The sequence below is a fragment of the Podarcis muralis genome, chromosome 7 (assembly GCF_964188315.1).
Source record: "Podarcis muralis chromosome 7, rPodMur119.hap1.1, whole genome shotgun sequence".
NCBI lineage: Eukaryota > Metazoa > Chordata > Lepidosauria > Squamata > Lacertidae > Podarcis > Podarcis muralis.
The window spans coordinates 64,531,518-64,758,422 of NC_135661.1; the positions used below are offsets into that span (position 1 = coordinate 64,531,518).

The following is a 226,905-nucleotide window of genomic DNA, read 5'->3' on the forward strand; positions in this document are numbered from 1 at the left end:
TTCAGCCCTCACCCTTGCCCACAGTTTTAATGTCAGAGAGCATGCAAATTTGTGGCTTCTCCCTCTGTTCACTTGTCATCATCCTACCACCAATCTCCTGGCTGCTTTCCCTCTTAAGCAACTTTAGGTACCCCTGCCCGTACGGGCCAGTCTTGACAGACTCTAGGATTGTGCGCCCATCTCATTCAAGAGGCCGGGGGCCAGCGCTGTCCGGAGACACTTCCGGGTCACAGGGCCAGAGTGACATCGCTGCTCTGGCGAGCGAGAGCCGCACACGGAAACGCCGTTTACCTTCCCGCTAGTAAGCGGTCCCTATTTATCTACTTGCACCCGGGAGTGCTTTTCAAACTGCTAGGTTGGCAGGCGCTGGGACCGAACAATGGGAGCGCACCCCGCCGCGGGGATTCGAACCGCTGACCTTTCGATCGGCAAGCCCTAGACGCTGAGGCTTTTACCCACAGCGCCACCCGCGTCTAAGCAACCTTATGGGGGCCCCAAATCTGTGGTGGGCTAAGCCAGAGACAAAGTTGGTGACAAGGGGCCAACATGGACAGAACAGCAGATAGATATGACTCATACTTTTGTATGGCATGCTGAATACCTGTCACACAAAATCCAGAAGTTTCTATACCCACCCAGCACACATTGATCCATCTGCCACATAGGCAAGGAAGAGGCGTTATTACGTTTCAGCCAGGTAAAGCCACATGAGGAGGATGTGGAGCACGGCTGAAGAAGGCCATGGCCAGTGAAGGGGGCAAGGCCCAGGGAGAGCCCCGAGGACCAGATGTAGAGGCGTGGAAGGGCATATTTGTCTCCAGAGCCTCAGGTTTCACCACGCTTAATTGAAGACCCCCTCATAACCAGGAAAGCTCTACAAGCCCCCAAATTCTCCTCCAGCTCAGATTTTGAGCTGAGCTGGAGAAGAAGTTCCAGCTTCCCCACTCTCCATCAGATTTCCCCACATACATGACCACCAACCAGAAACACTCCCACTTCCCATTCCTTAACTTGTTCATTAGAGCAGTAATGAAGGCACAGGGGGAGCAGAGTGGAAAGATTCCCCCCTCCCTCTCTCCATCAGGATGCACCACTTGCTAAGGGAACAATGAGAGATGTAGTTCTGCTGTCACATTATTAGAAAGCATGTGGGGGGCGGGCGAGAAAAACCACCACCCCCTGTCCTGAATCCCTGGCCTACCTGGCAGCAAGTCAGTATGTCAAGCCTAAAGTTCAAAGACCATGGATCAGTCCATGCAAGTAAAGTCCACGGAACAGGAAACACAGTCCATGGTCAATCCAAGTAGCCAAGTCTGAAGTCCAGAGTCAAACCCAAAGCACAGTCCTATGGAAGTCTAGGAGCATCTTAGTCAAGATCCATCATTGTGGGCAGCTGAGCAGACAAAACACCTCAGCTCTGCTTCCCTTTTGTACTTTGCCTGCTGATTGCAGCACCTGGGCTTAATGAGGCAGGCAACCCACACCTGTTCCAAGCCTACACCAGCTGAGGAATCACACTAGAGGAATCCTAGAACTAGGGAACTAGGGAGCCCCACCTCACCAGCTAGGGAGCTGGGCTGTGGGCCTTTGCCTGCCTCAGCCTCCTAGAGTGCCACTCCCCACTGCTCCCTACACCTCAGAGCCTGCTGTGATCATGGAGACAAGGGCCACTCTGGCTCTGGTGATGGGTCCTGCTGCTCTGGTTCCTTTCCCCATGCCATTCTCCATCACCCTGTGAGTACTTTCTTCCTCATCCCCTGCTTGCCGCCCGGTGTGTCCCAGTCCCAGCTACACCCCCCACTGGGATCCTCTTCCTCCTCCCCATTGCCCTGCTAGTTCATGACATCCACTTTCCTTCCAGCATGCTTTAGCCACTGCTCCCATTGCTTTAGCCTATTTTTTTTATTATAGTCTTGTAACTGTGAGTGAATTCTGTGGGTTTTTTTGATGTTGCGAGCAGCCTTGAGTATGGTTCACAATGGAAAAGCAGTGTATAGAAAAATGATTTTGATGGTTAGGGGAATTTACCGTATTTTTCGCACCATAGGGCGCACCGGACCATAGGGCGCACCCAGTTTTTAGGGGGGGGGGATCAAGAAAAAAATCTTTCCCCCCCCCCAGCCCCAAAGAGCAGCATACAGGGTGCGCACAACCTCTCCCTGCCGGAGGGGTTGCCCGCGGCTATGGAGCAAGCCAAGTTTTGGCTTCCCTTTTAGCCCCATGCAGCCTCTCCTTGCCGGGAGACGCTGCGCAGGGCTAAAGAAGCCATAGCCCCGTGCAGCCTCTCCTTGCGGAGGGGTTGCGCGCAGCTATGGAAGAAGGCAAGTCAGCGAGCGGGATGGATCCCGCTCGCTGTTTTGCCTTTGGCTTTAGCCCCGCGCAGCCTCTCCTTGCCGGGAGATGCTGCCCGGGGCTTTCCTGGCTTTTCTGGGAGGTGCGGGAATTCCCCCACCTCCCGCAAAACCGGCAGAAGCCGTGCGCACTTTAAAAGGGCTGGACGGCTTCTCCTGGCTTTCCTGGGAGGTGGGAGAAGGGACTGAGGTGGAAAAGCCCGCAAGAGCGCACGGAGCTTGTGTGCAGCTCTTGGGGGCTTTTCCTGCCTGCCTCCCCCCTGCATTCACTCCATAGGACACACACACATTTTCCCTTGCTTTTTAGGAGGGAAAAAGTGCATCCTATGGTGCGAAAAATACGGTAAATGGAGGCTCAGAGCAAGGCAGTGCTGCTTCTGAGTGCTGCCACACACCACTGTCACCTTACTTGGAGGTGGTCCTGAGGAGCTGTGAACAGGACCTTATCTGGTGCTTGGAGTGAATCATTTCTATTGAATGTAGTTGACTGAACCAGTTCAGAAATCTCTGAACCTGAAAGCAGTTTCCATAATTGCCAAGTGAACTGAAGGTGAAAAAAGTTCATTTGGGGGTAGAAAGCTGACTGATTTCTAGTTCATGTTCATGCTGGATGTAAGGTGTGGTGCCACAAGCAGAATGTCCCCCAGTGGTCTAAGTGATCTTATAGGGCAGTCAGTCTTCCAGGTATATCAGGGGAAGCTTTACCTGTTGCCATTTTGTCCATCAGACATCCTATTCCTTGTGTGTGGCCCCTGGTTTACTTACGGATCCTACAGCTCAGCACAGCAGCTTGTAGCATTCTGAATGCTGATTATTGTTTTTTTGAGGTGCAGGTGGGAGGGCAAAGATGAACTTCTTATGGACTAAAAAGTTCATTTGGATGGACTTGAAACAGTTTGCCAAACAAACTAACCGAAACGAATTCATTTTTGGACAGGAAGAACTAGAACCAGAACTGTTTTCTTTTTTAAATGTGCTTTGCCAGCACTGGCCTTTATACCTCCCAGAGCTGAGCAGTCATCACTTGTCACCATGTGCTTGCATGCTCTTTGCATCAATCTTTGTTCATCTCAGGAAACACACACCGCAGGCCCAGCCCCACTCCACGCTCCCCTACCCACAGTGCTTTTTCCCAAGTGCACCAACTGGTTGCATTGGTGTTATGCACCAGTCACCCCAACCAGCAACACGCAGGCTTCAAAGAGTCTGGTTCCATCCATGCTCTCTCAGTTGAGGCTTTGGGTTCTGAAGACTTCACCTCAAGACCACAGGTTCAGGGGTTACAAGGCAAGTGACCTAGATTTGCAAGAGGAGAAGAAAAAACAGATCCAAATCAGTGCGAATTTCAGAAGGGTAGCCACAGAGCTCTGCAGCAGCAAAAAGAACAAAGAGGCTTGTGGCACCTGAAAGCCGAAACAGATTTACCTGTGGTAGAACCTTTTGTGGGATATCATTCATATACTACTTTTCATCAACCAAACCTAGAGCAACTGACAACATTTTAAGACAAAATCCAACGTGATAAAACAATATTAAAACAGTGGAAATTAGTACATTCCTTCCTTCCTTTTAAAGAATTTATATTCTGCCTTTCAATAAACTTTTCAGGGCACCTTACAAACAGATAAACAATAATACAGCAACTATATCAAAATATAATATATAAAAGCAGCATATGAAAATATCCACGATGGCTATGCCTTTCTCTACTGCTCGACGCAGCATGTCTCTGAATTCCAGTTGCTGAGATTCACAAGTGGGGAGAGTGCTGCTGCACTCAGGTTCTTCTTATGGGCTTCCCAAAGGTTGCCTCCCTTTCAGACTTTCCTTATTGGGGCAGAGGGGTGACTATGGAGGCTAACATGATGTGCTCCTGCACTTCAGAATCTACCACTACACTATTTGATTTACTGTACTACCTAAGTATCAATGAACTAATCAGTTGACTAAAGGTAAAGGTAAAGGTACCCCTGCCCGTACGGGCCAGTCTTGCCAGACTCTAGGGTTGTGCGCTCAACTCACTCTAGAGGCCGGGAGCCAGCGCTGTCCGCAGACACTTCCGGGTCACATGGCCAGCGTGACGAAGCTACTCTGGCGAGCCAGAGCTGCACACGGAAACGCCGTTTACCTTCCCGCTAGTAAGCGGTCCCTATTTATCTACTTGCACCCGGGGGTGCTTTCGAACTGCTAGGTTGGCAGGCGCTGGGACCGAGGAGCGGGAGCGCACCCTGCCGCAGGGATTCGAACCGCCGACCATGCGATCGGCAAGCCCTAGGCGCTGAGGTTTTACCCACAACGCCACCCACGTCAGTTGATAATCAGGTGACCATGAATTTGTGCCATTGTACAGTTGCAATACACAGTTGCAATAAAAAATTATTCAACCCTCATTGCATATCAGGTTTATGGCGTGGCCAGGCGGAGAAGGCAAGCCCTAGGCGCTGAGGTTTTACCCACAACGCCACCCACGTCAGTTGATAATCAGGTGACCATGAATTTGTGCCATTGTACAGTTGCAATACACAGTTGCAATAAAAAATTATTCAACCCTCATTGCATATCAGGTTTATGGCGTGGCCAGGCGGAGAAGGAGCCACCCAGGTGAAATGAATGGTGCATGACAACGTGTTATGGGGTTAAAATGAGCTACAACTTTATTTAAACTTTCAGATGTAGGAAGACCTTGGCTTAGGCATTGGGCGTTTATCCCTCCCAGTCCCCAGCCGGGGATCTGAGGCACATCAGGGTTAACAGATCTGTCTGGGAAGCGGGCTGGCTCTGGAAGACGTATGTTTAAGAAGAGAGCCTGCCCCCATTTTGCCGCAAACACAAGGGAGTGCACTGACAACCTTTCAGCATATGGCCTGTGACTCCCTTCAACACAGCCCCTTTAACGGGGAACCATGGGATCGCCGGGGGGGGGGGGCGTGTGTCACCGCTTCAAAATGCCCCCCCCCCCCCCATTTAGGGAAGATAGACTAAAGGATTCTGCCCAAGGCCTAAAACCACCAAAGTTGTGACATTTTGCTATGGAGAAGGCGAAACCTGCCAATGCAGGGGAAATTCCTTCCTGGTCCTTTAACAGCAACCACTGAAAGACCGTAGCAACGCCCACATACCTGTAAAGAGGTTAACCTGCAATAAAGAGCATAAACAAAGGGAGGGTGAAGCTCTGGAACCGACTGTGGGCTCCCAAGTAGGCTCCGCTCCCTTACATACACAAAGCGCAGACCAGAGTGAAGACTACCCCTTCTTGGTCCGCTCTCTGGCTCCTCCGCCTGGTTCATTGGTTCATTCTGAACTGAGGTTTGGCGGGAACCTCAAGGGCTGTGATGTGGGGAGGTGGACCAGGAGCGTTCTTCCGGGAGTCTTGGAGGATCGAGGGTGCTGTGTGCGGCCACGCAAAGGGCGCCCTCTGGTTGATGGGGAGAGCGGTCATTATCAAAATTTGCAGACTTTCAGCTGTTTGCAATGAACAAATCAAAGTTGCATTTTCAGCTGAATTTGGGGAAACCACTTGATGCATCCGTTTTGTTGAGCTATTTCAAAGGCCTTTTTCTTTTACTTGCTCTGTGCAAACAGCTGAAAATCTGCAAATTTTGATAATAAACCTGATTTGCAGGTGGTGGGGGGGTTGAATAATTTCAATTGCAGCTGTATGTGTGAATAACTTTATTTTCTCCCTGCCCAGAGTTTACTTTTCTCATAATACGTAGCAAAGATGACCTTATAGCATCCACGATTATCAGCAAGCAGCAACTACTAATGTGCAGGAAAGAGTGTGTTGGGGTTTTTGGGGGGAGGGGTTGTATCACAAGGAGCAAAGCAAGCCTCTCCCATCTGATGTCTATTTCGATACCATGCTGGCTAAGGCCTGTAAGCAAAGGAACATGCCCGAGCGCTGGCTTGTGGTCGGAGCAAATAGATTTTACAGGAAATAATAATCTGCTCTCTGTAGACTAATGCACAGCGCAGTTACTGGAAAGCCCAAAGTGAGGCAGGGTGGCTACTACATTTCGGGCGGAAGCTTGGCCTGAAGAGTGATGGTGCTCAGATGAAAGGAAGTGTTAGGGTGTAGTGCATTCAAAGTAAGTGTGTGTGTGTGTGTGTGTGTGTGTGTGTCACAAAATCAGGCCGATAACGTTCTGAGACTGAGACCAAAGACACTACAGACTTCAAGGAGTTTTGCAGTCGTTCCCTCTCGTCACAGAAGAGTGGTCTCATCAGGGCAGGTGTCCAGGGCCCCGCACAACAAAACGAGCAGGAAGACCTCTAGACACAGTAGGGCTGACCTACTTACCACACTTTTTTGAAGTCAAGTAATTCAATTTACCATCTAAACAGAAGATGAGGGGGCAGGGAGAGAACCATTCAGTCCCGGAGTGTAAAATTACGTAACTGCACCACTGCTTTGGAAGAATAGTTCTGGAGAGGGTTTCTAACAGAGAATTTTTCAGGGTCTTCATCAAACTACCATTCCCAGGATTCTTTGGGTGAAGCCATGACAGTTTAATTCAGGGGACAGCAAACATTTTCAGCAGGGAGCCGGGGGAGGGCCGGACTATATTTTGAAAAAATAATAATAATAATGAACGAATTCCTATGCCCCACAAATAACCCAGAGATGCATTTTTAATAAAAGCACACATTCTACTCATGTAAAAACAGCAGGCAGGCCCCACAAATAACCCAGAGATGCATTTTAAATAAAAGGACGCATTCTACTCATGTAAAACCACGCTGATTCCTGGACCATCCGCAGGCTGGATTTAGAAGGCGATTGGGCCGGATCCGGCCCCTGGGCCTTAGTTTGCCTACCCATGGTTTAATTGGTATACGCCAAGATATGTTTTAAACATATATTAGCCCATTATTGCATTCCACTTGTCCCTTGCTATCTGGGTACTAACCTGCATGGATTTCCTATAAATACGTGCTTCTGCGTGCTGAAAACATCAGGATCAGAGTTCATTCCATTTTTTTCTCGATACATGCCACATTTGCACAGTTCCACTTATACCCCAATGAATACACTTTGCTACAAACAAAAGGGCCATCACAACCTAAGATATGAAAAATACATCAGGAATGGCTGCTGGGTACCAGGTCCAGGGCTGAGGAACTGCTTCACCCAGTGCAGCCATAGCAGGACCCTCCAAGGCAGCAACACAAATATCATTTCTTTAAAAATCTGTGTATTTAAATAAGATTTCTAGGGCTGCAATCCTATATTCATTTATAGGTCACATCTACATCTTACATCTAAAGCACATTCAATGCATATTTAAAGCACACACTCCCCCTAAAGAATCCTAGGGAGGGTACTGGGAATTGTAGCTCTGTAAGAGGTAAATTATAATACCCAGGATTTGGGGGAGATGTGCTTTAAATGTATTGTGTGTATGCAAATTTTGTGCCCCCCCCCCCCACTTTCTGTGTTATGTATGTATTAAAGTTTACCTATCAGAGATAAACTATAGTTCCCAGGATTCTTTGGGGGAAGTCATGTGCTTTAAATGTAAGGTGTGGTTGTGTTCTTACCTGGGAATATCAGTGAAATTTCAGTTATCCAAATGCATCAAGTATGGGGTTGCATTGTGCATGTATTCAGTGTTAAAATGTGTGTTTATAAACTTATTTTATCTAAAAATGCACATTTTAAAATGTGTTTTGATACATTTTCTGAGCAGTGAAGGGTGCTGGAACTTTCAGGAAGTGGGAGACCTGTAGGATAACTCTGAATCCACACATTAGCCAGAAATCTGAGGTTCAGTTCAGATCGGATCAGAATTCACAAAGACAGGATTCCTCAAGCATCTTAGCTCTTCTAAACACCCAGGAGGTGACCACAATTCAGCTGGAGGGAGTCAAGCAGTAACCAATCCACAAGGAGTGATCCTTGGAAAACTCTGTGTTGAAAACTGCCCCCTTGTGGTCCAAACATGCAGGCTTTCCTCAGCTTCTCCTACAAAGAAATAGCTGGTTTATTATAATTAAGAGGCTAGCTAGAGGGGAGTGGTGGGGGAGGGATGTCCAATTGCAATAATTTAACCATGACAAGCAAGGGCAGGCTGGGTGGGACAGAAACCACATTCCCATTATTTCAGACATACTAAGTTTGGTCAGTTTTTCCCCCACTCTTCTTCTTCCCCCTGTTTCATTAGCCCACTCTCCCACAATAAGTAATTTTCCCCTCAATGCCTCAAATCACTCTCGATACCGCTGTGGTGCGCGTGTGGCCTGCGTGAAGTATGAGGAGGTCACAGCCAATGTGTCTTCCTTTTGTGTGGGGTTTTCATTAGATGGGAATGACCACAGAATTAAACAGCCCGTAGGCCAGCAGAACTGCCCACTAATTGCTTTAGTGTGTGTTTTATGGTATCACCACAATTTCCCCTCGTCGATACCAGGATTTCTCCACTTAATCCAACGGCCTTCATCAGGATTAAATGAAGACGCAAGGCTCCCTTGTTAGATAAAAACACTGGGGTTGATGCTGCTGCCGTGTTGTTTTTTAATTTATTGAGTCTTTGTGGCCTCTTCAGCCATTTAACCTCAAAGGCTTGTAAAGTTCACAGAGTGATCTCTCAGCCTATTGGTGGGCCAGACCAAAATCTCTAATTACAGAAGAAACGCTGACAAAATGGTGACTTCAAGGGCTAGAGCATTAGCCACTGGCTAACCACGGGAGCTACATTGGTGTCAGGGGATGTGGGTTTCTCTGCAAGGGCCTTGTGGCAGCCATCTTGACCCAACAGCTTGTTGCAACTTGAGGAGGGCCCTGATCCTGGGCCCCATCAGACAGGGATACAGCCTGTGCAGCAGCAGCACTACACATAGGGTCTTCAAGAGAAATACAGAATGGCTGAACAGAGCTATGAGACACCTGTCAAATATCAGTAGACCAGTTGACTGGTCATGTGACAAGGCCTGGCCCTCCGACTAAATGATTCACAAGTCATGGCCTGAGCCAAAAGGAGGCACTGTTTGCTGGTGTCTGCTGCCACAGCCTCTCATCTTTACCTCTGCCCTCCTGTCTGGCCACACCTAGACCCACCCACTAGAGTTTTCTTTCTTTTCCAGTAAAGAAGTATAGGAGTATAAGGTAAAGGTAAAGGGACCCCTGGCCATTAGGTCCAGTCATGGCCGACTCTGGGGTTGCGGCACTCATCTCGCTTTATTGGCCGAGGGAGCTGGTGTACAGCTTCCGGGTTATGTGGCCAGCATGACTAAGCCGCTTCTGGCGAACCAGAGCAGCACACGGAAACACTGTTTACCTTCCCGCCGGAGCAGTACCTATTTATCTACTTGCACTTTGACGTGCTTTCGAACTGCTAGGTTGGCAGGAGCTGGGACCGAGCAACAGGAGCTCACCCTGTCACAGGGATTCGAACCGCCGACCTTCTGATCGGCAAGTCCTAAGCTCTGTGGTTTAACCCACAGTGTCGGGCTCAAATGTACCAGAGTGGGCAAGTTTTGCAGCCCAGGGGCCACATAAGCAACCATTCGGGGGCTGTGTGCCATTGTTGGGTGGGGCCAGAGGCAAAACTGGTCAGACCAATGGCTGCAACAGCAAACTGTGACAATAACTATAGTATCTATCATCATGAAAATCTCATGAACATTACAAAAAAAGAAAATAATACATTCACCTCGAACATACAATACACATTTGCACTCACAAAATGAATCTAAACCACCCACACATAACATAATCACTCAACAATCACACCACTCCTTGCACCTACCACATCAGTTCGTTCACCCAGTTCTCACTGGAATAAAACATTCAGCTGTTCTGCTGGCTTTTTTATAATGAACTTAAAATGTCACACTGTTAGCAGTGCCCCAAGTGTACTGATTTGGATTTTTGCTGTTATCTTGTTGTGCTGTGAGCTGCTTTGGGCACATATATGTGGAAAAGTGGCATATAAATATAAATGTTGGCATCCATCTGTCTTGAGAGACAGTGAAGTGTGCCTCTGGGGGTGAAGTCAAACTGCTGTGTTAGCAGTAATAACCACCAATAACCATGTACAGAAAAACAAGTCGCTTGGATGAAAGCAATCCAATGGGGCCAAAGAAAAAAGCCCCATCAATTTCCACTCGTGTAGCACAGGCAACGTGAACCGACATTACTGTTTGAGATGAGCATCACTAAAATGTACCCCACCATCAAGAGTTATTAATCCATTAAATCCATGAATCCATGGACACCTTTGTGGTATCAATGATACCTTCCTGAAGCAATGAATGGTCTTGATATAAGGCCCCATCTACACAAGACACTTAACACACTTTAAACAGCCATGGCTCCCCCCCCCCCAAGAATCATGGGACTTGTAGCTTGCTAAGGGTGCTGAGACCTGTTAGGAGACCCCTGTTCCTTTCACAGAGCTACCATTTCCAGAGTTCCCTGTGAAGAAAGAATGGTTGCTAAACCACTCTGGAAACATTGCTTTAAATACTGTTTAAAGTGTATAAAACAAGATGTAGTGGGCTTCTGAACTCCCTCACATGTTTAAAGGAGGTAAAATAAATATGCCATAGGGGCTGTAAAGCAATGGGAGCTAACTATGCCTCCCGCCAGCCACACAGTCAGTGAGCTCAAGACCACCACCACGCTTGTGTGGAGGAACTCTGTGTGTATAAGCTGATATGTACACACGGCCCCTTCTCACCCTCTCCAAACACACAGCCAAAACACGCAAGGGGTGTCTGCAAGACAGACAGATCTGACCCACAATCCATCACGAAGCTCCTTTGAATGAACAGGAACTGTGCAAAAGTGCTCTTTTACAGCCCCAGTTCACTTCAACAGGCCTTGTGCAAGAGAACTTCCCAGTGGGTTGTCCTTAGGGGTGGAGGAATTTGTTAGTTTTGGCTTTGCTCTGATTCTTAGTTTTCCAATCTTAAATCCAGTTCCTCCCGTTTCTGAATCAGTTTGAAACTTCATATGCGTTTTCTTTCATATTTCGCCTAAGATACGTATTTTAGCAATCTTCCCCAGTATAATACATTTTTGTAAAAATTCTGAGACTTGCAAATTTCAAAGGAGCAGTCTGGCATTTCAATTCATGTATTGGTTTGGGAAGGGCCAATTAGGTATGTTTGCATTAAAATCCCATCTGAACAAATTTCACCCCCATCCCTGATTATGTCCCAATAAATATATGGGCGTGTGCCACTGAAATGCTATGTCTCAGGCACCAACGTGTCTGAGGCTGGGCCTGGCAGACATCGAAAAACAAATGGTCACTGAAAACCTACATTTTCTAAGCCCAGAGGTCAGTGTCTTCTTCATAAGATGTTCCCAGCAGCTTCTGGAACACCTGGATAGATACTAAGAGATATTCAGAGCATATGCATCTTTGCTTGTTGATTTTAATTTAACCAAGTAAGACGCCTCCATCATTGTAATGTCCTGCTCTGTTGCAGAGCCTTGCATTAGCTTTAGAGTCTTTTTTAAGTGGCTTGAGCAAAATGGGGCTCCGTGCGGTTTGCAGGGCACTTTCTGTTTAACTTGCCTCAAAGTGCTCCAAAGAGTTTGCAAGTGCATTAGTGGTCTGGCTTGCGCATTGCTGCTCTAACCCTTAGACCTCTGCCAATCAATCTTGCTGACACCCATTAAAATGAGCTCATGGTGCCGATTTTATGGCCGGATTAAGTGGCATATCTGTCGATCAGACAGTCCAGAAAGAGCGTCACACTGCTAATGATTTTGTTATTGATCTTTAATGATTTCCTACATTAGTACAAGCTGAATTAGCTTCATCAACAAGCTCTAGGAGTGAGGGAGGGGCACCAGCAGAATAGCTGCCTCAGTCTAGCAGTGATCACACAGCTGGCTTCTGCATTGCCCCCCCCCCCCATTTATTTGGATTAACAAGAACATAATTTGGTATATTTGATTGGTTGATCAAAATATCTTAGAACCTTTTACCACCTGCTCCTTCCTTTCTCTGTAGTTAATGTACTACTCACAACTGTAGTTATTTACCCTAACTACTCTCTTGCATTTATAGGGTTGCCATATCTTGAAGATCAAAAAAGAGGACAGCCTGAGCTGCTGCCAGCCTGAGCTGGGAAAAGAGATGCATGGGCGCGCAAGGCCGCTGCACCCTTCTTTCCCTAGCTTGGGCTGGCAGCGGCCATGGCGTGCAGAGCGCCAGCACCAGTACGACTCTTTCCCTGGCTCGGGCTGGCAGTGGCCCATGCCCAAGACTGAGCCCAAGCTGCCCAAGCCCAAGCCCAGGTGCACCGGAAACAATAGCGGAAGCCGCATCGGACATTCAGCTTCCAAAAAAAGTTAGAAAACCCGAACACTCACATCCGGATTTCGATCTTTCGGGAGCCAAAACGTACGAGTACCAAGGCTTTGACAACCAAGATACGACTACTAGATAGAAACTACAAGCTCTGATCTGAAATGACCCAAATTCCTTCTGCCATATCAAAAAAACACCTGCCTTTTCCTGAAAATTTTCATCACTGTTTGCTCGCTCTTCCTTGCTCCCTTCTCTGAACTGATTTCATCTGATTGTCATGGTGCCATTGTGTAGTTTAATCCGATGGGGTATGTAGTACAGCAGTGATGCTATCCTGTTTATGATGTGCTTCCTGGTGGCATAGGATCACCATGTGGCTCATCTAGGAAGGAGAAAGAATGGAACAGTAACCAAGATAAATAAACACACACACACACACACACACACACACACACACACACACACTATATGGCTGAACCAGCAGCTAGAGGAAATGCCACTCAAGAGAATCAGTGAGCAGTCTCACAAAACATTTTGCGGGGGGGAGGGTGTCAATCTCCATTATCAGCCCCAAAATTGAAAACAATCAAAATTTTTGAGCAGCTTTGAAAATTGCTCTTACACTGGAAAGTTAAGCCAAAGAGGCTGCCTCAAAGGCAGATTTCTGAATAGACAGTCAAAAGAGAAGGCACAGACAGGAAGGCTAATGTGAAAATTATGCTGCCTGCCTACAGCCACAGGCAAGGGCATATTATACTTTTACTGTATTTACTTACTACATTGTTATCCCATTATCCTCACACAGCAGCAATGCCTATTGGGTGCACACCTCCTTGATCTCAACTTTGTACCTATTGACTGTCACTGCTGTCAGACAAGTCGACCCAGGTCACAGCATTATGACAATCTAGTGGAAATATAGTATAATGAAAAATCTCTAAACAGTTTACAACAGTTTATTACATGCATTATTATAGGCATAATACTACACACATAGTATACAGATATACATTAAAGCAATTGGCCCATAAACATGTGCATACATCAGCACACAGAACTGTATAAAAATAGTGTGCAATGAATATACTTTATAAAATTATGCTGAAAAAATAATGCAAGAGGTTTGATTCCTTTATATGTATTATACATACTTTTCCATCTAATTTTGCATATAATTAACTGGGGTTATAAAAAAACACACATGATGATGCATGAGTGGCTCAGACGTGAGAGAGAGCTTGATGCAAGAAGCGGTTCAGTGCAAGCAAAGCTCAATCAGATCAGAGCCTTAAAAAGCCATGCACAAATCCATTTGTCCTCCATCCTTCATCCAAACCTGCTTAGCTAACTTTCATGTTCCTTCAGATACTGATAGCATGATAACCTCTATAGGTCTCATCGGAACTGGAAGCCCTTCTCAAAATGCATCAGCAAATGAACCACTTTGCTACTTTTCTAGCCAAACACGTGGCAAGCATTGTTTCAAAAATTGTCTCTTCAGGCCAAATCTGCAGCTGGTTGGAGTCAGCCTCGCTCTGCTGCTGTCCATGGCGCTAAGCCGAATTCTCTCGGCTGACGCTTTGGGCACATGCGCATGTTTAAGACATTTTAAGCTGCGGAGATCTGTGGCCATTCTTAGAAATGTTTTAATGCACAACAGATGGAGCTCAAACACATCCCTGTTGGAAGACGCTATTTCTGCCATGCATTTCCAAGCCTCTTAAGCTCTGTGCTTCTGAGAGGCATGAAGCAGTAGCACCTAGTGTTTCCTGACTATGCAGAACGGCATCTGCCACCTGCCCTGTTGATGGCAAACCTACATGGCAAGCGGGGACGAATTACAAAAGAAGAAGAAGAAAAGGTGCTGGTGTGAGAATATTCTGACAGGCATGTGACACGTGAGGCTGCCTTATACACAAAGTTACAACACTGCTCCATCTCGTTCAGTTCTATCTATACCAACTGGCAGTTTTGGACAAAGGTCTCTCCCACCTCTACCTGGAGTTAAGATGCAAAGCAGAAGCTCTACCCCTAAGCTAAATGTTGAGATTGCCCTTCAATGTTTATCACCTAGATTGGAGACCAAGCAGGCGTACAAGCCACCTGGCCTGCTTGCAAAGCAGACGATCTACCCTGGATCATATAGATCTTAATGAGTAAAGTTGCTTAACAGACACTGGTAACCACTTGGTGTTCCAAGAGATAATTATGATGGTAATAGGTAAAAGAAGGATCTTGACAAGCTGGAATGTGTGTCGAGGACGATCAGAATTATAAAGGGTCTGGAAACTAAGCTTTATGAGGACCAGTTGAGGGAGTTGGGTATGTTGAGCCTGGATGAGAGGAGACTTGAGAGGAGATATGATAGCCATCTTCAAATACTCAAGGGCTGTCACATGGAAAATGGAACAAGCTTGCTTTCTCTTGCTCGGGAGGGTAGGACCCATACCAATGGATTCAAGTTGCAAGAAAGTAGATTCCAAATCAACATCAGGAATATTTTTCTGATGCTAAGAGTCATTCAGAGGTGTCTGGTTGTGCTGCAGCAGATGCACCATGGTGTTTTCTCTTCTCTTCGCTCCTCCCAGCAGTCATTCCTCCTCTCGTCACTGCGATGGGTACATGACCTGACTGTCTGTCTCCAGGTACTGTGGTCATCCGCAAGGGATTCCCACATGGTGGGGTTGATGTTGCCAGCCTTCATGTCACACTTGCAGACATCTTTGTAGCGCAGAGTTGGTCTGCCAACAGGTTCGGTGCCTGAAGCTAGCTCTCCATAGAGAGAGAGCTCTCCTTGGGGATCCTGGCACCTTCCATTCTGTGGACATGACAAGGCCATGTAATATACATTTAAGAAATATGCAAAACTGTGTATTCCTTAAAACTTTATACAAAAATGTGTATATCCGGAGAACTTAATACACAAATGCTGATGGATTTTCTTGAGGATAGGGGGGGGGGAGTTTGCAGATTGCCGCAAAAATGTGAAGAGCTGAAATTAAGAATGGAAAGAAACACCTAAACCTGAAAGAAGGAATATTCGTCTATCCCAAATTGCATCCTAGCCGCAATCTCTGTTCTGCCCAGCCAAAGGACACAACATTGAGAAGCCTCCATGACCACACTTCCCACGATGGGCTCAGTGGTCTGGATGCACCAATCCCTCCCTGGCTAGTGTGGTTCAGACAGGGAAGCCACTAATGCCTCTTCGCTCCTGGACCCAGGAGTCTTAATGCCTATTGATCCACCAAGTGGCAGGGTGTCGGGTGTCTGCCCCCTGGTACCCATGGTGGTTCACCTCATTGGTTGCAATTGCAGCAGGTCTGCCTGTCAGGGGCCCCAGATAGAGAACAATTGCCCACTTGTGGCCAACACCACAGGGAAGCAAAGGAGGACAATGATCTATGCATGCAAAGTCTAGGGTGGCCATGTACCCCACTTTACAGAGGACTGAAATAGAGTTAGATGGATCAGCCTTTTTCAGGTCTGTATTTGGTGCATGTTCAGACAGAAGTCTGTTCTGTCTATGCATTGATCTATTATATTTTGGGGAGGGGGGAAATCAGCACAAAAATTCATGTTTAAATATTCTTTAAAATACTTATTTAAATATGGATTTTATCACAAAATATATATTTGACCTCAATGTATTTGTAAAGATAATTTCCCCTAAAACATGCATTTAATGCATTTTAAATGCATGTTTGCACAATTTTTTGAGCCAAGAAAAATATTGCAAATGAGCAGCGTGAAATCTGAAGGATAACTTCATTCCAATTTGCACATCGGTCCAGGTGGTGCAGATCAGATCAGTCCTCATCAAAATTCACTGAAATGTAGTTCCTCAAGCATCCCTAAGGTTATCAGAACACAATCCTTTATCTGTTTGAAGAGTTCTCAGTCAGCTCATTCATGCTACTTCAGTTCTCATTCCAATAAAAACAAGAGCAAAACAAAACACAAACCAATAAACCCCACTCAAAACACGTACTCCATAAAACCCATAAAATTTATAAATAAAAGTTTTGGGGGTTTTTTAAGGGAGAGGGAAGAAACTACCTGATTCTGGCAGCTGAATTAATTGCTTTACTGGGTGCTTTTTCTGATTCATGTTTTAAAAGCTGCTGCTATTCATTTTAAAAGTTTTTAATACTTGTTTTTCTCATTTTATTGGTTGAATTGATTGTTGTGAACTGCCTTGGAGGAATGATAGAATTAAAAAAAATCATATAAATAAGGAATAAATAAACAATGACACTCCCCCTCCGACTGCAGACCTTTCCATCTCCTAAACAGCTGCTGCTGAGGTTCAAGGGGATCTGCAGAACAGCATGCAATATAACTCACAGGTGATTGGTGAACTGGGGTCCATCACCCTGCCACCATTGGCTACAACCCAATATTTTAAATTTTTCAGATCACATCATCTTTTTTATAGTTACGATTACATTGTTCTGTGTGTGTGTTTGTTTTAAATTTCTGGCCTACAACAGCCTTTACCAACCTGGTGCCCTCCTCCAGATGTTTTGGACTACAACTCCCATCAGCCCCAGCAGATTGGAATTAGGTGGAAACTCTCAGAGAGGTTGCACTCCCCCTGAAGGAACAAGAAGTCACTGGTATCCTGGTGGCCCTTGTGGCTAAGAGGGCTTTTAAGTGGAGGCGGAGATGACTGGCAGAATCCGTGACCAAGGGAAAGAGACGGTGGAAGAAGACTGGAAGAAATTTAAATTATATCTTAAGAATTGTTGTAAAATTAATGAGTGTTAAAATGTCAAGGGAATGGGAAATATAGAATTACAGCTGTAACTGAATAAGTAAGAGAAGAACGTTAAAAAACGAATTGAATAATTAGCTAATTGGGGGGTTGCTGAAGAAATATTAAAACAGGGATGCAGAAAAGGGGAGGCATGGGGAAGTCCGGGAAGTAAGGTTTATGAAAAAAAGGTTACGAAATTATACATGTTTATATGTTTGTTTGTTTAGGTATTGTGTATTGTGTTTATTTTGTGTTGGAAAACTAATAAAAATTTATAAAAAAAATAAAATAAAAAATAAGAGGGCTTTTAAGTGGGTTTGCCAGCTTTGACCATTACTAGGCTAGGATAGCCTGGTCCCAGTAGTTCATGCTGTAATGACCTCCCATCTGGATTACTGTAATGTGCTTTACATGGGGCTACCCTTGAAGACAATGGTGTGCCCTATTGAGTTCTACCTCCTGCAAGCCCTCTGGAATGAAGTAATAACCAGGTATCTGTTTTAAATAACGTCTTCATCAATAGACGGCTTTCCTCCCACTTTTCTAAAGGACTTTTTATTATCAGCATCCCCTTTAAACTTCCTCTATTGAGTTTTCCAATTGGCTCCGTTAACCAAGCATTCTGGCTCCTGCAGAGGGTGGCCTGTTAGCATTGCATTATAAGGCCCAATATCTATTATTCATTGGGAATTTAAAAGCAATCAAAAGGCACTCTGGGTCACTTTGCTATTAAAGCAATCTTCTGCTGCCAATGCCAAGTTTTCTCTCTCACTTAAAATACATTAATGACCCATTACAGGGACGGGATCCGAAGCAGGACTTATATATAGGAATGTCTTTGGAGATTTTGAAAAAGATATAAACAAACAGTCTCATTTTAATGTGTTCATTAAGGAGGATTTGAGAGGGACGAGGGACAAGGTATTTTCTGCCCCTGAGTTCCCAGGGGGGACAGGGATATAGGGGGAATGTCTGACTAGGGGTGACATTTCCTTATAGCCATGAATAATTTGAAGTTTTATTGGAGGGATAATGAGTCCCATGGACTGCAAGAAGATCAAACCTCTCCATTCTTAAGGAAATCAGCCCTGAGTGCTCACTGGAAAGACAGATTGTGAAGCTGAGGCTCCAATACTTTGGCCACCTCATGAGAAGAGAAGACTCCCTGGAAAAGACCCTGATGCTGGGAAAGATGGAGGGCACAAGGAGAAGGGGACGACAGAGGATGAGATGGCTAGACAGTGCTCTCGAAGCTACCAGCATGAGTTTGACCAAAGTGCGGGAGGCAGTGGAAGACAGAAGTGCCTGCCGTGCTCTGGTCCATGGGGTCACGAAGAGTCAGACACGACTAAATGACTAAATAACAACAACAGTGAGGGAGAGTCACCAAGTCCCAGAAAAACAGAGCCAGGGTTTTAAATAAATAAATAAATAAATGTCGCCATTTGTCCTCAGAAAATGTTTTGATTTAAAAGAATTTGAGCAAAGATGCTGTCTCCAACACACACACACACACACACACACACATATATATTCCAAATTTTTCAGTAAACATGGAAGATCACATTCATATAGGGTTGCCATATTTTGAAAACGGCCTTCCCAGTCAGAACTACCTTTTATGTGGAGGCTGCAGCCAAGCAGAGGTTTCTTCTCCCACTGTTGCCCTGCTCTGGCTGCGCAGTTTGCTGTGACCAGCAAGGTCGGGCCTGGGATTGGGCCCAGCCAGGGAGGCTCATCACTCTCCAGCCTCTCTGCTCCTGCCTGGCCCTTCCCCAGCAACATCAGCGGCCCCCAACGGCTGCACCAGAGGGGACGCAGGTGGCAGCCGCTGCAGCTGCCTCAGTGGCGACTCCACAGCCTCTCCAGTCCTGCCTGGGCCTTGCCCTCCATTGCAGCTTGAGCAGCCGTTGGGGGCCACTTCTTTGGGGGAAGACATGGTTGTTAAATTATAGAGCTTTGAACGTAAGGTGCAAGGTGCAGATGTGGCCTTTTACTTGGAGGCTTATGACTTTTGAAGAAGAAGAAGCCTTGTTAAATTTCCGAAGCCATCATCATATGGATTTTTTATTAGGATCAAGATAGATAGGTAAGTAAGTAAGTAAGTAAGTAAGTACATAGCTATTTGCATTACCCAACATAAGTTAAGACAGTGTGAGAGCTTTTACATGACACAGAAATTTTCCTCAGGCTGGTTGAAGGGGAAGGCAGGGAAGAGAGATTATTTCTGAGGAAAGGTATGATTTGTCTGCTTGACTGATTTGAGTCTTAAAACAAAATTCTGTGGTGTGTCTAAATTAAGGTGATTGGCACAAAGCTCATCATTTGGGCATCCAGACATGTAAATCATTTCTGCAAAACTTAGAAGCCAGCAAATGGGTCCTGCCCAGCAGCTGTGGAGACATGGCTTGGATTTTGTCTGCTGTTTTTGCTTGGGCAGGTGTGAGGAACCTCTGTCCCTCCAGATGTTGCTATTGGCCATGCTTGCTGAGGCTGATGGGAATCAGTGTACAACAATATCTGAAGGACCAAAGGTTCCCCAAAAGCAAGGGGAGGCAAGGAGCCTGTTCAAATAGTTCAAGATGCAAGTTAAAAGGGATCAGTGCCAGTGCGGTGCAGTGGTTAAGAGTGGTAGTCACGTAATCTGGGGAACCGGGTTCGCGTCCCCGCTCCTCCACATGCAGCTGCTGGGTGACCTTGGGCCAGTCACACTTCTTTGAAGTCTCTCAGCCCCACTCACCTCGCAGAGTGTTTGTTGTGGGGGAGGAAGGGAAAGGAGATTGTTAGCCGCTTTGAGACTCCTGAAGGGGAGTGAAAGGTGGGATATCAAATCCAAACTCTTCTTCTTCTTCTTCTTCTTCATCATCAATGGAAATATGGGGAACAGCATTTACTGATGCGAAGACCACTTCCAGGCCTGCTCTAGTGGAACTTCACACACACACACACACACACACACACACACACTCTCTCTCTCTCTCTCTCTCTCAAGTGCCCTCTGAAAAGGATCCTGATGGGTTTTTAAAATAAAATAATAATAATAATAATAATAATAATAATAATAGTGTGTGTTTTCACTAGCACAAGGGCTTGTGCACTAGCAGATGGATGAGTTTTAAATGTTGCACAACACACGAATGAATCCAAGGTAAAGGCTAGCTGGAAACTCGTGCAAAAGATTGTGCAATCTGTCATGCAACCAAGTTACCAGCAACCTGCTTATGCATTCACTTGTACAACAATGTTCCACTGATGCAAAACACTGGAATAAGTATACTGCTAAGTGGCTTTAACTTAGCACTACACTGGATGCCACCCAAATATCTGAACCTTACATGTAAGCCACCTTGACAGGATTTCTATCTGAAAGGCAAGGTATAAATCAGGGGTCAGCAACCTAAGGCCCATGGGCCACAAGCGGCCCATGGGGGTCGTTTAACTGGCCCATGGACCCCTGCCGCCCGCTCGGTCAGCTCCCGTGCACCACATTAAGCTGGTGCGGAGAAGAGCAGGGACTGCCTTCCACGACACTGGCCGGCTTCCCATTGGCTGCAGGAAGCTCCTGCAGCCAATGGGAAGCTGCGCACGCCTCCTCCACACCAGAAGGAGCACTGGAAATAGTGTTTGTGCATGCGTCTGCGGGACCGTTAACCGGCCCAAGCCACAAAAACTTTGCCAACCCCTGGTATAAATAAGTGGAACAAATTATACAAATTATACGGCCTACGACCCTCGTACCTACGGGACCGCCTCTCCTGGTATGCCCCACAGAGGAACCTACGGTCTGCAAATAAAAACATCCTGAAGGTCCCAGGCCTCAGAGAGGTTAGGCTGCCCTCAACTAGAGCCAGGACCTTCTCGGCTGCGGCTCCAATCTGGTGGAACGCTCTGTCACAAGAGACTAGGGCCCTGCGGGATTTGACATCTTTCCGCAGGGCCTGCAAGACAGAGTTGTTCCACCAGGCCTTTGGTCAGGGCACAGCCTGACTCCCTCCTCTGGCAACCTGCACAGAATTTTGCTTAATGGTTGTCATCAACTTGATTTTAATTAATTTTTATAATGAAATGTTTTTAGAATGTGTGATTATTTGACTGTTTGATTATTTGATTGTTGTTAGCCGCCCTGAGCCCGGCTTCGGCTGGGGAGGGTGGGATATAAATAAAATTTACTATTATTATTATTAACATTTTTCTAAGAAACAAATTTAAAGTATTAAAAGTAGCACAATTTTATTGCTTTAACTGTTTTGTTATGGGATTTTTAATTGGTTTTTAATTTGACATTTGATATCAATTATGTATTGATTTTTTAGAGTTTTAAATTGATTAGAAGCCATTTGGGCATTAAATAAGCCATTACTCTTTTTTACCTGAAAATAGAAAGGGAACTTGTGGGGAGGAGGGAACCTCACTTAGCAGAAGCAGTGGACAGGATCATTGTCAGGCGTGGATCCCACTGATCCCAGGAGCTAACAGGGAAGTTGAGACAATGTGAGCTTGCACAAGCAAGATGCTGGTGGCCAACCACAGGTGGGGAAAAAACCCCCAACATCGTCAAAGGGAAGGAAAACCAAAGTGCACAGCCACAGGACCTGAGGCAGACGTTGCAAACTGTTTCCGAAATCCTGTCTCACCGCATGGTTGGTAAACGAGAACAAAGACAGTGCTGTTGTTTGGAGTTCCTCTATGCAGAGTTAAAGGCAGGTAGCAAGGGCAGCGGTCTCCTTTGGTCCCAGCCAGGATGGGGAGGGAAATACCAGAGAAAGGGCATTTCACCATTTTGTAGCAAGAAATCCAGGTTTGCTAGGAAGTGCATCAACTCCAAGCTTTGGGCTCTGACTGAGGGTTGCATCTAACTAAGACTACAATCCTAACCACACTTACGTCTCATGGAATTCAGCAAGGACTTCTGAGCAGACGTAGGTCATGCCTACACTTTCTATTAAAAGCAGTATTATACCACTTTAACAGCCATGTTCACCCAAAAATATCAAGGTCCTATTTTTCAGTGGCATCGAGGGCAGAAGCTGTCACCATGGTTTGTGAGCTGGGGAAGTATACAGAGTTTGACGGAAAGAACAGGAAAACAACAGCGCCACCTAGACGCAATTGGCAGTATTGCGGCTGAATGCATCAGGTAAGACGATAAAAGAGATTTCAAACATATGAAGATGACTTCTACTGAGACTGGCTCTTCGTCCACATTTTCACATTTTCTTGTGGCTTTTAAAAAGCTTTTTGTGAAAAATTCATCACCATTTTAGTGTGAATTTCTCCTAATATACACATTTTTGTATGCAATCTTGCCTAACACACATATTTTTCGAAAGTGGCTTCCCCTAGTACCTATTACAATGCATTCTTGCATGTTATTTTCACCAGTACATGGATATATTTGGCTGTAGAACCATACTGCAAGATTCAGAGAACCGTGAACTGCTTTTCCTTTCGTGTGTGTTATTTTGGACAGTGCAAATTATGTAAAGTGCCATTAAATGAGAATCAAATGTCTTCCCCAAATGGACCCCACAAATTGACCTACTGTTTTCCCAAGCAGTAGATTGAGCAACTCTCATCCCCCCTTGAAAGAAAAGAATGCTACTGAAACTTCCCCCAGAAGCTCCTTTGTTCAGGACAAGGCATGTTGGCTGCCTACAGCCAGACAAACATTGTTAATTATTACAGTAGTTAAGGAGAATTTAAAAAACAAAACAAAAAATGAAGAGACGGGGGAAACCCACATCCAGATGGCACCAGCATTACGGGGCAAAGTTATTGCTCTCCTTGTATGCTCCAGTTCCTGAGTAAGCCACCATTGGCAATTTCTGTTATAATTAACGTCTTTAGGGCTAATGGGATTTCGGTCCCTTGGATAAAAGGTGCATTGTTTGCAACAGTAACTCCTGGGGTTTCTGCCATCCAGGCTGAGGTTAGAATGACCAGGAAATCTTAACTTTCATCTACCATTAGAGTCAAAGTGGCAGTTATATCCCCGGAAATTAAACCACTCGCTGCAGTGAAGTTTTAATGTCTGTGGCTGCATTTGACATCTCATGACTTATGGGACAGGGCAGTTCTTTTTCTCCTGGACTTTAAGCGTCTTCTTGGTCTTAAGAGCTCCATCTGCACCAAGATGACTCTCAGATGGGCATTTTAGGGGCTGCCCTCTGCTAAAAGTCGCTGTATCTATAGACAAGTTGACAGGCCAATAGACAGTGCAGCTCCAGGTCTGGGGAGCAGGGGGGAAAGGGACTCTGTGATGCTGCAAGCCGACATACACTTGATAGAGCAATCCTGACTTCTCCCAGAGCCCAGCATCCACAGCCCTCCCAGTAGCTGGGATGGAAGATGAGGGGCAGGCAGATCATTAGGCCAGCCTAGACCTAATTCAGGCCCAATGCCATTATGTTGTGGCCATGGGGTTGGCTGGGGATCCAGTGGATCCCAGGCTGGCTCAGCCCCCCACCCCACCCCGGAAGCTCTGTTTCAGGGCTTTGTCTCAGTATAAGGATCCCAAAGTGATACCTCGAGTGAGGGCTGGCAGAGATACTTCTGCCCAATCCAATCTTCAGCCTCCCCTGCCCAGTCCAGCGGCATAGGAGTCAACTCCTAGGGGCTAAGGTCCCTTCATCCCCACCAATAACATATTTCAGGGGGCCAGCCCCCTCCCCAGGTTGAAGGGCACTGCCATTCAAATCATATGTGTGTGTGCCATATCATGTGATTAATTACGTGGGGCAGGGCTTACCTAGCCCCCCATATTTTATTCAAGTTAGCACCCCTGCCCAGCGCTAAGGAGGTTTGGAAGTGAGCAAGCATGCATGGGATCATAAAATTGTAGAGTTGGATGGGACCCTGAGGATCATCAAGTCCAACCCACTGCAATGTAGGAATATACAGCTGCCCTATATGGGGATCGAACCTGCAACCTCGGTGTTGTCAGCAGGGTTCCTTTCTCCCTGACAAGGGAGTTTGCCAAGAGGCAAGAGAGGGCAGCCTATCTCTGGTTGCTCTGGCAAAGAAGGAACCCTCTCATGGCTGGTCTGCTTCCAGCAGTAATTTGCATTCCAACAGTCTTTTCATTTATATAGCAAAGGGATGCACAGCTCAGCAAACAGGGGCATTCTGTTTTGTGTTCTGCAATTTTAAAAGTAGTCTATGCATTTGTGAAGCAGGGTGGCCACTTTCATGTCACCAGAAAAGAAGGATTGAAGAGGACACCAATTTGCATACAATTGACACGCACCCATTTACATGCATTGGCAAATATGTAGAAATAACGACTCTGATTTAAACAGAAATACAGAAGATTTCACCATAGTGACCAGATGACCTCTGTGCCTTCTCAGCCTGCTGTCCAGGTGCTCAGAGTTGATGGGACATTTTATGGCCCTCCTGCTCTCCCTTCCAAGGGCACTTTACTTTTAAACCAGACTTGGACAAGACAGCTCTTCAAATGGAAAATGCCCTCTGTAAAATAGGACACATGCACAACCTAGCCCAAAGGCAAGCCAGTGTGGTGTAGTGGCTAGAGTGTTGGACTAGGACCTGGGAGCCCAGGGTTCAAATCCCCTCTCTGCCACAAAGCTCACCTTGGGCCTTAAACTCAACCCAACCTACCTCACAGGGTGGTTGTGAGAATAAAATGTGGAGGAGGAGGAGGAGGAGGAAGAGAACTGTATGGGCCATGCTGGGTTCCTTGAGGGAAAGGTAGGACAGAAATATCTAACGGGAGAAGTGCCCTTCCCACCAATGATGCAGTTCACTGTCCCCCTGCCCTCCACCATGCAACCATATGCTTTTAAATGCTTTTCCATAAGCCCCAACTCCTTTCTTCTACCCAGATAAAAATACTGGAAAAGACTGGATTGAAGACGAGAATGAAGGATGTTGATTGTTCCTGGAGAAGCAACATCGTAGATTCCATGAGGCGACAAGAAGCTGTGCTGTGGAGGGATTTTGCTTCCATCCTTACAGCATCTGAGATACCTACAGAAGCCACAATGTGCCCTTAATCCCACAACAAAATCAAATCAAAGAGCAATTAATATCCTGATACCTGTGGCCAGCCAGCCAAAGTGGTATAGAGCTGATGATTTCTTTTTCCATTTTACTTCAACTGTGGTTACTTACTTCTCTGTTTTTCCCCCCAGCCCTTCTCTGGGCAAGTGGTTTTAGGGGCACCAAAGTTCACTTTTGTGGGTAACCTGCACTCTTAGCTGTTGATTTAATTAACTCAGGCTTCTGAGCTGCTTGACCATATCAGCTCCAGCGGGGCGAAATGATTCCAGGCATAAAATGGATTTATCACTTACAGAATATTCCAGAAGGACACTAGAGGGTGGGGACATATGTGTTTGCATATTTTGATGTGGACAAAGCTATAAAATATAATATCTACAATCCTCAATATTATATATGCACAGAGAGAAATTATTTGGGCTGCAAGTGCAGAGATGTAACATTTCAAGAACTGACTTTCTGGTCATATCCATGCACCATACATTTAAAGCACAGTTCCCAGGATTCTTTGGGCATAGCCATGGGTCTTTTAAGCCCATGACGTCTCCTAAAGATCCTGAGAACTGTAGTTTGATAAGGGCGCTGGGAACTGCGACTCTGTGAGGGATAAACATCAGTTCCCCCAAGATTATTTAAGGGAAGCCAGATACGAGCACAGTTATTGTGCTTTAAATGTGCTATAAATGTATAGCAATCTCAGCATGTATCTTTGTCAGTTCCAGGGCAAGCTTGGGTTCTGCACATGTTCAGCATGGTTCAGTTGGAATCGGAGGAAAGCAACAGTGAAGAGTGCCTATTGGCTAGCACCCATGATGTTCATGCTATTTAAGGCTTCTTGTTCTGAAAACAGGGGTGGGGGGCAGCACTTAACGTGGGTCCTGGCCTGCAGCGCCCGTGAGCCATGCATCTCTCCTGGGAGTGACGCGGTGGTTCGGGGCCCTGCGCTGCCCAAAATGGCAGCATGGGGCTTGCATTCGCCAGGTGGACTCCATGGCAGCTCGCCGCACCACTCCCCTGGGTGGATTGCCGTGCCACCCCCATGTGCGGATCGCCGCACCATCCCTGTGCACGGATCGCCAGGGCATCCCCGTGAGCGGCTTGCCCCCACCCCCACTGCTCTGGGTGCCAGAGCAGCTAGCTACACCCCTGCAAGGCTCTTCTCATTTTAACAGAACACCATGTCTTATTTGTGTCATGCCCTAAAACATTCTACTTATTAAAATATGCTTGTAATCCATCTACAGTCGTACCTTGGAAGTCAAATGGAATCCATTCCGAAGTCCGTTTGACTTCCAAAACATTTGGAAACCAAAGCGTGGCTTCTGATTGGCTGCAGGAAATCGCAGAATCCCTGTCAGACGTTCAGGTTCCAAAGAATGTTTGCAAACTGGAACACTCACTTCTGGGTTTGCAGCATTCAGGAGCCAAAACGTCTGAATACCAAGGTGTTTGGGATCCAAGGTACGACTGTATACTCTTACTGATGGTGGCTGTCCCCAAAACTGTTGCTCTAAGTTCTACTCAGAGTATACGCATTGAAATTAATAGATCTAAGTTAGTCTTTTCCATTAATTCCAATAGGTCTAGGAGTAAAATTTACATTTGATAAAACCCTTTATTTCATTTGTTGTTTCATGTTGTCATTTCCTCTAAAAAATTCATCCTACTGTTTTAAAAGCCAAGTGGTTTTTTTTTCTTTAGATGAAAGATTTGCTGGAGAAACATATCTGTCCTAAAATCTATTATGAAATGGTTCACAATGAGCAAATAAAATGGCAGGCTATGCATTCTGTGGTATCCTAGTGTTCACATGCATGCTTTTTACATGGATGTGTGCTAGAGACAAGAATGCATCCACTCTCCATTCATAGGCCCATTTGCACATAATGCTAAATTATAGCCTCCACCAAAGAATTATGGTCTCCACCTAGGAGCCGCTGTTTGGTGATGATACTGAGCATTCTGTTAAAGATCCTGCTCTCTCTCAACATCTCAGTAATATTTGGCCATTATAAACACTTTGGAGTTTTCAAAGGGTTTCATTATCTCACTAATGCTCATAACAGCCCTCCAGGGCAGGCCAGTGTCATTACCTCCCTATTACAGGTGGAAGGATGGGACTGATTGCTTAAGATCAACTAGTGAGTTCACAGGGGCGAGATTCAGACTTAGGCTTTCCTGCTTTATAGTTCAGCCTCTTAATCATTACATTTCACTAGCTCTCCCAGTTCTCAATCAGCTATCTGGCATAGTTATAAGGCAGCCATATATATTTACAGACTGGCTGTGGGTGAGAGTGCCTCTGAGCATATGCAAAACCCTCTCCTCCTCCTCAAACTAGGCCCTGTGGGCTTCAGGCTGCCTGAACCTTCACCACCCTTCTGTTAGCAAGTGCCAGACCCAGTGAACACAGCCCCTTTCTTTCGAAGATACCAGACATCAACCCCCTTCCGAAAACTCCCCAGCGATTTCCTTTATTCCCTTTAGAAAACTCTTTAAACTTTTCCTCGGTTGCTAAATGCCAGGCTTGTTTGTTCAGCTCCGTCTCTGCCTTTTAAGAAAGCTCATTGAAATCTACATCGATTTGTTATTTATCTAACTGCCAACAAAGACGGCCAAAAAAAAAGTCATAATTCTAGGCACTGGGGAGATTGAATTCCTGTATCACTGTTAGCTACATTAACTTGCTTCCTGGATCTCAATTCAATTAGGACAGCATTCCCTAGCATTAATAAATCAATACGGATGCCATTTTGATACATATATTTGAATGTCTTTCATTATATACTACAGGGGCAAGGATTAGAGTTGAAGGCGAAGTTAATGGGACATGACAAGGCAGATCAGGTTCGGTAGGTAGAGCTTTGGAGCCGTTAGCTGTAATTGCTTTCTGTTGCAAAAGATTGTGCCAACGATACACTGGAGCTGTTTAACAGGAATGGCACAAGCCAGGATCCCCAACAGGACAGGAGAGAAACCAGCAGGTGAAGCTTCTTTCGCCAGACCCTCCAATTGTCCCTATTTTCCAGGGACAATCCCAGATTTACAGAAGCTGTCCTGGTTTCCGATTTGACCCTAGAATGTCCCTTTTCCTTAGGACGTCCCTATTTTTATCAGAGAAATGCAGCCCTCCAAGCTTGTCTATCTGGCCCTCAGAACAGGCCACACCCTTCACTGACCCTGCTTCATTGAATGCTTATGCCTGGCAGAATGTGTCCTTGACCTCCAGTAATGTTTTTTGCTTGCCTTCATAGAGGATAGAGAGGAATGGTTGAGTATGTATGTGTAGAAGCTAGACCACTCTACAACAGTGATATTTATATTTGCTGCCCTGCCTACGTTTGCCTCTGGCTCTGCCAACCAATGGCATGCGGCCCTCAGAAGATTGCCCTGAACAGAATGTGGTGCTCTGGCTGAAAAGGGTCCTCCAGCCCTTCCATAGGTCAAAGGGGTAGCGGTCTTCCAGCACCAGGGCTGGCACCACGAGCTGGCACTGATGGGCACTAGCTGACTGTATACATTGAGCAGAGTCCCCCGGGACCTGCTCTACCTCTTCACGCTTCCAACCTGCTTGCTTGTCTGCTCACCTCTCACTCTGGCCCAGACAGCAGTGGTGGTGAGAAGGAAGAGCAGGAGGCAATACCACCTGCTCGATGTTGGGAGATTCCATTCCACCTTTTGTTGCTGACATGGGATTGTTGCGTGTCACATGTCTGTTTACTTTCCAGCACAGATTGCTGGGTCCTGTGAGCGGAACTTCTGCTCTGTGTATTGCTTTTTTTAGTCTCTCCGAGAAGACAGCAAGGAGAGACGACATGTTTCTTTGTTCTGATTTATATAAAATAAATCCGTAGTTTTAGTATGTATCCACGGCCTCAGCCTTTCTGTTGTGCAGTTTATGCTGCTACATATAGTGTGCTCAAGGCAGCAAGCTTGAGTCGCTGATTTGCGTCAGAGCCAGAGGTTGATGAATCTCTGCAGCGTGGTGGCCGAGAGGGAGACGTTCCAGCTGGGGGCTAGCCAGCTGGCCTTTTGACCCCCGGATGCCGACACTCACTTCTTGGGTCTCTCCCTGGCAGGCAGGCAAGTGAAGGTGGCAGAGGAGCAGCAGCAGCAGCTGGTGATAATGGCAGTGGGGTAGTAGATTCATTGAGAAAGGGGGGGCATGGGAAGTGTCTTGCTGGAAGGACCCTCTAAAATCTGGAGTCAGCACTGCATAAGAACTTATGAAAAACCCTGCTGGATCAGGCCAAAGACCCCTCTAGGCCTACATTTTGTTCTCACAGTGGCCAACCACATGCCTCTTGGAAGCCTGCATAGGAGGATGTAATAGCACTCTGCCCAGCAATTGACATTCAGAGGCATACTGAGAGAAGGACGGATAAATATTATCATTATTATTGCTGCTGCAGACAACTCCCAGTTATGTTCCAAGGCACTGCGTGTTTATGTATATTTGAAACACCATCAAAAAAAGCCTGGAAACACTCTCTAAACCGCTTGAAACCTCTGCAAAACCCTTAAAAAAACCAGCAGCATTTTACCAAACACCAAACTCCACTACAATCATTCCCTCCAAACTTCCATGCTCAAACCTGTACTCTCTACAGGCCTCAACCGTTGGTGCAAGGGCTCCTGGGATTGCACTTGCAAAGGCTTGTAGGATTGCTAGGCACTGTTTTCACACCTTTTTGCCCTTTCTGGGCTCTTTTAGGGCCGTTTTTGCCATTTGGAAGGTCACCTCTGGGTTCAGTGTGATGCGCATGTGCACAATCGTGTGTCAGTGGGAAGCATGTAAATTGGTTGTTGCGTGCAGGGCTTTCCCCCCCAGCGCAACTCTCCAGAACAGCATTCCAGCACCTCTCAGCTGAGCCCTGGTAGTGTGGGAAGAGACCTGACCAGCCAGTAAACTTCCTCTATGTGGTCCAGAGAGGGTCTTCTCATGAGCCTGAGGCACAACAGGGCTTTGCTGAGGCTCTTCAGTTTCCCAGCTAACAGCTGATGTGCAGGAAAGCTGCACCTCAGCTGAGCAAGCCCCCAGCTGTTCTGGCTCACAGGAGCCAGAGAGGTATTGGGTGAGGCCTCATTCAGCTGCTCTGAGGCACAGGAACCTCAGCGGAGCAGCCTCAACAAGCTTCTGGCTGGTGAGGAGACACACAAACCCTGACCCCAGAGAGATCCCCTTTGGGCTCCAGGATGGGTCTTCTGAGAGAGGTGCATTCTGGCACCCTTTTCTCTAGAAAAAAACACACTGGTTGCATGTATTACTATTTGGCTCTCCTCCTATTGAATTTGTCTTCACAACAACCCTGTGAGGTAGGTTAGGCTGAGAGTCACAAGTGAGATTCATGGCCGAGTAGAGATTCAAACCTACGTCTTCTAAGTCCTAATTTAACACTTTTATGCATAGAATCAGATTGGTCAGTAGGGGAACTCACTGTAAGTACCCAACACAGAACCTAATTGCTCTAAAGCAGCTTTCCTCAACTTTGTGCCCTCCAAATGTTTTGCAAGACTACAACTCCCATCAAGCATCCAACATGGCTGATGGGAACTGTAAAAAGGTAAAGGGACCCCTGACCATTAGGTCCAGCCGTGACCGACTCTGGGGTTGCGGTGCTCATCTCGCTTTATTGGCCGAGGGAGCCGGTGTGCAGCTTCCGGGTCATGTGGCCAGCATGACCAAGCCGTTTCTGGCGAACCAGAGCAGCGCACAGAAATGCCGTTTACCTTCCCGCCGGAGCGGTACCTATTTACCTACTTGCACTTTGACGTGCTTTCAAACTGCTAGGTGGGCAGGAGATGGGAGCTGTAGTAAAAAATAAAAACAAAAACGTATTGAGAACATCATGCTGGCAAAGACTGCTGTAAAAATTATCAGACACTTCACACTGGCCCTTTGAATTCTCCTATTATAATAGAGAGCCTTGTAATGCCTCTGTGTCTCTACAGTTCTTAAGATCTCCCCATTTCAAATTGATTGGGACAGTCATGATTGCCAAGTGAGAAGCTCAAATCCTTGTTCCTTATCCATTCACTTTGCTGCTAGGTTCCTTAAGAAGATACGAACTGAGTCGTCCATCAACATGACTCCTGGAGACAATCAAATAGGCACCTTGCAAAATGCAGTATTCATCTCTTAAAGGTCTTAAAAGCATTTCTCAATTATGAATGGTCTGGAGGGAGTGATTCCTAGTGCATCTAGGGATAAATAAAGATGGAAAATAATAGCATATCAATAGTATTGCAACTTACCTTCTCTCTCGGCACATAGGGACATGCCTCATCCCACTTGTTCTCCAAGATTAGATAGACAAAAGATTACATTTAGGAGCTTGAAAATGCAATTATTGTCCATCTTCTTTGGGTAAAAAGTATTACAATTCAATCATACTCCTTTTCTCTTGGAATCTGCCAGAGACAAAAAACACCCCACAAATTTGTATCAGCAAGATCAAATCAAATCAAAAACAGCAAAAACATAAATAACGTTTTTGACCAAAAGAGAAAATTGAAGCAGAAGGCATGCATTACATTGCTAAGTTTTAGGTCCTGCAAGGAACAATATGCAAGGCATCCCTTACTTTTGAAAACATTATTCTTGTACAAATAAACTGGTGACCATAGGAGGCTGCCTTACACTTTTATTTTAGATCTTGTTGTGATTTATGTGAAAGTTTGGTTGTGCATTTGTTAATGTTTTTATTGTTCACGACTACTTCTGTTATTCGAAGAGTCGGACACGACTAAACGACTAAACAACAACACTTCTGTTATGTTGCATTTATGTATTTTTTCATGTTGCAAACCGCCTTGAGCATGGTTTGCACTGTGGAAAGGCGGCATACAAATAAAATTATGTATGTACAACTTTTGGACATTAACTCAGTATTGTCTACATTGACTGGCTGTGGCTCTCCAGGGTTTCAGGCAGGAAACTATTTCCAAGGCCTACCTGGATATTCAAGAATTGAACCTGGGACCTTCTGCATGCAAAGCAAATGTAGGGAATGCCGTCTCTTAGATATTCGGGGTCTGGATCATTTACGGCTTTAACACTAACATGGGCCTCTTGAATTGGACCGGGAATGAACTGGCAGCCAACGCAGCTGTTTTAAAACATGAGTGATATGAGTTCTAAATGGAACCCCAGACAGTAATCTGGATACTGCATTTTAGACCAGTTGAAGTTTCCGAGTTGTCTTCAAGAGCAGCCCCAGGTATAGCACATAGCAAAATGCATATATATTAGCATATAGAGATCTTCTGCAAATTTGTATCCTCGCTTGTTCTCCTTTCTGGTGATGCATAAGTGGCCACCTTGAAAGCATCTGCTATAGTCCTGGCTTACAGCTTGTCCCCATAAAATGTGTGCAAAGCCTCTCCACTGGAAGCTACTAGAAGTGGCTTGCTGGGTGCACTGGAGCCGCTGTGCCATCTTTCTGGCAGGTGGGTCACCGTCACTTACTGGGAGGGAGAAAGGTGAGGTGGCAGGGAGGTGGGTGTGGTGCAAATGCCCAGTGGAGCCAACACACCGACAGAACCAATCCAGCGCTCCTGCTGGTGTTTTTCCACTGCAATAATATTTTTGATGACTTAGATGCTTTGGCTGAGAATCCTGCATTACAAGGGGTTAGGCGTGATGAGCCTTGGAGTCCCTTCCAACTCTGCAATTCTAAGATTCTATGCCAGGGTTTGAACCAGTAGTCTTCTGCATGTGAGCAGATGATACACCACTGAGCTCCAAGCCCTTTCCTGCCTTGCTGCTGCTGTTTTTTTAAAATTGTGTGTGTGTGTACCTGAGTGAATACTGGATTGTAAGTAGTTATGCTCTCTAAACAAGGGACCCTCTAGAGTGGTTGGTTCCACTGGGGGGCGGGGCGGGGGGAACTAAGCTATTAAGAGCAATTAGGACTTGGAATGCTCTTTGAAACCAGGTGGCTTTGCTTTAAAATGCACCTTCATCTGTAGCAATAAGGCATTTATGTACTTTTTCCATACTTTGAAAAATACAAAGAGGTGGGAGATCTTTTTCATTACCTATTTTATCACACACTCTCCTACAATGCAAGTAGGGAGAGGGAGCTAATATCCCAATCCAAACCAAAGATTTACTCAAATGTTGGAATAGAGGGAATTGTCCATTTTGCTTCTCTCTGCTTCTCAGTTTTCAAATCTTAAATTCAGTTCCCCACATTTCTGCAACAACTTGCAGGGACGGGGAGGGAGAGTTTAAAAATCCTCCTGAAAATTCATCAGCATTTTAAAGTGACTGTCTCCTAATAAACAGAGGAAGCTGGCATTGGGGCTGCCACTGACACTCAGCATTTGCCACCTGAAGCGACTGACTCACTCTGCCAAATGGCTGGACTGGCCTTGCATATCACATTTTCTTCCACCCAAATGTCAACTTACATTGGTGTAAGCGTCATCAAGCTCAGCTGGACGAATCTGTCAGTTTTGGTTCCTCTCGGGTTTCTCGTTTTCCCAGTCTGAAATCCTGTCCCTGACATTTCTGCAGCAGTTTGTACTTTCTTAAAGCCCTCATTCATTAAGTGCTCATGTCTCCCAACAAACACAGTCTTACTGCAGTTTTGGCAAAGGTTCAAGGTCCTTGTATTAATTTACAAAGCCCTGAACAACTTAGGTCCAGGGTACCGCAGCGACCACCTGAACCCTTATATTCCAGCTTGATCCCTGTGATCATGTGTAGGAGAACATTGCCAGGCTGGCTGGGGCTGATGGGAGTTGTAGTCCAAATCATCTGGAGAGCGCCAGGTTGGCCAAGTCTGCCATAGACCATATGACAGGGAAAGAGTTTGTGTCACTTTAATGGAACAGCGGCAGGATTTCATTTTAATGTTCATTTCCATTCTCCAAGATTTTCCCCTCTATGTTCTGCCAGAACTCCAGGAACCTCAGCTCACTTGCACTTCTGTCTCTCCCTCCCTCGCTTCAAGCTTCAGACCATTCAAAGCCAGACTTGTAAGAGCTTTGCACTTTCCACCGCTTGCCAGGCTAAACAAGGTGACGGCTGCCCTTTCTGAGCTACCACATGCGGGTTCATGACCTCTGGGGGTACACAGGACGTTAACCTCCTCTGGGGTCCTATTTAGCTTGGCCATATTGGACTAAAAGAAATGAAACGTCTATTCAATTAACGAACTGCGAATGAGAAGTTTTCCACCTCCTAGTTGTACATTTCCCCATAAACAATAAGTTCACATGCATGTGATTTTCTTTTTAAAAAAGAAAAAAGAAAAACCTGTTGCCATGAGAGGGATTATTCTTTCTCCCTGTCAGGTTCCTGTCGAAAAACATGACAGTGGCTCTTACTCGAAAGTAAGGAAGAGCTCTTTATTCAAGCTAAAAGTGGAGCAGGCTCAGCAGGAAGAACAAGGCCCAGAAGTCGGGATTCCAAAGTACATGGGCAAGGCAAGACGTTCATAATAAAGAGAAGCCAGGAAGATGACACACAGCTGACACATCTCTCCAACCAAGTTTGTAAAGAAGGCAGAGGGCTTGCTCATGGGACTCTCCCTTTGGTTCAGCCCTCCATGCAGGTGCATCTGATCGTACCTACAGAAGTGGCACCTTGTTCTTGGTGGCAGGGCTATGTGCTACCCCTCTGCCTCCATCTCCTCCTGTTCAGCCCTGGCTGACTGAAGTCCTCCCCCCACCCTGATGTGGCTCTGCATTCCTCAGGAGGAGTGGGGAACAGATGTGTCAAGCCTCTCTCTTCCATCCCTGCATGCCTACCTTCCAACCCCCACCCCCCCGTATCTGCTTCTAACTTCCGTCCCCCTCCTCTTGTGTCTGTGGACGCCAGATCATGCCAGAGCTGAAGGGCCTATGACACCCACGTACACCTACTGTTAGGGTGGCAAGAAGAAGAGGGGGAGGAGGAGGAGGAGGAGACAATGTTCCTGCACCTTTAATAGTTGCATGACAAGCTGCACCTACTGAAAATCCTTTTTTTTTTTAAAACACAATTACAGAAGCCCTGCCCTCTTTTGAATCTGGCCACCCTGCCTACTGTGCCCAGACTCTTCACACCTGAGAAGGAAGAGAAATACGTGACAGTATTTGGGAGGGGGAGACACATTAATTGACAGATACAAGCTTGGATATTGTACAACATGGATCTATTCTAAAGCGGCATCCTTGAAATGTTAGCTATGCCACTAAAGAAGAGAGACAAAACATGTCTAGCCAGCAATAATATTCACCTGTATCAGATTGTTCATGGAAACTGATTGCAGTGGTTATTGGATGCCAAATAATTTAATCTGTACGCTATCATGTTATTTATAGCATTGCAGGGAGTTAGACTAGACCCTGGCGGTCCCTTCCAACTCTACATTCTATGATTCTATATATTTCAGTTTGAGAAGTAAAAGTGCCTTTCTGTGGGTGTATTCAGACTTGGAGATGGTTGTGTTCATTTTCTTGGTTATACATTGTAATCCTAGCACTTTTGCTCCAGCTTCTAACATTCCCTTGGAACTGTGCCCTTTTGATCAATACACCGCCATGTTGCATTAAACTCCATTCACACCAGAGTACATGGTGTGACATTACAGAGGAAGTCATTGAGTGTCACCACCACTATATATGCACATACAGTGGTGCCTCGCAAGACGAAATTAATTCGTTCCGCAAGTTTTTTCTTCTTGCGAGTTTTTCGTCTTGCGAAGCACGGTTTCCCATAGGAATGCATTGAAAATCAATTAATGCGTTCCTAGGGAAACCGCTTGCCAGGCTGGCGGTGCGGAGAAGGGCTTTTCTCCCCACCGCAAGCCTTCAGGACAGGTACGGGAACAGAGGGGAAGGCGCGCAGCCCCGGGGCTTGCGGTGGGAGGAGGGTTTTTCCTCCCCACCGCCAACATTCAGAACAGCATTCTGAATGTTGGCGGTGGGAAGGCAAACCCTCCTCCCATCGCAAGTCTTCAGAAAAGCCATCCGAAGCCGGGCGGCGGGAGAAGGTGTCCCCGCCCCCCCCCCGCCCGGCATCGGAGCTTCGTTCCGATGGCGGGCGGCGGGAGAAGGTGTCCCTGCCCCCCCGCCCGGCATCGGAGCTTCGTTCCGATGGCGGGCGGCGGGAGAAGGCGTCCCCGCCCCCCCGCCCGGCATCGGAGCTTCGTTCCGATGCCGGGCGGCGGGAGGAGGTCCGAGGACAGTGGGGAAGACACGCTGCGCTTCCCCGCTGTCCCGGAGATTTCCCTCTGGGCTTTCGTCTTGCGAAGCAAGCCCATAGGGAAATTCATTTTGCGAAGCGCCTCCAAAACGGAAAACCCTTTCGTCTAGCGGGTTTTCCGTCTTGCGAGGCGTTCGTCTTGCGGAGTACCACTGTATATGCTTCTGCTCACCCATGATAAATCCATGAAAATGGTGGGAAACTGTATGCTGCAATACCACCTCAAAATTCATCATGTGGGTGGCTGTGGCCATGAAAACAGCAGGCAAATTATAGCACAAAACTTCCACAATTTTCCAGGCTAAAAGGGCTGCCAACATTTTGGGGGGGGGGGGGGACAGCACACAAATGAATGATAAATTTCCATTAGATTTCCAGAAACAGCTTTTCCTTTGTGTGAAAAATACGAAAATTATCAGGTAAGGAAATGTCAGGAATGGAATAAAGGGCTGTCTGAATGCCATCTAAATTTGGATGTGAGGCTTCTTTCAGTCCCTTTTATTGTTGATACAAATCTGGAAGGGAAACATCAGAAAAAGGAACTGAGTTGGGGCCCAGCTGGTTGCAGGTGTTTTGATGATTGGGCGGGGGGCTTTTTGGTTACATGCTTTTAAAGGCAACACAAGCAGGAAGTTGATTTTTACATGCTAGTCTCCTTGCTGTATGCTTCTAAACTCTCTTAAATCCAGGACTAAAACTAGAAGTAGGAAATGGTTTTCAGCCTGAGGGCCACATTACTTTCTGGGTAAAACTCCAAGGGCCACAGGTCAGTGGTGGACAGGGTCAGAGGCAAAAGTGGCTAGGCCAGTAAATACTAATTTTGCCTTTGTGCAGTAGGCTAGTTTCTATACAACACTCTCTATCCACTACCCAGGTGAACAAGAGTCATTACCAGAATTCAAGGACACATTCCATACCCCTCGACCATACCCCTCCTGATTTGAGCAGGACATCTGGAATAGCAGAAGCCATCCCAGCTTCTGACTGGATCCTGGAATGTCCCATTTATCGGTCTCACACTCTCACATGAATCAAGTGGCTCGCACCAGAGCACCAAACCAAAAAACACTCTGTGCAGAGCCTAGAAAATTTTATTTTTCACTTCATAATTTATTTATTAAAGCTTTTTTATGATACGAGGTAAAAACTAATCGACATAAAAGCAAAAGCAGAAAAAGAAAAGAGAGAGAGAGTTGAGCATGGAAAAAAGGGGAAAGAAAGAAAGAAGAAAGAAAGAAAAGAAAAAAGAAAAGGAGAAAAAGGAGAAAAAGAAAAGAAAAGGGCTTTAATAAAAATAATTATTCAAACCATTCACTCATTTTTTTTTGGCAACGAACTGCATTGCAAAATTTGGAGAAGTATGAAATCCAAAGGATAATTATGACCTGCACATTAGTCTGGGAGATGCAGTTCAGGTCAGTTTGATTCAGGAATTCACAGAAACCAATTTCCTCAAGCACCCATAACCCAGGGTACACTTGCTGAGACTCAGTCAACAGATGTCAAGTGTTGGTGGTGTTCTGTTGAACAGCAATAAAGTGGCATAGTCTTAGCCTTATGGCTAGTGTGGATATTCAGGTTTCTGGTGCCCAGTGATGGCTCAGACATCGTGCCACTAGACCAAATTACATGCTATGGTGGCTACATAACTATGCCTTTACTTACAGGGTGGTTGTTTTGCAAATTGGCAGCAGAGGGGTTCAGTCTGGATCAGGACTTTAACACAGGGGTGGGGTGGCTCTAACTCTTTACCCTTTAGTGGTCCCTGGGGTGCCTGGTCATGCAATTTAAATTGGGGGGTGGAGAACCTCCCAAGTTGTAGACATGGGTGAGGCCTGTCCTTGATCAGGACTCTAGTGGGGCAAAAGAGTTAAAAACAGCCATTTTTAACTAGTATTTGCATTGTTTACGTTGCAATTTCTTGTATTTATTATATACCAGTTTGATATTTCACAATATATATTTCACAGTATATAAATACTTTAAATAACGTCCCACTCCATGCTATTGTCATAAGAAGAAGAAGAAGAGTTTGGATTTGATATCCCGCTTTATCACTACCCGAAGGGGTCTCAAAGCGGCTAACATTCTCCTTTCCCTTCCTCCCCCACAACAAACACTCTGTGAGGTGAGTGGGGCTGAGAGACTTCAAAGAAGTGTGACTAGCCCAAGGTCACCCAGAAGCTGCATGTGGAGGAGCGGAGACGCGAACCCGATTCACCAGATTACGAGTCCACCGCTCTTAACCACTACACCACACTGGCTCTCCATAATCTCCCCCCGATCACTAGCACTTGTGTTTGGGGCTGTTTTAACAACACACTTAAAGGAACACAAAATTTGGAACCTGCATTAGTTTGGCCCTGAGCCTCCAAGCAGCTTTGAACCACTCTTGCATATGGCATTTTCTTCTTCTAAATAAATGCTTCACCTCCTTTCTCTTTCATGTGCTCCCCTGAACCCGACACACATACTCACAAACAAACGCACTTTCTATTTTAAGCCTGGGAAGGAGAGAAACCTTTCAATCCCAAACCCAATTTCCTGCAGCTGCAAAGCAAGGGACAGAAATCGCATAGCCAGCCAAATCGAAATGAAAATGGTCTTCTCTCCCACCCCCGCCATCCCACACATGCCTCTTGTCCTGACACACTCCATCCAGCCACCTGGCAGAGTGCGTGCCAAGAGATAAGTCTCTGGGAAAAAGTGGCCACAATCTTTTGACCCACTTCCTCATCTGAGTTTTGTGCAGAAAAAAAGAATAATGTCCTGGGAGCAGCAAGACAAAAAAATATTTTTTAAAAAAATGGAAGTGCACCACGGGGGGAAGAGGGAGTGAGAAAAAAGAGAAATGCATGACTCAGTTCCACAAGCTATTAAGAATAAGCAGAAGTGCACAGCTTCACAGATAAAAGTGAATATGTGCTTATGTACTAAAAACACCCCTATTTTCCATGTGACAGGAGCCTCGGGGTTCCTCCAGACAGTTAAATAAATTGGAGTTCTTGTTATTAAATATACCAAGAAAAAAAGCACACCAAGAACTCAGGCCAATGTAAGTTTCAATAGTGGGAGTGGTCCCTACTCGCAAATTAATAGTCAATTGTAACAAAAATTAATCCATTCAAAAGTATATATTCTGACAAGGATTACAAACTCAAATAGAGATTACAAACTCAAACTCATAAAGATATGTATAACACAATAATTTGTTACAGAATTAGAGATAAGAGTTTATGAGTAGAGATAAGTTCATGTCAGTTCATAGTCAGATTCAGCTTGAAGGTCTTTGTTTCAATCATTGAGCAAGTCAGACGTCAATTATGGATCAAAAACCAGTAAGTTCATATTAGTGCATAGTCAACTATTGGCCTGAGTTCTTGGTGTGCTTTTTTCCTCCAGACAGTGGCAGAGCTTCATGCTCTGGCTCCGGGGGTGGGCAGAGAGCTAGTGGAGACGTGGCTGACGCACCGCCCGTGGGCATGGCGCATGTCCTGGGGGGGTGGCGCTGCCGGGGGCGGTGCCCCCCCGCCCCGATCTTCCTCCGCCAGTGCCTCCACAGGACCTGTTTACTGAGCATTCATCATGCTTTGCTTGCACAAAACTTTTGCAGAGGTTAGACAATATCCAGGCTTTCCTGCCTGAGGCAATAGTGCACTTCCCATTTCACCTCAAGCAGCAAAATGGGACACAACACCCCTGCACGCATACACACACACAACAGCATGCACTCATCCATGCTGTGTTGAATCTGAAATAATTGTTTGTGCACTGCAGCAGAAATTGAAGGGCAAGGTTATGTATCCTAATTGAATAATAGAATCATCATAATAGAATCGTAGAACTGTAGAGTTGTAAGGTACCCCCAAGGGCTGTCTGGTCCAACCCCCTCCAATATAGGAATTACAGCTAAAAAATCCCTGGCGGGTGGCCACATAACCTCTGCTTAAAAACATCCAATGAAGAGGAGTCCACCACCTGCTGAGGGAGTCTGTTCCACTGTTAAACTGCTCTGGCCACCAGAAAGTTCTTCCTAATGTTTAGTTGGAATCTCCATCCTTGTAATTTAAAGCATGGAGCACTAATACTAATAATATTTGAGATGGGGCTACTTAGCATCTAGGAGCTAATAACACCCAGAACAGGACTATGGAAGAGCTGTGACTGGATTTCCAATGTCTACTTTCTTAGCAAGTCTGTCTCATTCCTCTCTCTCTCTCTCTCTCTCTCTCTCTCTCTCTCACACACACACACACACACACACACACACAGCGCACTCATTTACATCAGATATGACCTTTTGATTTCTCGGGTAGAGTGTAAATTGCATGTCGCCAGCATAAAATATTAAATCCAATTTATATTTAATTATTGATGTTATTATGAATTCCATAGTAATGGAAGTGGGGGGAGAGTGAAAGAAACAAGCCCTTCTTTCCCCTCCCCCTCCGCACAATGCCACCATTAAATAGCTTTGTTGCATTAGCAGTTTCTTGAGGTTAGATAACTTCTGAAAGGGCATGATTGATGGTTATGGGGAAGTTTGTAAATAGTCTTCCAGATATATTTTATATAATGATTGTGCCAATAAAAGAGATCAGGAGGCTTCTTACGGGACTGCTAATTATTTTGCGCAAGAGAAAGGGTAGAGATGGGTGGAAGAGAGCCCCCTCCCCCACGCAAATAATACGTGTTAACTCTTTTGACCCTCTACTTTGGCGGCTTTTGGCTTTGATGTCCTGATAGTCAAAGATGCGCTTTATGGAAACCATTGTGGGTTTTATTAAATGAAGTGTGTTGGGAAAGGGGGCGGGGAAGAGTGGGGAACCACACTAGTTGAGGGTTTTAACCAAACACTCAGCATTGCTCTGACAATGCTTTGACCAAAGGATTAATTGATCGATCCTGTCGCTACTTGATTAGACATCAATTTGCTCGCCCCAGTTAATTAATTAATTCATTTCCTATTGTGCTCTTCCACCCAGTTGGGAGTCCAGGACAGTGCGCAACATAAATTGAACGATCATCACAGGGTAAATTATCAAATTAAACCCATAACACCATTCAAATTCAAGAAATATCCTCATGACACTCCAGTCCCACCCATATAACTACAGTGGTACCTCTGGATGTGAACGGGATCCGTTCCGGAGCCCTGTTCGCAGCCCGAAGCGAACGCAACCCGCGTCCGCACATGCACGTGATGCCATTTTGAGCGTCTGCGCATGCACGAGCGGCGAAGCCTGGAAGTAACGCCCTCCATTACTTCCAGGTCACCGTCGAGCGCAACCCGAAAATGCTTAACCTGAAGCTACTTCAACCCGAGGTATGACTGTATTGCGTCTCTGGACAATTAAATTTCCCAAAGCCTGGTTGAGAAAATAAGGATTTAGCTGGTGTCTGAAGGGCAGCAATAAGAGCAGCAATTTGATGTCCTCAAGAAGGGAGTTCCAAAGTCTGGGGGCCACCACTGTGAAGGTCCTGTCTTGTGTAACTACTCCCAGTGGTGGTTGGTGACCATGGGGACTGATAGGGCAAAAGACTGGAAGACCAATAGCAGATGGAGCCAGAGCCAAAGAGAGGCAGAGCCAACTAATTCTAGTATTGCCACTATCCACCTCGCCACTGAGTTTTACAAGGGGCAACATTGAGACCAAGAAAGAGGAAACTGAGGTTACATAATTGATTATTTCCACCCACTCCTGTTTGCATTGTATTTCATTTGTGTTGAAATTAATGTATCAGAATAACGTAACAACCACGTAACTTACATAACTGCAGTGGAATGGAAACAGAGCTGCAGGCCATCGAATGGAGAAATGATGCCTTCGTGCATCCCTAATAGGAAGGAATTCATAACTGAAATAAATAAATAACTTTACTTGTACCCTCAAACAAAGTGTGTGCATATGTGTGCACAAGCACCCAATCCTGGCATTTAAGGCCTTACTCTTCTCTTATTGCCCTGTTCCAATGGGGGCACAAGAGGTGAAGGGAAAAGGAGACTTTAATGTGCAGCCTGTGTGCTCTGGCTGCAGACCAAACCTATGCTTTCTGGCTCCTGGAGGTGGTGAATGTGCAGGAAAGGACAGCGCTGGCTTATTTCACGGGAAGCCATGATTATAAGAAGCCCTTGCTTGGGATCTATTGCACCAGCTGCAACTCATTAAACCTTGATTTCTTCCAATCCCGTCATTGCCGGACGCCAAAGCATGCGGGGCGGCAGGATAAAATCAACAACCAAGCTAGGCTCAGGTGCCAAGCGGAAAGGGATTAGAGCCTGTTTGGGGTTTTTTAAGAAATGTTTCTTGTTTTGTTTTTTTGATGAGGGGTTTCTGAAATGTACGTTTCAGCCAGCCAAATGTTGAGGGCTGGCGTTTCAACTTGGAGATGGGCAACAGTTTTGCAAGGGAGCTGAAAATGATATATGAGAGAGAGAAGATCGTGTACCCTCAAACCGAGTGTGTGCATATGTGCGCACAAGCACCCAAGCCAGGCATTTAAGGGCTTACTCTTCTCTTATTGCCCTGTTCCAATGGGGGCACATGCATGGTCCCCCAAAAGAAGAGGGCATAGGTTGGCATGAAAAATGTAGAGATGCCATTTTAGAGCTGCTACTCTAATTTAAATAGAAATACAAAAGATTTCACCATAGAAGGGAGAACATTCTGCGTCCAAGTGATGCAAATGTTTGATGGGCAGCTTCTGTCTTTTCATTCTAAGGGTTCTTTAATGTTAAGCCCATTGTGGACTGGACAGACCTTTATCACCTTTCAGAAAGGTGACTAGCAGTGGCTGTCCAGGGTTTCAGATAGATGTCTTTCTCAGCCCTGCCTGCAGATGTCCGGGATTCAATATGGGACTTCCTGCACAAAAAGCAGATGTTCCACCACTGAGCTCTAGTCCTGCCCAATCTCCATTACCAGATAAGATGCTATTTTTTACAGGACAGGAAGCTGCCTTATGCAATGTCAGACTAACAGGCCATCAGTAGTGTAGACACTGACTGGCAGCAGCTCTCCAGGGACTCAGAGTGTCTCTCCAAACCCGACCTGGAGATGCTGAGATGACCTTCTGCATGCAAAGCTTCTCATCTTCCAGTAAACCTTCCCAGTTTGCAGAACACATGCAACCATTTATCCATCCAGCACTTCATGCCTGCAGTCCAGTGAACGCCGTGTTAGAGCCGGACCGGTTTTTCCCTGCTACAAGTCTGTCACTTTTCAGAAGCAAATTACCGAGAGCTAGTCACGCATGCCCCAGCCCCTGCACTGCCCCTCTTGAGGATTTTGTTAAAAGGCTATTCTATCCCAAGAGCCCAGCTCAATTGGCCTTTATGAATGAACTGCTGGAAAAAATGATCAATAAATGTGTCAGTCAGGTCGGGGAAACAACGGTAGTTTATTCTCCAGCCTTTGCTTACACAAAGCACAGCGTTAACCCTATTAGGGTTAGAGATTTCTTCAGGCCAAACAGCGCATTGTTGTCTAAAAGTTTTCCTTATTTGTTTTTAAAAACAAAAAACAGAAAAGCCACAGAGGGATGTAATCAAGAGGCTTTGCAGGGGGGCATGACAGGGTGTGTTCCTAGATTCCCTACCATCTCAATATCTGAGCGGGTGTTTGGGCCCTCAGTTGCTGTGGTTACAGCCACCATCTTTATTTCCCTGAAATGCCAGAAGTTCTGGTTCCAGTGCATTGTGGGTAAAAACAAAACATGGCAGCTACCATTTATTTTCTGGCAATTCCCCTCGGGCTGGTTGGTTGGGTTTTCGCCCACAATGCAAAAAATTCCAGTTTGGGCACATTGCTATGCTTTTGTGGTAGCGGTCACTTCCCACACATGTGTATATGATGATGATGATGATGATGATGATATTTATTATTTATACCCCGCCCATCTGGCCGGGTTTCCCCAGCCACTCTGGGTGGCCTCCAACAAAACATGATGCCCCAGAATGCTTGACTTCTAGGGTCTTGTTGGTGACCATGAGCTGCTCATAACCCAACTAGGCGAATTGGAGGTGGGGGTTCAAATGCCCAGTACATACATCAGCAGAGGGCACAGCCAGCTACCCATGGATGCCACCGCTTACTAGGGCGGACATGTGTCCTAGAGGGCATTTCTCTATTTAAAGGAATCCTCTACTTGAACAGCTGTCCCATCCAAGTACCATTTAAAGATAAAGAACCCTAAAAAGGGAGAGCAGGAGGGGGCTTGAAGTAGCTGCCCAATTACAGCAGCATATGAACAACAGTCTGTGCAGGCACACAGTCTTCCCCACTATGGTCAGATGGATTGTATTTTGAGTTGGAATATAGCCTTTATATTAACATATTGCATCAAGGGAAGCCATAGTACCACTCTATTCTGCTCTATTCTAGAACACACCTGTAATACAGCATCCAGTTCTGGGCGCCACAGTTTAAGAAGGCTACTGACAAGCTGCAACATGTGCAGAGGAGGGCGATGAAGATGATCTTATAAGGAACAGTTGGAAGAACTGGGTATGTGTAACTTGGAAAAGAGGAGACTGAGAGGAGATATGATAGCCTTCTTCGTATATCTAAATGGGAGTCACATGGAAGATGGAGCAAGCTGCTCTGGAAGCTAGGACCGAAACCAATGGCTTACAAGTTACAAGAAAGAAGATTTCGACTAAACACCAGGAGAAATTTTGTGACAATAACAGCCTTTTGACAGTGGAACAGACTCTCACATGAGGGGGTATTCTCTCTTTCCTTGGAGGTTTTTAAGCAGAGGTCGGATGGATGCTTTACTTGAGATTCCTGCATTGCAGAGAGTTGAACTAGATGATCCTTGGGATCCCTCCCTACTCTGCAATTCTATGATTCTATATAAATTAGCATCAGCAAATGTTATGCAGAATGTCCTCCCTCTCTCTTGGGACTTCATAAGCAGCCACTCTGCAGCTGTCGCCAGGCCTGTCTGCCTTACAGGGTTGTTGTAAGGCCTATTGAGATAATGCAGATGGCGCGCTCAGGAAAACACTTATACACACTGCATGTGCTATTTAATATATCCAGAGAACTGTGTCATTTACAAGACATAAAGGAAAACTGTAAATTTAAAAGTGCTGCCGTAAGCCAAACCACGACTTTCTCTCTCCCCTTCAGCAATTAGACCTTTCTCCAGCTTTCCAGATGGCCCCGCTCTGCTCCGACGAAGGAATTCGGTTGCGATTCTCACAGGGGAGAGGAGGCATGAAACAATCCCAGCTCAGATTTACTCTGGCATCCGCACAGAAGCCGCTCCAGTGTCATTGCGCCACTTCTCGCCTTACTCTATCCAGTGCAGGGCCGGCCGACCCTCGCTTGGCTCACAAGGCCTACGTCAAGTGGCGAAACACAGTTCCATTCCACTTGGCCAAGAGCTTGATTATGTTATTAATTAAAGCAAGATGCCAGGCCTGGAAGATTTATTTTCTTTTCCAGATCTTTAGCCATAAACGCCACTTGGGGAGCTCAAAAGCTCATGTCAGATTCCATCAGACTCTGAAGGGGCTTTTTGTTCCTGGCTGAGTGCTCCCCACCCCCCAATTTCGGACGGCCCCTCCTTACCCTTGCCCAGGAAGGAAGCGAGTGTTGTGAGACGCCTGCTCAACTTCCTCCTATTTCTGCGAACGGCACCAAACATTTCTAAGAAATATGCATCAACATTTCTGCCTCTGAAGCACAGGGGTGAAGGTGGGGATGGGTTGGCTTCTATTTCTCTCTCTCTCTTACAAACTCTCTCTCTCTCTCTCTCTCAACCACTCAGATTTCGGCCAAACTTTTGTTTCTCCTGTTTGCAGACCCAATGAGTTAAAGAGATGGGGATTTAGAAAGCAGCACTGTTCACAGTGGGTAGAGTTACCAGCAAACCCTCTATTAATACTCTTCTGCTATGTTCAAGCAGGGGTGGGCAACCAATGGCCGGGAGACTGAATATGGCCCTCCAGGCATGTCTGTCTGGCCCTTGGAACTCCCCTCAGGCTACCTTCCCCCTCACTGGCTCTGCCGATCGCTGACACAGGCCCTTGCAAGGTTCCTAGGAGGACACGTGGCTGTAAGGCTGAAAAAGGTTCTCAACTTCTGTTTTAAAAATTTCTGTCTTCTTGGAAGACAGGGAAATGATTTGCCCAGATTGCAATCAGCTACAATGGGGGCTGGGAAGTCAATGCACTATCACTGGGAACTTGCCTAGCAAGATGATGAGAAGTGGTTGAAATTATCAAAATAATTAAGCAATATAGTCAGGGTAAGGGAAGGAAGGCAACTTAATAATAGTTTCACTGAAAAACTGAGAGTCATTATGTACTGATGCTACAAGATGGAAGTCAATATTACTGAACCATCCACACTGTTGGGAGCATTGTTATTATAACTCTGTATGCTATATTTGCACTAGATTGTCATCACACCATTTAGACACAAGTGTGGTTTTGACCTGGACACTATACTTCTGTTGATGTAGCCTAGAATAGCATTGACTTTTTTGCTGCTGCACCACACTGTTGACTCATTTGTGTTCTACTAAGATCCCCAGATCATTTTCACATGTACTGCTAGTAAGCCAGGCATCCCCCACTGACAGAGCCTGCCTCATACACATTCTGGCACCAGATCACCTCTCACCAGGGACCTGCTCCCCCTCCATTAAAAGTGTGCATAATGTCCCAATAGACAATAGAAGTAGTGATCATTGTTAACTTTATGCCTAATCCTGTGATCTGCTGATTGATTTAAGATCAGTGCTGGTTGGTTATTCATCATTTTATGTGCTTTATTTCATATAATGAATTGACATTTTAAAATGAATTATGGACTCTGCTTTGAGACCAAGTGCTATAGGGGCAGGTTATAAATATTTTAATACATGAAATAAATAAGTGATCAACTCATAGCTTTGGTGTGCATTTGATTTATTGGTGGACTGTAGTGCTGGATTTGTTTGGTTATCTCTGATATACCCCAAAAGTAATCTTATTGACTGTTACTTTTCAAAGGCTGTCTCCTCCCATTAGGGCCTCCCCTATACATCTAGAGGCCCAGTATGAAGCAAGAAACAATTCATACCCCTCTCAAGTCCACGTGCGTTGCATGCAAGGCCAGCTGTCATGCTGAGGCTAGAACCCAAAGAGAAGGCTGGAGGAAAGCTGCTGGACCACAGGCAGCTCCAAATGAGCAACTTGCTCCAACAAATGTTGTCTCCAAGCTCCCTCATCCAGGTCCACTCTCTTGAGAGAACTTCAAAGCCTTCCATGGCCAAGCCTTTGGCCTGAAGATGGAAGCCAGTGTGGTGTAGTGGTTAAGAGTGGTAGATTTGTAATCTGGTGAACCAGGTTCGCGTCCCCGCTCCTCCACATGCAGCTGCTGGGTGACCTTGGGCCAGTCACGCTTCTCTGAAGTCTCTCAGCCCCACTCACCTCACAGAGTGTTTGTTGTGGGGGAGGAAGGGAAAGGAGATTGTTAGCCGCTTTGAGACTCCTTCAGTTAGTGATAAAGCGGGATATCAAATCCAAATCCAAATCCAAACTCTTCTTCTCCATTCCATAGCCCCCATCCTGGTATGCCCCTAGCACTACTGGACAGGTGCAGGAAGCATCTGGTTCTTCAGGCTCAGGCAAAGGTATCTGTGAGGGTCCAGGGGGAAGCCGTATCTGTTATAGTGATGCAAATATGCTTTGAATGTACGGTGTGGATCTGAAGTTCCTGGTAGGGGGTCTCTCCTAGCCATAGCTGGAGATGCCAGGATTTGCACCCAAGACCTTCAGCATGCAAAGCAGATGCTCTGCCACTGAGCTTCCTTGAAATGTGTATTATGCTCACATGTCCTTGTTCCTCAGACATTCTAGCACTGAGCTACACCCCTTCCATAATATGTATTTAAATATGTTTTTATGTATGTACCTAATATGTATTTAAATATTATTTAGATGTGTGTTTTCTCTCAAGATAACAATCTAAATCTGTATTTTCGTATGCTTAAGCTGCTGAGGATGATGACACAACATTCCAAGAAGTGCATTCCTGGTAAGCAGCTAAAATGGGAAGCACGCATTAGTCCAAGAGCTGCAGATCAGGTCATTTCATGCAGAAACTCACAAAGATCCAACCCTTCAAAGACCCCTAACCTTCTGAAGTCACAGGATTGCCATTTCTTTTTCTTTTCAGAGATATAATCCAGGGGTTGGCAAAGTGGTGAAGTAGAATGGGGGCTGGAAAGTTCAGGAGAAAGGCAGGGTTGGGTTTTTTCATTGCAAAATTCCCCTCCAGCCACATGCGATTTCCCATTTAACGACTGTGAAACACTGTCGGGGGTTGGGGGGCACTTGTGCAATAGTGGCTCGTTCAGAATGGTGAGTGGATGGAGATAGAGAGTGGCAGTTACCTGTACTCTCTTTCTCCCTCTCTTGCAAAACATCTAGATCAAACAAAACCATAAGGCCCTGCTAATGGACTCCAAAACCTGTGTTTTGGTGCCAAAGCCTGAGATTTAGAAATCCTGCATTTATATTTAGGAAAGCAGCAATACAAGAGAGGTCCAGGGCTGTGCCACTGCACCAACCACTACTGGGAATAGCCTACTGGGAATAACAGCAGAGTGCAGGAGATGCTAGAGCTACAAACAGGCATTAGCGTAGGATTGGCCTTCCAGAATCACATGATTTCAGCCAGGTTCAAGAGGATGCTGGTCTACGCAGAAGCGGAGCTAGCTGCTCCGGCACCTGGAGCGGTGCACATGCTGTGCACCTGGGGGCAGGGCCATGGGGGCGGGGCAAGCATCCCAGGGGGGCACCACCCACAGCGAGCGCCCCAGGGGGCAAGATGCCCATGGGGGTGGAGGAAACCGACCATGGTGGGCTGCTTCCTGGGTGGGGGGAAGAGGGAGCCATGCCACTTTGCCAGCAGCCTTTCTCCCTTCCCTCTTCCTTTTGACAGCTTGGGGGAGGCTTCCCACCCCCCAGGAAGCAGCCCGGGAGCGGGGGGCAACAATGTGCTTCCCACCCGCGACTCCCAAGCCTCCCCTGAGCTGTCAAAACAAAGGGGGAAAGGGGGAAGGCTGCCGGCAAGGCAGCACAGCTCCGCCCCTTTCCCCGACGGCTCGGGGTAGGCTTGGGAGTCACGGGCAGGCAGCACACCTAATGTTACCCCCCTCAGTGATGACACACAGGGCGGACCACCCCACTTCCTCCGCCCCTGGGTCTACGGTGTTCAAGTCTCATCTCGAACTGCCTGCAGTCCCCCTCCTCCAAACAACGGCTCAGGAAACAGTGACTCAGCCTTCCTGGGAGGCAAATACAGTGGTACCTCAGGTTAAGAACTTAATTCATCCTGGAGGTCCATTCTTAACCTGAAACTGTTCTTAACCTGAGGTACCACTTTAGCTAATGGGGCCTCCCACTGCCGCTGGGCAATTTCTGTTCTCATTCTGAAGCAAAATTCTTAACCCAAGGTACTATTTCTGGGTTAGCAGAGTCTGTAACCTGAATCGTCTGTAACCCAAGATACCACTGTATTATTTACACACTACCCCAATCTCCAAGCAGTAAGATATTCTAGGGATTCCAGCATTTGTCCAGAGTTCAGTTTCCTGGGAACAAAGGTCAGCAGAGGCTGTGGTTTCTTTAAGATATATGGCTTTGTTTACACATATATGCAACCTGAGCATAGGCTGGAGGGGCTCACAGCATGAACACCCCAAAAGATATTGCCTCTCTGTTAGTCACAGCTTTGGATCCAGCACAAAGCAAGCATGTATCTGTGTATCCAGCTTCCAGCCTGCTTCCCGCTCACCTCACATACCAGTCTCTAGGGCTTTTGTTCTCCTGTCTAGCAGATATGTGAGGGGTGGGAATGCCCGCCCATTTGTTGTATGGCAGAGTATATTATTTGCCGATCGTGGCACTTAACCCGGCAACCAAAGTTGTTACCTAGACAAAGGAACTGGTTTGGCAAGCTGGGTCGGATACAGTCTACCCCCAAAGATATAGAATCTCAAGAACCGGAAGGAACTTGAGGCATCATCCAGACTGAGCCCACCAAACTCATAACAATATGTATATCAGCTGTCACCAACCAGATGTTTTGGACTGCAACTCCAGTTTGGACCACATGCTAGCTAGATACATTGGGACTAGGAAATGTAGTCTGAAACATCTGGAGGGCACCAGGTATCAGAAGTGACTGGTGCCCATTGGGCCTGGTGAGGCAGAAGGCAGGGAGCCCAAGAGTAGGTGCAGCTGGACATAATGAGACATTCTAGTTTTTGTCTGTTAATTCTAGTTTTATCCCCATCCTTCTTCTGAGAGTTCTACAAAGCCAACGCTGAGGCTAAGGAGAAGGAGGCAAGCACATAGGTCCAGTCACCGGATTACTTATGAGTAAGAAGACAGGCAGGTAGGCTTAGAGAAATTAATAATGAGGTTGGTGAAGCAGTGCCCCATTTTCCCTGATGGAACACCTCCCACTGCTAGGCCGGTGAAGGCTGATGCAGAAGGATCTCTGCATGCAAGGATCTCCACATGCAGAGTCAGTTTCTCTGCCAAACAAACACTTGGTATCGCCAACAGATGCCAATAAATTTGCATGGATGTTTGTATCATTTGGGAAAGGCTATTTTCCCTTTCAGCCGCTTCCCTGCTCTGCCTATCAGGTGATCTATCAGAGTATTACTTCACCAGAGCAAGAATCATAACCATGTATGTCTGTTAAAGGAAATGGAGAGTCTAGAGTAGAGGGTCAAATGCGATTAAGGAATCAATGTTAGCAAATGAGCAGCACATCCAGCAAGAGTCGTTTTATTTTAATGAACTCAGTCAAAAGCATCCAGGGCAGGGGGCTTCATTTAATTGAATGAAAGACTGTTGCTTGAATGGGACAGACTTCCCCATCTTCTTCCCACTGTAGCACCGGCACATGTCATCACTTGCAAAGAGGCATACAAGAACTGAAATCTGGAGGCTCTGTGTTGCATAAGGGATGGCATTTAAAAACAGCCACTCCAAATTGCAGCTTCCAAAGACATGCAGTTGTACCAACTCACACCACTGCAGGCACGCTTATTTTCATCTCACCAAAGGAACTTAAGTGCCATGCACTCATTGGTTTCAGTGAGTAGACTTGAAGGCCATCTGAGTGCAGCAGAGGGTCCCTATCTACCGCAGATTGGCTACATTGAGGAAACCTGGTGTCCAGCTCTCAAAGTCCCATTCAAAGTCCTCGGTCTACCACCTGTGACAGATCTGCCAGTCCCTAAACAAGATGCAAAAGCAGAGGTACCCAACACCTCTCCTAAAAGCAAAAAAGGAACAGTGTTTTACCAGGGACAAGTGCAAGGAAATAGGAGATTGTTGCTATGAAACAGGGGGAACTGGAATGTATTTACAGAGGTCCATTTGCTCTTCACCTGTGACCTGTAGCACACTGACCCCCAGACGTTCAAGAAATTCAAAAGCTGCTTCGTGGAAGTGAAATTTTACTTTCAGTCATCATGAGTTTCAGGTACCCAGACTGGGCCACAAGAAGGGGCCCCTCCTCTCTCAGCAAAAATGATCAATCATAGTCAATTCCCATTTTTAAAGAAGCTGCATGGAAGCTAGTGGCTGGCCCCCAGCTGTCTTTTTAATATTTATTGACAACTAGAGTGTGTTTTTGACATAGATATTGGTAGAAAACACAAATGCAAAGAGAGCAATCGTTAGGTGCTGTTTTGTCTTTGTTTTTTTCAGTTCAGTTTTGTGGCAACTAAAATGCATGTTGTTGTTGTTTTAATGCTGCATTCCGCTCGCTCTCAATCGTTTTTGTCAAAGCTGCCTTGTGCCCAAGCAGGAAAGTAAATGATGTGGTCATATTTTCAAGAAAAGGGGCAGGGCCAGGTAGGGGGCAGGAGGGAGAAGTTCACAAACTAGCTCTTATATGCCATTAGAACAGGCCAGGGGGAGGTGGCCCTTTGGACAGCGTGTGGGTTCCCATCTCTAGTGATCCATTAGAGTAAGTTTTCGTTTGGCACAAACAAATGATTGCTGTCAGTTTATGGAATGTGCTGCACCAAAAGTAGTAGCTACACATTAACAGGTGGCACAGAAAGGCTGAGTTCACAAAACAGTATGTCTCATGTTGCTGTTGGCATCCGTCTGTCTTTAGCGACAATGGAGTGCGCCTCTTGGGGCAGGGGGAGTCAAAGCGCTGCGATAGCAGCACTGAAGTGACCTCCCCAGGTCGCAAGCCTGGGCAGTGAGTATGGAGGTCCTGGGATGCCCAGATGACAAGACCTGGCCTTCCTGATGTGGGCCAAAGGAAAGCAGAGCAATACGTTTGGCACCAGCTTGGCTGCAGGAGTTGACAGAAGAAGGCGTACAAGGCTCCATCTTAGGGACTCCACACCAGATTTGTGTAGGGTTTACTCCTTAGCCTTTTCTTCTCCCAAAGATATCCCACAAGGCTGCAGAGGTTTAGGATCAGTCTTTCTTTTCCTAGATGGACTACCTTCTCATGCTGACGAACCCCAACTGCCCGTCACTTCCCTCTACAGCATGTGCATAAACCACCTTCTTGAACACTGGACCCAGTATTGGTCTCATCTGCTCAATCTGCCAGAGCCTGTCTTCACATGCAGGGGAACTTCCTAATTCACCAAGGGTTTCAGACCCATCGGCTACCCTCACCTGGTTTGGCCAGTCAGATAGCCATTTCCCAGGTGTGGCCACTGTTGCATGCTGACAACTTCTAGGAGCCTCAAGTGAGAGCTGAGTGCAGGGTGGGCACCAAAATTGGCCAAACTACCCCAGAAGAAATGTAACATGTCCCCCACCAGTGGTACTATCTCTCCCCTAACACTCCATACAACCCGTGTGTATAAACACAACATTCAAAGGTTTTTCTCTCCCACTCTCGCCTCCTTTATTCAGACACTTAAAATGCAATCCCATGCATGTCTACTCAGAATTAAGATCTTTTTCAGCCTAGGGGCCATATCCTCATAGTGGGTGGGGCCAAATGCAAAAGAGGTGAGATAAACAAATGTGAATTTTATCCTTAGGACTGTAAGCTAGTTTCTAACACACACAACTTAGTATCCTCCATTCAGTCAAGCAAGAAGCATTCTCAGAGTTTAAGGGCAGCTTCCAGCCAGGCAAAAACACTCAGGAAAAGTGTGGCTTGAGGGGGTGGCCTGGGTCCTTGCCCTAAATGAAGAGGAATCAGGGTGATGACCCTGACCTCAGAGCTCGGTAAATGATCCAGTGTAAAGAGCAAGCCTCCTTTGAATGGAGCCTTTGGTCCATTTACTCTGAAACAACTTTCTATATTTGAAGGAGATGCTGGAAATCAAAGGCTCAAAGCTCCTTAGTGTGGCCACTTAGACTGCCAAGAGAGTGGACCACGGAGGGCATCTGTTTGCATAAAATTGGTGACTTCCTTATATACATACAAATGTAAGGCTGTTGTCACGTTGCAGTTGGCCAGGTGTGGAGAAAGGGGGTTGGCAAAGGGGCAAGTAGGGTTGGCGAATGGAACGAGCAGGGGTGGCAGACCCATGTGCTTGTGTGTGTCTCTGTATGTAGCGTAAGTGCAATTTTATAAATAATTACAATTATTTAAATAGAAGGACAATACATCACACCATAGTGAAGATGACTGACCTGGTGGCCTGGGTGTGACTGCTCAATCTGCTGTCCAGGTGCTGCAACCTGTCGATGGGCAACTACTTCAAGCTCTTTGTCCCACTCCACACTCCCTTCTTATGGTTCTTTATAAATAGGACTTGGACCATGCAGCCCTTCAAGTAGAAGACTACTTCAAAGAGAGGACTGTCCTCTGTAAAGGAGGGCACATGGTCACCCTAATCCTCATTCATAGTCCAAATCCTCCAGACTCTATCTTCGCACATACAAGTGTGGCCTCTGCAATATTTAATAGATGCTTAAGGGTGTTTTTTGGTTCAAAGGGTGTGTAAAAAATAAGAAGTAGTAGTGAAAAGGCAGCAGAGGAGATAAACCCGAGATTTATTGTTTTATTTTACTTTTGTGGTCACAGGGGTTGTTTATGACCTTGGCCTAATAACTCGCAAACCAAAATCCACATTGATCTGAGGGAAGCATTACATTATCCTCCCCTTGGTGCCTGGAGAGTTTACTCTCCTTTCGCTCATTTCCTGTGACACAATGCCCCCCAACATGAGGGTGGGGAGGGCCCAATCTGTGTTACTGTTCTGCAGGCACACAGCAGGCGCGCGAAAAATATTTGTGCCTGGAATTCTGAGTGCCAAAGAAACAGTTTCGTGCAACCAAGTGCTATGTTGTTGTTGTTATCCCACCCCAGGCACTGTGGACATGAAGAGCAAGAGGGTCTTCTGAATGAACAGCCATGTTGGATCATGCCAAAGGTCCACCCTCTCCCGCACTCCATTTCCATCAGCTGTCACTCATCTCCTCCATGAATGAAAACAGGAATACAATCTTTACACCATTATTATGGTGCCAAGAGTTACTACCCAAGTCATAATACCAGGGGTGGGAGACCATATTTAGCCCAAGAGCCACATTCCTTCATGGAAATCCTTCCAAGGGTCACATGCCAGTGATGGGTGGAGCCAAAGGCAAAAGTAGGTGGAGCTAAAGGCAGGGGGGCAGAACAGCCAATGTATTTATTTATTTGTTTGTTTGTTTGTTTATTTGGAAATATGTGTGCTGCTTAACATTTTAGGACTTGTTGCTCTTATTGTAAAGTTCAATAAGCATTTGAGGAATTTTGTACTGGACATTGTTTTCACAATTTTTTTAAAAAATGACTTTTAACTGATTTTACCTCTTCGTATTTTATCGTGATAAGTCTAGAGATGGGAAGGCCTAGGAAAAAAAACCAAAAAAATTGGGCGGGGCGGGAGAACCAGGGTTTCTTCCAAAGCATTTTTTCCAGAAAAAAATGGGGGGGGAACAACAGTTTGATATAGTTTGAATATTCCATATACTTTTTTTTCAATTTTTCCAGAAAAAAACCTAGGTTTTTCCCCTATTTTTCTGGGTTTCCCCCAGGCCTTCCCAACTCTAGCTAAGTCTCTTTGGGACTTTTCTTTTTGTATAATACTATTGAGAATAATATTTTTTTGAAAATCTCTAAGCAGTTTACATTTTTTTAAAAAGAATACAATGGCAATCAATAAAACTTTCTTTAAAAACTAGCTGAAAACAGCTGAAAACTATGTCGTCCATAAAGCCGAGACGTTTACGAAATGGAGACTTAGGTGTCAGGGTGCAAGAACAGGCTTCTTGGGTAAACACACGTTTTTAAGAGGTTCTTAAAGGCCACTACTGTCTCCACCTCACAAATTACCTGAGGGAAGGCATTCCAGATTTGACTCTTACTTTTGTGCAGAAGGCCACACTCCATCCACACACACCCCACACATCACAGCATCCAGGCAAACAAGAGGCATTGTCACAGTTCAAGGACACATTTCAATCAGGCAAAAGAGCTAGAGGAAGGACTGAAGGGTCCCAAGGGCCAGACAGAGGAGTCCAGTGGCCACATTACCTTCATCATGTCCAGTCTGGTCTGTGTTTCTTCCTCTCTATTATTAAATGCAGTAGCTCAAGTTAAATATTTAGGGTGGAATCCAATGTAGTGCTAACTCCCCTCTTCCATCAACACAAGGATTCCTGCTTGCACAGCAGAACACCCGCATTGCACCCCCTAAATCTGTTCTGGATTTTCTCTCCAGCCTGCAGCTTTTTCCTCTAGGCCACATCCCAGCAAACTCTGCCCTCAAACTTAGGTTTTGTCCATTTAACCATCTAAGAGCTGGAGGGGCTCCATCCATTTGTCATCTGGCATAGAGCCCCCTTTCCATCAGTCTCTTAGCGATCCATCTCCCAGGCTGGCCTGGCTATTCCTTGACTCAATGTTGGATCTAGGAATTAGAAGGGGGCCCAGGCATTCAGCCTAGCCCTTCCCCCCTGCCAAAACTCATAACAATATACTGGAATTGAACCATTTTTGACATAATGATGAACCCAAATTAGAGCAGCACCAAAATGTTTCAGGATTTAACTCTCTGCTTGGATTGCATCATAGAGTCCTAAACTCCGGAAAGAAGAGAGAGAGAAAGATTATGGGCATTTGAGTCCTTGCTGACTGCTACTGACATTCTATATTTCTGTGATATATACTGTAAATCTGCTTCATTTTAAATGCAGAGCTAATGCCTTTCGCCCCTCTTCTGCAGGAAACTCTGCAAGGTTCCGGCTTTTAAAAAGGAAAAGAGTTTTACCCACCAGAAGATGACGAGTGGTACTGCAAAGCAAAATCTCCACTCTCAAGCCACTTAGAGGCATCGCTCAGCAAAGCTCAAGAAGATCTTTAAATATCATAGTAATTTATCAGCAGCGATGGGGAGATGATCAAATATTGGCTAAGAAGGAAGAAAGGGCGGGTTGCAAGAAGCAGATTTGCTAACAATGCAAATAATTGCTCCTGGGAATTCACGCAGGAATCTGTGTCGTTTCTGTGCAGAGGTTCTCGATGCACATGTGTGAAATGCAGGCAAACATGCAGGCAAAAATGCAGGCAAACATGGAATGAAAATGCATTGGTGGCTCACATTCGGGAAAGGGAACTAGTTCAGTGGGGGAGAATCTCTTTTGCATGCAAAAGGTCCTAGGTTAAATCCTCGGCATCTCCAGGTAAGGCTGGGAGGGAACTCAAATCTGAAATCCTACAGAGCCACTGCCAGTCAGTGTAGGCAACACTGAGCCAGATGGGCCTGCCCCTCCTCTTCCTGTGCCTTGTCTTGTGCAAGCCATTCTGCTAGTGCAACTGGTACACAACTGAGATCCTTTAAGTTAGAGCTACAATGAATTCCTCCCAGGGTGCTGGATGAGATGGGCTTTTGGCCTGATCAACCCAGGACTCCTCTTAGTTTATACAGATAGGTTCAAACTTGGAAATTATGTTTGGGAATTAAATTATAATGCTGGCTGTAATTTAAGAAGAAATACATTTCCCCATAGCATGCGGGAGATGTGGCTCTAGAGATTAACTCTGTGGCTGCTCAGTCTGCTGCCCAGCTACAGCGGTACCTCTGGTTACAAACTTAATTTGTTCTGGAGGTCCGTTTGTAACCCGAAACCGTTCTTAACCTGAGGCACACTTTCGCTAATGGCACCTCCTGCTGCTACGCCGCCGGCACGCAACTTCCGCTCGCATCCTGGGGCAAAGTTCGCAACCAGGAGCATCTACTTCCAGGTTAGCGGAGCTCGTAACCCGAAGCATTCATAAGGAGGACGGTACGTAACATGAGGTTCCTCTGTACTGCTAAGAAAAACCCACTGTATTTCAATCAAAGCTGCATAATAAGCTATCTATAGATGGTCAATTCACACGTGCAAATAATCACACAGTGCTACAAGTTAATAAACGGGGCCAAAGCTGTTCTAGCCACAATGTGTTCTCTAAGTTTCTTGTGTGGGGGATGCCTGCAAGTTCTGTGTGAGGCCATGCAGGGATGGAGAACTTGGGGCCCTCCTGATGTTGTTGGACCCCAGCTACCAACAGCCCCAACACCCAAGACTACCAATGATCAGGGATGATGAAAGCTGTTGCCAAACAAGATGGACATGGGTAACCTAGGCTTGGGAAGCTCTGGGCAGCACGTGGAGGTCCTGAGCCAACCTCTGCATAAGAGATATCATCTCCCCTTTTCCCCTTGCCATCCACATCCAATATGATAGATTATCATCATCTGAACTATCTGATCAGGGGCTTTAATATAATGCAATTAAGATCATCATTTTAAGGGCATTTAGCTGAAATTCAAAGCCAGTCCTGCAGTCATTTGGCTGTGAAGGCATTGATTTTGATCCCCTGCACTTTCTCATTTTCAACAGAGTACCACTGTAACCAGGTTAATTTTTGTTAAGCGCATCAGTCAGGGTCTTTTTGCTCCCCGGCCAAACGATTATGTGTCTGTGGGCTTTGAATGATTATAATTGCAGTCCAACCGGGGGGTGGGGATGGAGTCAGGATGTAATTTAAAGAGGTATTGACACCCCTCCCCCCAAAAAATAGGTAGATATTTATTTCTACTCACAATTTTCACTTGCTCTCTTCTCAAAGTTCTTTAGGATTAAGAAAGCCAGTGAAAGCAATCCAATGCCCCTTTTATCTTGTTGAACCTAAATGAAAGAGTAAAACAATGAGGAAAGGCTTATGGACATGCAAATCTGCCAATTTCCATTTCTTGCTCTCATTTTTTTGAAATTTAAGTTCAGTTCTCCACATTTCCACATTGGTTTGCAATTTTTCTTAAGTCCTCATAAAAATTCACCAGCACCAAAACCATTTTAGACACACTTTAAAACCACTTCTACTCAACATAACATTTATTAAAACTTTGATTTAAGGAGGCTGTGTGGTGCATTAGGCACAGGGATATTTACTTCACCTTTGCTCAGTCATGGAGCTCAAGGCTACTTTCGAGATTAGCTGCATTTGGACGTTATGACAAACTGTGGTTTATTGTGACAATACCCTTAGGCTCAGTGGGAGTGGGGGCTGTTATACCTAAATCTATATCTATGGTTTGCTTAAATCAAACCACTTTCAAAGCATGGCTTATAAGGCTTACAAAGCTGAATTGGTTCAAAGAACCATAGTTATAATTAACCACACTTTGTCAGCTTTGAACAACATGACAAGCCTCAGTGAAACAAAGATGGAGGTGAAAGATTCCAAGCTCCACCTCACAGCCATGCTGGAGGAGGCTCACACAGATTCAGTCCTGTCATATTAAACTTGTTGGAGTCCTCCAGATCTTGTTGAACTCCGACCCCAATCGGTCACAGTCAACATAGCCAATGGTCAAGGATGATAAGAGTTTTGATCCAGCAATATCTGGATGGCCACAGCTTCCCCATCCCTACCATAGTTTATCATGACATCAAAATGCAGTCACTGTGTGCAAATGAACCATTTCCCAAGCAATTTCTTTCAAAGTTCCCCAGTTCACTCTGATTCTTTTATTACCCTGCTGAACCAAGCTCACAGCTAGGAAGCTTTTGTTGTAATATACAGTTACTACAGTTCATACAAGGGTGGCGCTGTGGTCTAAACCACAGAGTCTAGGGCTTGCCGATCAGAAGGTCGGCGGTTCGAATCCCCTTGACGGGGTGAGCTCCCGTTGTTCAGTCCCAGCTCCTGCCCACCTAGCAGTTCAAAAGCACGTCAAAGTGCAAGTAGATAGTTACTGCTCCGGCGGGAAGGTAAACAGCGTTTCTGTGCGCTGCTCTGGTTTGCCAGAAGCGGCTTAGTCATGCTGGCCACATGACCTGGAAGCTGTCTGCGGACAAACGCCGGCTCCCTCGGCCTATAGAGCGAGATGAGCGTGCAACCCCCGAGTTGTCTGCAACTGAACCTAACGGTCAGGGGTACCTTTACCTTTACAGTTCATACATGCCTGCATGAAAGGGTTAACCCGAGACCTGAACTCAAGTGAGTGGGTATGCAAGCTATCAGCTGCCTTTGCTCCCCCATTTCTCATTCTTTTTTCCTCTTTGTGCTTCTTGGAACAAGCAAAGAAGGAGCCATGCGGCTATGGCTCCCTGCAAGTGAACTGAATCTCTCCAAAAGGGAAATTTTATAGACTGCATTTTTGCTAACCAAAATATTGCATAATGCTTTTTGTAAGGAAGCCAAGTACCTTTCATTGGGAGTTGTTTGGAAACTTCTTCACCTTTCTTTCACTGCCAGCAGATGAAGACTTGTTTGATTTACCTTAGGGAATCTCTGTGAGTAAAGAATTCACTTATTTGGAAAGTTAAGTGTCTGTGATTTATTCTAGTCTAAGTATTTTGATGGGGAACATTTGTTTAAAGGTAGATGAGGGCAGATATAAATCTACCCAAGTTTTAATGTGCTTGGAGCAATCCCCATTGTGTAAAATTGTGTAACACTACTAGAAAAGAGTAAGGAATGTCTCTTCCAAACTTCTTTCTCCAACAGTCCCGCCCCCCCCCCCCCGCCTTCGTTTCTTCTCATCTTATTTTAATTGTAGAGCAGGAGTGGGGAACCTATGGCCCTCCAGACATTTGCTGAACTACAACGCCCATCATCCTTGACCATTGGCTGTGCTGCTTGGGGCTTATGGGAGCTGGAGTCCAATGACATCTGGAGGGCCACAGAGGTTCTTCATCCCAGTTGTTGTTGTTTAGTTGTTTAGTCATGTCCGACTCTTCGTGACCCCATGGACCAGAGCATTGCAGGCACTCCTGTCTTCCACTGCTCCCGCAGTTTGGTCAGACTCATGTTTGTAGCTTCGAGAACACTGTCCAACCATCTCGTCCTCTGTCGTCCCCTTCTCCTTGTGCCCTCCATCTTTCCCAACATCAGGTTCTTTTCCAGGGAGTCTTCTCTTCTCATGAGGTGGCCAAAGTATTGGAGCCTCAGCTTCAGGATCTGTCATTCCAGTGAGCGCTCAGGGCTGATTTCCTTAAGAATGGATAGGTTTGATCTTCTTGCAGTCAAGAGTCTCCTCTAGCACCATAATTCAAAAGCATCAATTCTTCGACGATCAGCCTTCTTTAAGGTCCAGCTCTCACTTCCAAAGAATCATTCTATATTCCCATCTTACTACAGCTATGATTGAGCTGGGTCTCTCACATCTTGTCAAAATGTTTCCCACTTCACCTTGTACAACCTTGTCAAGTCATGGTTTTCCATGGATGCTGATGTGGGTCAGCAATTAGAGGTCCTAAGGCCAAATCTGACTCATCAGCTTCAAAGCCAGAGACAAAAAAAAGTCTGTATAAGGATGCAATTACAGATATAGCAAGACTAGCAAGCAGCTCTCTTTGAGCTGCTTCCATGAAATTAGCTGCTGACCAGGAAGAGTATATTGTTGACAGGTGTCTATAAAATTACTTAATAATGGAATATATCTCATATTACCTAGTAGACAGCAGCAGTAAAACATCAACTGCAGCATCTCATACAGGAGTGATGTGGCTCTCCAGATGTTTTTGAACTACAATTACCATCACCCCTATTGGCCATGTTGATTGGGACTGATGGAACCTGGAGTTCAACAATATCTGGAGGGCCACAGATTCTCCCTCCCTGTCACTCAGGTACTGGTTTCACCTTGTTGATAAGATTGCCATGTAGACATAAATCTACCTGCCTGGTCAGAATGCCAGGCTGATGCCTATCCTCAAGAACAACAGGTTAGTAAAGTGTGAGACTGATTTCAATGAGGCTTACATTGGATACCAACCCCAAGTCTTTAAACATTTCTCCTTGGTTGACTTGTATTCATTTTCTATCTCTAGGCTGATTGATCAATAAATTAATAGGTCACTTGCTAAACAATTGATTACTAAGAGTGCTGAAGTGTGGTAGGCATACAGCATCATGTTGTCAAGTGTTATCGTGTGGATTATCTATCTCTTTTCTTGCTGTTCTTATGGGGCAACACGAATAAGGAGGCCGTTGTGGATAGGCCATAATAGTATTCCTCCAGGGTTGTTCTCCCCCTACTGTTTATTCTAATATATATTACTTGTGGCGCAATTTCCTTTACACAGAAGAGGCATTTCTCTGGTGGAAACTAAATGTTTAGAACAACATATAGATACGGAAAAGTAGTCTACTGGTTAAGTAAATATTTAGAATGACTTGTATCCAGCATACTCAGAGTAGACTCCCTGAAAAGAATGGACTTGGCTAACTTAGGTCCATTAATTTCAATAGGTCTACTCTGAGCAGAACTTAGTTGCGTATGATCTTAAATGTTCCGGTGTGTATTCTCAGAGCGACAAACCACTTTACATTTGCTCAAAATCAGAGCCGGTTTCTGGGGGAAGCACTGCACATGACCAAAGGCCAGTGTCCATTAAAAATATATATATTTTCATGAGAAAGGCAGTCTGCATCTCCTCTGAGGCACTGTGCCCTTGCTCACAGAAGAGCTTAAAAGAAAAGGTGGCCGGTCTACTTAATGATCAAATTCTATTCCATTAACTTCTGAGGATGAATATTTAGAACTATACTGCCATCCCATGTTCATTTGTAAGCATAGCTTGGCGGGGGTGGGAGGAGAATGGATTTTTATGGGTACTGGCTTTTGAGTGGGATTTAAAAAGCGAATTTAAAATTAATTCATTAAATAGGTGCTCTTGATTTGAATTACAGGAAGTGGGACTGCTGTGCCTATATGGTAACCCTGGCTTTATACATACCTTTCCTGATACAGTCCATACTCTTACGCCTTTTTTTCCTTTTTTGCTATGCTATGCAGTTCCTTCCTCAGTCTTGTGGCGGCGCTGCAGCGCAACTGCGACGAGCGGCGGCCGCTCACGAGGCCGACAGAGACTGCGCATGCGTTTCCCTAATACGTGCGCTGCCGTACCCCTCCCCTTTACTGTTTGTTCCTTTTACAGTCTAGACGTCATTAGGAGGCGTCTACGTCATTAGGAGGCGTCTACGTCATTAGGAGAGGCGGAACAGGGAGAGGGAAAAGCCAGGAAGTAGCTTCAGTGTTTACGAACACGGCAAGAGGAAGATGGCGGCGGTAGAGGATCTTGGTGTTTCTTCGCCTGGGATGGTGAGAGATGAGGCGAGGAGAGTGTTGGGGAGGAAATGGCCGACCAAGAAAGGAGAAGGATGAGGAAGCTTCATGGCTGAGGGCGCCTCTGAACCGGGGAAGGGAGAGGTTTGAGAGGAGGGGATGGTAGATAAAGGGGTCGACCTGGAGGTGAAGAAGTGCTGAGGAACCCCGAGGCAGGAGGGATGGGGAAAGCCGGATCTTTTAATCTCTCTTTTATCTCTCTTGTCACTGCTGCAGGAGGTACAGCATGGACGGGAAATGGCTCTGGCATTGTCAGGGAGGGGACATTTATTGATTTCCTTTTATAAGAGCTTATAGTCTGCGCTTCTGATTCATACAAATTACTCGGAGTAACTTAAAAATTAAAAATTACAGTGTCACCCTAAATAGAGCTGTGTGAAATAATGTTGTAGAGAATTCCAGTTTGATCTTTTCCGCAGCTTCTCTAAAAGCTTTTCCATAGCTGCCTTAATGTGGACAGCAGGAGTAGGTCTGTGTTGGGAACACTGTAATGTATGTGGCATCATGACCATTCCAAGATGCCTTGTTGCAACTGAATATGCATTGCCAGCACTGGGGGCTATTTTCATGGATTTTGCTTTTTCTTGTGCTCTTGTGTTTGGGGGGGGTCTTGATCACTTTCTCTATTTTTCAGTCTGCCTAACATGATAGGTGAGGTGTGTTATAAATATCATCATTGAGCTTTCTCTTTTGTTGTTGTTACTGCTAAGGAAGGCTTTCTAAGGACATAGCTTGAAAGCTTCTGTGGTCTTACATTGTTCTTGTGGAAATGGGCATGCTTAATGCTTTTTATATGTCTTAATATATCTTTTCCATGGTGCTGAGAGTATAACCGTTCCTTATATTCATATACTAAACACTTAATCTCAAAAGCAGATCTTTCTTTTCTAACATGTGGGTGACTTTTCAGGCTACTTCTGACACATCAGAAGAACCTGCTTCCATAACAACAGAAGAGATGGCTGCACAGAAGAGAGAGGAGCGACTTAGGAAATTCAGAGAGCTTCATTTGAAAAGGGTGAGATCTCCCATTATGGTGTTGGTGCTAACAGTTCTGGTCCCTGCTTGTTAGCTTGGAGGGAGTGCATATGTAGCAGTAAGCCAGCATGAGAATTTACAACCTAACAATTGCTTAGGGGCTCCACTAAAATGGGTTTTTAAAATGCAGGTTTGAGTCAGAAAAAAATCAGTTTGCTTTGGGAAAATTTCTGCTGCCTTAAATCAGGTGTGGGGAACCTTTAGCCCTCCAGATGTTGGTAAACTATAATTTCCAGCATCCCTGGTCATTGACCATGCTGGCTGCAGCCGATGGGAGTTTTAGATCAGCAACATATGGTGGATCAAAGATTTCTGACTTAGGGACAGCTGTCCTAGAGGGTGATCTTCTTTAGCATGTTTGTTTTACTTGTAGTAAATTAAACTCTGTTTTCTAAACATCTTTCTGGTTTCTTCTCCTTTTTAAAAGAATGAAGCCCGCAAGTTAAATCACCAGGAGGTTGTGGAGGAAGATAAAAGGCTGAAATTGCCAACAAACTGGGAAGCAAAAAAGGCACGTTTAGAATGGGAACTAAAAGTGGAGGAAAAGAAAAAGGTAAGCAGTTGTCCCTTCCCTGGCCAATGGATGTGGCCAGGTTGGTCTCCCCCTTGATGATATTCTTGCGAGGCAGGGGGCAGTCTTCTAGTGGTCCCAGGTCCTCTTACCAATGGCAGGAGCCAAAGTGCACCCCCCCTAGTAACTGTCCATGGGAGTACAGTCTTGGTTATATTTTGACATGCAGAACGCATTTAGCCTTGGGAAAGTTCACTGTGCTGAAAGAGAACCCGTTTCAAAATATCAATATGTTCTTGCTGTGTGCTAGGAGTGTGTGGCAAAAGGAGAAGATTATGAGAGAGTGAAACTGTTGGAAATCAGTGCAGAGGATGCCGAACGATTTGAGAGGAAGAGGAAGAAGAAAAATCCTGATCTTGGATTTTCTGGTAAGAAGGTGTTTGGCCCCATCTGTTCCAACCATTGAGTGTGAATAAAATCAAGAGCTTTTATTAACAAGTGACTATGTTTAGTAGTACAATAGACTTCTTCTTTTTTTACTTCATAGATTATGCAGCAGCCCAGTTACGCCAGTACCAGAGGTTGACCAGGCAGATCAGACCTGACCTGGAGAAATATGAAAAACTCAGAGAAGAAAGGTAAGTCTTATTTTGTCTGCCCCATATTATTAGTATTAGCATTATTAACACTTATTTGTTACTTACATCAAGTGTGTCAGAGTGACTTACAATTCTAAAAAGCATACAAATGCAAAAATTAATACAGCATCTTAAGAAAAGACGTAAGTGTTCTGGTACCTTGGAGAATAACTTGAAGGAGCTGGGTTCCTCCTTGTACTTCACAGAGGCCATCGGTTCCTAATGCCTTGTGAGGTAGAGGTGCAGCAGCAGACAGCAAAGAATTGCCATTTCCACTCAGTGCTGCTGCTGCTGCCGCCAGGCATGCTGTGCACCTCCACTTCTCGCAAAAGGGTAATTGGTTGCAACTGCTCTGTGAGAAAGAGCAGCAGGATCATCTGGACTTGGGTGATTGTATCAACTGGACCCTTGTGAGAAAACCTGCTGTGGCTAAATGGATAGATCCCAGCTAAGCCCCAAAAGGTCAAGGCAACTGTTTATTCTTCTTTGGCGATCACTCGTAGCCGAGTAAGATTGTCTTCCATAAACACGGTTTTAACGATGAGTCCGTAAGTGACTGTGGAGGCCAATTCTGGATCCACACGCCCTTCCACAGTGGGGACATTTGTTTCTGGGCGGCAGTTGATCATGGTGTGGATTTGCCAAGCGTGCCTTCCTCTTAGCACGTTTCTCCCTTGCGCCCTGAGTTTGAGTGTCTTCAAAGCCCATCTATACACAATGTCTGGCTACAGTTGTACCTCGTTTTGCAGCCCGGATCCATTCCGTAGCCCTAGCTGCTAGCTGAAAAGGATGCAGGGCGAAGTGCTGTGTTTGCGCGCACGCGCAGAGCAGTTTGCGCTTCTGCGCATGCGCGGAGTGCAATTTAGCACTTCTGCACAAGCAGCAAACCCGGAAGTAACCTGTTCCAGTACTTCTGGGTTTGCCGCGGACGTTCGCCTGAATGGACGCTAGACAAGGCAGACGTTCAGGGAGGTATTACTGTACTTGTTTCAGTAGGAAAATCTCTCGTCCCCATTAACTGATTAGAGATTTGCTGGGCATGAAATCTAGAAGACATGTATATTAATACTGTCAGTAATGGACTGCTTAAACTGTCTGGGTTTGTTTTTCCCCCTCATTCAGTGGTGAAGATTTATTTCCAACTTCAAATAGCCTTCTCCACGGAACTCATGTGCCATGTAAAGAAGGCGTTGATAGAATGGTTTCGGATCTTGAAAAACAGTAAGTACAAAAGCAAATGAAACATTGACTAATTACAATGTCGGAGCTTCTTAGAAGAACTTTGTGAGCATCTTGTCCTGTATGACACCCGCACCCACCCACCACACACAAACAAATGGTGAGATCTGTTTATGAAGTCCAGCTCCAGCTTCCACCCTTTTTAGCCATTCGGTTCATCCTTATGAGCAGCAAAGCTTTTTCAGTCATAGCCTCAAAACCTAGGAGGCCGTTCCATTGAAACTCCATCTGTCTCTCTGTTCTGCTTTTTTTTTTTTAAAAGACAAGTAAAAACATTTTTAAATAGTCTTTTAAAGTAGTCAGGTCTTTTAAATAGTCAGGTCTTTTAAATAGTCTCCTGCTATTTGGTTTTTTTGACAATTTGACTCTTAATTGGCTTTAATTCTGTTATTTAATTCTGTTGACTTTAATTCTTATTTAAATTTCTTTGAGCATTTGGAGCTGAAATAGTGGCGCAAAAAAAGAAAAATCGTCCTTGAACAGATGTTTGCATTAGGCACAGTCTCACTGCATTAATTTTCCTTCCAGAATCCAAAAACGTGAAAAATACAGCCGGAGACGATCATACAACGATGATGCAGATATTGACTACATTAATGAGAGAAATGCCAAGTTCAACAAGAAGGCTGAGAGGTTCTATGGGAAATATACTGCAGAGATTAAACAGAACTTGGAAAGAGGAACAGCTGTCTAAGCTAGAAAGTTCCAGAGGCAGGTTCAGCACTGTAGCCGGCCTGGTTTTTCAAAAATTCCCTAAGTGTAAAACCTGGTTTGCAAAAGCACCTTGAACTGTAAACCAAGGTAGTACGAACATTAAGCTTGTCCAAGAAGTATTGCTCAAGAACAAATCTGTCTTGAACATAAATAGGTATGTAACCATCGAAAAACCATCATTTGAATTTTGGCAGAGGACCCCTTTTCTGTTCCTTTTCATATCTTAAGTCTAGGTTCCAGCTAAAGCAAATTTGTTTCAGGGGTTGTTTTCTTAGGTATCTGAGGTTTCTGTGAAAACCACTGCCTTTGTATATGGTAAAAGGCTGCATTTTTACTCAAGCTCAAATGTAAACCTGTAAGTCGTATGTTGGTTTGATTAAATTAGTTATCCAACTATGTAAAACTTTAAAAAGATGGATTAATTTTGACTCACCAGAGCTTTCTGTTTGGCATGCGAAGCCATTTTCCAAGCCATATCCACCTGCCTGTCAACAGTTACGATTTTAGTTGATGGGCAAGAGGGCTGAATTAAATCCTCCCTTGGTTATGCACACATACAGGCGTGCAGGGAACAGGTGTCTGCAGCCAAGACAGAAAGCTGATGAGCGGGGGTCAAATCCTGCTCAGCTTGGCAGGATTCCATGCCAACACCTTCCTGATTCAGAATGCAGTTTGCAGAGAAACCCAGCTAAAAGGTTTTCCCTTTTAAGAGTATTCCAGTACAAACTTCTTCCTGCGCTTTGAAGTTCCACCTGTCAAATTTGGCCCACCAGGGGTGGGGAGATGAAAACTTTGGCCACTGGCCGAAAAGGATCCTCACCCTGTTCTTGTGGTAAATCGGGTAGTGCAGAACTTTGCCTGGTTTGCTGACTAATTGAAATGTGTGGTGGTGGTAAAGGAGCCAAGTGGTGGTACAAAGAAAAATATGAAGAGTTATGGCTGTTCTTTCCAAAGTAGGCAAATCATTTCCATAGCCCTGGCTTTGAAGCAAGTGGCAATAACTTATTCTTGAATAGCCAGACGTGGTTAGCAGGCACCAAAGCGTGATTTAACAATATGGGGTTTGTGCTTTTAGAAATGCAAAATTATGTACTGTGTATGTACCCAGTTCTCCAATATTGCTTTTGTTGAAGAACATTGGTTATTTGCCAGGATGTTCTTTCAAGTGGACAAGCAGGAGGCCCTTAGAAGACAAATGGCTTAACACCTCCCAATGCCTAGGAGCGGCAGGGACACGTGATTAAACCTTCAGTAACTGGCAACTCCCTCCAGTTTCCATGTTAACGAAAGAGCAGTTTAGAAGGATCAGAAAAAGGGAAGCCTAAGCAATGAATGAACCCCCCTAACTTGGGGGTGGGCTGCTATCCTGTGCCTCAGAAGGGAATAATGACATCATTGAAGAGGATCATGTGATACAAGTCATAAGGGGAAAATGGCACCTGGAAAAAAATGGACTGGAGGACCTCCTGCACGCCCACCAATACATAACCTGTGTTTTATTCCCTGGTATGAATGTAGGACGACTCCAGAATATAACAAGAATTGCCCAATCTCACAACAATGCCCAATAGGGCTCTTGGAGGTGGCCATGCACTCACGAAGGTTGCAGCATGTATTTGTCACACATGAATTGCCAGAAGATACCTTCCTTATAGGTGACTTGGAGAAACGGACTCACTGCTTTGTTCAGTTTTAGAACCCTGCCCAAAATCACCCTCTATGGTAGTGTACCTAAGAAAATGAATTGCCACAAAGGATGCAGAACCCTCAAACATCCCATAGCACCTTCCCAAATGTATTTCAACCCTGTTCCCATGTGTTGTCTTCCAACATGAAGTTCCAGATTCAATGTAGATAATAAAATGAGGTATTTTATTAACAAGCAAAAACCCATATATGTACAGCTGCCATCAGCTGAACTTAATCTTCCCTAACAGAACAAGATGTATCAGCAATGTATCAGCTGGGGTGCATGCAGGAGTTAAAAAAATGGAAAGGGGGTAAATGTAATAATTGGGTGTGGACAAAGGGATTTGAGAGGGAATAAGACATGAAAATGGCGTGCAAGGGTTGAAAAAATGGCAGAGGGAAAAGGGAGGTAAAGTGGTTTAACATGAAAGCAGGTGCATGAAAGGGACTGAAGAATGGGGGGGTGACTTTGTAACTGGGCAGAAGATTAAAAGGTTGTTTAGTAGTTGCAATGTGTGGACGGCAGAAGATGCAGGTTACTGTACCATGGGGATGTGTTGTGTGCAAGGAAGGGGTTACACAAAAAAGGCATGGATGTGGGTGAAAGCAGGTGTAAGGCAGGATTGTACAAGTGACTTCAATCATGGGGCTGGGAAGGGGGAAAGCAAGCTTAGCAGTTGCTTGGTGTGGGAGGGGGAAGCTCATGGGGCTTTAATGGAGGGAATGTCAGAAGGGTTGTAGAGCAGTGAACAGGGGCACAGTTCCTAGTTAATTTAATTTTGTAATAGTTGCCAGAGATGTCCGGTGCAGGCCATGTCACTAACAAGGAAGCATGAGCTCTGAAACTGAATTGGCTTTAGGAAGAAACTAAATATCTGGCCTCACTACCCATGTCATTGTGAAGACACAAGTGATCCTCAACAGATCAGTCAACTCAGACCCCATCTTTGCAAAAACTACCCAAAAGGATTACTTCAAGATGGACAGTCATACTTCAAATGGGACTGTGTTCCAGGTGACAAATTAGGTGCCTTAATGGAGAGGATGGGTTGCCAACAACTTGGGTTCCTTTATCTTCAACAGTGTGAACTAAAAACTCTAGATCAGTGTGGTCCAACACGTGGGCTGCAGGCTGCCAGGGCTCTGGAGTAGTGGTGTGAGCATGGGTGGTCCTAAGACAGCAAGCAGCTACTGCAGCAGGAGCCACCTGGCACCAAGAGGATGGGCGTCAGCTGGGCTTGGGGCAGCAAATAGTGAACAGACACAGAAGCACTGTTGGCCACTGCCCAAAGCGCCCTCACAAGAGGGCTTATTGAGCTGGGTGCTTTGGGTGGCCCCTTTGGCTGCACTGCTTATCTCCAAGGTAAATAATGGGGAGCCGTGGGAGGTGAGAGGTCACACTGGGCAAGGTGCTGGTGGAGCAGGCAGAAAAAACCATGGGGTGCTAGGTACTGTGGGGGGGAAAACCCCATTTCATTTTCTTCAGATGTGCTTTTACAAGACAGAATATAGACGAAAAGATTGTTTTTAGGAGCCAACCATAAGAAATTCCTCTTTTCCAAGTTGGTTTTGATGAAGTAATGAGACATCTCCACAATATTTAAAGATTCAGCTTCATAGCAGAATTTTGAATAAATGTTAACATTCAAAATGCTTCAGGCACAACTCAGTTAAGAGGGCATAGTTCTCCACCTTGCAAATACCAATAATTTTGCTTTGCAGTTCCAAAGCAATTTTGATTTGAAGTGGTAGTACAAAGGTTCGCCTGCTCTGTTATGCCTTTGCTTTTACTGAAGGGCCTTACTTTCCAAGGCAGCAGGCGACTCAGCCTGGATGTCGTCCAATTAAGGCAATGCTGGCTACAGTAGAGGCCTGGAAATAAACACGGCAACTCACAGCTTCCAGTAGATGGTGCTAGCATTACACAATCTCAGCCCTTGAACATTACCTTCGCTGCAGTGGATGTTCTATTTTGTATTTTGTTGACAAAGTTTACAGAAGAATCTGCCTCATTTTTAGGTACCAAAGTTACGAGGAAAAGTGCAACTTGCTCATGCCTCTTTGGCCTTGAACATCCCATTCACTTCTGTTAAGTATAATGCTCAGAAATGTCACACAATATTCAGGATAGGTTTATTTAAAAGTTTTTATTTTATACACGTAGTCCAGTTTTATGCATATTAAAAGAAAGGTGCTGCTTGTGCAAGTGATCTTATCTCTAGCTTTTAAGTCAAGTCACAAAATCTAGCTTTCTCCTTAAATGTCATACAAACTAATCACATTTAGCAATAGCAACACATCCATACAATATAGGGATTACCTAATACCTACTTTCATCTGACATAAACTTTGCCCCAACCAAACCCTTCTGCTTGAAAGGCAGTCTACTTAGATTCTACCTTAAGTTTGCATTACAACATTATAAGCCTTTGGGGCAAACTACAAAAAAACCTGAATTTATATATCTAGCACTAGGCTCTTAGCAGTTGTACTTGGAACATGCACAAGCTTAGAAGGTCATAGCTGATATTGCAAATGTTTTACTTCTAACTAAAAGTGCAACATGAGAGCAATTATGCTGGTTCCATAACAAGACAGCAGACAAAAAATATTTTAACCTTGTGCAACTGAAAATTCAAAGTTTTGCCACTTCAAGAGCACAAGTAGAATTTTCTTTGCTTATCCTTCTGCCACTTGCAAAATAAGGTGGTGTTAAGGTTAAACAGGAATGTGGGAAGCTACACAAGCCAACTGAATTACCACCAGGAGCCATAAATCACACTTTTTAAAGTGTTGACTTGAAAAGTATTAAAAGTGTAGAAAAAATAATTTTATATGTAGTACAGTAATTAAGCTACACTCACATTAAACACTAGAAGTTGCTACATGACTCACAAGGAGAAAAGTTACCCACCTGTAATTTAGTCTATTACAGCCACATGAAAAGTTATTTACAGAAATGTAAGATTCCAACCTGTAATTTCTGGACCTCTATATAACTCCCATAGTATATCTGGAAAATAAACCAAATCTCAAATTAATACAGTTTTAAGCATTCTCTATTTAAACCCTGAATTTTGAGAGGATTTCAAACCCCATAATGCCTCAACAGCTCAAACAGATCATGGGTACTGGCATGCTCTAGAGCAGTGTTTCCCAACCTTGTGCCTCCAGATGTTTTTGGCCTACAACTCCCATCATCCCTGACTAGCAAGACCAGTGGCAAGGGATGATGGGAATTGTAGGCCAAAAACAGCTGGAGGCACAAGGTTGGGAAACACTGCTCTAGAGGATGTACTTTTAGGTGAAATGTTATGGAACATAACATTTTCCTCATTCCCAACAGGAATCCATTGACCAGATGGGGTCTCTTTTTTCTTGTCTTTTCCTGAGGACAGTGTGGCTTCTTTAAAAGGAACAGTTGCTGGTTTTAGGGCCAGTGACCCTGCCACAATGCATTCTGAAAAATAAAATTAACATAAATTGTAAGATATAATCTAATTAGAACAATGTATGAAGACATATAGAGCTGCTTAAAGATCAATTTCTGTGCATACTTGATTTTTTAAAGCTCATAGGTAAGGACTAAAAAGTTCAATTCCTATTAGAGCACTCTCCACATTGCTACCTGTCCTATGCTTCTAAGCCAGGCATAGGCAAACTCTGGCCCTCCAGATGTTTGGAACTACAATTCCCGTCACCCCTAGCTAACAAGACCAGTGGTCAGGGATGATGGGAATTGTAGTTCCAAACATTTGGAGGGTCTGAGTTTGCCTATGCCTGTTCTAAGCAGATTTAAAGCTGATTTATCTGTAACTGGGATAGGGAACCAGTGGCCCTCCAGATGTGAAGATTATAACCCACATAATCCCTGTTCACTGGCTGAAACAGAATTGGGAATTAAACAGTATCTGGAGGGTCACAGTTTCTTTATCCGCACTCTTAATGTTTGTGATGTTTTACACAATCCAATTAAAATATCTAAAAATAGATCACATATCATAAATTAAATCTCCACAAAAATCCATTATCGCAATGTGCACCATATTAGTAGAGATGTAGGATTTGTTTTTCCAGACCCCTAAACCAATTCTGTCTTATTTTTATATATTTAAGTTTTCACATGCAAGGTTGGAAGCATGTTTTTATTTTGAAGGAAGTGCCACTGAACTCAGTGTACCTGCTTCTGAATAGAACTATAAACGACTCTCTTTCTCTCTATATATATACACATTCACTTTATTGATCTCAGAGGTACAAGAAAGGCAATGTCCCGCACTGTAGTACTAGTCTCAGATCCCTTTTTTAGCATTTACTGTTATTTTTTCTGGATTGTTCAAAGGGAAGGTCTATTTTAAACCCATGGCTGATTACATAGCTCATAGGAAATAACAAAATCTGTTCTAACACACTACAGCTGTAATCCTAAACTTGCACATCTGAAAATAACCTACAATAAAGCTATCAGGCTTTAAAATAAACATGGTTAGGATCAGACTCAAAGTATGCACCTTTGGTTGACACTTATCTAGACACCCCCCATTACAATTTTCCAGGGCATGTGGGGAGCCAACACATGTTGAGAAGGCTCACCACTACAACTTCCCTTTGTACTACTTGATGAAACAGAGAGTGCAACAAAAAGTGTGGGACTAACAGACTTTTCCCTGCTCTTTCCTTCATTGTGAAAACCTTTGCTGTTTTCAGAAAATATTGTGTATAACCTCATTCATTCCTTAATGCTGTGTTCACTAGATAATTTGGAAGATGAATTGATGAAGTGTAATATTATTTTATCAAAATAATTGTTACATCATTAACTCCTACATATCAGCTTCATAAAGATTAGAATATCTTGTTTGCAAGTGAAGACCGATTCGTCTGATCTTCCCCTTCACATCTGGGAGAGCTGCCAATACCATTTTATAGTTGTCTAAATTCCTGCTTAACTTAGAAATGGAACAAGCCCCTGATATTTCACAGTGAGTACCATAGGATTTCATTTGTGTAAAAGCTTTCTAATCTTCTGGAAAATGCGTAATATAATACAGCTTTTGCTAACTTGGCTTTTTATTTCCCTCCCCTAAGTTAGCTCAGCTATAGCCCACAATCACTTAGTTACCACCAGATTTTCTTCATCAGTGCTGGAGACCATATTCATGATTTCTATAAGACAGAAATAAAGCATGTAAAATGCGCTGTGTGTCCAGATAAAGAATTTCTGGGAACTTTTTGTTGCATCACAATTTGACAGGTATTAGAACACCATTTGAAATTTAACATCCTTATAAATTAGCCTTATCTGGGTCAGCAAAACGAAAGAAAAAGGACTCCAACTAGTAAATTGAAGAGCTAGTAAAATACGTAATTCATTTTATTTTTTAATTATTAGGAAATCTCAGAACATTTTCGAGGAACCCAGATGCTTAGGATTACTTGGTAACTTTACCTCAACAGGCTAAGATTTGACATCTGCCATGTGGTTTCCAAACTTGAAAAATATTAACTACATTTTGAAAATATTTTCAAATAATTATTTTCAAATGATGAAACAAGGCTAGCTCTATTTTTTCATGTAGTTTTTCAAAGCATTTAGTTTTAGCATCTGAATAACCATTTCACTTACCATAGTCTTTACACTCTCCTCATTTGGCTTTCTGCTTTCACTTTCTTTTGATATTGTACCAATTTTCAAGCTGGCTGGCAGGACCACATTGTCTGTACCCAAAGTTTTTGCTGCATTGGCCTTTGCGATTTCCAGTAGCTCTCTTTTTTCTAAAACAAATAAACAACAGCAGGTACTCAGCCCTCTAGGTGACATGGGTTTAAAATGCAATAGAAAACTAACTGAAACCACCAAAAAAGGAATTCACAATGCAAGATAAAGGGAAGTTAGTGATGACTGAGCAGAAAAGCTGAATTTATACTTGGGGGTAGGGATTATTTTCAAAGACGGTACACTAAAGAATTGAGACAGTGACTTCCCAAACACATCAAGTGATTCTACAACCAACTAAGGATTTGAACACAGGAACTGAACTGAACTGAACTGAACCAAACCACAGTAACTTCAATGTACAGCTATTCTTGGAGAAGAAATCTCTACTTCTATCAGTTAATGAAAGTACAGCAAAAGTCTCTAGACAGGACTTTTTAAACTAAGATGGGATATATTTTTTCTATAGCAAAGTTTGAAAATATCCTATAGATTGATGATCTGCCAATACCTTTTTCAGTCAAGCGAAGAGGGGTTCTACTGCGAGATCTTGATCGAGAACGGCTTCTCCAGCTTCTATAAGCCTCAGGATATATGGTTCTTCCAAATCCATAGTATCTTCGGCTTCTTGACCTGCTTCTAGAGTAAGATCTTCTATAGCATGGTCTTCCAGGAGACCTACTACGTGATCTGTATCTTGGAGGAGAGCGGCGGTATCGCCTATGGTATCTAGGATGGTATCTTTCTCGGTATTTGTAGCTACGTGATCTTGACCGGCTTCTGGAATAAGATCTTGAATACCTTCTGCACCTCCAAGAACAATTCCTTTTAGCACGTAATCTTGATCTGCTTCTTGACCTACTCCAGCTTCTGGAGGAAGAGGAAGTGCTTGAACTTGATCTTGTGGAGTAAGATGACCTACTAGATGATCTTGAAGATGATCTTCTGCTACAGCTGCTCCTTGACCTTGAACGAGACCTTTCTTTTGGTGAACTCAAAGTCAAGTCATCCATAAAGACTGTCATCTCATCTGTCTTCTTGCTAGATTTTTGCTTTTCGGTATTTTTCAAACTTGTGCCTTCTGCTTTCTGTTGCCCAGTTCCCGTTGCTTTTGGAGGGAGGAATAGATGGAAGTTTTGATTTAAAACTTCTGCTATTGTGAACTATGACAATGTCATAACTGCATAATGTTTCTTCCAAGTCAACTCGGAAGCATTATTAAAAACCTTATGTCTCAAAGATTTTAAGTGGCATGGTTCAGATCTTTCCTTTGGCAGCCATAGAACCTCCTTTCAAACAAAAATGCTTGAATTCTAGAAGGTAATGCTCCACTCACATCACAAAATGGTCAAATTAGTATTTTGAGCCACTATGGAGCTGGAGGCATTCAACTCTATACAATATGAAGCATTTAACAATCAAGATGGCTGCTGTTATATAACAGCAGCCATTTTAGTTACAACACACTGGATCTATCATACTAGGGTATAATCACTCCTGTTTCCTTATTTCTTCAAATCACTTTTGTTCTATGATCCTGCTCTCTTCATTTAATTTTATTTATTAATTTGTGTTTATTAATAATCAAAGCAAAAATATTGACTGTACTATATTACTACCACAAAGTATGAAAATTATTCCAATGCTTTAAATAAAGGAATATTTATCACTAGCAAACCATAGAGGAAAAAGGTTCTGTCTGGAGCCTTGAATCACCTAATTCAGCAAGCACCTTTGAATTGCAGACAACTAATTAAATGGGGTGGAAACATTTTAGATATAAAACATAATCAGACAAACACTAAACATACATTCCCATAAGCAACATACCAATAGGTGCTGAAAAACTCTCATTCTGCTCAGGACTTCCATGGTTCTGCTGTGGATTCCTATGAACAAGAGTTGCAACCATTCAGTCAGTTCTTTTTAAAATAAATTTTATTAGAATTTAAGAAGAGCTACAATATTATCTTTCAGTCTGTTCTACAGAAAAAATAATACTTTCTCAGGTCCTTTCCCCTGCAATATGGGCATAATACTGAGGGACGTTGTACTATGAATTTGATGCACTTTCATCATACTCAAAGTGTTAGGATTCAGTTACTAGTCTTTTTCTAAGCATTTTTACTCTCATCTTCAACAGTGCTTACTCCGAGATAAAACGTCATCTCTACTGTTCATCACACACACTGTATAATTTTACTTTCTCCAAAAGCCTCCTTAACAGAAAGCAGATTTTACTGGGCTTTTCAAAAAAGGACTCATGGTGCACAGTATGCAAGTGCCTAAAAAATAGCACAATCCTCCCAATGCCAACCACCACTAAACCCTGCTGATTTCCAAGGAAGCATTCTCAAGACTGCTTTGGACATTTATTTTTGGGAAACATACATGGGATTTGGCTGTTTCTGACAGCTTATTGTTCTAATTTAGGGGGATATGGAAAAGCTAGACTGCCCTTGTGACCTCTCATGGTAGTTTACACAAAAGACACCTTTGTTCAAAAACATGCTTGACAGCATAAATTACTACTTTACTTCAAGCAGTAGGGGATAGTGTACAAATTAGTTATTAGGTGTAATCCAACGCGTGCACTCCCCCCCCCCCCATCTCACTTAAAGCTGGCAGCCTTTTCCCAAGCCCTTTATTACCTTCTGCGAAGTGCCACACCCGTGAACAATACATAGTAGGAAGTGAGCCCCACCAAAGGAAACAGGGCTTTGCTTACTTCTGAAATAATCATGGGCACGACTGCATTGCTTGCATACAAAGAGACGAGAGTTTCCTGCCTGCCTCCAAAGATCTTACAATCTCAAAACGGATTATGGGAAAGGGAAGCAACAGACGGGGGGGGGGGGGCGCCAAGGACAGGAAGGAATAACCCTGAACAACTACAATTACTTTATTGGTTTTGTTTGGCTACAATTCCGAACAAGTTAAAGAAATGCCACACCACAAAAGCGAGTTTGGAAGCACCACAATCCGACGAGGATACTCTTCGTACACCTACAGAAGCTTCACTTTAAAAAAAATAAATTACCTAACAGGGCTGTCATGAGCATATCAGCCTTACCCTTCCTCCCACCAATAATAGGTTTATTTGTTACGGGTTTTTCCTCTCCCCCCCCCCACCTCCTGCCCTTCAAGTAGCTCTGGATGGCAAACTCGAGTCTCCTCCGTTCTGTCCTCGCAGCTGCCCAGTGAGATGGGTCAATCCGATGCCAACCCGTGTCAGCCTGTACCTCCCCCCTCGGGAAGAGGCCAATATTGACCTGCTTCTCTCTCTCGCAGGAGCAAGGAAGCCTTAAGAAAGCTCGTGTTAGCAGCCGCACTGCCTCCAGAGTCTCCTTCAATTACCCCCGCTTCGCCTCACAGCCTTTAGTTCTCCCCTCCCCGCGCGAAAATAGAGGGGAAAAACGCTTCAGACTCACTGGTACCAGGCGGATGGGCCCTGGCTTTGTGGTGGTGCCTGAGGGGAGAGCCCACCTTCGTTGGTAATCGCCATGACCGGAAGAAGGAAACGAAGGGAAGGTGCCGAAAGAACAAAAATACGCTCGGAAATCTCCACAAAAAGCCGGGGCTGGTAATAAAGCTCGCTCGGTTTTCTCTCAAATATGTCGTCAGACACCTTTTAATTTTTTTTAAAAAAAATCACAGAGACGTCCCCCGAACAACAAACCGCGTTAAAATCGCACCACAGTCAACAGCCGCCGCCAGGTCGACCGGCTTGTTATGGCGCCCGAGACCAACTGAAATGGCGCAGAAGCTTCCAGATCCTCAACCGACGATGGGAGGGGGCAGGAGGAGGAGGGATTACAGTATGTGTTTGTAACGTAACATTGGCGCTAGTGCGCAAGCGCAGTTCGGAATTGAGGGTAGGGCATAGAACACTGGGCGGTAGCCCTAGAGACCAGGAGGCGCCTCCTCCGCCCGAAGCATCCATGGGACAGTTAACTGGGCTATATTACAGGGTTGTCGTAAGGCGCCTTCAGCCTCATCTCGGATCTGCGCGCTTTACTTTGGTTGCACATTATCCTGGTCAGAAGCCATATCGAACATGGGCCTTACTTCCGAGTGAGCATGTATGCGCTTGTGCTGCACACTTCAGTTTCCGGCCTCTATATTATACAATACATATCGAAATTGTGTTTTTTAGGTTATAAATCTCCCAGCTCGGATGGCTCGCCTTCATACGAGAATTAGACTCCTGGATTAGCCGGGATGCCTATATTCTTGTCTCCACGATCGGGGGAAGTAATGCTTCGGAATACCAGTTGCTGAAATAACAGGATGTTGGACTAGATGGGCCGTTGGCCTGATCCAACAGGCTCTTCTGATGTTAGCTTAATGATGGTAGACAAGAGAAAAGCTACGTTCTGTTTTGCGATGTTAATGTAATAAATACATTTAGTGGTTAACTGCATCCTTCCGCGACCCTGAGCAAACTTGTCCGGAGTGCTATTTTCACACTTTAAAATTCAGCTTTTTCCCCAAACACACACCTAGGCATGAATGTATACCCGCTCCTCCTGTGCATCTGCATGATTACTGTTCTGGCTCGATTCAGATATTATTTATTTTCATATTTTACTGGCAGAACGCTGGTTTTTTAGTTGGAAGACCTGAGTTTGAAAGATCGTGAACTTTTAATTATACCCCTTTGGGGCGGGGGAAAAGATGCTGGTATCAGATCGTGCACGATTAAGCCCTGGCTTTACCCCCCGAATGAACAATGCTCGCGTGCGCGCGCGCACAGACACCATTCTTGTCCCCGGTTTATATAAGTGCACGAGCGAGCCTTCGCTGCGCGGTCAACGTTTCAAAACGTTAAAACCCCAATAAAGCAAGTTTGCTCATTTATTATTCTGCATGATTGCGAGTTTTGAAAAGTAAAACGTTAATAAATATACACTTCTGTTTTTTAAAGCAATGCCGCCTTCCCATTTGGAATCAAGCGCAACCAGCTCCAAGACGCTAACATTTTCTACCATGAAGGGCATCAGTGCGCATGAGCGGACTTAGCTGCTCCATTTTTTTGTACGAGCCCAGCCATTCGCTTCGCAGCGCCTGCGCAGTATAGGCGCCTTCTCCGTAGCTTCGGCCTTTTCAGCATCCGGGTCCTAAGCCCGTGTCTTTGTTTACTTGGTACGGAAAGGGGCGGTTCGGCTTTCTTTCCGCTGGAAGCGAGTCGGTCAGCTGAGCCAGGGCGGCGGCAGCGGCTTTTCCCTTGGAGCCGGTTGTCTCAAGAGCGCTTCTGAGGCGAAGTAAGTGCGGACAGGGCGTCGCTGGGGCGGGTGGGGCGGCCAGGAGTGAGACGGGAGCTGCGTCTCTCGCGGGCAGCCGCTGGGCCCACAGGGGTGTGTCGGGCTGGAGATGGGGCGGGGAGCGCCGCCGTGCAGCGCCGAGGCTCAGCTCCTTTATTCCAAGCCCCAATAAATTCCATGGGGCTTCATCCTCGGAAGTGTGTTTCGGCCTTCCATCAGTTCCCCCCTCGCCGTCCGTTTCACTCGGAAGTCCCCGTGGATTCCGTGGGATTTGCTCCCGAGGAAGCGCATTTTAGATTGCATCCTTCCCAGAACTGGGCCACCCAGTCTCCAAACTGGCCGTTGCCATCCACTTTACTTGGAGGGAAGCCTCACTGAATCCAGTGGGGTTTACTCGTGAGGAAATGCGTTTTCCATAGCAGCCTTCCTGGAGCTGGCCTGTCCAGCCTTCCAAATTAGCCCTCCCCATCTCTTTTGCACTGAATTCAATGGGGTCTGTTCCTCAAAAAGTACATTTATGGTAGTTGCCTTTCGTCAGTTTTACTCACAAGCCCCATTGAAATCAGTGGGATGTGCTCCTCAGGGAGTGGATTTAGAGCAGCAGCCTTAGCTGAGAAACTTGGATTGGGTATCCAGCCATCATTTGGCCAGTACCATCCTCTTTACTCTGAGAAATAGATCCCTTTCACTTGAATGGGATTTGTTTCCCAGCCTTAATAGAGCTTTTGTTTGGATTGATCTGTCATCCATCAATTAGCCAGTTTCATCTATTTTGAATGACTTTCTGTTCGCCGCCTCTGACCCATAATATGATCTCTGGGATTTGGATGGCACAGGGACCACTAGGATGAAAGCACTTCACCTATAAGTGGGTGGGTGGCAGGAGATATCCAGCTCCATCTAATTCTTGAGATTTGTATACACCTACTAGTAGGTTCTTTGGCTGACCTGCAGGTTAAATCATGGTAAATTTACTCAGGAGTAGCTCCAGTATGTTCAAGGTTACTGAATTTTAAGAAGGTATGCACAGAACTGCCCTGCACACACTTTCTTGGAAGGAAGCTTCATTCAACACAGGGGTGGTGGCATGGCTATAGCCAGAATTTTTGTTGGGGACGGACGGACGCAGAACTGAAATGATGGGTCAGCTAAGTATTTCCATAGTTTTACTTGTCCGGGGCGGGGGAGCTGCCCCTCCTTGGCTACGCCCATGGATGGTGGGAATTGGAATCTCAGCACTATCTGGAGACCATCCAATTAGGGAAGGCTGAACTTATTACAAACTATTGCTTTGTTCCATGGGGTCACGAAGAGTCGGACACAACTAAACAACTAAACAACAACAACAATTGCTTTGATGAGGTTAATTCTCAGTTATGGTGTCTGGGTAGTAGTCTGATTAATGTAATATAACTAAGAATCGCCAGAAAAGCACAGGGCAAGGTAGCTGGGCTTGCCTGTACAGTTTCAGGCCTTTTCATCCATCCCCTGCTCCTGTGTGCAGTGCAGTACAATAGAATCCTTTTCATTTCTTCTCCTTTAAACAAGTAAGGTATATTCCCCAACCCCTTGTTGAAAGGATACATCTTTGGAAATCAACTTTCCAGATGTGAGGCTGTCTTGCTTTGTTTTCTGGCTATCCTTGATTGCAAGTAAAGTATTAACTTCCTTTGGAACATTTGAACGTTGCATTTCTCACACCCCTAGCAGTATTTCAACTACATTTTTGTGCTGCTTTTGTGTTTATTATGTGTCTGATTTTATCTTTTATTCTCTTACCAATATTTGTAACATTGTGTTGTTTTTAAAAATGGTTTTAATGTATTTTTAGAAATGTCTTTGAGATTTATTTGTAAATGGTAAGTGATATAAGAATAGGTTTAAATAAATTCTTCTCACTTCAAATGCAATTAATAAAGCCACACACCTAAACAGAAGTTGAGAAACAAATTTCATTTTCTCTCCTAGGTTTTCCAAAACTCAAATATGTCTGGGTTCCTTGAAAACATGAGATGCTCTGAGTGTGTTGACTGGGGAGAAAAACGAAATACAATAGCTTCTATTGCTGCAGGAGTGCTGGTATGTATACTTAAATCTCTTGTTTATATTTCTGTTTTTCTTAAGTCTTGCAGTGTTGGATCCTCCTCATTTGTAAATTTGTGCATGTTAAAAGCCCACTTTAGTTTAATGGAATAAAACTGTGCATATAGAGTGATACATTACAAATGGGTAGCTCTGTTAACATATTAAAAACAAGAAATCATATTGTACTTTAAAGTGTACCACTTCTATGGTGACTAGAACCTGCTTTGTAACATGCAGTAAGTGGTGTTTGTTGGCAGATATAATGATACATCCATGCGTACAAAACAGACAGAAAGGGCACAGTATACAGGAGATACTGTATGTGACAACATTATAAGAAGCCCAAACGTGTGCAGGGTAAGAGTAGCAACCCACACAATAGTAATTGGTGATGGCTGTGTCTTCCTAGTTTCTCTGTGGAAATTTAACACCTGTAGCAAAAAAGAAACCCACAGTTTCAGTTAAACTGAAACTAAATAGAATCAAATCTGATATTTCTAGTTCACCAGTTCCATACTGGAGCTTCTATGATCTTTTTATTGAATTTTACTTTGTGGTTGACTGAGCACCAGACCGTCCTGGGCAACTGAAATGTTTTGCCACCGACTTCTGATTGTTGCCATTATTGATGTCTGATAGAGTGGTCATAGTAGCTTTACAGCAACATTGTATTGAAGATCATGTTGGAAACTTTTGTGTTCAAATAGTTCTTTACAGGTTGGTGGATTATCATAGATGCAGCTGTTAAATATCCACATTCAGATGACTTCAACCATTCATACCATGCTTGTGGAGTGATAGCTACAGTTGCATTCCTAATGTAGGTACTACTAATATTCTTACAGGATTTGAATAAGACTGCATATTGTAAAAATGCTAGTTGGATTTCTTATATTCAATTAATTATTAAAAACTTGCATTGACTTATAAAATGAACCCATTACTTGTTGATATGGATTATGGGATATAGGTTCCAAGATGCAGGATAATGAACTAAAAGTACTTGCACTGTGTTAGCATAGGATGACTGTTTTGAAGCCTATTCCTAGGTATACTAACATAGAAGCAGTGTTGTGGGTTTTTCAGATTTGAACTGGCAAAATTTCCTATCCATATTAGGGTAATTTGTGTGGGAGGGCCCTATGGGCTGATCAAATTTAGCATATTTATTTTACTTGTACTTAGTAAACAAAACTTTAAAAAATGAAACTGCCTAGCTTGTCTTATATTGTATTTGCAGTTGGAATCCATTCATTGTTACTAAGTAACTTATGGAATGGAAATATTTTCCACAGGAAAAATAGAAACTTGCCCAGAATTTTTTTTGCTCCTACATCAGAGTTCAGAAGTCCACCCCACTGAGCTTAGTGGGGCTTACTCTCAAATAAGTGGCCATGGCATTGAAGCCCTTGTACTGTTTTGGGGTCAGGAGAAATTTATACTAGTCTTTTATTTAATCATAATGATTTAAAATTATTATGCTGATTCTGGCATGGAACCTGACAGTACTGAGGCTCTGAGGCTATATAATGAAAAGGCACAAACATGAAAAAGCAGTATTCAGAATTTGAGAACATATCTGGACTTACAAGCATGCAACAGGGGTGGTTTATGTTTTGTTTTATCCTAGAATAGCACAGCTTTACCTTCCACTTTATAGCTTAATGAGTTTCCCCGGTGATCCATAGTGTCTGTCTCGATTATATCAGAATGTAGTATGGTCTGGGTTGTCTCTATACTATAAACTCTATAAAGTTTTGTTTACTGGCATGATGCAATCTTGAGTAAGAAACTCCCAGACTGCTTCCTTGACTATGGAGGGGGCGAGTGAATTATGGCTGTCAGCCTCCTCTGGAGGAGGGATGGGAGAGTCAGCTGTATGCCATCTACCCTCCTCCCACCCTCTAAACTGTATTTAAGCCAGGCTCCTTTGAGTGCAGCAAGACCAGTACCAGAAATTTCATTGTCGGTTAACTCTGGTTTTGCTTATTATTTATGTATTTAAGCTAGATTGTGTGTTTTTTTAAGTCTGTACTTCAAGGTTTTGAATCTCGTGAACTGCTTTGGGCACAGCATATTGTGCAAAAGCAGCATATAAGTAAACTCAATCAATCACTTCAGGGAGGGGGTGGTCAGTGGTGTTAAGATTCCTGAGCTGTGAAGCTTTAGTCTTCTGTGTTTGATTGTACACATTGAAATTTGAGAATAACTGCAGGCTTGTAGGCAATTGATGTTTTGCAGTTGTGATTCCTACTTCAGTGATAAGATTCCCACTTAGTACTTGACTAATCTGTTTTGAGCTGCTTGAATTGTTCTTCAGAACAACTGATTCCCAAATGCAAGGTAGTATTGAGGTATATGGAGAATTATTGTCATTGCTTCATAGAAAGCTGGTATAGCATAGCAGCTACGAGTCTGAGCTATGGAGCAGGAAGACTCTACCTTGAGTATGTCATGAATTCACCAGGTCACATTAGACAAGACCCACACTGCAGTATGGATATAATACTGACACCCTTGCTGTGTTGCTATAAGTATGCTAAAGGATAATGCACGTGAAGCAGATTGTAACGCTAAACAGTTCTATACAAATGCCAAGTACCTGAATGTGATATGTTATGTTCTTTTTAATGAAGGATCAATGCAGTATCCAATGGACAAGTCCGTGGGGACAGTTACAGTGAAGGTTGCCTTGGGCAAACAGGTAATCTTAAATAAAAATTATAGCAAGTGTGTGGGTGTATGAGAGAGAGATAGCGCTGCTAGGGGTGGGCCATATCAGGTTTTCAACATCACAATATATCACCAGCTAAATATCACAATATCTCGATATATCAAGCTATATATCTGCAGCAGTGGAGGGCCTTGACGAGGCTCCCTGTGGCGGGCCTTAAAATGTAAGGAAGTAGTAGATTTAATAAAAATATTAAATAAGTATATATTTAAGATATTTACAACTAACTTCAACTAAGTGATCTGTTTTGCTGTAAAGCACATCCCAAAATAGATGTGCATTGCAATTGCCATGAGTGCAATTTCCCAACAAATGCATGGCTGTGATTATGTATATCTTAATGCAGCCTTTCCGGTTAAGCAGGGGTTTGATCCCAGATCTCCCTTGCCCCCACTCCACTGCACCAGGCTCTCAGAAGGGCTACTTTAGGGGACAGCAATGAAAAATGGTGTTCCAAGTTTGTACATTTTGAAATGTTGCACTTACTCAGCCATGACACATGGAGAGCATGCAGATGTTTCCTAATGCACACAGGCTTTAGGTAGTTCTGAAGGGACTGTTAATTTGTCCTCTTCAGGTCACATATTGCCCATTATTTAAATATTATGTTATGAACAATGGAGCAGCTTGTTTTTAAAACAATTGGTGTGGGTTTGTTTTTTCTTTTGCAGGTGCTCGCATCTGGCTGTTCATTGGATTTATGTTGGCATTTGGATCTCTGATTGCATCTATGTGGGTCCTCTTTGGAGGCTATGTTATTCAAGGTAGAGTATCTGTTAAAGGCAACCTTTAAAATTAGCACTTTAGCTTGTGCGTATGTATACATTTTAAATTGCAATCAGGTTAAGTGCAGAGACCTTGTCTCTTGCATTATGAACACTACCTATACCCTATAACAGGCTTCCTCAAACTCAGCCCTCGAGTTGTTTGTGGCCTACAACTCCCATGATCCCTAGCAAGCAGGACCAGTGGTCAGGGATGGTGGGAATTGTCATCATAAAACGTCTGGAGGGCCGAGTTTGAGGAAGCCTGCCCTATAATAATGAAAGTGTCTCTTATGTCACTATCCTACCTAAAAAAAGGGGGGGGGGGAGGCGGCTTCTGTGTCATTTCTTTTGGAGGCTGAACTGTTGCTGCCTGTGGCACTGTCTTCCTTTTTCTGAAAGGATTTGTTAATTGTGGGCTACACTTGGAAGGCCTGTGAGTTGCAACCTGGCATAATGATTGATGCATGATTCAGTCTGATTAGGTTGGGAGATTGCTGAGAATCCTGTGTATGGCACCTTCTTCTCTATTGGAGAAAGGCTGGTATAAATGCAGGAGGTCCTTCCAGATGTTGTTTGACTACAACTTCCATCAACTTCAATTAGCGTAGCCAGCAGTCAAGAAATTAAGCAAGTGGCAGTCCCAACAACATCTGGAGGTTTGTGGGTTTCCCCCCTTGTAAATATAACCTAATGAGGCTGCAATCCTGAACACACTTACCAGAGTACACATATTTGGATCTCAAGATCATCATCTGAGGCCCTTCCTCCAGGTGCCTACCCAAAACAAGGTGCACCAGTTGGCTCCCAGGGAGAGGACCTTTTCAGTGGTGGCACCCCAGCTATAAAATGCCCTTCACCTCGTGCCTAAACTAGTATTCTCGGTGCCTGGTGAACACCTTTATTTTCTCAGCCTTCTAAATTATTAAAATATTTTTTGTGATTATAGACACTTTGGGAGTGTTAAGATCTGTGAAAATTTCCTGTGCTGTGAGTTTACTACTATATTGAGTTGCATCCTGTAGCTGGTTTGATGCTGTATTGTAGACTTTATGGTTTAGGACATGGGGACATAGGAAGCTGCCTTATACTGAGACAAACCCATGGATCCAACTAGCTCAATAATATCTACACTGACTAGTAGTGACTCTCCAGGGTTTCGGAGTCTCTCCCAGCCCTTCCTGGAGATGTTGAACCTAGGACCTTCTACATGCAGAGGCTCTACTACTGAGCTATGACTCTTGATGATCTTATTTGTGTATTTAGTTCTTTTAAGTAAGAGAATTTTGAGAACCATTGTGACAGAAAAGCTGTATAAAAGTGTCGTAAGTAAGCAAGTATATTCATTTTCCAGATTCTGGTAGCATAAGAAGGCATTAGGCAAGCCCTGCAAAACTTAACAAATCAATGAGCTGGTCATTGTGCTTTTTTGAGTGGTTGGGGGAGGCTACAAATAAGCTCATGGACTTCAGATAAAGGACATTCTTTTTTTCCCCTTCCCAGACAAAGAAAAGATCTCTGTATACCCTGGGATAGCAGTCTTCTTCCAAAATGCTTTTATATTCTTCGGGTAAGCATTTCTTCAATGTTATTCTATGTTTAAATGTCACATGCATGGAAGTTTAGTAGCTTGGAGCACTGTCATTCATACCAAAACTACATGTTCAGGTAACGGAATAATAAGTAAATTTCAAATGGGTGAGCAGGACTGGCACAAGCACTGTTGCACCAAAACATCACAGAGCTAGCACAGAGACACATGGAAGTATCTCTCCCCCCCCCCCCCCAAAGCAGCCTTACGACTTGAATCCTAGTCACACTTCCCTGAGAGTAAGTCTGGTTGATCTTTGTGGGGCTTTGTTGTGTGAAAAATACTTAGGGCTGTGCTGTAGAAGACTATTTAAAATACTTTTATCTTGGCTTTCCATAAAATATTTTCAAGATACTGCTTTGCCCTGTTTGATGTGACAATTCCAACATTCTATGCAGTTAATCCTGTCTCTTTTGTTAACAGAGGCCTGGTCTTTAAGTTTGGTCGCACTGAAGATTTGTGGCAATAAGCAACAGAATATGTCCTTCTATTTTTAATTACCCACTCCCTTTTGTAAGCATTTGTGCTCTGGTATCAGTGGGGATGAAAACTGACAGCGCTCGCAAAATCATGAAATTCATTTGTTTTTCCATTCTCTTTGAGACTGTTTTCTACTCTTTGCTTATGACATTAAATATGTAGCATGTGAACTAAAATGTAAAACTGAGAAAGAGATAACACTTATGAAGTCCTCTTCCTGACTGTTTTTATAAATGAATATTAAACAATGTAAATGTTTCTTTTACAGATCATTTATATGTGTGTGTGTGTGTGTGTGTGTGTGTGTGTGTGTGTCTTCACAGTATAACTTATTTTTGAAAATGGGATTATGACTGGCTTTGGAAGGTTTTCAAATGAAATGTTAATTCGGTGCATTAAAATGTAATACAAATGTACTAACATCATATTTGTTCTCTAGATTCATTAAGGGTGGCTTTCCAGCTGTGTTTGGGGTTCCTTTGTTGTGCATACAGTTGATCTGTACTGAAGCTGAAGTAATTTAGTGAGTCTTGGGTGGGGGAAGGCAAAACAACACATTTATTGAATGCAATTCAGAAATCAAAGTTAGAGAGGTCACACTCATTCACACAAGTGCCACTGGGATATTTATCGGGAATGGGTGCTCTCTCTGATGGTCAGCCTAGAAAGCAGAATGATGGGCAGGTGGAGCTAAGCAAGATGGAAGCTTCCACTGATCCTAGGGGTGCAGAGGTCTTGCCCACAAATGGGTCCCTCTAGCTGGAGTTCTTACACATTTTCTGCCTGGATCTGAGCTGCTTCTTTTGTACCTTGCAAGGTTATCCAGTGCATGACAGGCTGATTTGCATCATAGCAACCAATTATTAGGCTGCTTTTTTCTGGGGGAGACTTAAGTACCAGGTGTGGGGAACTTTGGGCCTTCCAGATGTTGCTGAACTACAGCTCCCACCATTCCTAGCCCTTGGCCATGCTTGCTAAGACTGATGGGAGCTGTAGTTTATTAACATCTGGCAGGCCAAAGGTTTCCCACACCTGAACTATTAACTGAAATGTTACCATGCTTCTGAAGCTTCTGCTGGGCCTGTGACTTCCAAGTATGATGGCTCTTGTCTTGTTACTGGTGGCTTTATGGTGGTGCTGTAGAGGCAGTGTTCTAACATTCAGTTTGTGATAGTAAGCAGCAGTTCATTTCCCATGCTGACTTCATTGCTTTAGTATTTTTCAGCTGGAGTCACAATCCACTTAGGCCATTTATGCACAGGGTTAATTGGGACATTAAAGGCAGTGGTAGCAGTAAGAAAGATTGTAGGCATACGGGGATATAAAATTACACAACTGTGGAGGCATAGCATATTATAAAAATACTTAGCTCCATATATCACACTGTACACTTGGACAACTTTTCCACATTACCAATCACTCCCTTGCAAGGTGCTACAGCTGAAAGTGCAACACCTAGAAAATGCCCCCAGAATCCTCTGCAAGGTGGCAAGAATTTTACAACAGACAACTCAGTGTGGAAAGTTGTTAAAACCACTGCATTTAAGGTGCTGGCAGGGGGAGGTCAAGTGAGGTAAAATCCACATTTCCACGCCCCCCTGCCAAAGCAAAATCCTCAGCATTTTGCAGGTTCAGCTGTCAATAGTATGCCTTAGAGAAAAGAAGGCGGTTGGCAGCCTCCTTAATGAAGCAGTAATGTAGTTCATTCAGTCTTGCAAACAAATGGTTCCACAAAAGGTTATACAACTTCTGGTGGCTTTAATGGCAGATCGACAAAATCTTCCACAACTAGTTTACTGCAGTCTTGATGCCTGTATTCAATATCCAGCAGCTAAATGTGGAAACTAAAAACAAAGAAACGTTATTGATTTTTTTTCTATGAGGAAAGCTTATAACATCTAAGGCTTTTTAGTTTAGAGGAAAGGTGGGTAAGAGGGGGCATGGTAAAGAACAGCATGGAAAGTGGATAAAGAACAGTTAGCACAGTGACTAATAGCTAGTGTGAAATTTAAAAACTTACCTCCCAAAAAGCTTGATCATCAAAATACTTTGTTATAGGAGGTGATTTCCAGAATTCAAAAGTTAGTAAGAAACCTAAGACATTGGGAGAAGAATGCAAAACATGTACTGAAAAGCGACAAACTTTTCCCAAAATACCTTTCACTGTACCCTCTAAGGCCCCATATGCACTATACACTGAAAGCAGTATCATACAACTTTAAATAGTAATGGCTTCCCCCAAAGAATCCTGGGAACTGTAGTTTGCTAAGGGTGTTGAGAGTTGCTAGGAGACGCCTGTTCACCTCAGAGTTGCAACTCTCAGAGCAGTTTAACAGTCAATCCCTCCTTTCATGGAACTCTTGGAATTGTAGCTCTGTGAAGGGAATAAGGGTCTCCTAATTGTACTCAGCATCCTTAAGAACCTAGAGTTATGAGGATTATTTGGAGAAAGGCATTCTTGTTTAAAGTGGTATATCACTAAACACACAGCTCGGGCCTAAGTTCACTGTTGAAGCACATCCTCCAACGGTAGCTATTTGACAGTTGGAACACTAGTTTTTCGCTTGATAGACCTGTATGAACATATATGGAGGAATTACAACTTTAAAATTATAGGCTTGCATCTCCTAGACCCATTAAATAAACGAGGCAGGTAAGTGATGTCTCTCTTAAGCCTAAAGTGTGGCATAGGCTGTGTACACACCAGAGCATTAACATGCACATCGGTCACACAGATCCAAGTTTACCATGTGGCACTTTAGCGCATATTCATCCACACATGAGTGCTTTCAGTTAAATTCTTTTCCCATCTACACTAGTGGGTGGTGCTCGATGGGGTATATTATCACTCAGATCCAGGGCAAATTCTCCTGCTTCTTTGTTAGTTTCTACATCTACTGACATTATCAAGCATTCTTGAAGTTTTCTTTGCTTCCTTCCTCCTCTGCTACTCCACATATCCAGTGGATCATCCAGGCTAGCCCCTTGCTTGGTGCAGCATTGAAAAGGTACAATGCGTATCCATTGAGCAATCAGACACCAGTAGCATTCAAGGAAGGGAGAGGCTTTAGATCCATAGAAAATCACAAAGAGTGTTTGCGTTAACAGACCTGTAATGAGTCCAGCCATCAGACCCAGGGAAATGATCGCGCAGGATGCACCAAGTTCAGTCAAAGCCAAATAACCCATTCTGAAAATCACGACAACAAAAACCATTCACAAACCAGTAAATGCTTTACCACTTATTCAGTGCTACAGTCTTGGTGTTTTTCCATAGGCCTTACACTCTGTTATTGATGGGGGAGAATTCCGTGTGATCCACAATTCATATAATATGAAGTGATTTAATTTGCATTTCCCAAAACATTTGCATGAATCAAAACATAACCATTCTTTGACATTTGCACGTCTCTGAATTTTGCTATGCTGCTATCCCAGCAAGCATGTGCTAAAAAAACTATATAAGGAGTGAGTGTGCCTAAAAACGTATATACAAAAATGCAACACATTAGAGAAAATGGTTTGCAAACATGTTACGTTAGGCAAAATTGCATACAAAAATATGTAAGGGGCAATGTGCAATATGATGCTGGCAGTTTTTTGTGAAGTCTATCACAAACTGCAGCAGAAATGCAGCCACCTGGACCAAAGAGAAAATTAAAGGAACAAAATTGAGAAGATCAATCCTTCCTTACTATCTCTGCTGTTTTTAAACTTTCTCTATTTAGAGAGCCCTTTTCACACCAGCTGATCTACAAAGACCTCCTTCACAATTGCCATTGAACCACAGGACACTGCAGAGAAACTGGAGGGCACACACTTCAAGTGTGTTGCTACTGACCAAGAGCTTTCCACTGACTTGTTTGAATTGAATTTTTGCTAGATAATGTCCAGTACTACAGTGGATAGTATTTCCTCCCCCCCCCCCCTTGCCTTTAAAACTTTTTAAAATAAAACCCTCAAGGTGGTGCAAGCTTTCTGTCTACACACTTCCTGGTGGGGCCCAATAACTATCTCTTGAAAAGTTCAGAGGAGATAACATTTGAGAGAGAGGTTCCACCTACCCTTCTAAGTCTTCCTGGCTGTCTATTAGGATAAGAATAATGCGAGTGATCCCTCCAATCAAACTGGGCAGGCCAAACGTGTAAAGAACTCCACAGGTATCATGAATCCTGAGCGCTGGTTCCAGGCGCTTCTGAGTTTGATGGGAAGGGTACATGTGAAAAACACAAATGCTGTGTAAACACCATAAATTCAAAGCACATTTCAATCATGCAACTCCCCCAAAGGGAACTGTAATTTAATTTCATGCAGCTGCAATTCCCAGCACCTTCAATAAACTTCAGTTCCCAAGAATCTTGGGCAGGGAGTAGTTTAAATGTATGGGATGTGTGCAGCCAAAGGGTCATGTGAATAACCTTTAACGCTGCAAATCATAAGGTAGCTGTTGAAGGGCTTGTGGGCTGGCTATAAGCAGGACTGTCTTGTCCATGGAGGCACAGGTTAATTCTGTGTCCAGGGCAGCTGTCTACCAGCTCCACCTGGTACGCAGGCTAAGACCCTACCTGCCCGCGGACTGTCTTGCCAGAGTGGTGCATGCTCTAGTTATCTCCCGCTTGGACTACTGCAACGTGCTCTACGTGGGGCTACCTTTGAAGGTGACCCGGAAACTGCAATTAATCCAGAATGCGGCAGCTAGACTGGTGACTGGGAGTGGCCGCCGGGACCACATAACACCGGTTCTGAGAGATCTCCATTGGCTCCCAGTACGTTTCCGAGCACAATTCCAAGTGTTGGTGCTGACCTTGAAAGCCCTAAACGGCCTCGGTCCAGTATACCTGAAGGAGTGTCTCCACCCCCATCGTTCAGCCCGGACACTGAGATCCAGCGCCGAGGGCCTTCTGGCGGTTCCCTCATTGCGAGAAGTAAGGTTACAGGGAACCAGGCAGAGGGCCTTCTCGGTAGTGGCGCCTGCCCTGTGGAACGCCCTCCCAGCAGATGTCAAAGTAATAAACAACTATCTTACTTTTAAAAGTCATCTGAAGGCAGCCCTCTTTAGGGAAGTTTTTAATGTTTGATGCTGTACTGTTTTTAATATTCAGTTGGAAGCCGCCCAGAGTGGCTGGGGAAACCCAGCCAGATGGGCGGGGTATAAATAATAAATTATTATTATTACTATTATTATTGTCTGCCACAATGTCATGGAAGCACAGAGAGGGGGACACTGCTTAGCAGTAGATCAGGAAGGTTCAGTTACTGGCATTAAGAAGTTTAGAGCAACAAGACTGGAAAAGACTAGCATATGTTGAAAAAGACCCGAGAGAGCCTGTGTGGCATAGTGGTTTGCAGCCAGATCAGGACCAAGAAGTAAGGTAAAGGTAAAGGTACCCCTGCCCGTACGGGCCAGTCGTGTCCGACTCTAGGGTTGTGCGCTCATCTCACTTAAGAGGCCGGGAGCCAGCGCTGTCTGCAGACACTTCCGGGTCACGTGGCCAGCACCAGCGCAGCACACGGAAACACTGTTTACCTTCCTGCTATAAAGCGGTACCTATTTATCTACTTGCACTTAGGGGTGCTTTCGAACTGCTAGGTGGGCAGGAGCTGGGACCGAAAGACGGGAGCTCACCCTGCCGCGGGGATTCAAACCACCGACCATACAATCGGCAAGTCCTAGGCACTGAGGTTTTACCCACAGCGCCACCCGCGTCCAAGGAAGACCAAGGTTCAAATCCTCAGTCAGCTATGAAGCTCACTGGGCCAGCCACAGTATCTCAGCCTATCCTACCTCACAGCATTGATGTGAGTATAAAATGGAGAGGGAGGAATACCATTTATGCCACTTCGACCTCCTCAGAGAAAAGGTGGGGTATAAATGTAATAATAAATAAATGGATAGGGTTTCATTAACCAAAAGAGTCAAGGATTCCCCAGCTGCTCTGTAAGATGACATGTGCAGGTCTCCTTCTTGGGGCTGGCCCTACCATTAGGCAATGTGAGGAAGCTGCCTCCAACAGATGCTTCAGAGACAAGAACTTTAAGCACCATCCCACTAAACCTGCCTGCTGCTCTCAGATGAAGATGAGACTCGGTCTTATCACCACTGTTGAAATTAGAGTCAACTGCCAACCTGACTGGCTTTTGCACAAGGAATGGGGGAGGCGCCATTTTGCCCTTTGCCCCAGGCAGCAAAATGCCCGCTCCTCCTTGCCCACAATCCAAAATGGGATGGTTCAAAATGGGAACTGTTACCTGTAAAAAGGCAAAGCCAAGCACAGAGCCTGCCCCGGCCACCAGACCTAAAGTCATCGCAATCCAAGGGTATCGGATGATGGAAACTGAGGAGCCAACAGCAACCCCACCGGCCAGAGTGGCATTCTGGATGTGGGCCTGTAGAACAAGCAAAAGAAGAAAGTGAGGAATGAAAAAAGCCGGCTGGAAACGTTTTACTAGTGAAAGACGCTGGTGTGGGTGGGTGGGTAGATGTTTGTGTGGGTGCGCGTGTGCATGTCTTAAACCAGGATTTCCAGCAGCCAGGCACCAGTTAGGCCGCAGAACCAGCCTGTCCACCACATACCAGCAAATTCAAGCCGCACACTTCTAGCTGACCATTAGGTCTTGTGCAACAAGCCAGTTTCCCCAGAAGATCAGACTTTCTGCGATAAGGAAATTGATGGGGACCTGCACTGGAAGTGTGAGACGGGCACTTGCTTTGATGCATGCATTCTCCAGTCTCCATGCAAACAAATGAGAGGGAATGCTCATTAAATAACCAATGCAAGCAAATATGCAAGCAAATTAGGATGATTTCTCAATAAATAGGTTGCTTGGAAGTGTGAGCATCTCTCTTCCGGCTGTCTCTCTAGTTAGGAGAAAGTAAGTCCCTCTAGATTGAAAGTTAGAGAATAGGAACTTCTGACTTACCATGTGGAACGTCCCATCACTACTGGTAGCCTTTGAGAACGCAAATGCGGCCACAGCACTTGTAGCCATTGCAAAATAGGTGTTGTAAATGGCAGCCTGTTTTTCCTCTTCTTTCTGTACCAACACAGAATTGAAGCTGGGCCAGAATGTCCAAAGGAAGAGAGTACCTAGTGAACACCCACACACAAAAAGAACAATTAGTGCCCTCTTGAACCCATTAGATAATTGCTTTTGTTGGAGGTGACAGGGTGCAACTCAGCTTGCACTGTATCTCCCTGCTCTCCCCTCCCCGGACTCTCTGCCTGGCACCCCCCACTGCTTGGTGCCCTGGCACGCTGCGCCACTACACCCAATGGTAAAGATGTCCCTGCTGCCCAATTCCTTCACTCCTGAATCATTGCTCTTGAACTCTGGGCCTGCTGTTGAGCCTGTACCATTATGTGCCTGACTAAAGATCTCTTCCATACCTACACATTAGTGCATCTGTTTGCATGTATTGGCTGCGAGCCAGGACAGCTTCAACCAGATTAACCTGTGCTGCCAATGTCCCCCCAGCCTCAGGATATAGCATTGCCATCCTCGGACTCAGAGACCAGAGTCTTCCCTGCTCTGCTGGAGCAAAAGACTGATTGAGCTGCCTAGGGCCCTTTAACTGGTAAGTCGCTTTACAGCGAGGGCAGGGCTGCAATATAGATGCACCTGCTGTGGTTATTTTGAGCTCAGTCTTCATTTGATGGCTGCTGAAGCAACATCAGAGTGCTGCTCTCCTACAGAGCAGCTTGAGCTTTACATCCAGCCATAGCCCTGTCTTGCACCAATGGATGGGTGAATCTGTCCACCGCAGTTTCTCTCGGTTTCTTGTTTTTCTGAACTTAAATTCAGTTCTCCACATGTATGCGGAAATTTGAATGTAAAAAAGAGCAGCAGCAGAATTCCTGCAGGCTCTTTCTCAGAAACAATGCACAATCTGAAGAAAGACTTCCTGCATTTATTATGTTTTACATTTATATTCCACGTTGTTTTCCTTCATGAAGCCCAACGCAGTGTAAACAAAGTTCCCAGGAAGTCACCCATCCAAGCACAGACCATGCCTAGACCAACTTAGCTTCAACAAGGTAGTGGTCTCATGTGACCATCCCCAGAGACACTACATTGCCTTTGGTCCAGCAGTCCTTCCCAACACCCCAGGAGTGGAGCAAGCAATTTGTAACAATTTGTTTACCACTACTGCTTTGGGCACTACCTATACTTAAACAAACAACAGAAAAACCTAAACAGCATTCAAGATTCAGCCTATCAATCATCCTGCACATGGCAAAACAAACACTGAGCCAAGAAGATATGTAACTGGATCTCCCACTGAGGTATTATGTTTGCAAGGAAACAACAGGTGTGTGTTGCTTGTAATTTATTGCAGCCACGGGAGGCAGGCGGGGATCTGTCTGCAATAACCGCAGTGAAGAGTTGACCACCGTGGAAATTCCATGCCTATCAGCAAGTTCAAGACAAGTGTCAGGCTCAGAAGCTGCAGCTTAAAGTACTAGCAACAGAATCTCCCGTGTTCTTCCTCTGTCAAGCTGCTCCTCTAACCCAGGGATGCAGAACCTTTTCCAAACTCATGGCAGCATTCCCACCTGGGCAGAAGTGGGTGGAGTTGCCACAATAGCTTTCCAGCAGTAGTGTCACTGCTGTTTACCAGGAGAGGGACAGGAGAGATAGAGATGTTTAAAAAATGAAACAGGAGTGGAAATGTTCGCCTATTCATCCCATGTCTGGAACGGAAATCAATCAAGTAAACACGATTGATATCTACTGTTTTTGCTCTCAGCCCATCAACAATATGTGACTAATTAATTTACATGGTGCTTCCCTTGCGTTGAAATGAATAGGGTGGAATAACATAACCTACGTAATTAATTACATAAGTTTTGCGATTTCGCCACAGCAGAGCATGACACAAACCACGTAATTTTGGGCAGAAGGTAAACTGCAGCAGAACAGAAACAGAGCTGCTGTGTTAGAAACAGAGATATGAAAGCTAGGAGCTAAATGACACCTTAATCCTAGGTTATGGGTGCAACAATGGAATGTCTAGGTGCACTTTTTTTATAACAAGAATACAAAGCTGAAAATGAATGAACTGCAGCTAAAAATATTATGTTCTTTTTCACATGGTCTAGTCCTTCCTCTTCCCACCTCCCTAATATTTTTAAGAGGGTCTCTTCTCCAGTCTTCAGAGAGTAGTTGGAAGTGGGGAGGCAGAAAAAGGAGTACATTCTTTCACCTTTGGTGGACATGCCCAAGGATTAAGAATTTCTGGGAGATGATTTACAATGAAATGAAAAAGGTATTTAAATATATCTTCCTGAAGAAACCAGAGGCCTTTCTCCTGGGCATGGTCGGCCAATTGGTGCCAAAGAAGGATAGAACTTTCTTTATGTATGCTACAACAGCAGCAAGAATACTCATTGCAAAGTACTGGAAGACACAAGATTTACCCACCCGAGAAGAATGGCAGATGAAGCTGATGGACTACATGGAATTGGCGGAAATGACTGGCAGAATCCGAGACCAGGGAGAAGAGTCGGTGGAAGAAGAGTGGAAAAAATTCAAAGTATATTTACAGAAATATTGTAAAAGTAATGAATGTTAGAAGGATGCTGGAATGAAGTTATATGGTTTTAGCAGAAATGCTATAAAGAATTAAGTAAAAATAGATTGTTATTGGGCCAAAGTGTAAAATTTAAGGTCAGATTGTGTCAAGATAAATTATAGAACAAAAATTGAGAAAGATGGAAAGGATTTGCTGAAATAAATAATTGAACTAGAATACAAAAAGGGGAGGTGCGAGGAGGTCGATGAAACAAGTAAATGAAAGATAAAGATACGGAAATATTGGATGTGTTTTTAAATGTTTTTGTTTTTCTTGTAGTTTTGCTGTATTGTTTTTTTGTTTTTGTTTTTTTCATTTTTGATGTATTGTAAAGTATTGTTTTGTTTTGTTTAATTTTTTTATTGTTTCTTTTTTTTCTTCTTTTCTGTAACTATTAAATCTTTAATAAATATCATTTAAAAAAAAAAAGGAAGTGGGGAGGCAGAAAAAGGTCCTCCTTTCCTTCTACTCTGCAGTTTTAATCTGAAATCTTAGGCGCAGTACAGTACTGTGCCCTGAGCTCAGAAACTGCTCATGCTAATGAAATTCCCTGTCGCAAAATGTGCCTAGAACAATGAGAGTTTTTAACACTACAAAGCTGCGTGTGATGGATACAGGGTGTAATGGGAGACGATGCCTTCTTGCATCCCCATGGAGGGGTTAAGGCTGTGCCACACAGTGGCGGAAGCACCAAGATTGCCTCCACTGGTGGGCCATGCAGCCCTGACTTTAACCCTCTCAGCTTGAGGCTGCAATGCTGTTGCTGGGAGGCTATTGCTGCAGCTCCACCCCTCTGAGCAAGCACAAAATAACTGCCATGGGTAGCAAAAGAAGAGATGCTGGTCCTTTGCACAAGCGAGTACTGTGCTCGTGGCACTTTTGTCAATATGCAAATACTGACACCTCATTCTTACAAAAAAAAAAAGCCATCATCATCATCATTCTTGCCATATGCATTAATTTTCCAGGATAGCGTAAAACAGCCTAACACAAGTGATGACTGCATATTTCAGCAACATGGCCCTCAATGATTCTGCTCCAATTGTTTTTTGGAGAGGGAAATTTTCACCTAATCACAAGTTACACACACGACTTTGGGCAACCTGGGCCTGTGGGATGGGCGGATCCCTACACCAAACACTGTTCTGCTATGAAAAAGGCATGCTTATCTGTATAAGCAGAAGGAAATGTCTCTGAGGCCCAACCTCTAACACACGCGCCACCCATTAACGTTGTAGCACCAATCAAACTATGACTCTCTGGCCAGCAGAGAAATATGGAGAGACTGGAACTGCACTTTACAGCTCAATTAGTGGAGCATGTCACTTCTGCCAATTTAAAAAATCCTCTGGTCTTTCTGGGCTGGGCACTTTTCCTTGCAGGCTTTTTGTCTCTCTGTATCATTCTATAAGACTGTTTCCATGAAGGTTCAGCCTGAAGAGCACATACAAATGTGTTTGTAATTATTACACTGAATCTGGCACTTCAAGTTGAAGGCAACATCAGATCACTTTAAACAGCCATGGATTCCCCCAAAGAATCCTGGGAAGTGTACTTTGTTAAGGGTGCAAGGAGTTAAGTGACCCCCACTGTCCTCACAGAGCTACAACCTCCAGAGTGGTTTAACCCCTCTTCCCAGGAAACTCTAGGGACTGCAGTTCTATGAGGGGAATAGGGGTCTCCTAACAATTCTTGACATTCTTAATGGTGAAGAAGACTGTGGCCAGGTGGCAAGCTTTCCTGCTCAGTTCGCTGCCCAGGTGCTGCCGATGGGCAACTTCAAGGCCCCTCCGTAGGTTTCTTTCTCTTTAAACTAGGCAGCCCTTCAAACAAAGGACTCCTTCAAACAGATGGCTGTAAAAGCAGGACACATGGTCACTTTACCCCCAGGCAGATGCCCCAGAAAGATATCCATGATATCAAAAGCTGTTGAGAGATCCAGCAGAACCAAGAGATGGGCTTAGTGCATGGCAAAAGTCATCCGCCAAGACAATCACGGTTCCAGAACTGGGCCTGAACCCAGATTCCAAATAGTCACAGCTATGCACATGCCATACATTTAATGCACCGCCCCCCAAATCCTGAGAACTGCAGCACCCTTAAACTACAGTTCTCAGGATTTTGGGGGGAGTTGGGATGTGCTTTGAATGCACTATAGGTGTGTATGCAGCCCGAGTTTCATTTAAGAACACTTGAAGTTGAGTCACCAGAACTATACACACACCAAATATTGTCAGATCTTTGTTGAAATCAAACTCAGAAGTCAAACGTCAGCTGCTGAATAATGTATCCTACTATGTCAAATGCCACATTTCAACATCAACATCCACTGGGGGAAATTTCTCAAAACGTATTTGTTTCAAGCTCCAGTAAAGAGATTTGTTTGACCTCCCACCCTGCCTTAGGACACTGATGAAAACAGCTTACCCAGCATTGCAAACACATCAGAGGCAGGCTTTGATCTTTCTTTCTCAACTTTTGGGTGCAGTGAGGAATTGTAGAGGAACCAGGAGACAGTGGAGCCAAAAAATGCCCCAAACAAATGAACATGCATCAAGCTGATGTGGCTCTTAATCTGTAGACCACAAAAAAAACAAAAAAACCAGTCACCATTTCATAGAGAGCCAGGGTGGAATGTATTCTGTGGGGAACTGGATGCTGGAATGGACAGGACTTTAATCTGATTCAGCACAGCTCTTCGGTTAATATATATTATGTGGGAACTGCAATAAAAATGTTGCAGCGTGCTCCTGCTCCATGTGCCTGCCAGCCAGCCATCTTTGCCCTCTCCCATATCCTATTCCTCTCTCTGGTTTTCTGTTTTCCACAAGAAAAAGACCCACTGAGGCTGCTCCACCCTCACTTTGCAGGGTATTCCCCCTCTAAAATTATTTTGACTTCTGCAAACTCTGGGTCCCCCCACCCCGGCAAATCTGCCTGGGCTGTGCTATTTTGCCTACCCACTCAGGGAACTGAGCTTAAAATTAATATACAAGATTAGACAATGGTGTGGAAGAGGGTTATCTTATCAGTGGCACAATAGCTAAACAGAATCTCCATAGTTCAGAGCAGGGGTCAGGAACCTCTGGCTCATGGGCCAATCTTGGCCCACCAGGGGAACCAATTTGGCCCATGAGGCCATTTCCCCAAAGCCACACCCCTGTCAATCAGCTAACATCACTCATAACTTCAGGTGATGGGTGAAAATGCAGGGTTCAATTCTGCTGGGAACTGGCACACACATCCAAGGCAAGCAACCCTGGATTGTTGGTTTTTTGGCAGGCTTCAGCTGTGAGAGGGCCTGCTCATGATGGGGAGAGGAGAAAGAAGCCCTTGCCAACCCCATACTTGGTGCTTGGGGAACGCTGCGCAAGGGATTTCGACAGGTGAGCAGGACGACCCACCTATCAATCATGTGGTGCCATAATGACATCATGTGATTGACAGGTGGGTTCCCCCTCCCCACTTGTCAAAGTTAGTCTATGGGGCGGAGCCAGATAAAGTTCCAGGGAAACAAGCCACTTGTTGCTGAGGGCTTCCCATTGGAGCTCCTTGCTGGCTGCTGGTGGGGTACAGGATGCTGGACTAGTTGGGCCTCTGGTCTGATCTAGCACCAAAGGTTGGTAATCAAAGCTACTAGAGGCCAGCAACCTTAAGTCTTATGACACAGAGAGCCACTCTTGAGAAAGGCTGCCTTGGCAACTAATGCCAATTAGGGAAGATGGCAAAACAAGGCAGCTGTGCTTGACCTTCAGATACCACAAAGGGACAGTTCCTGAGGAGGAAAGGCCGCTGGAAATGGGAAGCTGCCACAGAATCACCCACCCACCCACCCCACGCCTTGTCTCAGTAGCAAAGAGGTTTCTATACATACCCCCAGAACATCCACAATGATCCATCTGTTCCCAGCGAAAACAGCCACCTCCACCATAGCCATGCAGATTAACTGCATCAGGTTGGCTTTGCCGAGGATCGCGCCAGCTGAAATCAGCACTGCTGTAATACTCATAATGGCTGCCAAGATGCTTTGGGGAAAGAAAAAGGAGAAAGCAGTATTGTTTGTAGCATCGTTTTAGAGTGCTGAAGAAGCCCCCTCCTCCAGATTGGGAGACTGGGTGGTATCCACATACAGGATGTGCAGACAGTGTGGATATAGCCAACTAACTTGTTCCATCAGCGCAAGCATTTCCGATTGTGCATCAAAATTTCCCCCTCTCCCCTCCCCACGCTCCCCGAACCTCCACAAATCTCTAGAGGATTTCATGAACTCCCATAACAGATTTAGGGGGCATGTAGGGGGAGGAAGGGGGACGGGGTTCTCCTGCATGGAAGTTGTCATTGTTCTCTCTTCAAGCCCCTCCTGCTTCTAGGAAACAGTGGGGCAGGGGAAAGCAGGGATTTGACTGGCACACCCCACATCTGAGCAGCCTCTTCCTCCACTTCTGACAGCTCCTGTGCCCCCGTCTCTGCCTACTCCGACCCTTCCTCTTCCCCACTGCCCTGGTTCCTGCCTCACAGGTGGCACCAAACCCCTTAAATCTCTGTCCCTATCTCCTGGGTCAGTCTCCAGTCCCCTTGCCTCTGCCACACACTTGTCAGAGCCCTGACATGGCGTCTGGGATGACACACAAGAACGTCATCTAAAAGCAAAGCCAAGACTGCATTTTCTCCATAAGTAGGGCTTTAATTATATGGACATTTATGGCAACTTAATAAATTACCGTAGTTGATTAATCCACCAAATTTCATACGATTAATCAATATTTTTTATTATTCAGGTGACACCTGGTCAGGCAATCTAATTGTTTAACCCATCTGCAATAAAATAAAACAAAACTTACATAAAACTCTCTCTCTCTCTCTCTCTCTCTCTGTGTGTGTGTGTGTGTGTGTGTGTGTGTGTGTAGTATCCATAGCTGGGGAAATCTTTTACAAGTGATAGTTTGCTCCTCCTGTTTCCTAATTAGCTAGAAACCTCTGGATTCTGCCTCCCAGGCCAGGCCCTCTACTGTCTATTATTGCAAGGGTGAGGAAACTTTGGCCCTTCAGATGTTGGTGAACTACAATTCCCATCAGACCCGGCAAGCATGGTGAGGGATGAGGGGAGCTGTACTTGAGCAACATTTGGAGGGCCAAAGATTCCCCACCCCATAGCTATTGGGTTTAGCTAGCCCTCCACTGGGCCTGTGTATTGACTTAGGCTGCAGATGGTCCACAGTAAATTCTGAGGCGTTTCACAAGCCTGAAAAAATTCTGAGTATCCAGAAACTGCCAAGGGTGTAACTAGGGGTGGCGCCAAATCTTTTCCTAAATGCCTAAATTTCCTAAATCAGTGTCAGCAATGGATTCAGGGGAAATTGAATTGAAGGATGATCTGCATTACTGGCTGGATATTAATTTGATGGAATAAATTAATTTTAGATGACTTTATCTGGATATGATTTGGGGATAAAGAATCGGGTACTCGAAGGAAAATTTAATTGATTTGGAGCAAGCTCTGTTGGGTAATGAACTGAAGAGGAAATCATTCGGGTTGATCTGCTGGGTTGACTAACTGACAAATGTATCTGAGGTGATTTGGATGGAAAACTCATTATCTCGCCTTCTGCGACTTTTAAATTTTAAATTTTGCGTCTTTACATGTAAATTGGCATGTGCAAATCTTTCACAAATGTGTATCTATGAGACTATACTGCAAATCTTGCAAATACCAAACAATGCCCCTGAATAACTGGTTTTTATGCGTTGCTTGCGTTGGCCTGAATGTTGAAGAATCATTTCATTTAAAGAAAAAAACATACTGTCAGGGGCTGAGGCAGCTCTGACACACACCAATAGATTTATGCTACAGGTGCGATGAAAAGAGCTGCAGATGCCCTGACAATAAGGTATAATACGTTCACTAATCCACTCATCCACTCACTCAAACACTTATTTTCTAGCTTAGACTTTGCCAAACTGGCACCTTCCAGATGTTTTGGGATTCAAGTCGCATCAACCCCAGTCCCAAACATCTGGAGGGTACCAGGCTCATAAAGGCTGCTCTAGCTAATAAATGCAGATGTGTGTGGGTCAGTGTTTGGAGCACACCAGGAATGAAGACAAAGCACATTATTAAGAAAGGGAACAGGCTCATTCATTTTGAGTTCAGCCCCTTGATCGTTTTGGTTGCCCTCATAATAAACAGCTATGAGGATGGGAAGCCTAGTATTATTGGGCTAAAAGTGGGCACAGTTTGTTTGCTCTGTGAATGAGAGCGGGGAGGGAGGGAGGAGCAAGAAAGGGAATGAGAGAGAAGAGCAATATTTCTTGGTCTCCAGCTGCCCATGTTTCAAAGAAACCTGCTAAACTAAATCCATAAAGCCTCAGACATAGCAACCACTGGTCAAGGCAGGGCCCTGTAAAGCGCGTTATCTACCTTTGCAGATTTATCTTCACTTGCCCATCTGAGAAATGGAAAATGAAGCCGTTCACGATCAAAGCCCACTGCACTCCAAGGGCTGCAAGAAAAAGGCTGAATCCAGCGCTGCTGAAGCCGTATCTTCTCAGGAAGGCCAGGAGGAAGGCGAAGCCCAAGACCACTATGACGTTGACATCTTGAAATGCTGCGTGCAAGAGAGGCCATTATTCATTTGTTATTTACATTTGTTACTTTTTACATGCGAACATAAACACACTCCAGATGTAACTCATCAAATACTAACACTACTTAAAATAATGCAATCAACTTACTCTCATTTGGGGGAAATTGAGCCTCACCCTTGGAGACTCTCCCCAGCCACTTAAGTATTTGCTCAATTAACCTACTAATTAAACAGAATAACACCTGCAACCCTAATTTCAATTAAGAAGCAGGCTTACCTGGGTAGAGCGCAAGGTCTTCTTGAACACTTTGATGGTCATATGAAAAGAAAAAGAAAAATATAAGGATGAAAGCAGCTTCCAAAAAGAAAATGAGCCCAGGCAGGCGAATCCGGAGACTTGGAGGATACTGAGAACGCATCGTGTGTCCATGAACTACAGCATTTCAAAAGGGAAGCGGGTGTTAATTCCTTGAGTTAAAAGAGAGAAAGTAGCTGAGAAAGTCTGAATGTGATAGCCAGAAGGCATTAAGTCCTTATCTAATGCCGCCCAGGAGAGCAGGCCAGTCTTCTGTTGCTGGGTATTTTGACTCCTGTGGAGTTGCCTTGTGATCTGAGGTTGTGGGATAAGGCTGTGCTAGAATGAGGGCTCTTTTGAGTGGTCAGAATTATTCCAGAGGAGTTAACGACTAACTTAGGTTCATTAATTTCAGTGAGTCTGAGCAGGGCTAGCACTGAATACATCCTGAATAACTATTTGATATGGGAAAAACTTTCATGGCCCAGATGCATAGAGTGTGATGTTCAGTTTTCCAGTACAGTGGTACCTTGGTTTATGAACTTAATCCATTCTGGAAGTCCGTTTTTAAACCAAAGCAGTCTTAAACCAAGGCATGCTTTCCCATAGCAGCGGGGGGACTCGGTTTACAAATGGAACACACTCAACAGGAAGTGGAACATGTTGTGTTTCCAAGGCAAAGTTCACAAACCAAAACACCTACTTCTCGGTTTGCAGCGTTCTTAATCCAAGTTGTTCATAAACTAAGCTGTTCTTAAACCAAGGTACCACTGTAAAGAGAAAAGGTGTGTGTGTGTAAAGCTGGTGTTAAATTATAATGGAATAATAATACTGTAATAATAATAACAACAACAATAATTTATTACTCTGCCCATCTGACTGGGTTGCCTTTTGGTCAGCTTCCAACAGAATATAAAAAACATAACAAAACATCAGACATTAAAAACTTCCCAACGCAGGGCTGCCTTCAGAAAGTCGTATCATTGTTTATGTCTTTGACATCTGATGGGAGTCCAAAAGCACAAGCTTGCATCAAAATTGCATTGTCAGTCATTTGTGAATCGCTCTGAGATCTTTTGATGAAGGGCAATATATAAATATATTTTTTTTAAAAAAGGTTAGTGCAAGGATTTCTGCTTGTGTAGCAGAACTCCCCCCCCCCCCCATGAGCCCCTAAAACCTGCTCTGGGTGTTTCCCCAACCCTTTGAAGCAGATTTGGGGAAGCTGCTGAGCACATGCAGGCAGAAAAGAATTCCATTGCACAAATACTTGTGCTAATGGAATGGGGGCGTTAGATACTACCCACAATATGTGGTAATTGAACTGGACCTTTCATGTGCACAAAATGAGCTTTCATAGCAGCTGCAACTGTTGACAGCACAATCATCTTAGCATTGCTGAGTGAAGTGACAATTCAATTAAGATTGTAGGCACATGCAAGATGAGCACCCTGACCATTGATAACAGCAGTGATTTATGTCAGTAGAATCATCTTAGCATTCCTAAACAAATTAATACCTGTAGTGAGACTAGAAACCATTGTCTCTATTGAGAACGGAGTGAATATAATAGAAAGGTGAAGTAACAGGGGCACAATCCAGTGAGATGTTCTCTGGAGCAATCATGGGAAAATTGAAATGGGCAGCTTCCCATCTGCTACTGCCATAAGCCTGGGCCAAGAAACCAGCTGGATGGGTGGGGACTGGCACTATCAGTGGGCTCTGCTTTCTGAGGATTCTGTGTGCTGCCACAGGCCTTGGTATGGACCACTTTCATTCACTAATTTATTTATTTCAATTAGGGATCGGGGGAGAAATTTTGATTCAGTTCACAGTCACCCTTCGAAATTTGCACTTCTCATAATTTTGCAATGCTGCTATCCAGACAAGTAAAGTGCACCAAAAAGGTACTAGGGTAAAATGTGTATTAAAATGCATGTTAGTGAAAATAACATACACAATTGCAGCATATGATGGAGAATTGCTTTCAAAAATGTGTACATAAGGCAAAATTAGGGACGCGGGTGGCACTGTAGGTAAAACCTCAGTGCCTAGGACTTGCCGATTGTATGGTCGGCGGTTCAAATCCCTGTGGCGGGGTGAGCTCCCGTCGTTCAGTCCCAGCTCCTGTCCACCTAGCAGTTCAAAAGCACTCTTAAGTGCAAGTAGATAAATAGGTACCGCTTTATAGCGGGAAGGTAAACGGCGTTTCCGTGTGCTGCGCTGGTGCTGGCTCGCCAGCTGCAGCTTCATCACACTGGCCACGTGACCCGGAAGTGTCTTCGGACGGCGCCGGCTCACGGCCTCTAGAGCGAGATGAGCACGCAACCCTAGAGTCGGACACGACTGGCCCGTACGGGCAGGGGTACCTTTACCTTTAAGGCAAAATTGCGTACAAAAATATGCATATTAGAAATTCCCGCTAAGATGCTGAGTTTTCACAAGGATTTTACAAAAAATTGCAAATTGATGTGGAAATAATAATAATAATAATTTATTTATACCCCGTCCACCTGGCTGGGTTTCCCCAGCCACTCTGGGCGGCTTCCAACAGAATATTAAAAACACAATAAAACATCTAACATTAAAAGCTTCCCTAAACAGGGCTGCCTTCAGATGTCTTCTAAAAGTCAGATTTCCTTGACATCTGATGGGAGGGCATTCCACAAGGCGAGCGACACTACCAAGAAGGCCCTCTGCCCGGGTTCCCTGTAACCTCACTTTCACAGTGAGGAAACTGCCAGAAGGACCTCAGTGTCTGGGCTGAACGATGGGGATGGAGACGCTCCTTCAGGTATACCGGGCAGAGGCCGTGGAGAACTGAACTTGAGTTTGGAAAAATGAGAAACAGAAAAACCAAAATTCTCCCATCCCCAATGGAGGAAAAGTATTGTTGCACACCATCCCAATCTCCCGAGTGGTGCAAGATTCCAGGGGTTCCAGGCGCCTGTCCGGGGTTCGTGCTCTCTTTTGAATGAGGGACAGCAGAGACTGTGGTGTCTTTGTGATGTGTTGTTTATCTACACATATATACCACCTGAGCCTACAATGGAGGGGTTCACAGCTGATCTTGCTTCTCCTATAGCCACGGCCTTGGATTCCAGCAGAAATCTGGCATAGCCCTGTCTCCTAGCTGCACAGCCTGCTGGCTTCTACATTACCTACCACAACTCTGCCGTTGCATTTCTAACAACCAGAGTTTTGAGGTACATTCGTTATCTGACACAGAGCCACTTCCTTTGTTACCTTAATGGCTCATACTTAAGATGGTCATTACCTCACCAGGGAGCTAGCCTGGCTATTCCAGGAATTGCATTCACGCTGGATCTAAGACTTGGAAGGGGGCTCAAGCATACAGCCTACCCTCTGCAAACTCATAACAGTACAGTGGTGCCCCGCAAGACGAAATTAATTCGTTCCGCAATTTTTGTCGTCTAGCGAATTTTTCGTCTTGCGAAGCACGAAATCCCATAGGAATGCATTGAAAATCAATTAATGCGTTCCTATGGTCAAAAAAAGTCCAAACAAAGCCAAATTTGGTACAACAACAGTTTATTAACTGCTCTTTAAAGTCACACATACTGTAAAGAGCAGTTCAAAAATTGAAGGGAAAATAAATTAACTTTATAAACAAAACATGTCTTTGTTTTTAGACAAAGAAAACAAAGTCGCGAGACGTTTTCGTCTTGCGAAGCAAGCCCATAGGGGAAATTCGTCTTGCGAGGCAAATCGAAAACGGAAAAACCTTTCGTCTAGCGAGTTTTTTGTCTTGCGAGGCATTCGTCTTGCGAGGTACCACTGTATCCTTGTTTGAAGCAGAAACATTTCCATTTGTGTTATTGACTGTAAGCCACCTACAGACGCTGCGAGAAAAGCCTCCCGGCCACTAAATAAATATTTTCATGATAATTAGCTTGTTTCTATTTTGTCCATACACGGGTTACTTATTGATTACTTTTCTGTATCTCACTCTTCTTCAGTCATGGAACCCAAGGAAGCCTCTTATCTAGGCCTGGCTAGATTCAGACCTGAATTCCCTTAAAGCTGTTGTATCATTGGAAGGCCTTTTCTGTACTGACGCTGCCATAATCAGCAAGTGGCAGCCCCTTCCACAAGGAAATCAAACTGTATTGTTCTCCCCAAGTGCTTATAACATTCTTACAGGATGCAATCCTAGCACCATTCACCTGGGAATAAGCCCCATTGAATTCAATGGGACTTACTTTTTTTGTAAATGTGTTCAGGGTTGCAGTCTTAGTCTGGAGCTCCGTGGGCTATGAACTTCTTGGTTTTACTGTTGACTTATTACTGCTCTAACGATTGTTGTTGGCCACTTGGGGCAGCTCCATTTGCAGGAGGAAAGAGGAACATAAAAACTCATTAAAAAGATTAAACAAGGTGCCTTCCCATGATGCAGTTCTTCTCTTCTTTCGAAGACGCTGCCACGTCCTAGGCATGTCTACTCAGAGGCGAGCACTGCTGTATTTAATGGGACTGAAAAGCATGAATAGGCATGCAGCCTTGCCCCTGAGTAGACATGCACAGGATAGGATCGGGCTGTCAAGCTGCGATGCTTTATAATCGCTTTCACACGCAAGGCAAACTGCATGGGACTTACTTCAAAGCAAAAAAAACGCTCAGGGCCTGGGGCATAACAGCATTTTCTCAACTGGCAAAATATTTACCCACATAACAAAACCTGGCTGGTAACTAGGAATACACCCAGCTCCTCCCTTGGCAGAGAGCAGCAGCTACTGCTGCTACCTTAACAAATGCCTGTCAGGGAAGAAAGGTCTTCTTTGATTGGCCAAGACTCAGTTTCCCGTGTCACTTTACTTAGCCGTTACACCCAGTCTCACCTCTCGCATTCTCTATTGGTCCTCCTTAACACCATTTATTCAAGTCATAAATTTATTGGATACATAGCCTGTCAGTCAAGCTGGAGGGCGGGACTGTGAGCGAGCTGTGTTAGAATGCAGCGGGATCACCATTCTTTGCCTCTTTTTACCTTTGGTCCTTGGATTACGCGAGCCTTTTAGTCGGGGTTTTATTGGCCAATAGCCCCGCCAATCAAACCATAGGGGCCCGTACCTAAATGTCAAAGCTAAAGGCGGGATACAAAAAAGTTCCTTTCTTTCATTGGGGGATAGCTAGGCTGCTCCTCCTACTTTGGTACCAACTATTCAACGATTGGGTAGCCTCGCCATCAATTTAACAAATCCTTACTTTCACGGGCTGCTCTGGACGCCGTTCTCCCTGCTGGGCGGGACTCGTCATTCTAGAAAAGGGCGGGACCAGAAGCGTCGATCTCCTCATTGGTTCTGCCGCCCGCCTCTCTACCCTCTAGCCCCATGTTGATTGATTCGCTCGTCCGTCGACCTCATGTTATGCCTCCCGCCGATTGGCTTGTGCCTGAAAGGAGGCGGGGCAGGGCGCGGAGGCTGCGCGCGGGGACGCGGCGGCGGGGAGGGACAGATCTGAAATTATTTTTTATTTCTTTGTTTCCTAGTCGGGCGGGGGGAGAAAAAAAAAAGGAGAGAGAAAGAAAACGGGGACGGGGGGGAAAGGCGAGCCAAAAAAACACAAAAAAAACGCCAGACCCGGAGACCCGCTGAGACTCCCTCCGGCGGGTCCCTCGGACAGGCTTGGATGTTGTCGCTGTGACCCGGGCGGGGCAGGAGCGGAGAAGGCGGCGGCGGCGGCGACGGGGGGCAGCAGCAGCAGCAGCAGGCGCCACCACCACCGCCGGGCCAGGCCGGGTTGGGTCTCGCCGGGCCGGACGGGAGGATGAAGCGCCGGAGCGCCGACTGCAGCAAACTCCGGCGGCCGCTGAAGCGGAACCGCATCACTGAGGGCATCTACGGCAGGTATGGCCCGCACCTGCCTCGCCCCGCCCCGGCCTGTCAGTGGCATCGAGGGAGCCTCGCCGGTCCCTCCTTCCCTCCTTTTGGCTTTGAGGTGAAGCAGGGGAGGGGGCTCCTTCGCCGCCTCAGCCCCCGACGGGGCTTCCTCCTCCTCCTCTTCCTCCTCACACGGAGGGGGACAGGCGAGCTTGGCGGGACTCCCCTCATCCCCACAGAAACGCACACGCGCACCACTTTCACACGCCCCCCCTTCATTATCTCCTCCACACACCCCAATTGCTTCTCCCCTCATGCAGCCACTTCCCGCCCTTTGTCCGCCCTCAGGGCCCCGCTTCTTTGGCGCTCTGGGCCATTGTCTTCAGAAGAAGCAAAAGTAGCCCCCTCCCACGACGCCCGACACTTCTCTCTCCTCCCAACACCTCCCTTCAAAACGCTTTGGGGTAGCCCTGAGTGGGCCTTGTCTTCTCTCTCTCTCGCTTAATAGTTACCTCGGATCCCTCCTCAGCCTTGCTCTGAAGCAACGTCTCTCTCCCACGTTTCTGCCCCCCCCCCCACAGAGTCCGCTCAGACTTGGGGTTGGCACCGATCCTGCAGACATGCATTGGGGGCGCCTTCTTTCATTTTACTGCCTCTGTATGATGGCCCTTACTGCTCTTAAGTCAGGCTGCAGCACAATAGTGGGATGTGACCCATAAGTAGAAGACTGATGCTTAGGAGCCTTCTCTCCCCGCCCCCCCCCATGCCTCACATTAGGAACCCTTCCTCTAGAAACCTCCCTTTCCCTCTATACCAGATGTGGTGAGCCCTACAACTTGCATCATCCCTGACCATTGGCCAAGCTTGCTGGGCCAAAAGTTCCCCACACTTTGTCTATACTCACATCTACACTGACAACTCTTGCTTTGAGGCTTTCACTGGGGCAATCTCTGTTGACAGATTTCCCATCCCATTACTCTCTTGTGAAGCCACAACCTAGCCCCCACCCCAGTGTGCAAACACACACACAGGCTACTTGTTCTTACACTTTATCTTCCCATGTATCCGTTGGAACGTCTCCAAATCATTGCTGATAATTATTGTATTTTTAATGCTGCAACAAAGACGGGACAAACTATTTAGTAACACACACACAAATGCTTTGTGGCCTCAGAAGCTTCACTTCTGGCTCAATTTCCACCTCCCCCAAGATAGTTGTCTTTAGAACTTGGTTCCCCTTCTCCCAATTGTGGGAAGCTTTCTTCTGTGATCTCTCTAACAACACACATACCCTTTCTCTTTTTAAGAGGCTTAAGTGAATGATGCTCTGCATTCTATTGAAATATCCCCCCCCCTTCCCTGAAACCACCCCTCCTCTTTAGTTGCCATTTCTTCCGCGCCCCACAACTCTTGCAATTTAAGTGTTTCTAGATACAGTACCAGACAGATCGCCCCCCTCTAATCCCTTTCTCTTAACCCGTTCCATACAACCTTCCCTACAATGCTAGTGCTCTTCCAGTCATTTTGCTCCCACACCTTCATTTGATGTTCTCACCCCAGTTGTGGTTTCAGTTACATTGACTACCCTACACTTAGTGGCCTCCATTCACTGTTTTTCTCCACATACCTTTCCCTAGAATTCAATCACACCCATCAGTTGGGCACCCACAACCCTGACTATTCTTGCCCTTAAGAGTTTCCTCATTTATATTTTACTTTGAAGTCACACTTTCCATAGAGTGGTAGTCCTGTTTGCTCTCAGTTTTGTCACTCATGCTACTCTAGATTGGTGCTGTATTCTGAAGCCCCACCCCACTTCAGTTGTGTGGCCTTCCACCTACCCTTCAACTACCACTGCCCTTAACTCAAAGGTCCTTTAGGCTTCCACTATTATTTTCCCTCCTTTGTATTTCTATTGATATATTTGTCAGACTGCAGTTCATTTGCCATCCTCTTCAGTGATTGTCATACTTCTATTCCTGCTTGTCCCATCCAATCAAACTTCCTACCACAGTGCTCAACCCTGCCCTGCATTGACAGCCCTCCTCTTAAGAGTCTACCCCACACAGATTGATATACCTTTCCCTAGGATCCCCTCACACAATGCACTGTATCCTAGACACATACTGACAATTCTTGCTGTTAAGAGTCATCCACCCACTGTGTCCTTGTCCTCACTGACAGAGATCCCACTTACCCCATACTCATTTGAGCCACTTTTACAGTGACAGGCCTGACTCTCAAACCCTGCCCTCGCAAATTCTGCTGAAGACCCCCATTCCACTGGCTATGCACTTGCACATTGATAGTCCTACCCTTAAGTGTTCTCCACCTTCTGTGCCATGACAGACCCACAACTTCCCCATTCATTATGCTTCCCCTACCCAGACCAAGCCAGTGTGTCCAGCGGTCAGGGATGACATGAGTTGTAGTCCAACAATATCTGGAGGGCCACAGATTCCCCATGTGCTCCAAAGGACACCCCCCCCCCCACGCACATATCTTCCTCTAACACACCTTTCACAGCAATGAGGAAGGCCCTCCAGAAACTGGCAGTCCTCTTTTACCCCACACCAGATAGGCTCTCAGATTCTCCCTTGCATTTGTTTTTATTGCCACAATTTCTTCCCATGTCCCTAACTACCTTCCCACTGTGCCCTCTTATTGAATATATGCTGAATACTCCCACAAGTATGTGATCAAAACATGTTTTTTAACACTGAAGCCCCTTCCTGCCCCTTAGGACTTCCAAACAGTCTTTCAAATGACTGACTTCTTCTCCTTGTGATGTCTCTTCTTAGGCCACTATCCCTTTTTCATTTAAACTTTTCTGTGCTCATCTTAATGTTTCTCTCAGTCCCGTCACGCTATGCTATATTATATCGCTTCATGAATGAAAAGTTTGCCTGATATGTTCTTGCCTGCTTTACGAATACTCATATCTATTCAGGAGATGCTCTGATTCACACCTCCTTCCCAAGTTGTGTTATTTCACTTTCTTTTTGTGTCGTCTTCCGTTTTTGTATGGTGACTTATTTTTAAAGCTGTGTCAGAGTGAAAGGCAATGATGAAGATATTGTTCATATTCTCTGGTGAGTGGGTCTCAGGATTTTCCATGGCTATTTCCCATCTGCTATTAAATAGGTCTTGGGGAGCTTCTTTTTTAAGTTAGAGAAATGACTGTTGGCTAGAGCCATCTCTATTTACCTTGCTCTATTTACTTCTTACAGCCAGGACTCACAGTTTCTGGTTCATCAGGTGTTAAAATTATGCACAACTTGCAGAAGTGCTGTTATGCTGTCAGTTTGTACAATTACAAGGGGCCTAATAGATGTGAGATTTTGGCAGACAAAATTGCAGTTGTCATTGACAAAGCCTAAGAAACTATGTTTTTATTGAGACTTGGAAAAGAGACCAAGCAAAACTTCAGCTTAATACCCAATGTTATGCAGTGTATGACTTCTGCCTTCACAGTAGCCACTGACTTAACCACATGGGCATAGCTGTTCCCCCAAATCAATAAAAATAAGTTAAAATACATAACAAACTAAGGTTCTGCCCCCCTAACAAAAGGCCTACCCCCCCATACAAAAATCCTGGATACGTCCATAAATGGCCATCTTAAAGAATACCGTAAATTGGGACAAGACTAAACCATGAGAAATTGGTTTTCCTCAAAGACTTTGCCCAATTGAAGTCACAATTTTGTTATAAAAAGATAGCATAAGTGATTGCTTAAGAACATTAATTACTTTAATACATGTGTATACAGCTTTACACACAAACATCAGAACAGTGCTTCTCTGTTACTTTGCTTACTGTACAGCAAGCAGCAGGATTTTATCAGAGGTGGGGTTTGGGCCTCCCGACAATTTAATGTTAATTTACCTGTGTGTAGAAATAGCCACTGAAGTGTAAATTCTCTTTGTTAGCTATGAGTATTACAAGCTGTCCCATTTGAGCTCAAGCTTATGTAGATCAGCTTTCCTCAACTTTATGCCCTCCAGAAGTCTTGGGCTACAAAACATTGTTTTGCTATCTTCAACTGATGGAAGTTGGAGTCTCAGAACATCTGGAGGGGATGGCAGTGGAAGATGGTTACATGTTTTAAAAATAATGGAAGGAAAAGACCAAGGAGACTTTGTCCTTTGCACACGCTAGGGAATAACACAGCAAAAGCCAGTGCTGATCACATATGTACTACAGAGGGTTGTGTAAGCCATAGGAGCATGGCCCCTGCTCTCCGTGTGTGGTGGTGTGGCTTCAGCTTTGTGGATCCTGCTTTGCAAGGTCACAGCAGTTTATTTTAATTTAGCAGTTATGCCCTTTCTGCAAATATGAGGCTAATACAGTCAACTTGCCTGTTGAACATGTGTAAGCTGGTCAGCATGTGCTACAGACATTTGGTTAATTTATTAAGCAGATTAATTTGTGACTTTAGCCTTTTTCCTGCATTTCTTAAATCCTAATGCATCAGAATATATTCCTTGTGTTTTATTTTCCCCTGCCAATAGCAAAATAGGTTTGTTGGCTTTATTTTGAATATTCCTGCAGAGATGTTGGGGGTGGATGAACACAGCACAGTTGCCTGAGGGTGAAAGGAAAAGACTCCCAGGCCCAAAGAGGATCTGATAAAGTGTGTCAGAAAGACAAAATGCTGTTGATTAGTAGGTCACTTGAGGAAAGTGTTGCAGGTCTGTATTACATTGTCAGACTTGCCTGTTCACATTGATGTTTGTGATAAACAGTAGCATGTTGAATAAGCTATCAGCTTTCTCTGTCGTCATATTTCTAGAGTAGATTGCACTGGCTTCCAGCTGAGGTGGATGCATAATATCTCTGCCTGTGTGAGGTTTGGTATAAAGCAGCTAATGCTAAAGGATTGTGAGAAGTGGTTGCTTATTAGTAACTACCAATTAGGAGATATATTCACTTACAGTATTTCAGGTTGTGAAAGAGAAACATAAGATTCTGTAAGGATTTCCAAAAATAATTACCCTTTTCCAATTATTAGAATTATTAATGTCCACACCCCTGTAAATTTGAATGCTTGTTGCTAGTTGACTTTTTCATTTCTAGGAATGGTGGTTTTTTGTTTTTGTGTTTTACTTTTAACAAAAGCTCTTGCTTGATTTTTTGGGGGGGTGTGTGAAAGATTGGTGGTGTTTCTAGAACACTCAAAATCTAAAATTTAGCAGGATTGAGCTTTCTATCCAGAGGATGCTTCTGTTGTGCTCCTGATGCTGGACCTTGGGGTCCCTTCCAACTCTACAATTCTATGATTCTGTGATTCATTGAACTCAAGGGGATGTACAGAGACTGTGGGTAATTCATCTTATCCTCAAAGCAGTGCTGTGAAGTAGATTAGGCTGGGCGAGAGTGACTGCTCCAAGGTTACACAGTGAGCTTTATGGTAAAGTTGAGTTTTGAACTTTGATCTTGCTGGCCATAACCAATTCTCTAACCACTTGTATATCTTACCAAAGTTCCCAGTTCAAATGTTACTTCAGATATAAACTGAAAGGGTGGCTGTAGGCAAGCTGCTCTTCTCAGCTGCAGTAGGGGATATACTGACATGCTTTAAAGAGCTGTTGTAAAGCTTCATGTGTAAATGTATGTGGAGGACTTTGAATGCTTTTAAAACATTACATAAATGCTAAGTATCATTACTAAAAATATTATTTCTACAACAGCCAGTTCTAGAGCTGGATTTATTATTATTTAGTATTATTATTATTTAGTATTGTGCTGGTATCCATTAATTTGAAAAGTTTAGACATCTATGCTGAGCTGGTGAATATTCATTTAAAGTCTGGGATTCAAGGAACTATTTAAGTTCATCAGAGGACATTTTCTAGGTGTTGTTTACACACACACACACACACACACACACACACACACACAAAGTCCCTGCCCACATGTTTGCAACCTAATAGACACAATGCGGAAGGGAAAATGATAGGGTGGGATAACAAAAATAAGGAAAGTAGGCACCTGTTCTTACATAATTGATAAAATGACCGGATGGGATGGTCATTGTTTGGGGAGGGGAAGAGTCAAGTGGTAATTGCTCCAAGCCAAGCTGATGAAGTACCCTGTGTCTTCTCACCTGGCCTTCTACTGCAGCTATGTAAATGCGCCCAGTATAATTTTCGAGTTAAATAGCTGATATCTTCCCTCTCTTAAGAGTTTCACCAACTTCTCTCAACTTCCAAAATATTCTGCTATGTGGTCCACCCAGTAGGGTGGGGGTGGGTCTGCTGCTCAAGAAAAACAAGTCTAAACAAATCCCATGGTCTCATGGGACTAGTTGTGCAGGTTTACATCTGAAATATTTTTCTGCAATATTGCTCCTTTTGGGAAAGCAAAGCAACAAAAATGCAGGAGGTTGCAAAAGAAACGAGGGGGGGGGGAATCCTGTGCAGGTGATATTTAAAGAAAGAAATTGTACTGTCTTTCAAGTGTTCTTTACTTTGAATACACTGTACATTCATTTGATCGCTTTTTGCGTCAAGAAGCATGTGTGGGTGAGACTTGCAGTATCAAAGTGGGAAGGTAGTACACTATTCTTTTTTTGAGGTGTGGGATATCCTTTCAGCAAGCAATCCCTAGCATATTGTAAGGCTTGCTCCAAACTTGGTCTAAAATGATTATGTAGTTATTTATAAGTTGACCCTGTGCTCCAAGGCAATGTACAATGTTTAGAAATTGAAAACAATAATCCAGATTTATTGGCAAGTTTTATTACATTTTTTTTTAAAAAAAATCAGTGTTTCAAAATTGCATTCTAGATGTCAGAGACACATTGTTTGTGTTCTGAAATAGCAAAATAACATGACATTGATCATGCTGTATCAAGAGTATTTAAATCCAAGTTTTTTTATTTTAAGAATTGAATTTTCAATGCTTCCTTAAGTGGTGGATCATTAAGTGATTTCTTAGGCATTCTTGAGCCTGCTGGTCAAAATGGAGTTCTGCTGGTGGTGATGGTGGACTCGGAATTCCTTAGCAAAAGCAAAGTAAAGGAATATTGAATTCAGTTGTATGACTAAAACATTCTTGAAGGAGAATTTTAGATGTTCAGAAAGAGCTGAAAAGCAGATTGTTGAAAATCACGGGCCGTGATAATCTGTTGGTTCTATTTATAGTACACTTGGGATCTGTAGATGCAGTAGGTAGGAGCAAATACATATAAAACAGATATTTCTTTTTATGGTGAACACTAATGTACTGAAATTCCTGCATGGGTTTCTTCAGTGCAGTGTGTAGATTACAGTTCATTAATGGGCATTTTGTGCTTAGGAATCTTTTTTCTGTACTGTAGCCTGAATATCTTTGTCTAAATCAGGGCAGCCTGGATCCATTTTCAGGCCCCAGCACTGTCTAAGCTCAGTGCAGCACACATTAGAGTATAGTGTCATTTCGGAGCCACCCCACCCCTCAGTCTTCTGAGTTCTAAGGGAGGGATGCCCCAGTGACTTCTGTGACACAAGATGGAGACCTCCATTCAGTGTTTGGGAGACTAATGTATGCCTGACCAGCTTAGACGCAGAGCCTTGTGCGCAGCTATTGGCACTTCACATATTGCTGCTGGCCTGGGCAGTACCACATTGCCCATCTGTGACTTGGCATATGCTGGATGGCTGGATGCAGTACTGTTGGCCATCTCTTATCTAAATCCTGTTTAGAAACTCACATTTGTCTGTAGATTTGTTGTTGGAGCCATTGTGCATTGGGCTCCTGTTCTTGACGTGTTTTACCTTTAGCATTTAAAAATTCATTTTCCTACTCTTTCTAAAATATTCAGTTTCTTTTCCTTTTTCGATAGCAAAAACATTTTGAGAGTATTTTAGTTGAGAAGTGAAATGCTTCAGAAATTGCAAAATACTCTGTTTGCATAGCCACTAAAATTTCTGATCAGTTTTTAGAAGACCCTTATAAATCATGAATTTCATCTTAAGTTTTCTGTTTCAGGAAGGGATTGTAATGGAATGCCAGAATTCTTCTTGTCATTTCCCAATGTGCCAGCTCTATGTATGTCCCCAGTACTGATGAATCATGCTGATTTTAGGGCTTGTTTTACCTGGACTGTAACTTTTATTTCCTATTTGTCATTTCATTTCTTACTGACAGTTTCTACAAGCATGCCTCTTTGGCAGACTGTAAATGCCGTTTGAGAAAGAAGAAGCGTGTGCTAATGAGGATTAGCCTCTTTGATGCATATCAAAGATGCTTTTTCTTATTTTTTTTAAAAATGCTCTTCCTCTTCTGTCCTTTCTTATATCACCTATCCTGACTCTATAATCAGTAGGTCATGACATGAGAGGGATGCTGCATGTAATCACATTAGTCATGGTCTGCACACTTTCAAGTTAGGGTATTTTCTTGATCTGCCTTAAAGTAGCAGCAATCTTTATATAGTAGTATCACAGTTGTACATGAAATGCGGACTGCACAGTAGGGGAGCTACTTTGCTGAACTGTGTGGTAAAAGAGAGAAGGGGATGTTTTTCTTCCTCGTCACATCTGGACTCATGCCTATAAGAGTCTTTATCTAATTCTTTGGACAGCTCAGTCCTAAGGGACCACTTCAGTCATAGCACAGTGAACAAGGGGTATTAGTACAGTGGATCATAGGACTGGCTGGGAGAGAGCTGACCAAGATTCACAACAATTTCCCAACAGAATTTAGAAAAACAACAACATGTTCCTATACTGTATTTTTCTTCAACTTGTATGCAGACATAATGATAATAGAAAGGCAAGTAAAAACTCTGGGTTGTAGCCAACTAAGCTTTATTCAGAGTAGAGTAAACCCATTGAAATTAATGGACCTAATGGTGTTTCTGGCTTCAGTGGCAAGGCACTTAAAACATCAGTGCTCAGCAGGGGCGTAGGAAGGGGGGCAGTGGGGGCAGACAGTCCTGGGTGCAGTCACTGAGGGGGGTGACATTCAGCACACCCATGTCTCCCAAGCCTACCCCAAACCGAATGTCCGCCATGGGTGGCACGATCCGCCCCCGTGGGTGGCTCGCTCCGGCCCTGGCTGCAGGGCGCACGCACTGTTCTGGGCACCCGAGTGGCTATCCCGTGCCTGGGAGGGCACTCTCCACGCCACGCCTCCCTCGGGAGCATGCCCACCCTGGGCAGCGCAGGCATATGCTCCGCCTCTGATGCTCAGGACTTCAGTAAAGAACCATTTTTGCAGTGATATTTACAGTTAGTTCAATTTAGTTGTATTAAAGTCATATACTTAATTCCCTTTTCCTTGTCCACTAAGTGACTGCTCCCAGGGCTGAACTCCCTTCGATGGAGGCATTCTTTTCTTGAAAACATCCGAAGTGTCAAGACACACTGTGGTGGTGCTGTTGCTGCCACCATAAATAACAGCAGCCCCCCTCCCTTCTAAAGGCTCTGCTGGTTTATGGTATGTAATATTCAAATTTTGGAATAGAATTGAACCTAAATTCAAAACAAAACAAAACAAAAAGCCAATAGACAAAGCTTATATTATGGAGTCTTTCAAAGGGATAGCCTGGAATGGTTATGAAGTTAGTTCTTATAATTCTCTTTTCTCTTTTTTTTTTTAAGAGGAAGAAGATGGATGGTGTGTATATTTTCAGTGGGTGCTCTAAAACAGGTATCTTCAACTTTTTGAGATGAGCACTCAAACATGCATTTGGGGTTCTATTTATTACCATATATTTGCATGGTAGTGGTCTTGTTGCGACCCACCTTGGTACAGCTGCTAGTGGGTCCTACTAGTGGGTCGTGAACCACCAGTTGAATACCAGTAGTCTAAAGCAACTATAAATGAGCTGATTTCTTACAGAGTTGAAGTTTACAAGGCCTTGTCCTAGAAGCCTGCATTATATTCCATCTTACTGTGTCAGTCCTGCTGTAGTGTGGAAGGCTGGGAGTCCATCTTCTTGTGTAACCTGCCCATGATTGCTTAAAGCACACTTGTGTGGTCCTCTGTGGTGTCTCCTTGTCTAAAGAGTTATCTTCCAGCAACATTGCTAAAAGCACCATTCAGCCCCAATTAGGAGGGGTTCACATTCAGAAAAATATATACCATATTGGCCCAAATATAAGCTGCACCCGAATATAAGCCACATGTTTAAAATTCATGGGGGGGGGGGAGAGAATACCCGGATATAAGCCACTCCCTTAAAATTACATAGGCACTCAAACCTGTTTCGTTTTACCATATGTCTGTTTCAGCAGCGATATCATAAAAGCCCATTTTTGTAAGGTGGTGAATTTAAGCCACACTCTAACTTTTTACGGTTGGAATTTGGGGGGAAAAGTGAGGCTTATATTCAGGCCAATACGGTAATATAATTCTCTGCACTGTTTCAGAATGCAAACATTAGAAATGCATGGATGAATAACCCAGCAAGAAGAGTTTGAACCTAGCTGCCTCTCTCTGAAGCTAGTCTTCTCTGTATTTGAGTTTTCAAAACTTGCAGTTCTTTAGCTATATGAGCTCTAAAATGTACAAATGCCAGCATTACTGCACTAAATATCCTTTCTGAACAGACGATAGATAATTTTGGAATGGTTGCCTGAAAACAGACTAGTATTATTGATCCTGCTTTCCCAGTATTATGTACAGTTGTGTTACCGTGTAGGCTTACATTGAATTTAGGATGATAAAGAATTGCCCCTCAGTAAGGTCGGGCAGAGAACATTTACAAAAACTTACTTACCTCCTCTTTTCTTAGGCACAGACTAGCAAATATAAGGAGGAGTTTTAACTAAATGCTCATAGACCGTGACATCATATTGCTCTGATATGAGGCAACTGCCTGTTTTTTTTAAAACATCAGTCTTTCTCTAGAATATTTGGGGTTGCCAAATATTAATTATTTCCCTTTGGCATTTTTGCTGGAACTTCCCTACCCCCATTTCCCCATCTAGTTAGTTAAGAAATTGGCACGTGCTACTTTCTAATTGCTTGTTGTCATATCTCTCATATGTAAAGAGTGGTGCTTGCTGCCAAAGCTGTGTGTTTACAATCTTTCAGTCATCTTGAGTTGATTGGGCTTTTCTGTTTTTTCTCCTTCTCGTTTGCCTGTATTAAAAGTCTTTATCTCAAAGTGACATTCTTCAATTTGATATGTTCTCTCCTTTTATTCTTTGCACTCTTAATTTGTAGCTGATTATTTTTTGTTAAAAATAGCCTTTGACGTCTCTATTCCTTGACACCACCTGTAATAAAGCCTTCATTTCATTGTTGATGCAGCTCTTTGTAACATTGCATAGCTTTGATAGCACTTAATGCCAATCTTCTTGAGGTTTAGTTTTGAGAGGAGTTTGAAATTAAACTGGTAGATTTTTATTTCCATTTTTATGTATTCTTCCTCTGTTAAAAACATCAAGAGAGTTTTGTGGAAATTTAAAGACTAGCAAATTTATTATGGCATAAGCTTTTGTGGACTACAGTCCACTTCATCAGTTGCATGTGTATATCTATCTATCTATCTATCTATCTATCTATCTATCTATCTACACATTTGTTTGGAGGGTGGGGATTATAAACAGTGAATGAATACGGGAAAGAATGAGTTCAGAGGGAAATGAAATGGAGAAAAGTACAGTGACAAGTTGCTAATTAAAGATGGTAGTTAACAAAATGGTTCTTGATAACAAAGACATTCTGGCATTGGAATATCAATTAACACATATAATGTGCTAAACATTATTTGTCTCTGTTCAGTCCACAAGTGAATCTGTTGAATTATAGTAATTTAGCATTTTTTAATATTGCTTTGTTCCAGAATGGCCACTAAGGTCACATATACAGAGTCACTTTCATCATAGTGTACCCTGACACTCCATGCTTGCTTTTTAACACACCATGGATTCCATGCTGTTGTCATATCCATCTGCAATGATTTCTTTATACTGGGCTTGCCAACATGGTGCCCTCCAGATTTTTGGACTATTGCTCCTGCAATCCCTAGCTGTCGACCATGCTAGTTTAGGATGCTGAGCATTGTAATCCACATCATCTGGTGGGTACCACATTGACAACCCTTGCTTTATACAAACCATGCTCTCAGATGCTTGAGTTTATCCTATTCCATATGGAGGAATAGCATAGATATTTAATGAACTCCCACAGATAGTGAAAGCAATATGATAATCAAAGTCTTATGCTTTCTTCCTGTTTTACTTCTTTTGATTAAATGATCTTGCTTCTCTTACCCAAGGTGCTCTTTAAAAAAAGGGGGGGAGCAGAACTTGATTCTTCCCCTCTTCTCCCTTTTCACATGTGGCATAGGAATTCATTTCTATTACAATGTTTTATAGTTGACTTATTTCAAATAAATGTGGGAGGCGCATAGTCCAATCAAGTTGAGTGTTCTCACCAATTCCTATGGGATTATTAAGCAGATGCTTACCACTTTCTGATGTACTGAATGGTGCTCATGTCCTGCTTGTTGTTTCAAACAGGCAACTGGTTGTTGTTGCTTATTACAACTTTATCCCACCTATCCTTCAAAAGGAGCCCAGTGCAGAAAATGAAAAAGCAGCACAGCAAAACAATTTTTAAAATAAAATAAGAGCATTTAAAAACTTTAAGAACAACTATGTTTATTACTTTTTGAGGATGGGGGCTTGCAGAGGAGGCTCACTCTGTCTTGAAGAAGCTGGGTGTGGAGGAGGGGGCTTCTCTCCTGTAGCCACCAGCTTGATTTCTATATTGGGTGTGGAGGAAGAACAGAATACTTGTTCCCTCCTGCACCAACCCTTTCAATTGCATGTACGTATGTAGCTCTTTTTTCCTTTTTTTTCTTCTTTGGCCACCAAGTTAGCTAAATGCAGGACAACTTAATATTATCTGAACCTCATCTGCAGTATGGAGGAGTCTGATCTACCTTGGTTTTCCTACCAGCAAGTATGTATATGAAGTACTTTGAACAATTAGCATGCTGTGTGTGTGTGTGTGTGTGTGTGTGTGTGTGTGTGTGCAATTGAAGGCGCTGAAACTTAAATTCTTGCTTGTTTGACTGCTGCTCAGTTTTCATAGTGGGCTAGAGATCAGCTTCTCAATAATGACGTGTTAATTTAGTATCTTTTAAAACTAAGCAAAGACAAATACACCTTATTTTAAAGGGGTACACCACTGCATTGTGGTGCATTGATGAATTAATAAAATATTAAAATAGACACAACTAAAGAACTATAGTGTCAGAGGGCCACTTCACACAATACAGCAGGAGCAGGTACCCATCTAAAAGGTAGAATGTCTCTAGCAGCTAGTGTAGGTGTATATATTCCATTTATTTATAGAAACATGATGCACAAGTAGTGCAGTGTTAACACCCAGTGTTTACACCCCTGAGAGTTCCTGTCAGTAATACGGCAGTGCACATACAGAGGAAATTATGATCCATAGTCACCTTTCTCTGGTAACAAAGTGGAAGTGGGGTGTATGTTGCATTTTTGAAACGATCTTACTTTTTTCTGAACAGGGAACAATAACTCATTGATAGAACACATACTTTATATTCAATAGGTTCTGGGTTACCCTCAGGAACCCCTGCCAGTTAGATTGGGCAATACTTAGCTAGATGAATGTGCTGTAATGCAGCTTCTGTGTAGCATAACCCTTTTACAAAGCAGCCAGATGTCCTCCCCACTTTTTTTGCAAGCTACCTTTTTAACCTCCTTCAACATTTCTGAATCACCTGGCCTTAGTTTAACCAGAAATGAAATTCACTACAATGTGAAAACCGTGTTAACCCTGGCATCGTGAGTAATATTCCTTATATTCTGCTTTACTGCTTCCTGAGTCTTTTTTATCTTCTCTGACCTCTTGTGTTTTTCAGCTGAGTTGCAGTTTTTATCTCATCAGACCTGCTGTTCAGGAACATTTGCTTGTTGTGAATAAATTGCTTCTATACTAACACAGCATTACAGAGCTGGAAAAATATTTCTAAGTGACATTCCCACAATTGTGGAACTTTTTGCCCTCTCCTGAGCATCTTTTGGAACTGTTGCAGTAATTTTCTGCATGTTCTTAGTTGTGAGTGGCAGGGCTAAACTGGAATGGGATGGGCTCTGTAACATATATTTTTTAAAGACTGCTTCATGTGTGTCTACTATATATATACATATGTGCACGCATGCGTGCGCGCGCGCGCACACACACACACACACACACACACACAATGCATATGTATATGCATTTGCCATCAGGTGTTAGTACAGTAAAATAATGTGTTGCATCTCTGTCTGTCTGCTAGATGTTTATCCTATTCAACTGCCCAATAAGATAAAATGCAATGTGTAAAATACAAAATCACAGCCTAAATAAAACCAATTATAAAAGACAAACTAAGAACCAATAGATTATAGCAGGTTCAATACATTCCTACAGAAAGATACCGTAACTTAAAAAACAACAACCTGAATAGGCCTTTAGAGGAGAAAAGTTTGATATAAAATCCACTTGGTTGAATCCCATTACTCTGAAAGAGTATCTTACATACTGCTGTTTCTAGCAAATTGGCTTGTATAATTGGTTACATACAACCTACAACATCCAGCTCTATAACAGCGATAAATCAGAGTGTAGGAGGAATGCTACACCTTGCCAAAGGAGCCTCAAGATAAGGAATATAGTTGTTTATTTAAACTTATACTTTCCTGTAATTCCAGGGTAGCTTTTACCTTGTTATGCCTCATTTTGCCTATTCTTATACAGTGGTACCTTGGTTCTCAAACTTAATCTGTTACGGAAGTCTGTTCCAAAACCAAAGCGTTCCAAAACCAATGCACAATTTCCCATGGAAAGTAATGCAAAACAGATTAATCTGTCCCAGACTTATAAAAAAAAAACCCCTAAACCAGCAATTTAACATGAATTTTACTATCTTATGAGACCATTAAAAAAAAAAAAATTCTTACCTGCACTCATGATAGTCATTGTTTGGATGGGGGGCTTTTATCCATTTCTGTAGTCACACAATCAATCAATCAGTAGCTGAACTGGGATCCACACAGTCACAAAAACAAATTAACTGAAAAAGCCTCAAAACAAAAAAACGCAAAATAAATAGCAAAAACAAAAGCACCAAATATAAGCTCCAAATATCACCTCAGAACACTACAATCAGAAACAGAAGGCTTGAATTACTATTGGGGGGGGGGGATTTCCTGTAGCAGCGCAACAGGAAACACAGGGGGACTCAAAACAGAGCATGTTCAGCTTCCGAAAAAAGTTTGAAAAACTGGAACACCTGCTTCCAGTTTGCAACATTTGGGTTCCAAGTTGTTCGTGAGTTGTTTGAAAACTGAGGTACCACTGTATAAAATAGGTACTGCCTTTGTGGCAATTAACCAACTTGCTTTATAACTACAAGTATTCTGACCAGGAATGAAAGAAACTATGGGGGTATAAGGTAGAAGTTGAGTGTGGAAGGAGAATGGGAGAAGAAATTACAGGAGAATTGATAAAAAATGCTTTGAGGAGCATGCTGGGAATGAGAAAGGGAAAATATAAAAAATGAAGCCTCCTCTGCTTAAAGCAAATTATACCTTAAATGTGGAGGTTGAGTTGCAATACATCAACAGCAGATGCCTGTACTTGGCTTGAGGAAGGCTGAGCAATGCAACTCTTTACCACAAGGAAAACACTGTAACAAATAGTTTAGCTATTTCCAAAGATGAATAAGATATTTATAGAAAATTATGTTGGTAATGTTAAGATGTTTAGGACAAAGTATGACTCGTACCTGCCACCATTTTCTGACTAGTGAGCCTCTGTAATTTTCAGCTGTATCAAGTGGGCCCTGGAGGTATAAAGTTTGAGAACTCCCTGTGTAGCGAGAGTAGACACAGACACCATTTTTTCTTCCTCTCTAATTATAGAACTCTGTGTGCATAATAGAACTTGGAACCAATGGAATTGATTTGGCCGTAGGTTGAGGACAGGCTAAACAGAAGTACTTCATCATGCAGCACATAATTAACTTAGGAAATTAACTACTACAAGATGGAGCACAGACTACTGACTTAGGCCATTCCTCTAAGAATATATCCAACCCTTTTAAAAATTCACCTATCAGTGGTCATTAGCCATGAAAGCTGATAATGGTACCTTCCTATATAGTATATCTGTGAACTCCAGTTATTAGGGGAAAAAAGTGGGGGTGGGTATAACACCTATGCTGTGCTTATAAGCAGGGAGCAACAAACTTATTCAGGAGGTGGCCGGTCCACTGTCCCTCAGACCTTGTGGAGGGCCAGACCCACCCTCTCCTAAAAGCACCCCTCTCCTGAAAGCACACCCCCTCCTAAAAGGACCGCCGCCGCCACACTCGCCGCTGCTGCCACCTTGTCTTCAGCAGCGTCATCATCGTCCTCTGCCTCGGCCAGGGGTTCGCTGGGCGACAAGCCCATGCTGCTGGCCTGGGCGACGGAGGCAGCCTCCCTGCCGCTGCCACTTCCTCCCACTCGGCTCTTGGCCATACGCAGCTGCCTCAGCAGGAAGGAAGGGGCATCGCCCAGGGGCATCCGCGACTTTGGATTGGCCTCAGGAGCTTCCTGCAGCCAATCCGAAGCCGCATCAGTGTCGCAGAAGTCAGTCCCCATGTGGTGAGGCCTCCGCGCCACGCCAGTTTAGTGGGGGGACTGACCGAGCAGGCGTCAGGGTCCGCAAAGTTTGCAGGCCGGATTAATGAGCCTGGTGGGCCGCATCCGGCCCCGGGCCTTAGTTTGCTGACCCCTGTTCTAGAGGGACTGAATACTCAGGTGTAGCATGTGGGGGCTGTGGCCCCAGGTGCAGTTTTGAGAGGGGGCACAGAAACAGGCACCTCCACAGCAGGTTCCTTTATCGGAGCCTGGCTCAGTGCCAGAAGGAGCTGCGCCTTGGCTGCGGCACTTGTGCCTATTGTAGCTCTACCCTCTGGGTCAAGCCTGACCCGGGAGATGATAGCAGGCAAGTGGGCGACAACAGTGCTGCCCACCCTCCTTGGCTGTGGCACACCTCGCGCCCGGCGGCAGCAGCTCTGCCATAGGGTCACTTCTGACCCAGCGGCAGAAAGCAGAGCTCCTCGGCTGCAGTGGCTCCAGGTCACATCTGGTCCGGCTGGCGGAGAGCATCCCACCTTGGCTGCGGTGAGGCCTGACCCGTGGTGGAGAGCAGGGGGAGAATGGACAGCAACTTCCCCGCCCCTCTCCTTCCCTGAACTGTGGGCATGAGAGGGCGCCCTCCCTTGGGGGCGCACCCCTCATGCCCGCCCCAGGCAGTGCATGCATCTGCTCCATGGCTGTGAATACTGACTGCTTTGAAGTGGATGGACCTTTTCTTTAATTCCTCAAGGGTAGTTCATATGTATTGGAAACTTCCCAAACAGAATAGTAAGGGAGCTTTCAAAGTCCTTCTGTGTAGTGAATATCCTCTGTTAATAAGGCTGTTGTCACAAGCATCACATCACAATGCCTAGATAGATCGATGACATGTTAGGTCTGAGAATAACAACTCTGTGCTGCTAAAAGCTGAAAGAACCCCACTGTGTGAATTGTAGTATCATAGAATTATAGACTTGGAAGGGACCCCGAGGGCCATATAGTCTAATCCCCTGAAATGCAGGGATCTCAATTAGATCATATAAGACAGAGTAAGGTGCAGTAGAAGAATGTACCGGATAACAAGGTCTAAGTGCACCAGGAATAGATAACCTGTGTCCTTCCAGTTGCTTCTGGACTCCTGCTGTCATCAGCCCCAGCCAGCTTAGGCAATAGTTGGGTCAGGGGTAATAGGAATTGCAGTCCACCAGTGTCTGGAGGGTCACCGTTTGCTGATCCAGGCTGTAGCTGTCATAGCCTGCCTATGCATTAAGATCAATGTCTAAGGCCCTGTTTTCTGACCCATCATCATGAACTATTAGATTGGTGGGTCATAATCTCAGCATCTACGAGTGCCACAGGTTAGCTAGCCCCGTGTTCATGATAATGCATTGAGAGTAACAACAAAAACTTGAGAGCATGCTGGGTGGAAGGGTGAGAATGCAAACAACTTACAGATGACTTGATTAATGAACATTCAGCCTGATTTGTTTGTGGGGAGATTAGATAACATTGCATCAGGCAAGTGTTAATCCCACACTTTCCTGTGCATTTCCCTGTTACTTTCCTTATGCAGTCTGATATTCTAGGGAAGCGGGTTTGTTTCCCAAGAGCTGTGAATCAGCTTGAATTTGCTGCGATGTGACTGAATCCCCCAGAAAATAGTGACAGTCTGCAAGCACCCTGCATGCTGTGATTCTTTGCTATAAGTCCTAACAGAATGATTATTACATTGCCAAGCAAGATGTTTTGCTGTGGGCTTAAAGCAGGCATATCCACAGATGTCAGTGTGAAATTATCCTGCCTTTACTGGGCAGCAGTGAATGAACATATACGAATAGTTATGCCTGTGGAGTGACGAATGCCCTTCTTCTGGCACTGTTTGCCTATCAAGTGGGCCATGGAGAACTACAGGCTACTCTCTGTTGTGAACAGTGGGCCCTTGGTTAGGGCAATGGTTGATGTGGGCAAACAGTGCCAGAATTGAAGACATTGCCCTTCTACCTACTCATTCTTTCACTCTTGGCATATGACAGAAGGTTACAAAGCATTAAGGAATTAGAAGTAACTGCATGAACATTGCCCCTTCCTATTACATGTTTGTGACTTCTGTGATGTAGGCAACAGGTTCCTAGCACACTGACTTCATGGGAATAGCTCTGTGGTACACAACAGGACTGGGGAAAATCACTTTCTGATTTTTGATGCTTGTATTAAGGATATACTTCATTCAGCTCTTGCACACAGCAGCATCTTACATAGATGGCCTCGGTCCAGTATACCTGAAGGAGCGTCTCCACCTCCATCGTTCTGCCTGGACACTGAGGTCCAGCGCCGAGGGCCTTCTGGCAGTTCCCTCGCTGCGAGAAGCCAAGTTACAGGGAACCAGGCAGAGGGCCTTCTCGGTAGTGGCACCTGCCCTGTGGAACGCCCTCCTACCAGATGTCAAAGAGAAAAATAACTACCAAACTTTTAGAAGACATCTGAAGGCAGCCCTGTTTAGGGAAGCTTTTAATGTTTAATAGGTTATTTTATTTTAGTGTTTCGTTGGAAGCCGCCCAGAGTGGCTGGGGAAACCCAGCCAGATGGGCGGGGTATAAAAAATTATTATTATTATTATTATTGCAATGGAATAAAATGGCACATAAAGGCAGAGGAGGTGGGGAGTGCAACAAAAGAAGGTAGAAATGAGATGAGCGTAGAAAAGAGAATGGAGGAGGAATCTGAGCTCCAGAGAATCGCTGTAAGTGCTGCTGTTCAGGGTGCCTGCACAGAGCCTACAGGGATGGTTTTCAGAGGCGTGTGGATGATTTAGGTGAGAGAAAATGCTACCTGCTCAAAAGGGGAAGATTCTGCTCATTTATTCAGCAAAGTTTGTGATCAAAATGTGTAATAACATTGTGCAGAATCTGCAAATTAAGCAAATCTAGAAACCAAGCAATTCAGTCTTCTTTTCTCAGGCCTCTATTTGTGCCCAGAGGAGGTAGTTCCTAATTTAGTGGCTTTTTCTTCTAACTTGAGGGAATAGGATAAGTTTATCCTGGTAAAGAGGAGACTATGAGGAGATATGATAGTCATCTTCAGATATCTAAAGGGCTGTCGCATGGAGGGTGGAGCAAGCTTATTGTTTTTTCCCCCTGGAGGGTAGGACCTGAACCAACGGATACAAGTGACAAGAAAGGAGATTCTGACTAAACATCAGGAAGAACTTTCTGGCAGAAAGAGTTGTTTGACAGTGGAACAGTCTCCCTCAGGAGGTGGTGGACTCCCCTTCCTTGGAGGTTTTTAAGCAGAGGGTGGATGACCACCTGCCATGGATGCTTTAGTTGAGATTCCTGCATTGCAGGGACTTGGACTTGATGACCTTCAGGGTCTCTTCCAACTCTATGATTCTATAATTGCTTGTTTGCTTGAAGTAATATTCAGAAAACATTGTTCTGCGTTGCTGTTCAGGTTTACTTGCAGGGCTTCCTTTTTTTACTTCCTCTGGCAAGCTTGCTCATACTATATAAAATTTCTTCTTCTTCTTCTTCTTCTTCTTCTTCTTCTTCTTCTTCTTCTTCATTGACTTTGTTAGTCATGCCCAGGGAACACAAAGCTACTAAAGACCAAACCAACAGGCAAACTTCCACCCAACATAGATACATTAAGACCAAGAGGAAAAATAAATACATTAGAAACATCCTGCCCACTTCAAAAAGGTCATAGGTAGTTAAAGGCCCAAGGTCTGGTTATAGAAAGTTTTTGCCTGGCACCTAAAGATATATAAGGATGTCGCCAGGCGAGTCTTCCTAGAAAGAGTATTCCACAAGGGAAGTCACTGCAGAAAAGGCCCATTCTCTTGTTGCCACCCTCTGGACCTTTTGTGAAGGGGGCACATGATGAAGGTCCTCAGATGTGACTGCAGGTTCTGGTCTGTTTCATATATGGAGGTACTTTGAGGGACCTCCATATATTTTGAGGTCTTTGAGGTACTACAGTTTCTTTATACTGCTAGACATGTTGTTGCTGCTGTTGACTCGAGATTATGCCTAGAGCCCATAGGCAAATATAATATTCCTGATCTACTGACCTAAGAACATCAGGGAGCATGTTGCAGCATATTGGTCCTTCCTCCCCCTGTCTCTTGTGCAAATGCCCTCTCTTTTTGCATTAATTAGCGCTTGTATAGTGTTGTGTTTGTGTCAGCGCAGAGTTATAAACTGCTTAGCATTACCAATACTGTATTAAAAACAATGGGCCAGATGACCTAGAGCCATTGGAAAGCTGCTTCTCCCTTCTCCAAGGAAGAACATCATGGAAAGAGGGAGATTAGTCTGGCCCCATCCTTCAGCCAGAGAAAGGACAGCTCACCTTGCCCCAAAGAGCACTTTGTAACAAGAACTAGTGTCCGCTCGCTTATCCACACTTCGTCTTGTCCTGCTGAACAGCAATGCAGGTACTTTAAATAAATGCCATAGCCATTATTAAAGATGTAGCACTATGCCATATATAAAACCTACCATGGAAGGAGAGGGCAAGGGAGTTCATGAGTCCTATGACACATTCCCAATCTCTTTATAGCATTTAAGAGATTGGGAATGCCAGGTCTGCACTAGACTTCATATAAGCAGCTAAGAACTCTTATTATGGCTACAGTTATTTTGGTGGAGCAGGGCAAATCATTGAAGTATGCACATGAAACCGGAGCCCAGGAGGTGGGTTACATTTGTCCAACAATATCTTATTACAAGATCATTCTCCGGCAATTGTATAAGGTGTTATAAACTATGCAGATAAAGTTGTTTCCATTCTGTTGTACAGGCTTCCAGCACGTATGGTGGCTTTTAGACATTATCTTGGAAATAAGAGAGCAAACTCTTGAAAAGCAAAATAGCATTGTGCATATTGTTCAGGGATTGCCAGTGCTTGAAAGATAGGGAAGGCTCTCAGTAATAGGTGGATGTTTGCTAACTGCTTGAAAATATCTCAGTTTTAATTGCTGTTGTAATGACCAAACTGGCTCTTCCTTTATTGTGTAATGTGTATTTCATTCCCTCGAAATAATTTCTTCAAACTATTCGCAGGAACTGGATGGAGTAATTATTCTGGTGAAAGAATGTGAGATGTCATCAGATGGGAAGGGTACTTTCTGTTGTGCTCAGGCAGTAAAACGATCCTAAAGGGTTGTTCAAGTTTATGAATTAACTTTCTGTATCCCATGCAGCCTGACCTGATTACTTGGAGTGGGCAGGGGTTATACAAATAAATTAAGTTAATATGAGTTTTTATTTGTTTTTAGTTGACTGTTAAGTTTGTTATGCAGAGTTCTTCCTGAGATCCATGCACTGAAGGTCTCTCTGTTTACTTCTAGTAGGCCCACTGGAAAAGCATAGAAGAGTAATACTTGGCTTACTTGCCAAAGTCAGACATAATGCCAAACAATTATTTCACACTGCCTGAGTGAGCCTTAGGCTTGTGTCCTCTCTCCTTCCCTCTCATTGCCCCATGTTTTATTTTTGTGGCAAACTGCAGCTTGCCATTGCATCCAGACTAGTAAACAATAATTTGTGCTTGCCCTCCAAACCAGAATTGGAAACTACAATATGATTGTGGGGGAAGAGGCAGAGAAGGAAGCAAGTGAGCCTGAAGTTCACTCATGTAATGCCAAGCCATAGTGGCCCAGTCCTCATGTAAATCCATCTGTTATTCTCAGTTTGGATAGAGTGCCTGTTGTCAGCAAGCCTTTCACAGGCAACATTGTAGTACTTATTTCTGTACAGAAATAAACCTGTTGTTCACCAAGGGTAAATCATGACTGCTATTGATGCTGTGATTAGCTGCTGTAAGTTTTTATTGGATTTTTAAAAATTGTTCCTATTTTGCACTTTCTCATATGACAATAACAGTTTAATTGTTCCTATGGATCCATGTCCTTTAAAGGACTTGCAATAAAAACAGACCTCCCTCATCCTGGATGCAGAAGGAGAGATAAGGGGCATGGGAGCAGCCACAAAGTTTAGTTTCAACTATTGCTAGCCTGTTTTAGGCCATTTATTTTGGAATATCAAAATATTAACTAAAAAGCAGAGCCCTACCTTTTAAAATCTGTGAAATGCAGGTAATTGCAGTGTAAATGAATCTAGAAGGCTGAGGTGAGCCTTTATCAGTGATGTGGTTTGCACATAACACCAAGTTACAGTTTAGCCAAAGTGTGGTTTGTTTGAACATTGAAGCCCAGGGGAGTAACCATAGTTTGTTTTCTGGCAACAGCCCGCAATGTGAAACCACATTTTTTGGTTTATTAACCATGGCCTGTTTTAACTATGGCTTGGCATCATGCCTGAACCTAACAGCCTTACTTAACTATCATTTGTTTGACCCCCACCATCCCTGATGCTTGCCAAGCTACAGAGGCATGAGGCAACAGCATCTGGAAAACAAACCAAGCTTTGGATAAATAACCCATGCCTGCTTGCTTTGTATGTGGGACAACTTGTGGTTCTCTGAACAATTGCAATCTTATGCTGTTTGAAAGTTAATCCAGCAAAGATACTACATGGCACCTTGCATTAGGAAATAATCATTGTCATTAATTGGTAAACAGTGACTGTTTTCTGAGGTACTTTCCTTTACTCTGAGGTGGGGCATCTTGCTGTGTTTTAATGAAATAAGGCTATTGTTAGTACTTCGCTTCATCATTTTTCACACTTTCTGTAGTGCTGGTATGCAGTGTAGCTGCAAACAGTTTTATCCTTCACACCAACTTAATTCTCTGAACTTTTATGAGAACTGAAGTTTTTGTACTACTCTTATAAGCATGTAACAGTTATGGACTCCAAATTGCTGCAAAGTGACTTTGACATTGTCATCCTCTGATTTTTATGTGGAATTCAATTTGGGGCAAAAATACAAGACTTCTGCATCCTTTACTTGTGCAAAATACAAATTATGTGAGCACTGCAAACTTACATCCCCAAACTGTAAACCAAAATGAACAACAGTGACAAATATATTTTCTTTCTAATTATGAAAAGAGCTGCTAGCTGAAGCTGTTCTCAAGAGCAGTGCAATATGCCTCTTTAAAAAGGAGTAGAAATTTTGTTTTGGCCGCAGCATAAATATACATCTATACCTAGGGGCACACCGTCTGGACCCCAACTTGCGGTCCCCATTGAAGCCTCGCTTACCAGGGGTTTTGCATCTTCCATTGAGATCTGCCTTACTTAACAGGGTCTCAGGAAGGTTGCATGAAGCCTCTGGAGGCCTCCATGTGATTTCATGGGGCTCTCATGAGAATCTGAAAGCTGCCACAGCTGCTTCTCTTTGCTCCTCCAGTGGTGGCGGCATGCCTGCAGAGGCACCCCTTGAATTCCACCTCAGGGGGAGGGAGGAAGCGAGCGAGCGAGAAGGCGGGAGAGGGGAGTGGCCCTTTTCACATGTCACAGTAAGCCATAGTTACATACACTGACTGCTTTCATATGGCATAGTTAATGGTTTACAGTACTTTAATTGTGAAGATAGGTCCTGCTTCACTTCCCTCTGAGTGAAAGCAATGAAATATATTCCTGGTGTAGCATCCAAACTAGCAATTGTAGTTTGTTTTGCTCCAAACAAGCCATGGCTTACCAGTATCATGTTGTGTGAAAGCAATCAACATGTTTGTAACTTTTATTTATTTACAACATTTTTGTCTGTCCATTAACAAAAAAAATCTAGGTGGTGTACAGTTGTGTTTTAAAAAACAAAACAAAACAAAACAACAACCTTAAAACATAAAATGCAGCATGGACATATCACTACCAAATTTAAACCAGCATCAGCATGAAACTGGCAACAGAAAACAATAGTGCCAAAGATCTATAAAGCTCTAAAACTTAAGTAAACAAGTTTTTAAAAATGTTTTCAATTAAGTAATGCCATTTTCAACACACTGCCTCTTTCCCTGAGCATTACATCTTCATGTAATAATAGTGCTACCTCAAATGTATTTATTTTCAACAAGAAAAACATGTTCCTTTGACTGCTTTGGTACTGCTTATGTATGCTAAATTAATGCTTTGCTTTCTTTTTTCTCTTTCTCAGTACGTTTCTGTACCTGAAATTCCTGGTAGTTTGGGCCCTTGTGCTGCTGGCTGATTTTGTTTTGGAATTCAGATTTGAATATCTGTGGCCATTCTGGCTTTTCATCAGGAGTGTTTATGATTCCTTCAGATACCAGGGATTGGTATGTATAACATAAAAGTGCTGGTGTGTGTGTGTGTACCAGTTTTGGTCACTTTCACATTAAACCCTAGCTTAGTGAGATGTGAATGAGCTTCAGTAAACCTCAGGATTGCGTAGTTTACTTTTCTTCCTCCTGAACTGCTAATATGAGTAGTTCAGAAGCTTTTCCTTAAGTATGGTTGGTTTGTGTCATCAGGGTCAAACAATAGTTATTAACTATGAAGCCAGTCATTTTAATTATTGTACTGTACTCCTTTTAAAGGTTTTTTAACACTGCTGTCCATTGCCCTGATGTTTTGCGAGAGAGTGGTATATAAATACTTTTATAAATAAATAAAAATAATAAATAAAGCTGGCTTTTAAAAACTAACTGTAGTTATTAACCACAGTTCCGAATCTGGATGACATGGCAAGCTGTGGTTAAGCAAAAGCATAAACGAAAGCTTCTTAACATTCCCTCCCAGCTGGTCTGAGACCAAGTCTTGCTGCAGCTCGTTCCTAAAAAACTGTAGTTTGTCATAATATGTGAATGTGGTCGTTCTCTCTAAGCCTAACCACAGGGTTGGCTGAGAGGCTAAAATGGAGCAGGGGACCATGAGCTCCTGGGACAAAAGTGCAATCCATCAGTCAATCAATTTCACAATGGTTGGCATGATTTTTCTTCACTAATGCTGTTGATGGAGCAGCAGGCTTGCACACTGCAAGGAGACAACGACTTCTGATAAGTATGTTTTTGCTCAAACTGCAATAGCTTAGTCTTCAGACACACTTTTGCCATCTTTGGTGTTACAGTTAGTCCTCTGGATATGGTGTCAGAAAGACCACTGTGGTGACATAGGGCCAAACAACACATGACAAAAAGCATGTTTTTTTAAAAAATTGTGTGTATCTGGTTTGTGTGATAAATTGAGGAGTGACTGATATGAATCTATGGTAAAAGAAATGCCCATTTACAATGCAGTTGTAATCAGAAACAATGGTAACAGGAAAATATTGATAATAAAAGACTTGCCATTCATATAAAAGATTCATAAAAAATTAAAAGCTTAAACAAGAAACCATTGTAATGCATTGTTTGAAGACTGTTCAGTGCAATTATTTTTAAATTTTAACATACTAATTCTTCTGCCCTTCTCCCTTTTCTGTAGGCCTTTTCAGTATTTTTCGTCTGTGTAGCATTTACATCAAATATCATATGTCTGCTCTTCATACCAATACAGTGGTTGTTTTTTGCTGCCAGCACGTATGTTTGGGTACAGTATGTCTGGCACACAGGTAGGTCACATTCATTACACTTAACGGTAAATGTAAATCTTAGAGCATGATGCAAAATAATGGTTACTGGTTATTTTTTCAAAAGCCACATGTAGTCACAGTTAGATCAGCCTTTGCTTAATTTGGTAGTACCGAAGGTAGCCTTCAGGTTTAACATTTCCCAGTCCTCATCAATATTGGATATGTTTTATGTGTTTGCTGCCATGGGCTCTTTTGAGAGGTAGGATGGGATATAGATATAATAATATAGTAAAATAAACAAGCTTGCTTATATGAGAATGAACTCAGGAGTATGTGACCTGGCACTCAGTGTATTGTGAACTGCACTAGAGCATTTTTAGCATTAGGGATCTTGGTCTTTCAGGGTGTGCATTTTCTTCTTTCTTTCAGGGCATACTTTCCACATTTACTTGCATGCTGTAGAACTTACGCATTGCATAGGATTCTAGTGCATATTCTAAGTTACATGCTCAGATCATGCAGGACACTGCTCTGCCTGTTGAATCTCCTGGCAATCTGCAAAAAAACTGAACTGTGTCTTAGAACACATTCCAGGGGAAACCTCTACTAATTGGCAAGTTGTCTTTCAGGGACGTTTGCCTACTATGACTGCTTTTTTTCTTACTTAAGAATCTTAGATTTCTGATAGATAGTTTGCAAACATAAAGAGATCTCCTGAAGGAAGATACAAAATTGTTTCATACACATATTTATGGTGATGATTCATATGCTACTAGCAGCACAGGTACCCTTTCCCCATAACTTCTTCCAGCACCGTGTTGATAACAATTGGGTGCAGAAACCATGTAGGTGGCTTTTTAAATAGCCACTTGTTTGGCTGCCTGTGGTCAGTGAGAATTGTCTCCAGGCAACCATAGTGAGCAGCTTTGGACAACTGGAAGTGTGTTGGTTCTTTAAAGCTGTTGATGTGCCACAAATAACTACACATATTTTTATTTAATATGGTCTGGAAAAGACTTTCAGGCTTGTCTTATATGCTGTGAGAAACCATTGTTTCCCACTACAAGAATGAATAGTGATGCTGTCTCTTCTTTCATATCTGCAAGGAGGAGACACTTTCAATTTTAAATGAACCATCATTCCCTGTCACATTTGTTATGGAACTCTCATTTCTTTAAACCATGGTGTGCCAGAACAGAACCATGGTTTGGTTTGTTCTCACCAGCCCTAGTTTCAGCAAACCACAGTTCCCTGATGTCACAGGAGCAACAGCTTTCAGTCTCCTTCTTGCGGGTGTGAAAGATGGAGAGAGAGAGAATGTCCTTTCTCTTAAACATACTATTTGTATCAGACAGAACCTTCAGTGAACTCTCTTCAGTGACTGCTGAAAACATTTTTGCTTAGACAAGGCTACCCAGATGTCCAGAATGCTGATGTGTTTTTAGTTGATTGATGGTTTATAATTTTTGAATGTTTTAAGTAGTTGTTTTAATTTTTTTTACTAATAATATTATTGCTTTTTTCTTTATATAAACTACTTCGAATATTTTTACAATTAAGCAAAGTATAGATTTAAATAAATAAATACATACATACATACATACTATGACACCTCAACCTGTGAGAGGTCTACTGCAGGTATTACCAGTCTGCAACCATCACCTGAGGAATTTCATTCTGCTACTCTGTATTCTCACATTCACAAATGTAATCTAGTTCTTGCTATGAAAAACTTGAGATAAACAAGGTGGGAATTGACTTTGTCCAACTACAATGGACTCAGTCTATTAGATAATCAGAATAAAATAGACAAAGTGCTGTTCTCTAATTTATGGAAGCTAACTTCCCCCAACCACTAAATGAAAGATTCAGACCCTAAAGTCATATATATATATTTGTTAAGGGAGTACTAATTTCCTTATTTTCCTAGGACTTCACCTTTTCTTCCAATCTATTTATGTTGTTTAGTCGTTTAGTCGTGTCCGACTCCTAGTGACCCCATGGACCAGAGCACGCCAGGCACTCCTGTCTTCCACTGCCTCCCGCAGTTTGGTCAGGCTCCAATCAGGCTCCAGTCTATTGTCTTCATTTACCATCTCCATAGCCAGCTGGTTTCAAAAGGGAAATGCATTTTAGTTCTAGCTCTATCATAACAAACCTTTTTATTTTATTTTTCTTAGTTTATAAAAACCATGTCTTAAGACTTCTGACTTCCTTTTGGATGTTTATGATGCTTGATTTCTGCCTGTCTGTCTCCAACAGAGAGGGGCGTGTGCTTACCAACAGTATCGCTGTGGATACTATTTGTTTATATTGAAGCAGCAATTAGATTTAAGGATCTCAAAAACTTTCATGTAGACCTTTGTCGACCTTTCGCTGCACACTGGTAAGTGTTCCTTCGCTGTCACAGTTTTTCTTTTTCTTTGTAGTATTCTCTCAGATTTATGATCTCATCTGTTATTCCTAAGCAGACTGTACTTTAACCATCAAAGGTGTCAAGCATGTTACAGCTGCATTTGTGAAAACTTAATTCTTCAGAGTTCTTTGAACTGAATGGTATGTCATAACAGAGGTAGATTTCTCTGTCAGCGTGGCCAGGTGGGGGAGCTTCCCAGACATTCACGCTGAACCCTCATAAGCACTTTCTATAGATATAGCAATGTGCTGCTTTTTAAACTTGTGGTTTATTCATGGGCTATTTGCAAAAGGACTTTTAAACAGCAATGCCTGTTCCCAATAACAGAGCAGACACACAGAGTAAAACTTACCAGTTGATGATCAGGGGTAAAATCCTGCTAAGTGGAGGTTAAATCCTGCTGCTTTGGTTGCCTGCACCAGCAGGGCAGCTTGGGGCACACAGCCAATGTAGAATCAAGCCCTATGCAACAGCTGGTACAATCTTCTCATCAGAATGACATTAGCTGATTAGTGAGTAGGCCTCATGAGCCAAATTTGTCCCCTTGCAGGCCAAGATTGACACATAGGCTGGAGGTTCCCTACCCTTGGTTTAAGCCCTAACCCTATCCCCTGGATAGCTCAGTTGGTTAGAGTGTGGTAATGGCAAGGTTGCAGGTTTGATCCCCCTGCATTGCAGGAGGTTAGACTAGATGATCCTCGGGATCCCTTCTATGAAGTGATCCATCCTCTAGACACCTATTAATTATGGTTAACTTTAACCCTGACTTAGTGTGGAAGGATAAATAATCACCATCTATTATATAATGGTCTGAAGACCTTAATGCCTTTACTACAGTTGAATGTACTTTCTATAATTATGCTATCAACTTTGTTTGGATACCTGTTCAGATATTTGGATGACATATATTGATCTCTGTGTGCAAATTAAGTTTGATGTTTTTGTTGTGTTTCTTTGTTTTTTCTCCCCCTTTTTTGTTTGTTCTTTCTTTAATAAATTGGGAATAAGATAATTAGTTTAAAAAACACCAATTCTTAGCATGATAACCAGGCCACTGTACTAGATCTGCTTGTGATTTCTCCTTGCAATTTTACATGGCCAGTGTGTGCTGTGTATTGGGGGACTTTTACATATTTAATTTGGCTTTTTTACCCAATATATAATTTCCTTTTAAAATTGCTGCCCATTACCCAACAGCTTACCTTCTTTACATTTACAATTTTAAAAACTTGGTTACTGAATTTATTTGTCACTTTCATAGAGGTTAAAAAGGTAAAGGGACCCCTGACCATTAGGTCCAGTCGTGACCAACTCTGGGGTTGCAGCGCTCATCTCGCTTTATTGGCCGAGGGAGCCGACGTACAGCTTCTGGGTCATGTGGCTTTCGAACAGCCAGGTTGGCAGGAGCAGGGACCGAGCAACGGGAGCTCACCCCGTCGTGGGGATTCAAACCGCCGACCTTCTGATCGGCAAGTCCTAGGGTCTGTGGTTTAACCCACAGTGCCACCCACGTCCCTAGAATCTGCCATAGAGGTTACAATTGCATTAATTGTTAGTGAAGTTCTTCTGAAGTCAACATGGTTCAGTTGGTGGAATGAAGCCATGGACCACACCTTTTATTTAAATTAGTGGGTTGTAAAACTATAATTAATTTGGGTAATTAATGTAATTAAATGTAGAGAGTTAATGTACAGTGGTACCTCGGGTTACATACACTTCAGGTTACAGACGCTTCAGGTTACAGACTTCGCTAACCCAGAAATAGTACCTCGGGTTATAAATGATACATGTAAGATTTTGCTCTGTCATTTCTCTTGATAGCCTGCAGTGGAGTTATTCATGGTCCTAATCCAGAAGTACATTTCTCTTCATACAATTTGAAGTGTGATTATTTATAAGTGAATAGCAGGGCCATGCTGTTATCTGTAGACAACTGTTTCTGATAAAGAATGTAATCCTGATTATACTATGTTTTGTGGCATGCTGGGCATTTTATTAGTTTGCTTATATTGTCTATGTTAACAAAGTGCCCTCTTCTCTTTCTCTCTCTAGTATTGGCTATCCTGTTGTGACTTTGGGCTTCGGCTTCAAAAGTTATGTCAGCTATAAAATGCGATTAAGAAAACAAAAGGAAGTGCAGAAAGAGAACGAATTTTACATGCAGCTTCTTCAGCAAGCTTTGCCCCCGGAACAACAGATGCTACAAAGGCAAGAGAGAGAAGCAGAGGAAGGTAAGTTTTTGCTTAGCACAGGCCTGGGGCAGGCATAATGGTTTGCAAATTTAGAACCAGCCTTGTTACTCTGCCTTTTTCCCACTCTTCCTGCTCTTAACCACGGGTTCTCAATCCAGAAGCACCAACACAATCCACTCTTAACATAAGCAATTGGTCTTGTCTCTGTGCAATCATGTTATTGGGTTCTGCACCTATGCAGGATGTCTTTGGAAACCTCCCTGCTCGTCTCCTCTCCTTTGGAGGCAACCATTGGCCACTTTAAGCATCCCCAAGAGAGATGAGGGCTTTCCCATTCAGTTCTCATCTGAACACCACAATAGCAGCATTGCTGGAGACTTTCCTTGGAACTCTTTTCTTACTTATTCATTTGGCTTATTAATACTCCACCTTCTGTATGTTAAGAAGAGCTTCTGAAGCTGTTAGCTGTTTTATATTCTTGATTTCAATAAGATCAGTGAATTACTTTTCCTGGGGCAGGGTGAATATTTGTGTGTGTGTGTGTTTAGGACTCTAGAATTTTCTCAGTCAATTTAATTAAGCAACTTAAAAAACTTTTTTGATTTTTTAAAAGGATTACCTAATTAATCAGGCAGTGGAATTTATAAAGTATTTAAAAAATACAAGTATTTATAAAAACTGCATGTGAAAAGCACGATCTTAACCTCCTTAACTCTCCTCCATCGGGCAGGAGGGACTCCTCTGCTATGACACACAGATTGGACATTAAATAATGGAAAAGTGCCTTTTGATTCCAAACAATCATTTTTAACATATGAAAAATTAATTAACCATAAAACATGCAATGAATAAGATTTATTTAGCTAGGCACCCTACTTTTTCCCTTTGGGGAAGCAGGTTAAATGAGCTTTCCTTAGTATTTTAAATCTTGCTGAATATTTAAAGTTTATGAAAGTAGTTGCTGTATTGATTCCTGGGTTTATGCATCATGAGAACAGTCATATTGCAGACAACTCTTCAGGGTGCTTTAATGGAGAAATGTACTAGACTAAGGATATGCAACAAAATGTTGTAGTTTGGAGTGCTGTTGTTTAGGATTACAGCCAATCCATTTCATTCCCTCCCCCAACTCAGTTTTCTGTGTTTCCTCTTAATAGTTGTTAGCATTCTACACACTCAGACTTCACTGGGCTGTGTCTAGGTTCTCTCAACCACACCACACCCCAAAAAAACAATTATATGTTTTCCCCAAATAATTTTGTACTTCTGCAAGCTTGGCAGAACCCCACCACCCTTGTGTGAAGAAAGTGTTGTTTTTACTAGATAAGCAGCACTCACAGTCTAAACATAGGAAATAGTGAGACTGGTGATACAATATTTCCTATATGTCCTGTATGAGTTTTCTCTGTGTTGAAAGAAACTGCTTGTTTATTTGTTTTCATATCCTTAAAATAAATGGTGAGGAGGACATGAGGTTGAGAATATGTGATACTTCTTATTTAAGTTTTAAATATTGCCTCTTTTCTTTCTTCTTTTTTGGCACTGCAGCAGCCAAAGGATTGTCTGATATGGATTCCTCTATACTTTTGCAACACAATGGAGGCATTCCAGCCAATAAAAAGTTATCTTCAACATTACCGGAACTTGAATATAGAGAAAAAGGAAAAGAAAAAGATAAGGATGCCAAAAAACATAACCTTGGAATAAATAACAATATTTTGCAACCTGTAGACTCTAAAATACAAGAAATTGAATACATGGAGAACCATATCAACAGTAAAAGATTGAATAATGATCTTGTGGGAAGTACAGAAAACCTCTTAAAAGAGGACTCATGCACTGCATCATCCAAAAATTACAAAAATGCTAGTGGAGTTGTGAACTCCTCACCTCGCAGCCACAGTGCAACTAACGGGAGCATCCCTTCTGCATCAGCTAAGAATGATAAAAAACAGAAATGCACTAGCAAAAGCCCCAGTGCGCATAAAGACTTAATGGAAAATTGTATTCCCAATAACCAGCTAAGCAAACCAGATGCACTGGTAAGGTAAGGTTGATATGTTAGTGACCTAGTTTCCTCTCGACTCTTACTTTCTCGCTGTTTCTTTTCCCAGTAAGTTAAAATGTCTTTAAAGGATTTGGGCTTGTGCATGGTTCGGATTGGGTTCAATCTATTCCTGCAGTATTGTTGTGCGATCAACATCTAAAGAAATGAACTAGGAATCTCTGAGTTCTGTTCCTAGTTATGGCGTTAACTACAGTAAGCTTACTTGGTGCAGAATTACACAACTATTTTTTTCCTGTGGTCTGCATAGGAAGGAATAATTAATTTTGGGGATCGGGCTAATGAGCACAGTTTCTTATATTTGCCTGTGCTTTGCATCTGGAAATACTTCTTACTTTTTCTAGTAGTGTCTTTCTTGAGGTATACAAAAATTAATGTTATTTCTTGAATATTCCTCACATGCGAGAACTGAATAATTCTGGATTAAATGATACCATCACATTTTCAAAACCGGATTAAAGACCCTGCTTCCTAATACAACAGGATTTTGACATGCTATAGTCTTCAAGATGAAAGAATTTATTGGTTTTGTGTGTGTAAATGTTTCTTCCTGGAGTAGAATTGCAAGTCATGCATATACAGTGCACTTCATAGAAATGCTTGGTAGTAAATTCATCCCGTGGGTAGGAAGAGTGATGGAGAGTAAACTTTATTAGCCATAAAATATGTACTGGAATTTATATAGTATATTTAAACCAGAAGTTACGTCTTGGTTTCCTAAGATTAATTTGAGATTAAAGGCTTGGTCTGGGGGCAGTTGTGACTGTTGCTAAAACAACATTCATGCAAAACCTAAAATAAAAACGCTAGAACCCCAAAACCATAGTTGACTATACCACTCACCATGTTGACAGTTCTGTCACTTTCTGGTGAGTATGGCAAGCAGAGTCTAAGCCTTTCTCCAGCTTTGAGCTGGGATTGTTCCAGTAACTGCATTGCTCTGCTCTCAGAAGCACCATGCAACTACATAGATTCTCACACTCTCCAGATTCAAACTGGAATAAAAGGCTGAGGCTTGTTGTTTTGGGTGCTGGGCTGCGTAGGAGCTTGGAGTGCCTTGGCAGCCCAGCACAAAAACAATCCCCTGCCTGAGTCCAAGTTTAGAACTGAAGAGGCGGACAAAGATCATCCCCGTGGTTGCAGGAGTAGACTGACACAACTGTGAGGGCAATACTCTTCTATCTTTAGCTCCTAACTCAGAGCTGGGGATGGTGGTAGGGGCTTTCCCCTCACCTTGTACATACATATTTGGTAGTGGGACTTGAGCAGTGGGACTTGCTTCTAAGGATATAGAATAATAGCGTCGAAGAGCATACTGTTATGGGTTTGCAGGGAGCCAGGCTTAAAGTGGGCTTAAAGTGGTGCCATGCAAGAACAAAGACAAGTGAATTGAAAAGTAGAACAAAGGTTCACAACATATTTTCAGAGACACCAGTCCCCAACTCTGCTTTATTATTAAAGCAGAAGTATAGGCATTTCCAGATTATTTTACCTGTGGTATATATGATAAACGACTCCATGCTGAACTTAAGCAGGTTTGGGTCTGTTCAGTGACTGGGTGGGAGGCCGCTTGGACCTCAGGGCAGCAAGCGTGGGGTTTCTATGATAGAAGAAAAGTGGGATAGAAATGTACTTAAGTAAATAACATTAAAAAATAAAATTCAAAACAGCTTCCAAAAAACAAAAACATAATTTAAAATACCATAAAATTACTAAAGACAAACTCAATAAAACCAGTAGAAAAGAGCAAAGCATTAAATGATAAGTAGCATAACAAAATCTGAAAAGCAGTACTGACATCACACTTTGTGGTTTGTTAAAAGTGCATGCAATTATTATTATTATTATTATTATTATTATTATTATTATTCAAAACAGTTTTAACCTGTGGCCTAAAACTACAGAGCCAGCACAAGGTGAACATTTCAGGTGAGGGTGCTGCACCATTGGGATGCTGCCTCAGAAATGCCCCTCCTTCCAGTCACCCTATACTAACTTTTAAAACTGGGGCACCAAGAGGAAGGCTTTGAGGATCTTAAATGACCTAGCATCCTTTGGCAATTAACATGGAAGAAAAGCACTGAAATGTGAAACACTGTACAGTATTAGTTTGCCTCTGTAACTGAGATTTAGCAGCTAAAAGCAAAACATTTGCAGAACAATTATCAGCCAGTCTTCAGTGTACCTTCATTGTTCTGATTATTACTGCTGTTTGTGTTGCTTTGGTGCAGAGAGCATGTATCGCAGCATCCTCCTTTTTCTGCATTTGTAGTTGTTTTCATTCACCTGTGGCACCGTAAAAACAATGTTTCTGAATATGGGAAGCAGTGAAAAGAGTCTATTATTTGTCAGTTTGCAGTAACTTATTGAAAAAGAAATTATTATTTTTTGTCATTTGTGATACAGTGTGTGTTGTAAAGCACCAGGACGCAACTGGGCCTTGTAGAACTGTTATTAAAAAAGAACAGTTGTACAAGGCCCAGTTGCATATATATATATATATATATATATATATATATATATATGCTTTCGTAGATTTCGTAGGGGTCTATGAAATACCCTGCAAAGTCTGCCCAGCCACGTACATTGGACAAACAAACAGACGAATAAATGCACGTATCGCAGAACACAAGAATGCCGTCAAAAAAGAAGAAAAAAACTTCCTCTCTCTTCCAACACATGAAAGAAACAGGACACGAAATTAATTTTGCAGATTCCAAATTGCTCTCTAACATGGAACATCACCACAAGAGAATAATCATGGAAGCCATCGAGATAGAGAAACACCCTCACAACATGAACAAGCGTGACGACACATCCCGCTTGCCAGACATCTGGAAATTAGCCCTCCCCACAAAAACTGACACCAGATCCAGAGGCACACAGAACGCCATCACCAATCAACCACACCAGACCCAAACCCAGACCCTCTCCACAGATAAATTACAGACACCATCCAGTAGCCAAACCATGGTGGCACCTCCGGATGCTGCACCCCCCTGCAATCCCTACACAGATCTGGCTGGCACAGGCCACAAAACCACAGCTCGCCCCTATACACGAAGCCAAGCCAGAGCACAACTAAATGTAGTACACCCATCTTCTCAGAAAAACTCTTCACAAAGTTCAAGAGTTCAAGACACAAAGGCTTTAGCAACTAATCCACACCTAATGACCCACCTAAGTGGTACTCAGGATATCACTCAAGAAATCACTCAAGATATCCCTCAAGCAATTAAGGAACAAAAGAAGAAAAGGCACACTAGCCTGGGAACTTCCTCTCTGCCCAGAACATAGGAGGCCACACCTCCTCAACAGTATTTATAGGAACTCAAACACTGAGATCCTGCTCTGTTCCAGTAACAAGAAGCCGAAAGCACCAGCCTGAAGATGACGAGTGAGACCTCGTCGAAACGTCGCCTAGACACCCCAACTTTTACACGGGAAGATACCCGAGGACACCAAAACCTGCATATATATATATATATATATATAATATTTCAATAAGTTATATTTTTATTGTATTTTATTTGTAATTCACCAGGAACAATGTGGCTATGAGCAGAAATTAGCTGCTTACCTGTTTCAGTGGGGCTTTAAAAAATATTTATTTTGGCTGGCTCATGCTTTAGATTAGAATGATGATGTAGCATTCATTAAGCATACTTTAACTCTTAATTTTACATCGGGAAAGGTGTGCCTTTGGAGGCATTCAGTATATAGCCAGAAGCTTTCAGCAGAGTTTGGTCCAAGTGTGTGTGATTTTGTGAGATTAGGTAGGTAGGTAGAGTGAGTGTATTTTGACTTGCTTTGGGCCTAAAAGGGTGACTTTTAAATTCAGTGCTGACTGAAAGTCCCTCTAGGATCATGCCCACCGAGGAGTTCCCAAACAGAGATCATCCCTGAGCCCCCTTTTGGCATGGGTCTTTCCAGCCCCCTCTTGAATTCAAAACACTTCCAATTCTTCCTTTGAAGTTGAATTACCTAATTTCATTTTTAAGTTCAGGTGATTGACAGTTAGGCAGTTCTGCCCACCTGTCAAAAGCTGCCCTCGAAAGTCCGGCAGGTTCTGGATTCAGTTCTGTAATCATTACAGCATCACAATCACTTTAATAGAAGTAGAAGCAATACATTCCAATATGCCTTGTGTGTAGAATCTTTGCTGGGAGTTTAGGACAGCTGGCCTCCTCCAGCTGCCTGTGACACTTTAAGACCAACTATTAACACATTTCATAAAAGAGCTGATTTCCTAGGGCATTGCAAGCTCAACATGTGGATAATGTAAGTTGCTGGCAATGTGTATTTACTAACTTGGAAATTATCTATACCAGGCATAGGCAAACTCAGCCCTCCAGATGTTTTTTGAGACTACAACTCCCATCATCCCTGACCTCTGGTCTTGTTAGCTAGGGATGATGGGAGTTGTAGTCCCAAAACATCCGGAGGGCTGAGTTTGCCTATGCCTGATCTATACCAATTAATGTACTCAAAAAGGCTACTTTAAATTATATGTCGTACTATAAACCATTTCTGGCAAACAAAGCGTTTAAGGATGTAGCAAAACTTTAATCTAGAGAGTCTTTGTAAGATTGGAATGAAAGCGAAAGCCTTGTAATACAGATAAAGAAAGGGCTTCTACAGAGAAGGGTAATAGAACTTATATTCTGGCTGGTGTGTGATACCCTGCTAGATGTAAGAACAATAGGAAAATTTGAGCCTCCAGCTGGGATGAAATGCTGATCGGATAACTTGATTACTGAGGGCTGGTGTACAGGTGTAATATTAGCTAACCATTAACCAGGGTTAGGAGGCTAGGGTCCAGGAAATAGAAAGACACGCCCTCCCCTCACTTGCACCCACCCCCAATTTCTTTTACCTTAGTTCAACCCTGTCTTCTAAACACTAATTTTGGAGAGCCCCAAATTTCTAGAAATAATATTGCTCAATGGCAATGACAAGCCTAGGTATGCATGTGATACAGAGGACACTGCCGGAGGGGATGTAATGGGCAATCCTGAAGATCCTCAAAAAAAAGTTCAACCAGCCCTGAAAATCTCAAGTTTTAGGTTTATGTACTGTGTCCACACTTGCCAGCTATATGGGATAGAATTAGGGAGCTACCTTCCAGAAAACTGTGGGTGAGTGAAACATTTATCCATCTGAAATCTATATAAAGTCAGAGCTTTGGACCTTTCCTGGGAATGGATTCAGTAATTTGAGTTCTACCACTGAGCATCTGCAGAATTGAACTCATGAAGGTGTGGAATGTTAAACTGGGACTCTGCAAAGGGTCTAGGTGAAGCAGATGGACACTTGCCAACAAAACAAGCAACCCAATCCCTGTTGGAGTGTTTAAGCAACACACTGAGGGGGTGTTTAAGGGCAGCCCATGTCCCAGTCCTGCCCCAGCACCCCCATCCCATGTGCCCTGCCCCATCCCTGCACAGAATTTCCTGTATTGAGTGGGAAACGGGGCTTCAAAGTGTGTTAGTGCAGTGGTACCTCGGGTTAAGTACTTAATTCGTTCCGGAGGTCCGTTCTTAACCTGAAACTGTTCTTAACCTGAAGCACCACTTTAGCTAATGGGGCCTCCTGCTGCCGCCGCGCTGCCGGAGCCCAATTTCTGAAGCAAAGTTCTTAACCTGAAGCACTATTTCTCGGTTAGTGGAGTGTGTAACCTGAAGCGTATGTAACCTGAAGTGTATGTAACCTGAGGTACCACTGTAGCTTCTGCATGATCATTCAGCTGAATGGAGTTAGAACCCTCCTTCAGATGCATAGCTCTCTCACAGGGACTGAAATGTTGTGGAAAAAACTTGCATACATGGCCACTGCTCTCATCACATTTTCAGTTTTGAATGCCTGAAAAGGAATTGAGGGTGTAGCAATTAGGGACGGACAGATATGTCAATATGTGTGCCATGCCACCCCTTCTTTACTTCTGCGGTAATCTGCACTTTTTAAAAAAAAATTGTCTCAAAATACATGTTTGTTTAAATGCATATTTTCCTGGTTATCGCTGCTGCTGAGGACCACATTGTGACTTTCAAAGAAGTGTGACATCTGTTGAGTAGCTAAGTTCCAGTGTGCACACCAGTCCAAGGGCATTCATGAAGACTGAATTCCTCAAGCATTCCCTGATAGCAGTGTGTGAATGAAAGGCGTAATGATATGGGGGCTGGGCCTGGCTTGATTCCTCACTTTCCCTTTCATAAACTTTTGAGTAGCTTGTGATAACACAATACGACAGACTTGCATGGTCTCCTGTTTTGTTGGGAATCATGCCAAAAAAACCCACCACTAACTGATTTTCCAGTTTACAGCAATATTGCAGTTTGAGACTAGTCACTTTAGAAAAATAAATAAATCTGGACCTACCTGATAACCACAGCCAGAATTTTAGGCCTAGGATTTTTTTTCTCCTGTTTTGCATTTGTTTTAAACACAAAAAACAAATCATGCTTGCTCAGTATAGGCTCGTATTCTCTTTTTTCACACCTAAACATGACTGTTGTGTTGCCAGAGTCAGGCTGCAACTGTGTTTCACCCTTTCCCCTTCAACTTGAGTTGCACCATTGGGTGTGAATTGAACTCTGAAGGAAACTGGAGCCATTTGTGCTTTGAAGCGGGGAGGAGGGGCAGGCAGCCAGGACTGAAAACCATTTTCATGTGCAATTCACTTGGAAGTTTTTTGTTCCTTCCAGTGCTTGACTTCTAAAAGGAAAGGTGCCAAAGTTTAATTGCTTAGAAATCTAATTCTCTGGCTGTGAAGTTTTGGCCCTGAATAATGGCTCTGTGTGTGTGTTTGCACGCACCAAACTAGATCTAATGGTGGCAGCTGCACTTGTTTATATGTCTGCCCCTTTCATAGGAGCCAACTCCTAGAGGCCAAGGTCCCTTTGGCCTCCCCAATAAAATAGTTGAGGGGGCCAGCCCCCCCCCCCCGGTTGATAGGCACTGCCATTCAAATGGTGTGTGCACACCATGCCTTGTGAACGATTATGCAGGGTGGGGCTTACCTGCCCCCCTTTATGTATAAAGCAAAGAGGAGCATGTAATTTTTATACCAAAGGGAGCATGACAAGTGAAGGGTGCTGAATCCTGCCCCTCATCTTTACATTTGGGGCCAGCTCCAGGACTGAGGGGGCTGTCACCAAAGTATCCTTTGGTGCACCCCCTCCTATGTTGATGAGCCCTGGCAGGTTTACCTGGTAGGGGAGGTTGGCAGCATTCTGATAGGCAGCTGGTTATGAACGCTGCCACTTTAATTTTCTGCAATGCTCCAGAGTGATGGTACATCAGGAACATTGTAGAAAATTAAAACAGTGGCTCCTAGGCATCATTTGAGAGACCTACCTGGGCTCTTAGTGCAGTGTAATGACGGTACTTTGCTTTCCTGCCTGCCTGCTTTTGATCACACCAGTCACTCCTCTTGCAGTCTGATTCCAGTGCCAGATAAGCCACAAGGCTGGGAGGAAAGTGCCTGCAACGACTGCCCATGTTGAGGTTAGATTCATGATGGGGCAACATCCAGCTATGTTCTCTTGCTTGTCCTTTTTGGTGTAATACTTCGGTTCTCCTCCTACTATACATGAGCAGAAACAACACATGAATAAACAGACAGGACTGCTCCCATCATGTCTAATTTGGCCTTGAAAATATAGAGCAAGTGGTTTATTTCTCTTTGATGAGAGACAGGCATTCTTCTATCTGCTCAAAGTCACCCTCTTGTCTCAGGGAATTTCACCTTTGTAACTGTATCTGAGAAAAAGATACAAAATGCTGACCTTTCATTCATACATATATTTGTAAGAATCTTGCATATGTGTAAAGGGCTACATGGAAACCTGCCCTTTAATAAAATGGGGTAATTCCAAACCACCAATTTTCCACCTCTACATGTTTTTTAGAAAAGACTTGAATAACATTTGGACTTAAACTGCTGCAGGCTACCTGTGTGCCACAAATTACTAACGTAAGCATGTGTGGGCAGGCAACTAGTAGCTTTTATGGACTTACTTGCAAGGCTAGAATCCAGTTCTATATACAAGCAGTTCTGACAGCCAATTTATAGAGTTTTCAGTAAATTAATAAAGAGCTATTGAAGATGAACTGTGTTCCAAAAAATATATTAAATCAAGCACCCTTGGCAAGCAACATACATTTTGATGGGTTTAAGTAGCTTTTTATCTCAAAATGGCAAGAAAACATTTTTTATAAGTGCTGCATTTTATTTTAATGATTGATAGTGCCTTGATGAATAAAGTCAATTGCCTATGCTGGTAATTGGTTGTGCATATGTTACTGTTTTTCTTTATTTGTATCTCCCTTAATAGCACATACCGGGCTCTCAAACCAGTTCACACATCTATAAAGTCACCAGTAAAACCCTGATTAATTAGCTTAGGCGCTGTGGGTTAAACCACAGAACCTAGGGCTTGCCGATCAGAAGGTTGGCGATTCAAATCCCCGCGACGGGGTGAGCTCCCGTTGCTCGGTCCCTGCTCCTGCCAACCTAGCCGTTCGAAAGCACGTCAAAGTGCAAGTATATAAATAGGTACCGCTCCAGCGGGAAGGTAAATGGCATTTCTGTGCACTGCTCTGGTTTGCCAGAAGCGACTTAGTCATGCTGGCCACATGACCCGGAAGCTGCACGCCGGCTCCCTCGGCCAATAAAGCGAGATGAGCGGCGCAACCCCAGAGTCCGCGACTGGACCTAATGGTCAGGGGTCCCTTTACCTTTTTTTACAGTCAATTACCAGCAGAATATCTTTTGAGAATGTCCTTTGAGGTCCTGTTCTCTGTCCCATCCCTCTCTTTCCGTCTTTCGGCTATAGGTAAAGGTAGTTTCAAGGATATATTATCCCCTTCAATCATAAGCACAATTTTTTGCTTACAGTATAACCTTGTACTTCAGGTACAAAATACCAGACACATTCACATTCCCAAATCCACATTCATGGAGTCCATGTGATTGGGGAGGTCGTGGTGGGGAATTTTAGGGGAGAATTGACAGAAGGGTAGTGCTAAATTCCCTTCAACACCCATCAGTTCTTCCTGGCAGATACCCTTCTCTGGCAATCTTTCCCTCAGTCAGGCTTGATTCTGGTTTCAAGGACTAAGGGAGGGGAAATTATTACCCATTTGCAATAAGAATTAGCAGACAGGGAAAAGAGTTACGGTAATATACAACCATTTATTTCAGTGGCATTAATCACAACCATGCAATCCTAAAATCCCCCTCAATTTGATGAGACACTCAAATGTAGATTAGGAAAGCAGAAAGAGGAAAGTTGCTGTTGGTTGGTTAGTTGGTTAGTTGGTTGCTTGCTTAATGCACTGTTACTCAGAATTGGCTTTGGACATGGAAAATGAAAGTTCAAATTCCCACTGTAATACTTGATGAATGGCTGTGCACAATTTGCTCCCTTTTGGCCTAACTCATTTAAAAGTATTGTTAGACTAAGACCTGACTTGTATCTGACAGGGGTACCATCTGTTTGGTGGCCAGTGGGTAGAGTCACACACCCCAGACACATTTAATTGTACTTGCCGCAGGCATTGGCCCATGTGCTTGTAGCGTGCGTGTGTAATACTTATAGGAAAAATGGCTTTATTCATGGGCCGTGTCCTGTATAAATTGACCCCAAGATGCCTTTCTGAGGTCCTTGGTTGCAGAGTAGGAAACAGATGTAGCTACCTCCAGCAATTTCCCCTAAATTAGTTACTATTTCAGCAATAAATATCTCTCTCTTTAAAGAAAGTCGCAGATCACACTATGGTAATGTTTGTCATTCGAAATTTCAGTTATCTGAAAGTAAAATAATTATACCCAAACCTCACTGCATAAATGCTGATTCAGATATCTGAACAGCCAGAGTTTGCCCACTTCCTTACTTGTTTGTCTTTTGCTGGCTGGCTGCAGCAGTTTAGGGCAGAAACCAGGGAGGGAGGGAGTTTGGACAAGTCATGGGTTAGAAATGTCCCCATAGGAAATAATGGAAATCATCAGCTCGTTATACAAATGCTCAGCTAACGAATGATTTCTTAGGAACTCACTGTGTTCAGATAGTGGTACGTATGTGTATAAGCCAACATATTCTTGCCCTTTACCCTCTTTTGTTGAATATTCCACCCACAACCACCTAAGGGTCTCTAGATCTCTTAAATCAGGAGTAAGGAAGTTTTTTCATCCAAAGGCCGCATGCCCTTCTGTGCAGCTTTCTTTGTACTACATGCTCCTTGTGGGAGGACCAGAGGCAAAAGTGGCTGGAGCAACAAATTACCTTTCTATAGTAGGCTAGTTTCTGTACTGAGACTCACACACTCCTCTCTGTTCCAAGGAGGAGAAAGGCATTATCAAAGCTGAATGACACATTCCAGCCAGGCAAAAACAGTCGTGGGTCAAAGCAGGGCCTGGGGAGAGTCCAGAGGGCCTCATTTGGCCTTTGGGCCTGAAGTTCCCCATCCATGTCTTAAATAATTCTGTCCATTCTCCTCTTCTTGGAACACCATTCCATAACACTTTCATCTCTCCCACTTTTGAGCTGCAAGCTTTTTGGGTCAAAGAACTATCACCTTTTCATTTATTTTTTTTAAAGGCCAGAATGCACTAGTGGTGCTGTACACATCATATACCTCTTCATAAGGTATCTTTAGAATAGAGAATGATAGCAATATCCATACTTTAAAATTACATTGAAAATGGATTTGTTCTTCCTATTTTCTTCAATATCCGTATTATGAAATAAAGTTCATTTACAAGCATTTTGTGCCCTATAGACTAATATTGGTTTCAAAGGAAGAAATGTTCTTTTTCTGGTATATAATTCTTATACTGCTGGTTGTTTTCAAGCCAAACTTTGCTGGATGTTTTCATGTTATATTTATAAGAGATGCACATCTCAGGAACTGTGCAACCCAGGTTACTTATCTCTTGAGTAATCAGCTAAAACGTTGAAATTGGTTGTGTTTTGTAATGGCTCCCACAGTGGACTTTTATTGTTACAACTAATGAAGCAAGTAATATCTGCTATTAGCTTAAAATATAGGGTATTTGAGTTATGCGATAATGTACAATTGAAGGTAAGATTTACAATATCCTTTTATCAAAATAATTTAATAAGGAAGTTGTTCCTTAGAGTTGTATTGTAGTTTATTGGCTTACGAGTTTACTTCTCTAGTTGATTGTTTTTATGTCAGATTTCTCTGTTAATCTGATTTGTCATGTTTCTTATATGCAGTTGTATCCTTTTAATACCCAGGTTCTTGTGTCTACAATAAAATTTGTGGCTCCATAGGAACTTGAAAGGCTCTGAAAAACACTTAATGTTCTCTTTTGCAGTTTCCTATTTTCATTACAATCTGCAATATTGTAATTCTGCAAAAGGAAAAATTACATTTTGCATGTGATTTGAGCCCAGAGTTCAATCCTGTCGTCACGCATATAAATGTGGTTTATATATGCAGTGCTCCTTCCACCTGAATTGATATACAGTGGTACCTCGGGTTAAGTACTTAATTCGTTCTGGAGGTCCATTCTTAACCTGAAACTGTTCTTAACCTGAAGCACCACTTTAGCTAATGGGGCCTCCTGCTGCTGCTGCGCCACCAGAGCACGATTTCTGTTCTCATCCTGAAGCAAAGTTCTTGACCCGAGGAGTCTGTAACCTGAAGCGTATGTAACCTGAAGCGTATGTAACCCGAGGTACCACTGTATGGTCTCATACTGTAACTACACGTTACATTCTCTTGTGTGTTCCAGTACCCTAATACCTACTGCTTCTATAGAAAAGCTTCAGAAGTGGGCATTTTGGAGTAAATGGCTGTGGAGACTGGTGTTCAGCTGTTCTTCCACTGCAGTTCCCTCAGCTGTTTTCTCCCATCAGCTGCATATTTGCAAAGATATAGTGCAAACATTATATGGAGGGCCCACAGAGGATAAAGCTGTTAGGGAACAGGATAAGCACCTCTTTTCTTCTTCCAGTTGCTTCTCCACAACCAGTACCTCTTCCCAAAGCTGCTTTGGCATAATAGAAACAGCCAGAGGGGTTTCTGTTCTCATTTGCATGTGTAGCTCTGCTCTCGTGTTTGACAGGATAATAAATGTGCTTGTTTTATGGTGGGTGAATGAGAGGATCATAATACCACTGTGAACAAACCAAATGTGTGAGCTGTACTATCAATTATTTTGGCCTACCTAGCCAAATAATGTTGGCAAAAGAATGGACATTTGTAAGCTTTTGTTGTCACATAATAGTTCTTTCTCCCCCAAATATTTTATAAAAGCAAACCTAGGGCTTTATAATTGGGTGCATTTTGCTAAGGCCAGATAAATATTTTTTGCAAGGTAGCTCCAATATTAAGCGCAGGGTCATTATACACTTTTTTGTAGCTACGGCCATACCTTCCCCACACCTTATGTTGCATATTATGTCAGATGAGGGTCAGGTCGGCATGGTTTGAGAGAAATGGCCTTACAGGCAAAATTGGGACCTGTGTTTTCTCCAATTAAGCCCAGGGTAGAGAGTGCTGGGCTAGGTGGACTAAAGGTCTTCTGTATTGTACAGTAGCATCAGATGTTCATACACTAATAGGCCTGTGCATATGAGTGTTCTTAATCATTCTGCTCCCTCTTAGCCTCTGCTGTGCCCTCTGTACTAACCATTGGGCTGTTAGAACTGGCCAATGTGATTTGGATCTAGGGGTCTTAATAGACCACAAGCTTCACACGAGTCAACAGTGTGATGCAGTAGCAGCAAAAACAAAAACAAAACAAAAAAACTAATTATATTCTAGTCTGCATCAACGGAAGTATGTTGTCCTGTTCAAGGGAAGTAGTAGTAGTGCGCTATTCTACCTTGGTAAATGTCTGTGAAGTGTTTTTGCTGACAATTAAAAACAGTGCTGTTCACCCAAGCATTTACTGGACATTAATTCTTGGCTAAGTGGATCTTACTGTGATTCCTAAATGGAAGAGTTAGACCAGCCTTTCTGTGATAGTGTTCCATAAACAGGGCTCTGCCACCAAAGAAGCCAGTCTCTGGTTGGTGTACATTTTATCTCCGATATCTGCAAAAGGTTTTCTGATTAAGAATTTGGTGACTAGGCAAGTTCATATTGTGTAATTCTCTGCCCTGGTGTGGATCAGGGAAATGTATGACAGAATGATGTCAGGATATGGATTACGTGTTGCATGAAGCTGCCGTCTAACTGTCTTAAGGCTTAAATCTGTTACAATAGCCAGTGAGTGGTATGTTAACATCTCCACAAGCAGGCACTGAACGTCCTTTGGAAAAAATGCTGGCTACCAACTGACAACAATGCATATCTAGATGCTCTGGGACTCTTGATCCTTCATGGCATTCATTTCACCAGGGGGTCTCCAAATGCAGTGGCCTCGCCTCCCCTAACTTATCAAGCATTCTGAAAATGTAGATATGGGAGAGGGTCTCTCAGTCCTTGCTGGTTGGAAAAGATAAGGCTCAGTTCTGGAGAAGTGTGAGGGAAGTCTCTCACTTCACCCAAGACTTTGGAGATACTTGGGAGCAGGAGAGCATCTTACTCCTGGCTGTATCCAGTCATGGTGTGAAGTGAGAAATCAGTCATCCCGCTCTCTCAAATCATCTGTGCTTGTCACAGCCTTCGAAGGAGTGAAGTCAGCCACAGCTGCAAAAAAAGGGAGGCTACCAAGCCCAACAAAAATGTTTGAATTATGCATTTTAAAAGTTTCAGTTCAGAATTCCTGTTCAAATGATGTGGGCACTCACTCACACGGTGGAAATGTGCACCCTGACCCATGTACATTCAGATGTAAGCCCAGGTAAGTTCAGCAAGGCTTACTTCCAAGTGCATAGTAACACAGCTTTCGTTTTCTAGATTAATTCAGGCAGTGTAAGAAGATCCATCATCACAAAACTATAGTCTTGAGGATTTACAGTATCTTTCACATTTATTTGTTCTCCATTCATTGACCAAAACTTTTCCCTTTATGTACTTACTAGCAGATAATGGACCAGGGGCAGAAGGGCCCACGTAATGTACCTTTATCTAGTAATGTGTTGTGTGTTTATTTTTATACACTTGTGCCTGTTAAGCAGAAGTGAATACAGCAAGATCAGGAAACTTCTCAACTGACTACTGTATAGTCTTAGGAAGCAATTATAAGCTGATTGTTGTTCCCTTAACCATGCGTAAAATGGTTTTTAAAAACAGTTTTTTCCTTTGAACAATTTTTACTATTTGTATTTTCAGGAGGAGGAGGAAATCAAATGGGGACAAACCTATGCATGAATTATACACAAACATTTAAACTCTCTTCCAGCCCAAACTAGCTTTTCTCCTGCAAGGTTCCAGATAGCCATTTAAAAAGGGTGGAAACCTAGTGAGGAAGGATGTCTGTATGTAAACTATGAAACTTCATAGCTGCTTGTCTTGTAGATCATTAGTGGGCCTTCAAGTCAAGTTGAGCTCAGGTTATTGAGAGCTGGACTAGCAAATGAACTGGCAAGTCCTGGTTCAAGGACCCTGAAGGCATACTCTTCCATTGTTTCCCAAGACAGAGGGATGCCAAAATCTATAAATATATGAGTAGTTATGCCTAGAAACTTGAAATATTATTTATAACTCTAAGGCATGATTTCCAGATTAGGAGTCAGGATTTATCACAAGCAGATTAACAGATCACAGGCATTTTGTGGGCGTGGGTTGTTGAGTTGCTGGTAGTCTCATTACCTTGGCACAATGAGCAGGTAGAATCTGCTGTCATTTGAATTAATGCTGTTTTAACAATGTAATCTAATTTGTTTTGGGGTTTTCCCCATAATGAGATTGAAGTATTAGGAAAGTAAGCAAACTGTTTAAGAATCAGTTCTAGCTTTTGTGTTCTCGCATAACAAAGGGATATTAGCATGTGTTAGTTTTACTTTAATCCTTCTGATGCTTTCCAAAGTGGGTATAAGGAATAAAGCATATTGGAGAAACAGTTTTTCTTTCTTATATATCCTTACGTTTCATCTCTGAGGACATACAGAGGTGAAAGAGAACTTTTTAAACTGCCCAAAATAGGTAGGGGGTGTGGAAGAGAGAGATTGGGTCCAAGGAGGGAATTTTTCACAACGGGGACAAGAAAATGAATATGTGAAAAAGAATTGAGGTTATTTTCCATTGGTTCAGGCTAGGAAGCTTTGAAAACAAAGGCTTGTCATTAAGAAAAATTTGCTGTTCCCTCCCTAAACCCCTGGGATAAACAGTTGTAAATCTATAGAAATTAGGAACTTGAAGAGTGATGAAGTAACTTCATGTGGTAGGTCCCAGAGACAGACTTTTGGGGCTAGTTCCCCTTTCGAATCTGGTTTGAGACTTTCTCCAGTAGATCCCAATACACTCTTTCCTAGGCTGCTTTAGTTAAGAGCCAGTGAGAGTCAGTGCTATCATGTAGAGATTAGATTGTGGGACTGTAGCTGAATTTGAATTGCCACCCAGCCACAGGCTTGTTGTAAAAATAAAATGGTGGAGGAAGGGAGAACCACATGCCCCATCCTAAACTCCATGCAGAGTGAGATAAAAATAAACTACCCATATGCAAACCATGTCAAGCTGATAATATTGTCACATTTGAACTGGGGAAGAGCATCTTTATTTTTTCTGCTGTATTTATAGACCACTTTTCAGCCATACAATAACAGATCAAAGCAATTCACAGTTAAAACTATTCAGGTCTATTCAAAATCTAAAAATAAATCCAGAGACCAACAGGCAAAAAGCCAGTCAAATCATAGCAGCAGGAGGACAATTAAAATACAACACCAGAATAAACAAAACAGAAGCAAAAATAGCTTGCTTAATCTAATTGCTGGAGCCATGGTGAGAAAGATAAGTTTTCCCTCTCTTCCAAAAAGTGAAGAGAGACTCCTGTCAGTTGGTTAGAGTGTGGTGCTGATAGCTCTACCTGTTGAACCTTCAAGGCAAGAACCTGCCAAAGCATGGTCAGGTACTAAAACAGGCATAGGCAAACTTGGCCCTCCAGATGTTTTGGGATTACAACAGCCATCATCCCTGACCACTGCTGTTAGCTAGGGATGATGGGAGTTGTAGTCCCAAAACATCTGGAGGGCCGAGTTTGCCTATGCCTGTACTAAAACCTAGAAGCCACACACATTCTTGATTCCCTGTCCCTTTTTGCCCATTGTTTCCCACTCCTCCTCCACAGTGTTAAGTTTAAAAGAGGTATATCCCTTCTTCAAAGGTATCACCATTTCATCCCTGAAATATGTAGCCTAAAAGTCTACCCCTTTCTTACCCTAAATGCACTTTATTATAATTGGTCACTAACTAAACATTTGACCTGAAAGACAGGTTGTGAGGCTTTGTACAACAGGAATAGACAAGGTCCATGATTCAAATACGTACATTTGCATTATATCCAGATCATGAACACTGTCCTGAATAATCCACATCCTGATACCTGGGGTGTCAATGTGAATATAGCATTCGGCAAGGCTGCCATATTTGCATTATGTAAACATGTTCATTTTCTGGAATGTACATCTTTATGTGACTGCTGCCTGACTTTCTAGGATGTGTGGACAGAAAAAATGAGTCACACTGTTGTCCGTATAGTAGTGGGGCACAATAGTTCAGTATTTGATTAAAACACTGTTAGACTCTTGTTAACTAAGACAACTAATTGGCTTTAAATGCCTATCCTCATTCATATTTAGATACTATACATTGTGTTAAAATGTTTTAGCGCCAGGCTAAAAGATTCTATGCAAACTGACATTTTATTTCTAAATAAGATATACGGCAGATGGTCTCTGGTCAGGAACGATTAAAACTAAACCTTCTAAACGGCTGTGCATTTTCTCTCCTGCAGTGCAGCTCTCTGAGCCTGTCTGAAAAAGAGAGAGAAATATAAACAATGGTGTATCTTGGATCTAAAATACACTTCTCGATTTACCATGTAAAACAGTTTGATCACGATGTGTGTGTGGTGGTAACAATACGGTTCTGCTTGCATTCTTCTAGCCACAGACAAAGTGACTGACAGCATTGAACTGCCCCATTAGAGCAAGGGTGGTATGCAGTGAAGGCAAGGTTTCTATGGATCCTATGGATCACTCAGCGGAATGCATGTGCCAACCGAGCAGATGGTTGGCACTGGCAATACTCATTTAGTGGGAGAACTGATCTCCCTTCATTTTCAGTTATTGTGTGTGTTTTGTCACACAAGGTTCTGTGTACAGTCGTATTTGGGAGTAGTATAAATGAATGTGACTTGGTGTTTAGGACCCTCCAAATGTTGCTAGACTACATCTCCCATCCTCTCTGACAATTGGCCATGGTGGTCATTGCAGTCCAACAGCATCTGGAAGGCCACAGGTTCTCTCACCCATGTCCTAGATTGTTCACTGAGCTACTTTGCATATACTTTGATTTCCTGATTCAGAATAGAAGACAGCTCCCCTTTTCCAGGGGACTGCATTGCGGGAGGGGTTCCGGGGTAACCTCCCAGTTACCCAGCAGTGGGTGGAGGGATGCTGCCCATGTCAGTAGGACGCCCAGCCGCATCACACCTCCTGGCTGACCAACCGGGTTAGCTGGGGGCGTGGCCACCTGCCGTTTAAACAGCGGTGCGACTTTGGGGCACCCTCCATTTGTCTCCTTTCATCGGATCTCCCAGCCCACCCACTATCTTTGCTTGTGTTGCTTGACTATGGCCTTGCTGTGACTAATGCCGGTCACCTGGTTGTTGGGGCCAGGTAGGAATTTTTCCGCTTGGCAAATTGGCACCAGCCATTTGGTTTTCGCCTGCCTAGTAGCTATCGTCCCAACTTTGCAAGGTTAGGCAAGGTAAGCCTTGTCATGGGAGGGGCGGTTGTTGCTTCCGGCCTGCCCCTCCACGCTAAGGGTATCCCCTTAAAGGGATCCGGGAGTGTGGTTTCTGTCCGAAGCCTGGGTGTAGGCTAGGGCCATGCCACGACCCCATCAGTGACCCTAGGGGTGCTCTTAATTGATGTATATCATAGGGCTCCCCCTATCGGTGGTTGACCCTTTGAGACTTCCTGCAGACGGGCAGGAGTCAGGATATAGTCTTGCTTCACCCAATTGCCTAAGCCAAACCACTCACATCTGTAACCAATAAAGTTGTGGTCTTATTTATCCCATTATCCCAACATATGTGTGTCTTATTTCTGGGGGAACTGCGGGGCCCGGGGCCTTGCCACGCATGAGGGTTATGGATTAAAAATAAATAAATGCTCTTATATTCAGACTCTATGTCAGAGTGAGAAGAAACTGTCATTTAAATCAAGACTTTTAGTGGTGTAGTATTAGCTAAATGAGCCACCTTGGCAGGAAAGGTAAAATATCAATTTACTTGAATGGCTGACATGGTTGTTAACTTTCAGTTGCTTTTATTTTTAGTTTCTATGTTGAGGCAAGATGGGGTGGGTGTGGGGCGATAGGAGCTTGCCAAAATCCTCTATCACTTATATATATTTGCTAGGTAAACCATGAAATTGTACTATTAAGATTTGAGTACACAGAATTGAAGTTAAAGCTTTCTAATGCTAAATTTTGCTGTGTTGTGTTCTCTTTATCACAGTTAATGTCAATAAAAGAAAGGGTTACCTTCTAGCCTGGGAAACGTACTTGCACGTACAACTGACAGATCCCTATTTATATCCCAAGTAAAGGCCAAACTACATATGACTGTGGCAGATCTGTGTTTTCAAATGTGGTTCGAGGAAACGGGTGCATGTGTGAATTTGGAACATAAAATGGTCATACGAGCTTCTGATTTTGAATTGTACTGTCCTTCTCAACCGGTTGCTTCTACCCTTTCCATTTCATGAATAACTTTCCCCCAGCCAAGCTTCAATACCAGAAGTGAGCCTGGCTGGCATAAAAGTAACTGGAGAAGAGATTTAAAGGGTCTGTGGGTGGTGGGAGGGGGGTCAGTGCAGAAATGTCAGGTGTGCGAGGAAGGAGGCTCTTCATCCTACCTACACATCACTTTTGCAATGCAAATTGCCTCCCTTATCTCACCAGCTTGCAACTTAGTTCTGCCAGTCATGTATCGCTTGACTCAAAAGATTGCACATTAATGGGTGCAATGAGATAAGAGGTTGGGTGGAGAAAGTGGAAACACGCTTAAAGGTCCTTGATGGCCTTTTCTTAAAGGAGAAGCCCAGGGCCAAACTTTGAGCATTCAATAGATCAGGCATGTCCAAGTCCCAAAAGACTGCAATCTACTCCCACTATAAAAAAACTGGAAGTGATCTACCCATTGGATTGACCAAAGGCTTTTTTGGGGGGGAGGGATCACTCAGGATCACGCAATTGACCAGGGGCGACCCGCAATCAACTGGTAGATCGCAATTGACCTGTTGGACAGCCGTGCAATAGATAAATGAAGCTATCTCTGTTCTCTTTAAAAATACATAAATTAAAAAGGAACTACTGCTCTTTATCCTAGGCTGGAACAAGATATTAAGAAGTTAAAGGCCGACCTGCAGGCAAGCAGGCAGATTGAACAAGAGCTGCGCAGTCAGATTGGTTCTCTGACCAGCACAGAGCGGGGGATTCGGTCTGAAATTGGACAGCTCCGACAAGAAAATGAGCTGCTTCAGAATAAGTAAGTTTGGTTCTCACTTCGCAATATAGTGGGCCTTTTCCTCCCAGCTGATTTTTGTACTTGTAATCTGAATTTTTTTAAATCAAATGCAGATTTTTGAAATCTCAAAGCCCAAGCCAGACAAAGTTTATCTCTCTTGAGCTCCATTCATCATTTCAGTGGAAAGAGATTTAAGATTTAAAAGTTCTCGACTATGCCCAGATAAAGGCCTAAATTTTGCACTCTGAACTGTTTGCTATAGTACCACACTCTTTTAGTACTGACAGTACTGTAGAAATTAATAACTCTTTCCTATTGGTCTGTAAAAATGCTATATGAGCATATGGAGAATGACATTTATCTCTTGTTCAAAGAGGCACATGATTTAAACAGCTAAAGGTCAGGCTTAACAGAAAAGTTATTCACACCTTAGCTCTGCCCAGTGCTGATTTCCTTCCACTCTAATCTAATAACAAGTGATGCACATAGTGTCCCCCTACCCAAATCCTTCCTATTATCCACTGAACTCTTACCCAAACTGGTAATTCATTGGAATTTAGGCATCTATATACAAATTCCTCTTAAGACAAGAGGTTCTGCTTTGACTTGTAGTGATTGGAGGTTGTATCCAGTGCTAGTCCTACTCAAAGCAAACCCATTGGCCATGACTTAATTTCACGAATTTTAATGAGTAGGACTAGCATTGAATGCCACTCATGTGTTACCCTCTTCTGCTGAAATTTAGAGAGCAGTCTCCATTTTCTCAGAAGGGAAAGCTGAGCACTTAAAAGAAGTTACACTTCTGGAATAGTACTTTATTTTCTTCTCAGGCTAAAGAAAGTAGCAGGGATCATGTTCCTTTTCTTCCCTCTTTCAGACTACATAATGCTGTGCAAATGAAACAAAAAGATAAGCAGACCATTGGCCAATTGGAGAAAAAACTCAAAGCAGAGCAAGAGGCACGAACCTTTGTAGAAAAGCAGTTGATGGAAGAAAAGAAAAGGAAGAAGTTGGAAGAAGCAACTGCTGCGCGGGCTGTTGCGTTTGCTGCTGCTACCAGGTACTAGGCTCCCTCCCTCATAACACTAGAATTTGGTGACATAGAATCATAGAGTTGGAATAGACCACAAGGGCCATCGAGTCCAACCCCCTGCCAAGCAGGAACATCCAGTGAAGCTGAACATTGGAAGATTCAGGACCAACAAAAGAAAGTACAGTTTGTTATATGCATGTGATTTTTTTTAAGGGTGTATAATATGAAAAAACAGATTCAGATAATAAAAATAAAAGTACTTTGCACAGTGCATATTTAAACAGTGATGGCCACCAACTTGGATGGCTTTGAAAGAGGATTTGACAAATTCATGGAGGAGAGGGCCATTGATGGCTAATAGCCATGATGGTTATTCTCTGTCACCACAGTTGGAGGCAGCAGTGCTTCTGAATACAGTCAAACCTTGGTTGTCGAACATAATCCGTTCCGGAAGACCAATCATAATAGTAATATTAATTTATTATTCAACTTCCGAAAAGTTCAACAACCGAGGTGCGGCTTCCATTCGGTTGCAAGAGCTTCCTGTATTCAAGCGGAAGTCGCTTTGGACGTTCAGGTTCCAAAAAATGTTCAAAAACTGGAGCATTTACTTCTGGGTTTTCGGTGTTCGGGAGCCAAAACGTTCGAAAACGGAGCCGTTTGAGAACTGAGGTTTGACTGTACCAGTTGTTGGAAACCAGAGGAGGGCAGAGTGCTTGGATCCTGCGTGCTGGTTTCTCACAGGCATCTGATTGGACACTGAGAACAAGATGCCACTGGCCTGATCCAGCAGGCTTTTCTTACGGTCTTACAGTGTTTCAGGTTGCAGGGAGGGATCACATTTTTGTATTCTCTTTTGCTTGATGATCACCAAGCTGTTTTATAGAAACAGCAAAAGGTATGAAGGCACGTGACACCACCACTTGGCCAGAGATAAGCAGACCTGGAAATGTGACTGTCTGATTGTAACAACACTTTTTTAAAAAAAGTGGCACACATTGAAAGTCTCTCTTTCCCCACTCCCTTGGTTCCTTTTTTTGTTTGGCAGAGGGGAATGCACTGAAACTTTACGAAATCGCATCAGAGACCTGGAGACAGAGTGCAAGAAGTTAACGATTGACATAAAGCTGAAAGAAGATCAGATACGAGATCTAGAAATGAAAGTGCAGGTAATGAGAGTGCACCTCGACATTGCATGCCTCCTTCACAGCCTGAACCTGACCCTTCAGAATGCCTGCCACGTTTTCTGTGAGAGAAGAGTGCATAGGGTTGTGTTTCTTTCTGTTATCCTAAATAGGCCGGACTTAGTCTAAAAGCTAATTTTTCTTTGTCATGCCTCCCTCTTTCCTTGAAGGAAACCTGCCTACTTGAGCTTTGCCAAACACCACTTTAATTCCCCCCCAAATTTTTTTTATTAATTTTCACAAAATTATAAACAAATAAAGCAAACAAACAAACATAAATCATTGCCAAACACCACTTTAAGGTGTGTGTTTTTTTACACATTACATTTGAAGGTGGGCCATGGATGGCCAGCCCCATGGGATATACAAGCCTAGAGCTGAGAAAACACAAATAGTCAAGGAAGCTCCTGACATGCACACACAGTTATCAGCATCTAGTGTTTTATGACTTGTCTCACTTCTGGAGGCCAAGTTTCATCTGTAATATACTTCTGCATACCTTGAAGTTCCTACAGGTATGCTGAAAACTTTGATCTATTTGCAGATTGCCCTGTTTTTTTCCTTCCCGAAGTGATTGGCACAGGACCACCCCTGTTCAGTATTAAGTGGGAATTGATAGATTTTTCTATTCTGCCTTAGTAGGATTATCATCCTGTTTATCCTCATAATACATTTATAATGTTAGGTGCCTTGCGGTTAAAATATAATACTCTAAATAAACTAATTGCAGTTTTTGAGCCCTCTTGGAGGAGAGGAGAAATTAAAATAGTGAGGGAATGGTATTTGCTGGGGATAATCAGTGGACAGAGAAAGGGTTAATCACTTGCCCTCCAAAAAGGGTAGTCCCAACCTGAAACAAACTATGATGTTCATTTGTATAACACTCTTACTCCATTGTTAGAAAAGCAAGCTTTGATTAAAGTTTTTAGGAACAGTGTCAGTTTTAAATAGAAATGTGCATTTTAAAATAACTCTGTAAAACATAGTTTCAAGTTTTACACTTGTTTCTGAACCTGTTCGTGGTTTCCCCCATAAATTTGCAGAGAAATGTTTCTGCATTTTCCTCTTCCTCTTCCGCAGGCCCACATAATCAAAGTGGCTAGGGAAAAGTAGTGTAGCCCTTGCTTTGCTACACAGGGAGCTGTGAAATGTACAAGGAATATTTTCGTAATAATCAAAAGCTTCTCACTTGTGTTTTAAAGTGAAAAACAGTTTGACTTTGTTGTATTGACAGGTATATTAAGTAAAACCTATTTTTTTATTGGCGTTCTCAAGTACATGTAACTCTGGAGGCTAAAATAGTTCGAGTACCCCACCCTTAAAATAAAGCCTGGACAGGTTGAGTAACTTGTCAAAACCCCTTAAGCAAACATTTTAATTTACAGAGAGGGAATTTTATATAACATTCTCCCCCATTTATCAGGAAGTTGGAATTTATTGAGCTTTTCTCTAGCGCTTCATTCTTGTACTCACTTTGCCTGTGGGGCCCCACCTGATTTCCAGTCCTGATTTGCCTTCTCCCTATTGTGGGGAGAGTCCGCAGTGCAGCGGAAAAGGATATATTTTTCATTGAGGAGGTGCCAGGTTCAAGCTGTGGTATCCCAATTGAGCAAAGTGTGTGCATTCAGATGGCAGGGCTAAGAAAGATTCTCTGCCTGAGACTTTTCAGAGCAACTGCCATTCATCCTGGGCTAGATGAAGTATAAGGCAGTATCATGTGTTGATATTTCTCTGAATGAGGTCCAAGTGGACCTAATAGGTTTAGGCCAGCAGTGGAACATGTTTTTTTTTCAGTCTGAGGGCCGTATTCCCTTCTGGGCAACCTTTCAGGGGCCACATACCAATGCTGTGGAAGACCAGAGGGAGAATTGGGAGGAATGAAATGTTACCTTTGTGCTGTATGCTAGTTTCTACCCACACCTCTATCCAGCATCAAGGGAAGCAAGAGACATTATCAGAGCTATAGAATGCAACCAGGCAGGCAACGATGCTCCAGGAGGGTGCAGGGCAAGACCAGATGGGATTTGTGGCCTTCGGAGAGTCCTGAGGCCAGATAGAGAAGCCTGGAATGTCACATTTGGCCCCCACGCCTAAGGTTTCCCACCTGTGTCTTACACCATGGCTGGCCAACTTCTGATGGTGGAAACTTGTGCCATTCCTTGGTAAGAACAGGAAGGCCCATGGGCGTAGCTATGTGTGGAGTGCTGCTTATGGTGCTCTCCAGCTGTCAATTACTCTGCTGCTACTGCATGCTTCCCAGCTCAGAAAACTAGAAGTGACCACCACCACCATTAGAATCTCACTGTTTCAACTGGGACAGTCTCTTTCCCAGCCTGGCATATAGTCCGCCTACATTTAGTGCAGGACGTGCAGGTTGACTTGAAGGTTGGCCGCCACTAGCTTAGATCAGATTCTGCCATAGCTCAACCTGCTTTGCATTAGAGGCTGTGGGTAAAGTCTATCATCACCACTCTCATTCCACCCCAGGAAAACTGGTTGTGGGGTCAGGAAGAGACTGTACTGCCATGAACATAGAGGGTCCATATCTCGGAGTGACTTCCTGGGGGTGGGACATCCATACAGCTTGCTCTGACATAATCTCACAAATTTACATTGACTTCCTAGTTAAATGTGGTTTTCAAGACTAGAAATTTGTGCGTTTTAATCAACAGCAGATTGGAAGAGCCCCCACATCAAGCCGGCTTTGTGTTCTGCAATTGGTACATTGTTCATGTTGAATGAGCCATAAGAATACACTGTAATCTATTCTGAGCCCTTGGGGAGGCTGGGTGAAGAAAACTGTATTACTACAGCTGAGCATGTCGATTTCCAAGCTGCAGCTTCTGCAGAGCTAAATTGCCTTAATGGTGTATGAACACGTATATTTTACATACTGCACTTGAGGTCAAAGGATATAACCAAGTTGCTCTAAACGCAGCATACTGCAGATTTGACCCCAATTTTTCCCCTTCCCCAGCCACAACCCTCAGTCTTGTTCTTTCCCCCTTTATCTCGGTATAAAGTTGCTGTTTGTAACAGTCCTGCTTTAATTACTCTCAAGGAACTGCGGAAGTACAAAGAGAACGAAAAGGACACAGAGGTGTTAATGTCAGCACTTTCAGCCATGCAGGATAAGACACAGCACTTAGAGAACAGCTTGAGTGCGGAGACCAGGATCAAGTTGGACCTGTTCTCTGCATTAGGAGATGCAAAAAGACAGCTTGAGATAGCTCAAGGTAAGTGGGATTCTCCGTGCTGCTGGGCAAAGTGATAGAAAATGAGGTAGTGCCCTCTACTGTCCAGTGAGATACCATGGGATACCAAAGAATCCAGTGTTCCTGTGAAAAGCACTTCTGTGCAAACACGGGGGACTGTGTGGCTGCTTGCTGGTTTTTATAGCCTTGCTGCATTTTCTTCAACTACTTCAAAGCCTGCTCCACAGCCCCAGTCTGCCACAGGACTATGAAGGACTCCATTGGGAAGGATGAGTCAGAAAAGCCCCAATACACACTTCCTGTTCTGCTCGTAGCCCTTTGGATTTTGGCCGCTGGCAGCTGGAACTACCTTTTGGAAATTGTTCCTGCTTGGAATACATGGGAAATCCCCCTCCCCCAATAAATTTGTCCTGTCTTAGTAACCACCACCACCCGACAAATTTCTAAGCCTTGTTGGCATTATTTTGGCTTTCCTTGAGATTCCTCAGATTTTTTTTGCCTGAGGAAGACCCCAGCGCCACACTGAATTTTGCTTTAGGCAACATTTCAGTAGCTCCGCCATGCTGCTGTAGGGCTCAAACCTTAACCAGCATTTGTTCGGTCAGGTTAACTGCTGCTTGGACGTCCAACAGTAATTCTGAAAGTCTCCGTGGAAACAGGTTAAACAAGAGAGTGCAGAGGACTGGTTTGGAGACGTGAGAGTAATTGCTTTGGTCTACCTGAACAGCAGTGACTTGGTCAGACAATCCTAATCAAATGCAGCAAACTCCACACCAAAGAAATCAACAGTGTTTTGTTTCTCTTTAGAGTGGAAGCAAACTGCTAGAAAACAGATGGTTAAATTTTTATTGGATCTCTGAGTGCAACTCCAAGTGCGGATGCTGCAGAAACGTAATGTGGTAGGAAATTAATAGCCCAGGCACAGCTGGAATTCTTCATTTTGTATACTCTGTCCAGGAAAACAAAATGCTGAGGGAAGTGGGAAGAGCAAATAATAAATGGCAATTTGCTTAAATAGTTTAATTTGTACTTCTCCTTCCTTAGCTGTTACTTTATTTTCTAACCTTGGGGAAATAACCTTCTTGCATAGGCCTCTATAAAAATGCCATTAGAGTTCTCTTCCAGGAAGTTTTAAGGAAATATCGTTTTTTCACCTCCAAGTTTTTACGAAATCCAGCAGGTGTATGTGCACCCCAGACAACCTTCATACAGTACCTTCCTATACTGTTTGCAGTGATCCAATTCACAGCTTCTCATTCCTCCCTGCGCTCCTGCTTTGGAGCTGCTTTTTATTTGTCCAGGCTTTTTTGTTCATTGAGTGGCCCATCCTTTGCCCTCATTTTAAAGTGGGGGTGGTAGGAGAACTCCCAGCTGTCCCGTTCCTGCCTCACTGTGCTGTGATGGTTTCATCACAGCAGGGCAACATGAAGGGCATTGACCTTGGCAGCAGGGATACAACAAAGGCAAATATTTTGTCTCTCCGGAAAATATTGCTGGAAAGGGCAAGCTCTTTGCTGTGAAAATGCGTGCCAAACTCTGCCACTTCCTGCTCCTTCCCAGCTCTTCTTGTGATTTGCTTTGGGCTGTAAACTTCCACTTTAGCCAGCAGAGGGCGCACAAAGTTAACAAAAGAACAGAGTCTCCCTCTATTTTTGGATGGAAAATCCTATTCAAGATAAAGTCCCATCAGGTCAACTTTGTCTAAATCATGCTCATCACCAGTACAAACCTATTCCACCCACCCCACTCCATCACCAAATAAAGAAGATAAGTACTGAAGGAAAGAAAGTAGATGTATGATTTCTACCCAAAACTTGGAAATAGGTAAAGCAAGAGTTTCCAGCATTAAGGAAATCTGAATGAACGGGTTAAAATAAAATGTGTCAAGAACACTGTCTTAGTAAAGGCATGCTTGTAAAGATCTTCCTTCCGTTTCACATGGCCGTAGAGGGAATGTGGAAATTATCTGCCAGAGCTAAATCTATTGATTACTGTGGAACACTCAGGTTTTAATTTAGCTGTACAGTTCTTTTTTTAAAAAGCTGTGCATGTTGTTTTAAAAAGTAAAGGTATCCCTGACCATTAGGTCCAGTCACGGACGACTCTGAGGTTGCAGCTCTCATCTCTCTTTACTGGCCGAGGGAGCCGGCGTTTGTCTGCAGACAGCTTCTGGGTCATGTGGCCAGCATGACTAAGCTGCTTCTGGCGAACCAGAGCAGTGCACGGAAACGCTGTTTACCTTCCCGCCGGAGCGGTACCTATTTATCTACTTGCACTTTTACTTGCTTTTGAACTGCTAGGTTGGCAGGAGCAGGGACTGAGCAACGGGCGCTGACCCCGTCGTGGGGATTCGAACCGCCAACCTTCTGATCATGCCACTTCTGATCCCCTCAGACTCCACCCCATAACATGTTTGTCCACAGTTTTTATCTGGTATAAAAACCTGGCATTTGGTGACAGTTCTTTTCCTTCCTCTTTAATATTGCAGGGCAAATAATTCAAAAGGATCAGGAGATCAAGGACCTAAAACAGAAGATAGCAGAAGTCATGGCAGTCATGCCCAGCATAACATACACTGCGGCCACCAGCACACTGAGTCCTGTTTCCCCACATTACTCTTCCAAATTTGTGGAGACCAGCCCTTCTGGACTTGATCCCAATGCCTCAGTTTATCAACCCCTGAAGAAGTAAAGACCAGCTTCCAGTTTGTCCCACGGAAGGCATCACACAGAAAAATATCTTGCAGTCAAGATGAAATTTGTATTGTGTGAGACTGTATTGATTTATTGTTTAAAATAAAAAAATAAAAAAGAGGGAAGTGGGGGGAAAGAACCTGAACATCAAGGTTTGGCTAGAACTGCCCATCAGTTTTTTCTTGTAAATTTTTAGAAAACCTCACAGAACTTTATACGGTTTCTTTCTTGGCCAACGCATTAAGGGAAAAAGAACCCACGACTCTTGGTTTTCACATAGCAAATTCTGCCTCTCTTTTTTTCCCCAAAAAGAACACCTCTTGTAAGGTTTCCTCTTGAAAGGATAAATTAACACAGAGCTCCGCTTGATACAAAACCCTTTCTTCCCATTTTAAAAAAAACAACATAATGAAGCCAAAATTACAAATTAAGAGTTCAAAGGAATAATGATGGAAATTCCTTAGGGTTTTTTTTTTTTAAGGGCAAGAGGGTTTAAGTGCTCAAGCAAAGCTTTTGATGATGTTAGTGGATTGTGAGGCAGAGGGATGGGGAAGCGCATGTGCAAGAAATCTATTAGCTTACCCCTCTAAGGACCAAACCATATTTAAGGGGGCATCAGTTTTAAGGGAGGGCATAGGGATTGCAGAAAGGGTGTAGACAATAATGTAACATTGGTGGTTGTGTAAAGTGTTTAGTTTCCCATCGGTGTATTTAGTCACTTGAGAACTGCTAACAGTCTTGTTCAACAGTGCCTTGGGGAAAAAAAGATATTTCAAGAGGAAACTCGTTCATTTAAACAATTTTCTCCCGCTTTCACTATCATCTAGCTTGTAATGCCGAGCTCGTTTTACAGAGTCTACTGCAGATCGTACATGGTAATTTAGGTGCCCGTTGCAATCCTAGTTTACATCTCTTTTTTGTTTGTTTGTTTTGGGTACAAAATCCAACAGTGTTCACATGGTTAGGATATGCTGTAGAGGGCTCAGACAGCAGAGGGAGTGTTTTGGTGAAGGCGGAACTGTGCAATGTACTATATACAAGAGACTGTCAGGTTGGCTCAAGAACACGGCAGTTTGCGGGTTTTCTTTTTTAAAAAGTCAACTGCGATTATGCTTTATATCATCTTGTGTTTGACAATTTAATTTCAATGGGGCTGACAAAATCTCAGCAGTTGTGCCAAGGAGCTTTTTTTAAAAAATAGTAATTTTTTAAAAAAGAAACTCATAAAATTGCACAAAGATTTAAGTTTAAATGTATATTGTGCATTGGTAGGAAAGTGTGTTGCACTGGCGACTTTCAAAGTGTTTAAGGTTTGGGTGTGGGTGGGAGGGGACTTGGTGGGAGGGGTACAAAATCGTATTAGTAACTAGCAAAATTATAAAATCAAACCATTATGATTTTGCCAACATGCAGTGGACTCTGGAAGGACAAAGTTCTTCTTTAAAAACAACAGCAATTTTTAAAGTTTCATATGAATTGGCAAGTATGCCTTGTTTTAAAAAAAATTAAGTAGGACAAGCAAGTCAATAAAAATAGTATTAAAATCCATCATTTTAAATCAGATTCTTTTGAGATAAAAAAAAACTTCTAGCTTTAGCCAGGTGTGCATGTTGCTGTCATTTTGCATTTTTGAATCATCTTGTGTAATTGTCACCATGAAAGTGTTACTCAGAAATGTCATAGGTTTTCATCTTTGTGCAAAACATGGACTATTGTCACTGACTTTTTTGTGTTGAGGTTCCCCCATTTTTTATTTTTTTATTTTTATTTTTTTGCTGCCCTTTGGGCACAACTTTTGTTGAAATACTCGGTCTTGGCTGCATTCTTTTTTTTTTCTGTGGGGTTTACAAAAAATAAACATTTTCTTGCAGATAAAGTAGTTTTCTACTTTTTTAAAAGAAGAAATGCTATTATTATTATTATTATTTATTAGAGTTGTTAGTTGCTTGTAACCTGAAGATCAGTTGATTTGGTGCTCTAGTGCTACAAGCCTTCTCTCACCACAAACTGAAACTTGATGGGAAAATACACTGGAAAGTGTGTGCTAACACGTGCTTGACACAACTTCATATATCCACCCTAGCATGCCAATTAGAATGAATGCCCATTAAATAGCTGACTGTCTTACCTTCCTGAAAATGTTGTGCAAACGAATCTGGATGGATTCTCTATTAATGGGTCATATGGAAGTGACCTGGGTCTATCAGCTGGTTAATCTTACAATTTTTGGTTGATCAGTAGAATCTGCATATATTTGCTTATGAGGCAAAGCAATTTTCAAGAAAAGTGCACACTGGTGGTTTTTATAATTGGGGGGGGGGGCAGGGCAGGGATTATTTAAGAATAGGTTGATTCACACATTACATGGTGACTAAGTGACCACCCACAACATGCTCCTTCCCACCAGCTGAAACGCTCATTTTTTTTCTTGTCATCTTTATGAGGTTGGAGCCAATGTTACAGATTGACCTTAGCAAGAGCTGCCTGCCAAAGGGAATAGTTGCCTGGCTTGTAAAATCTGATGTGTCTGATCTTACCTAGAAATTTGGCACCAGTTGATCAGGTAGGTTCTGCTCTATGCAAGCTCTTAACCATGATTTACACTAACCATAGGTTGGTGCTTTAACCTCATTAAGATCCCGAATGTATTAGGTTGCCAAGCTAAGCCCTTTTCCTTGAGAATGTTTGCATGAAGACAACTGGTGTGCCCTGACTGTGCCTAATCCTTAACAATAGTCTTAGAAATAACAAGAATCTCTGGTTAAGGAAAACAAACCATAGTTAAGCAATACATTTTCTCCATGTGCCTGGAGAGTGCTTCAAATACAAACCAAATTTAGCCAGACTCTATAGGGCGACCTGATGGACATTGAACCCTACCTTTTTCCTTCTACACATGACAAAATTAGCTCTGGGTATCTGTTTACTCAAACCAAATCTGCGAGGGGTAAAAAAAAATGGACCGAAGGTCTGAAAAATGACAGTTTTATTTATTTCCTACAAAGATCTTTACTTTCCTCCTAAAGCATGCCAAATGCTCAAAGCCTTCTTAAATCGAAGTGCAATGCAGTTTGTGAACTCTGCTATCCTTCCTGGATGATTAGGACAGACATTACATTACATTGTCCCAATTAAAATTATGAGTTAGGAGAGGTGAAAACTGTGTGTGAAGCATGTCGCGTGTATCTTTTATATGCAATGAGAAATGAATGGAAGGCAATCATTCCGGACAAAGGGAACTGCACTTGGCCGGCCTTTGATACACAGTTATATGAACTGCTTGAAATGAAAAGGAAAATCCCTTCAATTGGCTCATCAACTTTTATTTTCTGTTTTGCCAAATTGTGAAGCCAGGACTGCAGAGAAAGGGGGTGGAGGGAGGTTGGATTATAACAAATTTGGCTTATAATAGACTTCTAACCAAAGAGCTTGAAGTATAATGTTCGCCCCAAATGATTGACTTACTTGGAAATGAATCCATGCGAAGAGAATGCCCCTATCAGTTTTACTTATCACATTCATTATGCATCCACAGATTTATCTCAATTAAGCCCCTTTTCAGTGAAATCTGAAGGATTAATGTTCTATTCATAGATCCAACTAAAAAAAAAAGCACTTTCCCCCCTCCCAGTCCTTTTCTGAAGTCCTATATAATGATTCTGGTAAAAAAAAACCCAGCCCTGAGCAATGAACTTGCTGGCACAGGATGCCAAGCACTGATTGGACAAGGGAACTGCAGAGAAGCAATTTAAACGGGCGCTTGCATGGCAGTCCAGAATCCCTTTGGTTGGGAGGGAGTAGGGAGGGAATCTGGTGACATGAAGGAGCCAATCCCATGCCACGGCCTGCTATATAAAGCTTTTAGTACTAGATCGTTCCTCAGTCTGGGCAAGTTGTCAGAAGCCACCAGGCTGTTCCTACTTGACCCAAAGGTCCATGCCTGACAGCGTCTAAATTCTGAAAAGAAGTATTTTTTAAAAAATTGTATTTATGTATATAAATGTTTCAAGGCAGCCAACAACATTTTTTTTAAAAATGCAGAAATGCAGCAAAAGCAGAAGATCAAATAGGGGAGTAGGAAAGAAGCAGAAGAGGAAATATTCATCACAGTGGCTCAGAGGTGCAATAGCTGGGTTTTTTTAAATTAAAAAACAACATGTTGCTTTCGTCACCAGAAGGTCAAAAGCAGAGGAGCTGGAAATTGGTCCCACAGCCTCAGTGCCATTGTGAGGAAGGCCCTCTCATGGATAATTCACATACCACCCCATACCTCAACTGCAAGGTAACCAGAGCAGGCTCTCCAAAATGGTTCCTGAGGGAGAAGAAAGTTCTGTAGGTATCCACTTAAACCCATTGAAATTGATAGACCTAAGTCATGCTCATTTCAATGGGTCCAGTCTGAGTCAGACTAGTATGGTATACAACCCCACAAACCTTACTTTTCAGAGCACAATCCTATTTGAAATATGGTTCAGGCCTGGTCCAAGTCTACCTTAAATCTAAAGAGGCTTAAGGATGGACAGCAGGAAGGGCAGTTGATGTGATGGCCTGGGACTCGGGCTCGGAACCAGAACCGGAGGTGTCTCAGTCCGCACTGGATCCTCTGCCTCAGGTGCCATCTGAACCGAGTCTGGGGCCTGATTCTGAAGAGCCCCAGTCTGCACAGGTTCCCCTGCAACAAGCTCCAGCTGGGCCGAGTCAGGGGCCTGAGCCTGCCCTGGCTCCAGATGCGGGGATTACCTCGTTACCCTCTGCTGGGTAATCACGTACAGCTGCTCCACAACCAGTTGGGTCAGGAGAGGCTGAGGTGGCCTCTGGGTCTAGTAACCCACTGACATCTCCCAAGCTACAGAGACTCAGGTCTGAGAGAAGTACTTGCAGGAGGAGTGCTCACCTTCAGGCGAGACAGGGAGGTGAGTCACCGGGGGATCAGGACCAGCCGTTACCCCGACAGAGATAAAAGGCTGTTGGACCCTGCCCCAGGTTGCGGGAGCAACGTTGCTGTTTGCCAGAACCTGCCTGTGATCCTGTGCCTGACCTAGCCTGGTTTCCTACCTTGTGACTTGCCTTGGCCCTGTTGGACTGACTCCTCGCAGAATCCTTGGATTCGGGACCGGACCGGGACCACGTTGCTCGGGTTTACCTCCGGCCTAGCACAGTTGAGATCCAGGTATGGCTGTAGGTGCAGTTGGTAAAAGGTATTTCTGAGCCTCCAGTGACAGAGCTGGATTCAGACATACCCCCAAACTGAAAACCTGCTCCTTCAGGGGGAGTGCGAAAGGGTGTATGAATTGCAGGTGTTATATGAAAATGTTGATTTTTTCCCCTGTGGTATAGTGTATTTATGTTCTTGAATGTAAGTGGCTTGGAGACCTTTTAGGGATCAAGCAACTAATAAGTCTAAATAATAATGATTGCAATAACAACCACCTAGACTACCTTACAGGGTTGTTGTGAGGATAAAATGAGAGGGAAGACCCTTGAATGCCTGGAGAAAGAGTGGGAGAAAGTGCAGATAAATAGCCTTACCAGAATGAATAGAAAAAGCCTGTGATGCTTCCCTTTCTTTGAAGGGACAGCTGAGCTAGTGTTATAGCTTGCTCAAAATACTAATTAGTATTGGGTTTTTTAAGAAGAAAGAGAGCAAATCTGAAATTTCTTTGTACCTTAATTGAATCCCATTTCCTCTGATATGCTGCCTGATAAATGCCACAGAAGCATTGCGGCAAATCATCTTTAATAAGAAAGTGGGGGAGACCAGAGAAACGAATCCAATAAAGTTGAAAGGGAAGTCGACTCCCTCTTTTTATTTCTAAATTTCCTCTCTGGCAGTTTGAGCAAAGCATTGTTTTAGGACTGTGTTGTCAGAAGGGGAAAAAATCTTCCTTTCCGCCACTTAGCAGCTTTTGACATCTCCTCTGCAGATTGAAAGGAAGCTTCTTGCATAATTATTGCAATTATTTCCCCTCTAAATTTAGGCGGGATGGCAATGAATGATGGCTCAAGAAGAAATGTAAGCTATACTTGGATAAGTGTGTTTTAATCTCTATTTGGAAGCGTGCTGGGTGTTTGGAAAGGTGACATGCATTTTGAAAATTGCTGCAGTTAGGTCAGGTTTGTCTGTTCTGTTCTAATGATGGTGTGTGTGCACACTCACAAACACGCACACACACTGGCTATGTCTAAATATATAAATGCTCAAGCTTACGCCTATATAATTTTGTATGTGATTGGGTGTTTGTCCCCCTAGGTGCTCTGGTTTTTGTTTTTGTTTTAATCACACATCAAGTTTAACTGTAGAAGGCCTGTAGCTTAATGGCGAGAAAGAGAGAGAGGCCTCTGTCACCAGCATTTTCCAAATGAATGCAGGTCTGCAGGTTTTTCTGGAATCTTCAGCTTTTGCTAAAGCAAATAAATAAATGTGGTGGTAAGCTAAAACAGGCTTTTACTATCCAGCATTTCTGGTTTCCAAACCTGATAGCTTTATCCTACCAGTATTTTCCGCAGCAAACATTAAATATCTAGACATCACCTGTGCGTTTTGGAGAGTTTATTGAGGCAGGGCTAGCAAAGGAAGATGTGTGAATACAAGTTTATGAAATCTCTGCTTTACCTGCGTTCTGCGGGAAGCACTCTCGTGGTCTTCAGCTGGTGGGCTGGTGGCCTATCCCTATGTAAAAAGATATGGTCTGAGAAGTAGGTCTCCAAAAGTGTGTTTGGAAGGTGCCAGCTTTGGAAGGGCTGGTGTAATGCTGGCATGTCATCAAGGCAGGACCCCTTGGGGCAAATGTCCAGGGACCCACTCAACAGAAGGAGCACCCAAGCTGCTGGGTGAGGGGAGCCAATGGGTTTCAAACTCTGGGTGAGTTAGGGACTTCTGCGTGCGAAGACATTCACGCGAATGAAACCAATAGTGGGTCCAATGGTCAAGATGGCAGCAGAGGGAAGTGAGGGGCAGGTGGGGCTTGTCCACCTAGGAAGGTAGCCCATCGAAAAACAATGGTGAAGCATTAAGCCATACTAGAAGAGAATTAAAATTACACCATTACAGCAGTCGTTGACAAACATCAACATTTATTATCATCTGAAAGCATAAGTGGCTTCCGCTTCCTTAAAGCCAATTTAACAAGATTTGCAGACCTATATGTTATATAATAATCTGTGCTGGTCAATATGAATAAAAAAAATTTACTTAGAGAGTTATTTCTAATCCCAGCCATTATGGGCAAGTGGCATTAGATCCTCAGGTCTGAATACAATTAGCATTCCAGTAAAAAGTTATTAGGTCCTCCCCTTCAGGCATTTAACTAGGCAATGACTGCATTGCAAGAGCTTGGACCAAATGACCCTTTGCGTCCCTTCCAACTCTACTATTCTATAATTCTATGATTCTAAGACTAACTAGCGATCCCACACCAAGCACCAAAATGTCCCTTCAGCTCCATCAGCTGTAAGGAATTCAATTTACATCTGGTCAAAAGCCATCACACCTCATAGGAGCAAATGTGAAATATAGAGGCAATTTCCCAGGAAGGACGGTGGCACCTTACTAGTATGATAGTATTGGAACAGCAGCCAGCCACAAATGTCATGGTCCGATGCCACATGTGAGGTGTAGAGAAGGTAAAGATGGGCTTGGGTCTTAAAAGTTCCTCAGTCCTGTCTAAAATTACCTAACGGAACTAGTGACAACGCTGTTCTCCTCTCCCCGCCCCCCCCATCACAATGTTGTGAGCTGTCCTAGAACAATGATGGGTTTATGTGATCCCAGTGACGTGTGTGAGGAAGGAAAGAAATAGGAGGAGAGCAACGGGAGTCCAGATTAGCTACTGATGAGGGAGGCGGTTAGAAAAAGGAGCCTCGTCAGTCTTTTTGCTATACGTCCACAGCGTGTGGCAAGACATCAGCAGCCAGCCTCCTTCTCACGCTGTGATTCTCCACTGCCGCACTGTGGGACTTTGAGCGTTTCACAAAGCAGCATTCACACAAAAGCAAAGCTTACGCACTGGAGAAGGACCCTTCTCCCCCGCCCCCGCTCCTTTTCGTCTTTTGGTAAATGAATGCATTCCCGGTCATGTTTCCTCCTCAAAGCCAGGACATTCCATCGACAGGTTCACATTGCAGTCTGCCTCCCATGACCGGTCTGGACCACTAGCAGGGATGGACAGACCTGTCCTTGCTGGTTCTCTCAGTTTCTACATCTTCCAAGCTTAAGTTTAGTTCTCCACATTTCTGCAGCAATTTTCAGTTGCAAAGGGGCTATGGATCCTTGGGATCAGGTGGCTAGATATTGCCCAGCCCAGATGCCCAAAGAGAGAACATGGTGCTCTGTTTTACTGGGATGCTCCACTATCTCTAGCCACTTATTGCTGAGAACATGAGAACAGAAATAACTCTCTCTTAAGTAAATACTTTTTTCATATGGGGTCATATTCAACTTACCAAATACCCACACTTCCTCTTGTCCCACTGCTTTCCTCTGGGGAAAACTGCTCTTTAGTGCTCAGTTGGAGCAAATGGCAATCGGGTTTTGCTGTGTGTTCTGACTTAGAGCTAAAGAGTGGGTTTTCCCTGGGAAAAGAGTGGAGCAAGGGGAAAAAACCTATTGAACTCATATTTTCTAGGCACAGTGTGGTTTTAGTCACAGTAGACCCACTGAAGTGAAGGCCCAAGACAGGTGTTGATCATCATGTGAGCTGCGCACAGGTGGTCTGAAGCGAGCTGCTGCCATTCCTGTGGAGCCTCTTTTTATTGAGACAAATATGCAAGCCAGGCAAATACATTTTGCCTTTACACATCTTCCGTCCCGAGATCGTGGGGTGGTAAAAGCTATTTTGGCACCTGTTCCACAGCGTCATTTTCCCCTTGCACGGTGTATGACAAATGGAGACAAAGGGTCTTGGAGACAAAGGTTACAGACAGGACACCGCAGACTGCTGAGACCGCAAAAGGTCATGCAGAGGTGGAACAATGTACAGACAGCTGTGGCTTGTCTGGGGGGGGGGGGGTTCCCTGCACCCCAAGGTCATGCGTGCAGGCAGACCGTGGCTGCCTGCTGGTGGGGAAGTGTGCTCCCTCTGGACCCCACTCCCCACTCCGTGATATCCCTACACCCACAGTTTTACTCACAGCAGACCCACTAAAATGAAGGAACATGACAAAAATAGGCCCATTAGTTCCCATGGATATACTCTGAGTAAAACTTACCTGAATATCACACATTGGCTGGAACAGATTATATGACATATAGGACTTTCAAATTTGTTAAGGAGGTGGAGATGGCTTACCTTTTCAGATGATAATAAGTGTTGATATATGTCAATGAGATACTGCACTTGAGAGCTCTAGCAAGGGTTGCCAGGTCAGGAGCATTTCAAGGCCTAACCTGAGACCTAGGATTGGCCCCTGGTGATGTCATGAAGGCAGGCCCTTGGAGACGGAGGTTAATCGGGACAGCAAAGCAGAGGCGGGCAAACCCCACAAAATTGCTATAATTTGCAATCTCTGCTGGGCTGAAGCTTGCAAGCTGCCTTCACAGTCTTCTTTTTAAAATTAGAGACATTCTTCCTCACTTGGAGATTCAAGGCCTCCACCTGCCACCTGGAGGGGCCCAGGCAAAAGCAAACCTAGAGACTTCTGGTTAGACCCGGAGGTCTGGCAACCTTAGTGCTATCTCCATTTCAAATAATGCCAAGAAGACTGTGGAAATTCTGAACCACTGCCTGGGTGGATATGGTGAAGGGATGGATGGGGGTTACCAAGTTGAGGCTCAAGTCAGAGGTACCGTTGTCCAGTCGATGGGTGAATTCAGCATGGAGAGTACAGCCTGTTCTGGACAGAGTTGCACTCCATCTGAAAGATCCAGTTCACAATTTAGGAGTGCTTCTGAAACCAACCGCGTTTTTGGACACCTGGGGGGGCTTCTGCAGCCAGCCATGCTTTTGCCCAGCTTCAGCTGCTGATGCACAAACAGCTCCCCTTCCTGGAGTGCACAGATCTGGCCACAGTGCCTTGCTCACCTCCTGGCCAAGGAGAAGGGAGGAGAGGGAGGAAAAAATGGGCAGATGCTTCCTCCCATTGCTTTACTACAGGGGTGGGAGATCCTTTGCAGCACAAGGGCTGCATTGCCTTCTGGGCATCTTTCCAGCGGCCATATTTGCCAGAGGCAAATGAATGGAAAATGTACAGTAGGCTTGTTTCTACACCCCGCCCCCTCTATCCTCCATCCCGGTGGACTCCAGTCATTCAAATTTCAGTGGCGCCATGTGCAATATTTGCCCCCCAGCAAATCTCTCACCTTCCATTCTGCTCAATTCACTACGTCATAGTTGCAACACCCCCCTAGGCTTGGCATCCAGTGCAGCAGATCCACCTCTGATCTAGGCAAGCAAAAGGTACGATCAGATTTCAAGGACACCTTCCAGCAAGGCAAAAACACCCAAGGAGGGTGCCATGCAGGGCAGGAGAGGGGGTGGCCTTGCGAGGGAGTACCCTGGGAAGAGTCCCAAGGGCCAGACAGAAAGACCTGAGGTATCTCCATGGCGACTTGAGTCTGATGAAGAGCTCTAGCAAACTTGAAAGCTTGCACACAATTTGGTGAGCCTGTGGTTGGTCTAATAAAAGTATCACCTTAATGTTAGTTTTGATTTTTCTTTTCTTATGGGCCAACTTAGCCTCTGCAGTAGATATTTGTAGTATGTTGCTGCTACTAACCCTCAGTGCACCTTTAAAAAAAAAAAAGGAGGGGAAATATGTTTGAAGCTTCCAGTAATGTCACACACTTTGGGCTCTAGCTGTTGATGATCGTTACCTCGACAAGAAGCCACAGGCCGTAAATTCACACTTTCTCTCTCCTCCGGGGACAAGTGCTCATTGCTTCACCCCATGGACCTGAAACGGCAGTGGAATTTAATTTTTGAAAGACTTGTTATTCAAAACGTTGCCTGTGGATTAATAAAAGCATCAATTATTAAAACCCAGCAAATGCTCCCTGGTGGTTGTTTTTCTGCAAAGTTAATGTTTAAACGCAGAAGGTCGTTTGCAAGCTTAAGCAGAAATATCCTTTTTTATTATTGCAGGCAGGCAGGAGACCCCTTTCCAATCTCCAGCTTGGTGCTTTTTCATTCACCCTTTTCCATAATAAACTCTGAGAATGAGGGAAGTCCTCAACTGTGTGACTGCAAGGCTGCTTAAAGCCTCATGAGGAACGCTTGAAGGAGCTGGGTGTGTTTAATCTGGTAAAGAGGAGACAGATCTGCTAGCCATCTTCATATATCTAAAGGACTTGCCACATGGAAGATGGAGCGAGCTTGTTTTATCCTGCTCCGGAGGCTAGGATCCAAACCAATGGATTCAAGTTACAAGAAAGGAGATTTTGACTAAACACCAGGAAGAACATTCTGACAAAAAGAGCTGTTTGACAGTGGAACAAACTCCCTCAGGAGGTGGTGGACTCTCCTTCCTTGGAGGTTTTTAAGCAGAGGGTAGACGGCCACCTTCCAGGGATGCTTTAGCTGAGATTCCTGCATTGCAGAGACTTGGACTAGATAGATGATCATTGGGATGTCTTCCAGTTCTACAAGTCTATGATTCTATGATGTTAACTTGAGTCACTAACATAGTAATGGGGTACATATTCAATTCCATTTGCATTTAAAAGCTTATCAACCCAATTCACGCTTTCTGAAACAAGATATGAACTGCAACACAACACAACTTCAAAACTTGCACTTCTCCATATTATGCTGTCCAGCGAAGTCGTGTATACAGAAATGTGTAGACCTGGGTCTTGTGTGCATTAACATGCATATATTAGTGAAGGTAACACCGAAAAATGCATTATATTAGGGGCAAATTTTGTTGCAAAGATGTTATATTAGTCATAGGTCTTAAACCATTGGGTCAGGACCCACAGCTGGGTCATGAGGCCATACCACATGGGTCTCAGCAAAGCTGTGTCACCAGGTTGGATTCCAGCTTAGGCTGACCTGACCAAAGGACTAGGCATTTCTGGATAAGGAAGTGCTCCTCTGATTAGAATTACCAATTCCCACGAGTGCTGCAGAGTCATTTTTTAATACGATGCATATTTCTGGCCAGCCACATGTTCATACCTTTCTCTTGCCACATTGCAGGATCGATTTTCGTTTAGCAGTCATGCTAAGGTAACACTGTGTACAGTATATTGCTTTGTGGGTTGCCATTTTAGGATTAACAATGTGCATTATTTGCATTAAGTATACATCAAAAGCAGGGACGTGGGTGGCGCTGTGGGTTAAACCACAGAGCCTAGGACTTGCCGATCAGAAGGTTGGCGGTTCAAATCCCCGCGATGGGGTGAGCTCCCGTTGCTCGGTCCCTGCTCCTGCCAACCTAGCAGTTCGAAAGCACGTCAAAGCGCAGGTAGATAAATAGGTACCACTCCGGCGGGAAGGTAAACGGCGTTTCCATGTGCTGCTGTGGTTCGCCAGAAGTGGCTTAGTCATGCTGGCCACATGACCTGGAAGCTGTACGCCGGCTCCCTCGGCCAATAAAGCGAGATGAGCGCTGCAACCCCAGAGTCGGTCACGACTGGACCTAACGGTCAGGGGTCCCTTTACTTTTACTATACATCAAAAGGGAAAATGTGAAGTGTGTTCCACATTGTAGCCTGGGAATCAGAGGTGGGTCCTGGGTCCCATCCAGTTGAAAGACACTCTATTAGGTAAAAATGCAGACAAAACAGTGTATATTGTGATAAATTCACACTAAAATGCTGGTGGGTTTGTTTGTTTTTAGAAAAATCCACAGAAGAGCAGCATACAGGTCAGTTTTCTTGTGAGGAGTAAATACTGGAGATTTACACATTTTTTTAAAATGATAATAAACTTATTTTTAAAAGCATACATAGGACCACCTAAGAAGAGCCCTGGTGGTGAATTGAGCCAAAGGCCCATCTATGCCGTCATCCTGTTCTCATAGATGATGATATTATTATTATTATTATTATTATTATTATTATTATTATTATTATTACTATTATTATTATTATTATTATTATTATTATTATTCCATTTATGAATCACTTCCAATAAAATATCTTGAAGTGTTTTTCACACTAAAAACACCAATAATAAAACAAAAACTATTTCATATGTGAAAACCATCCCAAATCCATGACAGATACAGACTAGGATAAAGTTCTCCACTTAAAAGGCTTGTTGGGAAAGGAAGGTCTTTGACAGGTGCCAAAAAGACAGTAGCGATGACACCTGTCTGATATGTAACAGCAGAGGAACCAGACGCCTATGAAAAGACTGCAAGCAGGACCTGAGTGCAATGGAGCTCTGTGCACTTGCAGTTTCCCAGCTACTGGCATTCTGAGGCATCCTAGCATCTGGTTGGCCGCTATGAGAACAGAATGGGAGACTAAATGGGCTTTTCCACCTGAACCAGGCTACACAATAAATGTGTGAGAGAGGGAGATGGGTGTGCTACTTTTCATACCTAAACATCAGATTTGAATCCTTGGGCCATGGAGATGTTCTGCAGTAACACCTGGGCAAAGCCTTTTTCTCCCCTCTCTTCTCCAATTTCCTAATGGTTCACAAAGCACTACTTTCTTCTTCATGTTTTTATTTTTTATTTAATGCCTTGCCAAAAGGTTAAAAGACATGAGCTACGTTCCACAGCTTCAGGTTTGTTTCAAAGCCTGTCAAGGGACTCAGAAACTGCAATGTCACATTCTCCAGATGTTGTTTGTTACAAATAAATCTACACCTTCTGGTTGTAGCTGCTGCAGCAGGGTAAAACCAAAAGAGAGGCCAGGAAAACCTAAAATACTGAAATAGAAGCTTCTGATGTCAAGTGAAACAATGGCTGCCTTTTGTAAAGCTTGATTGCTTGCTAATGGCACCTGATGTTAGGCTGCTGGGGAGGTTTGAGACAAAAAATAGCCAGCTCAAGAGGCTTAGTCAATGGCTTTTGAGCGCTGGAAGATGTTTGCTTTAATTAACAGTGATGGCTACCAGCTACCAGCAGTGGTGGTTGGGACTGGTAGGGCAGAAGGCCAGGAGACCAAACTCTTTTTAAAAAATACTCTTTAAAAAACAACTGGGTTTTTAAAAAACCCTTTTTAATTGTTTGTTTAATTGTATATTTTAATTAAGGATGCTTTCATGGTACTGTGCATTTTGATGATGGATTGATTCTACGGTTGTAAAGCGCTTAGAAGCTATTTTAGCACGGAAGCAGCATATAAATTAATAATAAATGGGTGAAATTCAATGTCATGCTCAAATGATTGTTCCTTCAGCACAAGCATTTCTGCTTCCCACACTAAATGATTTTTCCTCTCCTCGCCCCCCACCATGCACTGTTTCTCGGGGTTCTCCTGACCCTCCAGAGCAGATCGGGGGGGGGGGGCAGGAGTTAAGCACCATTGCACTAACAGGACACATTGTGCTGGCTCCCTCTATTCCAACTATTCAGTTGAATCTGGCCCCAATATTTATTACTACTACTACCTTCTTCTTTGGTGATCACTCGTAGCTGAGTAAGATTGTCTTCCATGTGTCTGCGGAGGCCAGTCTTGGATCCACACATCCTTCCACAGTGGGGACATGGGTTTCCAGGCAGGAGTTGATCACAGTGAGGGCTTGCCAAACGTGCCTTCCTCTTAGCTCATTTCTCCCTTTTGGTCCTGAGTTTGAGCATCTTCAAAGTCCATGGCACCTTTGGTAAAGTCTGTCCTCCAGTTGGAGCGCTCGCAGGCCAGTGTTGCCCAATTGTTGGTGTTTATACTACCTTTTTTTTAGATTTGCCGAGAGAGAGTCTTTAAACCTCTTTTGTTGACCACCAACATGACGCTTTCCATTTTAAAGTTTGGAATAGAGTAGTTGCTTTGGAAGACAATAATTGGGCATTCAAACAACATGACCAGTCCACCAAAGTTAGCCGGTGTCCAGGATGGAAACATCTGTATTATTAATGGTAGTTGTAGTCCAGTCCTGGACTGGATTGGACTACTGCTACCAATAATAATAATACAGATGTTTCCATCCTGGACATCAGCTAACTTTGGTTGCCTCCAGATTCTCAGTACTTTGTGTGAGGGATTCAAAAGACATACTGAAACTTTAGGTTTGCCCCCAAAAAGTGGATTAAAGTGTTCTAAACACCAAGCAACAAATTATTATTATTATTATTATTATTATTATTATTATTATTATTATCATTTTAAAAGAACAATTTGTGGTAAGGAAGCTAATGGGGGAAATGTACTGAAAAGTGTTTATGGGAAGGCCTGTAAACACTGCACAAGCAAATCAGGATGAATGCCAATTATCTATGACCTTCCCCACAAACAGATCAGATCAAAGACTCAATAAAGACCAGCAATTGTACAGGCCACTCCCCCATTTACACGGGGATTATGTTCCAAGGCACCACGTGTTTAAGTGAAATTGTGTATACAATGGTACTCAATGGTTTTCAAACGTAATCCGTTCCGGAAGACCATTCGAGTTCCGAAGCGTTCGAAAACTGAAGTGTTTACTTCCAGAAGCATTTACTTCCGGAAAACACAATATGGAAGCCGCACAGCATGTTTGACTTCCGAAAAGCATTCGAAAACCGAAGCAGTTACTTCTGGGTTTTCGGTGATCGAAAAGTGAAATGTGCAACTTCCAAGACATTCGAAAACCGAGGTACCGCTGTATTTGGAACACCATTTTAAAAGCCTGCAAACAACCTGTTCTGCCCCGTACCGTTTTTTGTGACTTTTTGGGTTCAGAGTGATGCGTGTGGTCGCAGTCACACACATATCGGACGGACCTAAAACGGTCGCTGCCTCTATATTCTCCATGTAAGCTTTGTGCAAGCAAATCATCATGATGCATGCTCAATGAATAAGTCATTTTGAGGAGCAGTTTATCACTTAGTTCATGATGGACCACCAGGAAGTCTTGATATCCTGGTTACTGCTTTATTACTTTCCCTTTGTAAAATGTAACAAGGAACCCTAGCATATTTGCATCTGAAAGGAGCAATCTGAAGAACCCAAAGGGGTAGCAGCGGCTCAGAAAATTAGGCCTTGATAGGCTCACTCCTATGTTTTCTGGCACATCTACCACAACTTACCTGAGCTGAGGGGAGTGAGGAGAGGGGGGAGAACAATTTGCTTCCAGCTTCCTTAAGCCATGAATATTTCATACGACCCAGGTAAATCCCAGCAGTGGCCGCCTCCACATGTGTTCTGAGCACACATCGCATGAATGAAACCTGTATATTAATTATTAGGATGCAGCCCTCAGAAACAAATGGAATCAGAGGTTGCCATGGAAGCGCTGGCAGGGACAATATCGCCTCATTTGTAAAAATGCTTGAAATGTTCCAAGTACAAATTACTGCTCTTTATAATAAATGATATTATGCGCTAACAAAAAGTCCTCATCAGCTAGGGAGCAAAGGAAGGAGCTCAAAAGGGTAGGAACCAAGGAAAGTGGGGGCTGTTACAGTGAACCACATAGTGGTGAAGTTGACCTATAGGAAAAAAGAAACCCAGTGCTCTTCCACAGTTTCATAGAATCATAAAATTGTAGAGTTGAAAGCATAGCTGTCAACTTTCAGATTTGAAAATAAAATAATATTTATTAAAGATTTAACAATTACAGAAAGAAGAAAAAAGACAATAAAGAATTACAATACTTCAAAAATAAAAAGCACAGTAAAAAAGGAAAAAGAAAGAAAAAACAATACAACAGGACACTTGAAAGGAGATTTGAAAATAAGGGATCAGCAGCCTCACCTGTCCCGGGGAGAGTCTACGGGATATCTAACAATCTGGGATAGCAGCGGGAAATGGTACTGGAATAAGGGAATTTCCCACAAAAAAGGGAAGGTTAACAGCTATGGTTGAAAGGGACCCAGAGGGTCATCTAGTCTTTGCCAGGTATTTGCTGAAGGTCCTCCACCAGCACCTCATTTTTTGCTGGTTATCAGAGATACTGAGAGCATTTTTCATCTATTTAAGGTCAGGCCGAACTCTAGGTGGACTAGGGTCTAGTCCAGTGGAGGATGGTCCCTTAGGACAAATGAGGCACTGCCCCACCAACTTCAGTCCAGCCTCAGCTAGCCTGCCCTTGCCTGCCTTCTTTCTTATAACCCGTCCTCCTCCTCCTCCTTAGTGTCAGTGTCCTAGTAGAACTCAACGGAAAGAAGGATGGGGACAAACCTAGAATTAGTTGTCTTTCCCTGCTACTGGCTCTGACTTCTGTGGGAATGTTCAGGGAGGCAGGAGAGGATATATTGTTTAATTATATCCTTCACAACTTATGTTAACAAGTTCTACAATTTAGCAGAGTAACATTCCCCTTTTTAAATTTGCACAGCGGATAACGTCTTTGCCAGGCTTGCATAAGCCTCTAAAATAAGTTTCCTGGTAGTCCCCTTTATTCCCTCTTAAAAGAATAGACACGACACAGTCTTGTATAAAAGTATATAAAATAGTTTACTCACATTCTGTTCACAGAAGGATCCCAGAGGGCAGACTTAGGTTACAGAATATATACACATGGAATCTATCCCATAAGGAGATAGTTCCTTTGAGCATCTCAGGCTAAGGAGATGTTGTTTCTTTGAGGAATGGAGTCGGAAAGAGAGAGATGGCTGCCTCCCCTATGCTATTTTGTTACCTGCACAGGTGAGATCACACCCACCTCTGGTCACATGTAGAGGAAGTTTGTCCCAGCCCAGGAGGAAAAAGTAAGTTCCGACTGGCTGGTCTAGACATCCCCTTTTTATGTCCACTCTAGGAATGTTTCACACCCCACAACTCCTCCTTGCCTTCCGTGCTACCAGCCGCAATGGGCACAAGCCACCATTTGTCCAACCTGAAAGGGAAACCAAGATTGGTTCAGAATGTGGGCCAGCGTAAAGAGCGAAGAGCCTTCCTACACCTGAATCCAGAGTGGTAAAGTAAGCACTTTCTTCCCTTCATTATCATTCTCTCCCCATCTTACTCTAAGTGCTAAACTATCAGCCCAAAGAACAGCATTTGCAGTTATTAACAGCAAGCCGTCAATCTCTTTTGCCACTGCAGCTGGCACTAACCTCAATCCCTCTCTTTTGCACTCCCGCTGTCTTGCATCCTCACCTCCTGAGCGATCAGCATGGGGTGCTAATTTAAAGAGACAAGAGGCAGATTGACATTGGCTAACACCAAAACAAAAAACAGGAGGAGGGAACAACTCTACGGACAGTCATTTTTCTTCCTCATTTTAAGATATTTTATAAATGTACGAATCGGTTTTTCTATACATTAAACAAGCAAAAACAATTGCAGCACCAAAAGCACTTTTTAAAAAACCCCTATAACAATAGTTAACTGTTTAGAGAGCATTCATTTTGATTGGTTTGTGGGGAGGTTATGTGATGTTGCATAACCCTGAAGAGCTACTGTCAGGAGGTAAATGCTAAGCCAAAGGTCTGATTTCATACAACAGGGATGGGGAACCTAAATCTCTCCAGACAGGGTTCGCCGGCCCACCCATAATATAACAATAATAATAATAATAATAATAATAATAATAATTAATTTATCTATACCCCGCCCTCCCCGGCCAGAGCCGGGCTCAGGGCAGCTAACACCAATAAAATTACAATAAAAAAGTAATAGGGGAGGGGGGGAAATAAATAACTTAAGATACAGGTTAAAAATACAATTTAAAATGCAGCCTCATTTTAATAATAGCCCATAGATCAAAACCATAAGGGGAGGGAAACCTAAGGGTCAGGCTGAGTCCAAACCAAAGGCCAGGTTGAACAGCTGTGTCTTGCAGGCCTTGCAGAAAGATGTCAAGTCCCGCAGGGCCCTAGCCTCTTGTGACAGAGCGTTCCACCAAGTCGGGGCCAGTACTGAAAAGGCCCTGGCCCTCGTTGAGACCAACCTTGTGACTTGGGACCTCCAAAATATTGTCATTTGTGGACCTTAAGGTCCTCCGCGGGGCATACCAGGAGAGGCGGTCCCGTAGGTATGTAGGTCCTAGGCCGCAGAGGGCTTCAAAGGTCAAAACCAGCACCTTAAACCTGACCCTGTACTCCACTGGGAGTCAGTGCAGTTGGTAAAGCACTGGATCAATGTGATCCCATGGCAAGGACCCCGTAAGGAGCCTCGCCGCAGCATTCTGCACCCGCTGGAGTTTCTCGGTCCGCTTCAAGGGCAGCCCTGTGTAGAGCGAGTTACAATAATCAAACCTGGAGGTGACCATTGCATGGATCACTGTGGCCAGACCAGGGTGAGAAAGGTACTGAAGCAGCCACCTTGGGTGGTGGAATCCTGTGAGGTGGACACCCTGCCCGCCCCTACTGCTGCTAGAGTTGCACAGCTGCAGCAACTTCTGGGAAGATTTGCAGCAATTGCATGCCACTGGTAAGCGACGCTTCAGGCAGGGGGCACCTTCCTGTCTCGCCTCAAGCAGCCACATTTACAGGGAGCACCATGTATTTCCCCCTGAATCCTTGGGCACACACAGCAAGAACCCCTGTAAAAATAATAGCATGCTGGTAACAATAGCTGCAAACTGCTGCAAAGAAAATGCATTAAGCATGGTACTCTTGTGTGATATATTGCAGTAGTTTCCAACCTCTTTGGCAACCCATCGATTTCCTGTCACATGAATGTTGGACCTTAGGGTCTTCGGCAATTGTCAGTTTCATGCATTCTAACTGAAAGAATGCCTATTTTATAACCATTACTTGAGGCATCTAAGCAAAATTTACATAACTCTCCTATTAATGTGAAATTTGTTGCAATATTTATAGTACTTACGAAGCTATTCACAGTTTCAGTTATGGGAACAAAACAACACCAACCATCTGATGGCCGGATATTCCTGTGTATCGGAGGGGAGCTGTAAAAGTCACTCAGAACAACTCCCTGTATGAATACCTTGTGATGAACTATCACCGCACCTGCCGCCAGCCAGCAGAAAGCAGCTCCCAAGGGCTCAAATGTTAGACTTGAGCCTTTCTGATGTTTGGTGGCAATTTGTAACAGATTCGATAGCAAGCTGTAAGTGGTATTCCTCAAGCTTGTTAAGGATTGAAAGCAATTATCTGGTGTTTACTTACAAGCCTGTGACCCACTTGCACAGGCCTTGTGACCCATTGTGGGTCATGAACCCACAGGCTGGAAAATGCTGATATATTGGGCACCTGACTCTCTGGGGGCAGCTAAGTTGCAAGGCTGCGAAGCAGTGAAAGGAATGGGGCTAGTCCTAAATCATTTCATGTTCTCTTTCTCCATTCACAGCAGGCAAAGCCTCCGGTGACCCAGGATCTCAGCTGTGTAAGACCTGGAAAGGAAGGAGGTCACATAACGCAAGTGCAGAACAGATGCTCTGCATGGAGAAAGGTCCCCGATTCAATCCCCAGCATCTTCCTGATGCACCTGGGGAAGGTCCCTGTCTGAAATCCTGGAGAGCAACTGCCAGACACTGTAAACAACACGGAGTTTGGTGGACCAAGCATCATGGCTTGGTGTCATGGAGTTGTAGCTTGTCAGCATCTTGGGGACACCAGGTTGGGGAATTCTTATCTGCACGGATTGGCAGGGGCTCTCCAAGGTTTCAGTGACTTGACCAGCACTACCTGGAGATGCCAGGGATAGAACAGAGGACCTTTTGAATGGCATTTACCACTGAATTACAAGCACCTGCACCTTGTCAGTCAGTCACATGCCTATATAAATGCATCCACATGAGCAACAAGGCCTTATTTGGAGCACAGCCAGCCGTTCCATATGCTATAGCAGGTGAGATTTATTTTAACTGTTGATAACATATTGAGGAATATATATATATATATATATATATATATATATATATATATTCTAGTGTATCTTTAACAAACACCTACTCAACTTTTAAATTAAAGTAAAAAGGTAAAGATAAAGGACTCCTGGACGGTTAAGTCCAGTCAAAGGTATGGTGAGGTATGGTGTTCATCTCGCTTTTAGGCCAAGGGAGCCGGTGTTTGTCCACAGACAGCTTCCAGGTCATGTGGCCAGCATGACTAAACTGCTTCTGGTGCAACGGGACACTGTGACAAGTGCTAGACTAAAGGGAGATGGGAAAGGTTTCTCTCAATATTTTCTAAGCTCTGTACTTTGTGAATACTATCTGCAGTAAATTCCTAAGTAAATCTCTGAGTTAATCTTACTTCTGCAAATTTCGGCCAGACAGTTAGCAAAGACAGCAGTTGCTTGCTATTTCTAATCAGACAGGTCAGGAGGTCGTTTCCTGCCTAGTCAGCTAGCAAGAAACCGCTGCTGTTAGCAGTAACTAACCAGACCTACTAAATTTGGCGGGCAGGTCAAAAGTTCATTTCCTACCCAGCTGCTTAAAGAGGCCCCTTTTCCTGCCTTATGCTTACTAATGCAAAGATGAAGACACGTGTACGAAGGAAAGGAGGAAATGCTTAGCTAGCAGAAAGACGGGAATGTTTAGCAAGCAATAAAATGTGTTTAGCAAGCAATATAGATGTGCTATGTAAGGGAATAATTTGAGAAGGTATGGGAGGGGGGAGAGTGTTCAGAAGAGTATAAGAAGTCTGTAGATGCGTATTTCTTTACAGCCAGTGTATTTTCAGGAGCTATCTAGCTGGCTGTCTCTGTGTACAGAATGTTTCTGTGGACAGATTTTAATAAACTTTTTCTCCAAAGAAGATTTTGCTTTCCTGGTACTTTTGTTCCCTCCAAGGTCCGGGGATGGCGTGGCTGATGGATCCCTAGGTAAATAAGGCTTCATTTCTTTGGGGGCTCGTGCCGGGATCAGCCCTCTCCCCAATACGGACCAGAGGGCCAGGCTCAACCAAGGTGAACAGCTCAGCAGCGTTTGCAGGCTTCAGCGCGCACCCCGCCTGTTTTGTGGGGGAAGCCAGCCACACTGTCCTGCAGTGGAGACATCTTGTTGAGGGAGAAAAACAAAGAGGACGGCACCAAGGGGACAGGTCCGCAGCGGAAAACGGTAAGCCCAAGGGAAAGGGCGTGGGCCCCCAAGGAAAAGGGGGGCGAGGTCTGATCAAGCCTCACCTGGTTGTGCAGAGGGCCACCAGGAAGGGAAAAAAGGGCGTGGCAGTGTTATGCCACCAGTAAGGTTTGGTAAAAAGGGGACTGGTTGTGCAGGAGAGTGCCACCAGCAAAAATTTGGAACAGAAGAGGGAGGGATATATATATATTGTGATTTTTTTGGTGTGTTTTGAGTATTGCATGCTGAAGTTATTTTGGTGTGTTTTGTGTATTGCATGCTGAAGTTATTTTGGTGTGTTTAGTGTGTTACATGTTGAAATTATATTGATGTGATTTGTATGTTGTATGTTGCATGTCAAGATACTCCAGTGGCTGAATTGTTAAGTGTGGGCCAGGGCTTAGCGTTCCCCTTGGGTGATTGCAGGGTTGTGCATTTTCTGGCAGGTCTGTTGTGTGAGAGAATTTTTACTGTGAATAGTAGCGAAGGATCTGGAAGAAATGGGTTCTGGCCAAAGTAAAAGTACCCCTTTGAAATGCTTTTGGGGATTCAAGCTGATGAGAGGGGAAGATGAGGACATTGTGAATTAGATTGGCCCACCCAAAAAGAACAAATTGGCCGTCCATCAGGACCCTTGATTTGCAACTCATTAATCCATTATATCAGAACATTTTGAATGTCCACCCTGATCAAATCCCCTACATTTCCACATGGAAGACCAATGTGGAAAAGAACCCCCCCCCCCCTCCTGGCTGAAGTCATGCTGCCAAAAAGTCTCAGGCAGCAGTATCTGCTCAGTCAGGAAAACAGGAGGACAACCCCCCAGTCCTCCAGGATTCAGAGATGGAAGAAGATAAAGTTTTGATGCCCCACCGCCTTATGCCCCGGCAACAGCCCTGGCACCACCCCCGCCACAGGGAGCAGATGGCCCAGCCCCAATCCCGTGGACAATGCATTGTTAAGACCTGGGCGAAGATGGAGAAAGGGAGGAACGAGAAGAGGATGATGAGGATGAGGCATTTGTAGGAAGATTGATTAAGTTGACAAGTGATGGAAAGATATGAACAGAGGAACAGGCAGAACGTTTGAGAAAGTATGTGGAACTTTATGAGAAGTGGACGTCAGTCCCCATATGTTAAAAACAGCGGGATGTATAGGGGAACAGAGAAGAAAGTGGTAGAAAGAGTGGGGAAGGCAGTGAAAAGAGTGACCCTCCATAGGGCACATAAAGCACAGGAGAAGGGCGCGGCCAGAGTGATGCCTCTCCATAGAGTGTATGACCCTCCGACCCCCGCGGGACCTAATGGGGTGGTGCCCAATAGAACTCATACAGTTCAACATGTCCCCTTCTTTAGTGCAGATGTTTGTAATTGGAAGAACCAAAACCCTTCATTTGAAGAAAACCCTGCCAAAATCATTAAGCTGTTTGAGGGAATTTTTAAAACATACAACCCCACTTTTTATGATGTGCAATATTTGATGGATGCCCTGCTAGCTACAGAGGAGGATAGGCAATTTCATGCTGAAGCCCGAGCACACATGAGAGCGCAGGGGGCAGGAGATCAAGCTGTTGCAACAGGATATCCTGAAACTACACTGAATTGGGATTATCAGATCACTGAAGGGCAAAATACCCTCACCACTTATCGCCAGAATGTCTTAAATGGCATGAGGAGGGCAGCCAGAAAACCCACCAACTTTGTGAAGGCCAGAGAAATAGTACAAGGGACAGAGGAGGCCCCTGGAGCCTACTTAAAGAGGCTGAAGGAAGCCTACCGCCAGTGTATCCCTGTGGACCCAGATGAGGCTGCCAATGCCCCTATCATAAAAACTGCCTTTGTAGCCCAAGCGGCGCCCGATATCCACCAAGAAAAATGAAGGTTTTTATGGGCCACACCCTTGAGTGGATGTTAGAACTGGCTCAAACCACTTATAATCAGAGGGAAAAAGAGACCCAGAAGAAAAAAGGAGAAGTACCAGGCAGAGAAGTTGATGGCCCTGAAGACGGGAAGTCCACCGTTAGGAGAAGAAGAGGAGGGCGAGGCCGCTTAGGAAAGAGCAACAGCATGCCTTCAAGGATTTGAAAAAGGCATTGCAGCAAGCACCAGCGCTGGGCATCCCAAATCCTGAGAAGCCTTTCTCCCTGTTTGTGGATGAAGACCAGGGAACAGCAAAGGGAGTGCTATGCCAAAATTGGGAAGCTGGCAGCAGCCCGTGGCATACCTATCTGAGCGCCTGACGCCTACAGAACAAGGTTTACCGCCATGCATGAGAGCAGTTGTGGCAGTAGCTACCCTACTGAACAAAGCAGACAAATTTACTTTTGGCCAAGACACTGTTTGTGTGACTCCGCATGCAGTCCCAGCACTGCTTGACATGAAGGGTACCTATTTCCTCTCCCAAGCGAAGATGAGGAAGTGTCAGATGTTATTGTTGCACCCACGTTTGAAGTTCCAGGTTACCACCGCCCTCAACCCAGCTGCCCTATTACCGGTAGGAGTAGGTGAGGAGCCCACGCATGACTGCATTGAAGTAATGGATGAGGTGTACTCTAGCAGACCTGACCTTAAAGATGAAGCAGACCCCTAGTGGCCATCATGGTTTATGGATGGAAGCAGCTTCATTGAGGTTGGACACCGGAAAGCAGGCTATGCAGTGGTAGCCCTGGAAGACCAGGTGATCGAAGCAAAGTCACTCCTGCCTGTAACATCGGCCCAGCTGGCAGAGCTAACTGCGCTTACCAGAGCCCTGAGCCTGGCAAAGGGACAGAAGATAAACATTTATACAGATTCTAAGTATGCATTCCTGACTTTACATGCCCATGGAGCCTTATGGAAAGAAAGAGGTTTGCTTACCTCCAGAGGAAGCCAGGTGGCCCACCCACAAGCTTTGTTGAACCTTCTGGATGCTGTATGGGAGCCTGAAGCGGTAGCGGTTATCCATTGTTATGGACACACAACTGGACCAGGGGAAGTGGCCAGAGGAAATCGATTGGCAGACAAAGTGGCCAAAGAAGCAGCTCGGGAACTAGCCCCCACCTCGGTTATCGGAGCACTAGTCCCAGAAGAGATTTTAAGCACCGCTGACAAGCCAGCTTATACCAAGCAGGAAAAGGACACTGCAGACGCCCAGGAACTGACATTGACCAAAGAAGGATGGTACCTTACCCCTGATGACAGGATATGGATTCCAGAGTCCCTTTCTCGGCAGGTTACTCAGAGATACCATGATTCAACCCACATAGGACCAGATGCTACAACCAAGCAGCTGGAGAAGTGCTTCTACATGGCCCACCTCTACCAACTGGCAGCCCAGATCTCCAGGAAATGCCTGCTGTGTCAAAAGAATAATCCCAGAGCCGGACCACTGGCTCCCCCAGGGATTCAGCATAGTGGAACTGCACCTATGGAAGATCTTGTCGTGGACTTTACTGAATTACCCCGTTGTGGACTACACCGCTACCTGCTGGTGGCAGTGTGCACCTACACCGGAGGGCCGAAGCATGGCCAACAAAGACTGAAAAGGCATTTGAAGTAACCAGGTGCCTGCTTAGGGAAATCATCCCTCGCTATGGATTGCCAAGGTCCATAGGATCTGACAATGGACCAGCATTTGTTCATGCGGTCCTACAGGGACTGGCAAAAGCGCTCCAGATCAACTGAAAGTTGCATACAGCATACAGACCCCAGAATCAGCTATCCAAGCTAACATAGGAAATTGGGTCTAATTGGGTGACAATGTTACCTCTGGCATTACTCAGGGTCCGCAGTCTCCCGTCAAAGCGAACCCACCTGTCACCTTTTGAAATTCTGTTTGGAAGACCAGTTCCATATGTTAGAATGTTAACTCCATATGCTAGCCAGGATATGCAATTGAATAATTAAGTCCAGATATTCTTCCGAGTTTTCTTTTGTCTCAACAGGTGGACCCAGGCTCGCAACCCCTGTGTGTTGGCTGCATCAGTTCGAGCCAGGTGATGAAGTGTGGGTAAACGATTAGGCACGGACGCAGCTACAACCATGCTGGAACCTTATATCGTCCTGCTCTCCACACCCACCGCCGTGAAATTCACCGGCATCACCCCTTGGGTCCACCACACCAGAGTGACCACTACAGATTGGACTGTGCAGTTAAATCCTGATTAACCCCTTCGGCTGACCATCTCCAGACCCTCCGCTGACGACCGCTCTGCTGATATCACACCGGAAACTGATATCTCTACGCACAGCTGGAGAATTGGATGGGAGGGGCGCCCGCGGGCAGCGCTCCCAACGTACCTGTTCTACGAACTCACCCACCTGAGAATATCCTACCACAATATAGGGACAGAGCGAGACTTACAATAATTTGGGAAGGGGACCACCCCATTGGGCATTTGACTCCTCACCAGGCTAGAGTTTTAGCAGCAGTCTATTCTTGTGGGTGTGTTGCTTTTTATTTCTCACCAAACCCCCCTCCAGGAGGTGCTTCTCTTTCTCCCACTCATCGAAGTACCATACACCCAGTGGGCCTTAGAGGTAGTTACACACATACCCTTGAGTGACTGACACGATACCCACCATGACTGAATATTGGTGGGAGGAACCATGGAGATATTGGGGATGGTGGGTAGGAGTGATATGTACCGGCCTGCTTGTTTGGATGCTCCTGTATTTTTGTTGGCATGAACGGTACCGTATTTGTGGGAGGAAACGTAATCCATCTATACCTTTGATGATTCTCCTTTTCTTTTTAGTTGGAGAGCCCACATGTGTATTGGCACAGGCAGGAAAAAGTCCCCCGACTTCCCTTGCCGACATTTCCCGTTTGATGACTGAGTGGGGTGCCCATAACCCCTACAATAGGTAGTTACAAATGGCTGAAATGGAGCATGTTGCTTCAACATTTCAGACCATGGTGAGGCTATCCGTGATCTGGCAGCAAGCATTGAAAAGGTAGCACATGTCCCTGTACAAACCTGGGAGGGCTGGGATATGTCTTGGTTGGATAGCATCTTCCCAGGTGGATGGATGGGGAGGATATTTACTATGGTGATAGGCCCAATAATGCTTCTATTGCTTTTCTGCTTCTGTATACCCTGCTTAATGCAATGCTTGCAACATATGATGGAAAAGATGATGTCTCGCACAATGGATCTGTGTGTGATTGTTTTTATGAGAGAATATAGACCCCTACCCCAGAACGAATCTAAGTAATAGATTGTTCAAAAGAAGAGGAGGGAGTAAAGGGAGATGGGAAAGGTTTCTCTCAATATTTTCTAAGCTCTGTACTTTGTGAATACTATCTGCAGTAAATTCCTAAGTAAATCTCTGAGTTAATCTTACTTCTGCAAATTTCGGCCAGACAGTTAGCAAAGACAGCAGTTGCTTGCTATTTCTAATCAGACAGGTCAGGAGGTCGTTTCCTGCCTAGTCAGCTAGCAAGAAACCGCTGCTGTTAGCAGTAACTAACCAGACCTACTAAATTTGGCGGGCAGGTCAAAAGTTCATTTCCTACCCAGCTGCTTAAAGAGGCCCCTTTTCCTGCCTTATGCTTACTAATGCAAAGATGAAGACACGTGTACGAAGGAAAGGAGGAAATGCTTAGCTAGCAGAAAGACGGGAATGTTTAGCAAGCAATAAAATGTGTTTAGCAAGCAATATAGATGTGCTATGTAAGGGAATAATTTGAGAAGGTATGGGAGGGGGGAGAGTGTTCAGAAGAGTATAAGAAGTCTGTAGATGCGTATTTCTTTACAGCCAGTGTATTTTCAGGAGCTATCTAGCTGGCTGTCTCTGTGTACAGAATGTTTCTGTGGACAGATTTTAATAAACTTTTTCTCCAAAGAAGATTTTGCTTTCCTGGTACTTTTGTTCCCTCCAAGGTCCGGGGATGGCGTGGCTGATGGATCCCTAGGTAAATAAGGCTTCAAGACTAAGGCTGGGGAGTCGGGGATTCAAATGTGTACAGTGCTTGGTGGGTGACCTTGGGCCAGTCACTATCCCCCAGCCTAGCCTACTTTGCAGGGTTGTCGTGAGGATAAAACGGAGGTGGGCGGGGGAGGGAGTTATGAATGCTGCTTGGAGAAAGGCAGGATATAAAAATAGTAAATAAATAAAAAATAGAAGGTATGAAAGAAAAAGAAAGAAAATGAGCACAGATGGCCACAAATTGACAAAGCACACTCCTCTCTGCCTGGCAGCCCAGGGGGCAGCTGACATGAAAGCAGTTGTTCCACAGATACATAGTTTGTCTGATAAATTGACTCGTAGCATCTAACAACAAGATGGGAACCATTTAACCGAACAGCAGGCAATACAGATTTCCTGGTACATTTTTGATGGATCTTTTTTTCTTTAAAAAATAATGAGGTTCGTAATAAAAAAAATAAAAATCCAAACAGCTCTTAGTATAATAAAGCTCTCTGGTTCACACCAGGTCCCTTTAAAAAAAGATTTCTTTTCCCCCACTATCAGCATGTTATTTCCTGACCTGCCGGCCAGTGACTGAAATGTAATGTTGCCTCTTCCATTTCCAGCTGAAAGAGGAAGTGGGAAAGCATGTCACTCTTCTAACTTCTTCAGCACTGTGCACTGTTGAAGGGAGAAAAAGATAGCCAGTCTCCAGCTCATGACAGTGAGTGGGAGGTCTCAGAGACTTACTGGGCTCCAGGGAAAGACCTCAAGGCCCCTGTGTGAACCATGGCTTAGCACTATGTGTGAACCTGGCTCTCAACATTGCATAGATACCATACCCTTCAACATTTCTCCATTCAAAATAGCTGAATCATATTTAACAACAACAACAACAAATACCCTGCCCATCTGACTAAGTTGTCCCAGCCATTCTCGGCATCTTCCAACATATATAAAGACATAATAAAACATTACAAAACTTCCCTGTACTGTACCGGGCTGCCTTCAGATGTCTTCTAAAGGTTGTATAGTTATTTATCTCCTTGGCTCAGTCGGTTGCATAACTCCAACATTCTCTGATGAAAACAGGGGCATCATCCTAAGGAAAAGGGGGCAATTCCAGGATCAAATCAGAAACCGGGATGGCTTCTGTAAACCTGGGACTGTCTCTGGGACTGGCACTTGGCAGGTCTGAGATACATGTTTGAACTGGAAGGACCAGGGTTCAAATCCCTGCCAGGCTATGAAGCCAAATTGCCAAACTTAAACCACTGGTTATCTCTCAGCCGAACCAACCATGTAGGGTTGTTGTGAAGCTCTGATGCATACTCATGTGAAACAAATAAGGAATTAAATATTGTTAAGTTATATAAGCATCTTTCTCCAGCTACGAGAAGTGGATGAAATTATCGGATTTGGTTTTTCTCTCTTGTTTTTCCGGTCTTCAGTTCAGTTCTCCATGATTTTTTCCCTTTTTTCCCCCTTTTTAAAGCCCTCATGAAAATCCACCAGCAGTTCTGGCCCTTCTGCCTTAGCTCCTTGCATGTCCCAGCGTGACCACCACATTATGTTTCTGGCTATGGGCCTGAACTTGATAAATCTTTGGCTAGTGGCTGAATGACGGGCAGTCCTGCGAGTGGATAAATGATGGATGCAGACCGTTTGCAGGGAGGGGGAGCACATCATACAGTCCCGCATGCCTGCTCTTCGTCCTCCTTGAGTTTATAAAAAACCCGACGTCGTGTGGGGAATGATCTTAAGGCCTTCAGAAGAGGGAGGCCCGCTGCGAATGGAAGGCATATCGACACAGTTGCATCCCCATAGACATCTTAAGTGCCAGGACATCAAGGAGGATAAACCAAGGGGGAGGGGAGGGCTGCTGCTACAAAGAGATCTCGACCAAGGGAGTCGGTTCCAACGACCAAATGTTTGACAACACACAGCTAACTTCCTCCTCTCATCTTCCAAGCACAGAGCCTCAGAACCGCCTCCAGTGCCTGGAAACATCCGCAAACCTTTCTTATCTGTAAACAAGCTGTGATGGGTACCCCCAGTTGAGCTGAGAGCGCTTGTGGCTTTTTAGTTGAGCAACAAAACAAGTATCAGGAAATGTTAGAAATCCCAACAGGATGCGCAGGGCTGGACTGTGGCGTTGTGGCGCTGGAGGCAGACAGTCCAAACAGCATCCATTGCCACATGCTAATTAACATGGGCCACAATCCACGGGGAAGGAGTCTTTCATGAGCCCCACTGAAATAAGCAGGAGAGGCAGAAGAGCAGGACATAGGGAGAGAACCTGTGGGTTTCTGGATGCTGTGGGACTTCAGTACCCATTAGTCCACAGCCACAGGTTTAGTTTCGGATTTTAATGCGGACCTAACCAATTTGCACCATCTGAAACAATATGTGAAATGAAACACGGCTATCTTTGGAGATTTGCATGCCTCTGCATTTATTTATTTATTTATTTATCTTTGCAATGCAGTTGTCCAAAGAAAGTGTGTGAAAATGCACATATTGGGAAGAAGGAAGTGAGGAATAAAATGCATCTATTTCAGACAATGCATTATGTTAGGAGAAATTGCTTGCAAACGTGTATATCATTTAAACCTGCATACAAGGATGCAGAAAGTTGCTGTATCCCTTCTTATTTCAATTATGCTAATATCAAAATGCTCCATACCATTTATTACTGTATTTTTATTATTATTATTATGTATGATATATTTGTTAATTTATATTATATCCCACTTTTATTCCCAGAACCGGGACTCAAGAGGACTCACAATAAATAAAACAAGCATGGATAAAACACAGATACCTAAAAACATATAAAAGGTAAAAGAGTAGTTTAAAAGTAATTAAAATATAATAAAATGAAAATGATATAAAAACAAATCTGTTGAAATGCAGATTTTAAAATAGCAAGTACTATTAAAAGCTCTTTCCTTTAAGAGCAATTATTGTTGTTTTGTCTATTTAGTGATGGTTAGCTCCTGAATTTATATGTGGCTCACAGTGCAGTTATCAGTCAGATTGATAACTACAAATTCTCTCTCTCTCTCTCTCAATAAAACCTGCATATAGAAATGCCTCTTTTATGGGGAAATGCATATAAAATGTATATTTTAGAGGAAAGCATACAAAAATATGCATTTGAGGGGTGAAATGTATGCAAAATGCCTATTTTAGGAGAAAATGCATTCAAAAATGCATATATTAGGAAAAATGCAATTTAAATGCAGATGTTCAATGTGGTTTTAAAAATATCCATGGAAAATAGGTTGGAGCAGACTCCAGGGATGAATGTGTGTGCAAGTGGCACAGAAGGAAAATAGGCTGATCTGTCCGTGCCTCAATTTCACATGCCGGCAAGATGCTTTTTAAATTGCCAGTAACAGATTGCAGGAGAATTATGCTTTTCCTGGCATGTCTTTAACCTAAAGAACAAACACCTACTTGACTTTTAAAATAGTGAAAGACCAGCAGTTTCTGTCTACATGAATATAGCACAAAGCAGATGGAGTAATCTGTTGAGGTGGAAGAGTGGCAGGGAAGACAACCTTGAGCTGGGAAACAAGCCCTGGTGAGAGACTAGGAATATTACAGACTTGACTCTAGTCATAGCCACAGCATACCACTTTAAGAGTCACAGTTCCCACCCCCACCCCACCCAAAGAATCCTGGGAACTGTAGTTTTCCACACACAGAGCTACAATTCCTAGCACCCTTAACAAACTACAGTTTCCAGGATTCTTAGAGGGAATCTGTGTGCTTTAAATACATGGCATGGGTGTGACCCCGTTTCCCTCTGTGAAACAAGTCTACAGTTATATACCTACTTACCGGAGAGTGAGTCCCATGGGACTCTATAGGACTTACTTTTGAGTAGACATGTTCAGGAATGTAGTGCAAGCCAGCAGGCAACGTTTTAATGGCGTGGAGCTGCTCAACATGATGGTGATGATGGTGATAATATTTATATGCTTCCCATCTGACTGGGTTGCCCCAGCTGCTCTGGGTGGCTCCCGGCAAAATATTAAAAACACAATAAAACCTCAGACATAAAAAGCTTCCCTCTACAGGGCTGCCTTCAAATGTCTTCTAAAAATCATGTACCGTAGTTGCCTATGTGTTTGAAATCTGGTGAGAGGGCATTTCACAGGGTGGGCACCACTACTGAGAAGGCCATAAATCAGCTACTAGCTGCCCTACTTTACAGATGACCGCCCTCCATTTTGAAAAGCTGTGAGAGGACAGCCCTCCATTTGAAGGGCTGGCCAGTCCTCAAGAGGTTCAGAGGGTGGCAACATGAGAACGGGCCTTCTCTGCAGTGGCTCCCCGTCCTTGGAATCTCTTCCCAGGGAAGTTCACCTGGCGCCTTCATTCTACACCTTTAGGTGCCAGACAAAAATGTTCCTTTTTAACCAGGCCTTTGGTTGACCTGATCAACACCCCATACCCTTTTAAAATGTGGCTCTTTTTTGTGGTGGGTATTATTGGGTTGTTGCTTTTATTTTTATTTTATATACTGTGATCTTTTTATGTGAACTGCCCTGTGACCTCCGGGTATAGGGCGGTATATAAATTCAATCAATCAATCAATCAATCAATCAATAAGATAAAGAACCATAAGAAAGGAGAGCAGGCTCAGACATTTCTTGGGCCCCTGTTTTCACCTCCCCCATCCTGCTAGGACCCTTCCTCAGACTGTCCAGCTCCACCTCCTTTATCTCCTCCCAATTCTCCTCAGGATCTGCCCATCCACTTCATGACATTCCCATGGAGTTCATGATGCCATGTTCCAAAGAAAATGAGCTTCCTGTGGTGGCTGAGTGGTAGAACGCATGCACAACCTGCAAATGGTCCCAGCATCTCCAAGTAGAGCTAAGAAGGACCTCTGCCTCAAACTCTGGAGACTGGCTGCCTGTCAGTGTGGGCAACAGTGACCTAGATAGGCCTCAGTAGCTAGGGTTTTGAACAGTTGTTGAGTTTTTTTTTTGGGGGGGGAGTTTTTTTTACTTTTGCCTTAAGAAAAATCGCCCAAAATGACACTGCCAACATGGGTTGCCATACGTCTGGATTTTCATGGACATGTTAGTGACTTCTGACCAGACACTGCTTCATTCTGCAGTATTCCAGATATGTCCGTGAAATTCCAGACACATGGCCACCCTATCAATAGCATCGCTTTGTGTAAGACAGCTTCCTTTGTCCCAGGGTCACAACACTGGCAGCGAATAGAAGGCACTTTGCTTGGGCCCACTCAGACCTGAAGCTGCTCCTTCCTGCTTAGCTGGGGAAATTGGTAACCGAGAACGGCTTGCAGCGGGAGTGAGGCAGCGGAGGTGCTCCTCTTAACGAAGGTTAGATGCAGAGTACCAATTAGGTAATTGATGCCTGTGAATTGTTCACTGCAAAGAGCTCCAAGACAGGGGTTAATGCACTGGGTGAGCACGAGCACTTTATCCGATCCTGCTTCACACCTCGCAGGGCACTTAGAAACCACCCGTTGTCTCAGACCCCTAAATCTGTCTTCCGGAGCCTGATCAGCACTTCTGATGGAGGGCGGGGAAAGAGGAAGGCTAAAGATTCAGGCTGTGAACACTCCATACATTTAAAGCACGTTGAAAGAACTGTAGTTTGCTAAGGGTGGTGGCCTCAGTCCAGACACAAGGATGTAGTCTGCCATGCCAATTTCAGCCAGCCAGTGAGCAGGGCACAGATTCAGGGAAAAAAAGAGAGCCCCCCTTCAAGTCCTGGGGAGCCTTGGAGCAGCAGGGTCCCATGTATGAAACTTGGTTCTGATCCAGGAGCTAGCAAGCTGTTAATGTGTTATAAGAGTGCTTGAAATTTACAGCGTAGATGTGACCTTAGCTTCGGGATCCAGCAACAATAAAAAATCAGGTATTGAAAGCTTCTTGATAAAGGGCTCCTGGACATCTGATGGGAGGGCATTCCACAGGGTGGACGCAACTTATGAGAAGGCCCTCCACGTGGTTCCCTGTAACCTCATTTCTCACAGTGAGGGAACCGCCAGAAGGCCCTCAGAGCTGGACCTCAGTGTCCGGGCTGAATGATGTGGGGTAGAGAGAGGCTCCTTCAGGTATACAGAGCTAAAGCTGTTTAGGGCTTTAAAGGTCAGCACCAACACTTTGTCTGGGGAACTTTAGGACCAGGAGTCAAATGTGGGCCTCTAGGCCTCTCTGTATGGCCCTCAAAATTCTCCCTAGGCCACCCCCTCTCACTGGCTATGCATCACACCCTGAGATTATTATTTTTTGCCTGGCTGGAATGTGTCCTTAACTCCAATCATGCCTCTTGGAGGCAAGTGGCTTCATGATGCTCTGCTTCCCTGCCTGGACTGCTCCATGGGGGCAAGACCTACCGGAGATGAGTTGCTGTGTTCATTAGGCCTGACACTCCTGTGCAGAACATGATCTTGCTAATAAAGACTCCACTCCAACTTGCATGGTATGACTTACTGCTGGCCCGCTCCTGACAGATTTGTTAGCAGGAAGGTTAAAGGTAAAGGTACCCCTGACTGTTGTATGGGATGCGGGTGGCGCTGCGGGTTAAACCACAGAGCCTAGGACTTGCTGATCAGAAGGTTGGCGGTTCGAATCGCCGTGACAGGGTGAGCTCCCGTTGCTGAGTCCCTGCTCCTGTCAACATAGCAGTTCGAAAGCACGTGAAAGTACAAGTAGATAAATAGGTGCCGCTCCGGCGGGAAGGTAAACGGCGTTTCCGTGTGCTGCTCTGGTTCGCCAGAAGCGGGTTAGTCATGCTGGCCACATGACCTGGAAGCTGTACGCCGGCTTCCTCGGCCAATAAAGTGAGATGAGCGCCACAACCCCAGAGTCGGTCATGAATGGACCTAATGGTCAGGGGTCCCTTTACCTTTACCCCTGACTGCTAGGTCCAGTCATGGACGACTCTGGGGTTGCGCGCTCATCTTGCTCTATGGACCAAGGGAGCCGACGTTTGTCTGCAGACAGCTTCCGGGTCATGTGGCCAGCATGACTAAGCCACTTCTGGCGAACGGAGCAGCAGCAAACGGAAATGCCGTTTAGCTTCCCACCGGAGTGGTACCTATTGATCTACTTGCACTTTGACGTGCTTTCGAACTGCTAGGTGTACAGGAGCTGGGACCGAACAACGGGAGCTCACCCCATTGTGGGGATTTGAACCGCCAACCTTCTGATCAGCAAGCCCCAGGCTCTGTGGTTTAGACCACAGCGTCAACTGTGTCCCTTAGCAGGAAGATTATACGTACATCAATAAACATTCATCCTGGTTTACCTGTGGGATGTTGACACATCTTCCTGTTTATTATTCCACACTTTTCAATGCATTTCCCTGTCACTTTCCTAATCGCAACAAGGTCTGTTTCTTCTTTAAAGTGGATTTGTTGCATTCAGGCAACAGGTTGCTTTAATCTACTTTTATAGTGCAGACCCACTTTTATTGTGCAGTCTTGGGGCAACTCACATTCTTGTTCCTTTCCTTCTCTTGACAAAATGCCATCGTAAAAGGAATCCACCTCCCAGCGTGTCTCCAGCAGCAGGGTTGATTGGGCTTCTTTCATTAAGACATATCCCAATTTACATCTGATTAATTAAAACCTCCCACTTCTGGGAGCTTGCCCTTTGCAGGAGCCCTTTTCTTTATTAACCTTCTTTTGTTCCATTAATTGCAGGTGCAGACAAGGGAAGTGGAGGGGAGAGGAGGGGGAGAGGGAGAAATAGAACTACCAGCAGCAGTAATAAAGGTCCCCCCCCCCTTCCTTTTTAATAAATACACCACCAGCTCCCACAGACAGTGCGAGAGAAATAATCTGCTTTCAACAGATTAAGGAGCTCTCAGACAACACAGGGAGGATGAGTTGATGGGCAGGTGGTTGTTCTTAGAAAAGACTCCTTCAGAGGTTTGGATTTAGTGTGAAGTGGAGAAGTTGTGTGTGTGTGATGGATTTACTAAGCGCCATGTATGAACAGCACACAACCGGAGCCAGCCAATCCCAAATTAAAGCCACAAATCAAAAACACATTTGCTGCTAGAGATGGCCGTGTGTTTTAGCCAGATTGGATTATTGTAATTATTACTCACTTCTGCAGTGTCATAAATATGGATGACCCTCAAAACATCCGTGACAGGCCCCAAACAGTTGGTGTTCTCAAACAATCCCTTCCCACTTGCTGGAGAAAGGACAGATAAAGGCCGTGGGGCCAGGTTTGTCAGGTAGTCAGCCAATTTACACTCCCCCTTTTTAAAACCTGTTGCCTCACTAGTCCCTTTCTGGGACCCCACATTTAAATTCTTCCCTGGTCTCCTAGCTGGCCCTAGTAGGACCAACTTGGCCAGTTAGCCCTGGTGATCATTTGATGTCTACTGACTGGGGGTTCCCCCCTCCCCAAAATGACCCCTGGATTTTTGAATTTTATTGATATGGATGCTGCATTTGTGTTGTGTTTTATGCTGTTTTTAAGTCGCATTTTAATCAATGTTTTATATTTGCTGTTAGCTGCCCTGAGCCCAGTTTTTAAACCGGGAAGGGCGGGGTATAAATAAATTATTATTATTATTATTATTATTATTTAGGTGCTCATGTGGGCAGGAGCTCTGGTGTATATATGGAGCCCCTACATGTGCCAAGCCATGTTCATGGGCTTATCAAAAGGAGCAGCCTCACCAAGGCATTCAGAATTCTCAGTTTGACAATTGTCTTCCTCTTGAGCAGTGATGGGTGATTCTGTCCATTTCAGTTTCTCTCAGCTTCTGTTTCCGTCTGTGGCTACTAACCATGATGGCAATCCTCTACCTGCACTGTTGGAGGCAGTGTGCTTCTGATTACCAGTTGCTGGAAACTGCAGAGTGCTGGTGAGCTCCGGTCCTCCTTGTGGCCTTCCCAGAGGCATCTGGTTGGTTGCCATGAGAACAGGATACTAGACAGGATGAGCCACTGGCCTGGTCCAGCATGTTCTTACTACCTTCTCCACCGATTTGCGATTATTATTATTATTTTTAAGACCTCATGAAAATTCATCATTGTTTTAGTGTGCTTCTCCTAATCTACAGCACTTTTGTCTGCAATTTTGTCTAACAGACACATCACTTCCAGGTGACTTGGAACGAGTTTGGAAACCAAGCCATATGAGGAACGGTTGAGGGAGTTGTGTCTGTTTAGCCTGGAGAGAAGCCTGAGAGGTGATATTATCATCACCATCTTCAAATTTTTGAAGGGCTGACACATGGAAGATGGAACTGCTCCATAGAGTAGGCCCCAAACCAGTCAGGATTCAAATTGCAAGAAAGGAGATACCGATTAACTATTAGGAAGAACTTTCTGTTGGTAAGAGCTGTTTGACAGTGGAAGAGACTACCTTGGCAGGTGGTGGCCTCACCTTCACTGGAGGTTTTTGAACAGAGTTTGGATGGCTTTCTGTTACAGACTGAAGGAGGGTGGACCTTTGAGGATACCTTCTAGCCCTACAATTCAATGATTCTACGACCTGTTTATTGAGCGTTCATTCTGATTTGTTTGTAGGGAGGTTATACAACATCACATCAAGCAATTGTTATCTCACACTTCCCAGTGCATTTCATAGAACTGCAGAATTGGAAGGGGCTCTGAGGGTCATTTACCCATTATTTTTCTTTCTGCAAAAAAATAAAAAAAAGTATGGTTCTTAATAGTGTGGAGGAGGGGAGCGGGTCTGTTGCGCAAGGGTGCCAAATCCACTTGAACTGAGTAACCTGAATTTGCCAGCTTGCAGCTGAATCCCACCCACAAAATAACAATCGGGAAGTGCCCCTGGAAACATGCTAACCTACATCAGCTTCCTTAAAGTTGATCTGTTTGTGCTTTGCTGTTTTTCTCCCCAGGCCTGGTGATAGATCTGAAGAGACTTACTGAAAGATCTTTCAGGACGAAACAAGAAATTACAAAAAGATAATGTGTAGCATTAGCCCATGCTCCTTTTAAAAGATTTTTAAAAAAAAAAACAAAACTGTTTCTGGAGGGGTGCATAGGAGCAGAAAAGCAGTAGGATGCTCAACCCTGACACCACCTGCTCATTTTTGGTTCCAGATCCCTCCATCCCTTTCTCAGTATATGTTTGGCCCTCACAAACATTGAGCTATCGAATTCTGTACAAAACATCTATCCAGCTGGCTGCCCTTGAGTTGAGGAGCTAACGTCTCTTTCTATCCTAAATGTTTGTTCAAAGCAGTTATCTTTGACTTGACAAAGCTATCAATATCACCTCACTGTCAAGGCTCTGTTACATCTCCTTGGAGGGTCGAAAGCGGATAGATTTCCAAAGAGTTAGACTGATTCGGCCTGAGCAATACCAGGCTGGTGGAAAACATGAGGACCTTGCTAAGCATAGTGCAAGGCAGGCGGATAATGAGAGGCCTATAGCCATAGACACAGCACACTATGTGATTCCTTCATGCAGTTTTACTTCTCCTCAGACTCCTTCTGGCTTTCTCCACCAAAACAGGGCTAATGAAATGAGAGGAAGGCTTAGGGGAGCCCAGAAGTTTTACAAAAGTACAAAAACGCTTTTAAAAGTGTATTTTTAATGAATCTATACCCATATCTGTATCTATCTATGTGGCAGGTAAGGGCTTCCAAGGAACAGCTGGGAACTTAAAGTGATTGTTTCATTGCATAAGGGGTTCAGACAGTTGTGCAGGGCTATTTAAAAGCCCTTTTGTAAACAGCCCTGTTCTGCTCTTTGAACCTCCTGACAGATTCTACCACCAATTTATCTTGAATACTACTTGAATGCTCCACCTTCCAAATATATTTATGATACTTGAGGGGGGAGAATCCAAATGATTGAATCATATCCCCACTACTTAACATGCAGCTCAACCCAGCCCCATCGAAATGAAAGTAAGCCGTGCAAGAGTGCTAGTACTTTGGAACCCATTTCAGATCCTGCACATTCTTCAACAGATCCCTCCACATCAATGAGAGCTGGGAACTTGCTTGTTTTTTTAATGGTCAATAATCTAATCTCTATGCCACACTGATGCTGACCAAAATATCATGCAAATAGAATCACAGCCACATTCAGGGCTCAGCAGCAGCAAGCAAAGCAGATCTCCTGAGCTAATGTGGGTTTGGCCACACTGGGAGGAGGGAACCTGGTACAGAGAGCAAACAACAATCTGGGCTTCTGAGTAAAGGAGATTATGAGGATTAAAAGAAGATGAAAAGGGATGTTTACAATTATTATTAGCTTCAAAGTCTTCCCAGCTAGAACAGCCGGCTGACGTCCATCTGTTGTTTTACATCCATGCGGCCTCAAAGGTTGAGAGCAGGCCAGCTGCACATGAAATTTAATGTTCTGTTACAACCTGGACTTTAAAATAAAAACAACACAATTTTCTCAACATAGGGCTGTATCAGCAGCATTAGTGTGTATGTCAGGCCAGGCTGGCAAGTGTGTGAATGTGAGGTGCTGGTGGAGAAGGTTTGTCGTTGTTAACGTTAACACTATTCTTAAGAACAAATCGAGCAGTCAGTGCAACGGCTGCAAAAATAAAAACATACGTATAGCCATCGGTGTTGCAGAGTGTACGCATCAAGCTTAGTCATTCCTGAACAGCTTGTTGGGTGTGCACGATTCACCTTCTGGCATATAAATTACAAGCTCACGTCATACAAATCGCACGTGCAATTTAAACCCAAGTGTGAGAAGAAGGTCTCGGATCCAACGGAGCCCAGGGAAGAATGGAGGCTGTTGCGCAGACGCAAACGGAGGGACCTCTTGGCAGGATCTTCTGTGGCAGCCGCTCTGAGAAATGGCTGTGATTTTAAGAGCTTGCAAAAACTGAACTATAGTGCTGCTAATATTAGAAGGCTTGTTCTCCTCTTTGAAATTAATTCCATCAGCGCTTGTATTAGGAGCTCCATTTGCTGAAGCACCTCTCATCTGACCAGGACTTTATGCTCCTCAGCCAGCCTTTTAGAGAGGGATGGCAGGGGAGGGGCAGTATCTGAGACTAGAAAGGAAAGAGGGGAGAGTCAGATAGGGAGGGAGGTGGATGGGAACATAGGTCTATGAGCAGACCCGGCAGGAGTGGAGACCAGTCCACTAGGGCAAATTGGGCACTGCGCCACCAACCGTAGTCTGCTCTCACCTGCTTTGCCTATTATTGGTTCTGGTGCCACCTATTGGGTGCCCTGCCTTCTGCCCTACCAGTCCCAGTGGGTTTTGCCTGGGGTTTTTTTGGGGGGGTCGGGGGAGTATCACCAGTTTTTCTTCTGAGAAATGGATATTTTGGGGTTCCCACAACAGTTCCTTAGATTTCCAAATGTGCCCCCAGGCCCCCAAAGGTTGTGCAACCCTAGTATAGTGCTTCCAAGTGCTCAGAGAGGTGTGCATTATCTAGCTGAAATTCTTACAACAGCCCTGCAAGGCAGGCACATCAATATCATCTACCCAGAAGGGGGATTGAGATAGTTGGGTAGGGACTGAGGCTGAGAGACAGTGGCTTGCCTAACACCACCCATATCATAGGTGCTCAGTCTCTTAGCCACCAGCCTAATGACTCGTTTTAATGGGTCTACTCTGGGTAGAATTAGAATTGGATACAACCCACTGAGTCAGAAGCTGCAAAGGCTCCAGATGACAAGCCAGGTCCACGTGGTATAGTGGTTAAGAGCAGTAGACTTGTAATCTGGTGAACCAGGTTCGCGTCTCCGCTCCTCCACATGCAGCTGCTGGGTGACCTTGGGCCAGTCACACTTCTCTAAAGTCTCTCAGCCCCACTCACCTCACAGAGTGTTTGTTGTGGGGGAGGAAGGGAAAGGAGAATGTTAGCCGCTTTGAGACTCCTTCGGGTAGTGATAAAGTGGGATATCAAATCCAAACTCCTCCTCCTCCTCCTCCACTTCAGGGCTCTGAGCTGAATGTGAATGAGGCTGTCAGAAAGGAGCACCCAGATTAACCTCCCAGACCCCAGGGCCTAAAGGGCCAAAGACAGGACTTTCACAGGCACCTTCCCCTGAGGAGCCAAATGGGCACATGATCGGTCCAGTAGTTAAGGAAGCATCCCAGGAGAGAGGCTATGGAACAGAGGGGGAGTGCCCATCTTCAAGGCCAGAGCACTGGCCCTTTAAGGTTCTGACGTTCTCTACAAGGGGGTGGAGCCTTGAGTAGGCTCCACCCCCTTTGGCAACAGAGGCATAAAAGGCCTCAATCTGTGCCCCACCCTTGTTGTTGCAAGTTGGTTGCATGGAGCTGTCTGTGGTGCTTGCAGCCTTGTAGCTGGCTCTGTGGGATCTGGCATTGGACTGGAATATGGCATGGGGGAACAGGAATATAGGGGGGCTGCCTTATACTGGGTGAGACTGTTTATCCATGTAGTCTAACATTATCTCCTCACTCTCCAATGTCTCGCTTGCTTCTTGATCTGGAGGGCACCAGGTTGGGGCAGGCTAAAGTAGATCACAGCTTCCACCTGAGGTTGTGGTTGATGTTAATATGAAGTGACTCGCGCTGACTTCTGGCGGAACAAACTGATTGTTTGCGCCACAGAAAAGGATTAGAGAGCGTAAAGCATAGGAGAGACAGCTGGCAGACAACCAAAAAAAGGAGTCTCATTCATGATTTGGAGGCGATGGTCTAGGAAGGACCGAGAGGTGCCAGCATCAGGGCAAGATGGGGGCAGAAAGCAGGAAGCCCAGTCAGCAGAATGGGCAGAGAGGGCCCCAGAGGGACAGGTGTGGTTGACCACATTTTGAAGTCAGTGGAGGAATACATGTTGCTATCTAAAGAGTAAAGGGTAAAGGTAAAGGGCCCCCGGACAGTTAAGTCCAGTCAAAAGCGATTGTGGGATGCGGCGCTCATCTCGCTTCAGGCCGACAGAGCTGGCGTTTGTCCACGTATACACATGCACACACTGGTTAGACTAATAGCCCAGAGTCTAGAATTACCTAACTTCATCATTGGGTGTAAGTTATTTTTTACGGTGGAAGAGTGAAAGAAGACAGTTGTGCAAAATTTCTAGGGATAGGTTGATTCTCCCCCCCCCCCCCCCAATTCTGTTTCTCTGTTTTTTTTACTAGTGGCTGGGGGAAAATTTGACTTTGTTTGTATATAAAAGCAAACTTACCGGTACCTAATTCACACTTTCCAAAATAATATGTTAACCAGAACCAGGCTGTCCTTCAAAATTCTTTGGGGGGGGCGTGTTTTACAATCAAGTGGTGTATAAATTTATTAGAGAAATAAATAAATAATAAAGCTGGGATGTTTGAAGGATGGTGTTTCCAGACTGTGTCATTATTTTGGTTGGGGTTCAATCACATACTGGCAAGTTCAAGCTGCACAAATTAAAGTTTGTCTTTTTTTTTGCAATAAGGAAAGTGATGGGAACATGAACTAGAAAGTGCTGGATAATATTTGCTTGATCCAGCATGGTCTAACGTCCCTGCCAACAAAGCAGAATAAATAAACAGCCTGAAATTTTCTAACTTCCCCATAACCTTTCTGCAAATAAATTGGGATGAATGCTCAACAAACAGAAAGGCAACTTTGGACACCCTGCTTACTGCTGGCATTCTTCAGCAGATATTTGCTGAACAAATTAAATATTTCAAATCAGAAATGAATGAAATAAGGAATGAAATTGATTCAGAGATGAATGAAATGGAAAACAGAATCAGAAATGACACAGAGGTTCGAGATGACAAAGAACTGGCAGGACTGAGAGATGAAACTATGGCAAAACTAGAAGGAAGAACTGATGAAATGGAAGAGCCCACTATGCAAGTGTATGGAGAGATGAAGCAACTAAATGATAAAGCTGAGATTTTGGAAAACAAAGATGAAGTTATAAATGGAGAGATGGAGAGATACCTGGATAATCAGACATTAATGGAACTGAGAGAGAAAGAGCTCTACCCACGATTTGGAGTACCTAATCCCAGGGGATGAAGCTATTAAATCTCTGGCATTCTTTTTGGAAAAAGAATGGAAGAAATGCAAATCAAGGAGTCAATACTAGATAAGGCGGGGGAAACATGGCAAATACAACAGAAAGTGTAAACTGAAGATACAGAACTAAGTGTGGACCACTGCATACATCATAATAAAAGGATTATGAAATATTATCTCAATATATTATCACAGCAGAGAAACACTTATTTGCGCAAAGAGGGAAGGGTTTACCATTATTTAATATGGATGTATGGTTGCTGAAATTGTTGGAGGCAAAGTTGATGCATTTAATTAGAGAAAAATCAATATTATTAATTGGGTACCACTTTCGGACTTCTTGTGTGAAAAGGAAAACTGACACATGATATTTGGGTTTGAAGAGTGAAAAAATACTGGTTTGTAGAAAGTAGAATAGTTGGGTGTTATCACGGAGCAAATGTTTTGAATAATTCTTACATAACTGACAGCCAGAGAAGCGGAAGCTCTTTTTCTTTTCTTTTTCTTGCTTTTTTCTTCCTTTCCTTTCCTTTCCCCCTTATACATGCTTTTCTCTCTCTCTCTCTCTCTCTCTCTCTCTCTCTCTCTCTCTCTCTCTTTCTTTCTTTCTTTCTTTCTTTCTTCTTCTTCTTCTGCTTCTGCTTTTGTTTTTATATAGATTTTGCCCCCCCCATTGTTGCATTATAAAAAAAATTATGAGAGGAAATAAACAGGTCATCTGGAAGCTCTGCTACCAGGAATCAATTTTCAAAATATATTGGAGCACGCAAGCAGCTGTTGGACATGGAAATGCGTTCCTTACTCTTTGGGGTCTCATGAAATAAGAAATTTTAAAAATAGGAATAAAGAATGGTTAAACCTTAGTTATGTTCAGTAAAAGAAAAGGCAAATCAGACTTCTGTAACTTCAAGCTACCTTGGTGAATTTGTAGGTGGGAAGGTGGGACTCACCTGCAAACGTTGTCACTTCCCTGATAAATACAGCTGCAATAAAGGCAGGCTCTCTAACTGCCGAAGTTTTAGACATTGATCCAATACTCTCACACCTCCTTGGTATTCTAAATATAGGAAAGGGGTGGGCACAACTTAGGGCAGTAAGTGTTTCTACAATCTCTCAGTATGCGTAGTAGACCGAACCATCTGTTCTTCGCTTTCCGCTCATTCTAGACCTAAGTGACGGGGGTGGTGTTTCTGCCTCCTGAGAGGTGGAACACTCCCCCCCTCCTTTCTGGGAAGTCAAAGCTACTCCCAACAGCTGACAGTACCAGGATGGGCAGCGTGGCAGGTGCCATGGAAGTGTCAGAGGGAGGCTGCGATAGATGTGGAGAGGGAGGTGGAGCATGTGACTCTCGTCATGGAGACCGGCCCAATCCTGGCAGAGGCCCCCACATCCTGCTTGAGCCCTTCACTGGGTCCTCAGCAAACCCTCCATCTGCATTGCCCAGATTTGGCCACCCCACGGCAGTGTTTTTCCTCGGTGCTTTTCTGAGTGGGGCTGGTGTTTATAAAGCTGGCTGGTGCCGAAGATGGCTGCCAAGAGAGCAAAGGAGTGTGTGATTGAGTCTTCACTGAAGGCTTTCCCTGGAGAGACTTAGCTTCCTCTGAGAAAATTGAACTCTGAGGCTTGTAGTCATTACAGATCCCATGGCACCCCTTGTAATCGTTGCTCTTGTGGCCTCTCTCCCTGCCACCCTGGCTGGGATGCACTCAGTAATTGAACTGGGCCTAATCCTGTCTACCTCTCCTTGGTGCCCCCCACTCCTGGATCCTCTCCATACTGATGGACGTTGATTGCCTCAGCACCAGTTCATCCTATGATTATCTCTTGCTGTTATCGCAGCCTGCTTGCGCTCAGACAAAGGCTCCCCAGTGGGCAGAAATATATAAAAAGCTGAGACCAAAGTAAGAAATTCAATTGTAAACTGTTATGTAGTGATAGCAAATATAACCTTCCACCGGTTTCTCAACCCCAGCTGAGTCAAGCAGTATATATGGAAGGATTATAAAGTTGGGTTTTATATTGGGTCACAACAGCAGGCCATTAAATGGATGGGGGCAAAATAATAAATCAAGGTGTGTAGTGTGTTTTTATAAAAAAAATCCACTCAGGCTTATAACAGAAGTGTATGAGCTGTTTAGAGGAGAACTAAGTTCAGGCGGGTGGCGATACCTGAGCTAGCCAGAGTACAAAATGGGAAACAGGGTGGTTTAAACAAAGAGGTTTGGTCCAGGGCTGACTGTACCATGTGAAGCTGGTGTTCCTGCTTTTCAATAATAGATTCAGATTCCTTTCTTTGTTTCCAATCCTTAGACCATTACAAAACAAATTTTAACAATATAAAAGTAATACAAGGTAGCAGAAATGGGAATTAACTCAGACACAAATAAACTCCGACATGAACAAACTTAGAATGCTAAATTTCCTAGGCAGCCAGATCTTCACCTGGTGTGTGAAAGTCATAGTCGTGCATAGTGCCGGGGCAATTGCAATATTCCCAGGTTGATGATTTCCAGCTTTTGCTTGGCAGTTGCTTACAACTGAGTCCTGAGTCCCAAATCCACACCATACATTTAAGCCCATGGCTTCCCCTCAAAGAATGCTGGGAAGTGTAGTTTATACCTCTAGAGCTACAATTCCTAGCACCCTTACCAAACTACCATTCTCAGGATTCTTTGGTGGAAGCCATGTGGTTCAGATATATGGTGTGAATTTGGGCAAAAAAGCTCCTCTGGGGCAGGGGATGTGGCCCTCCAAATGCTGTTGGACTGCAATTCCTATCATCGTTGATGGTTGATCCCTGGCCATGAAGCCTGGGACCGATGGGACTTAGGAGTCCAGCAATATCCAGAGGGTTCTCCATCCCTGCTGTAGGGCAATGCTGGCTCTGCCACTTAGTTCTTCCATGCAATTGGAATGTGGGCTGGATTTCCCACTTCTCTCCTTAGAGCTATAAACAGTCATGGCAGCATCAGAGCACAATGAGGGCAAGCTCCCCTGCCCACCATGGTTGTGTTTTGGCTGAGTGTGGGGGTGAGTGTGGGGGGTCCTAGGGTGAGGGTGCAGGATAATTGGGAGATTCCCAGCTTCCATTGTCAAACTTGGAACCTGAAGTCTCCCCAGAGTGGTTAGATTTAAAGGTTTCAGCTGGGTGTCCCAGCATGGGCTCACCTTCAGGCTACAAAGTCATGAGTCACAGCACAGAGCTCTAAGATACATGCCTAAGCATGAGCTAAGGCGCTGCTCCAACAATTGGCATGCCACCTGCGCTCTCCTTTTGAAAGTATTTGAGTGGTACATATTCCAAGTCACAGGGCCAGACAAGCCAGCAGGCACTCCGTGTAGGCTGAGTGTGCAAAGCCTGTGTGTCGGCACAATTGCACCTGTGCCCTTGGAGTCAGAGTCGGTGGGGGCCAGTTCACTGTCATGCACCCCCCCAGCACCTCTCCCAATAAGGTTAGCTCCTCATCGGCAGGGGGAGGCACATGAGCCGCGGCAATTGACAGTGACATAACTCTTGGCATATCTGATTACACAGAGGGGGCAGTTTCCTTGGCAACCTGCTCAGCCCTTTCCTGGGGTCCATGTCTCCTCTGCCCAGGTTGCTGCCCCCCCCCACCAGATCAGACTCCTCTTGGGGTTCCTGATCCCCAAATCCCAGCCTGCTGGGACCTTCCCCTGGGTCAGACTTCTCCCAATCCTCCTCGTCATCTGAACACCCTCTCCACAGGGCTCACAACATGTAGAAATCATAGGGCACGGTCTCTTCCCAGCCTAATATGCTCAGAATATTCTCCTTCTCCAGCCCTTGTTGGTGTTTTGTATATCTTCACATAGTTGCTTTTTAAAATGCTAATCGGTGCTCGTGGGGAGAGGCTGGAGGGGGACAGCCTTGATTGATTTCTGCTCTCTCCAGGCCTGTTGTCGTGTCTTTGTCACGGTCTCCCAACCTCAAACGGCTCTGACACGATGGAGAAATATGTTCTGCTGCACCCACACACCATTAGCACTGGAGCTGGCATATTCAACATGGTCAGGAGAGAAGTAAACATCCAGGGGAGAAAGGATGCTCTCAAAAGCAATGTGGCACAACAAGGCGAGGGAGAAGGATTTATTCCGAATCTGGAAGGTTAGGCGGTTTGGAGTGAAATGTTTCAGGTCAGACAGGTGGCCCTTCTTCAGGGCAATTTCAGAGGCGGGGAGTCTCAGGCCGGCAAGCTGAATGTGGCCCCCCAGGACACTTTCAACAGCCCTTGGAACTCTCCCCAGGCCACGCCCTTCATTGGTCCCCCTTCACATCTGGGGTGCTTTTCCTGGTTGGAATAATCCTTGAACTCAAATAATGGCAGCCTGCTTGGCTGGATGGAGAATAGAGAAAGGTGTGTGTGTCTGCATAGATAACAGCCTATTGTCCAAAGGTAACAAGCCAAAGCTTTTGCTTCTGGCACTGTCCACCACTGGCATGTGGCCCTCAGAAGTTTGTTCAGAAAGAAATGCGGCCCTTACCCTGGAAACCTTCCCCCGCCTCCTGCATTTAATAAGCAGAGCAGAGGAGTTTTTACTCAGAGCTCACCTGTTGTTGTTTTCTGAGCTCGGATTAAATCTGTTTCTGCAGCCTTCTACTTGTGCCATACAAGGGAGGGGGGGATGAAAAACAATACTGATGGTGGCAGCATCAGTACATTTGGGGGGGGGAATATCAACAAGAGAAGAAACAGTGCAGCTGAGGCTCATCCTCTGGAGGCGGGGGTGGGTGGAAAAAACCCCACACGAAACCTCTGCAGCATCAAGTACATGGCGCACACCTTGAAGCGAGCTAAAAGGTCACAGGTGAGTTGGCAGCAGGAAGAGCCCTGAAGAGCTGTTGGATGCTGTGGGAGCTGTGGGTGCCACCGAGGTGGCAGGTGGCATTGCTTGCTATTCTTTCTGACCAGTGACCAGTTTTGTCAAACATCTGCAGGAGAAAAGGGGGAGCTGGGAAAAGAGAGGCAGAGGCAGGCGCAGAGAGAAGCGACGGCTCGAAAAGAATCAAAGCACCTGCTGTCCAAGTAAACAGGGAGATGATATATTTAGCTAATGATGAGGCCAAAACACATAAAACTGCATAAGGGGAGTTGAAATCGGGGGAGAGTCCGGGGAGAATAAATCACGGCTACACAAACCGCCCACTGCATGGAGATTGTTTCTCTGCTGCTCCTCACAATCAATCTGGACGTGGTCAGCTGCTGGCAGCCGCAAAATGGCCGGCAGTGGTAATCAGCTGGTGATGTTTTGTTTGTTCCCAGACAGCCATGAAACCAGCTGGGAAAGTCCGGTGCACGGAATCGTAGGCGGCCAGTGTTGTTGTGACCTAGAGAAACAATATTGACTTCGTTACGAGTGAGCAGGCTCTCCGTCTGCCAGATGCTATTCCACAAGGGTGCTTTGGAAAGTAGTGGAAGCTCTGAAATACAGCATGGGCAGCTATGTTTTTCGGGATTTTCTGAGGCAGCCCTTCTGAAACAGTGCAGCTCCACACAGGAGCCTGGACAGGCCTGCTTCAAGGTTGGTTCTGTTTTGCTGCTTTGGGGCATCTCAAGGTAAGTTAAGATCTTGCCTCACAAGTGGATGGTGCCCATGGACACTGGTGGGAGGAAAGCAGAGAGACCAACAGTAGGGGCAGCCAGAGCTCAGTGAGAGGCAGAGCCAACTCATTTTAGTTTTGTCCCCATCTTCCCCATTTTAGTTTTGTCCCTACTGAGTTCCCATGCCCTCCAACATCCTGAATCCCAAAACCTGGATGTGTGTCTTCCCACTCATGCAAGTCACATGACCTGTGTGAGAACACAGAACCCCAAAGACGTGCTTTTTTTGGGCCGTGCTTGCACAGCACCCCAAAAATGTGTGTTTTGGCGAGCTGTGTGAAATTACCCAAAATAGTCCCTGTCAGTGCTTTTTTCCTGGGGGTACGCATACCCCTAAACATTTTGTGAATCTAAGTTTGGCCTCAATGAGGGGCAGCATTTCAATATGAGTAGGAAAATGAGAGTACCCCTAAACATTATTTTAGGGGGGAGCACTGGTCCCTGTGCTCTTGCATGAGAAAACAGGATTACCCATTTCCCCTGGAACATTTGGGGTCTATGCAGTGCTTTTTTTCCTAAAAAAATGTTTAGGGGTACTCTCATTTTCCTACTCATATTGAAATACTGCCCCTCAATGAGGCCAAACTTAGATTCACAATTGATATGAAATAAAATATGAAATAGCTGTTAGAGCAGGGACGCGGGTGGCGCTGTGGGTAAAAGCCTCAGCGCCTAGGGCTTGCCGATCGAAAGGTCGGCGGTTCGAATCCCCGCGGCGGGGTGCGCTCCCGCTGCTCGGTCCCAGCGCCTGCCAACCTAGCAGTTCGAAAGCACCCCCGGGTGCAAGTAGATAAGTAGGGACCGCTTACTGGCGGGAAGGTAAACGGCGTTTCCGTGTGCTGCGCTGGCTCGCCAGATGCAGCTTTGTCACGCTGGCCACGTGACCCGGAAGTGTCTCCGGACAGCGCTGGCCCCTGGCCTCTTGAGTGAGATGGGCGCACAACCCCAGAGTCTGTCAAGACTGGCCCGTACGGGCAGGGGTACTTTTACCTTTACCTTTAGCTGTTAGAGCAATTAAGTTCCTCCAGCTTAAGCACAACCTGTATATTTGTAAATGAATGTAAATATTACAAAATACCAATGAACATCCAGTGACTTCCAAAGAGAACCAAACTCACTGAGATGGTTGCTATCTGGCAAGATTACCAGCCTACCTTGCTAGAGTGTGCTTTGTCAAGGTGTGATGAAGCCTTGACACCTCCTCTGTCAGAAACAGGTAAGCCAGGTATTTTATGGGCACAAGACAGAATGCACATACTTTATCATTTCCAGTGCTGAACTTTTAACAAGGAGTTTTATCATGCCTGCAAGTTTTATTTGTTTAATTTAATTAACGTTCTACTCTCCCATCTCAGCCAGTAATGAATCCTCAAGGCAATTAACAGTGCTATATTGGGAGTCAAACGCACACACTGTTAAAGTTATTAAATAAATCAAACGCAGTCTTAAATCCTAAAGCCAGCATTTAACAGTGGCACTGTACTACTGTGTTTCTTAGTCTTTATTCCCCCTTCTGGTCGTTTATATGAAAGTGTAGTTTATATATGAACAAAAAACGATAGTAGTAAAACAATTTCTGGCACGCCCCTATTGCCCAACAATACCTGACTGAGCCATCCCTAACTGCCTGGCAGGACAAAACTGTTTAACTGAGATCTCCCTTGAAACCATTTAATCTGACAAGATTCCCAATAAGAACATAAGGGGAGAGAGACTTTGGACTGGCCATCAGGCAATGGATTTTCCCACCTCTGCCTCTGCCTCCACCCTCCAGCCCTAGAAACCTTTTCCAGACCATGACTTTAAGAACAGCAGAAGCAGCTGGGGAGAGAGAAGAGGATTCAGGGATATATATATATATATATATGCAGGTTTTGGTGTCCTCGGGTGTCTTCCCGTGTAAAAGTTGGGGTGTCTAGGCGACGTTTCGACGAGGTCTCACTCGTCATCTTCATTCCCTCAAGCAATTAAGGAACAAAAGAAGAAAAGGCACACTAGCCTGGGAACTTCCTCTCTGCCCAGAACATTGGAGGCTATACACCACACCTCCTCAACAGTATTTATAGGAACTCAAACACTGAGATCCTGCTCTGTTCCAGTAACAAGAAGCCGAAAGCACCAGCCTGAAGATGACGAGTGAGACCTCGTCGAAACGTCGCCTAGACACCCCAACTTTTACACGGGAAGACACCCGAGGACACCAAAACCTGCATATATATATATATATATATATATATATGTATATTTATGAATTGTGTGTCCAAAGGACTCAGCTATACAACTACAAATAAAACATTTTAAGTGTGTCATCAAGTGCAATATACAAATGGGACACTAGATGGCGGTGGTGAGCTATGGCAAATTCGATATATTTTTCAAAACGCGTTTTTAAAAAAAGCATTTTCACAGCGGTTTTTTTATGTGTGTCTAGATTCCACCTTTGTTTCTCAGTTTAATCCTGTTACATGGTTTTGTATGTATTGCGATATTTTATGCATTGTGACTTGCTTTTATTTTTACCGATCACAGTTTAGTAATTATTTAGTGTACTTGTTAAGAGTGACTTTCCGTTTAATTATTATTTGCTGATATTTAATTTTATTGTGTATTATTATATTCTAATAGCTTACTGAAATTTATTTGATATAAGTTGTTTATTTTAGAGTTATGTTTTACTATGACTTTTTTGTATTAGAATAGTCATAGGATTGTGTAGTTGGAAGGGGCCATGAAAGTCATCTAGCACAACCCTCTGCAATGCAGGAATCTTTTGCTTGAACCCACAACCCGAGATTAAGAATCTCGTGCCCTACTGACTGGTTGTTATAAAGTGTGTGATCTTTGTTGTATGCCTGTATTGTTTCTACAGCTTGCAAACCACCTTGTGAATAGTAATATAGAAAGGCGGCATGCAAATTAAAAGTGAAATGAAATCAGAAGAATTGGCTGGATCAGGCCAAAGGCCCACCTAGCACAACACTGCCCTCTCAGTGCCCACCTAGATGCCCATGAGAAGCCCACTTTGAGTAAGTACCATATTTTTCCTTCTATAAGACACCCCCATATATAAGACGCCCCCTATTTTGTGGGATTCAGATTTAAGAAAATGGGGGGAGATGTATCCTGTATAAGTCACCCCCTAATTTTTGACATTATCTTTTAGGGGGGAAACCTAGTCTTATACATGGAAAAATACGGTACTTTCTTTCAACATTCAGCTTCACTGGAAGTCCACAAGTTCTAACATTACAAGGGAGAAAAACTTACCTCTAACCACTTGCTTTATACCAACCTGAGTGGGGAGACTGTATCAGTCTCTCACTCCCTCCCCACAGGTAATCTGTTGGGGGGGGGGACTGCCATAGTGCCCGGGGGGGGGTAGGTGAGGGCTCCTTGCTTGGACCACCTGCAAGCTTAGTGTCTGGCCTGCTGAAAGATGTATTGTTGCAGATTTTTTTTGTGAGCAGCAGCCCCCATCCTCAGATGCAAGCTTTATTTCTTGCATGAATTTTTATACTGCCCTTGTGTCGCATTCACAGGGTGGTTTACAGAAAGGATGTAAATGCAAAATAGAAATCAAATAAAAGCCACAACTTCTTTTTTTGTTTCAGCAGCACAGAACAGTCAGCAGGATCAAAAACGCATCTATAAAGCTCAGGAAATTTTTTAAAAATACATTTCCATGGCACGGACAGAATAATACCTTAGATGCCAGGCAGACTTTTCTAGCGGGGGGAGCATTCCACCGCTCTGGCACTACTAGGGCTGCCATACATCCTGATTTTCCAGGACGTGTCCAGGAATTCACCTCTGAAAATGGCGTCCTGGATTGTTTTTCAGAAATTGGGCAAATGTCCTGGAAAATGTCTTAAAAAGCTCCAAAACTCAAAAATTCTTGTAAGTAAAAGTAAAGGTACCCCTGCCCGTACGGGCCAGTCTTGACAGACTCTAGGGTTGTGCACCCATCTCACTCAAGAGGCCGGGGGCCAGCGCTGTCTGGAGACACTTCCGGGTCACGTGGCCAGCGTGACATCGCTGCTCTGGCGAGCCAGCACAGCACACGGAAACGCCATTTACCTTCCCGCTAGTAAGTGGTCCCTATTTATCTACTTGCACCCGGGGGTGCTTTCGAACTGCTAGGTTGGCAGGCACTGGGACCGAACAACGGGAGCGCACACCGCTGCGGGGATTTGAACCGCCGACCTTTCGATCGGCAAGCCCTAGGCACTGAGGCTTTTACCCACAGCGCCACCCGCGTCCCATAAAATTAAAATTCTTGTAGCTTTTACTAAAAAGGGAGGGATTGTCTAAAAAAGCAACAACTTCCAGGTTTTCCTTAAAAAAGCTTGACAATTTGGGGGGTGGTGTCCTTTTTACTTTTTGAAATATGGCAACCCTAGGCACTACCACTGAGAAGTCTCCCTCTCCAGTATCCACAGTATCATCTTGGGTGGCAACATGTAGGAGTTCTTCCACTGAAGATCTTGATGTATCAGACAGTGTATGTGGAGATAGCCAGGTCTTCAAGCACCCTGGTCATAATACTTGAAGGGGAACTGGAAGCTGACTAGGATCCACTGCAACTGGCATAGCACATGCATAATGGGGTCATTAACACCCAGTCCCAATTAGCAGCCACATTCTGCACTAACTGCACTTTTGCCACACTCTTAGAGGACAGTACATTGCAGCCATCTACCCTGGAGGCTTCTAGATAATGGATTACTGAACCATGGCTGTCAGTGTTCTCCTCAGTAAATGGATCTCTCTCTCTCTCTCTCTCTCTCTCTCTTTCTTTCTTTCTCTCTCTCTCTCTCTCTCTCTCTCTCTCTCTCTCTCTCTCTCTTCTCTCTCTCTCTCTCTCTCTCTCTCTCTCTCTCTCTCTCTCTCTCTCTCTGTGTGGTGTACACACACAGCAAAAACAACAACCACACCTTTAACAGTAGGGCCAAAAGGTTGCAAAATGTGAGACGCAGTAGCAGACTTGTGTGACATTTCTTTGTTGAGACCAAATAAGGACAGAGTGACCTATCCAAAATCTAGTGCGCAACATTTTTGTTTAGCCACTACCTTATGAGGGAACAGTGTGTTGTGCTTACAGCTGGGGATAGATCTGAGCAACACACACACCCCCCATCCATTTTCATATAAAATAGGACCATTTATTCTAGTTTCCTCCTTCCTAAGCAGCCCTTAGTGTGCAACCTGGTATGTTTTGCTCAGTGGCGTAGCGTGGGTTGTCAGCACCCGGGGCAAGGCAAGTAATTTGCGCCCCCTAACCCGTGGATTTGCCCTAACCCCAGATGTTGCGCCCGGTGCGGCCGGCCCCCCCTGCACCCCCCACGCTACGCCACTGGTTTTGCTCCTAGCAGGGTCTAATCTAATTAAGTCTGCCGGATGCACCACCTGCATTCCAGCTAACTGCAGCCTGGAGGGCGTCAACATTTCCCCTCCTCTCTCTCCCATTTTGTTTTAAAATCCAGCCTCAGATGGTTGTTGTGAGGACAAAAGGGAGCAGCAGACGAGTGGGGGTTGCATCCACACCATACGTTTAAAGCACTGCTCACAGAGTTACAAAATCCAGTGCCCTTAAATTACACTTCCCGTAATTCTTTGTGGGAAGCCATGGCAGCTGAAAGTATTATAAGAGGGTTTTAAATGTATGGTGTCACTGTGACCTGTAGAGTCATGTATGGCACCTTCATCTCCTTGGGACAAAGGCAAGATATACAAGTAGCAAACCTATTCTGGAGAATTCTGGTGGGGGGTTTTTGGGGGTTTTTTTAGGATGTGCTCCCCAAAGCTCACACAATACTAGGACTCAGTCTTGGTGAAAAAATAGAAGAAGAGGAAGAAGAAGAAGAAGAAGAAGAAGAAGAAGAAGAAGAAGAAGAAGAAGAAGACCAAAACATAAGGCCAGTGGTCTATCTAGACCAGCATCCTGTTCTCACAGTGGCCAACCAGATGCCTATAGGAAACCCGCAAGAGCCATCTCCCTTCAGAGGTTTCCAGCAACTGGCATTCAAAAGCATTACTGAATCCAGTGGCATAGCTAGCTGCTTGGGCGGGCAGGGCGAGGCGCCCATGGGGGGCAGGGGGGGTGGAATCCCAGTGCCCGAGCCGCTCCAGCACCCTGCATGCCTGCATTGCTTGCAGGGAGTCTGCCCGCTGCCTCCCTCTCAGCTGCCGTTTCCCAGGAGAGATGTGTGGCTCGGGCCCTGCACTGCAGGCCCCGCAGTAAGTGCCGGCCCTGTGGTGTGGCGCCCAGTGTGCCCCGCTCCCCTAGCTACGCCTCTGCCTCCGAATGTGGAAGCAGCATAACCATCATGGGCAATAGCCATGGATAGCCTTATCCTTCATGAGATCATCCAATCTTCTTTTAAAGCCACCCAAGTGGGTGACCATCACTGCTTCCTGAGGGAGGGAGTTCCACAGTTTAACTATGTACAGTGGTACCTCGGGTTAAGTACTTAATTCGTTCCGGAGGTCCGTTCTTAACCTGAAACTGTGCTTAACCTGAAGCACCACTTTAGCTAATGGGGCCTCCTGCTGCTGCTGTGTCCCCAGAGCACAATTTCTGTTCTCATCCTGAAGCAAAGTTCTTAACCTGAGGTACTATTTCTGGGTTAGTGGAGTCTGTAGCCTGAAGGATATGTAACCTGAAGCGTATGTAACCCGAGATACCACTGTACTTTATCTGTCCTGAATCCTCTAAACATTCAGCTTGCTTGGATATCCAAAAGTTTTAGTGTTATAAAAGAGGGAGGGGAAAAATTCCCCTATGTACTTTCTCAATGCGATGCATTATTTTATAAATTTCTATCTTGTTGCCTCTTACTCGCCCTTGTTCTAAAGTAAAGAGTTCCAATTGCCGCAGCCTTTCCTCATCGGAGAGTCACTCCATCTCTATATAATAGTTATATTGTATGAATGTCTTAAAGGAGTTGAACTTCAGAAAGATATTGAGAAAATGGACCATTAGCAGTAGCCCAGGCTATGTCAGGAATGGAAAAACCAGATCCTCCTACAGAAACCTGAATAAGAAGAATTGGGAGTACAGCTTACACATGACTAAATTGACAAGTACACTATGGGTCTGAAAGAGTTGGCAAAAAGAAGTTTATTGAGAAACGGAGTGTATTCCTTTTGTACTGGAACAACAAAGTGGAAGCCGCATTTAATCTGCACACATTATTAGGTGAAATATAGATTGAAGTAACATAAGTCTAGAAAAATTATACACGATAGCATATTGAATATTGTTGCACCACCCCAATCTCCCTGTGGTGCAAGATGAGGCACAGCAGAGATTGTGGTGTCTTTATGGTTTATTTACACATATCTACAACTTGAGTCAACAATAGAGGTTTTCACAGCATTAAAATTCCCAAAGGGTCTTGCTTCTCCCATAGTCACAACCTTGGATTCAAGCAGAAATCAAGAATTGCTCTGTGTCTCCAAGTTCCCAGCCTGCTGCTTCTGGCTTCTAGCCCACATACCTCAACTCTGGCCTTTGTTTTTCTAACTACAGTACCAGCAAGTTGAAGGAAGGAGGACCCACCCATCTTACGTCTGCCACAGACCTACTTCCTTTGTTACCTTAATGACCCATACTTAGGCCATTACCTCACTAGGAAGCTAGCCTGGCTATTCCAGGAATTTGAATCCTTGCTTGGATTTTAACACTTGCTGGATCCAGATATTAAAAGGCTCTCAGCCTACTACTGCCTATCCCCACCCTCCCCAACTCATAACACTGTTATTCATATAGGGATTATCTCTTTCAGTCTGATACTCTCAATTAATGTTTTACTCATTTCCAAAGGCTCAATGATTGACCCTTAGAATGAAGTGTTAAGGGCAATTAATGCATCAAATTAATGCAGTAAATATGGTAAAATGGACTGGAAACAACCTTTTACAGGGGAAAGCATTGTGTACATAGCAACAGACGCAATTTATGGCAAAGGTACAAATTATCTTCAGGCTTTTTGTCGGAATTTTATTAAACTTT

At 44.0% G+C, this 226,905-nt stretch overlaps 5 protein-coding genes and 1 long non-coding RNA gene across 12 annotated transcripts; 3 read left to right on the plus strand and 3 right to left on the minus strand.

The window, feature by feature from the left end:
- Positions 1 to 12,282: 12,282 nt before the first annotated feature.
- Positions 12,283 to 63,012, minus strand: LOC114601564 (uncharacterized). Of its 2 annotated transcripts, XR_013393714.1 has the most exons (4): positions 62,831 to 63,012; positions 58,687 to 58,771; positions 31,656 to 31,811; positions 12,283 to 13,001 (listed from the first exon to the last, which is right to left on the minus strand). It is a non-coding gene; the product is annotated as an uncharacterized LOC114601564 (long non-coding RNA). The 2 variants fall into 2 exon arrangements; XR_003707780.2 differs by lacking the exons at positions 12,283 to 13,001; positions 31,656 to 31,811 and adding an exon at positions 51,450 to 51,893.
- A 26-nt stretch (positions 63,013 to 63,038) lies between these two features.
- Positions 63,039 to 67,773, plus strand: SYF2 (SYF2 pre-mRNA splicing factor). 2 transcript variants are annotated; one of them, XM_028738823.2, is made up of 8 exons: positions 63,112 to 63,195; positions 63,854 to 63,875; positions 64,130 to 64,237; positions 64,685 to 64,810; positions 65,079 to 65,196; positions 65,316 to 65,406; positions 66,529 to 66,627; positions 67,174 to 67,773. In XM_028738823.2, the coding sequence occupies exons 2-8, from the start codon at positions 63,864 to 63,866 to the stop codon at positions 67,337 to 67,339; spliced, it is 720 nt and encodes a 239-aa protein (XP_028594656.2). In that variant the 5' UTR covers positions 63,112 to 63,195; positions 63,854 to 63,863; the 3' UTR covers positions 67,340 to 67,773. The 2 variants fall into 2 exon arrangements, with proteins under 2 accessions (XP_028594655.2, XP_028594656.2); XM_028738822.2 differs by lacking the exon at positions 63,854 to 63,875 and having other exon boundaries at positions 63,039 to 63,195.
- Positions 67,774 to 72,458: 4,685 nt separating this feature from the next.
- RSRP1 (arginine and serine rich protein 1) lies at positions 72,459 to 78,533 on the minus strand. Of its 2 annotated transcripts, XM_028738818.2 has the most exons (6): positions 78,196 to 78,533; positions 76,595 to 76,653; positions 75,276 to 75,872; positions 74,675 to 74,823; positions 74,171 to 74,214; positions 72,459 to 72,508 (listed from the first exon to the last, which is right to left on the minus strand). In XM_028738818.2, the coding sequence occupies exons 1-5, from the start codon at positions 78,267 to 78,269 to the stop codon at positions 74,206 to 74,208; spliced, it is 888 nt and encodes a 295-aa protein (XP_028594651.2). In that variant the 5' UTR covers positions 78,270 to 78,533; the 3' UTR covers positions 72,459 to 72,508; positions 74,171 to 74,205. The 2 variants fall into 2 exon arrangements, with proteins under 2 accessions (XP_028594651.2, XP_028594650.2); XM_028738817.2 differs by lacking the exon at positions 74,171 to 74,214.
- Positions 78,534 to 79,830: 1,297 nt separating this feature from the next.
- Positions 79,831 to 87,958, plus strand: TMEM50A (transmembrane protein 50A). The gene is made up of 7 exons (XM_028738824.2): positions 79,831 to 80,028; positions 81,997 to 82,107; positions 82,821 to 82,933; positions 84,750 to 84,817; positions 85,519 to 85,611; positions 87,115 to 87,181; positions 87,626 to 87,958. Exons 2-7 carry the CDS (start codon positions 82,015 to 82,017, stop codon positions 87,669 to 87,671), a joined length of 480 nt encoding a protein of 159 aa, XP_028594657.1. The 5' UTR covers positions 79,831 to 80,028; positions 81,997 to 82,014; the 3' UTR covers positions 87,672 to 87,958.
- Positions 87,397 to 110,703, minus strand: LOC114601559 (RH-like protein). Of its 4 annotated transcripts, none has more exons than XM_028738809.2 (11): positions 110,488 to 110,703; positions 104,118 to 104,146; positions 103,675 to 103,861; positions 101,131 to 101,281; positions 99,684 to 99,831; positions 94,604 to 94,770; positions 93,932 to 94,069; positions 91,747 to 91,877; positions 90,793 to 90,872; positions 89,703 to 89,776; positions 87,397 to 89,526 (listed from the first exon to the last, which is right to left on the minus strand). In XM_028738809.2, exons 1-11 carry the CDS (start codon positions 110,595 to 110,597, stop codon positions 89,500 to 89,502), a joined length of 1,242 nt encoding a protein of 413 aa, XP_028594642.2. In that variant the 5' UTR covers positions 110,598 to 110,703; the 3' UTR covers positions 87,397 to 89,499. The 4 variants fall into 4 exon arrangements, with proteins under 4 accessions (XP_028594642.2, XP_028594644.2, XP_028594643.2 ...); XM_028738811.2 differs by lacking the exon at positions 110,488 to 110,703 and adding an exon at positions 106,317 to 106,503 and having other exon boundaries at positions 104,118 to 104,273; XM_028738810.2 differs by lacking the exon at positions 110,488 to 110,703 and having other exon boundaries at positions 91,747 to 91,874; positions 104,118 to 104,455.
- MACO1 (macoilin 1) lies at positions 109,632 to 172,291 on the plus strand. The gene is made up of 11 exons (XM_028738808.2): positions 109,632 to 110,002; positions 134,623 to 134,764; positions 135,912 to 136,038; positions 138,262 to 138,385; positions 140,468 to 140,646; positions 142,156 to 142,654; positions 162,153 to 162,311; positions 163,168 to 163,350; positions 164,372 to 164,492; positions 167,569 to 167,743; positions 170,211 to 172,291. Exons 1-11 carry the CDS (start codon positions 109,923 to 109,925, stop codon positions 170,411 to 170,413), a joined length of 1,992 nt encoding a protein of 663 aa, XP_028594641.2. The 5' UTR covers positions 109,632 to 109,922; the 3' UTR covers positions 170,414 to 172,291.
- The last annotated feature ends 54,614 nt before the right edge of the window (positions 172,292 to 226,905 follow it).

Coding starts and splice junctions, on each gene's coding strand:
- SYF2 (XM_028738822.2), top strand. CDS start 63,154: ATGGCGGCGGTAGAGGATCTTGGTGTTTCTTCGCCTGGGATG. Junction 63,196..64,129: donor GTGTTTCTTCGCCTGGGATG/GTGAGAGATGAG, acceptor GTGACTTTTCAG/GCTACTTCTGACACATCAGA. Junction 65,197..65,315: donor TCCTGATCTTGGATTTTCTG/GTAAGAAGGTGT, acceptor TTTACTTCATAG/ATTATGCAGCAGCCCAGTTA.
- LOC114601559 (XM_028738811.2), bottom strand. CDS start 104,259: ATGCGTTCTCAGTATCCTCCAAGTCTCCGGATTCGCCTGCCTGGGCTC. Junction 94,771..99,683: donor TGATGTGTTTGCAATGCTGG/GTAAGCTGTTTT, acceptor GGTGTTCACTAG/GTACTCTCTTCCTTTGGACA. Junction 89,777..90,792: donor GATGGCTGGACTCATTACAG/GTCTGTTAACGC, acceptor CCAATGTCTTAG/GTTTCTTACTAACTTTTGAA.
- MACO1 (XM_028738808.2), top strand. CDS start 109,923: ATGAAGCGCCGGAGCGCCGACTGCAGCAAACTCCGGCGGCCGCTGAAG. Junction 140,647..142,155: donor AGAGAGAGAAGCAGAGGAAG/GTAAGTTTTTGC, acceptor TTGGCACTGCAG/CAGCCAAAGGATTGTCTGAT. Junction 167,744..170,210: donor ACAGCTTGAGATAGCTCAAG/GTAAGTGGGATT, acceptor TTAATATTGCAG/GGCAAATAATTCAAAAGGAT.
- TMEM50A (XM_028738824.2), top strand. CDS start 82,015: ATGTCTGGGTTCCTTGAAAACATGAGATGCTCTGAGTGTGTTGACTGG. Junction 84,818..85,518: donor AGGTTGCCTTGGGCAAACAG/GTAATCTTAAAT, acceptor TTTCTTTTGCAG/GTGCTCGCATCTGGCTGTTC. Junction 85,612..87,114: donor TGGAGGCTATGTTATTCAAG/GTAGAGTATCTG, acceptor TCCCCTTCCCAG/ACAAAGAAAAGATCTCTGTA.
- RSRP1 (XM_028738817.2), bottom strand. CDS start 78,269: ATGGCGATTACCAACGAAGGTGGGCTCTCCCCTCAGGCACCACCACAA. Junction 76,654..78,195: donor GGCCCATCCGCCTGGTACCA/GTGAGTCTGAAG, acceptor TCTTGTTCATAG/GAATCCACAGCAGAACCATG. Junction 75,873..76,594: donor GAGTTTTTCAGCACCTATTG/GTATGTTGCTTA, acceptor TCCCTCCAAAAG/CAACGGGAACTGGGCAACAG.